The sequence below is a fragment of the Pristiophorus japonicus genome, chromosome 7 (assembly GCF_044704955.1).
Source record: "Pristiophorus japonicus isolate sPriJap1 chromosome 7, sPriJap1.hap1, whole genome shotgun sequence".
NCBI classification, from domain to species: domain Eukaryota; kingdom Metazoa; phylum Chordata; class Chondrichthyes; family Pristiophoridae; genus Pristiophorus; species Pristiophorus japonicus.
The window spans coordinates 137,407,370-137,695,727 of record NC_091983.1 but is presented as its reverse complement, the minus strand read 5'-3'; the positions used below and the strand labels follow the sequence as shown (position 1 = coordinate 137,695,727).

General features: G+C 45.0%; 3 protein-coding genes across 3 annotated transcripts in view; all 3 read right to left on the bottom strand.

Annotated features, from left to right (window-relative positions):
- Positions 1 to 49,165: 49,165 nt before the first annotated feature.
- Positions 49,166 to 54,656, bottom strand: LOC139266858 (calcium homeostasis modulator protein 6-like). Its single transcript, XM_070884465.1, has 2 exons — positions 54,022 to 54,656; positions 49,166 to 52,085 (listed from the first exon to the last, which is right to left on the bottom strand). Exons 1-2 carry the CDS (start codon positions 54,571 to 54,573, stop codon positions 51,660 to 51,662), a joined length of 978 nt encoding a protein of 325 aa, XP_070740566.1. The 5' UTR covers positions 54,574 to 54,656; the 3' UTR covers positions 49,166 to 51,659.
- Positions 54,657 to 70,592: 15,936 nt separating this feature from the next.
- dse (dermatan sulfate epimerase) lies at positions 70,593 to 183,410 on the bottom strand. The gene is made up of 6 exons (XM_070885336.1): positions 183,253 to 183,410; positions 142,003 to 142,470; positions 122,369 to 122,622; positions 77,256 to 77,495; positions 74,443 to 74,650; positions 70,593 to 72,675 (listed from the first exon to the last, which is right to left on the bottom strand). The coding sequence occupies exons 2-6, from the start codon at positions 142,416 to 142,418 to the stop codon at positions 70,923 to 70,925; spliced, it is 2,871 nt and encodes a 956-aa protein (XP_070741437.1). The 5' UTR covers positions 142,419 to 142,470; positions 183,253 to 183,410; the 3' UTR covers positions 70,593 to 70,922.
- A 73,924-nt stretch (positions 183,411 to 257,334) lies between these two features.
- The window catches only part of nt5dc1 (5'-nucleotidase domain containing 1), a 796,921-nt gene continuing 765,897 nt past the window's right edge, over positions 257,335 to 288,358 (bottom strand). The window contains exon 12 of the mRNA XM_070885335.1: positions 257,335 to 258,705. Coding sequence (XP_070741436.1) covers positions 258,584 to 258,705 — 122 coding nt within the window. The 3' untranslated portion in view covers positions 257,335 to 258,583. The remainder of the gene's footprint in view (positions 258,706 to 288,358) is intronic.

Genomic DNA, 288,358 nt, shown 5'->3' with positions numbered 1-288,358 from the left:
CCCCTGGACGGCAGTCCTGACGCCCCCCAGGCTCACAAACAGGAGCTGCGTGTCGCCCCGCTGCATCAGGACCTGAATCACCCACAGCATCTGTCCATGTCAGCTTCGGGGCCCGAGTCACCCCTGCAGCCATTGTCCCCGCCAGCATCCGATCCCAAATCACCCACAGCCACTGTCCGTGTGTCCGAAATCCGGAAATACCCGAAACTCGACCCAGGGGTATCCAGATTCGGGACGACGGCTTTTTGTTCCGAAATCCAGAAAAGCCCGAAAACTGGAATGGCCTCGGTCCCGAGGTTTCTGGATTTCAGAAGTTATATCTGTACCACTGATTGGCTTGCTAGACCATTTCAGAGAACAGTTAAGAGTCAAGTACATTGCTGTGGGTCTAGAGTCAAATAGAGTCCAGACTGGGTAAGGATGGCAGATTTCTTTCCCTGAAGGACATTCGTGAACCAAATGGGTCTTTACAACAATCCAATAGTTTCATAGTGATGCTTGTTCTGTATTCCAGATTTATTTAATTTCTTGAATTTAAATTCCCCAGCTGCTGTGATAGAATTTGAACTCATGTCTCTGGATCATTAGTCCAGGCCGACTGGGTTACTTGTCCACTAACATAACCACTATGCTACCATAATTCCAATTTTAACAGAGGCAGGATGAGGGGCGGTCAACTAACCTGCTCCTAGGAGGCGGGTTGCTCATTTAAATATTTTAACGAGGTTGCGTGCTTCAGATTTTATCTTTATTTTAGGTTTAATCCTGGCCGGCTGGGTTCCCCGTGCCTTGGGAAACCTGGCAGCTAAAGGGAGGTGAGGACTGTTGCATGGAAGAGATAAGTGCTTTTCCAGCACTGCTTGGGGGCCCCGGGAGGAGCAAGTGTGCTAACCCTCCCACCCCACCTCCCCCCCCCCCCACCACCCCACCGGACCACCAATCTAACCTTCTTCCTACCGAGTGATCAGCCATCCTCTGGGATCAGACCCCGCTACTGCAATCAAATCTCCCTCGCGAGCCACGATGTCTCACTGACCCAACCTTTCTGATCCCCTGCCCCCCACATCCCGGTCTTTCCGAGTCCTCCCACCCTCCTCTGCACTGTGGCATTCGATCTCCCCTGACCCTTCCAATCTCCCCTGATCCATCCGATCTGCCCCTCCCCCACTCCAGCCTCCAGTCTCCCCAACCCCGACCCTACCGATTTCCCCCAACAATCCACTCCAATCTCCCTATCTCCCCTCCCCGCCCCACACCCGCCTTTCCGATCCCTCTCTCCCGCCTCTCCGCTGCCCAGTTGCGGCCTGGTACCGAAGGCCTACCTGCCCGACAGCCAGCCAGCCTCTTAGTTTGGCTGGCTGCAGCCAGGATTCGGAGACAAAAAAAATTCCATTATTTCGAAGGAACTACATTGTGAGATATACAGCAGCTTATCCAAACATTGCAGTTGTTATGATATCAGATGTGATTCATCGATCAGTTCAAATATTAATGGCTGTTGAAAGCATTCAATTTCATCATGCAATGGCTCAAGAATTAATTCGGTCAATAAAATGCATTTGCATTAATAATAAAGCTGCAGTTCCTGTACATTGACTATTGCGCAATATGTCAAATGGAAATTCAGATTTGCAGAGATTATTCATTCATCTACTTACTGGCAAATCAGATCAATAATGCTTACTTAAGCTCTTATTGGTGATATCAGAGTTTGCACCTCTAGGCCCCAAATTTCCTTTGGGATTCCGATGGGAGTTGTACCAGGTCTCTGTTATTTCTGGAATTTTCCAGGAGGCCCTTGTTAGAAGTGGAACCCTTAAAAAACCAATGATATCAGGGATGGAACTGGTGGTATGGATTTGCCAAGTCAGGAATTCCTGCTCCCTTAGTTCGGTGAGAATCCAGTGTAGGATTGGAGATCCTGCGCTGAGAAAAATGGGGCGTGCCAGCCTCCACTGAGGCCAGGGAACCAGCCTGGATCACCAACACCTCCCTCCCCTCCCCCTCAAAAAAATAGAAATATACATTTAAAAAAACAGATTTGGATCAGCCCCTGTACAGCCAGAGGGTGGTGGGGATCTGGAACTCACTGCATGAAAGGGTGGTAGAGGCAGAAACCCTCACCACATTTAAAAAGTACTTAGATGTGCACTTGAAATGTCATAACCTACAGGGCTACGGACCAAGAGCTGGAAAATGGCATTCGGCTGGATAGCCTCTTGTTGGCCAGCGCGGACACGCTGGGCCGAAATGGCCTCCTTCCATGCTGTAAATTGCTATGATTCTATGATCTGTTGATCTACTTTCATGTTCATTTTTAGCCCTTCCAATCTCCCTCCAATGGGCTCAAAATTGTCCAGGAGTTGCTGTTTTTTTTGGAGCAACTTGATTTTTCTGGAGTATCTTAAAAAACCCATTTTGCATATTCAAGTTGTGCCAGTGTAAGTGAGTTAGTTAGGATTTGTTTAGTTTAGTTTAGCTTTTTTCAAAAGGGGGCACTACCAGCCACCTCCGCCCGTTTTGGCCATTTAGGCCACTTTGGACAGCTAATAGTCACTCCAAACTAACTTAGGCCAGCGTATGTGGCCACACACAAAACCCTTACGGAGAGTTAAGAAATCAGCGCAGGTAGGTACTAATGACTTGACTAAAGAATGTGAATAGAATCAAACAGCTATACACGACATCATATGACAAACTTCGCAAAGTTAATTTACTATACATTCATGGAAGCTTAAACTACAAAAATAAAAGAAGTAAAGAAACAAAACATATTTACATAATTTTTTCAAAATATCCCAATAAAAAATAGAAGTACCTCCTGCTCATAATTCTTATGTTCTTATGTTGGAAAGTATTTTCATCAACAGGGTTAAGGAAAGTTTTGAGTAAGCTCATTAAAATTACTGGCTACAGTTATCACACCCCCACCCCCCCGATCAAAACTCCCCACCGGATCAAAACTCCCCTCTCCCCACCTCTGATCTAAACTCCCCCCCCACCCCCCGGATCAAAACTCCCCCCCACCCCTCCCGGATCAAAACAATCTCCCCCACCACCACCCGCCCCCGGATCAAAACTTCCCTCCCCTGAGATCAAAACTCCCCTCCTTCCCCCCCCCCCCCCCCCCGGATCAAAGCTCTCCCCCCGCCCCCCCGATCAAAGTTTTGAGATGGATTTCAAAATAGACAATTCTACCTGAACCTTTGCATGGCAATGTCCTCAAGCCTTCAAGTTGTGTGTAGAATATAATGCAGGCAGCCAGCAAAAGAACCAAGTGCTTTAGAAGAAGGCAGGCTTCTCTCGTTACTGTGCGGCAGGCCACTCGGCCCGGGATAGTGGCGGGATGCATCGGGTCCCACGCTGCAGCACACATCATCATCATCATCGGCAGGAGTTACTGCGCATGCGCGAACGCTCTAATGCGCATGCAGGCAGCTGCCGGCACTCTTTCACGCGCAGGGTCCTAGCTCTCCCACCCAATCCACTGGCCATGCAGCTCTAAGCCCCGAAAGAGTCAACAGAGCGGCCAGAATCCGGCGAGATCTTCTTGGCAGCGTTTTCACCCCACGAAGTCGGCACATCTCCAGTGAACGCACCGAAAAAACAGGTGGGCCAAATTTGGGCCCTATATTTCTATATTCCTGATGATTATCTTCAGTATGGTTAGCCTTAAATTTACCATATGCCTTCATTTTAAGTTTTAGTTTAGTTGCAATCTTTCTACTTACCTGAGGAACTCCATACCTTGATGCATCCCATTTTTTTTCTGAAATAAATGTATTTTGTACTCTTGTGCATCTCATTCCTGAAGATTTCCCTCTGCTGATCTGTCGACCTGACGGTAACTTTTCTGCCCAGTTAATTGTCGCATTGAACTTTCCTTTTCCAGTCTAGTACTATTACCTTTGACTCTCCATTATTCTTTTCTAGTCTTACATTGAACCAACTATGTTGCGGTTATTGTTTCCCAATTGTTCTTGCACTCTCACATTTCTGTAACAACAAGACATCAGGAGGAGGTTCTAAGGGCGATCATTTATTCCGGACTGTCAGCCACAACTGTTTCTGTAGATTCTTTCAAGAATACCCGAGCTCAGGGCTTTCAGGACTTAATTGGGAATATCCAGACTGTTGTCATATGGACCATTAGCACAGCTGAGCCCATGCTCAGGACAACAAACCCCAGTGGGGTCAGTGGCAATGGTTAGCAGCGGGCATGATCCTAGTGTACTTGCTGGGATCGCATCCCTGAGGAATTTCATCCCCATTGTATTCGAGATAATTTACCCTGATGATTAACATATGGTGAACTTTAAGCAATTTTGAAAGAGGCTATTCTTAGTTATTGCAGTGTTCATTTTCTCTGAAAACTGCATTTAAATAATCACCAATTTAGATTGACATATTTGACAATGACAGGAAGGGAAGGCAAGGAGAAGAAAATGGCTTAAAAATAGACTAAAATAATAGAAAGTACCCATTGCACAAGATATTTGCTGAAAGGACATTTCTGATTGTAGTTCCCCAGACTGCCAGGTCAATGTGGTGAAAGGCAGAATCAAAGTTACTCTATTTTGTGGTTCTCAGGTTGCTTTCAAGATGTACCTTGGGGTGACCGCTCGTGTGACCTTCTGGACCCTAGCTGGAGATGATTGCTCACTATTCCTGGAGAAGAATCCACTGATGGGCTATGTGGAAATACCTGACAAGCACTCCTATTTGCTCTACTCCAACCTGATCTGTGGGATCCTGAGAGGGGCACTGAAAATGGTACAAATATTACGGCAACTCAGAAAATAGAATTGTTTTACGCAAAGGGTTGTTGGAACATGAATATTTTGCCACAGGGAGTGGTTGAGGCACAGACCATCTTTTAAGGGAAAGTTGGATAAATATTTGTAGGAGAAAAAGGTACAAGAGATCAGAACAGTGGGATTAGTTTTGGGTTGCTCTAGCAAAGAGTCACCTCAGATACAATAGGTCAAGTGGTATCCTTCTATGGTAAACTTCAATGGTTGAATTATTTTTCGATGTAAAATTCTAAGTTTGAACACTGTTCTGTGCTGAGTTAAAAAAAAAGAAAGACTTGCATTTATATAGCGCCTTTCACGACCACCGGACATCTCAAAGCGCTTTACAGCCAATGAAGTACTTTTTTTGGAATGTGGGAAACTGAAAATGAGTTAGCTGATGTTTGAGTTGAGTTAGTGTTCCTGGATTAGGGAAGAGAAAATCAGTAAAAGTTCCTAGTTGTGGCCATTAACCAGTAACATCAGCTGGAAAGTCCATGTGTGTGAATATGCGGTGAGAATCAGCTCTGGCACGGCTATAATGCACTTCATAGTCAGGTAGCCTGCTGACCTTCACTATCTAAACTCACAGGGGAGGAGTAGACAGTTGGAAAAGATACAAAGATATTGTGCCCTGAAATTAATGATTAGGGGAGATTTTTCTTGGGTTCTCTGCCCGGATGTACTGGAGACTTGAGCACAGCAAATATTGGAAAATTGAATGGATGAAAGTGCAGGCCAGTAATAAAACCCATGGATTTATCTCCATTTAAATGAATGGAGAAAAATCAAGCCGTTTGCTTTACAGGCATGCACTATGGCCTAGCCAATTTTCTGATATTCGCTACACCCAGGTGATCCAGTGCACCTGCATGCAGAGCCAGGAAAATCTGTCCTATTGTCTTCAGGGGAGAACATTTGGGGAGAGAAGTTAAAAAGAGAGGTAGGTTGACCCTCAATTTGAAGTGCTCAGTAAATGCAATGTGGGTTTGTACACAGTGCAGGGGACAGTAGGTCAACTGGAAACAATTTTACTCACTAGCTAGCAGCTTGTTACAGAGCAGTATTATCAAAGCACATACTGCCTGCCCTGTTGATGTACAATAAAACCTAACAACAGTGAGAAAGGACTTTGGGCATCCAAATTTTGCACGTCCTTATAAGGGGGTAAAAGTGTGCTGGGGAAGAGCAGGATTTCCAGCTGCTGCTTTACTCAAGTGTAGACCCAGTCCTAAATCCCGGAATGGAGTCATTCTAATACACACTTTATATAGCTGTAGAGGTGTAAAAGATGTGCCTAGTCTGAGGTTGCAACGGAAAATCAGAGCAGTACCCTGCCGCTCTGAGGGAAGAACCTGAGGTCCTATTTATCTAGCAGAATAGATAAGGGGGAACCAGTGGATGTGATGTATTTGGATTTTCAGAAGGCATTAGATAAGGTGCCACACAAGAGGCTATTGAACAAAATTAGGGCACATGGGATTGGGGGTAATATACTAGCATAGATTGAGGATTGATTAACGGACAGAAAACAAAGAGTAGGTTTGGTGTATGAAATGATACAATGAACTCCGTACTGTGAGCCAGTGGCTAGGTGTAACCTGGTCAGTCTTTAATGGCTTCCAGAAGTCAAGATACAAAGGTGAAGTTCAGGTTATATACCGGGTCCAGCACAAGTGTACCTATGACCCTAGGACCTCCGGCGGTAGTGCCCCCTGTTGGTGGGCAGACCGTATGTACATACATTATATCATTCCCCCCAGTTCTTGGCAAAAGTCCAGATTATAAGTTCAGACATTCCGGAGCCCTTCGCTCCCTGGCTGACCATCTCAGTACAATCCCAGTGCTTTCCGAGCCTCTCACGACTTGGGGCTGGGTGTTGACCATAGTGGGTTCTTCTGATGGCTGGACATGAGTTGGTTGGTCGTCTAAGCTTGTGGTGTCTTTTTCCAACTGTTCTGGTTCGTCAGTGTGTCTTAGCTTGATTTGATCAATGTGTTTCCTGCACATCTGCCCATTCGTGAGCTTAGCCATATACACCCGGTTACCCTCCTTATCCATAACATTGCCCAGGAGCCACTTGGGCCCTTGACCGTGGTTAGGTACATACACTGGGTCATTTACAGCTATGTCGTGTGACACTGCGGCGCGGTCGTGATACCACTGCTGGCATTGACGTCGGGTTTCGACATGATCGTTAAGGTCAGGATAGACTAGAGAGAGCCAGGTTTTGAGGCCTCTCTTCATCAATAGTTCCGCAGGCGGGACCCCGGTAAGCGTGTGTGGCCTTGTCCTGTAACTGAGCAGTATGCGTGACAGGCGTGTCTGCAAGGAACCGTGAGTTACGCGTTTCAGGCTCTGCTTGATGGTTTGAACTGCCCGCTCCGCTTGATCATTGGACGCGGGTTTGAACGGGGCTGACCTCACGTGTTTTATGCCGTTGCGTTTCATTAACTCTTGAAACTCCAGGCTCATAAAACACAGTCTGTTGTCGCTGACAACGATGTCTGGCAGGCCATGTGTGGCAAACATGGCTCTCAGGTTCTCAATGGTGGCAGTGGAAGTGCTGGGTGACATGATCACACATTCTATCCATTTGGAATATGCATCCACCACCTCAAAAAACATTTTACCGAGGAAGGGGCCCGCAAAGTCGATGTGGATTCTAGACCATGGTTTGGATGGCCATGACCACAGACTGAGCGGAGCTTCCTTTGGGGCATTGCTTAACTGCATGCAAGTGCTGCACTGATGCACGCATGACTCTAAGTCCGAGTCAATGCCAGGCCACCAAACATGGGACCTGGCGATTGCCTTCATCATGACAATACCGGGATGCATACTATGTAACTTCCGTACAAATCTCGCCCTGCCTTTCTTGGGCATTACAACACGATTACCCCACAGTAAACTGTCGGACTGGATGGAAAGCTCATCTTTGCGATGGCTGTACGGTTTGGTTTCATCATCCATTTCCTTGGGGATGGTCGACCAGTCCCTGTTAAGAACACAACGTTTTACAACCAATAGGGTCAGATCCTGGCTGGTCCCGGTATTAATTTGTTGAGCAGCGTCAGGCGACCCTTCACTCTCAAAGGCATCCATGACCATGAGTAGCTCTGTGGGTATTGGCGTTTCCACCACCGGTGTGGGCAACGGTAACCGGCTCAATGCATCAGCGCAGTTGTCGGTGCCTGGTCTATGGTGAATGAGATAATCATAGGCAGATAATGTCAGCGCCCACCTCTGGATGCGGGACGATGCGTTGGTATTGATACCTTTATGTTCCGAGAACAACAATATAAACGGCTTGTGATCGGTTTCCAGCTCGAAGCGAAGCCCAAACAGGTACTGGTTCATTTTTTTTACCCCATAAACACATGCTAAAGCCTCTTTCTCTACCATGCCGTAGGCTCTTTCTGCCTTGGACAGGCTTCAAGACGCATATGCAACTGGTTGTAGTTTGCCTGACTCATTGGTTTGCTGTAGTACGCAGCCGACCCCATAGGACGACGCATCACAGGTCAAAACTAGACGCTTGCATGGGTCATACTGTACCAGTAGCTTGTGGGAACACAACAGATTTCTAGCCTTCTCAAAGGCTCTGACTTGAAGTTCACCCCACACCCAGTCATCTCCTTTCCTGAGCAGCTTGTGCAAAGGCTCTAATACTGTGCTCAATTTGGGTAAGAAGTTACTGAAGTAGTTGAGAAGACACAGGAATGAACGCAGCTCAGTCACATTCTGGGGCCTGGGCGCATTTTTGATGCACTCTGCTTTCACGTCTGTAGGCCTGATTCTGTCTGGCGCTATATTTTGTCCAAGGAATTCGACCTCTGGTGCCATGAAAACGCACTTCGAACATTTCAGCCTGAGTCCCACTTTGTCCAGTCGACGCAGAACCTCTTCCAGATTGTGCAGGTGCTCGACGGTGTCACGACCTGTGACTAGGATGTTGTCTTGGAATACCATAGTCCTGGGGACGGATTTCAATAGGCTCTCCATGTTTCTCTGAAATATGGCTGCCGCTGAACGAATACCAAAAGGGCACCTGTTGTAAATAAACAGTCCTTTGTGCGTGTTGATGAACGTAAGTTTCTTTGATGATTCAACCAGTTCCTGTGTCACGTAGGCCAACGTTAGATCCAATTTGGTGAACAATTTTCCCCCGGCTAGCGTGCAAACAGGTCATCAGTTTTCGGTAACGGGTACTGATCTTGTTTCGAAACTCGGTTGATCGTGACCTTGTAGTCTCCACAAATCCTGACCGTGCCGTCGCTCTTTAACACAGGAACAATGGGGCTGGCGCATTCATTAAAATCGACCGGTGAAATGACCCCTCGCGTTGTAGCCTGTCCAATTCGTGCTCTACCTTTTCTCTCATCATGTGTGGGACCGCCCTGGCTTTGTGATGGATGGGCCTTGCATCTGGGCCTAGGTGAATATGCACCTTGGCTTCCTTGAAGCTGCCAATTCCCGGTTCAAACAGTGAGGGAAATTTGCTCAGCACTTGAGCACACAAATCATCATCCGCCGATGACAAAGCTTTGATATCGTACCATTTCCATTTTATTTTCTCGAGCCAACACCTGCCGAATAACGATGGGCCGTTGCCCGGGATAATCCATAACGGTAGATCATGAACCATTCCCTCGTACGACACTCTTACTGCTGCACTACCGATCACTGGTATGAGCTCTTTGGTGTAGGTACACAACTTCGTATTTATCGGACTCAACTTGGGTCTTTCTGCTTTGGTCTCCCACAGCTTTTCGAAAGTCCTCTGGCTCATTATCAATTGACTCGCACCCGTGTCTAATTCCATGGATACCAGCACGGCGTTTAATTTTACCTCCATCATTATCGGTTGGCTCTTTGTTAGGAATGCACGTACACTGTACACTTCCTCCTCGGAGCTCTCAAATGCCTCGGGCTGCATCGCCACATCCACGCTGAATTGATCTTCATCCACATGGTGTATCGCAGCTCGCTTGCTCTGCTGTGGGCACGTCCGCTGAAGATGCCCTGTCTTCGCACACCCTCTGCATTCATACTGCCTGAAGCGGCACTGATGGGGTCGGGGATTGCCCCCGCAACGCCAACACGTTGAGCTCGGATTTGCGCCCAATGGCGGGCTTTGAGCAGCTCTCGTTCTCACATACACAGTCGAGTAGGCCCTCGATGGCGAACTTTGAGTGGCTCCCATCTTGCAGACGCAGTCGAGTAGGCCCTGCCATGTGCAGCTCTGCCGGCTGTCGATACAATTTTGTGCACTCTACTTGCCGGGGAGTTCCTGTTTTGTCGCGATAACTGCTTCGTGCTTTTCTGCGTGGACATGCAGGCCCGGGCGATGGTGATGACCTTGCTGAAGTCCGGAGTCTCCACAGCCAGCAGCTTACTTAAGATCACCTCGTGGTTGACCCCAATCACAAAAAAATCACGCAGCATGTCTTCCAACGCAGGCCCAAATTTGCAAGGCTCTGCAAGACGTCTCAGGTCGGCAACAAATGCCGCTATGTCCTGGCCTTCTGGACGAATGTGCGTACAGAAGTGATATCTGGATATGAGGATTCCTTCTGTGGGTTTAAGGTATTCCCGAACTAGAGCACACTGTAATCCTTTTCTGTAGGAAGAGTTGGTGAGAGCAGATTCTTGATGAGTGCATAGAACGTGGGGTCACAGACGGTGAGAAGAACCGCCCTGCGCTTCTCTGCATCCTTGTCTTTGTTTAGGTCGTTTGCCACAAAATACTAGTCAAGCCGATCCGTGAAATCTCCCCAATACTCTCCCTCATTGAATCTCTCGAGAATTCCAACAGTACTCGATCGTGCTGTGCTCACCATACTTTTGCGTGGGTTTGTATTTGCCTCGTCGCCAGTTGTGATGTATGAAATGATACAATGAGCTCCGTACTGTGAGCCAGTGACCAGGTGTAACCTGGTCAGCCTTTAATGGCACCCAGAAGTCAAGATACAAAGGTGAAGTTCAGGTTATATACCGGGCCCAGCACGAGTGTACCTATGATCCTAGGACCTTCAATGGTAGTGCCCCCTGTTGACGGGCAGACCTTATGTACATACATTACAGTAAGAATAAACGGGTCATTTTCGGGTTGGCAGGCTGTAACAAGTGAGGTACCGCAAGGGTCAGTGCTGGGCCCCAGCTATTCACAATTTTTATCAATGATTTAGATGAGGGGACCAAATATATTATATCCAAGTTTGCCGATGATACAAAGCTAGGTGGGAATGTAAGTTGTGAGGAGGATGCAAAGAGACTTCAAGGGGATATAGGCAGGCTAAGTGAGTGGGCAAGAACATGACAAATGGAATACAGGGCTCAAGTTTCGGCCTGAGTTGCTCCTATTTTTTTGCAGCAACTAGTTTAGAATGGAGCATCTTAGAAATTGCAATTCTCGGCATTTAGTTTGCTCCAGTTCTAGAGAGTTAGAATATTTTCATTTTAGAACAGATTTTTTTTCAAAAGGGGGCGTGTCCTGCCACTTACTCCTGTTTTGCAAGTTTAGGCAGTGAAAACATACTCCAAACTAACTTAGAATGGAGTAAGTGTAAATTTTTGTATGCTCAGAAAAACCTTGCCGACACATATAAATCAGGCATGGGGGGGGGAGAGAGAATTTTACAAACATTAAACACTTCACTTTTACAAATAAAAAAGCCACCATCATTAATAAATAATAAATAAATTAATAAATCAACTAATAAATAAATCCAAAAAAATTAAAAAATTAAAAATTAAAAAATAATAAAAAATCAATCAATAAATAAAAAATTACGTTTCTACTCACCTACTGCAGCACCGGAAGCCCTCCAACAGCGTGCTGGGATACCCCCTGTGTCTCTCTCTCTGTCTCTATCAGTGTCTCTCTCTCTGTCACTGTCTGTGTCTCACTGTGTTTCTGAAAGTGAGGGGTGGGGGGAGGGGGGAGAGAGGGAAGAGACGGGGGGAGGGGGGAGGGGGGAGAGAGGGGGAGAGAGAGGGGGGCGGGATGGGGGAGAGAGGGGTGGAGAGGGGGGAGAGAGAGGAGGGGGAGAGGAGGGGGGAGGGAGAAAGGAGGGGGAGAGGAGGAGGAGAGGAGGGGGAGGGAGGGGGGAGAGGAGGAGGGAGGGAGGAGGGGGGAGAGAAGGGGAGAGGAGGGGGGAGGGAGGGGGGAGAGGAGGAGGGAGGGAGGGGGAGAGGAGGAGGGGGGAGAGAAGGGGAGAGGAGGGGGGAGGGAGGGGGAGAGGAGGAGGGGGCTGGGGGAAGAGGAGAGGGGAGAGAGGAGGAGGGGGGCAGAGAACAGGAGGGAGGGGAGGAGGCTGAACAGGGGGGGGGGGGAGGGTGGAGGCTGAATGAAGAAGAGGCCGCTGATGACGAAGAAGAGGCCGGGCCGACGTCGACGACACTTCGGGCGGGGCCCGCCCCCAGTGAGATGCTAGGCGGGCAGGCCCCGCTGATGACATGTGGGAGGGGGGGGGGGAGTGGAGGGGGAGAGGAGGGGGGAGAGGAGGGGGGAGGAGGAGGCTGAACGGGCAGGGGGGAGGCTGAACGGGCGGGGGGAGGCTGAACAGGAGGGAGGGGGGAGGCTGAACGGGAGGGAGGGGGGCTGAACGGGAGGGAGGGAGGGGGAGGCTGAACGGGAAGGAGGGGGAAGGCTTAACGGGAGGGGGGGCTGAACCGTAGGGAGGGAGGGAGGGAGCTGAACAGGAGTGAGGGAGGGAGGGTGAATGGGAGGGTGGGAGGGGGGGGAGCTGAACGGGAGGGAGGGAGGGGGAGCTGAACGGGAGGGAGGGAGGGGGAAGGGCTGAACGGGAGGGAGGGAGGGGGGGAGCTGAATGGGAGGGAGGGAGGGAGGGGGAGCTGAATGGGAGGGAGGGAGGGTGAATGGGAGGGGTGGGAGCTGAATGGGAGGGAGGGTGAACAGGAGGGAGGGAGGGTGAACGGGAGGGAGGGGACGAGCTGAACGGGAGGGAAGGAGTGGGGTGAGCTGAACGGGAGGGGAGCCCGAGTCCCGATCTTCACCCGGTGAGCCCATTCGGCCAGGGCTAGGGGCAGCGTGCTTCGGGCCCCTCCCATGCTGCCTGCACAGACACTCTAGTGCGCATGTGCAGAGGTCCCGGCTCTGTTTTCAGTGCCGGGACCTGGGTCCGCCCCTCACGCATTCTGCTGCGTTGCGCCAAGGGCCTGGATCGACCAGACGGAGGGGAGAATACCAAGGTAAATAATAGGCGCCGTTTCTGTTCTAAAAAGTCAGCACACCAAACGGAGGTGCACCGTTCTAACCCTGGGGGCAAACTTGGGCCCATAATATGGAGAAATATGAAGTTATCCACTTTGGTAGGAAAAATAGAAAAGCAGAGTATTTTTTAAATGATGAGAGATTGCGAAATGTTGGTGTTCAGAGAGACCTAGGTCTCCTTGTACACGAATCACTGAAAGTTAACATGCAGGAACAGCAAGCAATTAAGAAAGAAAATGGTATATTGGCCTTTATTACAAGAGGATTTGAGTATAAGAGTAAAGACGTCTTACTGCAATTATATAGGACCCTGGTGAGACCGCACCTGGAGTATTGTGTACAGTTCTGGTCTCCTTACCTAAGGAAGGATATACTTGCCATTGAGGGAGTGCAATGAAAGTTCACCAGACTGATTCCTGGGATGGGGGGATTGTCCTATGAGGAGAGATTGAGTAGACTAGGCCTATATTCTCTAGAGTTTAGAAGAATGAGAGGTATCTCATTGAAACTTACAAAATTCTTACAGGGCTTGACAGGGTAGTTGCAGGGAGGATGTTTCCTCTGGCTGAGGAGTCTAGAACCAGGGGTCACAGTCTCAGAATAAGGGGTCGGCCATTTAGGACTGAAATGAGGAGAAACTTTTTCACTCAGAGAGTGGTGAATCTTTGGAATTAGCCAACCCAGAGAGCGGTGGAGGTTCAGTCTTTGAGTATATTCAAGACAGAGAGCGATAGATTTTTGGATATAAAGGTAATCAAGGGATACGGGGATAGTGCAGGAAAGTGGAGTTGAGGTAGAAGATTGGCCATGATCTCATTGAATGGTGAAGCAGACTCAAGAGGCCGAATGGCCTACTCCTGCTCCTAATTCTTATGTTCTTATGTTCTTATTACTAGAGTCTATAATTAAGGATAGGGTGACTGAATGCTTTGAAAATTTTCAGCTGATCAGAGGGAGCCAGCATGGATTTTTGAAAGCTAGGTCATGCCTGACAAACCTGATTGAATTTTTTGATAACATGACTAAAGTTGTGGACAGGGAAATATCAATGGATGTTATTTATATGGCCTCCAGAAGGCATTTGATAATGTCCCTCATAAGAGACTGTTAGCTAAAGTTGGAGCTTAAGGAATTTAATTCAACTATTGACCTGATTAGGAAATTGGCTGAGCGGCAGAAAACAGAGAGTAGGGATAATGGGCAGCTACTCTAATAGGCAGGATGAGACTAGTGGTGTCCCGCATGGACCTGTGTTGGGGGTCTCAACCATTCATTAAACTTATAATGACTTAGATGATGAGATAGAAAGCCACATATGCAAGTTTGCCGATGACACAAAGATAGGTGGCATTGTAAACAGTGTAGATGGAAGCATAAAATTACAAAGAGCTAATAATAGATTAAGCTAATGGGCAAAACTGTGGCAAATGGATTTCAATGTAGGCAATAATAGAATAATGGAAAATAATCAAAAAGGCTAATGGAACCCTGGCCTTTATATCAAGAGGACTAGAATACAAGGGGACAGAAGTTATGCTGCAGCTATTAAAAAAAACCCTGGTTAGACCATATCTGGAGTACTGTGAGCAGTTCTGGGCACCACACCTTCAGAAGGATATATTGGCCTTGGAAGGAGTGCAGTGTAGATTTACCAGAATGAAACCCGGACTCTAAGGGTTAAGTTACGAAGAGAGATGACACACATTAGCGTTGTAGTGCTTAGAATTTAAAAGATTAAGGGGTGATCTGATCGAAGTTTTCAAGGTACTAAGGGGAACAGATAGGGTAGATAGAGATTATTTCCACTGGTTGGGGAGTCTCGGACTAGGGTACATAGTCTAAAAACTAGAGCCACGCCTTTCAGGAGTGAAATTAGGAAACACTTCTACACAGAAAGGACAGTAGAAGTTTGTAACTCTCTTCTGCAAATGGCTAGATCAATTGTTAATTTTAAATCGGATATTGATAGCTTTCTGTTAACCAAAGGTATTAAAGGATATGAGCCAAAGGCGGGTATATGGCGTTAGGTCACAGATCAGCCATGATCGAATTGAATGGCAAGCAGATTCGAGGGGCTGAATGGCCTACTCCTATTCCTATGTTCCTACACTTGATAGTTGTTTTTAGAATCTACTTTTGGAGCACATATATTTTCAACAACAAAGATAGGGATTATACCAGCACTCAGGTGGTCCTACGGGCTGCAAATAATGAATGAAGAACTCTCTTTTTAATTCTCTCCCTTTGCCATCACTGCAATTATTCCATTTCTGCTCCTTCTTCAGGTTAAATCCAATCCTTCAATACAGAACACATCTTAGAATCTCACTGCACATCAGAGCTCTTCGCCCCAATGAGACCTCACAAGACATTACAAGCTCCAGGAATAACTGAACATGAAATCAATGCACCTTTTCTTTTATTACAATGATCTTGTTTGTTAACATTTGCCATCATACTTCTTCTTCACACTGTGTTTTCTGCCACCTCAACTGTGACATTGGGATCGAATTTGCTGAAAATATAATGGCGTGTGAAAGACGCACAGCCTTATTACTGTGCAAATTGGCCATCAACTTGTGGCGAGGAAGAGATACCCCATGAATTGCAAATCACCATAAGTTGCTGGACAATTTGTGCCACTCCACCGTTAGCCTTGCAAAAACAGCATCTCGCCCTTAACCTTCCCGTGAGTTTCATGAAGTTGCTGCATTTGCACATTAAAGTCAACATAGAAAGTTAAGTCTCGTAATTAACAGCATAAGTACCCTTTTAACAATGTGATAATTGTTAATGACTGCCAATCTGGCCCCCAAAATTAAAACTATAGCATCTCAATCCTCGGGTTGTGAACTGTTGTCGGCAATTTTAAAATGTTTACGTTTATTTTCTTACTTTTCCTGTCTTTGGGCTCAATTTTCCCCAGTATTTGCACCATTTTTTTGGAGCAGGCTGCTTTTTTTGGCCTAACTTAAAAATCCCCAGTTTCCTCAATCAAATTGCACCAGCGTAACTCAGTTAGTTACGAATTTTTTAAGTCCGTTTTTTTTTCAGCCAAAGGGGGCGTAACCAGCCACCTACGCCACTTCTGGAAGTTTGGCCAGCTGAGAGTTACTCCAGTTCTGATTAGGCCAGCATATGTGGCCTGTCCTGAAAAACCTTCCCTCGAGATAAGGAAATCGGCGCAAGTAAGGAAAGCATCAGATGCCCTGACACACTAAAAGAATTGAAAAACACATCGCAGCAGTATACCTGCAACCCCGCCCGAAGGCTGTCGGGTCTCATTCTCGGTCCCCACATACAGGAAAGCTGCCCAGTTCCATTCTCAGTCCCCGGTTCACAGTCTGGTCCCATGAGAGAGAGAGAGAGAGACCCGAACCGGTGACTGAGAATGTGACTGGACTGGACAGCCTTCGAGCAGGGTTGGAGGTAAGGTGGTGCTATATGTTTTTCAATTCTTTTAATGTGTTTGGAGCTGTGTGCTTCACTTTGCAGCCTCAGCTCACATTGTATCCCTGGTTACCATGGCAGCCCGATCTTTTTGGCGCAGATCAAGGCTCCACTTCCCTTGGGTTAGGCCACGCCAAAATGAAGAGATCTAACGGGGAAACTTACAACACTTTTTTTTTGGTGTACTTGGGCCACAAAAAATTGGGTGTAACTCTTCAAGTACGCCAAAAAAATGATTTGGGGAAAATTGAGCCCTATATCTTTTTTTCTCTCTCTCTGGTAATCCGATTTTTCTTTCCCTCTCTTTATTTCTCTTTCTGTACCTGATATGACATTGAATTCACCCACTCTAATGTACCCTCTTCCACAGTCCTTCCTCTGTTTATTTCTCAATTCTTAAATCTCATTGGTTAAGGAGATACACTGTTGGTCCCGTCATTCACCAAGGTCCCAAATGCGTCATTGTCCTCGCTGCACCATTATCAGCTCGCAATTCCAGTAACTTACAGGGAAAAAAACAGTTTGACCTGAAGGGTGCTGGAAAATGTCTAACTAACTGGGCATGCAGCAAGAATGTGCCGCTCCAGCAAACTCCAACTCATTATTATTGCCCTTATAACTCTTTTATTGTGCATGAATATTCTAGGTCTTATGCACTATGGATGAATTTCCTCGGAGCTTCTCCTGCTCTACCACTGTAACTTTGGCACAAACCCCATTTGCACACATAGATGGAGTTTGTGCTGAAGTTTCAGCAGCAGAGCAGGAGAAGCCCTGAGGAAATTCACCCTCATGATGAATAACAAAGGCACAACCATATCCAAAGTCTCTGACTGGTCTACACATCTGTATCTCCAGGTTCGTCTACAAGTGGATGTCCAACTTCTTCAGGACTCAGTGAAAGATAACAAGGTAACTGAAATAAGAATGAAGCTGATAAGAAGACGTAAAGCGGTTCGTACAGTTGGGAAAGAACAAGAATAGTTTGACATTTTTGTTGACATTTAAAAGAAGCTTATGTGTCTATTGCTGTACTGACAGAGAGGATGGCCAGGATAAACCCTTCTCCAACTTTGGAGCACATTTTTTCATTTATTCTTCATAGCACCATTTTTGCAATTTCTGATAACTGATAAAAAGCATGAAGATCTACAATATCAGTGGAAGAGGAGTTCTGGCCTTTGAAATAGTCTTTGACCATTATCATCTGGTTTGACTTCTTATTTATGGCTTAATAATGCAAGTAATAATGAAGAAGCTCATGTGGGCAAATGTATGCACAGGAAATTAAAACCTTGAACTATCAATACTGCATGAATTAAAGCATAATAATGATTAATATTTCAGCACCATATAAAGCTCTCACAAATCATGTATACTTTTGCATAGCTTGAAACAAATTTCAGAATGCCCGGGCTTCAGACATCTTTAAGATGATTGTGTAAGGTAACTATGTTAATTGAGTACCATTAGTGAAAAGCACTCAATGAATGATAATACAAATGTTATTAAATGCACACAAAGTGAATCCTACAATGCACAGGTAATGGGTTGCAATATAAATGAAGAATAAACAACTTCTGTATGCTCCCTATAAACTATGGAGTGGTACTTTCGAATATAAAAACACAGATCTTTTTTCACCATTTGTACTTAACAACTTACAAAGGAATTGACTCTAAACCTGAAAACATTGCAATTGTGATTAAATGTACCCACGGCCTTCTTTGACTGGAAGGGGTGCGTGAACCCACATAGCCACTGCTTACTGCCAGTCTGTACCTCGGAGAGCAGGACTGGTCTTTTCCAATCTTACTCCCAATCAGGTGGAGCATTGCTTCCTCACATAGTCCACTGGATTGTCTGACCAAGAATCCTTTAATGACCAGAGGCAAATTTCAATATAAATTGCAGTTAGGATTTGAAGTCATCTGATTGGGAGGTCATTGCACTCCTGATGTGGTTGTAGCAGGCTAACATCAACTCTTAGTTGCAACTCTCAGTTGGTATATTCCTCCTAGAAGTGCAACTACTTTTGTGTCAAAGCAGACAACATTTGTCTCCCGAAAGTACAAATATGAAAACTTTTGTTTAATAGGATACAACACCAACAACTTGTATTCACACAGCACCTTTAATATACAAAAGCATCCCAAGGCACTTCAAAAAATTGATGCCAAGCCAAAGAAGAAGATGTTAGGAGAGGTGATCAAAAGTTTGGTGAAAGAGGTGTTTTAAGGTGGGTCTTAAAGGAGGAGCGGGAGGTGGAAAGGCAGAGGCATTTAGGGAGAGAATTCCAAAGTGTGGCACAACCACTAGAGGTGAGATGAATAGAGAAATGATTTGCAAGAGTCAGAAGAACGGAGATTTTGGGCATAGATTGTGGAGCTGGAGGAGGTTATAGAGACAGAGAGGGATGAAGCCATTCAGGGATTTTAACACCAGGATGAGAATTTTAAATTTCAGGCATTGGGAATCTGAAAGCCAATTTAGATCAGTGAGGACAGTAGTGATGGATGGACTTGGGGCAAGCCAGGATACGGGCTATAGAGTTTTAGATGAGTTGAAATTTACGAGGGTGAGGCCAACCCAGGAAAGCATTTGAATAGTCGAGTCTCAAGGTGACAAAGACATGGATGAGAATTTTAACAGCAGATGGGATGACGCAGGGGTGGAGATGGGCTATGATACGGAGGTGGAAGTGGAAACCCTTGTGATGGAGATGAAACGGGATCGGAAGCTCAGGTCGAGCTGAAATATAATGCTGAGGTTGCGAATAGTCTGGTTCAACCTGAGACAATGGCTGGGCAGGAGGACAGAATCAGTGACAAGGGTATAAAGTTTGTGGGAGAGGGCAAAAGATGATGGATTTGGTCTTGCCAGTGCTCAGCTGGAAGAAATTGTGGCTCATCCAAGACTGGATGTTGAACCAACAGTCTTATAACACAGAGACAGAGAAAGGGGCAACGGAGGTAGCAGAGATGTAAAGCTGAGTGTCATCAATGTACATGTGCAAGTTAACCCCATGTCTGCAGATGGAATTCAAGAAAAGAGAAACATCGGTAGAGAAACTTTGGCTACAATTGGAAGAGTGGAACCAAGCGAAGGCAGTTGCACTGAGCTGGACAACGGGCGAGAGTCATTAAAGAATGATGGTGTATCAACGGTGTCAATGGCTGCAAAGAAATAAAAAAGGATGAGGAAGGATAGTGAACCACAGTCAAAGATACAGAGGATATCATTTGTAACCTGTTGTGTGTAAAATTAGACTGTTATGTATTCTGTTTATTTTTAGTAACCATCTTATCTATTGCAAAGGTAAGGTTTGTAAGGCACACCTACAATTTTAGATTTGGTCTTTTAGAAAACGTAGACACTGCATCAGCCCATGTCAGTTTTCTAAATTTAGAAGATATTAGTTATATATTAGATTTTACAGACTTTTTAAAAACATTTTTTGATTCATTATGGGATGTGGGCATGCTGAGAGGGTGGTGGTGAGCCGCCTTCTTGAACTGCTGCAGTTTGTGAGGTGAAGGTCCTCCCACAGTGCTGTTAGGGAGGGAGTTCCAGGATTTTGAACCAGTGATGCTGAAGGAACAGCAATAAACTTCCAAGTCAGGATGGTGTGTAACTTGGAGGGTAATTTGCAGGTGACGGTGTTCCCATGCTGCCCTTGTCCTTCTAGGTGGTAGAGATCGTGAGTTTGGGAGGTGCTGTCGAAGAAGCCTTGGCGAGTTGCTGCAATGTATCTTGTAAGTGGCACACACTGCAGCCAAGTTACGCCAGTGGTGGAGGGAGTGAATGTTTAAGGTAGTAGGTGGAATGCCAATCAAGTGGGCTGCTTTGTCCTGGATGGTGTCGAGATTCTTGAGTGTTCTTGGAGCTGCACTCATCCAAGCAAGTGGAGAGTATTCCATCACACTCCTGATTTGTACCTTGTAGATGGTGGAAAGGCTTTAGGGAGTCAGGAGCAATGTTTCCTCTAGCTGTGTGGCAGCGTGACCGCGCATTATTGGGAAAGGTCCTGCTCACCGGCTTTTCCATTGTAAGTACCATGCATGCACAGAGATTTAATGAGACCGTGTAGTAGAAGAAACAGGCCACACAGATCAAGGCGCAGCTTACAGGGTACATTGGTCGGGAGGTGAGACATTCCCCGCAGAATACCCAGCCTCTGACCTGCTCTTGTAGCCACAGTATTTCTGTGGCTGGTCCGGTTAAGTTTCTGGTCAATGGTGACCCCCAGAATGTTGATGGTGGGGGATTCGACCATGGTAATGCCATTGAATATCAAGGGGAGGTGGCTAGACTGTCTCTTGTTGGAGATGGTCATTGCCTGGTACCTGTGTGACGCGAATATTAATTGCCACTTATCAGCCCAAGTGTGAATGTTGTCCAGGTCTTGCTGCATGCTGGCGTGGACTGCTTCATTATCTAAGGAGTTGCGAATGGAAATGAACACAGTGCAACTTATCAGCGAACATCCCCACTTCTGTTATTATGATGGAGGAAAAGTTATTGATGAAGTAGCTGAAGATGGTTGGGCCCAGGACATTGCCCTTTGGAATTCCTGCAGCAATGTCCTGGGGCTGAAATTATTGGCCTCCAACCACCACAACCTTCTTTCTTTGTGCTAGCTATGAATATAGCGAGTGGAGAGTTGTCCCCCTGATTCCCACTGACTTCAATTTGACAAGGTTACTTGATCCTCCACTCAGTCAAATGCTGCCTTGATGTCAAGGGCAGTCACTCTCATCTCACTTCTGGAATTCAGCTCTTCCATCCATGGTTGGACCAGGGCTGTAATGAGGTCTGGTGCCGAGTGGTCCTGGCAGAACCCAAACTGAGCATTGGTGGGTAGATTATTGGTGAGTAAGCGTCGCTTGATAGCACTGCCAAAGACACCTTCCATCACTTGCTGACGATTGAGAGTAGATTGATGGGGTGATAATTGGCTGGATTGGATTTGTCTAGCTTTTTGTGAACAGGACATACCTGGGCAATTTTCCACTTTGTCGGGTAGATGTCAATATTGTAGCTATACTAGAACAGCTTGGCTAGATGCTCAGCTAGTTCTGGAGCACAAGACTTCAGCATTACATCCGGGATATTGTCAGGGCCCATAGCCCTTGCAGTATCCAGTATGCTCAGCCATTTTTTGATATCACGTGGAGTGAATCAAATTGGCTGAAGATTGGCTTCTGTGATGTTGGGGACCTCAGGTGGAGACCAAGATAGATCATCCACTCAGCACTTCTCGCTGAAGATGGTTGCACACGCTTCAGCCTTGTCTTATGCACTCACACACTGAGCGCCACCACGTTTGAGGATGGGGATGTTTATGGAGCCTCCCCCTCCCATTAGTTGTTTAATTGTCCGCCACCATTCATGACTGGATGTGGCAGGATGGCAGAACTTTGATCAGATCTGTTGATTGTGGGAAAGCTTAGCTCAGTCTATAGCATGTTGCTACCGCTGTTTAGCATGCATGTAGTCCTGCATTGGCCCAGGGGCAGCACAGGCCAGCCTACACTGCGATATGTTCGTGCTAGATCCATGCAGCAGAGCAGGTCTCCGGTCGTCTTGGTTAATGTTATGTATCTTGACTTGTATATACTCTGTACAGCCACCAGAGGGCTCATTCCCCGGAGTCCCATAATCCTTTGGGAGCACAGGTATTTAAGAGTGCTTCACAGGTTGGAGAGGCATTCTGGAGACCTGCAATAAAAGACTAAGGTCACACTTTACTTTGAGCTCACAGTGTTCAGTCTGACTCTTTCTCCATACACTACAACGGGCAACGAGATACAGATAGCGAACCAAAAGATGCAGAGAACAGTGGGCATCCTGGAGAAATTCTCAGAGGGAGATGATTGGGAAACTTTTGTGGAGCGACTCAACCAATACTTCGTGGCCAACAAGCTAGATGGGGAAGAGAGCGCTGCCAAATGTAGAGCAATCCTCCTCACCGTCTGTGGGGCACCAATGTATGGCCTCATGAAGAATCTACTCACTCCAGCGAAACCCACGAAGAAATTGTACGACAATTTGTGCACAATGGTCCGAGAGCATTTGAACCCGAAGGAAAGCGTTCTGATGGCGAGTTATTGGTTCTACACCTACAAAAGGTCTGAAAGCCAGGAAGTGGTGAGTTATGTCGCCGAGCTGAGACGCCTTGCAGGGCATTGCGAATTTGAAGGACATTTGGAGCACATGATCAGAGACTTTTTCGTACTTGGCATTGACCACGAAATCATACTTCGAAAACTTTTGACTGTAGAGCCCCAAACCTTGAGTAAGGCCATAGCAATAGCCCAGGCATTCATTGCCACCAGTGACAATACTAAGCAAATCTCTCAGCACACAAGTGCTGCTACAAGTACTGTGAACAAAGTGATGTTGTTTTCAAATCGTAACGGACGGGGCAGGTCACACATATCTGCTGCTACACGTCCACAGATGACTCAGAGTCTACCATCAAGGGTGATGAATGCAAGGCCATTAACACCTTGTTGGTGCTGCGGGGGTGATCATTGTTTCCATTCATGCCGATTCAAAGGATACATTTGCAAGAGCTGTGGAACAATGGGACACCTCCAACGTGTGTGCAGGCAAGCTGGTAGGCTTGCTAAACCTGCAAACCACCACGTTCCAGAGGAGGACAGATCCACGGAGGATCACGACGAAACAGAACCTCTGATAGAGGAGGCAGAGGTAAATCGGGTGCACACATTCACCATGAATTGTCCCCTGATAATGCTGAATGTTGAACTAAGTGGACTCCCGGTGCCAATGGAGCTGGACACGGGCACAAGCCAGTCCATCACGGGCAAAAAGACTTTCGAAAGGTTGTGGTGCAACACGGCCTCAAGGCCAGTCTTAACTCCAATTCGCACGAAACTAAGAACTTACATGAAAGAACTGATTCCTGTAATTGGCAGTTCTACCGTAAGGTCTCCTACGATGGAGCGGTGCACAAGCTACCCTTCTGGGTGGTTCCGGGTGATGGTCCCACGCTGCTCGGCAGGAGCTGGCTGGGAAAGATACGTTGGAACTGGGACGACATCCGAGCACTATCGCCCGCTGACGACACTTTGTGTGCACAGGTCTTAAACAAATTTCCTTCGCTGTTCAAACCAGGCATCGTGAAATTCCAAGGAGCAAAAGTGCAGATCCACCTAATTCCGGGGGCGCGACCCATCCACCACAAGGCAGTACCGTACATGATGAGAGAAAGGGTCGAAATCGAGCTTGACCGGCTACAAAGAGAGGGCATCATCTCACCGATCGAGTTCAACGACTGGGCCAGTCCTATTGTCCCAGTCCTCAAGGGAGACGGCACCGTCAGAATCTGTGGCGATTACAAAGTAACTATCAATCGTTTCTCCCTGCAGCACCAACACCCCATTTCAAAAGCCAACGACCTCTTTGCAACACTGGTGGGAGGAAAGATGTTCACGAAGCTGGATCTGACTTCAGCCTACATGACGCAGGAACTGGAGGAATCATCGAAGGCCCTCACCTGCATCAACATGCACAAGGGTCTTTTTGTTTATAACAGATGCCCATTTGGAATCGGATCAGCAGCGGCGATATTCCAGAGAAACATGGAAAGTTTACTGAAGTCGGTCCCGCACACCGTGGTCTTCCAGGACAACATCTTGGTCACAGGTCGGAACACTGTCGAGCATCTGCAGAACCTGGAGGAGGTTCTTAGTCGACTCAACCGCTTGGGGCTCAGGTTAAAACACTCGAAGTGCATTTTCCTGGTGCCTGAAGTGGAGTTCTTGGGAAGGAGGATTGCGGCGGACGGCAGCAGGCCCACCAACACGAAGATGGAGGCAACCGAGAACGCATCAAGGCCACAGAACGTGATGGAGCTGCGGTCGTTTCTGGGACTCTTGAACTACTTTGGTAACTTCTTACCTGGTCTCAGCACCCTGCTAGAACCACTACATGTCTTACTACGAAAAGGGGGCAAATGGGTTTGGGGCAAAAGCCAAGAAAATGCCTTTGTAAAAGCGAGAAAATTGTTATGCTCAAATTGCTTGTGTTGTATGATCCATGTAAGCGTTTGGTACGAGCATGTGATGCGTCGTCATATGGCGTGGGGTGTATATTGCAACAAGCTAATGATTTCGGGAAACTGCAACCGGTTGCTTATACATCCAGGAGTCTGTTGAAGACCGAGAGAGCCTACAGCATGATGGAAAAAGAAGCCTTAGCGTGTGTCTATGGGGTAAAGAAAATGCATCAATACCTGTTTGGGCTAAAATTCGAATTGGAAACTGTCCATAAGCCACTTATATCCCTGTTTTCCGAGAGTAAAGGGAAAAATACCAATGCATCGGCCCGCATTCAGAGATGGGCGCTCACGTTGTCCGCATACAACTACACCATCCGCCACAGGCCAAGCAGAGAAAACTGCGCCGATGCTCTTAGTAGGCTGCCACTGCCTACCACGGGGGTGGAAATAGCGCAGCTCGCAGATCTAGTCATGGTTATGGAAGCATTTGAGAGTGAGCAATCACCTGTCACTGCCGGCAGATCAAAACCTGGACAAGCCAGGACCCCTTATTATCGCTAGTCAAAAGCTATGTGCTTCACAGGAGCTGGTCCAGTGTCCCAGTGGAAATGCAGGAAGAGATAAAGCCGTTCCAGTGGCGCAAAGATGAAATGTCTATACAGGTAGACTGCCTTCTGTGGGGCAATCGAGTAGTGGTCCCCAAGAAAGGCAGAGACAACTTCATCAATGACCTCCACAGTACCCACCCAGACATCGTAATGATGAAAGCGATAGCCAGCTCCAATGTGTGGTGGCCCGGCATCGATGCGGACTTAGAGTCCTGCGTTCACAGATGTAATACATGCTCGCAGTTAAGCAATGTACCCAGGGAGGCGCCGCTAAGTTTATGGTCTTGGCCCTCCAAACCGTGGTCTAGGGTACACGTCGACTATGCAGGCCTGTTCTTGGGTAAAATGTTCCTTGTGGTTGTAGACGTGTACTCCAAGTGGATTGAATGTGAGATAATGTCGGCTAGCACATCCGCTGCCACCACTGTAAGCCTGCAGGCCATGTTTGCCACACACGGCCTACCCGATGTCCTGGTGAGCGACAACGGGCCATGTTTCACTAGTGCTGAATTCAAAGAATTTATGACCCGTAACGGGATCAAACATGTCACATCTGCCCCATTTAAACCAGTGTCCAATGGTCAGGCAGAGAGAGCAATGCAAACCATCAAGCAAGGCTTGAAGAGGGTAACTGAAGGCTCACTGCAGACTCGCCTATCCCAAGTTCTGCTTAGCTACTACATGAGACCACACTCACTCACTGAGATCCCACCTGCTAAACTGCTCATGAAAAGAGCACTTAAGACAAGGCTCTCATTAGTTCATCCTGATCTACATGAACAGGTAGAGAGCAGGCGGCTTCAACAAAGTGCATACCATGATAGCGCAAATGTGTCACGCGAGATTTAAATCAATGATCCTGTATTTGTATTAAATTATGGGCAAGGTCCCAAGTGGCTTCCCGGCACTGTCATGGCCAAAGAGGGGAGCAGGGTGTTTCGGGTCAAACTTTCGAATGGACTCATTCACCGGAAACACTTGGACCAAATCAAACTCAGATTCACGGACTATCCTGAGCAACCCACCTTGGACCCTACCTTTTTTGATTCCCCCGACACACACGCCAGTGACAACCGACACCACGGTTGACCACGAAGCAGAACCCATCATCCACACCAGCCCTGCAGGGCCCAACACACCAGGCAGCCCAGCAAGGCCAGCTGCACAGCAGCCCAGCGAGGGCCCAACAAATGACTCAACAACACCAGCTTTCACACCGAGACGATCAACCAGGGCAAGAAGGGCCCCAGATCGACTCACATTGTAAATAGTTACACTATTGACTTTAGGGGGGAATGTTGTTATGTATCTTGACTTGTATTTACTCTGTACAGCCACCAGATGGCTCATTCCCCGGAGTCCCAAGGGATTTCATAATCCAGGTTGGAGAGGCACTCTGGAGACCTGCAATAAAAGACTAAGGTCATGCTTTACTTTGAGCTCACAGTGTTCAGTCTGACTCTTTCTCCATACACTACAGTTAATCCTTGCCATTGGACCAAGACCTCGCTCTGTCAAGTCCATGTGGTGGCTGGTGTGCAACGGTCACCGCACGTTAAAAAAATTCACGCACAGGCATCTTCCACCCCCTCAATTGGAGTTCGGGACTGGAACATCGGGTCCTTCATTGAAACACCAGTGAACTTGTGGAAGCAAGTCATCCTCGTTCGAGGGACCCCCTATGATGATGATGATGAGTCCTGCATTGTAATTTCACCAGTTTGGCACCTCATTTTTTTTTTAGGTACCCCTGGTGCTGCTCCTGGCATGCTCTTCTGCATTCCTCATTGACCCAGGGTTGGTTGTCTGGCTTGATGGTAATGTTAGAGTGAGGAATATGCCGGGCCATGAGGTGACAGATTGTGGTGGAATACAATTCTTCTGCTGCTGATGGCTCGCAGCTGCTCATGAATGCCTAGTTGTGAGCTGCTAGATCTGAATCTAACCCATTTAGCACAGTGGTATTACCACACAACACAATGAAGGGTGTCTTCAGTGTGACGATGGGATTTTTTCTCCACAATGACTGTGCAGTTGTCACTCCTACCAATAGTGTCATGGATAGATGCATTTGCGACAGGTAGATTATTTAGCAAAAAAAAATATGCCCAATTTTATCTTCTATGCATTGATTCATTTTTCTACATGTTGATATTTAAACAGTTACTGAAATATAAGGTTTTCATGTCAACTGCATTTTATTTCAAATAAAACTTGTTTAAGCTTATCAAATACAAATACAGTTTGAAGTTAATTCTGTTTTTTAAATTTGTTTAATCCAGTCCTTTATTTGTGGCTTAACATATTTTGTAAATCCATCTCCCCTCTTATCTGGTTTTGGATGATCTAAATTCAGCAAATCCTACTCGTGCCACCCATGCTGTTTCCCCAGTGTTAACTGCTCTGCATTTGCTGACCACAGCTTTTGTGAGTCCCCCTTTAGAACACTGGCAGCAGAAAAGGTGTGACAACAGAACCTGAAGCTATCGCGCAAGAAGTTCCACTCTACTTCCACATTTTTCTTGGATTGCCAGCAGCAACACTTAAGAGATCAATCGTCGTTCCAGGAGATTCAGGGTGGTTGGTAATCCTGCTGATACTTGTTGTTGAAGGTGAGGGTAGAGGGGAGCTGGTTGCAAGTGGACAAAAGAAGCTGGGATTATCTTTGCTTTCCTGGATGATCCTGGAATCATAGATGGTTTTGGCAGAGGAGAGCGAGGCTCGACAGTGTCTCAGCTAGATGGATGGCTGAACCAACTTTGCACCTGATATGACTGCTCCTTGGATGAGGGAACGAAGATGAGGGGAATACTGGTGAATGAGCAGGATGGGAAAGAGTTAAGGTTTTATTGGGGACAATGGCAGCAAAGGTGGAGGTGAGAGCATGGTTGAGCAAATTAACGGCTGCGGAAGTATCACAGTAAATGAAGAACCAGAAGTTAGCCAGTTGGCAGTTTCTTCAAAGGGACAAATATAAGTCGATTGTAGCAATTAATATATCCTCTGATGATAATTTGATCATTTTCTTTTCCTTTTCAATTTGGCGTTCATTGATTTATTTTAAGGTATTAATTTAGAGATGCCACAATATGTTGAGCATTGATGAATTTAATTGAATGGGCTAAAAATTAGTAGGCTGGTGAGAACTGGGTGCAGAGAATGATCCCTGTTCCCGAATGGTTAGGCCCACGGCACACTCAATATTGGGCCTCGGGCCTCATTTACATGGGTCCGGCAAGCTGCAGACACCTGCTGGGCATTTCCAGGAGGATTTCAATGTTGAGCCGCTGTGTCACCGACAGGTAGGTCTTGGGAGAAGGTGCGTGGAAGCGAGCGGTAGAGGGTGGGGGTAATCGGGAGAGAGCGATCAAAAGAGGAAGGGAACAATCATGAGGGGCCCAGGAGGGAGGCGAGCGGGAGCCAGCAACGGTCTTCAGCACTGCATTGGAGCCAGGAGAAGCACTCTAGCACCTCCCAACTCCATATTCAATTAACTTAGCTTTTGATGGCAACCTCCAGTAATCCCTTTAAGGATATGTAGACTATGTTTTGTTGAATGCAAACGGCATGGCGCCGACTGCAGCGGAGCCCAATTTGAAAAGGGAGCCTCAAACAAGCATTAACCCCCCTATTTGCCTTGCAAAGGACCAATACCTATTTCAGGCGCAGGCTCTGAATGCCTCATTTTCTGCCTTTATCAAGTTGTTGGGTGGCACAATTCCAGTACATAATGAGCCTGCACGCCCTGTCTGCCATATTGGATGTTTTAAGCCACTGTTTTGCACCTACTAAACTGCAGTGGCACCATTGAATTTCAAGGCCATGCTATCAAAGTGCAGGGAGAAAATTAGTTGAATTATTAATCATACTATGGTTTTAATTACTTAGAGCATGCTGCTTGTTGTGTTCTTAAGGCCAACAGAGCATAACTTTTACAAACTAATAGTATGTTGTCTCTTGCAATGACTCAATAAATGTTGGCAGAGCATTTCTTTTATTATAACATTAAACCATTCTGGCCAATTAACCATTAACTGTTTTTTATACACAAGCTCCAAAGAGGACAACATTTAATCAAAGAGCTCTTTGAGGTCTGTTGTGACTTGTGACAAATGAATTGCAGGAAAGTTCCAGCTAAAAGGAAACTGCAAATGCTGAAAATCTGAAATAAAAGCAGAAAATACTTATGTGATCGGGATTGGACAGGTTAGATGCAGGAAGAATGTTCCCGATGTTGGGGAAGTCCAGAACCAGGGGTCACAGTCTAAGGATAAGGGGTAAGCCATTTAGGACCGAGATGAGGAGAAACTTCTTCACTTAGAGAGTTTTTAACCTGTGGAATTCCATGCCGCAGAGAGTTGTTGACGCCAGTTCATTGGATATATTCAAGAGGGAGTTGTATATGGCCCTTACGGCTAAAGGGATCAAAGGGTATTGAGAGAAAGCAGGAAAGGGGTACTGAGGTGAATGATCAGCCGTGATCTTATTGAATGGTGGTGCAGGCTTGAAGGACCGAATGGCCTACTCTTGCACCTATTTTCTATGTTTCTATGTTTCTATGGTCAGTCAGTTAGCACTCCTTCATTGAAACACCTGTGAACTCGTGTGGAAGTAAGTCATCCTTGTTCGAGGGACCGCCTATGATGATGAAAAATGATTAAGAAAGGGAATATAGACTATGAAAGTAAACTAGCACAAAATATAAAAACAGATAGCAAAAGTTTCTATAGGTATATAAAAAGGAAAAGAGTGGCTAAAGTAAATGTTGGTCCCTTAGAGGACGAGACCGGGGAATTAGTAATGGGGAACATGGAGATCGCAGAAACTCTGAACAAATATTTTGTATCTGTCTTTACGGTAGAGGACACTAACAATATTCCGACAGTGGATAGCCAAGGGGCTATAGGGGGGAGGAACTTAACACAATCACAATTACTAAGGAGGTGGTACTCAGTAAGATAATGGGACTAAAGGCAGATAAATCCCCTGGACCTGATGACTTGCAGCCTAATGTCTTAAGAGAAGTAGCGGCAGAAATTGTGGATGCATTGGCTGCAATTTACCAAAATTCCATGGATTCTGGAGAAGTCCCAGCAGATTTAAAAACTGCACATATAACGCCCCTATTTAAAAAAGGAGGCAGACAAAAAGCAGGAAACTATAGACCAGTTAGCCTAACATCTGTGTTGTAGTCCATTATTAAACAAGCAGTAGCAGGATATTTTGAAAAGCAAAATTCGGTCAGGCAGAGTCAGCATGGATTTATGAAGGGGAAGTCATGTTTGACAAATTTGCTGGAGTTCTTTGAGGATGTAACGAACAGGGTGGATGAAGGGGAACCAGTAGATGTGGTGTATTTGGACTTCCAGAAGACATTTGACAAGGTGCCACATAAAAGGTTACTGCACAAGAAAAAAGTTCACGGGGTTGGGGGTAATATATTAGCATGGATAGAGGCTTGGCTAACTAACAGAGAACAGAGAGAAAGGATAAATGGTTCATTCTCTGGTTGGCAACCAGTAACAAGTGGGGTGCCGCAGGGAACAGTGCTGGGACCCCAACTATTTACAATCTATATTAACGACTTGGAAGAAGGGACTGAGTGTAACGTAGCCAAGTTTGCTGACGATACAAAGATGGGAGGAAAAACAATGTGTGAGGAGGACACAAAAAATCTGCAAAAGGACATAGACAGGCTAAGTGAGTAGGCAAAAATTTGGCAGATGGAGTATAATGTCGGAAGGTGTGAGGTCATGCACTTTGGCAGAAAAAAATCAAAGAGCAGTTATTATTTAAATGGAGAAAGTTTGCAAAGTGCCGCAGTACAGCAGCACCTGGGGGTACTTGTGCATGAAACACAAAAGGATAGTATACAGGTACAGCAAGTGATCAGGAAGAGCAATGGTATCTTGGCCTTTATTGCAAGGGAATGGAGTACAAAAGCAGGGAAGTCTTGCTACAGTTATACAAGGTTGTGGTGAGGTCACACCTGGAATACTGCGTGCAGTTTTGGTTTCCATTTTTACGAAAGGATATACTTGCTTTGGAGGCAGTTCAGAGAAAGTTCACTAGGTTGATTCCAGGGATGAGGGGGTTGACTTATGAGGAAAGTTTGAGTAGATTGGGCCTCTACTCATTGGAATGCAGAAGAATGAGAGATGATCTGATCGAAACGTATAAGACTATGAGGAGTGTTGACAAGGTGGATGCAGAGAGGATGTTTCCACTGATAGGGGAGACTAGAACTAGGGGGCATGATCTTAGAATAAGGGGCTGCCCATTTAAAACTAAGATGAGGAGAAATTTCTTCTCAGAGGGTTGTAAATCTGTGGAATTCGCTACCTCAGAGAGCTGTGGAAGCTGGGACATTGAATAAATTTAAGACAGAAATAGAAGTTTCTTAAACGATAAGGGGGTAAAGGGTTATGGGGAGCGGACGGGGAAGTGGAGCTGAGTCCATGATCAGGTCAGCCATGATCTTATTGAATGGCGGAGCAGGCGCAAGGGGCCGTATGGCCTACTCCTTTTCCTATTTCTTATGTTCTTATGATGACTGATGAAGAAAAGGATAGGTTTAGCATTCTAGATGGGATTCTTCATCAGAGCTCAACTGATACAAAATCGTGGGCCCAGAAATTGGGCTATTTACCTGTAATATCTTCTTTACGACATCACAAACACACAAACTTTATAAGATGGCTCCAATACATCATGTGATTTGTTGTATTTACAGCAGGGGCTGCATTACCACAGTAGTCCATTAGGTTGTACAACATTTTGGTTGTATTGGAAAATCTTGGGTTTGGAAGCCTTTTTAATAAAAGTACACATACTGCGTCAGAAGCTGAAGCTTAAAAAGATGTAATTTATGAGATACTGTATCACAAAATTGAAGTTACAGAGCAAAAGATTAAAGTTTTAAAGATTAAAGATGTTCAGCTTCTAAAACAAAAGTTAGGCACATATTAAAAAAAACAGTCTTGCCATATTTGACATTTTTGTAAGTCAACACTTAAATATAAATACTACAAAAGGGGAGCAGAAATTAAACAATCTGTAAAACAATTAGGACAAAAACCCAAGGGTGGAATAGGTGTATTGCCTGAAAAAGAAAAATAAGGTGTATGTCCTGAAGCGAGACACGGTAATAACACGGAGAAGCCGGTATTGATCATGTGCAGCGCAAACAAGAAGGAATACAACCTAAAAAGAGGGGTGGGACCCCAGGATGTTTAGGAAAACTGGCCAGTGGGATAAAAACATGAAGACCAAGAGGGGTTCTCTGGAATATGGACCAACAGTGTCCCGGGTAATAAGCATTAACAGGGAAAATACGAAAAAGATAAAGATGCAACCTGAAGTTGCTGAAAAAAACATAGGATAAGTTGTATTTGGTGTGAATGTTTGTTGAAGCTTGACTGTTGAATCCACAAAGGACGGCTTGTCTTTATCAAAAGATAAAGACGCGACCTTTAAAGAAAACAAATTGAACAAATTTGTAAAAAAGTGTTTTCGATTGTCTTATGATTTTAAATTAACAAATTTATGGAGACACAAGCCCTCTGTGTAAAATACAAAACCTAATTTGAAGAAAGGAGATTTAAATGGAAAAAGACGTAATGTACTATATACTAATTGATATTGGCTGTGAAAAAGATATTGGTTTAATTGGGAAAAGGAAGGAAAAAAAATTGGAAGAGGTAAAAGATACTCTACATTGATAATGATTTTAAATTACGAGAAAGTTTCATTGCAGTTTGAAAAGATTTCCAAAATGGACGTTGTTTATCAAGAAAAGTCCCGAACAGTCTAAATAAGCAGGAGGGTTTTGAAAATAACGAGGAGAAAAGATCTAAGCTATGCAAACTCAGCACAGAAAGAAACAAAAACTGGGAATTAGAAAATTTTACTGAATTTTAAAATTCTTATAGAAAATGGAACTGGCACAGAAGTTTAGATCTTGTACTGAGAGAGAAATAAAACACAAGATTTGCTCAGTGAACGGGACCGTAAAAAAACCCCGAAATGTTGGCATGTATATAGCTTGTGTGAAAATTGGATTTCAATAAACAAAATAGCGATTAAAAATGTGTGGTCTCGTTTTAAATCAATTAAAAAAATATTTGGCAAGTATTTGAATTGGAAGTTGAGAGAAATTGGAGTTTAATCTAAAATGCTGACTTTCCCGATGAGAAGGTTTTATTATGACCACTTTACTAATGATTTCTGCTGTTTTAACGGATTCCTAATTTCTAAGCAGGTTTTGAAGGCACAAAGACAGAAAAAAATTTGGATGATTACACAGAGTCACATAAAGACATTAGGCCTTCTTACAAACCTGTAAAGGAGTGAACTCTTTCCATTGACAGCTGTTTTACACTAGACCTTATTAATTTGGAACTCTTAATAAAATAAAGAAGACTCACCTGACAGACAGAGGAAATGGTGGGATAGTCAGAATAAAAATAAAACAGAACTAGCCTATGTAATAATACTCGTCTGATACAGATAAAAAAAATAGATACTCAAACAAAACAAATTCAAGCGTTAAAAGATAAATAAGCTGGAAGAGATTTTTAAAAACGGAACCAGATGGATAGTGCAGTGCGCAGCCGTAGCACCATCACCTATGACAATAGGGCCAACGTACCCCACGGTGGGTAAGTGTAGTCCACAAACCCAACCTAAGTAAACCAAACTGGGATGTTTGGAGTAATAGTGCTGGCATTGATGTTGATTGGAGTTTGGATAATATCTAGATGGGTCACCGTGCAGGCTCGAGCACAACATGCTCAAATGCAAAACCGACGGCCGCTCAGACAGGAACATGAAGTGATAGAGATGGTACGACTATAAAGAATATGGATAACCTAACCCTTGCCTCCGATTCCACAGAGTGACTGCGACACAAGTAGACCAGAACCTAACACCTGGTGACGACCAGGCTATTTGTTTAAAATTTGCAGATAAGACTCCCACCGAGATGGGACCGCAGCGGCTACTTCAGCTCTGGAGACTCAGGATACTGGGGACCTTGAGGTCCACGCAAGCACTGGATGATACAAATGGACTACAGCACACGCAGGAAGTACACAGCTACATGAACTATGGGGTTTTGTTTAATTTAACTGATGGAAAATGCATCCCAGCAGCCAAGGACTGGAGCAAGGACAGAACTAATTTTTACGCATGGCTGCAAGTACACTCAAACAAGGACAAAGTATGCGTGCAATGCTCCACGGGTACCAGGGCCAGCTGCATCAGGGGAAGGGCGGCCAGAGGGCCTGACAAATGTACTTTTGGAATAATTTGTGCGCCCCCTGCCAAGCCCCAACCAACGGTTACCTACCGAAAGGGGGTGGGGGTATGTGGGTATTATGAGGAGGTAGGAACAGCCACCGTATCTTTGTATGTATGCTTTTCGCCTTCCCCGACGCCGCGCCCCATAATAATCTCCACACAGCCTGAATAAATTGCCATGTCCCACAACTACTAAGGGACCAGAAAATGGAATCGTACTGTTCAACAAAGATAAACTATTATATGATAATGTTAAGCATGAAATTGTGCCTGTTCTGATCAATATTTCAGGCATACGAGTGCCGGAATATTGTACGGAATAAGCAAGAAATATGTACAGTGTATTAAGTAAGGTTGTAATGCCATGGGCGCCAGTAGATTCCGAGGATAGGAGCAAGTTCATAGGACGAAGAGGGGGATAGTTAATGATGCTGCTACCAGTTTTAACTCCGGAACCTCCATAGTAAACTCACTGGATATACAAGGGCTAAACAAAAAGGTGGAACAGCTTAAAGGGATGATGAAGGAACTATTAGAACAGACAGAGCAGAACCAGGAAGATCAAACTGAACTAGGAAGAGAGGGCGCAGAAATCCAACTGGAAGGAATTTCAGTCCGAGAAGCTCATGCCAAAACAATTAATCGCCTTATTGACAAAGAGAAGGAAGATGCTGGAAAGCTCAGACAGGGACAACTCTGTCACGGTTATGGCTTATGGATGGTGGGACAGATACAACACAACCTTGATCAGATCCAAAGAGGGGAGGTGCCAGACTGGATAGACAGCCCACATCTGGATCAATTGGCCAAACGGAAGGGGACACTGGATAACTGTACTCTGAAGGGACTAACCAGAGTAAACCCAGTGATCCCAGACTGCCAAATTGTACATCCCTGTCTGGAGTAAAAACAAAAAGGGGAAGGTGGTTCAACCGTGGCTAACAAGGGAAATTAGGGATACTGTTAAATCCAAGGAAGAGGAATATAAATTGGTCAGAAAAAGCAGCAAACCTGAGGACTGGGAGTTCGAGGGTCTAGCAAAAAGAAGGAACTGAAGGAAATTCTTATCAGTCAGGAAATTGTGTTAGGGAAATTGATGGGATTGAAGGCCGATAAATCCCCAGGGCCTGATGGTCTGCATCCCAGAGTACTTAAGGAGGTGACCTTGGAAATAGCGGATGCATTGACAGTCATTTTCCAACATTCCATAGATTCTGGATCAGTTCCTATGGAGTGGAGGGTAGCCAATGTAACCCCACTTTTTAAAAAAGGAGGGAGAGAGAAAACAGGGAATTATAGACCGGTCAGTCTGACATCGGTACTGGGTAAAATGATGGAATCAATTATTAAGGATGTCATAGCAGCGCATTTGGAAAGAGGTGACATGATAGGTCCAAGTCAGCATGGATTTGTAAAAGGGAAATCATGCTCGACAAATCTTCTGGAATTTTTTGAGGATGTTTCCAGTAGAGTGGACAAGGGAGAACCAGTTGATGTGGTGTATTTGGACTTTCAGAAGGCTTTCGACAAGGTCCCACACAAGAGATTAATGTGCAAAGTTAAAGCACATGGGATTGGGGGTAGTGTGCTGACGTGGATTGAGAACTGGTTGGCAGACAGGAAGCAAAGAGTAGGAGTCAATGGGTACTTTTCAGAATGGCAGGCACTGACTAGTGGGGTACCACAAGGTTCTGTGCTGGGGTCCCAGCTGTTTACATTGTACATTAATGATTTAGACGAGGGGATTAAATGTAATATCTCCAGATTTGCGAATGTCACTAAGTTGGGTGGCAGTGTGAACTGCGAGGAGGATGCTATGAGGCTGCAGAGTGACTTGGATAGGTTAGGTGAGTGGGCAAATGCATGGCAGATGAAGTATAATGTGGATAAATGTGAGTTTATCCACTTTGGTGGTAAAAACAGAGAGACAGACTATTATCTGAATGGTGACAGATTAGGAAAAGGGGAGGTGCAATGAGACCTGGGTGTCATGGTACATCAGTCATTAAAGGTTAGCATGCAGGTACAGCAGGCGGTTAAGAAAGCAAATGGCATGTTGGCCTTCATAGCGAGGGGATTTGAGTACAGGTGCAGGGAGGTGTTACTACAGTTGTACAGGGCCTTGGTGAGGCCACACCTGGAATATCGTGTACAGTTTTGGTCTCCTAACTTGAGGAAGGACGTTCTTGCTATTGAGGGAGTGCAGCGAAGGTTCACCAGACTGATTCCCGGGATGGCGGGACTGACATATCAAGAAAGACTGGATCAACTGGGCTTGTATTCACTGGAGTTCAGACGAATGAGAGGAGATCTCATAGAAACTTTTAAAATTCTGACGGGTTTAAACAGGGTAGATGCAGGAAGAATGTTCCAAATGTTGGGGAAGTCCAGAACCAGGGGTCACAGCCTAAGGATAAGGGGTAAGCCATTTACGACCGAGATGAGGAGAAACTTCTTCACCCAGAGAGTGGTGAACCTGTGGAATTCTCTACCACAGAAAGTTGTTGAGGCCAATTCACTAAATATATTCAAAAAGGAGTTAGATGTAGTCCTTACTCCTAGGGGGATCAAGGGGTATGGTGAGAAAGCAGGAAGAGGGTACTGAAGTTGCATGTTCAGCCATGAACTCATTGAATGGCGGTGCAGGCTCGAGGGGCCGAATGGCCTACTCCTGCACCTATTTTCTATGTTTCTATAAAGGTACAGCAGTTAGCATGAGCGATTTTAATCTACATATAGATTGGGCTAACCAAACTGGTAGCAATACGGTGGAGGAGGATTTCCTGGTGTGTATTAGGGATGGTTTTCTGGACCAATATGTCGAGGAACCAACTAGATGGCTAGCCATCCTAGACTGGGTGATGTGTAATGAGAAAGGACTAATTTGCAATCTTGTTGTGCGAGGCCCCTTGGCGAAGAGTGACCATAATATGGTAGAATTATTCATTAAGATGGAGAGTGACACAGTTAATTCAGAGACTAGGGTCCTGAACTTAAAGAAAGGAAACTTCGACGGTATGAGACGTGAATTGGCTAGGTTAGACTGGGGAATGACACTTAAAGGGTTGACGGTGGATAGGCAATGACAAACATTTAAAGATCACATGGATGAACTTCAACAATTGTACATCCCTGTCTGGAGTAAAAATAAAATGGGGAAGTTGGCTCAACCGTGGCTAACAAGGGAAATTAAGGATAGTGTTAAATCCAAGGAAGAGGCATATAAATTAGCCAGAAAAAGCAGCAAACCTGAGGACTGGGAGAAATTGAGAATTCAGCAGAGGAGGACAAAGGATTTAATTAGGAGGGGGAAAATAGAGTATGAGAGGAAGCTTGCAGGGAACATAAAAACTGACTGCAAAAGCTTCTATAGATATGTGAAGAGAAAAAGATTAGTGAAGACAAACGTAGGTCCCTTGCAGTCAGATTCAGGTGAATTTATAATGGGAAACAAAGAAATGGCGGACCAGTTGAACAAATACTTTGGTTCTGTCTTCACGAAGGAAGATACAAATAACCTTCCGGAAGTACTAGGGGACCGAGAGTCGAGTGAGAAGGAGGAACTGAAGGATATCCTTATTAGGCGGGAAATTGTGGTAGGGAAATTTATGGGATTGAAGGCAAATAACAGCCCAGGGCCTGATAGTCCGCATCCCAGAGTACTTAAGGAAGTAGCCCTAGAAATAGTGGATGCATTGGTGATCATGTTCCAACAGGCTATCGACTTTGGATCATTTCCTACGGGGTGGAGGGTAGCTAATGTAACACCACTTTTTAAAAAAGGAGGGAGAGAGAAAACGGGTAATTATAGACCAGTTAGCCTGACATTAGTAGTGGGGAAAATGTTGGAATCAATTATTAAAGATGGAATAACAGCGCATTTGGAAAGCAGTGACAGGATCGGTCCAAGTCAACATGGATTTATGAATGGGAAATCATGCTTGACAAACCTTCTGGAATTTTTTGAGGATGTAACGAGTAGAGTGGAGAAGGGAGAACCAGTGGATGTGGTGTATTTGGACTTTCAAAATGCTTTTGACAAGGTCGCACACAAGAAATTGGTGTGCAAAATTAAAGCACGTGGTATTGGGGGTAATGTACTGACGTGGGTAGAGAACTGGTTGGCAGACTGGATATAAATGGGTTCTTTTCAGAATGGCAGGCAGCGACTAGTCGGGTGCCGCAGGGCTCAGTGCTGGGGGCCCAGCTATTTACAATATATGTTAACGATTCGGATGAAGGAATTGAGTGTAATATCTCCAAGTTTGCAGGTGACACTAAGCTGGGTGGCGGTGCGAGCTGTGAGGAGGACGCTAAGAGGCTGCAGAGTGACTTGGACAGGATAGGTGAGTGGGCAAATGCATGGTAGATGCAGTATAATGTGGATAAATGTGAGGTTATCTACTTTGGGGGCAAAAACACGAAGGCAGAATACTATCTGAATGGTGGCAGATTAGGAAAAGGGGAGGTGCAACGAGACTTGGGTGTCATGATACATCAGTCATTGAAAGTTGGCATGCAGGTACAGCAGGTGGTGAAGAAGGCAAATAGAAACATAAAAACATAGAAAATAGGTACAGGAGTAGGCCATTCGGTCCTTCGAGCCTGCAACGCCATTCAATAAGATCATGGCTAATCATTCCCTCTGTACCCCTTTCCTGCTTTCTCTCCATACCCCATGATCCCCTTATCCATAAGGGCCATATCTAACTTCCTCTTGAATATATCCAATGAACTGGCATCAACAACTCTCTGCGGCAGGGAATTCTACAGGTTAACAACTCTCTGAGTGAAGAAGTTTATCCTCATCTCAGTCCTAAATGGCCGACCCCTTATCCTAAGACTATGTCCCCGGTTCTGGACTTCCCCAGCATCGGGAACATTCTTCCCGCATCTAACCTGTCCAGTCCCGTCAGAATCTTATATGTTTCTATGAGATCCCCTCTCATCCTTCTAAACTCCAGTGAAAAAAGGCCCAGTTGATCCAATCTCTCCTTATGACAGTCCAGCCATCCCTGGAATCAGTCTGATGAACCTTCGCTGCACTCCCTCAATATCAAGAACGTCCTTCCTCAGATTAGGAGACCAAAACTGAACACAATATTCCAGGTGAGGCCTCACCAAGGCCCTATGCAGTAAGACCTCCCTGCTCCTATACTCAAATCCCCTAGCTATGAAGGCCAACATACCATTTGCCTTCTTCACCGCCTGCTGTACCTGCATGCCAACTTTCAATGACTGATGTACCATGACATCCAGGTCTTGTTGCACCTCCCCTTTTCCTAATCTTCCTTCATATTTTTGCCCCCAAAATGGATAACCTCACATTTATCCACATTATACTGCATCTGCCATGCATTTGCCCACTCACCTAACCTGTCCTTGTCACCCTGCAGCCTCTTAGCGTTCTCCTCATAGCTCACACCGCCACCCAGTTTAGTGTCATCTGCAAACTTGGAGATATTACACTCAATTCCTTCATCCAAATCGTTAATGTATATTGTAAAGAGCTGGGGTCCCAGCACTGAGCCCTGCGGCACTCCACTAGTCACTGCCTGCCATTCTGAAAAGGACCCGTTTATTCCGACTCTCTGCTTCCTGTCTGCCAACCAGACCGGTTCTCTATCCACGTCAGTACATTACCCCCAATACCATGCGCTTTGATTTTGCACACCAATCTCTTGTGTGCGACATTGTCAAAAGCCTTTTGAAAGTCCAAATACATCACATCCACTGGTTCTCCCTTGTCCACTCTACCAGTACATCCTCAAAAAATTCCAGAAGATTCGTCAAGCATGATTTCCCTTTCATAAATCCATGCTGACTTGGTCTGATCCTGTCACTGCTTTCCAAATGAGCTGCTATTTCATCCTTAATGATTGATTCCAACATTTTCCCCACTACTGATGTCAGGCTAACTGGTCAATAATTACCCATTTTCTCTCTCCCTCCTTTTTTAAAAAGTGGTGTTACATTAGCTACCCTCCAGTCCATAGGAACTGACCCAGTGTTGATAGACTGTTGGAAAATGATCACCAATGCATCCACTATTTCTAGGGCCACTTCCTTAAGTACTCTGGGATGCAGACTATCAGGCCCCGGGGATTTATCAGCCTTCAATCCCATCAATTTCCCTAACACAATTTCCTGCCTAATAAGGATATCCTTCAGTTCCTCCTTCTCACTAGACCGACTGTCCTCTAGTGCATTCGGAAGGTTATTTGTGTCTTCCTTCGTGATGACAGAACTGAAGTATTTGTTCAATTGGTCTGCCATTTCTTTGTTCCCCATTATAAATTCACCTGAATCCAACTGCAAGGGACGTTTGTCTTCACTAATCTTTTTCTCGTCACATATTTATAGAAGCTTTTGCAGTCAGTTTTTATGTTCCCTGCAAGCTTCCTCTCGTACTCTATTTTCCCCTTCTTAATTAAATCCTTAGTTCTCCTCTGTTGAATTCTAAATTTCTCCCAGTCCTCAGGTTTGTTGCTTTTTCTAGCCAATTTATATGCCTCTTCCTTGGCTTTAACACCATCCTTAATTTCCTTTGTTAGCCACGGTTGAGCCACCTTTCCCGTTTTATTTTTACTCCAGACAGGGATGTACAATTGCTGAAGTTCATCCATGTGACCTTTAAATGTTTGCCATTGCTTATCTACGGTCAACCCTTTAAGTATCCTTTGCCACTCTATTCTAGCCAATTCACGCCTCATACCGTCGCCGTTACCTTTCCTTAAGTTCAGGACCCTAGTTTCCGAATTAACTGTGTCACTCTCCATCTTAATAAAGAATTCTACCATATTATGGTCACTCTTCGCCAAGGGGCCTCGCACAACAAGATTGCAAATTAGTCTCTTTCTCATTACACATTACCCAGTCTAGGATGGCTAGCCCTCTAGTTGGTTCCTTGACATGTTGGTCTAGAAAACCATCCCTAATATACTCCAGGAAATCCTCCTCCACCGCATTGCTACCAGTTTGGTTAGCCCAATCAATATGTAGATTAAAGTCGCCCATGACAACTGCTGTACCTTTATTGCACACATTCCTTATTTCTTGTTTGATGCTGTCCCCAACCTCACTACTACTGTTTGGTGCTCTGTACACAACTCCCACTAGCGTTTTCTGCCCCTTGGTATTCCGCAGCTCCACCCATACTGATTCCACGTCATCCAGGCTAATGCCCTTCCTTACTATTGCATTAATTTCCTCTTTAACCAGCAACGCCACCCCGCCTCCTTTTCCATTCTGTCTATCCTTCCTAAATGTTGAATACCCCTGGATGTTGAGTTCCCAGCCTTGGTCACCCTGGAGCCATGTCTCCGTGATGCCAATTACATCATATCCGTTAACTGCTATCTGCGCAGTTAATTCTTCCACCTTATTCTGAATACTCCTCGCATTGAGGCACAGAGCCATCAGGCTTGCCTTTCTAACACACTTTGCCCTTTAGAATTTTGCTGTAATGTGGCCCTTTTTGTTTTTTGCCTTGGGTTTCTCTGCCCTCCACTTTTACTATTCTCCTTTCTATCTTTTGCTTCTGCCTCCATTTTATTTCCCTCTCTCTCCCTGCATAGGTTCCCATCCCCCTGCCATATTAGTTTAACTCCTCCCCAACAGCACTCGCAAACACTCCCCCTCGGACATTGGTTCCGGTCCTGCCCAGGTGCAGACTGTCCGGTTTGTACGGGTCCCACCTCCCCCAGAACCGGTTCCAATGTCCCAGGAATTTGAATCCCTCCCTCTTGCACCACTCCTCAAGCCACGTATTCATCTGAGCTATCTTGTGATTCCTATTCTGAGTAGCACGTGGCACTTGTAGCAATCCTGAGATTACTACTTTTGAGGTCCTACTTTTTAATTTAGCTCCAAGCTCCCTAAATTCGTCTCGTAGGACATCATCCTGTTTTTTACCTATATCGTTGGTACCTATATGCACCAGGACAACTGGCTGTTCACCCTCCCTTTTCAGAATGTCCTGCACCCGCTCCGAGACATCCTTGACCCTTGCACCAGGGAGGCAACATACCATCCTGGAGTCTCGGTTGCAGCCGCAGAAACGCCTATCTATTCCCCTTACAATCTAATCCCCTATCACTATAGCTCCCCCACTCTTTTTCCTGCCCTCCAGTGCAGCAGAGCCACCCACGGTGCCATGAACTTGGCTGCTGCTGCTCCCCCCTGATGAGTCATCCCCCTCAACAGTACTCAAAGCGGTGTATCTGTTTTGCAGGGGGATGACCACAGGGGACCCCTGCCCTACCTTCTTTGCACTGCTCTTCTTGCTGGTCACCTATTTACTATCTGGCTGTGTACCCTTTTCCTGCGGTGAGACCAACTCACTAAACGTGCTATTCACGTCATTCTCAGCATCATGCATGCTCCAGAGTGAATCAACCCGCAGCTCCAGTGCCACAATGCGGTCCGTCATGAGCTGCAGGCGGATACACTTCCTGCACACGTAGTCGTCAGGAACACCGGAAGCGTCCCTGACTCCCCACATAGTACAGGAGGAGCATAATACGTGTCCAAGCTGTCCTGCCATGACTTAACCCTTAGATAAACTTAATTCGGCAACAAGAATGCTGAAGGTTACTTACTGATATAGAAAAGAAAAAAGAAAAGCTACTACCCAATCACCAGCCAATCACTTACCCCCTTGGCTGTGATATCACCTTTCAATTTCTTTCTACTTCTTTTTTGCCTTCTCTCCCTACTGCAACTGCACCGGCTGGCCTTCTCGACTGCCTCCTCGATGGACGCTGCCCCAGACTCTCACCTCCTGGACGACTCCTCGACGAAGACTGGGCCTTTTTATAGGCGTCGGACGCTGCCCCGGACTCTCGCCTCCTCGACGAATGCTGGGCCTTTTTATAGGCCTTGGACGCTGCCCCGGACTCTCACCTCCTCGACTGCCTCCTCGATGAATGCTGGGCCTTTTTATAGGCCTCGGACGCTGCCCCGGACTCCCGCCTCCTCGACTGCCTCCTCGACAAATGCTGGGCCTTTTTATAGGCCTCGGACTCCCGCCTCCTCGACTGCCTCCTCAATGAATGCCAGGCCTTTTTATAGGCCTCGGAAGCTGCCCCAGACTCTCGCCTCCTCGACTACCTCCTCAATGAACACCGGGCCTTTTTATAGGCCTCGGACGCTGCCCCGGACTCCCGCCTCCTCGACGAATGCTGGGCCTTTTTCTTGGCCTCGGACGCTGCCCCGGACTCCCGCCTCCTCGACAACGGTATGTTGGCCTTCATAGCTAGGGGTTTTGAGTATCGGAGCAGGGACGTCTTACTGCAGTTGTACAGGGCTTTAGTGAGGCCTCACCTGGAATATTGTGTTCAGTTTTGGTCTCCTAATCTGAGGAAGGACGGTCTTGCTATTGAGGGAGTGCAACGAAGGTTCACCAGACTGATTCCCGGGATGGCTGGACTGACATATGAGGAGAGACTGGATCATCTGGGCCTTTATTCACTGGCGTTTAGAAGGATGAGAGGGGATCTCATAGAAACATATAAAATTCTGACGGGACTGGACAGGTTAGATGCAGGAAGAATGTTCCCAATATTGGGGAAGCCACAAACAGGGGACACAGTCTAATGATAAGGGGTAAGCCATTTAGGACTGAGATGAGGAGAAACTTCTTCACTCAGAGAATTGTTAACCTGTGGAATTCCCTACTGCAGAGAGTTGTTGATGCCAGTTCATTGGATATATTCAAGAAGGAGTTAGATATGACCCTTACGGTTAAAGGGATCAAGGGGTATGGAGAGAAAGTGGGAAAGCGGTACTGAGGTGAATGAGCAGCCATGATCTTATTGAATGGTGTTGCAAGCTCGAAGGGCCGAATGGCCTACTCCTGCACCTATTTTCTATGTTTCTATGTTAAGATAAAAGTTCACAGGGTTGGGGGTAATATACGAGCATGGATCGATGATTGGCTAACTAACAGAAAAGAGAGAGTCGGGATAAATGGATCATTTTCCGGTTGGCAAACAGTGACTAGACGGGTGCCACAGGGATCGGTGCTGGGTCCGCAACTATTTACAATCTATATTAATGACTTGAATGGACTGAGTGTAATGTAGCCAAGTTTGCTGATGATACAAAGATGGGTGGGAAAGCAAATTGTGAGGAGAACACAAAGAAATCTGCAAAGGGATATAGACAGGCTAAGTGAGTGGCAAAAATTTGGCAGATGGAGTATAATGTCGGAAAATGTATGGTTATCCACTTTGGCAAAAAAATAGAAAAGCAAATTATAATTTAAATGGGGAAAAATTGCAAAGTGCTGCAGTACAGAGATATCTGGGGGTCCTTTTGCACGAAACACAAAAAGTTAGTATGCAGGTACAGCAAATAATCAGGAAGGCAAATAGAATGTTGGCCTTTATTGTAAGGGGGATGGAGTATAAAAGCAGAGAAGTCCTGCTACAATTGTACAGGGTATTGGTGAGGCCACACCTAGAGTACTGCGTACAGTTTTGGTCTCCGTATTTAAGAAAGGATATACTTGCATTGGAGGCTGTTCAGAGAAGTTTCACTAGGTTGATTCTGGAGATAAGATGGTTGACTTATGAAAATAGGTTGAGTAGGTTGGGCCTATACACATTCGAGTTCAGAAGAATGAGAAGTGATCTTATCGAAAACATATAAGATAATGAGGGGACTCGACAAGGTCGATGCAGAGAAGATATTTCCACTCATAGGGGAAACTTGAACTAGGGTACATAATTTCAGAGTAAGGGGCCACCCATTTAAAACTGAGATGAGAAGGAATTTCTTCTCTCAGAGGGTTGTAAATCTATGGAATTCCCTGCCCCAGAGAGCTGTGGAGACTGGGTCATTGAATATATTTAAGGCAGAGATAGACCGATTTTTGAGCGATAAGGGAATAAAGATTACGGGGAATGGGCAGGGAAGTGGAACTGAGACCATGATCAGGTTAACCATAATCTTATTGAATGGCGGAGCAGGCTCGAGGGGCCAGGTAGCCTACTCCTGCTCCTAGTTCTTATGTTCTTTTGTCCCTTCATCGAAGTCATTAATATAGATTGTAAATAGTTGAGGCCTCAGCACCGATCCTTGTAGCACCCCACTAGTTACTGTTTGCCAACTGGAAAATGACCAATTTATCCTGACACTCTGTTTTCTTGTTAGTTAGCCAATCCTCTTTCCATGCTAATATATTACCCCCAACCCCGTGAGGTCTTATCTTGTGCAGTAACCTTTTATATGGTCTATTATTGAATAGCCTTTTGGAAATCCAAATACACCACATCCACTGGTTCCCCCTCATCCACCCTACTCATTACATCCTCAAAGAACTCCAGCAAATTTGTCAAACATGATTTCCCTTTTGTAAAACCATGCTGACTCTGCTGGACTGTATTATTCTTTTCCAAATATCCTGCTACTGCTTCCTTAATAATAGACTCCAGCATTTTCCCAACGACAGATGTTAGGCTAACTGGTCATTAGTTTCGTGCTTTCTGTCTCTCTCCTTTTTTAAATAGGGGCGTTACATTTGCGGTTTTCCAATCCACTGGGACCTCTTCAGGATCCAAGGAATTTTGTAGATTGCAATCAATGCATCCACTATCTCTGCAGCCACTTCTTTTAAGACCCTAGGATATAGGCCATCAGGTCGAGGGGACTTGTCCACCTTTAGTCCCATTATTTTACCGAGTATTACTTCATTAGTGATAGTGATTGTTTTAAATTCCTCCCTCCCTATAGCACCTTGATTATCCACTATTGGGATGTTTTTAGTGTCTTCTACCATGAAGACCGATACAAAATATTTGTTCAAAGTCTCTGCCATTTCCCTATTCTCCATTATTAATTCCCCAGGCTCATCCTCGAAGGGACTAATGTTTACGTTAACTTTTCTCTTCCTTTTTATATACCTGTAGAAGCTCTTATTGTCTAGTTTTATATTTCTTGCTAGTTTACTCTCATAGTCCTTTTTCTCTGTCTTATTATTATTTTAGTCATCCTTTGTTAGTTTTTTAAAATGTCCCAATCTTCTGGCCTCCCACTAATCTTGGCAACATTAAATGCCTTTTTTTTTCCAATTTGATACCAGCCATTACTTAATTTGTTAGTCATGGATGGTTCTCCCTTCTCTTAAAGTCTTTCCTTCTCAATGAAATATATTTTTGTTGAGAGTTATGAAATATCTCCTTAAATGTCTGCCACTGTTTATCAACCGTCTTACCTTTTAATCTATTTTCCCATTCAACTTTAGCCAACTCTGCCTTCATACCTTTGTAATTGCCTTTATTTAAGATCAGGACACTGGTTTGAGACCCATCTTTCTCCCCCTCCAACTGAATTTGAAATTCAACCATGCTATGATTACTCTTTCCTAGAGGATTCTCTTTCTGGTTTAATTGTTTCCCTTCTACTGACTGTGCCAAGTTTGGCTTCAACAACGAGAACCTGTCATTTGAGAAACAACTCTGCTGGTGTTCTTCTCTCTATTATTTTTTTAGTTGTCCCTTTCTGGATTCTAAAAATGTCCCAATCCTCTGTCCTACCACTAATCGTCACAAAACTGTATGCCTTTGTTTTCAATTTGATACCATCCTTAACTTCCTTAGTTAGCCATGGATGGTTCATCCTTCTCTTAAAGTCTTTCTTTCTCACTGGAATATATCTTTGCTAGAGTTATGAAATATCTTCTTATCTACCATCTTACCCTTTAAATTATTTTCCCAGTCCACTTTAGCCAACTCTGCCTTCATACCTTTGTAATTGCCTTTATTCAGGACGCTAGTTTGAGACCCAAGTTTCTTACCCTCAAACTGAATTTGAAATTTTAACATGGTATGATCACTCTTCCCGAGAGGATCCTTTACTATGAGATCATTAATTAATCCTATCTCATTACACATTACCAGATCTAAAATAGCCTACTCCATGGTTGGTTCCACAATGTATTGTTCTAAGAAATCATCCCGAATACACTATGAACTCTATACACTCTATGAACCTTTGTCCCACACTTTACCTTCACTCTGTTACTGACCATCACAGCATCTTCCTGGTCACGGTGCTGAAATAAAAGCCACCACAAAGCAAAGTTTCCATTCCAATGGTGTACATCTATCCATCTAATATGACATCAAGAAATTAACTAATCACCCTTATGCATTCCCTTAATGACTGTCTTGTGTGTGCCTTTACCTATCCTAGTGATGTCACACAGTGCTTCTCCAGTGCTGCAGCATGGCTGACTTTCAATGGGGGACACTACAAATGGTCTTGCAGGTCGACCTTGAGGAGCTGGTGGCTGGAAGTGTGAAATTGAGTGATGGTGTTTCTTCTTCATTCTCCTCTCCCTCATCTTGGTCAACCACCTGCTGGGCAGGCTGCAATTTTTGGGTGTGTGAAATGAGGAAGGCACAATGGTGGTGTTGTAGTGACAGGAGGGTGGAAAAGTAAGCAATGCATGCGAGGAGGAGGATAACATATGAGGATACCAGCATCTTGTATCAGTTCTGCCCCGACACTGGCCAAGGGCTCAGCCATGCCCCTGCCAAGAATGGGCAGCACCATCTCCTGCGAAGGGTAAGGTGAATGGGAGGTGTGTTTGGTACAGATTGTTGGTAGGTGAGTGATTGGAAGGGGGTGGGGGGGGGGGGGAGTCTTGTCATGAGAATTGTGTGAGGCTGGTGGTGCAGTTGATGGGAGATGGCTTTTGATGATGCATTCACTGACCTTGACAACTGGTCTGAGCTCATGAAGTTTTTTTGGAGCCAGGTGGTGGGGGTGACACTGCTGGCAATGATGGCCTTGGTGATGTGGTCCCATATTGCTTTTTTCTGGAGGGCCTCCTGGCCCCTGTGGGTAGAGGACCTCTCTTGCAGTGTTGACCCCCTGCACAAAGCTGGAGTGTGCGTGTGAGCCATGGGTGCCCCTTCCCTGGCTTGCTGAGTCTTTTGTCTTAGTGCTGAAGCACTTTTACCATTTTTTTTTAGATGCGGATGGCAATTCAGCTTTGAGCTGAAGACACCATTTGGGAATTCTTTTTAATATTAATTCTTTTCATAAGGCAGTTGAGCTCTTGGGGCTAAAAACTGCCTATTTTTATTTTGATTTTTATTTTATTTTAGAAGGCAGATCCCCTTTAAGGGACCACACTGCTTTCTAAAATGACAGCCTTGCTTTAAGAGAAGGCTGTTCTTGCTGCAATTATGCTGTGGCCATGGGCCTCCTGCTAGGACTACTGCCAGGAGAACTGGCCTTGCACAGTAAGCTTATTGCTGCGCTAATGTTAAGTACCAAGCAGCACCAATTTACCGGTGTGTCAGATTATAAATTTCGGCAGACTTTAACTGCGACCGTGGTGCGGTTTCCAGCAATCTCGAATTTCTAGACCTCTTTTTGAGTGCTGACTCACTTGCTAATCGTTTCCAGCTTTTTCCATTTTTATAGAAGGAAAATCCCCTCATTTTTCTTGCATTCCTCAGTGCCTTAGCATCATGGCTTGATTAGATCCCTTCCTCAAAGACATGGTCAAAAAAGGAATAGAGACTGAAGTGTACCAATTCATGTCTTGCTATTTCACAGGACGATATACTGGAGGACAAATAGGCTGTCCACCAAATGTAACTTCACAGCATTTGCAATAAATAGCCATAGCTCAAACAATTCTTTAAATATTTTTTATTCAGCTTAAAATATTAAACAGAGCAGATATTATCAATAAATTTCAAAAAAAATAGCTTATGGCGTGTGTCAAATTAAGTGAAACATATGCCTCTATCTTTCAATATAATTCTTGTAACTTTATAAATGAACATGCAGCAGTTAAGCTGGCTGGCAATTAGATACAGATAACCTTTGGAACACATATTCTATAACATTCAGCCAGCCAGTATTAATTATTTCAATAAATGTATACTAGGTTTACCTTCTTTATTCATTGATGACATATTAACAAATCAAATAGATTTTTAGACAAACTATAATTTTATTTTTTGCATTTGCATTTTTATAATTTGTACCTTGTCATCTGATAGGATAATATATTACCACCTTGTGAAGTGTTGAGAAAAATAATTAATTCTTAATTAATATCACAACTTTAGGTTTAAATTAGCATTATGGCTGTGAATTTCCTCGGAGTTGGTCATGCTTTGCTGCTACGACGTCATCGGAAGTACACTTCCCTTGACGTTACAGGGGCAGAATGGAAACCGGTCTGAGGAAATTCCCAGTCAATGATATCAGCTTAAAGCCTTTATCTGACAAATTGAAATCTATTTTGCATTATAAATATATAGGCATATCTCTTTAAATATTCTCTCCCACATGGTTACTGATGTTCTCTCTGTAACACTGATTAATAAACTTTACTTCAACATAAAATGTAATTGAATTTAATTACAGGAGATAAAAGGTATTCAAAAAAGTTTGTGCAGTGAAAAGTGCTAACCAGATTTAGGTCGCATTTTATTTTCTGGATCTATCCTTTTCGAACATTTGGGCTTAGATATTTTTGGTCCTTATGTGGCTGCAAACTGAGTCTGTTACAATGGTCGTTTTGTATCCTGCCCCATTGGGGCAGTTAATTTCAAAACAAAATGTAAAGGAAGCCCAATTCAGGAACCTGCAATACCATTTTGAGTACTGTTCCTGAGCAATTTTCTCAAAGGGTAAATTCTATATAAGCAGTGCTCTGGCTGGTTTGGGTGTTGTCAGAAATCAAGAGTTGGAATTCAATATCTGGACAGAGGTGATAGTCTAATGACGGAAAGATCTTGCCAGTGTACCAGATGCAGCAAAATCATAAATGTATTGTTTAGAAACAAGTCTACAATTTTGCTACAACAAGCGCATTGAGGACATCTTTTTTTTTCTGTTTGGATGGAAATAGAGGCTTGCAATTATTTTACCTTTGTTATTGTGTCACTCTACATTTTGAGAACTACAGGCCTGTGATAACTTTGTCAGGGATTGGAACTGTGTGGAGTTTTTGTTTTTGTAAATGCCAATGGAAATTTTGCTTTCAAGCTTCATTGGACTAAGTGATTAACCTAACTAAGAATGTGGTGGCAAGACTGAACATGGCATTGTGCATGCCCACCTTGCCTATTTTGTTACAGGCAGTGGTGGCATCAAATACACTAGAGGTTAAATGAATCTCGAGTGGTAGCACAAAACAGGCAATGGCGAATTGGCAGCCCCTTTTACACTCTGTCCGATTTTCATTCCCATTGGTTTCAATCGGCTACTGCCCAAGAGAAATTTCCTCCCCACCCACTCTTTACCTGTGACCTCCCATGGGAGATTCAGAAAATATACACTGATGTGTCAGTTTTACACATCGGTTTAAGTGTGTTATTTTGGGGATATTATCTTAACAATCGCAATTTGGCAATGCATCAATTAGATTCAGGGCTTTCAACGTTTTTGTCTTTGCGGGCCACATACTGAGGAATTTTGGGGGATGTGTATATAAATTATAAATCTGTGTCCCTGTTCTGGTTTAGGATTTATCCACCGGTCTGGCAAAAGCTGTAAAGCCAGCCTGTTCCAAATCTCCAGGCCAATAAAATTCAAACACAATAAACCATCAAATAAGAAATATAAGTGCAAATAGGACTGAGTTGCGGGGTCTCGAGCAGCCCCATCTTCAACCCTCACTCCCATTGAGCTTAGCTGAAATGCTGTCGCTAGAGCACTGAAGATGAAGATCTGTTAGCAGAAGCGCAGCTTCTGTATATAGTGCTTTTTAAGCTTAGAAACAGTTCTGTAATTTCATTCAATTTTGGATTACAAAGAACCTGGTGACTAGCGGAAGGTAGGAAATTTACTCACGTAAAAAAAGTGCCAGTCAAACATTTTTTTCATAAGGATTTTTTTTCACAAGATTCTTTGAATCCATTACACTTCCGATTGTAACTATCCACCACAGACAGAAGAGACCTGCTCCTCTCAGGTAGGCCTCAGTGCAGACCCAGCCCCCAGCAGATGGCAAAACTGTTCCTTAACACAATGCGCTACTCACACTCTTAATAAAAGAGTTTATGTACAAATGTATAAAATATATAAAATGTAATAAAATAAAAAGACAATGAGAACCTTTAGTAAAAGTGGCATTACATGTCTAATACGAGGAAATCTTATACAAATACTGTCACACAATTTTGGTAAGAAAGCTTAACACTGCTCATTTCAGGCCCTGGGGCAAACCCTAGATTTGCTGCAGTTCCCCTTGCTTGAGCACATTCTCAAACATGGGTGTCAACTGAAATTTTGTTACCATCAACAAAGTCCAGTACAGCAGGCACCTCTATGTTGACAGTGGAAGACGATGCGTGAGTGTTGTTGGCCTTCCTTTCTGCATATTTGTGTATCGTGCTATAGTACTCTTCAGTCTTGCTGAAAGAGTACAGCATTGAAACCTCCTCCCATGCCACTCTGCTCGGGGTTTTGATCTCCTTCGGTCCTACAGATTCGAAGAAGCACTTCAGATTTCTTGCCGCCAGTTCTTTAGCATGCTCGGCCGATTTCTGCTCAAACAGTTCATTCTCCTTTTCCTTGTATGTTTTCCAGAACTGCAATTGGAGGAAGCTGACAGGCGAGCAGCAGCGTACAATGCAGGTACAGGCCAGGGCGAAAACCACGATGGCTGCTATCAGGCTCCATCCAATCACCTGCATGTAAGAAAATATAAGTATACTTCATATTCTCATTCTACATAATGCATTCAATCAACTACAGTTCCAGCATACAAGGTTACAGGTGGAATATGTACAGAGACTCTCCTCTATCAAACTCAACAATTGAATCTGCTGTTTGCAGTTAAAACAATTGACAAAATATAAACCATGGGGGCATTACGAGCACAAAGAGGAAAATTGAGTAGAGAGGATCACAAAGCCCTTACTGAACCTTTCAGTGTGGATGTGGAGCCATTGCTTTCTGCCTGTGGACAGATACTAAGAGACCAAGGTAAGATGTCTGATTGTAGACAGCCTGAAATTGTTTTCTATATTGCTGCTTAAAAAGTGGGTATTTTAAATCCCAACCTTGTTTATACTGTGCAATCAGTACACTTGTACAAACCGTGCAGTACAATGCATAAGGAATCTAGGTTTAAACTGCAATTCCGTACATGTTACAGCCCTTATTTGAAAAGAAAAGAGAAACATTCTTTAGCTTGGATTGGTACTTGTGGAGCCATTGTAATCCAGTACAGGTGTACATCAAATTAGCTCACATCTGGTAGTTCTTGCACATCCTGCTTAATATAAATCACCCAATACTTCACAAGTACAATCTTGTGCCAGTTCTTACAATTCCTAATTAAAAGCAAAGGAACAGGCAGGAAGAGCACGGCAGCACATCAGAAGCAGCCAACAGAGCTTGCCTTCCTATTTTGAAGAATTAAAGACACAACAGAGACTTGGAGATGAGGACAAATGATGACATGGTGCCAGTGAAAAGTCACAAGGTTTTAAAATTGGCGGCAATAGAAGGGTACAATTAGCAGCAGTGCACAAGCACAGCAAATAAAGGGACTTTTATTCTGGCCTGTTAAGGCCTTTTGTGCCAAGACTCCCATGACCTACTGGCACAAAATATAAATTCCAGATGGCTTATTGTCATAATTCGGTCTGTTTGTCTACTTTCACAATAAACCAGCGGTCTTGATCATTTAATGCAAGATATATTCTTCACTATTAATAAAATTAAAGTTGAATTACAGATGCAAATTGACCTATGCTAGACTTCTTTATTATGTTCAAAAAGTCTCAGCAACTGCAGATTTCCCACATTTTTTGAGTTCATTAATAATTTATGTGTGTTCTTACCTTAAGGAGTGCTTGGGAAGGGGAACTGATATCCCTTTTCCCTGGTGGCATAATGGGAACAGGGATAATGTATCCCATTTACCATGTGGTTTAAGTCGGCTATTGAGCGCACTCCATGAAAATGTATTGAAGTCTTTGTCAACCCCTGCCTGAATATCGATACTCAACCATGCACTGGTTCAGGATCATTTTTTAACCTCACACCAAACCTTTTTGGTTTGAAGTGAGCTAAAAACAACATGAACCCAAAGGCATTTCCCTAGTGCTAGCTATCACGATAATTTACATTGGAAGGTGGCAAGAATGGGCAAAACAGTGTATACATGAATTAAGGGTGTCCTACACTAAACATATTCAATCAGAAATAAGGAGCCTTCAATCAAGATTCATCCCAGGCCCAAAGTGGAGAATATGATAGAATGTGTCTTACATTACAATGTGATATTGGCACAGCCAGGAAGAACTGTTCTGTTAAGGCTACAAAACCCCTCTACTCCAGGGCAGGTTGAGGCATGTTGCCTTCTCGTACACGCCCCTTACATTGAATACTAGCCTTGAGAGCCTGATCACTTGGGCTTCTCATGCATTCCATGTGCGGTCAGATATATATAGTAAAAGTTAAAGGTGCTATATAAATACAAGTTGTTGTAGTAAATATAATAAATGCATAATTCTACTTTGCTTATTGTAAAAGTAACGTTTTTGCACGATGTGACATCAGTCTGCAGAAGAAAGTATAGTAAGAGTAACATATGTCACCAAAAGTATTGCTTACCTGGGAGTGTGCACGAAGGGTGAAGAGAATATCCTCTTGGGTGGACAGAGGCAATGATGTACGTCCACAAGGCAGTTTAAAAAGATTTGGAAAGCAGTCCTTGGATTTGTTAGTGCAAGTTGTCTTTAAGAAGTACTCATAATAGCCACTCATACCACATTCATAGAAAGTGCCATTCAGCAAAGCAACAGAAATCCATGTTATGGGTGCTACTAAAGCTCCCACTGTGATCTGCACAAAAATCTTTATGCCACGACAGAGGATTCTTTTAGAGTACAGCTTTGCTTGATTGATGCAACAGCCAGTACATAGCTTCCAGGTTCTGTTGCTTATGAAGTAGCCCAGTAAAAATAACACCAGGGCTGGGACGAGAAGAAAAACCATGCTGTAGGCAAAATTCCCTGAATTACAGGGGCAACTGAACACAACAACAGAGAACAACTGTTCTCCCCCGGCTGTTGCTAAGGCCAGAAAGCCGTATCCCAGGGTGGCATGCTGCTTCAAAAATAAATTCAGCACCGTCTTAAATTTCTCCATCTTTGCCGTATGCATGCTTGGACCTAATGACTGTTGATGCAACTTCCTTTCAGACGTCCTGAGAGCGCTCCATAAATAATTTATATCAAGTGTTCACTGGCGATGACCATTTATAGAAAAAGGGTTGAGAAATGAAACTAAATCTAATTAAAAAGGAAAGTACTCCAGAGCGCATTGTGCCTGCCAAAAGTGCCCTTTGATAATTGGCTCCAGACCGAACGCTGTATAAGTACCAGAATATATTGTAGCTCTGAGCTCAGCAGCTGTTGGTATTCCCGACACAGAGTGGTAATCTCCACATACCTTTATTCATCTTTCTGAGCTGTTTATAGCATTACCAGGCTTTTCACAGAATCATTCGTGAATGAAGCTATCTTTCAGATCAATTTTCTTAAAAATTAAATAGCTTTTGCTTGTGATCTTTCACATTATAAGGCATGTTGACCGTCACATGACCACCAAGATTATTTTTAATCAATATTTGTATCCATTACATAATTAAAGAGAAGCATCTGCTGCTGACAGATGAGAGAAATCAAAATTCTAGACATCCGTTCCCCCCACTTCCTGCCCTCAGATCACAGATACAACAATTCTACCATCTCTGTAAACGTACGTGTTGGTAATGTTGGAGGCCTCTAGGGGTATGTTCCCTGGAAAAGAACAAAATTGATTTTATATTAAAAATGATGCAATCTGGTTCATTGTAAGCACTTTTATATTTCACAATTAATAAATTTTTAATTTTAATAAAAGGAATGTGACATTTGGACCGACCAGACCATCACTTACCCAAAAATTACTTCAAAAGGCTCTCACCCACTAACCAACTCCCCAGTTCCAAAGGTACTCTACCCTTCCAGATCCAATTCACAGAGACACTACATTCGATTAAACACCTCATCTTTTCACAGAGACATTCTCTTCTCCAAACCTCCCAGTTCATACTGGTTCTCTTCCATCCACTCCAACCTAGTTCAGCTGGTACTCTTTCTCCACTCTGTCACCTTCAAGCGGGTACTCTTGCCCATCCTGAGAGATCATGCTCTCCCATTCTCCCAACTTGCCCTCCCCTCACATTCTCTACCCCATGCTTTTTGTCTCCTCTACTTGTCATGTTATTATAGTGCCTCCCATGGATTCCGCCCCCTTTCTTTGCCCATGCATTTTTCCCAATTCCATTTCCATGTATTCTGTTGCCCCCTCATTCTTGCTTAGAATTCTGCTGACTCCCTTCCCCTTATACATTTTCACCTTCCCTTCTCCTTGCCATGCAATATGCCCCATTCTCTTCCCTTGCATTCTCTCCCTCTCCACTCTCTTTCCATTCTGCCCCTGCCTCTCCATTTGCATTCTCTTGTCTTCCCCTCTCCTTGCAGCCTACCTGAGCCTGGTGCCTAATGAACTGGACAGGCCCTGTTGCTGCTTTTCACACCCGCTCAGACTGGAGAGCTCCTCCTGAGCAGTCAATGCAGCAGAACCGTTGCTTGAGCACCCCAATGGTCTGCTTGATGAGATTCCTTATGGCAACATGGCTCTCATTATTTGATTGCTGGCCACGAGAGGTGGGGTTGCGGAGGGAGTCATCAGCCAAGTGCAGAGTGGATAGCCTTTGTCTCCCAAGCAGCCACCTCAGGTTTGACGTGGTGGCTCAAAGATTACTGGCACATCGGACTGGGGTAGGATGAAAGCATCATGACTGCTGCCAGGATAGCAGTCATTCATCATCATGATGTGCTGGGTGTGGTTGCACACCAATTGCACGTTAAGTGAGTGGTAGCCTTTGCAGTTATGGAACATCTCAGGATTGGTATACGGCACCCACAAAGCCACACGTGTGCAGTTGATGGCGCCTTACACCATGGGGAAACCCGATATCCTGGCAAAGCCATATGCACGCTCCTCCTGCTTATCTCTGTTCAGAGAGAAGACAATGAAGTCCCTTCTCCTGGAGTACAGAGCCTCTGTGACTTCCCAGATGCAGCGATGGATGGTGAACTGGAGATGTTAGCTATGTCTCCTGCTCCAGACTGGAAGGATCCGGTGGTGAAAAAATTGAGGGCCACCGTGGCCGTGAGGGCCACTGGCAGCACCAGTTGCCCTGCTCTGAGACTGCAAGTTTGGTTGCAGGAAATGGCAGAGTTCTGTGACCACCTCCTTGTTGAAGCAGAGCCTCCAAATACACTGCTCCTGGCTTAAGTACAGGTGGAAAAGTGCTCTCGGAAGTCCTTAGGTGGGTAAGGCCTCCTGCTGAGAGCCCTCCTGCCCCTCCTTCTCCTCCTTCTCCCTCTCCGAACATCTTGTCCTCTTCTTTGCTGCCTCCGCTCCATCTCCCTGTCATACTCGAGTGCGAGGGGGCCTGCAAATAGAGCCCCCATGACTGGGAGCAAGTGGTGTAAGCAGAACCCCTTAAATAAGCTGTTTTCCACTTGCAGCAAAACTCATTGTCACCTCACCAACTTTAAATAACTGCAAAAAGCCCCAAATAGTTGCACAAACTTAAACAGAGCCAGTAGAAATAAAAAAGCAAGTCAGCTGCAAATTGTTGATGATCCCTTTAAATAGTGCTGGTGGGGAAGGGCCCCTCCTGCTGCTGAATACATGTTCAGCTGGTCAATATTTGGAGAGTGTTAAAAGGAGTGGTGACGTCCAAAATGGCAGGTCGTATGTCAAATCAGCGTTGCATACTCAATGACGTCACAATCTGCCTCATTTCCATATCTGCAATGAGCGCAAGCTGTGGCAGCATTGCCGACCTACCCAACATGGTGGTCGCCACGGGACCCGCCGGAAGTGGGTGGAAGTGAGACGGCTGCCATTTTCTCATCCAAACCGGCCTTACAGGCTGGCGCAAACAGGCCCAATTTCATGGCTGAAGTTTTTTCACGTGCAGAATTCTTTTCCATTTCACTTAATTTAGATGAAATCCCACCTGTTCATATACAAAGCTGTCACATTGGGTAAATATTAAGAGTGAGATTTATTAGCAACAATAGGGATGCTGATTGGAAATCTATTTAAACATCTAGGGGTAGAATTTCCAGAGAATTTATTAGAAATGCACCAAGGAACTGCTGTAGCTAAGTGAGCTAGGAATACTGAAGGTGCTTTCCTGCCTGAAACTGTTACTATCGCTCCGATTTTAACTACTCTGATTTGTTTCCGGCAGGCGGGGAGGCTGTTAAAATGGAGTGAGAGACTTTTACACCCCAATCTGGCCAACTGCAATTTTAAATTGAGGGTAGCTTGGATATCCGCCCCAAGCTGGGGGGTGGGGTCCTCTTTAGATATACAAATTGAACTCTGATGATATCATCAGGGCCTGAGCTGCTATTTTAACTGGAGACCTGAGCAGGGCAGAAGTGGTGGCTTCCCGGCCAGGCCATACCTGCAGCAGTTGAATCACCTGACTGTTGGAGCCACTTTGAGACCCGGGCCTCATTAACATGCCGCTGGTAATTGTGGGAACCAAGCAGGCCAGTTGTGGGGCGACGGGATATCGGCCACCTCTCACGCTGAGCCGGCTGGCAAGTCAGGTCTGGGAGGGGGAGGCAATCTCTCAGGCTCAAACCGGCCAGCAGCTGGCCAGTTTGGGGCCCACCAAACAAAATTAAAAGGTTCCTGGGCCACTTCTTGAGTGGGCTCTAACAGTCCCTTTAAGGACCACTGCTTAGACCGCTCAATGCCTGGTCCAAAAGGGCAGAGAGTACATGGGGAATTATAACTGGCATAGGATCACATTTGCATACTTAAGTGATCTCCCACCTGTTTCAGGTGAGTGAGGTGATTGCCCATTTACTAACCCGCCTGACAAATGCATCAGACGGGCCTTATGCATCAAAGGGATGGCCAAGGTACTCTTCTCCCCGGCTGCCTGGTATCAAACAAGAAGCGAGACGCTGGCAGTTGAAAATCACCCTCAGTAAAGTCAACATTAAGAGCTCTTCACAAACACACTCTATGCAAAAATATTCATAAGATTCTGACATAAGGCATACTGCTCCTTTACCACTTTGCATTTTTCAAACACAACATCATTGTAACTTTAAAAAGTTGAGAGATAGCAGGGTAGAAATTCACCTCCGCCCAAAACGGGGTACACCTATTGCTTTTTGCTGGTCATTACCGCCGCATTGGTTGCAGCAGCCATTGGGGCGAAATTCAGCATTTGTGCTGAAAAAATGGAGTAAGTGGTATTGGTTGGCGGGAATCGGAAGTTTGCAGCGTTGTGGGTGGGGAGTGGCGCTTGGACCCCAAAATTCACCTACTGCTGATTTTCTGCTAATGAGCTAGCTGCTCCCTGGTCGCCTTAAAGGGCAAAGTTTTCAGCTAGGCCCTGAGCAGGGAAGCCATTTGAGTGGAGGCCATGGCTAATGCAGCAGTAGCAAGGAGGGCCAGTAGATTTTCCGACGCTGAACTGGATACTCTTGTGGAGGCTGTGGAGGGAAGGAGGCGCGTCCTGTACCCCGATACCCTGAGGTTCAGCGCACACCGTTATTATGGAGTAAATCGGATAGTATGTTCCGGAGTCCGCACATGACCGGTTAAATGTGGAAATCCGAATGTTTCTCTCTGATTTGCCCTGCTCCACCACAGGCTTCGCAACGCCAGTACCTCACCGAGAGACTCGGCATGAAAACACTTGAAGGGTATGATGTTGGTGCACTTGCCCACTAGGTACCCACTAAGCAGGCCAGAAAAAGTTACAGCTTGCTCATTCAGGTATAAGTGGATTTTTAACACCGTGATAAGTCTTAATTACTGCCAAACAACCTCCCTGACCCTGAAAAAGTCATTTTACAATTGTGGAGATTCATTCCTTCAAAATGTAATTATTGATGGAGATTTTAAAAAGTTAAATATTTTTGTTTTTAACTTTTTCTTTGTCTCTTTTATCTCTCTCTTGATCTCATCTTTCTTTTCCTCTTTATTTCACTTTCTTTATACGATATTACGTTGAATTAAATATTCAAATTTATACTTCCTGGTTTGGACTTTGCGGGTGGGGGGGGGGGGTTTAACCCACAAAAACGGGTGAGTTTGGTTTGGGTGGGATGTGAAAATTTAAAAAATCTCAAACCAGATCGGAACCCTCCCACTTCCAGTTTTAATGGAGATGGGTCGGGGGCGGGGATTGGGCCAGAAGGCAGGTTGGTCATTTAAATATTATTCGAAGAGCCGAATGGCCTACTCCTGCACCTATTTTCTATGTTTCTATGTTTCGAGAAGGTTGTGTGCCTCTGATTTTATCTGTCTGCCAGGTTTAATCCTGGCTGGCTGGGTTTCGAGGCCGCTCCCCCACCAGCTCCCCCCACACCCCCCCTCACCAAGATTGTTGACCTCCCATCCAGGATCTCCGACCTCCCCATCAGCATCAAATCCCAACCCAAGATCATTACCCCCCAGCGCCACTATCCCCCATTATCACTAGTCCAGCTGTAGGCTTCCTACCTGCTCCTGGGCTGCCACCTCCTCCGGAATGTTCCTTACCCAACAGGGAGCCAAGCCTGTCAATGAGATCCTGCTGGGAAAAAAACTCCACAGTGGTGGGGAAACTTGAAATTCCAGCTTTCCTGACTGCATCTCCTCCCCACTGTCTCGCAAAATAAGTCCCAGTCAAGATTGGGGGCTACATGTCTCAGTGAAGAATCTTCAATCTGATTGGTTGAAGAAACATGTTGTAACTTCCCCTCCACACACCCCACAGATCCACTGTAGAGGGCGCCTCACAAAACAATTTCGAGTAACCGTAAGTTGCCGCTCAAAAGCCCACGAAAAGTCTGTGGGCAGCTGTAAGCCTGATGAATGGCGAGATAAATTGTTAAAGATGGGAAACCAGCTGCGGGCCAAGTTTCTCAGGGCTCAGTAGAAGGGAGGTGAGAGCGGCCAGATCCAGCAGGGAAGTGCTTTTCCAGCGCTGCTTGTGGGCCAGGAGGAGCAGGAGTGCTTCCCCCCAGCCCCACATGAAAGCCTCCCCACACTGGGCCGACCAACACCCCCCCCCACCCCCCTCCCCACCTCGATCAACTGATTCCCCCGAAGATCTCTGTCTCTCCCCACCCCCTCCTGTGACCTCCCACCCTCCAGCCCCCAACAGTCCTGCTCACCACTCTGCTGTGCTCTGAGCACCCCCACCTCCTTGACCCCCGAACTTCCCGGTTGCCTGGGATCATCCAGTCATTGACCAAGTAAAATGTTTTTTGCGTTTGGAAGAAATTAAATTTGTCCTATTTTTGTATTAAACATGGAAACAGTCTGCAACAAGAATTTTTCATTCTGTTGTGAGGTAATTTTTTGAACAATAGGGGGAGAATTTGGGGCGTTAACATTTGAAATCAGAAAAAATTAGCGCCTTCTCTAAATTCGGTGTTAGCGCTCCAGGATGGCAGTTGAGCATTAAATCAAGTGCTACCACTTCTGTTGGAGTGCTAAATCACGCAGGCAGGGCAGTAGTGGTGCAGCACTGCACAATGTCCCATGCAGTGCTGCCGAGATCCGAGGCTCCTTCCCTCCCGTAAAGGGAAGGGTCATCGCTGCAGGCTCTGCATTGGGACGAGTTAGCTCATCCCTGACAGCAGCTGCGATCCAACCTGATCAGCCCCAAGCACTCCAGCAGAGTGCCGGGCTGATCGATCGCAGCCGAAGAAAAATCTAAAAAATTGACATTATGCATTCGGAAAAACATTTTCTTCCCTGCACCAACATCCCCTTTAAGTTGTGCCACCCAAACTCCCGAATAGCGTCTCCTGCAGTTATCGGTGTTGTGGCCTGGCGATGCTGCAGGGGGCTCAACCAAAGCTTGGATCCGGGGTGATGCGCAGGACAATGTCATGATCTCGGGGCGCAGGAGATCGTGGCGCAAACTGTTACCGCCGCCGCAAACCTCTCGGCTAATTTAGTGGAAGTCGTTTCTTTCACCGCGCCTGGTCAGTAAGTCATTAGCGACCCCCGCCGGAGCCGATAACGGGATGTGCAAAGGAGGGGATTTTCTAAGGCTTCGGGCCCATTTCACAAATGCATGCTCCTGTTGGAGAGCCCTAGCTGCCAGGAGCGCATATCAGGAAATACTGTATGTGCTGGTTAAGGGGCTGATTGCTACTTAAAATCCCTGCTAGGGCTCTTTAAAGAGGCTACACAGCATTTTGGTGGCTAGCACTTGTCCTAAAGCCCACTTCGATCAATAACCAGCTGTATGGGAGTAAAAACGGTGTTGATGTTGATTTCTAATGCTACTTAAAGGGATACTCACTACTTAGAGATACTCACCATTTCATATTCACTTGCTGCTGGAGCTGTGAAGAGGACATCTGAAACACATCGGGAGACTTTCTGGGATATTTTATCAAGACTTCACCAACACTCGAGCAACATTTATTCTGTAAATTTTCTGAGGACTTCACCTAGAAAGAATAAGTGCTGTGCTACCTCACCTTATAGGAGCCACCAGGAGAAATGAAGTGTTTGGTCATCGGCATCTTGCGAGAGGTCTCTCTTGGTCTGGACGAGGAATGGGAGGAGGATGTGAGGCCATGCAGAGCAGCACCAGCTGCTACAGGAGAGGGGGAAAGGAGGGCGAGGTGGCGTCCTTTCCCTCTGTGGGTACACGATATTCCTCCTCCCTTTCGCAGCCAGCCAGATTGAGAGGCTGACTGGCCTGTGGATAGGCCTGTGACACCAGGCTGCACGGAGGAAGGGATGCCTGGAAGAGGATCGGAGTCCTGATGGGGCTGGGTGGGGGGAAGGAGGGGGACAGGCCTGAGGGGGAAGCGGGGAGGCTTGTGAAGAATTCGGAGACCTGGGGCTGTGATTGGAGCCTCTTGAGGGGGTTCCCCAATTGCAGGGGATGGGTTAGGCAGGAACCCTGGATTCAGCGGACAAGTATAAAGACAGTAGTCATAGAATCATAGAAATTTACAGCACAGAAGGAGGCCATTTCAGCCCATCGTGTCCGCACCGGCCAACCAAGAGCTATCCAGCCTAATCTCACTTTCCAGCTCTTGGTCCGTAGCCCTGCAGGTTATTGCACTTTAAGTGCATATCCAAGTATCTTTTAAATGTGGTCACAGTTTCTGCCTCTACCATCCTTTCAGGCAATGAGTTCCAGACCCCCACCACCTACTGGGTGAAGACATTTCCCCTCATATCTCCTCTAAACCTCCCCCCCAATACTTTAAATCTATGCCCCTTGGTTGTTGACCCCTCTGCCAAGAGAAACAGGTCCCTCCTATCCACACTATCCAGGCTCCTCATAATTTTATACACCTCAGTCAGGCCTCCACTTAGTCTCCTCTGTTCCAAAGAAAACAGACCCAGCATCTCCAATCTTTCCTCATAGCCAAAATTCTCTAATCCAGGCAACATTCTTGTAAATCTCCTCTGCACCTTTTCAGTGCGATCGCACCTTTCCTGTAATGTGGTGACCAGAACTGCACACAGTACTCCACCAATGGCCTAATCAGTGTTTTATACAGTTCAAGCATAACCTCCTTCCAAATTCCATATGCCTTCTTAATCACCTTATCTACCTGGCCTGCTACCTTCATGGATCTATGGACCTGCATTCCAAGGTATCTTTATTCCTCTACACTTTTCAGTGTCGTACCATTTAATGTGTTAGACCTCCCCAAATGCATTACCTCACACTTATCCGGATTGAATTCCATTCGCCACTGTTCTGTCCACCTGGCCAATATATTGATATCTTGCTGCAGTCTGCAGCTTTCTTCTTCATTATCAACCACACAGCCTATTTTAGTGTCATCTGCAAACTTCTTAATCATACCTCCAACATTTAAATACAAGTAATTGATATATACCACAAAAAGCAAGGGACCCAGCACTGGGCCCTGCAGAACCCCACTTGATATAGCCTTCTAGTCACAAAAACACTCATCAACCATTACCCTTTGCATCCTGCCTCCGAGCCAATTGTGGATCCAACTTGCCACTTTGCCCTCGATGCCATGTGGGACCTTATCAAAAGCGTTGCTAAAATCCATATACACTACATCATAGGTACTGCCCTCATCGACCCTCCTAGTTACCTCCTCAAAAAATGCAATCAGGTTAGTCAGACACAACCTTCCCTTGACAAATCCGTGCTGACTGTCCTTGATTAATCCATGTCTTTCCAATGAAGATTTATCCTGTCCCTCAGGATTTTTTCCAATAATTTTCCCACCACCGAAATTAGGTTGACTGGCCTGTAACTACTTGGTCTATCCCTTTCTCCTTTTTTAAACAAAGTTACAACATTCGCAGTCCTCCAGTCTTCTGGCACCGCACCTGTAGCCAGAGAGGATTGGAAAATGATGGTCAGAGCCTCTGCTACTTCCTCTTTTGCTTCTCTTAACAGCCTGGGATACATTTCATCCGGGTCTGGGGATTTATCCACTTTTAAAGCTGCTAAGCCTCAAATTCTTCCTCACTTTCCTTTAGCTGGCGGGTTTCACAAGGTGTGCAAAACCCGACCAGCTAAAGCTAAATACAAAATGAAGGTTAAAGAGGCTTCCAGCTTCATTATAATATTTAAATAGACGACCTGCCTCCTGGCTGTGGATTGGCTGCCCGACCCCTGTCCCACCTACGTTAAAACCGGAAGTGGGCGAGTTGAAGGCAAGTTCAGGTCGGGATTCCAATTTTTAACACTTTCATTATTCGCACGTCCCCAACCCACCCATTTTTTAAGTTAAAATTCCACCCTTCGATGGAAGAGGTTGTGAGGAGCCCACATATACTGCTCCATGAAAATTGCATCTAATCAGCACGAGTGCTAAACCTGCAGGTTTCTGGTTTAGCACCTCCAGGCAAATCCAGGTTATGGTAATCAGCAATTAAGACCAAAATTGTGTGCTAAATCCAGACTTTCAAACAGGTGTGTCTTATTAGCACAGCACCCATTTAACGCCTATTTTCAACCTTTGACCAAAATAACTCCCGATATATTTCAACAATTTCTGTAACTGCCCATACATCCAGAGTTCTCCCTAGCTCCAGAATTTTCTCCCCGAGCCCAGCCACTCCCAAATTCTACCAAGTCAAGGCTTTAATTCTATCACATGCTCCTACATGTGTCAGTGGCAGTATTCTTGCCTCTGTGTCAGATGGTCATGAGTTCAAGGCCCACTCCAGAGTTTTGAACACATAATCTGGGCTGACCTTCAGTGCTGGGGGACAGGCTGCACAGTTAAGAGTTGCCATCTTTTGGTAGAGACCGAGACCCGATCTGCCCTCTTAGGTGGATATAAAAGATCCCATTTAAAGAATAGGGGAGTTCTCCCAGTGCCCTGGTCAATATTTACCCCTCAATCAACATTTATCTCATTTAATATTTATCTTGTAGTTTTTTTACAAATTTGCTGCTGCATTTTCTTTATTACAACAATGACTACACTTCAAAAGACGCCCTGAGGGTGTGAAAGGTGCTGTATTGATGCAAGTTCTTTGCTTTTCAGACTCCATCTCCTTGTTTACAGTAGGTCCGGCACTTACCCATCAGGCTGTGACCTGCTCTATCTGACCCTTCACCTGCTTCATTCCCAGTGCTCTCCTTCCTGCTACATCTCATGGCTTGATCCCCAATTCCACCTTCTCCCTCTATCGCCCATGACCTTAATCCTACATTCAGTCTGGTATATATTGCTTCCCTTTTTCTGTGTAACTTAGAAAAAAGATAGGGAAGCAAAAAAATAAAAAAAAGCATTATTAATTAAAAACATGAATACAACCATTGAATTTTTTTTTTATTGAGAGTGGTGTTCAGTCAGAGTCTGTCTGGACTGAATTAAGAAATAAAAAGAGATCTGTTACCATACACTGAGAGTTTAAATTATAAGCTACCGAACAGTGGGAATAAAATTGAGGATGAGGCTTATAGGCATTAGAGAGGCTTGAAAAATAACAAGAGTTTTAATAATGGGGGACTCTTAACTATCCTAAGGCAGACTGGAATATGAAAGAAATCTGTGGTCAAAATGTGGAGCAGTTTCTAAAATGTCAGTTCCTTAATTAGAAAGTTACATGTTTAACAAGAAATGACGTAGTACTAGATTTGGCTCTAGATAAAGTGAGGCATTGCAAGATAGAAAGTATGGGAAATAAACCAGGGCAGATTAAGGCACAGGCCTATGGGCTCCAAACAATCACTGGATCAAAATATTATAGCATTTAAAAATACTGTCAGGAGGTGGGGTTGGGGATGGGGGGGCCTGGTTGCAAGGGGTAGGGGTTGCGCAATTGATGTGGAAGAGCCAGAATGTTCTTGCTGCCTCGGGACCCAAGAATTCTAAACACTGCTCTGATACTGGCCATACTGATGTAGGCAGGTGAGAACCAGTTTTGGCCCCAGTATCTCAAAGAATACATTACCTCTTCAGTACTGCACTGACCTGCCAGGCTGGATTATGTGCTCAAACTCTGGAGTCAAGCTTGAATCCATAACCTTCCAACTCAGAAATAAGAGGGCTGCCACTGAACCAAGACTGTTCAACTGGAAATGAGTTAATTTCCGTGGCATAGACGAGGCCCAAGCTCAGATTCATTGGTTGGAAAAGTGGCAGCGACAACAGCAGGCCAACAGTGGGAGAATTTCAAATACTAGATGAATAAAGTACAGGTTAAATATATACTCAGAAGAAATGAAAGTCTGAGGTTCTATGGATAAGGAAGGACAAATTGACAAAGGGAGAAAAACTAGGTTTAGACAGAGGCATATAATGAATATGAGTGTATAATATAGAAGAATCTACACAAAATATAAAAAATATAGAAGGGAAGCAAAAAGGGAGATTAGGAAAGATAAAAGTATGAGTAAACCTAGTAGTCAACATAATGGAAAACAACAATAAGCACAAAAGAAATAAAAGGGCAGCTAAAGGGGTCGAACCATTTGGAGGCAGAGCGTGAGAGTGAGTGAATGTTGGAGATACTTATAATTACTTCACATCAGATTTTCCAGAGGAAGGTGGAAGTGTGGTTGCAGGAGCACTTAAGGAGGATGTGGAAAAGCTACTACTGAATATAAATATTCAGAAAGAACTACTTTATCACAAAAGTTAATGGGGATACAATTGAAAAGTGACCAGGCCTAGGTGGAATACATCCTAGAATATAAAAAGGGTCTGGCAGAGGAGATAGCTGAGGAACTAACCATACTTTTCAAAAATCTTTGGAAATTGGAATGTTACACTTCAAGAAGGGTAAAAGAGACACATCAGAAAACTATCGCCCGCATTGTCTTATCTCAATTGTAAGTAAAGCTCCAAGGTGTAGTTTTACAAGTTCACATTGCCGGTGGAGAGCCTTATCTATCAGCAGCACATGTCAGAAATTCAGACGAACTGCCCATGTTTTTCCAACTATTAACTCGAAGGGTTGGAAATGATGGGCAGTATGTGCTTGAATCTCCAACATGTACTTTAGGTGGGCGAGTCTCCTCACTGGGAATGTGGACTCCAAATTACTCATCTAAAGAAAGAAAGACTTGCATTTATATTCTCTTCTTCGTAGGCAGTTCCTTGGAGTCGAGGATGACTTATGTCCACACTAAAAATGAGTTTTCAGGTGACTGAAGAGTCCAATGCGGGACCTACAGTCTCTGTCACAGGTGGGGCAGACGGTGGTTGGAGGAACGGGAGGGTGAGGTGCCTGGGTTGCCGTGTGCTCCTTCCGCTGTCGCCACTTGACTTCAGCTTGCTCTCGGTGAACAGACGCGAGGTGTTCAGCGTCTTCCCGGATGCTTTTCCTCCACTTTGGTTGGTCTTGGGCCAGGGATTCCCAGGTGTCGATGGGGATGTTGCACTTCTTCAAGGAGGCTTTCAGGGTGTCCTTGAAGCGTTTCCTCTGCTCATTTGCGGCTCGATTGCAGTGTAGGAGCTCTGAGTAGAGCGTTTGTTTTGGGAGTCTCGTGTCAGGGATGCGGATGATATGGCCTGTCCAGTGGAGCTGATCCGAGTATGGTCAATGCTTCGATGCTGAGGATGTTGGCCTGAGCGAGAACACAGACGTTGGTGCGCCTATCCTGCCACTGGATGTGCAGGATCTTGCAGAGGCAATGTTGGTGGTACTTCTCCAGGATTTTGAGGTGCCTGCTGTACATAGTCCATTTCTCTGAGCCATATAGGAGGGCGGGTATCACTACTACCCTGTAGACCATGAGCTTGGTGCCATGTTTGAGGTCCTGGTCTTCAAACACTCTCTTCCGAAGGCTACCGAAGGCTGCACTGGCACACTGAAGGCAGTGTTGGACCTCGTCGTCGATGTCTGCCCTTGTTGACAGTAGGCTCCCAAGGTATGGAAAATGGTCCACGTTGTCCAAGGCCTCGTCATGGATTTTGATAACTGGGGTCAGTGCTGTGTGGCGGGGGCAGGTCGGTAGAGGACCTTCGTCTTTCAGATGTTTAGTGTAAGGCCCATGCTCTCGTATGCCTCAGTGAAGGTGTTGACAATGGCTTGGAGTTTGGCCTCCGAGTGTGCGAAGACGCAAGCGTCGTCTGTGTACTGTAATTCGATGATGGAGAATGGGATGACCTTTGTTCTGGCCTGGAGGCGGCGGAGGTTGAAACAGATTCCCGTTTGTCCTGTATTTTAGCTCCACTCCAGCAGGTAGCTTGCTGAGGGTGAGATGGAGCATTGCAACAAGGAAGATTGAGAAGAGCATTGGTGCGATGCCACAGCCTTGTTTGACCCCGGTTCGAATGTGGAATGGATCTGTGGTGGATTTGTTGGTCAGGATCACAGCTTGCATGTCATCGTGGAGCAGGCAGAGGATGGTGGCAAACTTTTAAGGGCAGCTGAATCTGAGGAGGATGCTCCATAATCTCTCATGGTTGACAGTGTTGAAGGCTTTTGTGAGGTCAAAGAAGGCCATATACAGAGGTTGCTGCAGTTCCCTGCATTTCTCGTGTATCTGCTGGATCATGTCCATTGTGTCCCTTAGTGGGCGGAATCCACATTGCGACTTTGGGAGGAGCTCTTCAGCCACAGGGAGAAGGCAATTGAGGAGAATTCTTACAATGATTTTCACGGTGGTCGACAGCAGGGAGATTACCGCAGTTGGACTTGACACCTTTCTTGAAGATGGTCATGATTACAGCATCTCTGAGATCTCCCGGCATGATCTCCTTCCAGATAAGAGATAAGAGAGATGAGATCATGGATCGCGCCAGTCGTGTTTCTCCGCCATGTTTTAGTGCTTCGGCGGGAATTCCATCTGCTCCTGATGACTTGTTGTTCTTTAGTTGTCAGATGGCCTTTTCAACCTCGTGCTGGACTGGGATTGTGCTGAGATGGTAGTGGGTGGCATGCTGTGGATGGAGTTGAGGACAATCTCATCGAAGATAGAGTCTCAGTTAAGGAGATCCTCAAAGTGCTCCTTCCAGCGGGCACTGACTGCCTCTCTATCCTTGATGAGCATCTCTCCGTTCTTGGCCAGCAGTGGGGTAAGGCCTTGGATGCTTGGGCTGTAGGTCGTCATGACTGCGCTGAAGAATCCTCGCACGTCGTGATTGTCGGCTAGCTGGTGGATTTCTTAAGCTTTTTCCACCTACCACCTGACCCAGAGATGCAGAATGTCCACAGTGCCTGGTCTGGCCTCAAGGCTTCCATAATTAGCACCTGCGAAGAGACGCTCGGTCACTCGACCAGGAAACACCGACTGGTTCGACGAGAACGACCAGGAGATCCAGGAGCTAATATGCCGCAAGCGCAAGACATTCTTGGACTGGAAACAGCAACACAACTCGAGGGCAAGAAAGCAACTCTACAGACGTCTAAAGGCCGAGGTCCAGCAGAAAACCCGTGACCTAAAGAACAGATGCATTTATATAGTTCCTTTCACGACCACCAAAAGTCACAAAACGCTTTACGGCCAATTAAATTTTTTTTTAAGTGTAGTCACTGTTGTGACGTAAGAAAGTTCAAAGTAGGGGATGAAATTAGTGGACACTTTGGAAAGCATGAATTTGTAAAGGGCAGGTTGTGCCTGACAAATTTCTGTGAATTGTTTGAGCAATTCACATGGTCTGTAGACTAAAGAAGTGCAGTGATGTTGTATATATGGATTTTCTGAAGATGTTTAATAAGGGGCTTACTATGAAAATGAAGACACTTGGTAATAAAGAAAATGTAGCTGTGAACTACTAGAAGTGGCCAGAAATCCATGAAAATGTTTTGGATTGAGGGGATGTTTGTCTTTGAGCGCTCCACGGATCTCTGCCAGCACCTCTTTTACATCCATTTATCTAAATGACTTGCACATTGACATATGAGGAATAATATAAATGTTTCCTGACAATATCAATTTAAGGGGTGTGGCAAACTATGCAGAAGATTGCACGAAGACACAGAATGGGAGACAGATGGCAATGCAGAGAAATGTGAAGCAGTGTATTTTGGGAAAAAGAAGTGAAAGCAAGTATAGGAGTAATATTCTCACTGTGCCCTCCCAGTGAGATCACATATTGGAAATTTCAACACACCTGGGCACAATCTTTGTCGCTGATCTATAGTCTACCCATTAAGTGTAAAGAACAATAAACCATAACTCAAATTCTTTAAAGAAAAAATTTCAGTCAGCTAATTTTTTTTAAGTTTACGGAATGCTTAATAACATTTGTGCTTTAATGAGTGATCACGGAAAGAATAACAAACTGAACAATCCAGCTGCAGTCAGTAGACATATTGTGAACACAGTCATTGTTATTCACTGAGATCGTCCCAGTGACCAGAGGAATCATGATAAAAGACACAGAATTTTCAAAAATAAAGAGAAGGTACAGGTCCACCTGAACACCATTTACACACACATTATATATATATCAGGAATATATAGTGTAAAAAGTCAAATTAAAAATAACAAAAAAATTGGGCTTGTTCAATAAATTGTACATTTTAGTTGAGTGAAATGTCTTGATCCACCCTAATGAAGGGAACCCTCCTGGTGGATCATGAAGTTGGCAAATTATCAAGACTTCCCCATATTCTGGTCTTACACGGAGATACCCTAGGAACTGGAATGAAGGCAAGTACAATACAAATAACAAAAGAAACATTATGTCATTTTATTCACCAAGAAAAGATGAAATACAAATAACAAAAGAAGCTGTGCAATGAGGCGATGTCACACAAGGCCTTGTCCTGGGAAAATTCTGGCAGATAATCAAGATGGCAGATAATAGGAGTGGATAATGGAAGTTCTATTTATCTGCATTTTTAATGATTCATCATCAAATCTTTGGCTTTCCTATTAAATATCTTTGATAAAAATCTGTTAAAGGGTATGTGCAAACCTCGTACTTGCATTAAGTACTCAGTTTAGTAATATTACTGCATAATTATTTAGTCTTTCACAAGATGGCTTCCTTAGTCTAGCACTGCGCTTGAGAACAAGAAGAATACAAGCAAAGCAGTACAAAGCTGTCCAGTAGAAGCACTGCATAGAGAAATCTTTGGGCGTGCAAGCTTGGAGCTTTCTGAAACCGAATTAGCTGTAATGCTAACAGGAAGAAGAAGGTTGCAATATTTAAAATTAAGAAAACTCTTGTGTAGGAAGCCGAAAGGGATTGTGCAGTGCTTCGAACAGTGGCTCCTAGTTTGGCAGAACCATTTTTAACATCTTTATTTGTGCCTTGTTCTGGTTTCGCATAAGGAAAGTCCACAAAGTCAAAAATCTCCCTCATATCCTCATTTCTCTCATCAGAGGTTTCGTCTTGCATTCGCTGCAGTGACTTCTTCCGCTCCTTTTTCTCATTCATTTCGATTTGTGCAAAAATATCTGGAAGGCTGTTGGCAAATTTATCACCATCACCTTTTCCTTTCCTCATTTTTTTGGCTTTGTTTTGTCCAAATGAGATAGAAAATAATTTTTCAATGGCTTCCTCGGTCTTCTTTTTGTCTGATAGTTTTAGAAGTCGCTCGGCAGTCTTTCGGAAGTTGTCAGTGTTCAGGACTCGAGCCAAGATCTGTTTTTCTAGCTGCTGAAACACTGGTTTTGCATGCTGAAGATTTTCCTCAACAACATTCACGTAATCTTCCACCTCCTGCACTGAAACATCCCTGATTGCAGAAGCCCGATCAAACACAATTTTCTGGCGGTCAGCTAGTACCATAGCAAAGAATGGTTTCACAGCAGTTTCCCCAGTTAAGAGATAAACTGTATAGGTTTTTTCATTTGTTGCTAGATATACATCTACTCGATCCAAATCTCCTCGAATGCTAAAGCTTTGAATCTCCACAGAAGGTCCAAAGAAGATATAGGCTGTTCTGGTGATTGGGTACCTCAGCGTGGTTGTGACATTCACATAATGCGTTCCATTGTATGGGTATCCACGGGGGTAAGTCTTGAATGCCAGTGCAGCCTTTTCACTATTACCTTTATCATCCATCCAGAACATTGTATACTTGCCATCCTTTTGTCTAACAAATGCTCCATTCACTCCATCTTTCGAGATTTCCTCAAAGGCCACATCTGTATTATGGAAAAATGCACTCATTTTCTCAAGTGGGCTGTCTTCTTCCAAGTGGATTTGATCCACTAGGAGTAAAAGCTGGGGTTGCAGAAGGAAGAGGTTCCTTTGGGAACTCTTCAGTTTCAGGCTCGGACTGTAGGCCCCCACTGCCTCTCCTCTGATAAAGACCACACCATTCTGTTCCAAAGCTGCAATGACCTGGCCACGACAATTCCCAGCAATCCCATGTTTATATTTCAACCACTTTGAGTTGCACGCTTCTGTCACCTGCCCTTCCCAAGGGTTGAAACAAGTATCTGATGTGGCTGGAGAGAACATTAAAGCATTGTTGAGGAAGGTGTATTTTGGGCCATACAAAGCCTCTGTGATGAAAGGCACACCATTAGGTGCGAATGTGAAAGAATTCTGATCAGGATGTTCATGCCCAGCATTGAAATTCTTCCAACCATTAATCCACTGTGAATATTTCTTCTGATGAACCATGTCGTAAATTGCACGTCCTCCTAGTTTACCCGATTTGAAGGATAGGAAGGGCTGGTTAACCTCTGCCGGTAAAGCACCTCCATAAGTCACGACACCCCAGTCTTCAAAATAATGTAATTTGGGTAACCCATAATCCATTGGTGGGACTGGAGTCAAGGAGCCATCATACCTGAGAACAAATAACAAAGGTTAAAACTATTTTGACAACAGAAAACATGGCAAATTATCTAACAAAATTATATTTCAAGACCATGGACGCAAAAAAAAACCCTGAATTTAAAAAAAATCATTGAATCATAGAAGGAGGCCCATCGTATCTGTGCCGGCCAAAAAGAGGCTATCCAGCCTAATCCCACTTTCTAGCTCTAGGTCCGTAACCCTACTGGTTACAGCACTTCAATTGCATATCCAAGTACTTTTTAAATGTGGTGAGGGTTTCTGCCTCTAAAACCCTTTCAGACCCCCGCAACCTGCTATGTGAAGAAATTTCCCCTCAAATCCTCTCTAAATCTTCTACCAATTACTTTAAATTTATGCCCCCTGGTTGTTGACCCCTCTGCTAAGGGAAATAGGCCCTTTCTATCCACTGTAGGCCCCTCATAATTTTATACACCTCAATGAGGTCTCCCCTCAGCCTCCTCTATTCCAAGGAAAACAAATCCAGCCTATCCAATCTGTCCTCATAGCTTAGATTCTCCACTCCTGGCAACATCCTCATAAATCTCCTCTGTACCCTCTCCAGTGCAATCACGTCCTTCCTGTAATGCGGTGACCAGAACTGCACACAGTACTCCAGCTGTGGCCTAACCAGTGTTTTATACAGCTCAAGCATAACCCCTCTGCTCTTGTATTCCATGCCGAGGCTAATAAAGCAAGCATTCCGTACACCTTCTTAACCACCTTATCTACCTGGCCTGCTACTTTCAGGGATCTGTGGACATGGAGTTCCAGGTCCCTTTGTTCCTCTACACTTCTCAGTGTCCTACCATTTAATGTGTATAATGTCTTTAATGTCTTTAAATATCAGTTAAGTACAACACAACATAACTTTTGAATTGCTCATTTTTAGCAATTGATCAGAATGAATCAATAATCATCAGGCTATAAATGGTCATTAATACCTTCTTTTTTTTGAAGCAATTCGACATTTTTTTAAACAAAAAGTCCCCCTTGCTTGATCCTCTCCACAACCATTCCTTGACAGAAATTTTTCTCAAACTTGATGTACTCAACTTCTTCTTTGTTTCAAACTCCAAGGAATGCAACAGACGACTTTCTCCAACCCATGTGTGAGATTCAGGACCAAGGTAGGAGATGTAATTGCAGCCAAAAGAAGTTTTCAGGGAGCGAGGGCTCCAGTCTACACCGACCTGTCACAGAATATCCTGGAGAGGGAGTCAGCCTCACGATGGGCACACCTCTTTACCAAAGCCCCTCATGTGAGGACCTAGATTAAATGATTGGACTTGAATGTTTTGAACATCAGGGTGGCTTCCACAATGCAAGTTACCTATGTTGCTCCTTCCATCATGCCGACGACAGATATCAATTGTATAGCTGATGAAGAAACACTCAAACTTTGGATGAGAGCTGACGTACATTCAGATATACGCGGCTTGATTCCCAATATAAGTGGGTTCTGAGGGCAGGAGGAGGCAGTCAGCTGCCACTGGAACTCCACACCTTCAACTGCTGGAGGCATCATTCCATAGGGCACAGTTTGTATCTGTGACGTGCTAAAGAGGAGGGTGGCGAGCAGCACTCAAACATTTGATAGTGCTGCTGCTCGCCATGCTCACCCAGGCGGAGCTCCTGGTACCTGTTGTCTACCTAACGTGAGCTCAAGCCTATGCTTGTCAGTTAACTAACGACTGACTATCCCCCTTTTGCACTATACTCTAGATTATTTCATTCTTGTAATTGATTGCCACCTTACCACAGAAATTCAGTATGGAGTGTGCACCATCTCTGTCCTTTGGCTGGTGTCCCTGGTCCCTCCCGAACTCGATTCTTTCTGACCTGTTCTGCCAACCAGTTGCCACTGCCATTGCGCATTACATAGGTATCCAGAAACACCAATTGACTCTCTGGCCCATAGAACCAGTTGTAGTTTGAATCAGCAATAGCCACAGTCCTTTGAAAACCTAGAAGACATTCCCAGAATCAAAATTCAGTGCCAGAAAGGAGTAACAGTAAAGCAAAAGTAAATTGAACATCATTTTCCCAGAAGTCATTCGGAAAGCGGGACCAATGAAACGAGAGGTAAAACTGATATGACACACCAATTTCACTCAAGCTATTTGCACCACTAGATGTCCACATTGTCATTTCAGGACTATCCATCTTTTTCTCCTGTTTATATATGCACAAGTATATGTCAAAATGTTTTGATATTTGTCTAGTTTCACATATATTCCATTATGGGCTATTTACATTACGATTATATTACTATGTTATTATTTAAACTTTGGTCTTTTTTTTTGAGCGGGGCGGATGTTGGTCATAATGGGGGCGGGGCTAACTCTCCGCCGCTGTCTGTCATCAGCGCCGGGCTGGTGACGTCATCGCACTGGCACGTCAACACGTCTCACCCCGCTTCGGTTAAAAGGGAAAGCCGCTGCGAGCTCTGCAGCTTTTTAAATTAGGTCCACCGGGCTGCCAGCGAGGGTTTCGGCCGGGTCAGCAGCCTGGCACCCAAGAGGAGGTGCCAGGCTGCCTGTTGGTGGCCTGGCCGAACCTGGGGGCATTATTGTTGGGCCGACCTGGCAGTCGGCTGACAAAAAAATATACGATGGCGACTGCGGCTGTGTATCCTCCCCTTTAATGGAGGCCACAGCGCCATTTCACACACACTGCAAGCACAATGCTCCAACAGAAAAAAACTGTCGGGGGCATCGAGTGGCAGGCGGAAGATTTTCATCGGTGAATTTTGCTTGCGGGGCAGGACATTGGCGGTGCGCGCTTTGATGACGCACTTAGGAGGGTTCGGCGGCAGCCGAAGTGGGGACCGCCGGAAAAACCACTGGGGAGAATTTCGCAACAGGTGGCTTGTCAAACAAATTGGCGGCCATTTGACACCGCTGCGTGACCACCGCTTTCCGGTGCTAACAGGCCTTATTGGAAGGCTGAATTTCAGCCCCAAAGAATTTACCCTTAAGTTGATTCCATGGAAACTTGCCACTCTAGCCAAATGCAGCGTGCCATGAAATATTAGGGTTCTCATTTGTTGCTCATAATTCCTCTGATTGTAAACTCCCAATTTCAGCTGTGCTGCTGGGAGGAGAGTCCACAGAGCGTGAGGCGAAACAAATCCTAGCAATTGGTTACACAGTTGCATTGGGAGAGGTAATGGTGGCATCAGCGATGTAGGCAGGTTTTTTTTCAGGTGACATTTGCCAGGCCAAACAAGACTACTTCAAAAGGCCTATTTTTCAAACAGGATTTTTGGAATAAAGTTTTGTAATAATAATTACTTTCACTAATCTAAGAACTCAACTAAAGCAAATGAAAGGAAAAACAATCTTGTCAGACAAAATCTCTAAAGCTCGCTATCTAAGTGTCAGTTATGTGTCCTTGTGAATATTTTGAAGCCCAAGCCCAACGAATTGCCAGTCGATTTGCGAAGGTTAGCTTTTAATCGTCCAAGTGTGGAAAAAAATCTTTTGGGCATGAGTGAAACTAGTGGTCTAATTAAGATTTGCAGAAGCTTGTGCACATTTGGATTAAGCATAAGAACACAAGAAATAGGAGCAGGAGTAGGCCATACGGCCCCTTGATATGATCGTGGCTGATCCGATCTTGGACTCTGGTCCACTTCCCTGCCCGTTCCCCATAACCCCTTATTCCCTTATCGGTTAAGAAACTGTCTATTTCTGTCTTAAATCTACTTAATGACCCAGCTTCCACAGCTCTCTGAGGCAGTGAATTCCACAGATCCACAACCCTCTGAGAGAAGAAATTTCTCCTCATCTCAGTTTAAAATAGGCGGCCCCTTATTCAAAATTATGCCCCCTAATTCTAGTCTCCCCTATCAGTGGAAACATCCTCTCTGCATCCACCTTGTCAAGCCCCCTCATAATCTTATACGTTTCGATAAGATCACCTCTCATTTTTCTGAATTCCAATGAGTAGAGGCTCAACTTACTCAACCTTTCCTCATAAATCAACCCTCTCATCCCCGGAATCAACCAAGTAAACCTTCTCTGAACTGCCTCCAAAGCAAGTATATCCTTTCGTAAATATGGAAATGGAATTTTTTTTTTCTGCAGTATCTTATCCACCTTTAACCCCACAACTTCACTTCAGCAAATACTATTGAATCTGAATGGTTTCTTCCTTTGGTTGAATCACACCTTCAAAAGAAGTAGTGATCTGATTTTTTTTTTTAAATCACAAAAATTTTGGAGGGTGTTTGAACACCCTGGACATCTCCCATTACACCACTGATGCCACCATTTCCTCTCCCAATGCAACTGTTGTAGCCAGCTTCTAGGATTTGTTTCGCCTCACGTTCTGTGGACTATCCTGCCAGTAGCACAGCTGAGATGGGGAGTTTACAGTCAGGGAAATAATGAACACCAAATGAATAGCCTAATACTACAAGGCACACTGCATTTGGATAGAGTTCCCCTTTTTATGTGTCACCTTGCCACCTGGATCCAACGTAAGGCTTTGTGGAGCCTAGAATGAAGCTCCTCATGCTTAAAGAACAGTTGAGGATAACTTTATTTTTTAATGCCAGATTCCTACCTGGGAGCACAGTCCTATAGTAGAAAGCAAAATGCTGCTTGATCCAGGGGTGGTCGAAGTGGCTGATGTTGAAGTGCCTTTGTACCAGAAACATGTACTGGAATAGGGATCTGGTGGTATAACTACCATAAGCCACGCCTTCATACAAGGAGCCATCCTTAACATCCCTCAGTAGGACCATCGACTTCTCCAGAATAGCAAGGACTTGTTTTGTCCATAAGTAAGCTTCTTGGAGATAACCTAAGGTTCACAGTGAGAAAGAAAGCATCTGAGTAAAATTGATAACATACTAAATTACAAATTCAACAACAGCAACTGCTCCAAAATGGTTCCTTTGAACAAATGCCAGATTTTTGTTCAATAAAACTCATTAAAGAAGGGAATAGTGCCAGATGACTGGCAGACAGCTAATACTTTTCCTATATTTAAAAAGGGAGATAGAACAAGTCCCTGGAACTATAGACCAATTAGCTTATCGTCAGTGGTAGAAAAGATAATGGAATCTTTGCAGAAAGATGTACTAGAAAAACATCGAGAAACTGAAAATATAATAAAAAGTAGTCAGCACGGATTTCAAAAAGGAAGGTTCAGCTTGAAAAACATTATAGAATTCTTGGAAGAGGTAACAGAAAGAGTAGTCAAGGGTAATGTAGTAGATGTAATATATTTGGATTTTCCAAAGGCTTTTGATAAGGTACCGCATAGAAAATTCATGATTGAGATTAGAGCATGTGGAGTCAGGGGACAGGTAACAGAATGGATAACAAGCTGGCTATAAAACAGAAATCAGAAAGTAGGGATTAAGGGCAGCTACTCATACTGGCAAAAGAGGCGGGGGGGGGGGGCACGGGGGAAAGTGCTGTTCCACAGCAATCGGTGCTGGAACCACTGAGCATAATCGCTGACATAGACCAATAGGGCCAAATAGTCTGTTCTGTGTTGTACACTCATGTAAAATTTTGCATTCTTTTATATAGTGTGTTGAAACATCTCAAAGTGCTTCACATAATAAATTAACTTTATATGGGCAGCTCCGGCAGCTATACATTAAACATTAAACAATGGTTACTCCAAGAATTACTTCTAATCTTGAAAACGGACATTTTTAAAGAATGCTTGATTGACAATTGTTGAACGAAATGCTTTGATTGCCAAACACTATAAGATACATGACATGAAAATATAATTGCGACAAAAATGATATGCAACTGTTGAAGTTATTTTCTCCCCCAACAATAAAGACAGTCAGTCCCCCTTAATTACAAATTCTTGGTTTCAGTGGTGTCAGTCACTCCTGTAATTGGACCCCCTGCTCCTTGTATGCTTCTAAGCAAATTCATATCTGCCCAATACCTAACTTCATAATAGTTCAATCCAAATGTAACAATAGCACCCTCTTGTGACCTAAACCAGATATTTGTATCTTTTCATGCGTCCCCATGTCTTCAATCTTTTGAAAAATGGACTGAGTAAACATCTGGTTAGATGAGGCCAGATACGAATCATTGAGCTGCAGTTTTGAGCAGACTCACTTAATTCAATTAGTTCAACTTGTCTCTGTGCAATTATAAAAGATAATAAGCATTAGTGGGTCATTTTGATTGACTTAACTACCTTCCCTTCATTCTGCTTATATTGTAAAACTGACTGGTTTTGCAGCCTTTACTGGACCTGAGTGACTGCCTGTGTCTCAATTTTTAATTTTACCTCCTTGGCCCCAATCTTCAGTACCCCCACCTGGTGAGAATGGGGTGGTAGTTGCCTGAAATTCATGATAAAAGAAATACCGTCCGGTTGCCGCTCCTGATCCGACCACTGGCATTTTTGTTGGGGCCTTTGCATGGGCCGCTCAGGCACCTACCTGCTTCAGGTAGGACCCTAGTAGGAATAAGCCAATCGACGTACATAGGACAGGAATGCAATTTTGAGGTACCAATTGGCGTAGCATGCGCTGGGCACGCTCAACCAGGCACTGAGTGGCCTCATCAACATATCAACGGTCTTTTGTCGAGGAGATTTTTTCGAAACTTGTGTGAATACACTTTGCATTAAAAACCCAACATTTAAAAGTTATTCCAAATCCTGTCACAAAAATATGAAATGTTAACACCCTTAAAAAGAAACACCCGTACTCGTTTGCTAAATGAGCTTTTCAATATTGCTGAGTAATCCTTTGCTTTAAGTACAGTAGATTTAATCTGAACAGTTTGCGCATTATTTTCAGTGAAACAGAAAGAATCAAACAATCAACGGGTGGATTCACTCTGGAGCATGCATGATGCTGAGAATGACGTGAATAGCACGTTTAGTGAGTTGGTCTAACCACAGGTAAAGGGTCCACAGCCAGATAGGGAATGGAAGACCAACAGGAAGAGTAGTGCAAGGAAGGTAGTGCAGGGATCCCCTGCGGTCATCCCCCTGCAAAACAGATACACCGCTTTGGGTACTGTTGAGGGGGATGACTCATCAGGGGGGAGCAGCAGCAGCCAAGTTCATGGCACCGTGGCTGGCTCTGCTGCACAGGAGGGCAGGAAAAAGAGTGGGAGAGCGATAGTGATAGGGGATTCAATTGTAAGGGGAATAGATAGGTGTTTCTGCGGCCGCAACCAAGACTCCAGGATGGTATGTTGCCTCCCTGGTGCAAGGGTCAAGGATGTCGCGGAGCGGGTGCAGGACATTCTGAAAAGGGAGGGTGAACAGCCAGTTGTCGTGGTGCATATAGGTACCAACGATATAGGTAAAAAACGGGATGAGATCCTACGAGACAAATTTAGGAAGCTAGGAGTTAAATTAAAAAGTAGGACCTCAAAAGTAGTAATCTCAGGATTGCTACCAGGGCCACATGCTAGTCAGAGTAGGAATCGCAGGATAGCTCAGATGAATACATGGCTTCAGCAGTGGTGCAGCAGGGAGAGATTCAAATTCCTGGGACATTGGAACCAGTTCTGGGGGAGGTGGGACCAGTACAAACCGGACAGTCTGCACCTGGGCAGGACCAGAACCAATGTCCTAGGGGGAAGGTTTGCTAGTGCTGTTGGGGAGGAGTTAAACTAATGTGGCAGGGGGATGGGAACCAATGCAGGGAGACAGAGGAAAATAAAACGGAGTCAGAAGCAAAAGATAGAAAGGAGAATAGTAAAAGTGGAGGGCAGAGAAACCTAAGGCAAAAAACAAAAAGGGCCACATTACAGCAAAATTCTAAAGGGTCAAAGTGTGTTAAAAAGACAAGCCTGAAGGCTCTGTGCCTCAATGCGAGGAGTATTCGGAATAAGGTGGACGAATTAACTGCGCAGATAGCAGTTAACGGATGTGATGTAATTGGCATCACGGAGACATGGCTCCAGGGTGACCAAGGCTGGGAACTCAACATCCAGGGGTATTCAACATTTACGAAGGATAGACAGAAAGGAAAAGGAGGCAGGGTGGCGTTGCTGGTTAAAGAGGAAATTAATGCAATAGTAAGGAGGGACATTAGCCTGGATGATGTGGAATCAGTATGGGTGGAGCTGCGGAATTCCAAAGGGCAGAAAACGCTAGTGGGAGTTGTGTACAGATCACCAAATAGTAGTAGTGAGGCTGGGGACAGCATCAAACAAAAAATAAGGGATGTGTGCAATAAAGGTACAGCAGTTATCATCAGCGACTTTGATCTACATATTGATTGGGCTAACCAAACTGGTAGCAATGCAGTGGAGGAGGATTTCCTGGAGTGTATCAGGGATGGTTTTCGAGACCAATATGTCGAGGAACTAACTATAGAGCTGGCCATCCTAGGCTGGCCGATGTGTAATGAGAAGAGACTAATTAGATTCTTGTTGTGCGAGGCCCCTTGGGGAAGAGTGACCATAATATTGTAGAATTCTTTATTAAGATGGAGAGTGACACAGTTAATTCAAAAACTAGGGTCCTGAACTTGAGGAAAGGTAACTTCGACAGTATGAGGAGTGAATTGGCTAGGATAGACTGGCGAAGGATACTTAAAGGGTTGACGGTGAATAAGCAATGGCAAACATTTAAAGATCACATGGATGAACTTCAGCAATTGTACATCCCTGTCTGAAGTAAAAATAAAATGGGGAAGGCGGCTCAACCATGGCCAACAAGGGAAATTAAGGATATTGTTAAAGCCAAGGAAGAGGCATATAATTTGGCTAGAAAAAGCAACAAACCTGATGACTGGGAAATATTTAGAATTCAACAGAGGAGGACTAAGGGTTTAATTAAGAGGGGGAAAATAGAGTACGAAAGGAAGATTGCAGAGAACATAAAAACTGACTGCAAAAGCTCCTATAAATATGTGAAGAGAAAAAGATGAGTGAAGACAAACGTAGGTCCCTTGCAGTCGGATTCAGGTGAATTTATAATGGGGAACAAAGAAATAGCAGACCAATTGAACAAATACTTTGGATCTGTCTTCACGAAGGAAGACACAAATAACCTTCCGAATGTACTAGGGGACAGTAGGTCTAGTGAGAAGGAGGAACTGAAGGATATCCTTATCAGGCGGGAAATTGTGTCAGAGAAATTGATGGGATTGAAGGCCGATAAATCTCCGGGGCCTGATAGTCTGCATCCCAGAGTACTTAAGGAAGTGGCCATAGAAATAGTGGATGCATTGGTGATCATTTTCCAACAGTCTATTGACTCTGCATCAGTTCCTATGGACTGGAGGGTAGCTAATGTAACACCACGTTTTAAAAAAGGAGGGAGAGAGAAAACGGGTAATTATAGACCGGTTAGCCTGACATCAGTAGTGGGGAAAATGTTGGAATCAATCATTAAGGATGAAATAGCAGCGCATTTGGAAAGCAGTGACAGGATTGGACCAAGTCAGCATGGATTTATGAAAGGGAAATCATGCTTGACGAATCTTCTGGAATTTTTTGAGGATGTAACTAGCAAAGTGGACAAGGGAGAACCAGTGGATGTGGTATATTTGGACTTTCAAAAAGCTTTTGACAAGGTCCCACACAAGAGATTGGTGTGCAAGTTCAAAGCGCATGGTATTGGAGGTAATGTACTGACGTGGATAGAGAACTGGTTGGCAGACAGGAAGCAGAAAGTCGGGATAAACGGGTCCTTTTCAGAATGGCAGGCAGAGACTAGTGGAGTGCCGCAGGGCTCAGTGCTGGGACCTCAGCTCTTTACAATATACATTAACGATTTAGATGACGGAATTGAGTGTAATATCTCCAAGTTTGCGGTTGACACTAAACTAGGTGGTGGTGTGAGCTGTGAGGAGGATGCTAAGAGGCTGCAGGGTGACTTGGACAGGTTAAGTGAGTGGGCAAATGCATGGCAGATGCAGTATAATGTGAGGTTCTCTATTTTGGGGGCAAAAACACAAAGGCAGAATATTATCTGGATGCCGGAAGATTCGGAAAAGGGGAGGTGCAACGAGACCTGGGTGTCATGGTTCATCAGTCACTGAAAGTGGGCATGCAGGCACAACAGGCAGTGAAGAAGGCAAATGGTATGTTGGCCTTCATAGCTAGGGGATTTGAGTATAGGAGCAGGGAGGTCTTACTGCAGTTGTACAGGGCCTTAGTGAGGCCTCACCTGGAATATTGTGTTCAGTTTTGGTCTCCTAATTTGAGGAAGGACGTTCTTGCTATTGAGGGAGTGCAGCGAAGGTTCACCTGACTGATTCCCGGGATGGCTGGGCTGTCATATGAGGAGAGACTGGATCAACTGGACCTTTATTCACTGGAGTTTAGAAGGATGAGAGGGGATCTCATAGAAACATATAAAATTCTGACAGGACTGGTCAGGTTAGATGCAGGAAGAATGTTCCCGATGCTGGGGAAGTCCAGAACCAGGTGACATAGTCTTAGGAGCCATTTAGGACTGAGATGAGGAGAAACTTCTTCATTCAGAGAGTTGTTAACCTATGGAATTCCCTGCCACAGAGAGTTGTTGATGCCAGTTCATTGGATAGTTCCAAGAGGGAGTTAGACATGGCCCTTACGGCTAAGTGGATCAAGGGATATGGAGAGAAAGCAGGAAAGGGGTACTGAGGGAATGATCAGCCATGATCTTATTGAACGGCGGTGCAGGCTCGAAGGGCTGAATGGCCTATTCCTGCACCTATTTTCTATGTTTCTAAACTATCCCTAAATCAGGAAACCCTTTTTCATGTAGAGGGTAGTGGCAATCTGGAACATCCTCCTCCAAAGGGCTATGGTTGCTCGGTCAATTGACATTTTCATGCCTGAGATCATCAGGTTTTTGGTAAGTATCAAGGGATATGGAACAAAGGAGGATAAATGGAGCTGAGATACAGATCAGCCATGATCTAATTGTATGGTGAAACAGGCTCGAGATACTGAATGGACTCTATTCCTGCCCTTATATTTCTACATTGCTACATAATGTGTGAATTCAAAGTTATTTAGTCCTGTTTCAAGCTTCTTCAACAATGGCTCGGATTTTGCAGTAGAAATAACTAGGAGGCTATCAGCGCTCACTGTTATTATAGCGTAAATCAGACAGCAACTTCTGGTGACCACATTGCGCAGTTAAATGTGGAAATCAGGAAGTTGCTATCTGAGTTGCTCTGCTCTTCCACAAGGTTCATTATAACTGTATCTCGCTGAGCAACTTTGCATTCACACACATGAAGGGCGAGAAGTTGCAGTACTTACCCACTAGATACCCACTAAACACGTCAGAAAAAGTTAGGGTTTGTCCGTGCAAGTGAATTCTTAACAGTGTGATCAGTCTTAATTACTGCCAATCATTACCTCTGGCAATGAAAATTAACTTTTAAAAATGTGGAGTCTCATTCGTTCAGATTTTAATTATTGTAGAAGATTTAAAAGAATTTTAAAAATTAAAATTAAATCATTGATTTTTATTTTTTCTTTCCGTCTCTTTTATCGCTCTCTCTTAATCCCCTTTCTTTACCTCTCTTTATTTTGTTTTCTGTGCATAATTTAACACTGAATTAACGATTCTAACTTACACTTCCTGGTTCAGATTTTGCAGCCGAGAAATTCAAGGACTCACTGCTCTCAGTTAAAGCCCATTTCATGAAAAAAATGGTGGTCACTTCAGTTCCGCCCACCTCTGGTGCCGGACTCGGCAGCCACCATTTTGGTGAAGACCATAGCACAGCGTTGGCCCTAGAGATGCAAATTTCTAACGCCGACTTGACGACACGCTCTGCAATATTCTACATTTGCGCTGACTTTAACGTTTGGTCCTAAGCTGGCTCAGAAAAGTCGCAGACTGACAGAGACGCTGTCAGCACTTTTTAAAGGGACACACACATCTTTCAGGTAAGTTTGCATTTAAGCTTTTGGACTGGGTATTTTATATTTTATTGAAGTAGTGGCTTGGTGCAATAGATTTTAAAAGTTTTTAAAGTGTGCAGGGAGCGCAGCTGGAAGCCTGCACGACTTCGGATGGTAAAGGAAGACCTCTAAGACAGAAAATGCTGGAAATACTCAACAGGTCAGGAAGCATCTGTGGAGAGAGAAAAACAGAGTTCACGTTGTCAGATTTCCAGCATCTGCTCGCAGATGGAGAGTAAGGCGCAGAAGAGGCTGAAGCAGAAAAGGCTGAAGCAGAATGAAGGATGCAACACAGATAGCCCCTTTCTGGCCGGGATATCCGGGATGAAATAATCTGCCTGCATTACATGTGAACACACCCCAATGCCCTTTTCAACATTTGTCCCACACCTTATCTTCCCTCTGTTACTGACCATTTGACATAAAAGCCACGACAAAGCAAACTTTCCAATCCAACTTTATATATTTATCCATCCAATATGACATCAAGAAATCAACTAATCACTTTTGTGCATTCCCTTAGTGACTGTCTTGTGTGTGCCTTTGCCTACCCTACTGATGTCACGCAGTGCTACGCCAGTGGCTGCAGCATGGTTGGTGGAAGGCTACTGACTTTCAGTCGGGGAAACGGCAAATGAGGAATGCAGAAGCGCATGCCAGGCGCAGCATCAGGTGTATCTAAAAATGAGGTGCCAATCTGGGGAAGCTGCAACACAGGACTACATGCATGCTAAACTAGAGAGAGCTAAGCGATCCCACAATCAGCGGATCAGATCAAAGCTCTGCAGTCCTGCCACATCCAGTCGTGAACGGCGGTGGACCATTAAACAAATAACAGGAGGAGGAGGCTCCATGTATAGCCCCATCCTCAGTGATGGCGGAGCCCAGCACGCGAGTGCAAAAGACAAGGCTGAAGCATTTGCAACCATCTTCAGCCAGAAATGCCGAGTGAATGATCCATATCAGCCTCCTCCTGAGGTCCCCACCATCACAGAAGTCAGTCTCCAGCCAATTCTATTCACTCCACGTGATATCAAGAAACAGCTGAATGCACTGGTTAGAGCAAAGGCTATGGGCCCTGATAACATCCCGGCTGTCATGCTGAAGACTTGTGCTCCAGAAATAGCCGTGCCTCCAGCCAAGCTGTTCCAGTACAGCTACACACTGACATCTACCTGTCAATGTGGAAAACTGCCCAGGTATGTCCTGTCCACAAAAAGCAGGACAAACCCAATCCGGCAATTACTGCCCCATCAGTCTTTTCAATCATCAACAAAGTGATGGAAGGTACTGTGAAGTGGCATTTACTCACCCATAACCTGCTCATTGATGCTCAGCTTGGGTTCTGCCAGGACCACTCGGCTCCAGATCTTAGTACAGCCTGGGTCCAAACATAGACAAAAGAGCTGATTTCCAGAGGTGGGGTGAGAGTGACTACCCTTGACATCAAGGCAGCATTTGACTGACTGTGACATCAAGGATCCCTAGTAAAATTGAAGGCATTAGAATCAGGGGAATACTCTCCACTAGTTGGAGTCATACCTAGCACAAAGGAAGATAGTTGTGGTTGCTGGAGGCCGATGATCTCTGCCCCAGGACATCGCTGCAGGAGTTCCTCAGGGCAGTGTCCTATGCCCAATCTCCTTCAGTTGCTTCATCAATGACCTTTCCTCCATCATAAGATCAGAAGTGGGGATGTTCGCTGGTGACTGCACAGTGTTCAATTCCATTCGCAACTCCGGAGCTGAAGACTGCCATTTGGGAATTATTTTTAATGTTTGTTTTTCAGAAGGCTGTTGAGTTCTGGGGGCTAAAAACTGTCTATTTTTAAATGATTTATTTCATTTTAGAAGGCTGTTCCCCTTTAAGGGACTGCACTGCTTTCTAAAATGACAGGCTAGCTTTAAGATAAAACTGTTCTTGCTCCAAGGACGGTATGGCCATGCTACATCGGGCCTCCTGCTCAGAGTAGCACCGGAAAACTAGCCTTGCACGGTAGATTTAGCACTGTGCTAACTTAAATTAGCAGGCAGCACAAAGTACCGGTGCTGCCTGCTCTATGAATTTGGGCGGCCGTTAACTGCAGTCCGCTGTGGCACCGGCAGGTTTTTGGCGCAATGGAATTTCTAGGCTTGCATGTCTCAGTAAGGATTCTTAAATCTGATTGGTTAAGGAGCCACAAAGGTCCCAGATCCCCTCTAGAGGGCCGTGCTGATTTGACCCTCTAATTACCGATAGGAAATTCTGTAGGCAAGTGTAATGAACAGGAAGTGCTGTTTGTTCACTGCTGACCGCAAAATCTGGGCCAATTAAAAATCTATTTTTTAGTTGACATTAGCCATGGCTTCTTTTAGATGCATTTTCCCCCATCTGTTAAGATTTCTCCCATTTAAAAAAAAAATCTGCCTAGCCTGATACCCAGCAGCTAATCGGGCAGGTACACAATCTGCTTCCAGCTTCCTGCTCCTAAAGCTCTGACCAGCAGCTAGAGTGTAGCTTTCCCCCGTGTGGAGAAGCCACAGCACCTCCCCACTCAAGTCTTTATAAACCTTTAAATGTTACCCTGAACCACACCATTTCAAATAATTTTTTTTTCTACAATTGCAGCTTTATTACTTTTCTAATAACATTTGGTGCTTGGCATTAAAAAAAACAATCACTATCTAATATATGAATGTGAATGGTTCTTCACAGTTCCCTTTTGAAAAGTCATGTTCCAAAATAGTATCAAAAGAACAGAGCTAATCAAAACAAAACACCCTCCCTGTTTGTTCTGCATTCTCCACCTGCTTACATTTTTAAAAATAATCGTGTTTTATTCTTTCCTTTTAGTTGATGTTGAGGTTTGGTCCCCCATTGTGGTGACACGGCCTCTTGCTCCCGGAGTTTACGCCATGTATGCTGGCAAGCTGTTAAACCACAGAAGTTCACCACAGCCAGTTCCAAAGCTTTTCTCACCCAGCATCTATACACACATATTACTCCCATTTGAATTGAATTATTGCCTGCGTTAACCTAACATAATGCAAACATGTAAGTACACTAAAAGTAACATTAAGAGGAAATTAAACTCCTTGGTTGAGATTATAGTAAACGAACACTAGATGGCACAATCTGACATTTATTTTGGGATGGCTCTTGTAACTTCAATAAAGAACTTTACTCAGTGTTTCTTTCTCCATGATATAACTACCAGTATCTGTGGGAACTAATAAGGCCCAAGTGAATTTTTAGAACACCCAGGAGTTCAATATCTATTTGGACAGCCCTCCAGTTAATCCGTGGCCAACCCAATCCAAGGCCCAGTGCGAGTGGCATGGAGGAGTTTGCACACATGCTGCTGCTGACCCACACAATAGCAGCACATGCGAGACCTTTGGCTGCCCCTTAGATGTCACAGGAAGGCAGTAGAGATAGGCCGCCCTGGCAGCTGCAAATCAGGCAGCCTGCAGTAGGCCAATCCCAGAGATCTGGGGCGTAACTTTAATCCCCAAGAACTGTTGGGTTGGGTGTGGGTGAAAAGTAAAAATGTTAAAAATCCCAAACCCAACCCCCACCCCCCTCCATTTTAACAGTCTTTTTATCTTTTACCCATTTTGACTGGGTTTCTCGGGAAACCCGGCAGGTAAAAGGAGGTAAGAAGGGCTGGATCCATAAGGTAAGTGCCTTTACAGCATTACACAGGGACCAGAAGGAGCAGGAATGTTTACTCCTGGCCCAACAAGCTTACCTGCTTCTCTCCCTGCGATCGGCCGACCCCCCCAACTGCACGATCTCTGATCCCCCCCCCCATCTCCGACTCCTTCGCGAGCTCCCCCCCACCTCCACACTCTCTCTCCCCTCTCCCACTATCTCTCACCCCTGACTAAGCGGCGCCCCCACACCGTGACAACAATTTCTCTCCCTTCGTCTCTTGCTGTGGCTCAGTTGGTAGCACCCTCGCCTCTGAGTCAGAAGGTTGTGGGCTCAAGTCTCACTCCAGAGATTTGAGCACAAAAATCTAGGCTGACACTCCAGTGCAGCGCTGACGGAGTGCTATGCTGTCTGAGATGCCGTCTTTCAGTGAGAAGTTGTAATGAGGCCCCATCTGCTCTCTCAGGTGGATGTAAAAGATCCCATGGCGCTATTTTGAAGAAGGGCAGGGGAATTATCCCTGTGTCCTAGCCAATATTTATCCCTCAGTCAACAGCATTAAAAAACAGATTATCTGGTCATTATCACATTGCTGTTTGTGGGAGCTTGCAGCGCGCAAATTGGCAGCCATGTTTCCTACATTATAACAGTGACTATGCTTCGAAAGGTACTTCATTGGCTGTAAAGCACTTTTGGAGGTCCGGTGGTCATGAAAGGGCTCTGGACAAGGTGGACCACTTTCCATACCTCAGGAGCCTATTATCAACAAGGGCAGACATCGACGACGAGATTCAACACCGCCTCCAGTGCACCAGCGCAGCCTTCGGCCGCCTGAGGAAGAGAGTGTTCAAAGATCAGGCCCTCAAATCTGCCACCAAGCTCATGGTCTACAGGACTGTAGTGATACCCACCTTCCTGTATGGCTCAGAGACGTGGACCATATACAATAGACACCTTAAATCACTGGAGAAATACCACCAACGATGTCTCCGCAAGATCCTGCAAATCCCCTGGGAGGACAAACGCACCAACATTAGCATCCTCAATCAGGCCAACATCTCCAGCATCGAAGCACTCGACCAGCTCCGCTGGAGGGCCACATTGTTCGCATGCCTGACACAAGACTCCCAAAACAAGCGCTCTACTCGGAACTCCTACATGGCAAGCGAGCCCCCGGTGGACAGAGAAAACGTTTCAAGGACACCCTCAAAGCCTCCCTGATAAAATGCAACATCCCCACTGGCACCTGGGAGTTCCTGGCCAAAGATCGCCCTAAGTGGAGGAAGAGCATCCGGGAGGGCGCTGAGCACCTTGAGTCTCATCGCTGAGAGCATACAGAAAACAAGCACAGACAGCGGAAGGAGCATGCAGCAAACCAGTCCCATCCACCCCTTCCCTCAATGACTGTCTGACCCACCTGTGACAGGGACTGTAATTCCTGTATTGGACTGTTCAGTCACCTAAGAACTCACTTTTAGAGTGGAAGCAAGTCTTCCTCGAATTCAAGGGACTGCCTATGATGATGTATATAAATGCAAGACTTTCTTTCTTTTCTTTCTTTCCTTCCGTCCTCTCTGCTCCCCGACTAGTGCCGCAGCCTGTTTTGCCTGACATGCAGGCAGCCAATCAATCGGTGAAAAACCAGGTGAAGAAATTTAAAATACGTCCTGCTGTTAGTTTCAGCAGAATGCCCGGAAAACCTGTACTTCCGGGTTTCCCATCCAGAGCTTCTCCCTCCCCATAAGTATTGGCGCCCACAGTCCCATTAGGCTCATCGTCATATTTTACCGATGGCCATAACTCATGCCCCTGTGATAGAGTATTCAAACAGGCTCATTTAGACAGACTGTGAAAATTCACAGACCCCCAAGTCAAGGCTGCTATGTGCTGCTCAGCATGTTGCATTAACTCATCAATCAACTTGACATTTTCAGACCTTGGTTAGCGAGCCAATGAACGCTAAAAGAATTTCAATTGAGCCAATAAGGTCAAAGAAGGCGAGTTCTTTTCTATAAATTGATCCAGGTATAAAGTACAGCCATTTTGACCATGTGTCTCAGTAAGACAAAGAAACTGGCAATCAGCCAGCAGTTTGTTACTCTCTGCCGAGATTAAAAAGTTAAAACTACCATTGGAGTTCGTATTTCATTGGAAATTAAGAGATCTAACAATTTTGCCGCTGCGAACAGGATCGCTGAGGAAAGAAACTGAATTTTGGACATCAGACCTACATTTTGAGGTAAGGACTCCTCTTTTTTAAAAAAAAGTCCTCGGTCAAAAGTCTAAATTCGCCTCTCCTTCTACGCGATTCCGAAAGCCTCCGGTTTGCGAACCCTCCGGTTGGTAGTCGGCTCGAGGTCCCATAGACGTCTAAACTTCGGCGGTGTGTTGGTTAATTAATCACCAACCTATTGATCAGCTAGAAAGCTTATGACTCGAGATCCCAGTAAAGAACTCAATATAATGGCAGCAGGAGATAACAACAAAGAATTGTCTACAACTGTTAAAGGTGGGCAGGCACCACCTCAAGTTTCTTTAGATTTAATTCTCGAACAGTTGAAAGAATACATAGAGCAACAATTCAACTTATCTAAAACCTGTATTAAGATCGAACAAAAGTACGGAATCTCCAAAGGACAATGGTCCTTGGACGAGATTAAAAGGGTCTGGGGAAAAAAGACCCGTATGAAAAATAAAGAGCGAACTAGATGGTCCCTAGCGGTTATGGGCCAGATTCGAAACCGGAATGAAATTATAATGCGTTTCCAACATGATCGAGAACTGACCAGTACAAAGGATCAATTGCAAGCAGTTTGTGCACAGCTGCGACAGAAAAAGCTTGAACTTGAAAAGCTGGAAGCGGAAGTTAAAGATCTTAAAGGTGAAATTAAAGAATGGAAAAAATCATGTATTGATCAATTCCCAGGGTATCCATGTTTGGATAAATTAAAAGCGCAAACCCGAAGACACGACCAAGGAATAGATACGGTTTCTGAATGCTCCGACAATACAGTGTCGGAGGATGATGAAGAATTAGGGGTGCGCTTTGCCCCGTTTAAAAAAAAGACGAGTTGTAGTCAAATCAGAAGAGACTGCAGATGAGGGCGGAACCAAAAAAACAAAGAGAAGGGTGTACGAGGAATACTTAGTGCATGATCCGGCAGACCCAGAGAAAATTGATAAATGGTCCAAAGAATTGTCCAATCCAAGGAAAGGGGGAGTAAAAACATGGGACCAATTGGACCGCTTAAGAAATATATATCAACTTCATCCCTGGGACGGAGTGCAAATTTTGACCATAATGGTGCCAAAAACACAGGGAAGAAAATTGCACGACAAGGTAGATGAAGCTTTGGGGCAGAATGAGCAAGAATTAGACGCAGGATGGGAGGCGATTAAACACTGGCTGCAAGCCTTCAGTCCAGCTAAGGCAGACTGGGGAAAAATTGCAGCCTGCCAACAGGAAGGAACAGAGGAGGTCCTGGAGTATGACGAGCGGTTTAGATGCATGTGGCTAGAACATTCGGGTATGAATAATACGGATGAGGAAATGGATGAACAAGTGTTTGGACCCCTGAAAGCAGCTTTCGTGTGGCAGGTCTAAAGCCAGAACTGTCCAAAATGCTTAAGGTAGTGTTACCGGACTGGGAAGGTAGAGGAACTACCTTTGCAGCATTGGTGGATCGATGTAACCAATTAGATCGGGATATGGGAGCTAAAGTCCGAGCTGAACAGGCTATGGGATGGAAATCCCAGGATTCCGATAAACAGGCATTCGGAAAATTACCCGGAAAATGTCATTATTGTGGGAAATAAGGTCACTGGGCCAAGACGTGCAGGGCAAAACAGCAAGGTCGTGGCTGGGGAAGAGGACGCAGCCAGGGATACAATTCAGCCAACAAGCCAGGCTTGTCACAAGATAACAACCTCACAGAAGCATTTAAGCAACTGACAATACAACAACAGAAGGAGTTACTTGGGATAGCAAAAAACGATTAGAGCCCACCCTGGCCCCCCTCCTCGCACTAATACAACAAAGGGGAGATGGGCTATATATAACTGTGAGGGTGGGCGATAAGGATGTGGACTGTCTTTTAGACACAGGGGCGGAATTAACATGCTTACCCCTACAATATGGAGACTTTTTGCCGTTGGATGGTAGGGCACATACAGCCTATGGAGTTGGGGGCCATTAAATGGAAATTAAAAGGACAACACCGGTACTTATCGGGCTGGGTCCACATGTACTAACCACGCCGGTCTGGATAGGCCCAGTAGATCAACCCCTTTTGGGAATGGACGTTCTAATTCAAATAGATTCATCGTTGCATTTCGAGGATGGCCGGGTGACATGGTCAATTAGAACTTTGAAGAAAGAAGAATTGAAGGAACACCCGATATGGGCTAAAGATAAGAACGATTGTGGCCTACTCCTGATGGAGCCTGCGTCATTTACATGGTCCAGAACTTAAAGAAGGGTAACTTTGAAGGTATGAGGCGTGAATTGGCTAAGATAGATTGGCGAATGATACTTAAGGGGTTGACTGTGGATGGGCAATGGCAGACATTTAGAGACCGCATGGATGAATTACAACAATTGTACATTCCTGTCTGGCGTAAAAATAAAAAAGGGAAGGTGGCTCAACCGTGGCTATCTAGGGAAATCAGGGATAGTATTAAAGCCAAGGAAGTGGCATACAAATTGGCCAGAAATAGCAGCGAACCTGGGGACTGGGAGAAATTTAGAACTCAGCAGAGGAGGAGAAGGGGTTTGATTAGGGCAGGGAAAATGGAGTACGAGAAGAAGTTTGCAGGGAACATTAAGGCGGATTGCAAAAGTTTCTATAGGTATGTAAAGAGAAAAAGGTTAGTAAAGACAAACGTAGGTCCCCTGCAGTCAGAATCAGGGGAAGTTATAACGGGGAACAAAGAAATGGCAGACCAATTGAACAAGTACTTTGGTTCAGTATTCACTAAGGAGGACACAAACAAACTTCCGGATATAAAAGGGGTCAGAGGGTCTAGTAAGGAGGAGGAACTGAGGGAAATCTTTATTAGTCGGGAAATTGTGTTGGGGAAATTGATGGGATTGAAGGCCGATAAATCCCCAGGGCCTGATGGACTGCATCCCAGAGTACTTAAGGAGGTGGCCTTGGAAATAGCGGATGCATTGACAGTCATTTTCCAACATTCCATTGACTCTGGATCAGTTCCTATCGAGTGGAGGGTAGCCAATGTAACCCCACTTTTTAAAAAAGGAGGGAGAGAGAAAGCAGGGAATTATAGAGCGGTCAGCCTGACCTCAGTAGTGGGTAAAATGATGGAATCAATTATTAAGGATGTCATAGCAGCGCATTTGGAAAATGGTGACATGATAGGTCCAAGTCAGCATGGATTTATGAAAGGGAGATCATGCTTGACAAATCTTCTGGAATTTTTTGAGGATGTTTCCAGTAAAGTGGACAAAGGAGAACCAGTTGATGTGGTATATTTGGACTTTCAGAAGGCTTTCGACAAGGTCCCACACAGAAGATTAATGTGCAAAGTTAAAGCACATGGGATTGGGGGTAGTGTGCTGACGTGGATTGAGAACTGGTTGTCAGACAGGAAGCAAAGAGTAGGAGTAAATGGATACTTTTCAGAATGGCAGGCAGTGACTAGTGGGGTACCGCAAGGTTCTTTGCGGGGGCCCCAGCTGTTTACATCGTACATTAATGATTTAGACGAGGGGATTAAATGTAGTATCTCCAAATTTGCGGATGACACTAAGTTGGGTGGCAATGTGAGCTGCGAGGAGGATGCTATGAGGCTGCAGAGTGACTTGGATAGGTTAGGTGAGTGGGCAAATGCGTGGCAGATGAAGTATAATGTGGATAAATGTGAGGTTATCCACTTTGGTGGTAAAAACAGAGAGACAGACTATTATCTGAATAGTGACAGATTAGGAAGGGGGAAGGTGCAGCGAGACCTGGGTGTCATGGTACATCAGTCATTGAAGGTTGGCATGCAGGTACAGCAGGCGGTTAAGAAAGCAAATGGCATGTTGGCCTTCATAGCGAGGGGATTTGAGTACAGGGGCAGGGAGGTGTTGCTACAGTTGTATAGGGCCTTGGTGAGGCCACACCTGGAATATTGTGTACAGTTTTGGTCTCCTAACTTGAGGAAGGACGTTCTTGCTATTGAGGGAGTGCAGCGAAGATTCACCAGACTGATTCCCGGGATGGTGGGACTGACCTATCAAGAAAGACTGGATCAACTGGGCTTGTATTCACTGGAGTTCAGAAGAGTGAGAGGGGACCTCATAGAAACGTTTAAAATTCTGATGGGTTTGGACAGGTTGGATGCAGGAAGAATGTTCCCAATGTTGGGGAAGTCCAAAACCAGGGGTCACAGTCTAAGGATAAAGGGTAAGCCATTTAGGACCGAGATGAGGAGAAACTTCTTCACCCAGAGAGTGGTGAACCTGTGGAATTCTCTACCACAGAAAGTAGTTGAGGCCAATTCACTAAATATATTCAAAAGGGAGTTGGATGAAGTCCTTACTACTCGGGGGAATCAAGGGGTATGGCGAGAAAGCAGGAAGGGGGTACTGAAGTTTCATGTTCAGCCATGAACTCATTGAATGGCGGTGCAGGCTAGAAGGGCTGAATGGCCTGCTCCTGCACCTATTTTCTATGTTTCTATGTTTCTATGACCAAGCCTCCATGCACTAAACAGTATCCCATCAGTCCAACTGCCATCGCGGGAATCTTACCGGTTATTCAGCAATTGGAGAAACAAGGGGTGCTTATTAAAACGCATAGCTCCTCCAATAGCCTCGTGTGGCCGGTACAGAAATCTAATGAGACTTGGCGTTTGACTGTCGATTATAGGAAAGCTAACCAGTGTATTGATCAAAAAGCTCCTTTGGTCGCAGATCCCTCCACCATTTTTAATGCCCTCAAACCGGAACATAAATATTTCTCGGTTATAGATATGGCCAACGGATTTTGGTCGGTGCCTCTGGCACCGGAGGTTCGACAGTGGTTTGCTTTCACGGTCCAAGGACAACAGTATACTTGGACCCGGTTACCGCAGGGTTTCCACAACAGCCCTACGGTATTCCACATGGCTTTACAAAGCCATTTGCGAGAATTACCTCCCCTGTCATCCACAGTCATCCAATATGTAGACGATATCCTGCTAGCTTCAAACACGGAAGAACAGCATGACCAAGATTTACGAGCTTTGCTGGATCACCTCCGGCTGAAAGGACATAAAGCCAGCATCGACAAAGCACAAATATCCCAAGAAGAGGTTGTATACCTGGGACAAAAGATTTCACAAGGAAAGAGAGAACTTACCCAGGATAGAACTGCAGCCACTCGGGCTGCTAAAAAAACCACCACGATTCAGGAACTAAGGTCTTTTTTGGGATTGTGTAACTTTAACAGAAATTGGATTGATTCCTTCACACAGCTTGCTCAGCCACTGAATGATATTTTAAAGGGGAAACGTGCCTCTAAAGAAGCCATCACCCTCACTAAAGAACAGCAAGAGGCCTTCCTGAGTTTGAAAAAGGCTTTGTGTTCGGCACCGGCTCTGGGAATCCCCGACGGTGGTAAGCCATTTACCCTGTTTGTCCATGAGAAAGAAGGATATATGACAGCTATACTGACACAAGAACATGGGGATCGGCAAAGACCTATTGGCTATTATTCGGCAAAACTGGATGCAGTAGCCCTCGGATGGGGAAGTTGCCTAAGGGCCATGGAAGCTACATGTCGAGCGGTAATGATCACTGCGGGTCTAGTCCTCGACCAAAAGCTGATTGTCAAGTGTCCCCACACCGTACACGCTTTGCTGTCTATGAATAGAATGTCTCAGGTGACAGCAGCAAGATGGACCCGCTGGACAGCAGTTTTGGAAGCTCCTAATCTCCATATCGTCCGGGCCAGCCCGGTTAATCCCGCAACTGTGCTCCCGATGTCAGAATCGAGGGAGCAAGAGGGGGGAGAATGTGAAGAGCATGACTGCGTGGAGATTTTAAAAGAAACAGAAGAAGCAGCATTAGCAGCAGAGGAGCCTCTGCACAACCCAGACCTCATCCTGTTTACAGATGGTTCCTCCTTTGTTGACAATGGTACCAGAAAAGCAGGATGGGCAGTTACAACCTTATATGAGGTAGTGGCAAAAGGATGTTTACCCTCAGGAACGTCAGCACAACAGGCCGAGTTACGGGCCCTGTCAGAAGCATGTCAAATAGCAGAAGGACAGACAGCTAATGTCTACACAGATTCGCGTTATGCTTTTGGAGTCGCTCACGACTTTGGTATGTTATGGCGGAAAAGAGGATTCCTCACTGCTGCTGGTACACCTATCTGAAATGGAAAAGAAGTCTGAGACTTACTGGAGGCCATACAATTACCTCAGGAAGTGTCCATCCTGAAGTGTAAGGCCCATACCAAGGAAAATACCACAGAAGCACAGGGAAATGCCCTAGCCGACCAGGCAGCTAAAGACGCCGCCTCACAGGGCGTTCCTCCAGAAGAACCAACACAGATGTGCAGATTGAAAGCACTCAAGACTCTGACACGAGACCTTCAAACAATGCAAGGCGAGTGCTCCCGAGAGGCAAAATGGACATGGATTGAGGCAGGAATTAAGCTATGCGAAGATGGTGTCTGGAGACAAAGAGTTACCGACAAGCCAGTTGCGCCACAAGCGCTTATGCCTTTTTTAGCCCAACAGATCCACTCGTGGGGACACTTGGCCTCACAACAGATGACGGCACGGTTCCAGAAAAGCTGGTGGGGTCGGGGATTTAAAAAACATGCCCAGCTGGTAACAGACCGCTGTGTGGTCTGCCAGAAAAATAATTCTGGACCCATCACGGTAATGCCCCAACTGAGGCCCCCTGCCCCTGTCGGACTATTCCAGCATCTGCAGGTTGATTGTATATCTCTTCCTTCATGCCAAGGATACACTAACATTCTTGTCATGGTCGACAGATTCTCTAGATGGGTAGAAGCTGTCCCAACTACAAGAGCCACAGCCAATCACACTGCAAAGGTCTTGTGTAAGGATTACATTCCCCGATGGGGAGTCCCAAGTAGCATTGACTCAGATCAGGGAACACACTTTACAGGTGCTGTCTGCCAAGAAGTCTGTAGGTTACTGAACATTACGTGGGATTTACACTGTCCTTATCATCCACAATCATCAGGACAAGTAGAGCGAATGAATCGAACTCTGAAACAACGGCTTGCCAAATATCACCAAGAAGGAACACCATGGCCCCAGGCACTACCAATAGTGCTATGTAGCATTAGGGCAACCCCGAACAGAACTACAGGTCTAAGCCCATTTGAAATTATAACAGGAAGACCCATGTCGCTGCCAGGAACTATCGATTTTCGGAAAGCTGATGTTCACTTAATGAGTGACACTTTGTTATCATACTGTCAGAACTTAACCAATGCTATTAGTTCTGTTTCCTGACAGATCTCGGCAGCTTGGGGTAATCCACCCGAAGGAGGACACGACATCATCCCGGGAGTCTGGGTCGATGTGAAAAAGTTGCATAAAGAACCTTTGGGTGCCAAGTGGGAGGGACCTTATCAAGTGTTATTGACCACCCAGGCAGCTGTTAAAGTCCAAGGAAAGAAAGCCTGGATCCACGCTTCACACGTTAAATGAGCACCTGTAACTGAAGCTGAAATCTAATAAGGACAATTACTTTTTGCCAAAATGTATAAATTTACTGCATTATTGATTGTAGGTATTTTAGGCATAGGCCTACTTCTTACTAGCCGACCCTCTGCACCAAAGGGAAATAGTAGGGTAGCAAGGGAATTACATGTAAATACCTTTTTATTTTTGTCATACATTTATGCCAAACAAGGTAACATTTCTAGTTGTTGGGTGTGTACGCATATTCCTATTCACTCAAAGGGAGGGATTCCCTTGAGGCCAGTTCCCTTGAATATCTCGGAAATGGCTGAGTGGATAATTAATCAAAATAAAACAGGCAATGCGTTTCAGGATACGGAAAACTGGGCACGTAAATGGAAGTCAGCAGGTTACAATCTGACTACCTTTGAAGGAGGATACCAACTGTGGTACAATAATTCCAAACGGCCCCCATTTTTTGTTATCACTAATACAACGGGAATAGGAAGATCGGGGGAATCGGTCTGTCTGATTAGAAACATCAAAGGAGGCCAAAATATGGGGTATAGTAACTGCTCCCAGAATTATAATAAAATCAAGCCACGGAACCATCCAAACTGGGCCGATGTGGGAATTTTTAACGTAACGGGGATTCTGAATAAAACAGATGGAAAAGCCTGGACAGGCCCCAGAGTGTTGCTGACAGAGAAACAGCTAACATTCATTGCATATAATGGCACCTATTGGGTGTGTGGCCACAAGGCCTACCCTTGGCTGCCCCAGAATTGGATGGGATCCTGCTATTTAGCCTACATTGTGCCTTATATGTATCATATAAAGTCACTGTTGGAACATTTACACCGTCCTAAGAGAGCTATCACAGAAACAGAGAGGTTCTTTGCCATTCTGATCCCTGGGTATGGGACCGCCTCCGGTTTGTGAACCCTCCGGTTGGTAGTCGGCTCGAGGTCCCATAGACGTCTAAACTTCGGCGGTGTGTTAGTTAATTAATCACCGACCTATTGATCGGCTAGCAGGCCTACGACTCGAGATCCCAGTAAAGAACTTAGTAAAGAAATGGCAGCAGGAGACAAGAACAAAGAATTGCCGACAACTGTTAAAGGTGGGCAGGCACCACCTCAAGTTTCTTTAGATTTAATTCTCGAACCGTTGAAAGAATACATAGAGCAACAATTCAACTTATCTAAAACCTGTTTTAAGATCGAACAAAAGTACGGAACCTCCAAAGGACAATGGTCCTTGGGACGAGATTAAAAGGGTCTGGGGAAAAACGACCCGTATGAAAAATAAAGAGCGAAGTAGATGGTCCCTAGCGGTTATGGGCCAGATTTGAAACCGGAACGAAATTATAATGCGTTCCCAACATGATCGAGAACTGACCAGTACAAAGGATCAATTGCAAGCAGTTTGTGCACAGCTGCGACAGAAAAAGCTTGAACTTGAAAAGCTGGAAACGGAAGTTAAAGATCTTAAAGGTGAAATTAAAGAATGGAAAAAATCATTAGGTCAAGAGACAGTAATAGGAAAAGGAAAATGTATTGATCAATTCCCAGGGTACCCATGTTTGGATAAATTAAAAGCGCAAACCCGAAGACACGACCGAGGAATAGATACGGTTTCTGAATCCTCCGACAATACAGTGTCGGAGGATGATGAAGAATTAGGGGTGCGCTTTGCCCCGTTAAAAAAAAGACGATTTGTAGTCAAATCAGAAGAGACTGCGGATGAGGGCGGAAGCAAAAAAACAAAGAGAAGGGTGTACGAGGAATACTTAGTTCATGATCCGGCAGACCCAGAGAAAATTGATAAATGGTCCAAGGAATTGCCCAATCCAAAGAAAGGGGGAGTAAAAACGTGGGACCAATTGGACCGCTTAAAAAATATATATCAACTTCATCCCTGGGACGGAGTGCAAATTTTGACCATAATGGTGCCAAAAACACAGGGAAGAAAATTGCACGACAAGGTAGATGAAGCTTTGGGGCAGAATGAGCAAGAATTAGATGCAGGATGGGAGGCGATTAAACACTGGCTGCAAGCCTTCAGTCCAGCTAAGACAGACTGGGGAAAAATTGCAGCCTGCCAACAGAAAGGAACAGAGGAGGTCCTGGAGTATGACGAGCGGTTTAGATGCACGTGGCTAGAACATTCGGGTATGAATAATCCGGATGAGGAAATGGATGAACAAGCGTTTGGACCCCTGAAAGCAGCTTTCGTGGCAGGTCTAAAGCCAGAACTGTCCAAAATGCTTAAGGTAGTGTTACCGGACTGGGAAGGTAGAGGAACTACCTTTGCAGCATTGGTGGATCGATGTAACCAATTAGATCGGGATATGGGAGCTAAAGTCCGAGCTGTACAGGCTATGGGATGGAAATCCCAGGATTCCGATAAACAGTCATTAGGAAAATTACCCGGAAAATGTCATTATTGTGGGAAAGAAAGTCACTGGGCCAAGACGTGCAGGGCAAAACAGAAAGGTCGTGGTTGGGGAAGAGGACGCAGCCAGGGATACAATTCAACCAACAAGCCAGGCTTGTCACAAGATAACGACCTCATAGAAGCATTTAAGCGACTGACAATACAACAACAGAAGGAGTTACTTGGGATAGCAAAAAACGATGAGAGCCCACCCTGGCCCCCCTCCTCGCACTAATACAACAAAGGGGAGATGGGCTATATATAACTGTGAGGGTGGGCGATAAGGATGTGGACTGTCTTTTAGACACAGGGGCGGAATTAACATGCTTACCCCTACAATATGGAGACTTTTTGCCGTTGGATGGTAGGGCACGTACAGCCTATGGAGTTGGAGGCCATAAAATGGAAATTAAAAGGACAACACCGGTACTTATAGGGCTGGGTCCACATGAACTAACCACGCCGGTCTGGATAGGCCCAGTAGATCAACCCCTTTTGGGAATGGACGTTCTAATCCAAGTAGATTTATCGTTGCATTTTGAGGATGGTCGGTGACATGGTCAATTAGAACTTTGAAGAAAGAAGAATTGAAAGAACACCATGGCCCCAGGCACTACCAATAGTGCTATGTAGCATTCGGGCAACCCCGAACAGAACTACAGGTCTAAGCCCATTTGAAATTATAACAGGAAGACCCATGTCGCTGCCAGGAACTATCGATTTACGGAAAGCTGATGTTCACTTAATGAGTGACACTTTGTTATCATACTGTCAGAACTTAACCAATGCTATTAGTTCTGTTTCCTGACAGGTCTCGGCAGCTTGGGGTAATCCACCCGAAGGAGGACACGACATCATCCCGGGAGTCTGGGTCGATGTGAAAAAGTTGCATAAAGAACCTTTGGGTGCCAAGTGGGAGGGACCTTATCAAGTGTTATTGACCACCCAGGCAGCTGTTAAAGTCCAAGGAAAGAAAGCCTGGATCCACGCTTCACACGTTAAATGAGCACTCGTAACTGAAGCTGAAATCTAATAAGGACAATTATTTTTTGCGAAAATGTATAAATGTACTGTATTATTGATTGTAGGTATTCTAGGCATAGGCCTACTTCTTACTAGCCGACCCTCTGCACCAAAGGGAAATAGTAGGGCAGCAAGGGAATTACATGTAAATATCTTTTACTTTTATATTGCTTGTTTATGTTATGCTTAAGGAAAGGTGGTTTAATGGTTGAATTAAGATATTGATTTGGATTAAATTAGAATAAGGTTAATTAACCTACTAAAACCAGACTGTCATTGTGGCCACGATGGAACTCGGGTTGGTGTAAATTTGTGTGGAAGCTACTAGTCCGGACATGTGGCGAAACACGTCAACAAATTTTGGAAGGAAACTCTATTAACATGTATGAAATTATTTTGTAGAATGTTTAACCAGTGATACCTGATGTTTTATGATTCAGTTTGTGAAAGAATCAAAGGGGGGATTGATAGAGTATTCAAACAGGCTCATTTAGACAGACTGTGAAAATTCACAGACCCCCAAGTCAAGGCTGCTACGTGCTGCTCAGCATGTTGCATTAACTCATCAATCAACTTGACATTTTCGGACCTTGGGTAGCGAGCCAATAAAACATTAAAAGACTTTCAATTGAGCCAATAAGGTCAAAGAAGGCGAGTTCTTTTCTGTAAATTGATCCAGGTATAAAGTACAGCCATTTTGACCATGTGTCTCAGTAAGACAAAGAAACTGGCAATCAGCCAGCAGTTTGTTACTCTCTGCCGAGATTAAAAAGTTAAAACTACCATCGGAGTTCGTATTTCATTGGAAATGAAGAGATCTAACACCCTGTCAGATAGCACCTAGAAGGAGCACCAAATTAGACAGGGATATCAAGAGAAAGCACTGTAAGGAGTAGTCACTGTGATGTAAGCTTGCCTGCAAATAAGTCTTTTCTGAAAGTAAAGGTGAATTGGTTAGCAATGTGCTATGCTGCTGGAATGTGATGAAATCTGTGTGACTGTTCAGACTATGGAGGAATGAGTCGAGCTGGAACATGGGCAAGAGTCTGGGAAGGTTCAGTCAATAGCGAGATTGAGGAGTTTGCCTGCCTTCAGTGTTGAAGTTTATCTTATGATTGATTGGTCCTTGAATCTCTATCGCAACTGCCAATCTTCTGACTTTTCCACCTGCTGATGTTGCTCCTCTGCAAAGTTAAAGAACTGGTTAGCCTTGCGATACAATGCAACGGTCACCTGATAAACACAGGTATGCATAAAAAATTGCCTTCCATCAGTCAAGTCCACAGTTACACCCTGAAAAGAACCCATGGTTATTTTACAGGGATTAAATGCAGTCCAAATGGCTGAGGAGGGTTCCAGGTCTGGCTGCAGCAGGAGACATAGGCCTTCCAGTGCTTTTGACACAGATCATGGAAGGAACACCAGGTACTGTATTTTCTTGGACTTATTCAGTCATTTCCCTACATCCACAAGAAGGTGTAGCGAGCTCTTCTTGTACCCATTCCCGCACACAGTGGATTTATTTTGTTGATATGAAATGGGGTGGAAACTCAGTGGAACAGGGTCCCATCCTAAATTCCTCTCCCACTTCTCCAAATAACACTGCAAATAAATGTTAACCTTACCTGCCTGGCAGAAACTGGATGGCTAGGCAGGTAAATCGCCCAGATTATTTACCCACCCTGGAGCCACCAGGAGCTGACAGGTTAGGATTTTAACATGCTCAACTGAGCAGGCAGCAAGGATACCCACCCAAAGCTGGCAGGGTCCTTTTTTACATTTGCATGTTGAGTCCTGATGATGTCATGGGAACCAGACTGCAATTTTAACGAGCGGGAAGCCGCGGAGTGTTTACTATCAAGCTAACCTCGCGAATAAGAGGATTGGGACCAGAAAAGGCCCAAGATGATAAGTTCTTTTAAATTCCTGCTTTTTCTGGCCGCAACAGCAACTTGCCTTTATATAGCGCCTTTAACGTAGTAAAAACATCCCAAAAGTGCTTCGCAGGAGCGTTATCAGAAAAAATTTGACACCGAGCCACATAAAGATATATTCGGTCTGGTGACCAAAAGCTTGGTCAAAGATGTAAGTTTTAAGGAGTAACTTAAAGGAGGAGAGAGAGGTAGAGAGGTGGAGAGGTTCAGGAAGGGAGTTCCAGAGCTTAGGGCCTAGACAGCAAAAGGCAAAGCGGCCAATGGTGCAGCGATGAAAATCAGGGAGGCGCAAGAGGCAAGAATTGGAGGAGCGCAAAGATCTTGGAGGGCTGCAGGAGGTTACAGAGACAGGGAATGGCAAGACCACGGAGGGATTTGAACCCCAGGATGAGAATTTTACAATGTGAGGCGCTGGTGGACCGGAGCCAATGTAGGTCAGCGAGCAGATGGATGATGGCTGAACAGGACTTGATATGAGTCAGGGTACGGGCAGCAGAGTTCTGGATGAGCTCAAGTTTATGACAGGTGTAAGGTGGGAGAACGGCCAGGACAGCATTGGAATAGTCGAGTCTGGGGTCATAAAGGCACGGATGAGTTTTCAGCAGCAGATGGGCTGTGTCGGGGGTGGAGACGGGTGATATTACAGCCCCACAAGGAAAGCTTAGCCCTCTCCTGCCATGTGCTTGTAAACCTCGTGGGACGACCCCGGCACCTCTAGGCTGTGTGATCTTGCACCACTTTCAGCCTGGAACAAGAGGGTAGTCAGCCGGTGGGATTTAAATGTGGCCCGGGCATTAAAATCATCTTTGTCTCACTCTGCCATGAGGGCAGGAAATTAACTCGCCAGCACAATTTCCTGCCAGAAACCTGCGGCCAGTTAAATCAAGTGTGAACATTTATTATGCAATAATAACCTCAGTACAAACCTATGTACAAACATAAATGGATTTATTATTGTAATAAGGCAATGCTGGAAAAAGTTACTGGAAGCTCATTCGAAATATTTCCATTTTGCACTCAAGTTCATTACATTTCTGTTTCACTTAAACTATTGTCGTTATTATGAATGTTTGCTAGAATTTTTAAAAGAATTTGAAAGTTTTACATTTGATAGAGTATTCAAACAGGCTCATTTAGACAGGCTTTGAAAATTCACAGACCCCCAAGTCAAAGCTACTACGTGCTGCTCAGCATGTTGCATTAACTCATCAATCAACTTGACATTTTCGGACCTTGGGTAGCAAGCCAATAAAACGTTAAAAGACTTTCAATTGAGCCAATAAGGTCAAAGAAGGCAAGTTCTTTTCTGTAAATTGATCCAGGTATAAAGTACAGCCATTTTGACCATGTGGCTCAGTAAGAACAAAGACGTGGCTTGAAGCCAAGAAGTTTGTTGCTCTCTGGAAAGATTAAAAAGTTAAAACAACCATCGGAGTTCGTATTTCATTGGAAATTAAGAGCTCTAACAATTTTGGCGCTGCGAACAGGATCGCTGAGGAAAGAAACTGAATTTTCTTGAGGTAAGGACTCCTCTTTTTAAAAAAAAGTCCTCGGTCAAAAGTCTAAATTCGCCTCTCCTTCTACGCGTTTCCGAAAGCCTCCGGTTTGCGAACCCTCCGGTTGGTAGTCGGCTCGAGGTCCCATAGGCGTCTAACCTTCGGCAGTGTGTTAGTTAATTAATCACCGACCTATTGATCGGCTAGCAGGCCTACGACTTGAGACCCCAGTAAAGAACTTAGTAAAGAAATGGCAGCAGGAGACAAGAACAAAGAATTGCCGACAACTGTTAAAGGTGGGCAGGCACCACCTCAAGTTTCTTTAGATTTAATTCTCGAACCGTTGAAAGAATACATAGAGCAACAATTCAACTTATCTAAAACCTGTTTTAAGATCGAACAAAAGTACGGAACCTCCAAAGGACAATGGTCCTTGGACGAGATTAAAAGGGTCTGGGGAAAAACGACCCGTATGAAAAATAAAGAGCGAACTAGATGGTCCCTAGCGGTTATGGGCCAGATTCGAAACCGGAATGAAATTATAATGCGTTCCCAACATGATCGAGAACTTGTGCACAGCTGCGACAGAAAAAGCTTGAACTTGAAAAGCTGGAAGCGGAAGTTAAAGATCTTAAAGGTGAAATTAAAGAATGGAAAAAATCATTAGGTCAAGAGACAGTAATAGGAAAAGGAAAATGTATTGATCAATTCCCAGGGTACCCATGTTTGGATAAATTAAAAGCGCAAACCCGAAGACACGACCGAGGAATAGATACGGTTTCTGAATCCTCCGACAATACAGTGTCGGAGGATGATGAAGAATTAGGGGTGCGCTTTGCCCCGTTTAAAAAAAGACGAGTTGTAGTCAAATCAGAAGAGACTGCAGATGAGGGCGGAACCAAAAAAACAAAGAGAAGGGTGTACGAAGAATACTTAGTTCATGATCCGGCAGACCCAGAGAAAATTGATAAATGGTCCAAGGAATTGCCCAATCCAAAGAAAGGGGGAGTAAAAACGTGGGACCAATTGGACCGCTTAAGAAATATATATCAACTTCATCCCTGGGACGGAGTGCAAATTTTGACCATAATGGTGCCAAAAACACAGGGAAGAAAATTGCACGACAAGGTAGATGAAGCTTTGGGGCAGAATGAGCAAGAATTAGACGCAGGATGGGAGGCGATTAAACACTGGCTGCAAGCCTTCAGTCCAGCTAAGACAGACTGGGGAAAAATTGCAGCCTGCCAACAGAAAGGAACAGAGGAGGTCCTGGAGTATGACGAGCGGTTTAGATGCACGTGGCTAGAACATTCGGGTATGAATAATCCGGATGAGGAAATGGATGAACAAGCGTTTGGACCCCTGAAAGCAGCTTTCGTGGCAGGTCTAAAGCCAGAACTGTCCAAAATGCTTAAGGTAGTGTTACCGGACTGGGAAGGTAGAGGAACTACCTTTGCAGCATTGGTGGATCGATGTAACCAATTAGATCGGGATATGGGAGCTAAAGTCCGAGCTGTACAGGCTATGGGATGGAAATCCCAGGATTCCGATAAACAGTCATTAAGAAAATTACCCGGAAAATGTCATTATTGTGGGAAAGAAGGTCACTGGGCCAAGACGTGCAGGGCAAAACAGAAAGGTCGTGGCTGGGGAAGAGGACGCAGCCAGGGATACAATTCAACCAACAAGCCAGGCTTGTCACAAGATAACGACCTCATAGAAGCATTTAAGCGACTGACAATACAACAACAGAAGGAGTTACTTGGGATAGCAAAAAACGATTAGAGCTCACCCTGGCCCCCCTCCTCACACTAATACAACAAAGGGGAGAGCGAAATATAACTGTGAGGGTGGGCGATAAGGATGTGGACTGTCTTTTAGACAGAGGGGCGGAATTAACATGCTTACCCCTACAATATGGAGACTTTTTGCCGTTGGATGGTAGGGCACGTACAGCCTATGGAGTTGGAGGCCATAAAATGGAAATTAAAAGGACAACACCGGTACTTATAGGGCTGGGTCCACATGAACTAACCACGCCGGTCTGGATAGGCCCAGTAGATCAACCCCTTTTGGGAATGAACGTTCTAATCCAAGTAGATTCATCGTTGCATTTTGAGGATGGTCGGTGACATGGTCAATTAGAACTTTGAAAAAAGAAGTATTGAACGAACACCATGGCCCCAGGCACTACCAATAGTGCTATGTAGCATTAGGGCAACCCCGAACAGAACTACAGGTCTAAGCCCATTTGAAATTATAACAGAAAGACCCATGTCGCTGCCAGGAACTATCGATTTACGGAAAGCTGATGTTCACTTAATGAGTGACACTTTGTTATCATACTGTCAGAACTTAACCAATGCTATTAGTTCTGTTTCCTGACAGATCTCGGCAGCTTGGGATAATCCACCCGAAGGAGGACACGACATCAGCCCGGGAGTCTGGGCCTATGTGAAAAAGTTGCATAAAGAACCTTTGGGTGCCAATTGGGAGGGACCTTAGCAAGTGTTATTGACCACCCAGGCAGCTGTTAAAGTCCAAGGAAAGAAAGCCTGGATCCACGCTTCACACGTTAAACGAGCACCCGTAACTGAAGCTGAAATCTAATAAGAACAATTTTTGCGAAAATGTATAAATGTACTGTATTATTGATTGTAGGTATTCTAGGCATAGGCCTACTTCTTACTAGCCGACCTTCTGCACCAAAGGGAAATAGTAGGGTAGCAAGGGAATTACATGTAAATACCTTTTTATATATGTCATACATTTATGCCAAACAAGGTAACATTTCTAGTTGTTGGGTGTGTACGCATATTCCTATTCACTCAAAGGGAGGGATTCCCTTGAGGCCAGTTCCCTTGAATATCTCGGAAATGGCTGAGTGGATAATTAATCAAAATAAAACAGGCAAGGCATTTCAGGATACGGAAAACTGGGCATGTAAATGGAAGTCAGCAGGTTACAATCTGACTACCTTTGAAGGAGGATACCAACCGTGGTACAATAATTCCAAATGGCCCCCATTTTTTGTTATCACTAATACAATGGGAATAGGAAGACCGGGGGAATCGGTCTGTCTGATTAGAAACATCAAAGGAGGCCAAAATATGGGGTATAGTAACTGCTCCCAGAATTATAATATAATCAAGCCACGGAACCGTCCAAACTGGGCCGATGTGGGAATTTTTAACGTAACGGGAATTCTGAATAAAACAGATGGAAAAGCCTGGACAGGCCCCGGAGTGTTGCTGATAAAGAAACAGCTAACATTCATTGCATATAATGGCACCTATTGGGTGTGTGGCCACAAGGCCTACCCTTGGCTGCCCCAGAATTGGATGGGATCCTGCTATTTAGCCTACATTGTGCCTTATATGTATCATATAAAGTCACTGTCGGAACATTTACACCGTCCTAAGAGAGCTATCACAGAAACAGAGAGGTTCTTTGCCATTCTGATCTCTGGGTATGGGACCGCCAAACTGGCAAGGGAATCCATTAACATGGCATCCGTTGTGGAACGAGTAGCCAATGATACCTCAGAAGCCCTAGTTAAAATCAATGCAGAAATGGTAGCAATCTGCACAGTAGCCCTACAGAATAGACTGGCCCTTGATTACATCCTGGCTGAAAAGGGAGGTACTTGCGCCCTACTCGGAACTGAGTGTTGCACATATATCCCAGATAGCTCCGAAGAAATTACCCACTTAGCGGAGCATATCCAAAAGGAGGTAGAAAAACTTAAGCAACCCCAATCATTCACTTTGTGGAGTGGAGCCACTGAATGGCTAGGTTCAATAGGAACTTCATTGGTGGAAGGTTTAATTCTATTTGTTGTAATTGTTTTACTTTTATATTGTTTGTTTATGTTGATTCAATGTTGTTACGACCAGGCGGCTGTAGCTGCTGTCCCGCAGGTGAGACACCTTGCAGGTCCCAGCAGACCGTCTGTACGTGGCACAGGGGTATGTTATGCTGAAGGAAAGGTTGTTTACTGGTTGAACTAAGATATTGATTTGGATTAAATTGGAATAAGGTTAATTAACCTATTAAAACCAGACTTCCATTGTGGCCACGATGGAACTCGGGTTGGTGTAAATTTGTGTGGAAGCTACTAGTCCGGACATGTGGTGAAACACATCAACAAATTTTGGAAGGAAACTCTATTAACATGTATGAAATTATTTTGTAGAATGTTTAACCAGTGATACCTGAAGTTTTATGATTCAGTTTGTGAAAGAATCAAAGGGGGAATTGATAGAGTATTCAAACAGACTCATTTAGACAGGCTTTGGAAATTCACAGACCCCCAAGTCAAAGCTACTACATGCTGCTCAGCATGTTGCATTAACTCATCAATCAAATTGACATTTTCGGACCTTGGGTAGCGAGCCAATAAAACGTTAAAAGACTTTCAATTGAGCCAATAAGGTCAAAGAAGGCGAGTTCTTTTCTGTAAATTGATCCAGGTATACAGCCATTTTGACCATGTGTCTCAGTAAGAACAAAGACCTGGCTTGAAGCCAAGAAGTTTGTTGCTCTCTGGAAAGATTAAAAAGTTAAAATTACCATCGGAGTTCGTATTTCGTTGGAAATTAAGAGATCTAACAACATTGTACATGCTCAGGGAAGTGTATTGACACCATTAGGGATGGAAAAATCACAGTTTGCAGAGCCGCAATTTCCCAAGATGCATTCCCTGTGACCATCAGATTGTGAAATCACCCGATCAATCACATGAGAACTTGTAGTTAAAGGAAGTCTCACTTTGAGGGCTAGAATTTGCAATGCATCTCCGCCCGGTTTCTCGGCGGTATTGGTCGGTTTGTGCGAAAACCGGGTCGGCGAAAAAAAGAGTTCCGCCGGTTGTTTCGAAATACCACTGGGGAGCGGACCACCGGAGTGCACCATCCAAAAACCACTACTGCCCGAGTTTTGACTTAGCAGTGACTTGTAGGTAAAGTAGAAAAAAAACGCCCACGAGAAGCAGCGGGAGCTTGGTGGTAGGTAAGTAGTCCAGCAAAAAAAGATAAGTTAATAGATTTTTTATTATTATTTTAAAATTCTTTTACAGTGATTGAGTTGAAAAGAGTCCTGAGAATGTTTTCTGATTTTTTTATTTTATGTTTTTAGGAAAAAATATTTGTTGCGTTTTTCCCCCTCCTTGGCCCAACCTGCATCCTCAGTCGAAATTTTAGTAATTACCGCCCATTTTGTTTAAGAACCGCCCAATCGGCCCAAGGTTGTGCTTTCTGCCAAGAATCGGGGTGTAAGGTCCATTTTTTTTCACCGGGCGGAATTTTTTCATTTTTTTGTGGAATTTTTCGCTCGTGGTCATTTTAAAATCTTAACGGTATTTTGGGCGGCAATCTGGCGCTGGTGGATTTTTTGGAAATTCTAGCCCTATGACTTTTACTGATATCTCCCCCAGTTTTTCATACTGGGTGTAGATATTGAGAAACAGCGCAGTTAAAAATGACAATATTTCCAAGTAGGACAGCTGTCACCAGCAAAGTCTCCTGAAGGCAAGTTTCTACAAACCCTGCTGTTTCATAACAACAACCTCCATAAACATGCTGTAAGCAAAATGTCTATGTCTGTGGCTGACACGAAATTGAGAGAAAGGAAAGTGTCTTGAAGTGACACATGAGGGCAGATTTCACAAACTCTCATGAGAAGCTTCGCCCACCAGATGCATGTATCATGAATTTCAGCACAGCAGTCTGGGGGGCCCTTTATAAACAGGAAATCCTGTGGGGTCCACTGATCATCATACATGAATCGTTGCTGTATGCTTTCACAGGCAACGTGCTGCTTCAAGAGCACAGGTTTGCTAAATCTATCCTGTACTGTTCAAAGAGACCTTCAGTCACACTGGAATTGGACAGCTGAATGGCAAATACTATTTAATATTGAGATAATATAAGATGATTCATAATATTGAAAATATGATTACACAAAGACAGCAAAAGAGGATTTGAGTGTGTTGCTTTGCTGAACATTGCAAGCCAGCAATTGCAAAAGCAGAAGTTAAAAGAAATATCGTGTTTTCCATAAAGAATAAACATTGAGTATTGTGTCACTTCTGCCACTGGAAACAGATAATAGAAATGGAAAGGACAGAAAGAAGGCTTTATGAAGAATAGTTAAGGGAAAGAATCATATAATAGTAAAGTACAGAAGGAGGCCATTCGGCCCATTGATTCTGCGCCGGCTCTTTTTGAAGAGCAATCCAGTTAGTCCTACTCCCCTGCTCTTTCCCCTGTTCTACAATCTTTTTCATCATCAAGTATTTATTTAATTTCCTTTTAAAGGCTACTATTGAATCTGCATCCATCATCCTACCAGGCAGTGCATTCCAAATTCTAACCATTCATTGTGTAAAAATGTTTTTCCTCTTGACGGCTCTGGTTCTTATGTCAATCATTTTAATTCTGTGCCCCCTCGTTATCAACCCTTCAGCCAATGGAAACAGTTTCACTTTATTTACTCTATCTAAATCTTTCATGATTTTAAACACCTCTATCAAATCTCCTCTTCCCCTTCTCTGGTCCAAGGGGACAACCCCAGCTTCTCTCGTCTATCCATGTAACTATAATCCCTCATCCCTGAACTATTCTAGTAAATGTCTTCTATGCCTCCTTCACCTCCTTCCTAAAGTGTGGTGCCCAGAATTGGACATATTACTCAAGCTGGGGCCGAACTAGTGTTTTATATAGGTTTTGCAAAACTTCCTGGCTTTTGTACTCGATGCCTCTATTTATAAAGCTTTATTAACTGCTTTGTTAACCTGTCCTGCTACTTTCAAAGATTTGTGCACAAGTACCCCAGGTAGCTCTGTTTTTGCACCCTCTTCAAAATGGCATCATTTAGTGTGTATGGTCTCTCCTCATTCTTCCTACCAAATTGTATCACCTCACACGTCTCTGCATTGAATTTCATCTGCCATGTATCCACCCATTCCAGCAGCCTGTCTTCCCGAAGTCTATTACTATCTTCCTCACTGTTTACTACACGTCCAAGTTTTGTGTCATCTGCAAATTTCAAAATTGTGCCCTTTATCCCCCCCAAGTCCAAATCATTAATGTTTATCAAAAACAGCAGTGCTCTGAGTACTGAACCTAGGAACGTCACTGTATTCCTCCTTCCAGTCCAAAAAACAGCCAATTATCACACCTCTCTATTTTCTATCCCTTAGACAAATATGTATCCACTCTTATTGTAAAAGCAGAAAACTAAGCTGGATGGGAATAGAATGATCCAAGTATATAAAATCACAGAAGGATAGTGTGGTAAATTTCAATGATTTCAAGAAGAGCTTCAAAATTAAATCAGCAGAAACCCACAGGAGGTGCATAGCTGAATTCCAAATATGTGATCCCAACACACACAGCTCAGTGCCAGGAGAACGGTAGATAAAATTCACCCCACTATTTGTAATGAACTATAATTATAAAAAAAACAAGCCATTGTTGCAACTGATGACATAGCTGCAAAACATTTTCACAGTCTTTAAAAGGGTTCAAAAGGTCTTTTAACCTGTTGGGAGCCTTTGCTAAGGCTGAAAGGGGGGAGATGGAAATAAGGGCCGGGTAAAAATAAAGTGAAAGGAAAGTTAGGGGCAGGTTTTCCTCTTATTGTGCTTGGGCGTAAAGGAACATCTGGGCACAGTACATAGAAGACAATCAGGCAGGTTGGCGGGCACATCCGTACCAGAGCCCACAAAATGTTCCATCATTTAAATGAAGGGACAGAAAATTGGACGTTGTAACAGTACTGTTTAGGATGAGACATTAAACTGAGGCCCCGTCTGCCCTCTCAGGTGGACGTAAAATATCCCATGGCACTATTTTGAAGAAGAGCAGGGGAGTTATCCCCAGTATCCTGACCAAAATTCATCCCTCAATCAACATAACAAACACAGATTATCAGGTCATTATCACATTGCTGTTTGTGGGAGTCTGCTGTGCGCAAATTGGCTGCCGCGTTTCCCACATTACCACATTCCAAAAGTCATCATCATCATAGGCAGTCCCTCGAAACAAGGATGACTTGTTTCCATGCCAAAAAGGGATGAGTTCGCAGGTGCTTCAATGAAGGACCTAATATTCCAGGTCCCGAACAACATCTTGAAGGGCGGAAGATGCCTGTGCGTGGATTTTTTTAATGTGGGGTGGCCGTTGCACACCAGCCACCACACGGGCTTGACAGAGCTAGGTCTTGGTCCAGTGGCAAGTGTTACCCAAGACAACTGGAGACCTGCCCAGCTGCACGGGCCTAGTGCGCACACATATCGCAGTGTGGGCTGGCCCGTGCTGCCCCTGGTCCCTCGCTTCTTCTGGCCCCGAATTCACGCCTCTCCCGGGTCCCGATCACTTCCCTCTACATTCTCTCTCTGCTCCTTCGCCCCGACTTCGCCGCTCCTGCTGCACCTGCCCACGCTCCAATCACCGACCTGGACCTTGAGGACGTCCCTCTTCTCTGCTGTCGCCCTCCTGCACCAGCTCGCACTGTACCTTGAAGTGGTACACCGCCACACTGTCCAGGGGCCGCCGCTCGCCGCTCCTTTTATGGCCCCAACCTGCCGCTGATGGTCTCTCACAGGTCAGGGCTGCCACGCTCCAAAAGTACTTCATTGGCTGTAAAGCGATTTGAGACATCTGGTGGTCGTGAAAGGCGCTATACAAATGCAAGTTTTTCTTTTTTCTTTTATTGCTCAAATCCTCCTTCCCCGGTTTTCCTCTATGGGTGGTCAGTAAAAAGAGGAAAATCTGCCACCTAATATGGAGATGCAAAAGCAAGGCTGTGGGCAGATGACAGAACAGCCTACTGTTTCATGGCTAGTGAGTGAATGCCTTGATGCATGAGACAGGTGCAAGAAGGATAGCCCTGTTTGCTATTTCAGCATTTCACCATGCATAAAGGACACGGGGACAGAGAACATGGGGGCACAGCTGGCCTTTACTGTGACTGGCAGCATGTCCTCAAAGTAGACGCTCCAGTTCTGCCGCCATCTCCCTGGTGAATCAGAGTATCTGCAGGACAAAATTTTTCTGATAAATCCAGCTGATGGACCTCTGCCTGTAAAGCTAGACTGGAGGGTAACATTGGTGGTGCAGTCTGCAGCTCGATCTGTCCAGGCATTCCCTCCATTGCTCCTCCTTTCTTTGCTCAAAACACCCAAGTAAAGGGGGGAATCATTGTACTAATATTGAGGATCACCAAAAGTGTGAGCCTAGGCAGTGGGTGTCAGCAAGCTATTCGGCTCTGGGAAGCATCGCAGCTGATTCTGACCCGATGCTCCCTCACCTTCCGTGAGCAAGGGTCCCTTCCCGAACCCAAGCAATCTGAGGCTGACTCTCACTGCCCTCCTGGCTCCGCACAAACCTGGAGACAGACCCTGGGACCGTGTGGCTCAACTCTGACCTGCCTGAGCACCGGGGCGGGGGGGGGGGGGGGGGGGGGGTACTGCTCCGGTGTTGGAAAAGAAAAAGCCCAGGTGAAGGGCCAAGGCCCACAGTGAGGAGAAAAGGCCAGAGTGATTTGGAGATGCCAAGTTGTGGGTTTCACAGCGTGACTGTAAGTGTGAGATAGGGGGTTGGGGTAGAGAATGGGAAGAGAGAGAGAGGGGAAAAGGCCTCAATCCTGCATGGGTGATTTGATAAAGGTGTTTTCAAATTGCGAAACCGTATTCTTTCATTGTGTTTGAGAGAGGGGTTTAGTAGCCGAGTGGTTATGGTACTAGCGGCGAGAGATCGTGGTGGATGTGCGGTGAATGAGGGTACGGGGCCCAGAAGAGCCAAGGGCCCAGGGGCAGCACAGGCCAGCCCACACTGCGATATGTGTGCGCACTAGGTCCATGCAGTAGAGCTGGTCTCCAGTCGTCCTGGTTAACCCTTGCCACTGGATAAAGGCCTAGCTCTGTCAAGCCCATGTGGTGGCTGATGTGCAACAGTCACCACACGTTAAAAAAATCCACACACAGATACCTTCCACCCCTTCAATTGGAGTTCAGGACTAGAACATCGGGTCCTTCATTGAAACATCTGTGAACTCTTGTGGAAGCAAGTCATCCTCGTTCGAGGGACCACCTATGATTGAGAATGTTCCAAAAAAGGTGTTAAAACCCCAGGACCCCCAGAATTTCCTCAGGGCTGCACTAGCACCACCGCCATCAGTTTCTCAGAAGTACGGCATAAACCACCACTAATGTGAGCAAACAGGTTTTCCGCCACACTATCGTCAAAGCAAAGCAGGAGCAACACCGAACAAATTCCCTGCCAAAGTGCAAAGTCTCCAAAATAACTAATGCTGACATTAAGAAAATGGGGAAAAACAGCAAAACTGGGAAAAATACTTTTTCAGTAGGTCTTCTTATAGCTCTCTAAATGCACTCGAACAACCCACTGCTCTGGATGATTAATATATATGTGGACAGGCTTATGACTCAGTGCTATTCTGGTACAAACTCCAGGAAATTGCTAACTGACATACTTAGGGCCTCATTTAAATGTTAGAACTGAGGAACTGACTGGCACTTAAAGCCACACTTGAAAATCAGAAAATTAAATAGGAAACTAAATTGGAAAGAATCCAGTGTAAACAATCTTTGCCAGTATTTCCAATAAATTACACCCTCATTACATCCAGTTATCGGATGTAATTGATCCAAAAATTATTATCCTATGCAATAAAATGTCACCTTATTCAAGAAATGTGCGGCCCAAGTTTCCACATGATTTGCGCCTGATTTTTAGGAGCAACTGGTAGAGAACGGACTATCTTAGAAATCGCAATTCTCCACATTTTTCTTTTCTGCAATTCTAGTCAGGTAGAACAGTTCCACTTTGGAACAGAATTTTTTCTTCAAAAGGGGGCGTGTCCGGCCACTGACGCCTGATTTGAAAGTTTCCAAAGTGAAAACGTACTCCAAACTAACAGAATGGAGCAAGTGAAGATTTTTGTAGAACTGAAAAAACCTGTTCTACACATTAAAAAATCAGGCGCAGGTTACAAATTAGGCGTCCAGAACGAGGTGGAGGGGGAGGGGGGGGAAGGGAAGTCATTAAATTCTACAATAAATCCTTATTTATACTTATACAAATATTATACGAATAAATCCGACCTGAATAAAAAATTATAAGCAAAGAAAAGATTAAATAAACCATCTTCCTACCTGTGTGAAAGTGCTTCAGCCAGGGAGAATGCTGCAGCAAGCCTCACAAAACGAGGCAGCCGTTCCCGAACGCGGGGGGGGGGGGGGGGGGGGAAAGGAAGCCGTTCCAGACGGCGGGAGGGAGGGAGGGAACCGACCGCCAACCGAACGCGGGGGGGAGGAATCCGTTCCAGATGGCGGGCGGGAGGGAACCAACCGACCGAACGCAGGGGAGGAAGCCGTTCCAGACGGCGGGGAGGGACCCAACCAACCGACCGAACGCAGCAGGGGTGGGGGGGGGGGGGTGGAGGAAGCCATTCCAGACGGCGGGAGGGAGGGAGGGAAGGAGACAGAAGGCTGCAGGAAGCCTCAGAAATTGAGGAGCCATTTCCCGACGGCAAAAGGGGGAGGTCGTCGGGAAACGACTGCCTCAACTTTCTGAGGCTTCCTGCAGCCTTCTCAGTGCTGATGTGCTGATGGCAATGTGCTTTTATTAAAAAAATGTTCAAAAACTAAACAGCTACAAAGAACTACAAAAATGGCCGAGTGCCAATGTTTCCTTCACACTGCGCGTGCGCGAATGCTCCAACGCGCACGCGCAGCGTTGCCGGCAGGAAAAAACTAATTTAAATAGTACCCGCCAGCCTCCCACTTACAAAATCGGCGCGAGTGTAGGCTCCGCCCCCCTGGGCGCTGCGCCAGGCAGACAAGGAGCTGCAGAACACTCCAGAATTGCGAGTTTTTTTTAGGCGCCGTTTTAGCGTGAAAAACGGGTGCCCAGCTCGGAGGGGCGCCCGTTTTTTATCGTGTGGAAACTTGGGCCCGTGGAATCGATTGAAATATTTAAAAGGAAAATGAACAAAAATCATTAATACCTCTTAATGCATGCTGAATAATAGGGGCCAAGTTTCAGCCTGAGTTGCTCCTGTTTTTTTGGAGCAACTGGTTTAGAATGGAGTATCTCAGAAATTGTAATTCTCGGCATTTAGTTTGCTCCAGCTCGAGTCAGTTAGAACAGTTTCAGTTTGAAACAGATTTTTTTTTTCACAAGGGTGCGTGTCCGGCCACTTGCGCCCATTTGAAAGTTTAGGCAGTGAAAACATACTCCAAACTAACTTAGAATGGAGTATGTGTAGATTTTTGTACGCTCAGAAAAACCTTGCCTGCACTTAGAAAATCATGCGTAGGTTACAAATCAGGCGTAGGGAATGGGGGGGGGGGGGGGCAGGGTGGGGGGTTTAAAGGGAAGTTTACAAACATTAAACACTTCAGTTTTACAAATAAAGAGCCATCATCAATAATAAATGCTAAATACATCAATAAATCAACCAATAAATTAATCAAAAAAAATTAATAAAAAATAAAAAAAATTAAAAAATCAATAAATAAAACATTTTCTACTTACCGACTGCAGTACCGGGAGTCCTCCAACAGCATGCTGGGATGCCCCCCCCCCCCCCCCCCCCCGGGGTGTCTCTATCTCTCTGTCTGTGCGTGTCTCTCTCATAAGAACAAAATAAGAACATAAGAATTAGGAACAGGAGTAGGCCATCTAGCCCCTCGAGCCTGCTCCGCCTTTCAACAAGATCATGGCTGATCTGGCCGTGGACTCAGCTCCACTTATCCGCCCGCTCCCCATAACCCTTAATTCCCTTATTGGTTAAAAATCTATCTATCTGTGATTTGAATACATTCAATGAGCTAGCCTCAACTGCTTCCTTGGCAGAGAATTCCACAGATTCACAACCTTCTGGGAGAAGAAATTCCTTCTCAACTCGGTTTTAAATTGGCTCCCCCGTATTTTGAGGCTGTGCCCCCTAGTTCTAGTCTCCCCGACCAGTGGAAACAACCTCACTGCCTCTATCTTGTCTAACCCTTTCATTATTTTAAATGTTTCTATAAGATCACCCCTCATCCTTCTGAACTCCAACGAGTAAAGACCCAGTCTCCTCAATCTATCATCATAAGGTAACCCCCTCTTCTCCGGAATCAGCCTAGTGAATCGTCTCGGTATCCCCTCCAAAGCTAGTATATCCTTCCTTAAGTAAGGTGACCAAAACTGCACGCAGTACTCCAAGTGCGGCCTCACCAATACCCTGTACAGTTGCAGCAGGACCTCCCTGCTTTTGTACTCCATCCCTCTCGCAATGAAGGCCAATATTCCATTCGCCTTCCTGATTACCTGCTGCACCTGCAAACTAACTTTTTTGGGATTCATGCACAAGGAGCCGGCGCCTCACAACTTGAGCCGCCTCGGGGAAATCCCCTCCGTGCCTTTCAGTTCCGCGCGGAGGGGTTTCCTGTACGGGCTGCTCCTGCACACTCTCAACTTTGCCATCCTCGCCGGCCGTCCGGACACGCCATGGCGTACCATCTTGCCGTCCGGAGGAGGCGGGGGACCCCGATGGAGGGCACTCTACGCAGGGATCCTCCCACTATTCATCGGGGACTTGGCCTGGAGGGTGGTGCACGGAGCAGTGCCGTGCAACAAATTTTTAAGCCGGTTCACGGACTCCCAGGCCGCCTGCAATTTCTGCGATCTGGAAGAGTCCGTGTTCCATGTTTTTATGGAATGCACAAGGTTGCAGCCCCTGTTCTATTATTTGAAGGGGCTGCTCCTGAAATTCTGGCTGCACTTCAGTCCCACTCTCCTGATCTTTGGGCACCCTGTGCGGAGGGGAGCGGGTAGGTCCGAAGGCCTCCTCGTAGGACTGCTCCTGGGCACGGCCAAGGGTGCCATCAGCCGGTCCAGGCAGCGGGCGGTCAAGGGGGTCGTTCAACCTGACTGCCTGCTTCTCTTCCGCTCTTACATCCGGTCCAGGGTGTCCTTGGAGATGGAGCACGCGGTGTCCACCGGTACGCTCGCGGCCTTCCGCGAGAGGTGGGCACCGGAGGGACTGGAGTGCATCATCACGCCCGGCAACCAAATTTTAATTTGATTTTACGTTTTAAAGTTTAATTTGTTTTAATTGCCGGTGCTTTTAGTGTCCCCCTTCCCTTTTATAGGGGGCACTGGGGAAAAATTGTGATTTTAGTGCCCAAAAATAAACCAAAAAAAAGAAGAAAAAAAAAAACCAAAAAAAAGGAAAAAAAAGGGCCTTGTAAATGTCTGGTGTGTCACCCAGGTCGGGTGGCACGGTTTAATGTTTATGTTTTTTTTCAGGTAAACTCAAAAGAGTTTCATGCACAAGGACCCCCAGGTCCCTCTGCACTGCAGCATGTTGTAATTTCTCCCCATTCAAATAATATTCCCTTTTACTGTTTTTTTTTTCCAAGGTGGATGACCTCACATTTTCCGACATTGTATTCCATCTGCCAAACCTTAGCCCATTCGCTTAACCTATCTAAATCTCTTTGCAGCCTCTCTGTGTCCTCTACACAACCCACTTTCCCACTAATCTTTGTGTCATCTGCAAAATTTGTTACACTACACTCTGTCCCCTCTTCCAGGTCATCTATGTATATTGTAAACAGTTGTGGTCCCAGCACCGATCCCTGTGGCACACCACTAACCACCGATTTCCAACCCGAAAAGGACCCATTTATCCCGACTCTCTGCTTTCTGTTAGCCAGCCAATTCTCGATCCATGCTAATACATTTCCTCTGGCTCCGCGTACCTTTATCTTCTGCAGTAACCTTTTGTGTGGCACCTTATCGAATGCCTTGGCACCTTATCAAATGCCTCTCACTCTCTGTCTGTCAGTGTCTGTGTTTCTGACAGCGAGGAGAGAGTGTGGAGGGGGGGAGGAGGGGAGGAGGGGTGGTGGAGGGGGGTGTAGAGAGGAGGGAGGGAGGGAGGGGGAGAAGGGAGGGAGGGAGAGAAGGGAGGGAGGGAGGGAGGGGGAGAAGGGAGGGGGAGAAGGGAGGGAGGGAGAAGGGAGGGGGAGAATTGAGCGAGGAAGAGAAGGGAGGGTGAGAAGGGAGTGGGAGAAGGGAGGGGGAGAAGGGAGGGAGGGAGGGAGGGGGAGAAGGCGGGGAGGGAGGAAGGGAGGGGGGGAGGCTGGCTGGGCCCGGCCGGGCCCCAAGACTTCGGACGGGGCTAGCCCCCAGCACCGGATTTAAATGTAGGTGGCCGGGGATCGGGTCGGGTCCAGTGTCCGGTCCGGGGGGAGGCGGGGGGTCGGGTCCGGGGTCGGGTCGGGTCGTGGGAGTTGGGTCGGGTCCGAGCTATGGGGGGGGGGCGGGGGTGGGAATGGGAGTCGAGTCGGGTCCGGTCTGGGGCAGGGGCGGGGGGGGTCGGGTTCGGGGTCGGTTCAGGTCCGGGGGCGGTGGGGGGAGCAGGAGTTGAGTCGGGTCGGGTCCGATCCAGGGGCGTTGGGGTGTGGGAGTGGGAGTCGAGTCGAGTCTTGTCTGGGGTCGGGTCGGGTCCGCGGGCGGGAGGGGGCGGGGGCAGGGAATGGGAGTCGAGTCGGGTCTTGTCCGGGGGGGAGGAGAAGCGGGGGTTGGGTCCAGGGCCGGGGGGGGGGCGGGGGGGCTCGGGTCGGGAGGAAGCAGGAGGTGCAGCCTGATCCACGCAGCCCCAGTGAGGCCATTCGGACAGGGATAGGGGCTGCGTGCTTCGGACCCCTCCCACACAGTTTTGGGCGCCTGGAGCTACTGCACATGTGCGCATGTGCAGAGGTCCCGGCACTGATTTCAGCGCAGGGACCTGGCTCTGCCCCCCTACAGCTGCGCCGCGCCCAGCTCCACAGAACCTGCAGGGAGCCGGAGAATCGTTAAGTATTTTTTAGGTGCACTTTCTGGCGCATAAAACGGGCGTCCAGGTCGGGGCTGCGCTGTTCTAGGCGCGGCCTGAAACTTGGGCCCATAATCTCTACTCCCAATTCAACAAGGACTGGAGGAACAGAGATTTGATGCCCCGACAGAAGGAAAATAAAGCATGATCTGAATGGGCCCTATACATGAACCTATACTATACCATGAGCTGTAGGGGCTGATTTATATTTAATAATAGGAATTACAGAATATCACAGAACATAAGGAAACCATTCAGCCCATTGTATCTGGGTTAGATTTCTGTTACAGAAATCAAAATCTATTACCACTGCCCTACTATTTCCCCGTTGCTCTGTAACTTCCTCTGCTTCAAATATTTATCCAATTTTCCCTTAAAAATTGCAATGGTTTAGAAATAATGGCCTGAAATTTGAGACCATCCGCCTGGTGGAACAGGGTGGTAATACCCCAAAATTCATGGTGAAAGGCTTGCCGTCCCGTTCCCACCATCGCTGCGGCTGCGGCAATCCTATGACGCACATAGGACCCAGATCCGCATTTTAGGAGAATTCTGGGTGGCAGTGCCGTTGAACAGGATACCACAGGTAAGTGTGATGTTTTTTGTGTGATGTCAGGAGGAGCAGAAGTGCTCCTCGGAGCCCCACTAACATGGCTGCTGCTGAGCCAGCTCGACCCCTCGGTCTCACCTCTCCCCCTCCCACGAGCTGTCTGCAGCTGCCAGAGGCGACCCAGCTGGCTGACATCCCAGTAACCCAGGACCGAGAGCTGCCTCAGGACACCCATTTAGCTGGTTGGATTCAAATGAGCCCCAGGCCTCAAAATCGCAGTGGCTTCTTCACTGCTGGGATGTGCTGTTGGCCAGAGCACTCCGCTGGTTAGCCACCTAACAGTCAAAACCACTCTTTGGCAAAACATTCAACGCTCCAACACACTCTGAATAAATAAATATATCCTCATCTCTCTTCTCACTCTCGTAGTAACAGTTTTAAATTGATTACTCCTCATCACTGACAGGCAAATTGTTTTTCCCTATTCACTTTAACAAAACCTCTCAATTTTAAATCCTCAATTAAATCTCCTCTTAACCTTTAATGCTCCAGTGGAAATAGTTCTAATATTTCAAATTTCTCCTCGTAACTATAGTTTTCCACCCCTGACATCATCCTGGTGAATCTACACCGTATGCCATCTATGGCTTTAATTTATTTTCTATAATGGTATGGTCAAAACTGCACACAGTACTTGCACCGTGGCCAAAACATCATCAGCTTTCCATTTCCTACTGTAGGGAGGTGGAGAGCTGATAATGGATAGGCCACAGTTATATTAGATGCATACCACAGAGCCTCAGGGGGTTACATACAGATTTTCAATCGATGTTCCCATTATTTTGCACATATCTCAAGCTATGAATACGAACAGATCCTGTTCTGATTGAAGATGTATCCACCAGTGAAGCAACAGAATTAAGCACAGCTCTTTCCCAAATGTCTAGGTTCATGAAATTCAAACAAAATAAATCTGTTGATGAGAACTAAAAGTGCAAATAGGAGTTACTTGATAGACAAGGACCACATTTCCAGGGCTTGGAGATTACAGGGTAGATTTTGACTTTGTTCGATAGTGGTGATAGCGAATCGGCAGCCCATTTTACATCTCTCCTGATTTTTATTTCCATTGACTTGATAAGACCCTTTATAATTTTCCTGGAAACATTCCATGCTTCTAATCAGCAGCATTACATACCTTGATTCATGAGAATGAGGCTTCCTGTCAACAAGGCCACACAGTTGGTAGGTTGATGGTTGTGCAGATACTGAAATCCCCATCCACGGCTGTAAGACTTTTCATACATATAGCGAGAGACATCAGTGATGACCTCCAGATACTTCTCCTGTTGAGTTTTGTTCAGTCGGTCATACAGGAAGTCATATGCAGTGGCAAAACTCACCAGTGAGTGAGCCAGAGGAACCTCATCCCATGGAGCATCCTTCACCAGCCTTTGGAGAGGAAAAATGTCATGAGTGCATTGAAATATAACACTCAAAATCTGCTTGACCCCTTGTGTTACATAAATTGGCATTGTTAGCCACAGTTTTTAACAGCTCAGTCAAAAATAGGCTTTGGGATGCTTTGTCTGCAATGTGCCAATTCAGGGTAATTGCAAACACACAAGAAGACACAAGAGTTACCCCCAAGCTCAGGTGCTCCAAATCTTTTAAGTTTGTCCTGTCCACTGCCTAAAAGAGCCTTATTGCAACCTGACTCATTGTTTTAGGGGATGAATCAGGAGGGAAAATTGGAAGAGAAGAAAACAAAATTTGTAATTCTTTTCTAAACTAAGTTATTTTCGGGAAGAACTATAGAAATGAAAAACAGCAGCAAAATCAGGCCATTTTGACTGTGCTTTTAACATCACTTGGAATTACGGGAGAGAATATTCTCTTACCCAAAATCAATAATATCAATCATGCCAAACTGTGGTGGAAGAGGACATGTTAAAAAGGTTACTTAAAAAGTAGTGAAGCTTCATAAATCTGCTCGTAGAACTGTCTTTCCAAAAGTTTTGACTCCCCATTCATAACCCACGCATTTAACAGGATTCTAAAACCAAGATTGCAATCTCCTGCCTTCCCATCTATTGCAATCACACACTAACCGATGGTCTATTTCTCTGTGTGGCACTGCACAATGCAAAAGCTCATTGTGTACATGTGCCTGTCCATATTAAATGTGCTAGTGCTTCCCAGTTACATCAAGTCTGACATATTTCATCTTTCTAGCTCTCCAGCAAGAGACTGCTATGAGATGGAGTTACCACAGCATCTACTGTGCATGTGAAAGCTCCTTACTAAAATTATAACTCCTGTAGAATTAATAACAGCTTTCACTGGTCCAATGGATGCTGAATTAGATATACCTGTAATACATTATTTTGCCTCCTATCATTTTATGAAGATAGGCAAGGCAGAGCTACACATATACTCAAATGGAAAATTCATGGAAGACTGTGTAGAGCTTCCCACTGCCAGTGCACTTCTTCCCATGGTCATCAGAATTGTAGCTCAGTTGTCCCATTAATAACTGAAGAAAATCAATGTCTCAGCAGCTATGTTAGTGATAAAAGAACAGCTGGCCTGGATTAAAGAACAAACGTGTATTTATATAGCATCTTTCATGGCATCTAGATGTTCTAAAGTACTTCACAGCCAATGAAGTATTTTTGAAGTCTCGTCACTTTTTTAATGTAAGAAACATTATACGGCCAATTTGTACACATCAATTCCCACAATCAGCAATGAGATAATGACCAGAACACTAGTACAGCTCCCATATTCTTCTTTGAATAGTACCATGGGATCTTTTGCATCCATCTGAGAGGGCAGACCAGTCCTCAGTTTAACGCCTCATCGAGAAAACAGCACCTCCAACAGTGCAGCATTCCCTCAGTACTGTACTGATGTGCCAACCTAGATTATGTACACAAGTCTCTGGAGTGAGGATTGAACCCACAATCTTTGGATTCAGAGACAAAAATCTTCTTTTTAGTCTCTCTTTCAGACTGAGTGAAAGCTGACACCTAAAGCCAAGAAAGTTCATCATTGAGTGGCTGGTGTTACTTGAATTATTCCAGTGCAGAATCCACCAACAGATCCTCTTTGGGAATTCATGTGCATCTTTTAGTTTTCCTCAGATTACGGTTTTAATAAATTCTCTAACATGACCTACTGGGGATACAAGCTCCCGAGATCCAGCAACTCATCACTCATATCAGCTATGGCTGCCTACCTTATTCTGCGAGCTACATTGAATGTGTGCAAACCTTCAGACATCCAGGTTTCTCATGGCTCCTGACAACAGCTTTGATTGACCTTTTAACTACTGTAACTTTTGGCTGATGAGGCAGGGCTAGGCCTCCTTATGATGTGTTTGCTCACCTTAATCATATTTTGAACACTGCACAGCTTGTAGGCCTGCACAGAATTAAGTGGCCCTCATTTGTGCAGAATTCCTTAATCCACTAGAGGTCTACAGCCATCCAACTTTAATTTGTAATTTTTCATGTAGAGGATATTTCTATTTAAAACTGAGCATCAGCTGCAACTTACTTGTCTCAGCCATCGCTGCCAGTGCTGTGGTGCAGTTGGTCTGGCTCGGGCCAGTTGTTGTCACTGACAGAGTGCTTCCCTCCCTAGTCCATAGTTCTGCTTTCTACTGAGTCAAAGTTCATGTTGTTAGTATTCTGGTAACTGGCATCTTCCTATTCGAAAGTAATTCATTGGTTGTGAAGCAACTTGGGATGTTCTGAGGTTGTGAAAAGCATTCTTTCTTTTGTCTCTTTTTCTGGTCAACTTCCTCTTGTGACGAGGTGTTGATACTTAGTCCACTTATAACCCAGCTAATTGATGGTGGTCCCACATGCCAACCAGCTTCTTCAGTGGACAAGTGGGCAGACACACATGGACAAGGTCAGCACTGGTGTACCAGAAGTCTCTTTTTTTCCCTTTTGGTTTGTGCTGAATATTTGCTAAAATTGCAAATACTGAAAGAGATCAAAAGGACAACTTTGAACTCATGATCAGTTTGCAAAAACAACACTATTGTGGAGCAGACACACTCAGTTGGAACCCCCCTAGCTCATGTCACCCAGCACATTGGCTCCACTACACTCCTTACTGAATGGAATGAACAGCATCGTCACATTGAGATTTTTCACCATTTCTCCACAGAAAGGATTTGGAAAAGAGTTGTACGGTATTTAAAAGTGTGGACCTCACTCAACTTTAAAAAGGCACTATGAAGGATGGGTAAATGCTAATAAGCTATTTATTGAAGTTGTTTCCTCTAAGACTGAAAATACTAAGCAATTTGTCAGCCTGTCTCTATAATCAGTAAATACCTCATACCCATTGCATTGGGAAGTGCCTGATCTTGGTGCCCGGCTGTGGTTATCTGTTACAGGCTCTCCCCTTCAAATGTGAACAAGGAGATTAAATAGGGACAGATACACACACCGACAGTCAGGGTGGTTGGAAGTTATTTTGTTTAAATCAATCAAAACAACTCATTAATGTGGGAAGTGTAGTGCATTCATCATTTTGTATTATATGAAGACAAGTTACATTGATTGAGTCATAAATGAATCATAACTGTTGCTCTGTATGTTCACTCACTATCTGAGAAATAGATCTTCTGAAAGACTCTTTCTGGCCTCATCTCACTGACCTATAAACAGTCCACCGACTAAAAGATTGCACAAGGGAACATGTGAAAACATAGAAACATAGAAAATAGTTGCAGGAGCAGGCCATTCGGCCCTTCGAGCCTGCATCGCCATTCAATGAGTTCATGGCTGAACATGCAACTTCAGTACCCCATTCCTGCTTTCTCGCCATACCCCTTGATCCCCCAAGTAGTAAGGACTATATCTAACTCCTTTTTGAATATATTTAGTGAATTGGCCTCAACTTTCTGTGGTAGTGAATTCCACAGGTTCACCACTCTCTGGGTGAAGAAGTTTCTCCTCATCTCGGTCCTAAATGGCTTACCCCTTATCCTTAGACTGTGACCCCTGGTTCTGGACTTCCCCAACATTGGGAACATTCTTCCTGCATCTAACCTGTCGAAACCAGTCAGAATTGTAAACATTTCTATGAGATCCCCTCTCATTCTTCTGAACTCCAGTGAATATAAGCCCAGTTGATGCAGTCTTTCTTGATATGTCAGTCCCGCCATCCCGGGAATCAGTCTGGTGAACCTTCACTGCACTCCCTCAATAGCAAGAATGTCCTTCCTCAAATTAGGAGACCAAAACTGGATACAATACTCCAGGTGTGGCCTCACCAAGGCCCTGTACAACTGTAGTAACACCTCCCTGACCCTGTACTCAAATCCCCTCGCTATAAAGGCCAACATGCCATTTGCCTTCTTAATTGCCTGATGTACCTGCATGCCAACCTTCAATGACTGATGTACCATGACACCCAGGTCTCGTTGCACCTCTCCTTTTCCTAATCTGTCACCATTCAGATAATAGTCTGTCTCTCTGTTTTTACAACCAAAATGGATAACCTCACATTATCCACATTATACTTCATCTGCCATGCATTTGCCCACTCACCTAACCTATCCAAGTCACTCTGCAGCCTCATAGCATCCTCCTCGCAGCTCACACTTCCACCCAACTTAGTGTCATCCGCAAATTTGGAGATACTACATTTAATCCCCTCGTCTAAATCATTAATGTACAGTGTAAACAGCTGGGGCCCCAGCACAGAACCTTGTGGTACCCCACTAGTCACTGCCTGCCATTCTGAAAAGTACCCATTTACTCCTACTCTTTGCTTCCTGTCTGACAACCAGTTCTCAATCCACGTCAGCACACTACCCCCAATCCCATGTGCTTTAACTTTGCACATTAATCTCTTGTGTGGGATCTTGTCGAAAGCCTTCTGAAAGTCCAAATACACCACATCAACTGGTTCTCCCTTGTCCACTTTACTGGAAACATCCTCAAAAGATTCCAGAAGATTTGTCAAGCGTGATTTCCCTTTCACAAATCCATGCTGACTTGGACCTATCATGTCACCTCTTTCCAAATGCGCTGCTATGACATCCTTATTAATTGATTCCATCATTTTACCCACTACCGATGTCAGGCTGAGCGGTCTATAATTTCCTGTTTTCTCTCTCCCTCCTTTTTTAAAAAGTAGGGTTACATTGGCTACCCTCCACTCCATAGGAACTGATCCAGAGTCTATGGAATGTTGGAAAATGACTGTCAATGCATCCGCTATTTCCAAGGCCACCTCCTTAAGTACTCTGGGATGCAGACCATCAGGCTCTGGGGATTTATCGGCCTTCAATCCCATCAATTTCCCCAACACAATTTCCCGACTAATAAGGATTTCCCTCAGTTCCTCCTTCCTACTAGACCCTCTGGTCCCTTCTATATCCGGAAGGTTGTTTGTATCCTCCTTAGTGAATACCGAACCAAAGTACTTGTTCAATTGGTCTGCCATTTCTTTGTTCCCCATTATGTCATCCCCTGATTCTGACTGCAGGGGACCTACGTATGTCTTTACTAATCTTTTTCTCTTTCGATATCTATAGAAGCTTTTGCAGTCCATTTTAATGTTCCCTGCAAGCTTCCTCTCGTACTCTATTTTCCCTGCCCTAATCAAACCCTTTGTCCTTCTCTGCTGAGTTCTAAATTTCTCCCAGTCCCTTGGTTCGCTGCTATTTCTGGCCAATTTGTATGCCACTTCCTTGGCTTTAATATTATCCCTGATTTCCCTTGATAGCCACGGTTGAGCCACCTTCCCTTTTTTATTTTTACGCCAGACAGGGATGTACAATTGTTACAGTTCATCCATGCGGTCTCTAAATGTCTGCCATTGCCCATCCACTGTCAACCCCTTAAGTATCATTCGCCAATCTATCCTAGCCAATTCACGCCTCATACCTTCAAAGTTACCCTTCTTTAAGTTCTGGACCATGGTCTCTGAATTAACTGTTTCCTTCTCCATCCTAATGTAGAATTCCACCATATTATGGTCACTCTTCCCCAAGGGGCCTCGCACAACGAGATTGCTAATTAATCTTCTCTCATTACACAACACCCAGTTTAAGATGGCCTCCCCCCTAGTTGGTTCCTCGACATATTGGTCTAGAAAACCATCCCTTATGCACTCCAGGAAATCCTCCTCCACCGTATTGTTTCCAGTTTGGTTAGCCCAATCTATGTGCACATTAAAGTCATCCATGATAACTGCTGCACCTTTATTGCATGCACCCCTAATTTCCTGTTTGATGCCCTCCCCAACATCACTACTACTGTTTGGAGGTCTGCACACAACTCCCACTTGCGTTTTCTGCCCTTTGGTATTCCGTATTTCCACCCATACCGATTCCACATCATCCAAGCTAATGTCCTTCCTTACTATTGCTTTTATTTCCTCTTTAACCAGCAACGCCACCCCGCCTCCTTTTCCTTTCTGTCTATCGTTCCTAAATGTTGAATACCCTTGGATGTTGAGTTCCCAGCCTTGGTCACCCTGGAGCCATGTCTCCGTGATGCCAACCACATCGTATCCATTAACTGCTATCTGCGCAGTTAATTCGTCCACCTTATTCCGAATACTCCTCGCATTGAGGCACAGAGCCTTCAGGCTTGCCTTTTTAATACACTTTGACCCTTTAGAATTTTGCTGTAAAGTGGCTCTTTTTGTTTTTTGCCTTGGGTTTCTCTGCCCTCCACTTTTACTCATCTCCTTTCTGTCTTTTGCTTCTGTTTCCATTTTGTTTCCCTCTGTCGCCCTGCATTGGTTCCCATCCCCCTGCCATATCCCCCTGCCACATAATACCAGTTAATATGTCAAGGGGGATGCATTGTTGTATCTCTTGGTTTATGCTATTGTTTCAGTAGATACAGTGAATGTCAACTCTGGAAGATAAATAACATGGGATACGCTTACGGAGTGACTGATGTCAATAAACCCAAGAAGGCATCTGTAGCAGACCTGAAATTGCAAGAAGCAACCAAGCTGAATATTTTTAAAGCTAACACCTAAACCAATAGAGGTAATCTGTAAATACCATCATAGAATGATAACAGCACAGAAGGATTCGACCTATCATGCCTGTGCCGGTTCATTGGTAGAGCTATCCCACTCCACTTCTCTTTCCACATTGTAAGAGAATCAATGGGTCTGAATTCGCAGCCCCTACAGGTGCGTCCGAGATGCGCATTCACCCATGGGTTTAGGCATGTATTGCGCATGCGCCTTAACCCGGAACTTGCGATATTGACAGATCGCAGCATCCCCGGGAAAAGGGCTTCCACGGGCAGAGAGTTGGGCTAGTTGCCCAACTTCTGCCCAGCGAATGCCCTTGAAATTCTTAGCACTAAATTTTATCAGTGTAAGACTTTTAAAGGACAGAAAAATACATGTTTTTCAATAATTTAAGTATTTAAATAAGGCAAGTTTATTTTTAGACTCTTTAAAAGATATACATTTTTGTTTTAAATAATTAATTAAATTCCATTTTGACTAATTTTAAATGTGATTTATATATTATATATTAGGTGTTTGTGTGTTTTGGGGGGTATTCCCATTCATACTTATGGTGATTCCATTCACCATAAGTAATAAGTATGAATGGGAATACCCAGACTTGGATTGGTTAGACCGGCCCACGTGATCTCAGGGACACATACGAAATGCCTAAGTCCCTGGACCTCTATGCAGGCCTTTGCATTGAGGCTCAGGACCAGAAGTTTCCGAACCTCCCGGACCACCAGGTAGATTCATAGAAATCTTTCAGGTCGGAGGCATCCGCCCGCAGGAAGCCTCTGACCACAATTTCCGGCCCAATATGTTTTACATTGGTTTTGTTTTAATAGAGACAAAACTATAATATGCAAATAATTTGTTTAAATCACATTTTCATAAGCCCTTCTCAAAACTCCTCGTTAGAGAAGCTTTTGAAACACAGACTTTTATCACAACAGGGTGTGCCGCGAGTCCCTACATCAGAGGATTGTTTACATCAGAGGATGGTTTGGGGGGGGCGGGGGGGGCAATAAATAAGAAGTAATACTCTGGTGTGAAAAACATATGAATGAGGCCTCTCATCTGTGTTTGGTAAACGAATTGAAACAAATGAGTAGTTGTTAAGTATGAGGTACGGTTTGCATTTACAGAAAGCAAACACCAAAACAGTGCAAGACAGATGCTATGTTTTGTTGGAGAAGGAAGAACAGGACAGAAGGAAAGAAACAGTGAGACTTGGAGAAGCCATCTTCATGATTTATTATTAAATCTATAGAGTAAGTTTTGGACGCAGGGCTAACATGCGCTATTCTGTATGGTTGATTAGGGTGTTTAAAATTAATGATACGTCGGCAATAAATGAAGCGAGTTATCAAACATATTGCTGTCTCTAGTAATATGTCTCTAGACGACGGCTGGACCTCTCTAGTTGTACGAGTCTGTTAAAAGGGTAAGGAAGAACTTATTCAACAATTGGCAAGTCAGACCAGGAGCTAAGATTAGAAATTGATTACACTGTTATTTATCCCAGTCTATGTTAGGATAATTGAAGTCCCCCATTATCACTATTCTGTAGTTCTTGCATCTTTCTGTTACTTGCTTGCAAATTTGCTCCTCTACCTCCTTCCCACTATTTGGTGGCCTATAGCAGTGGTTCTCAAACTGGGATCTGCAGCCTCTCGGGGGTCCGTAGAGACTTTCCAGGGTATCTGCGAAATAATGTGAGTAACAGTCAGCTCAGTTTACAGTCCCACCTTATTCCGTGGATTGAGCACACTAACTCTGCAAAGCACGGCTCCCCAGTTGTGTGTGATACTGCAATTCTTTGATTTTGTTAGCGGGTGATTAATTATGGAGATATAAGAACATAAGAACATAAGAATTAGGAACAGGAGTAGGCCATCTAGCCCCTCAAGCCTGTTCCGCCATTCAATAAGATCATGGCTGATCTGGCCGTGGTCTCAGCTCCACTTACCCGCCCGCTCCCCATAACCCTTAATTCCCTTATTGGTTAAAAATCTATCTATCTGTGATTTGAATACATTCAATGAGCTAGCCTCAACTGCTTCCTTGGGCAGAGAATTCCACAGATTCACAACCCTCTGGGAGAAGAAATTCCTTCTCAACTCGGTTTTAAATTGGCTCCCCCGTATTTTGAGGCTGTGCCCCCTAGTTCTAGTCTCCCCGACCAGTGGAAACAACCTTTCTGTCTCTATCTTGTCTATCCCTTTCATTATTTTAAATGTTTCTATAAGATCACCCCTCATCCTTCTGAACTCCAACGAGTAAAGACCCAGTCTACTCAATCTATCATCATAAGGTAACCCCTCATCTCCGGAATCAACCTAGTGAATCGTCTCTGTACCCCCTCCAAAGCTAGTATAGCCTTCCTTAAGTAAGGTGACCAAAACTGCACGCAGTACTCCAGGTGCAGCCTCACCAATACCCTGTACAGTTGCAGCAGGACCTCCCTGCTTTTGTACTCCATCCCTCTTGCAATGAAGGCCAACATTCCATTCGCCTTCCTGATTACCTGCTGCACCTGCAAACTAACTTTTTGGGATTCATGCACAAGGACCCCCAGGTCCCTCTGCACCGCAGCATGTTGTAATTTCTCCCCAGTCAAATAATATTCCCTTTTACTGTTTTTTTTCCCAAGGTGGATGACCTCACATTTTCCGACATTGTATTCCAACTGCCAAACCTTAGCCCATTCGCTTAACCTATCTGAATCTCTTTGCAGCATCTCTGTGTCCTCTACACAACCCGCTTTCCCACTAATCTTTGTGTCATCTGCAAATTTTGTTACACTACACTCTGTCCCCTCTTCCAGGTCATCTATGTATATTGTAAACAGTTGTGGTTCCAGCACTGATCCCAGTGGCACACCACTACCCACCGATTGCCAACCTGAAAAGGACCCATTTATCCCGACTCTCTGCTTTCTGTTAGTTAGCCAATTCCCTATCCATGTTAATACATTTCCTCTGACCCCGCGTATCTTTATCTTCTGCAGTAACCTTTTGTGTGGCACCTTATTGAATGCCTTTTAGAAATCCAAATACACCACATCCATCGGTACACCTCTATCCACCATGCTCGTTATATCCTCAAAGAATTCCAGTAAATTAGTTAAACATGATTTCCCCTTCATGAATCCATGTTGCGTCTGCTTGATTGCATTATTCCTATCTCGATATCTAGATATACAGGCACTCCCCTGCTCATCATTAAAAGATAAATCCACTTGCAAATCTCCTTTAATAAAATTGAGGTTGTCAATTCTTCACCTTCTCTGACCTTTCGAATCGGCGCCTACGGACCCTAGCCAACTGTTCACCCCTGCTGGGAAAAGAGGCGGCGAGTAGGCAGTTAATCACCCTCCCCCTCCATCCCACACTTTCGCCCTCACTCCCCATCCAGGCTTTCTGCGAACTACATCTACATTCAGGTGCCGACTTGCTATTGAGGAGAAGTAATTAAGAGTCTAGCACAAGCGGGCGGAATATATAAGGCAAAATGGGAGGATTTTACAGTAATAAATGGATAGAGACAGAGGAGCATGCTGCCAAATCAAAATTTCAGGGCAAATCTCTGCTCACTGACTATTCTTAATAGCTAAAGAAGGATGTGAAAACATAGGCTATGCATTTGAAAGGAACTATTTGTGCAGACAGAAATTAGTCACAATTTCACAGCCCCTTCTATTAATATAGATATTAATAAATTAATTCTATATTAATTAAAATTAGAATTCATATTATGTTCTAAAATTAGAATATACATAGCTCCTTGCACTAGATCCATTTATGAAATATCATTTTCTGCTGTGGCAGCCAAGACAACAAAGTACAGGACCCATCTGGAAGTGGAGAATGATTTAAGAGTGTCATTGTCAAACCTCACACCTGGGATAGACAGATTCTGCAGTGAGAAGCAGGCACACCCACCTCACTGATATCTGTAAGTAAATCGCTGTTTTCTCAAAAGCATTATTAAAATACTCTTTACATCCAGCACTTTCATATTATGAGTACTGTATTATATAGTATTATAATTTAGATGTGGGGTCCTTCATTACTAATCCATTTGAAAAGGGGTCCTTCAAACAAAAAGGTTTTAGAACCGTTGGCTTATGATATAAACCCAATTGCGTATTAGCTCCAATACTGTTGCTTAATTCTAACCAAATATACTCTGTCTTTGGCCCCTCAACTACATCATCCCTCTCCAATGCTATAATAGTTTATTTGATCAATAGTGCTGCCTCCTCCTATCTTTCCTGAATACCTTGTAGCCAGAAATATTAAGTTCCCAATGATTCCCTTCTTTGAGCCAGGTCTCTGTTATTGTCACTATATCGTAGTCCCATGTGGCGAGTTGAGCCTGCCGTTCACCAACCTTATTTACCATATGTATATGTACTGAAAACCCATCGAAGGCTGCTTCGCATTTGCCCCTGTCTGATCCCTCCAATTCATTACTATAGTGCTATATGCCTCTCTCAGTCCTCAGTGAACCTTGTTTCTCTCTCTAATGTTTCATCCTGGTGCCTACCGCCCTGCCAAATTAGTTGAAACCCTCACCCACAATACTAGTTAACCTTCCAGTGAGGACATTGGTCCCAACTCTGTTGAGGTGCAACCCATGAAATCTTGAACAGGTCCCTCTATGAGTCCCGCAGAACTGGTCCCAATGCCCCAGAAATCTGAAGCCTTCCATCTTACACCATTTCTGCAGGCACGTGTTAATCTATTTTATCCTACTATTCCTATACTCACTAGTGCATGGTACTGGGATTAATCCAGAGATTACTACCTTTGAGATCTAGCTTTTTAACTCCCTCCCTAGATCCTGAAACACTGACTGCAGCGAGTCAATCCTTTTCCTTCCTGTCACATGGACCAGGTTGTCTGGCTGTTGCCCTTCTCCCCCTCAAAATGTTCTGCACTCACTCAGTGATGTCCTTTACCCTGGCACCAGGGAGGCAACACTCATGCGGCACTCAAGTTGGTGGTTTGCAGAATCATGGCCACAGTTTCCGTCTCCTTTAGCAATATCTGCTGAATTGCACCAGTGTAATGTTAGAGTTAACTTAGACGGAGTGTTTCATTGATTTTACTAAAGATAAACACCAATAAAACCTTCAGACATTCTAGAAGGAATTCAATCTGCTTTTACATTGGTGAACAAAGTATTGGCTCTGAATTACATGAAAAATGCCATTAATATCTGCTTTGTCTTACAGATGGATCAAATTTATTCTGCTATCACAGTGTCTGGAAAACACAAGGCTTGTCTTAACATACAATTCAATTTTCTATATTCTAATTAGCTCTTTTCTTGCATTGTTTAAAAAAAGGTTCAAATAAATTTTGAAAGGCACTGTCTTCCCGGAAAAAGTGCATTTTTTCTGGTTGGGGGCTGGAGACGAGCTGTACATTGTTTTTGTCAAAAGACATCATGAACAAAACATGCGATGATCCAATTTATGTTCTTGAACTTGGAAATAATGAAGAACAATGTTGTCAACCATTTTTTTCATGAAGAAGCTGCACATTTTAAATAATATAAGCAGGTCATTTACTGAACATTGCTTTACTTCCAATCCTCCGCGCCCTCCCCCCCCTCGCCCTCTCACCCTTGACGGTGTTGACACTTCACTGCGTCACTGTTGCGCAAGGCTTGGCCCCCTCTTCATAGATGAGTCTGCACAATGAAAGCTATCAACTATTTGACTACATGGGACATTACAGTCATGCTCAAGCTGGCTCAATATCCATACATGTACACTCTGCTATATAGCAATCCTGTTAGAAATCAGGACCCAGAATCTTGGCCATTCCACCCCCACCCAGGAGTGCTGAGGCCAGCTGTAGCACCCATACTGAAAGATATTGATCAAACCTGGCACTTTTCTAGTCTATATGGTTCAGTCACTAACTCACTGCCTTCATTAGTTGAGTTATTAGGGGCATCCAAAGGTGCACCTACAGCGCAGATTAGGAAGTAAAACAAGAAATATGGGAGTCATATGGATGCATTTTTGTGATAAGCTCAGTTTCTAAGTTCATTGAAGTAAAATATTGATTACATTTAGTTCCTTTATATGAACATTTAGGCCACAGCTTCACTCTGCTGTTCATTATTAAGACTAAACTTGGCAATTTCTCACCAGTTAATAGCGTGGGGAAGAGAAATATTTCCTGAAAGGAGGGAAGAACTCATATAGCTGTCTCAAAATGTAACGATTTTATGTTGCCCTCTTCTCCCTTCATGTGAGGAAAAAGCTCATGTGCCAGATCAGGACAGGTCTGTATGGGTAGAGCTGCGGAACACCAAAGGGCAGAAAACGCTAGTGGGAGTTGTGTACAGACCACCAAACCATAGTGAGGTTGGGGACAGCATCAAACAGGAAATTTGGGATGCGTGCAATAAAGGTACAGCAGTTATCACAGGTGACTTTAATCTACATACAGATTGGGCTAACCAAACTGGTAGCGATACGGTGAAGGAGGATTTCCTGGAGTGTCTAAGGGATGGTTTTCTAGACCAATATGTCGAGGAACCAACTAGAGAGCTGGCCATCCTAGACTGGGTGTTGTGTAATGAGAGAGGATTAATTAGCAATCTTGTTGTGCGAGGCCCCTTGGGGAAGAATGACCATAATATGGTAGAATTCTTCATTAAATGGAGAGTGATACAGTTAATTCAGAGACTAGTATCCTGAAGTTAAAGAAAGGTAACTTCGATGGTATGAGACGTGAATTGGCTAGGATAGACTGGCGAATGATACTTAAAAAGGTTGACGGTGGATAGGCAATGTCAGACATTTAAAGATCACATGGATGAACTTCAACTCTTGTACATCCCTGTCTGGCGTAAAAATAAAACGGGGAAGGTGGCTCAACTGTGGCTAACAAGGGAAATTGGGGATAGTGTTAAAACCAAGGAAGAGGCATATAAATTGGCCAGAAAAAGCATCAAACCTGAGGACTGGGAGAAATTTAGAATTCAGCGGAGGAGGACAAGGGTTTAATTAGAAGGGGGAAAATAGAGTATGAGAGTTAGCTTGCAGGGAACATAAAAACTGAATGCAAAAGCTTCTATAGATATGTGAAGATAAAAAGATTAGTGAAGACAAATGTAGGTCCCTTGCAGTCAGGAGCAGGTGAATTTATAATGGGGAACAAAGAAATGGCAGATCAAATGAACAAATACTTTGATTCTGTCTTCACGAAGGAAGACACAAATAACCTTCTGAAAATACTAGGGGACTGAGGGTCTAGTGAGAAGGAGGAACTGAAGGAAATCCTTATTATTCAGGAAATTGCGTTAGGGAAATTGATGGGATTGAAGGCCGATAATTCCCCAGAGCCTGATAGTCTGCATCCCAGAGTACTTAAGGAAGTGGCTCTAGAAATAGTGGATGCATTGGTGGACATTTTCCAACATTCTATAGACTCTGGATCAGTTCCTAAGGATTGGAGGGTAGCTAATGTAACCCCACTTTTTTAAAAAGGAGGGAGAGAAAACAGGGAATTATAGACCAGTTAGCCTGACATCAGTAGTGGGGAAAATGTTGGAATCAATTATTAAAGATATAATAGCAGAGCATTTGGAAAGCAGTGAGCATGGATTTATGAAAGGGAAATCATGCTTGACAAATCTAGAATTTTTTAGAATGTAACTAGTAGAGTGGACAAGGGAGAACCAGTGGATGTGGTGTATTTGGACTTTCAAAAGGCTTCTGACAAGGTCCCACACAAGAGATTAGTGTGCAAAATTAAAGCACATGGTATTGGGGGTAATGTACTGACGTGGATAGAGAACTGGTTGGCAGACAGGGAGCAAAGAGTAAGAATAAACAGGTCCTTTTCAGAATGGCAGGCAGTGACTAGTGGGGTACCACAAGGTTCAGTGCTAGGACCCCAGCTATTTACAATATACATTAATGATTTAGATGAAGGAATTAAATGTAATATCTCCAAGTTTGCAGATGACACTAAGCTGGGTGGCAGTGTGAGCTATGAGGAGGATGCTAAGAGGCTGCAGGATGACTTGGACAGGTTAGTTGAGTGGGCAAATGCATGGCAGATGCACTATACTGTAGATAAATGCGAGGTTATCCACTTTGGTGGCAGAAACACAAAGGCAGAATATTATCTGAATGGTGACAGATTAGGAAAAGGGGAGGTGCAACGAGACCTGGGTGTCATGGTACATCAGTCATTGAAAGTTGGCATGCAGGTACAGCAGGCGGTGAAGGCGGCAAATGGTGAGAGGATGTGAGTATAGGAGCAGGGAGGTCTTACTGCAGTTGTACAGGGCCTTGGTGAGGCCACACCTTGAATATTGTGTCCAGTTTTGGTCTCCTAACTTGAGGAAGGACATTCTTGCTATTGAGGGAGTGCAGCGAAGGTTCACCACACTGATTCCCAGGATGGCAGGACTGACATATGAAGAAAGACTGGATCGACTAGGCTTATTCACTGGAATTTAGAAGAATGAGAGGGGATCTCATCGAAACATATAAAATTCTGACGGAGTTGGACAGGTTAGATGCAGGAAGAATGTTCCCGATGGTGGGGAAATCCAGAACCAGGGGTCACAGTCTAAGGATAAGGGGTAAGCCATTTAGGACCGAGATGAGGAGAAACTTCTTCACTCAGAGAATTGTGAACCTGTGGAATTCTCTATCACAGAAAGTTGTTGAGGCTAGTTTGTTAGATATATTCAAAAGGGAGTTAGATGTGGTTCTTACGGCTAAAGGGATCAAGGGGTATGGCGAGAAAGCAGGAATGGGGTACTGAAGTTGCATGATCAGCCATGATCATATTGAATGGTGGTGCAGGCTTGAAGGGCCGAATGGCCTACTTCTGCACCTATTTTGTATGTTTCTACATCTTTTACTTTTTTCTCTTCACTAAAACTGAAATTCAGCTCATGGTACCTGCCAAACTGAGGGGAAAACAGCATGGCAACACTCATGGCAAACCAGCACCTCCCACTTTGGCAGTCAAATGCCAGTCGCCTACATTATTCTTAAATGTAAAGACGCAGTGCTGAACTGGATATACAGGTTACACAGAAAATATTGATGTCCCAATACAAGATCCCTGGCTATTCGACAAGAGTGTTTGCATTATACTTGCTTTTGTAATGAAGAAACTGTTCAGAAATACTTCAGATACTTTCAAAGAAGTACACTGATTGTCATTTACATCCTTTGTATTTATAGACTTTATGTGCACTAATACATTTTCTTTTTTTTTGTTCTTTACAACTCAGATACACTAAACTAAGCAATGAAACAAATGGAGAGGACTGACTGTTGCAGTGAGTTGGAATATCTTCTTTCATTTATATAAATTAGATTCATCTTAGACTTGATTAGATGGAAGTATCTAACCTCTGCCAGCTACACAGATCCTGAATGAAAAGTTGGAGAGTGTAATGTATTTGCTTCATGGGTTCTTTGCTTAAGAATTCATAGCAACACATTGCTATCAAGAATTACTTGGTTTATTAACAAAGGTTTAACAATCACACTACGCATCACCAGTTCATCCACTAAGTTCATAACTGCACACCTCATCATGGATGACCTAGACCCAACTGACTGGGGTTGTATTGAGTCTTGTGAACATCACGTGACTGGCTAAGCCACTCACAATGCAACAGCTCTACAAACCTGTGAGCATACTCACAGGTGCATACATTACGGGGGTGGGGGTGGGGGGGTGATCCTAATTCCTAATTTTACATTTAGTTTACAGCATGAAACTAACAATAATTTGACACTGATTAGTAATTGCAATACAAGGTACAGGCCAACTGAACTAAACTGACAATACAACACTGAGGCAGTAGATACTCTCAAAATAGATTAAGGATCAGGAAACCCATTTGGCCCATCTTATCTTTAGAACAAGTCAAAAACTCCTCCATCATAGCATTCAACTGCTTCTTGAATGACTGTAGGGTTTTTGCCTCTATTACCCTAACCAGATGACCATTCCACAAGAACTTCTTAAATTTACCTTTCAATAACCTTATCACGTCCCCTGTTATTCTAGTGCCATGATTTAACTTGAGGTAGTTTTTCAGATGTAGCATTTACTATCTTATTTTCCAGTCCATTAATAGCTCATTTATAGCAACCAAAATAATCTGAATAAAAACATGATTCTGCTCCCATAAAAAAAAAATATTTAAAGCTCGATCTTGACAAAACCTTACTTATCAACATTTGTTGGAGGCAGAAACTGTGCCTTTTAGCTTTGCTTTCAATCCATAGTATACCTTGGAGAAATGGCAAAAGTCAGCAATGGCTAAAAAAACACAGCAGCCAGCAACTGGGGTATTCCAAACTCTCCTTTCTCTCTTCAAGTGGGTCTTGACACATCCAGAGAAATAATTTACTTTGCTGCATTGATGCTGAAGTCATGACTGCCATGAATAATAAAACTATCAGCCTGGCCCAGTGATAGCACTCTTTCTTCTGAACCAGAAGGCCATGGGGCCAAAATTGCCCACTGCTGGAAACGGGGCGCATCTACCGTGTTTCTGTTGGTTTTACCGACGCAGTGGATGCGGTGTCCTCTTGAGCAAAATTCCGCTCTTTGGGTTTTTTTCAGCGGACCGGAAATCGGTCATAATGGGGGCGGATGTGCGGCGGTGAGCGGAAGTTGGGGCGGAGGGGGGTGGCAGAGTGTCCGCCGCTGTTACTGATCAGCGTAGCACTGATGATGTCATCATGGCGCCGCATCACCATGACTCTCCACTTCAATTAAAGGGGAGGGCCTGCGCGATTTAGGTTCGGTCCACTGGGTTATCTGGGAGGGTTTCAGCCGGGCCAGCAGCCTGGCACCCAAGAGGGTGTGCCAGGCTGCCTGCTGGTGGCTCGGCCAAACCCGGGGGCATAGTTGTTGGCCCAACATGGTAATCGACCGACAAAAAAAAAACATGATGGCAGCGGCAGTAGGTCCTCCCCTTTAATGGGAGCGACATTGCCATTTTAGAAGCACCCAAACACACTGCACCGGCAGAAAAAGCTGCTTTTGGCACCAGGCGGCGGGAGCAAGATATCTTTCAATGGAATTTCGCCATCGGGGGGGTAACATTGGCAGTGCGCTCTCTGATGACGCACTAAAGGATGGATCGGCAGCAGCGGACTGGTCATCATCAGTGGGGAGGGGGAGCGGGACACCGCCGGAATACCGCAGGAGCGGAATTTTCAAAATGGCGGCCATTACACGAAAAATCGGCAGCCATTGGGGGCATAGTTTTAAGGTGGTTGGTGGAAGGTTCAGAGGGGATTTAAGGGGGGGCTTCTTCAGGCAAAGGGTTGTGGGTGTCTGGAACTCACTGCCTGGAAGGGTGGTGGATGCAGAAACCCTCAACACATTTAAAAGATGCTTGGATGGGCACTTAAAGTGCCGTAACCTGTAGGCTTACAGACCTAGAGCTGGTAAGTGGGATTAAACTGGATAACCTGTTGTTGGCTAGCGCAGATACAATGGTAAGTACTGCAGGGAATCGAATACGGCCAGGGTGATCTCCTGGACTAGTTTCGATCACCTGGGTGGGTCGGAGAGGAATTTTCCCAGATTTCTTTTCTCCCCAATTGGCCTGGGTTTTTTTCTGGTTTTTTTCTCTCCCAGGAGATCACATGGCTCCGGTTGGGGTGGAGTGTAGAATGTTTTAGTATAGGGGCTGTCGCAGTTGTGTGGGGCAGACTGGTTGGGCCGGATGCTCTTTACCTTTCTGCCATTGTTCATTGGTTTATATGTAACCTTCAGGGCTGCTGACCGAGGGCCCTGTGGCTCTTTGTCGGCCGGCGGGGACATGATCGGCCGAAATGGCCTCCTTCCGCGCTGTAAATTTCTGTATTTCTATTGCACTCCGCAACGTGGCCACCGATTTTTGGCGGTAACAGGCTTTAAGGGAAGGGGCAACTTTGGCCCCCATGAGAACCTTAAAACATAACCTAGCATAATATTTCAGTGCAATACTGGGGGAGAACATGTTAGAGGTGCTGTCTTTCCGATGCAATATTCAAATATGGCCCTGTCTGCCTGCTCAAGTGGATATAAAAGATGTTACTATTTAAAGAGTAAGTGAGTTATCTTGGTATCCAACTCCGGTTGAACATATTACTAGAGGTTTCATCACATGACCTCCCATCTCCAACCATCCCACCATTTGTCATCCAACATGTCCCTCCTCCTGACACAGTCTTCCCACACCAGCTGGAAAGAGAACCACACTTCCTTACCCGTTTGGTTTATTCATGACTTGTCAGTCAAACAACATTTTTTCTCATCTCAAATATTTTTATAACTAATACTGAAAAGTGTTCAAAGTAAATGAAATAAAAATGCATGTTTTAATGCCTCTACGATGTTTCTCCCAATTTGCTTGCAGCATTGATCTGGAGATTGATGTTTAATTGCTGGAGACTCCAGAACAACCCTGGAGGTTTGGCAACCCTACCCAAGTCAAAAATGATATAATGCGGCCTAATCCATTTGGCTACCTGCCCAGCTGACGAATTACCTATGGGTAAATCTGATTTATCAAAGAAAACTTTAAATATGTAAATAAAACATAAACTGATGTCTACTCAAAACGATTCCCCATTTTGACAATGCTGATTTTTTTCCACTCTGCAGGAATAAAATTCCGAGAGTGCACTGTAATAGCAGATCAAACGCTACTAAAACCGAGTTTTACATTTGCGCTTGTGCATTTACTGATAACAATTAAGCAGCTCCCAAAAGGCAAAAATACATGCTTTAGAAAAACAAGACAAAAATCTACCAACTAGGCTGAGATGCCATCCTCTCCATGTAGTCCATGGCAAACGCCACAGCATCAGTTCTTTCAGGAAACAGTACACAGAACATAGCCAGTACTCCCAGATTGTTGCCATAGATTTCATTCCAGCGGGCACTAAAATGTTTAGGATCCCAGGGAGGCAGGTACTCCCTTGGGCTTGATAGCATGATCTGTACTGCGTCCCGAATCCTGTTTGTAATGTGCTGGTGAGTACTTTTCGCCTTGAGCCGCAGATCTTCGACATCTCCTTTACTGAAGTATAGCATGGGGTGACCATCATAATTCCCATTCATATAGTGGATGCCACCACCAGATTTTTCATTTACTGTGTGTGCCAATAGGGAGCAGAACAAATTTATGAAAAATACGGCTGGTACTCCATGTGTGTATGTCTTCATTGTGGCATCAGCTCCCCAAAACCGACTTCCGACCAAATCATCTTCAATAACTCTAGAAAAGAAAAGCACTCGTCACAAAACAGAATTACTGCTACAAGTCTGCGTGTACAGATGTCGGGGGGGGGGGGGGGGGGGAGGGAAGGGCAGGATCGGGCACAGTTGTGATGCAACCCTTGTTAAAATAGCCTGCCAACATTCACAGCCATGGCCCAGACATGAGCAGAATACTGAAGAGTAGCTGGCACCTATGGCAGATTATCCAGCATAGGTAAGTGATTTTGGGAGAGTATGGGAGAAAATTGGGGAGGTGGGAGGTGGGGCGGGGGGGGGGGGGGGGCGGCGGGGGGGCAGGGTGAGAAATAAACCATAACCCTGCAAATGCACAGAAATTCCACATCATTAACCGAAACATTAAAAGCAGTGTTTTTAAGGGTTGATACAAAATACAATTAACTGCTATTTTACACTGAAAGTTACTGCTGATTGTAAATACAGTGTATATGGTTAGTGTGACTTCAATCAGCCTCATTCGAGTCAAATTAAACTGTCCCAAGTGCGCAGTAGTACCAGACATGTGAGCATCAGTGAGAGCCTTGTGCAGGTTGGATACTCACAGCTAAGCACAGCTCATGGATTCTGAGCTCCAGCCTGTTTCGCATTATAATCTGGCAAAGTCCATCTGTCCCAGCCCGTACTGTTCAACATTATTCTTTAGTTTACTCTGGCACAATAATTCATTTTTGTAAATCTCACAGAAATGAGGTTTTGGAAGCTCTCTAAAATGAAAGCATTGCATCAGAGAGCACAACCAAACTGAAATACGTCAATCACATTTTTTGATCCAGTGCCATCAGCTGAACTAATATTACGGTTTATGGTTGGGAATGTATACTTCATTCAAAAGGTAATTAATGCAGATATACATAACAATCAACAACTTTATTACATATGTTGATTAATATTTGATGCTCTTAGGAAAATGTTAAGTTCTTACTTCTAATTTTTAATAAAAGAATGCACAATGTGAAAAAACAGATCTATTTTTTTAAAGAATGCTATTGAGGTTGAATACATTATGATGTATAAAATATTTACCCACTTCTGCCTTCCATAGACTAACACTCTTGGCTATGAGGAGCAATTTTATATTGAAGGTCAGCATTGATAGCTCCACCGGATCTGGTCAGAGTGTATCCGTACGGACCAACAGAACGGAGCATAGTTTCATTTCTACATGATGCTTTAGAGCTGTGACTCTCTAAACCTGTACCAGTGAAGGACAGTGCAAAACTCAGCTCATACTGGTTCATGGAGCAAATCAAAGCTGTCAAATGATATAATTACAATAAACTGCATTGTTCTCCCATGGATACATTGATGAGTTCTGGTGGTGACATCCATGAACTACAGAGTAGCTTCAGTTTGCGACGATTCATCTTAACAGGCATTGGTTAATAGCGCATGGCTGCCAGTGAATTACAAAATACTGAATAGACGGTGATTCAATCAAGAAACTTATGTAATGTAACAAATTGTGACAAGTGCTGTGCACATATGTGCTGTAATGCTTTGGGGGCTTTATGCTAAATACTTCCTTGGATTCTGTGTTGCAGGCCACTCCGTAAACGAATTTTACATACTTTATGAACCAGATTGGTCTTTATCTGCCCAAAGTCTAGGTAAATGTAGCGAGACCCTGGGGTACAATGACAATGGTTCTCAAATTGAGAAATCTTATCACTGTAGTCCATATGTATATATATATCATGTGTTGCCAAGTGATCTCCTTGGGGCCGAAATTGGTAAAGGGCAAGGGCCGCCCAAGTGCCACCCAAAGGACCGCTGATGGCCGCCGAGATACCTGACCGTACTCTGGGCGGGATTTTCATCAAAAAGGTCCTTGAAAGGGCGGCCGGCGGCAAAAGAGGAACTTACGCCGTCAATCTGGGTGGCAGCGGGCGGGAGCTCTCATTTTCGGCGGCTAAGGCGCTTGCCCCCCAAGTGCCGCCAAGGATGGAGTAGGGCCCGCGGAGGGTCGAAGAGCTGCAAATAAAAAGCATTTTAAAAAAAACATCGGAAGGCCTTCAGGGGACCCTATCAAGGTAAGTCACTGTGAAGAAATTTTTTTTTAATTGTTTACGAACCTTTTTTTTTTAGCTCTTCATACTCATACTCATCGACCAGCCTCCTCACAGCGGTCCACCCCTGTTCTGGCGCCGACTCCCGCCCGCACCAATCTGGTATCTCGGTAGGCGGGAGGTCAGTTGCGCCACTTGGCCATCCGCTGTTGTCAGCGGGCGGTTCCCAGCGGTTCTCCCCTCCTGCCCGCTCCAGACCAAATCGAAACTGGCACTGAGTGCAACTCGAGGAATGTCAGCAGTAAAGCCATCAATTTCGGCCTCCTTATTTCAGAACACAAGAATATACACTCTACCAGATTCTTCGGCATAGAAATTCGGGAGAGCCCAGTTTGGGGGCAGAAACATTCGCAAGGCGCGAAACCTTGCGCCAGGTGCAGAAGTTTCGCCTCTCATTATATATTGGGGTTACCGCCACAAAAGGAAGTGGAACGCTAATGGGAGGTGCAAATTACCCCAATTTCTCCCGCCTTATCTTCAGAACATGAAAAAATATACACTACCAGATTCCTCATCTTCAGAACACGGGTGAAGATACACTCTACCAGATCATGGATCAGGTTACAAACCAACTGACACATTTATTGAATATTAAGCAGCTAATTGAACACTAATCATTACAAACCATGTAGTTACAGTCCTGTGAAATAGCTGTACTATTTTCCTCCCATTACAACAGTGATCGCACTCCAAAAGTACTTCATTGGCTGTAAAGCGCTTTGAGACATCCAGTGGTAGTGAAAGGCACTATATAAATGCAAGTCTTTCTTTCTATGTCAAAACAACAAAGGTGTTGCTCTTCTTTTAACCCTCAAAAGAAAGATGACCCATAAAACACATTCACTATATATGTGCTATCTCAGAGCTGTCTGATGGCCTTAGCCTGACTGACTTCTTTTCGCAATACAGCTAAAATATGACTCCAAATTTCTTTGAAAGAATCTCAGAGCAAATGGAATTAAAAGCGGCGGGCAGAGATTCCTGCTGCTCCCGCAACCGGCCTCCCCAAACCTAGTTCTATACTAGCATCAGTGCACACCAAGTGCAATATTCCTATCGAACTCCAGGACTGCCACAATTTATTGTCTCAAGCCATTTATATGGCCAGGGTATATCCCTAGCACAGGCCTATTTCCCAGCAAGGACTAGCACCAGCAGGAGGGCAATACAGTGAGGCAGAGATGAAAGCCTCTCAGATGCCTTCAGGCTCAAGCATTGGGACCTTCTGGCTGCTGCTGGAGACTGGTAGGTGGAAGGTTCTGATTGAACATCAAATTCCTGGAAGATTTAAGAATGTTATGAGGAGGGCGACCTTTAAATCTCTGGCCTGCCCCATGATCCATGATATTTCTCTTGACTACATTCATGTCAGACATTCTGGTTGGCAACTGTGCAGTGGTAGGCCACAGTGGCATCTTTTCTGGGTACCCTTGGATAGAGCATCCAGCAATTGTCTGAGAAAGGAAATGAGCCTCTCTACCTCTAGTTCATCCTTTAAGACACTCTTTAAAACCTACCTCTTTGACCAAGCTTTTGGTCATCTGCCGTAATTTCTTCTTATCTGGCTCGGTGTCAAAGTCATTTTTTTGCTCTTGTGATACTCCTGTGAAGCACCTTGGGCCATTTTACTATGTTAAAGGTGCTATATAAATACAAGTTGTTGTTGTTGTCAGGAACACACCTCTCCTGCCACTTTATCATAGCTCCGTTAGTACAGGCCAAGCTGTACTCACCCCCACCCCCCCACCCACCCACCTACCTGGAAAGCTCCAGAATTTCTGGGGCAGAGTAAAATGAGTTGGTTCTGGTAGTCTGGGTCTGCATTCTTTTTTCCTGACCTTTGCATCTGGGGAACAAAATGATCTGTGGGGTCAAAGGTCAGGACAATTGGCCCTCAGATATTTCTCTTGACTACATTCATGTCAGACAGTTACAGAATTCAAACCTCATACCATTTAACCTCACAGATACAGTGCCAAAAAATATGTACTGTGTACAGCCTCAGATTATTAGAGCTGAATGGAATGGTTTCATTTCTTCCTGACAATCTATTAACTTTTCCGTTTGATTAATCTGCAATTGCAGAAAATCAATACTTGTGCAGACCAGTATAATAAAAATTCTGGAAACACTCAGCAGGACAGACAGCATCTGTAGAGAGATGAAGGTAGGGTTAATGTTTCAGGTCCATGATATTACATCACAACAGTTCTGTTGAAAGGTCATCGACCGGACATGTTAACCCTACCTTCCTCTCGCCACAGATGCTGACATCATTTATTTCTGTCAGAGTCTGGGGGTGAGATTTTGCACTGTGCCAGCTTGTATTATAAATTAACAAGTCAGAATTCCCTACCCCTACTTCATCATGTGGAGCATAAACACCAGCATAGGTCTGTTGAGCTGATTGGCATATTTCTATGCTGTAAATTTGCATTTATACAGCTTGTTAATATGTCCCTCAGAAATGTTTCAAACTGCTTCACATATAATGAATTACTTTGAAACATTTCATTACATTATTTGACTGTTATATAGGCAAATGTAGCAGCAATTTGTACTTTGTAAGATTCCACAAATGATAATGATATGAATAATCAGTTAATTTGTTCTCTTGGGAATGTGAACTGAGGGAGGAATGTTGGGTTGGGCAGAACACCAGAAGAACTTCCTAATCTTCTTCAAATTATGCCAGGGATCTTAACTCTGAACCATTGCAGATGGGAGCTCAAATTAATGGGCCAGAATTTACTGTTACAATAGTGATGAGGGGAACAGTGCGCACCATTATATGCCGCAGATGATGAAAGAACCAACACGAAAAATTGCAAAGTGCTGCAGTACAGCGGGACCTGGCGGTACTTGTGTATGAAACACAAAAGGTTAGTATGCAGGTACAGCAAGTGATCAGGAAGGCCAATGGAATCTTGGTCTTTATTGCAAAGGGGATGGAGTATAAAAGCAGGGAAGTCTTGCTACAGTTGTACAAGGTATTGGTGAGGCCACACCTGGAATACTGCGCACAGTTTTGGTTTCCATATTTACGAAAGGATATACTTGTTTTGGAGGCAGTTCAGTGAAGGTTCACAAGGTTGATTCCAGAGATGAGGGGATTGACTTATGAGGAAAGATTGAGTAGGTTGGGCCTCTACTCATTGGAATTCAGAAGAATGAGAGGTGATCTTATCGAAACGTATAAGATTATAAGGGGGCTTGACAAGTTGGATGCAGAGAGGCTGTTTCCACTGATGGGGGAGACTAGAACTAGAGGCCATAATCTTAGAATAAGGGGCCACCCATTTAAAACTGAGATGAGGAGAAATGTCTTCTTTCAGAGGGCTGTGGATCTGTGGAATTTGTTCCCTCAGAGAGCTATGGAAGCTGGAACATTGAGTAAATCTAAGACAGAAATAGACAGTTTCTTAAACGGTAAGGGAATAAGGAGTTATGGAGAGCAGGCAGGGAAATGGACCTGAGTCCATGATTGGATCAGCCATGATCGTATTAAATGGCGGAGCAGGCTCGAGGAGCCATATGGCCTACTCCTGCTCCTATTTCTTATGTTCTTATGAGAGAAAAATCAACTTGACCTTGTCTTCACCAATCTACCTATCGCAGATGGCTCTGTACATGACAGCATTGGTAGCAGTAACCTTCTGGAGATGAAGTTCTAACTTCACATTGAAGACACCCTCCATCGTGTTGTGTGGAATTACCACCATGCTAAATGAGATAGATTCAGACCAGATCTAGCTCAAAACCGGTCATCCATGAGGTGCTGTGGGCCATCAACAGCAGCCGAATTATATTCCACCACAATCAGTAACCTCATGGCCCGGCATATCCCTCACTCTGCCATAACCATCAAGCTTCATCAATGATCTTCCCTCCATCACAAGGTCAAATGATTGACAGTGTTCAGTTCCATTCGCAACTCCTCAGATAATGAAGCAGTCCGTGCCCACATGCAGCAAGACATGGATGACATTCAGGCATGGGCTGATAAGTGACAAGTAACATTCGTGTCACACAAGTGCCAAGCAATGATTATCGCCAACAAGATCTAACCACCTCCCCATGACAGTCAATGGCATTGCCATCGCTGAGTCCCCCACCATCAACATCCTGGGAGGTCATCATTGACCATAAATTTACCTGAACCAGCTACATAAATACTGTGGCTACAAGAGCAGGTCAGAGACTGGCTTTTCTGCAGCGAGTGTCTTACCTCCCAACTCCCCAAAGCCTTTCCACCATCTACAAGGCACAAGTTAGTGGTGTGATGGAATACTCTCCACTTGCCTGGATGAGTGTAGCTCCAACAACACTCAAGAAGCTCGACACCATCCAGGACAAAGCAGCCCACTTGATTGGCACCCCATCCACCACCGGTAAACCGTGGCTGCAGTGTGTACCATCTATAAAATGCACTACAGCAACTCGGCAAGGCTTCTTCGACAGCACCTCCCAAACCCGCGACCTCTACCACCAAGAAGTACAAGGGCAGGAGACGCTGATGGGAACACCATAACCTGCAAGTTCCTCTCCAAGTCACACATCATCATTACTTGGAAATATACCGCCGTTCCTTCATCGTTGCTGAGTCACAATCCTGGAACACCCTCCTTAACAGCACTATGGGAGTATCTTTACCACAGGGACTGCAGCGGTTCAAGAAGGCGGCTCACCACCATCTTCTCAAAGGCAATTAGGGATGGACAATAAATGCTGGCCTTGCCAGCGACGCCCACATCTCAGGAACGAATAATAAAGACATTCCTCACTAATATCACACAGCACAATGCCATCCATTTGAATAAAAAAAGGAAGGATCTTTGCTGCCAAAATAATCTGTTATATGACTATATTATAATAATTTCTACTGATACATAATTCAAATATATGACCTGAATTACTGAGATCATATCTCATGCCCCACCACAATCAATGATTACACAATTTGGTCCTGTTTATTTGCCTTTAATCTAAGTTTCCATCATTCAGATGTCATATTGCAGTCATTATGGACAGCCATTTTTCAAAAGAAATGGAAATGTTCCAATGAAGTTTCATTGTGGGACCTGGATCTCCTTGTATACAAATCACTGAAAGTTAACATGCAGGTACAGCAAGCAATTAAGAAAGCAAATGGCATGTTAGCCTTTATTACAAGAGAATTTAAGTATAAGAGTAAAGATGTCTTACTGCAATTATATAGGGCCCTGATGAGACCGCATGTAGAGTATTGTGTACAGTTTTGGTCTCCTTACCTAAAGAAGGATATACTTGCCTTAGAAGGAGTGCAAGAAAGGTTCATCAGACTGATTCCTGGGATGGGGGATTATCCTATGAGGAGAGAGTGAGTAGACTAGGCCTATATTCTCTCGAGTTGGGAAGAATGAGAGGTGATCTCATTGAAACATACAAAATTCTTACAGGGCTTGAAAGGGTAGATGCAGGGAGGTTGTTTCCTCTGGCTGGGGAGTCTAGAACCAGTGGTTATCATCTCAGAATAAGGGGTCAGCCATTTAGGACTGAGATGAGGAGAAATTTCTTCAGTCAGAGGGTGGTGAATCTGTGGAATTCTTAGCCCAGAGAGCTGTGGATGCTCAGTCTTTAATTATAGTCAAGACAGAGATCGATAGATTTTGGGATATTAAGGAAATCAAGGTATATGGGGATAGTGCAGCAAAGTGGAGTTGAGGTTGAAGATCAGCCATGATCTTATTGAATCGCAGAGCAGGCTCGAGGGGCCAAGTAACCTACTCCTACTCCTATTTCTTATGTTCTTAGATCATAGCCATCAGTACAGAGATATCTTAACAGAGATATCCTAACATTGAGTTACCACAAAAAGCAGTGGAACAGGAGATAGATATTCAATGTCAGAAAGTGAGATCTGTAAAGTTCATAGAATCATATAGCATAGAAGTTGGCCATTTGGCCCATCGATCCAGTGTCAGCTCTTTGAAAGATCTATTCAATTAATTCTACTCTTTCCCTATAGCCCTGCAAGTTCTAAGTTTTAAAAATAAATGTGACAATATCAAAAATGTTAACATGAATAGTTGACTAAATTTAGCAGTGAGATATTCTGATAGATTTCTCTTTTCTATGCCACTGAAGGGCATTCCTCCCAATAAGGCAATTGGAGGAAACTCTAGCCTAGATTTTCTAATTGGCATTATTTTAATACATACAGTAACCTATTTAACATGAAAGACACTTCAACACGCACACTAAAATGGACCATGGAAGACCAAAGCTGAGATGAAGGGACTGTTGTAGGAACATTTGAATGGAACTGTGCATAGCCAAACATCATTATCATCATAGGCAGTCCCTCGGAATTGAGGAAGACTTGCTTCCACTCTTAACATGAGTCTTAGGTGGCTGTACAGTCTAATACATGAACCACAGTCTCTGTCACAGGTGGGACAGATAGTCGTTGAGGGAAGAGGTGGGTGGGACTGGTTTGCTGCACGCTCCTTCCACTGCCTGTGCTTGATTTCTGCATGCTCTCAGCGACGAGACTCGAGGAGCCAGCACCCTCCCGGATGCACTTCCTCCACTTAGGGCGGTCTTTGGCCAGGGACTCCCAGGTGTCAGTGGGGATGCATTTTATCAGGGAGACTTTGAGGGTGTCCTTGTAACGTTTTCGCTGCCCACCTTTGGCTTGTTTGCCATGAAGAAGTTCCGAGTAGAGAGCCAAACACATGCAGGAGCCAATAGAAGGGAGTGTGTGATAACTATGGCCTTGTGGCATCTGAGGCCAGCCTGATTATGATGTTTAACTGAACACATCATTAGAGAAAACCAACATGAGTTCTATCCAACTGGTAAGGCTCTAACCAGATCTAACTTAGTAAGCATTTGATTTTATGCCTGAGACACCATGTGGAATAGCTCTATACAGTATCTCAATATATAAAATATATCTGATTAGATGTATACGGCACAATATCATTAAAACCAACTATTCAACTGATTTGACACAGTAGCCTAGAAATTGGATTGCGCAGTGCCCATTTTCCAGGAGAAAAATGGGCACTTAAAGTTCTAATATGGTGTGCGGTGAAGCTCATTCCGCACTGGGTATACGCCATACTAGTTAGAGCACTTTGTAGTCATCCCGGGCCTAACACTTATTTCAGGCCCTTCTCGAAATTGGTTCACGCCGGACTGCAACAAGCATGGTGCATACTAAGGTTAGTTTTATCAGAAGCACAGCAACCAAAGCAATGATCTTTAAAAGGACCACTGGAGGCTGCCAAAAAGTTATATGGCAAATTTTTCCCTCGCTTGAGACGTGGAACCAGAAGGAACAGGAGTGCTCCACATTAAAACTGCGGGCCGATCCTGGCCACCGCTCACCCCTCTCCCGATCACCTTCTCCAAAATTCACCACATCTCTGGTGCTGGCGTTCCCGCCGGCTGATCGTCACCTTCTTCATGACTCCCTATGCCGGCCGCATCCTGCTGATGCAAGGGGACCAATTTAGCGTGGCCCTCTTGCTTATTGTCCTTGATGCAGCAGTTTACAGTTTCTAGGCCAACAACTAATCACAAAGGCTTTCAATATATCTCCAGGTTTGTTCAGGGCCGACAGAATACTGAAAGATATTTCAATAAATTGGGCAGATGAAAAAAACCCTAATTGATTTATGAGATTATGCTTTTGCAGTAAAAGAACTTGACCATTTAATGATGGCAATAAACACAGCAAAGAATATTCGCCTAAGTATGAATTCTGTAATATTCCTTTGCTTTTACATAACTGGTCACATTTTTGAGTGTTGAACTTTCTCAGGCTCTTGCAATGGTTTCTGTAGACAATACAATTTATTTTTAATATCCTTGCAAATAGGCATGGAATACACTCAGAATTAATTGTGGTGACATTCCACTGAGTAATATTAGGACTGAAACATGTTAACACGTTTATGACAAATTCCAATGTCTGCTGTTGTAATGAAAGCATTAACCTATTTATTTTTAGGGCTGATTTTAACTACCGGCGGAGAATGAGTGGAAGGTGAAAAAAGCACACCTGCTGCCCACCCGTCTTGCCAGCGGGAGACTCAGGCCTCCTTTACATTCTGCCAGTGAGCCGTGGGCACCCCACTGCAACTTTCCAGTTCTGGGAGGGCAGAAAATCATCTGCTTTCCACACTGAACTGGCCAACAGCCAGACTCTGGAGACGGGAGCAAATCCTGGGGGCGGGGGGCACCTTGGATGAGCTGACAACAGCACAGCTGCTCATCCTGGTGTCACTGAAAAAATAAAGATTAAATGTATCCAGGGCTGTTTTGTGAGCAGGCTCCAACAGTCCCTTTATGACCTCCGGTTAGCTCGTTCACCACCCCATAAAAATGGATGGACTCTGTACTGTGCACACTCCAACCATTTATACCTCAAAATTACAATCAGGGCCCTATGTAGTCGTAGGACCCAAATTTGCATACTTTAATAAAGCTCTCGTCTGCTTCAGGAGCACACCTGAGCCACTTTTGTGAAGGCACTGGACAAAATGGCAGCAGAGGGAATCGGAACGGGCACAGGGTAATATGTGCAGCACTCCAACTTTAGGATTGCTGCCACCCTGTTCTTACTGGGCAAACCAAGTCTCAATCAGTCCTAATGTCTTTGTTAAAACTGTGAACAGAGGACTTTAATATGAACAAAATAACACTTTCTTTAAGTTAATATCAGTCCGTGCAATGTCACCCCAAGTGAGTTTACATCTACAGGATATTTCATCTGAAACAGTTGTATCTTCACCACAATGAATATTCACATAGCCCTGCTTTAATGCTTGAATTTTTTCAGTGTTTCACCTGTGTATATCAGAGATAGCACTTAGAAAAATATGGAAACAATTAAATTGTTAAGATATTTTGAAAAAAATAAGAAAGAAATCAATTGTCATTAAGTCTCACTCGCTCTCCTTATTTTCTTGTTCATATATTTATACAGGTCAATTTTTCCAAGGATATGCAACTGCATTTCGGCATCTGTTGCATATTAAAGTGTTTATCTGTAGCATGGATGTCGTTCAATGACTCCCCCTTCACTAGACATAATAAAACCTCACTGCGAAAAGGTACCCTAAATGTTTTTCCAAATGTTGATTCTCAGTTCAAATACACTAGTATGAGAATGGAATGTACTCTGTGCATGTAAACATACTGAAGTGCAGAAAAATCAAATGAGGCAAAAGCATTTATTTAAAAAAAAACAAGAACTCCCCCAGTGGCTCTGTGAATTTATCCAGCAAGTGGCTGAGCCATAAAGACTCGAGCTTTGATGTCCGGTCTATGCTGTAATCTGATCTCAACCGAAGCAGCAGCGGGGCTTTTACAATTGCACTAAGCACCTCCTGGTTGGGAAGGACAAAATTGGTCAGATTCGTTCATGGTCCCAATTGCTACCTGCTGGAAATGCACATGTATTCATCGTGGTATAGATTTTATGCAAACTATGGAATGTGGTTAAATAGTACATTGCGGCCAACCATGGTGAATCTTTTGACGACAACCCCAATTAGACATTGAGCACGAGCTCCCGTTGTGCAATCTGAAAGTTGCTGGGAGCTCGTAGGTTTGGGAGTGGGTTATGAGGAGCTGCTGCAGCTATTGAAAAGACAGCAGTGTTTTCAAAAGAAATTCCTTGAAATTGTAGAGCAGCCCTACCCATGTTTCTGGATGCAACAGCTCAGGTGTTGTTTATCATTCCACATAAAAGAGCCAGGCAAGAGGCGTCACAACATGCCAATGCAATCTGTAATAGATTATTAGAGATTGCATTTACATGTGGTGCTAAATCAGGAAGAGGTTTTTAGCTAAGGTAAGGCTAAAGATGGCAAAGTATGAATACCATAAACTACTCCCTTGCACTCTGTTACATATCAAGTGCTGCCACGTTCAAATCACTCAGACTACAAGGTAAACATTTTGAATGCTTACCCTGCATTACCAGACGACAGCAGGTCACAAATATTGGCTGTAACTTATCACTGAAACTCTAGGCACATTAAGATCTTAAGAACACTTCATGCAACAAATCCTTCTAACAGCTTTACAACATGATGCATTTCCATTAACTTACACATGGGCTGAAGGACAGGCACTTCCAACATCCCAACACTACTCTGTGCCTGCAGGACATGTTGACATAAAACAGAATGTGCAGAACTGGGAGACTGTAAATCCTTGGCTGCCTTCTTGAAAATGCTTAGGATTTAGAAACATATTTGGGGCAGAGATTTCAGAGGCTAAGGGCTGGGACTTTTTCTGATCTACCTACATACACTCGAGCACAATATCATGAAACAAAATATATTGTCATCTAAATAATATCTAAAGGGGTATTTGATATATGCTTTCTCCATCCATGCAAGAAATAACATGATTATAAAAGAAGGTTGCTCTCTGAATATGGTCACTCTCTGTATCATCTTTGCATCATATAGAAGATAAGTGTCTTAATAGATAACGCTCAGTCCATATGATTTCTTGGACTGGTTTCGATCACCTCAGGAGGTCGGAAAGGAATTTGCCAGAATATTTTTTCCCTTATTGTCCTGTTTTTTTTTCTCTGTTTAGTCATGATGTTGCAGCCATCATGGTGTGGAGCAAGCTTGATGGACCAGCTGGTCTTTTCCTGCCTGTTAATTGCATATGTTTGTATGTAATCATCAAGACTATTCAAAACACCCTGCAAGATGTGACATCATCAGACTTGGTGAAACTAGATGCAAAACCATTCAATGACCCAGTACAAGTTGGCCAGCTCAATAACAGCTTCCTACTGGTGAAGTACTGAAAAGCATTAGGATCAATTCTAGAAAAAACACATTGTAAACTGCCACCAAGGGAAGCACCATAAACACGTTTATAGTAAATTAAGGTGATGGTATTTATCAGTATGAAATGTCTGTCTTCGCAAATTCTCTGATATGAGCTGCTGGCTGGTAAGACGACTCAAAAAATTATCCCTTTCTATCAGCTTTGTCCAGAGAGTTTCTTTCTGTTGCTACTGAATACAGTATCAGCAAATTAACATAAGAAATAGGAGCTGGAGTAGGACATTTCGCCCTATGAGCCTGTCCCACCATTCATCAAGATCATGGCTGATCTTCTACCTCAACTTCACCTTCCCAAACTATCCCCATATCCCTCAATTCCCTTTGTTCTCAAAAATGTATCGACCTCTGTCTTGAATATACTCCATGACTGAGCATCCACTGCTCTCTGGGGTAGAGAATTACAAAGATTCACTTTGAGTGAAGAAATTTTTCCTCATCTCAGTCCTAAATGGCCAACCCCTTATTCTGTGACTGCGACCTCGTGTTCGAGATTCCCCAGCCAAGGGAAACATTTTCTCAGCATTACCCCTGTCAGGCCCCTTAAGAATTTTGCATGTTTCAATTAAATCACCTCTCATTCTTCTAAACTCTAAGAAATATAGGCCTAGTCTACTCAATCTCTCCTCATAGGGCAATTCCCTCATCCCAGGAACCAGTCTACTAAACCTTCGCTGCATTCCCTCTAAGGCAAGTATGTCTTTCCTTAGGTAAGGAGAGCAGAACTGTACACAATACTCCAGGTGTGGCCTCACCAATGCCCTGTATAACTGTAGACTTCTTTACTCTTACACTCTAATCCCTTTATAACAAAAGCTAGCATACCATTTGCTTTCATAATTGCTTGCTGTACCTGTATGTTAACTTTCTCTGATTCATGTACAAGGACACCCAGGTCCTTCTGAGTGCTGACATTTCCCAGTCTCTCACCATCCAAAAAAATTCAGCTTTTTTGTTTTTCCTACCAAAGTGGATAACTTCACATTTCCCCACATTGTATTCCATTTGCCATGATCCTGCCCACTCAGTCAACCTGTCTACATCTCTCTGCAGCCTCTTTGTGTCCTCCTCACAGCTTACTTTCCCACCTAACCTGGAATCATCATCAAACTTGAATATGTTACACTCAGTACCTTCATCTAAGTCATTAATATAGATTGTAAATAGCTGAGGCCACTGATCCTTGCGGTACCCCGCTAGTTACAGCCTGCCAACCTGAAAAAGTCTTGTTTATTCATACTTTCTGTTTTCTGTCCATTAACCAATCCTCAATCCATACTAATATATTACCCCCAATACCATGAGTCCTAATTTTGCGTAATAACCTCTTGTGTGGCACCTTATCGAATGTTTTTTGAAAATCCAAATACACTACATCCACTGGTTCTCCCTTATCCATCCTACTAGTTACATCTTCAAAAAACTTCAAAGGGGGCTGGACAGCACAGATGCAGAGAGGATGTTTCCCCTTGTGAGGGAATCTAAAACTAGGGGGCAAAGTTTCAGAATAAGGGGTCGCCCTTTTAAAATGGAAATGAGGAAGAATTTATTCTCTCAGATGGTCATGAATCTTTGGAATTCCCTACCCCTGTGGAGGCTGGGTCATTGAATATATTTAAGGTAGAGAGAGACAGATTTTTGATCAATAAGAGAGTCAAGGGTTATGGGGAGAGGGTGGGGAAGTGAAGTTGATGCCAAGATCAGATCAGCCATAATCTTATTGAATGGCGGAGGGGCCAGATGGCCTATTCCTGTTCCTATTTTTCATGTTCATATGTAAAACTCTAACAGATTTGTCAAACACGATTTCCCTTTCATAAAACCATGCTGACTCTGCCTAATCATACTATGATTTTTAAATGCCCTGTTACCATTTCCCTCGAAATAGAATCTAGCATTTTGCCTATCACTGATGTTCGACTAACTGGCCTATTGTTCCTTGTTTTTGTTCTTCCTCCTTTCTTAAATAGCAGGGTTATGTTTGTTACCTTCCATTCCTTCGGGACTGTTCTAGAATCTAGGGAATTTTGGAAGATTAATACCATCATCATAGGCAGTCTCTTGAAATCGAGGAAGATTTGCTTCCACTCTAATTCCAGTCCAATTCTGGAATTACAGTCTCTGTCGCATATGGGACAGACAGTCGATGGAGGAAAGGGTGGGTGGGAAGTCTGGTTTGCCACATGCTCCTTCCGCTACCCGCGCTTGTTTTCTGCATGCTCTCGATGACGAGACTCGAGGTGCTCTAACCCTCCCTGATGCTCTTCCTCCACTTAGGGCGGTCTTTGGCCAGGGACTCCCAGGTATCAGTGGGGATGTTGCACTTTATCAAGGAGGCTTTGAAGGTGTTCTTGAAACATTTCCTCTGCCCACCTGGGGCTCGCTTGGCATGCAGGAGTTCCGGGTAGAGTGCTTGTTTTGGGGGTCTTGTGTCCGGCATGCGGACAATGTGGCCCGCCCAACAGAGCTGGTCGAGTGCAGTCAGTGCTTTGATGCTGGGGATGTTGGCCTGATCGATAACACTAACGTTGGTGCATCTATCCTCCTAGGGGATTTGCAGGATCTTATGAAGGCGTCGTTGGTGGTATTTCTCCAGCGATTTGAGGTGTCTACTGTATATGGTCGACGTCTCTGAGCCATACAGGAGGGCGGGTATCACTACAGCCCTGTAGACCATAAGCTTGGTGCTAGATTTGACGACCTGATCTTCGAACACTCTCTTCCTCAGGCGGCGGAAGGCTGCGCTGGCGTACTGCAGGCTGTGTTGAACCTCGTCGACGATGTCTGCAGCTACCACTTTTAAAATCCTAGGATGCAGGTTGTCAGGTCCATGGGATTTGTCGCCACTTAGTGCCATTAATTTATCCAGTACTATATCTTTGCTTATAGTGATTTCTTTCAGTTCCTCATTCTCTTCAGATCCTTGGTTCCCCATTATTTCCGGAATGTTTTTTGTGTCCTCTACTGTGAAGACAGATACAAAGGGGGCGAAATTTAGAAAAGTTAGTGTCCGGCGAAATGGTTTGCAAAATTGTAGGAAATTGGGCATTTTTGCCCCAGGAGTGCAGAGGGTGTTAAATGAGGTGCTCGTGTCCTCAGTAAGGCGCTGCAGGGACACTATTGCCAGAGAGTTACCCAATTTCAGCTGACGTGCATTCAGCAATCAGCCTTCAATCTTTGCTTTGAGCTCATTCCAGCAAGAGCAGGAAGGTAGTGCGGGAGTCCCCTGCAGTCATCTCCCTCCAAAACAGATATACCGTTTTGGATACTGTTGGGGGAGATGACTTACCACGGGAAGTCACCAGCAGCCAGGTTCATGGCATCGTGGGTGGCTCTGCTGCACAGAAAGGTGGGAAAAAGAGTGGGAGAGCTATAGCGATAGGGGACTTTATTGTAAGGGGAATAGATAGGAGTTTCTGCGGCCGCAACCGAGACTCCAGGATGGTATGTTGCCTCCCTGGTGCAAGGGTCAAGGATGTCTCGGAGCGGCTGCAGATCATTCTGGAGAGGGAGGGTGAACAGCCAGTTGTCGTGGTACATGTAGGTACCAACGATATAGGTAAGAAGCGGGAAGAGGTCCTACAAGCTGAATTTAGGGAGCTAGGAGTTAAATTAAAAAGTAGGACTTCAAAGGTAGTAATCTCTGGATTGCTACCAGTGCCACGTGCTAATCAGAATAGAGGGAGCAGGATAGTTAGAATAAATACGTAGCTTGAGCAGTGGTGCAAGAGGGAGGGATTCAAATTCCTGGGACATTGGAACCAGTTCTGGGTGAAGTGGGACCTGTACAAAAGGGATGGTCTGCACATGGGCAGGACTGGAACTGATGTCCTAGGGGAAACATTTGCTAATGCAGTTCGGGAGTGTTTAAACTAATATGGCAGGGGGATGGGAACGTATGCAGCGAGATAGGGCGAAGTAATATGGAGTCAGAAACAGATGGTAGAAAGGTAAAAAGCAACAGTGGAAGGCCGAGTAAGCAAAGGCAAGAAACAAAAAGGGCCACACTATATCATAATTCTAAAAGGACAAAGGGTGTTAAAAAAACAAGCCTGAAGGCTTTGTGTCTTAATGCAAGGAATATCCATAATAAGATGGATGAATTAACTGTGCAAATAGATGTTATGATATGATGTGATTGGGATTACAGAGACGTGGCTCCAGGATGATCAGGGCTGGGAACTCAACATCCATATCCATGGGTATTCAACATTCAGGAAGGATAGAATAAAAGGAAAAGGAGGTGGGGTAGCATTGCTGGTTAAAGAGGAGATTAATGCAATAGTTAGGAAGGACATTAGCTGAGATGATGTGGAATCTATATGGGTAGGGCTGCAGAACACCAAAGGGCAAAAAACGTTAGTGGGAGTTGTGTACAGACCTCCAAACAGTAGTAGTGATGTTGGGGAGAGCATCAAACAGGAAATTAGGGGTGCATGCAATAAAGGTGCAGCAGTTATCATGGGTGACTTTAATATGCATATAGATTGGGCTAACCAAACTGGAAGCAATACGGTGGAGGAGGATTTCCTGGAGTGCATAAGGGATGGTTTTCTAGACCAATATGTTGAGGAACCAACTAGGGGGGAGGCCATCTTAGACTGGGTGTTGTGTAATGAGAGAGGATTAATTAGCAATCTCGTTGTGCGAGGCCCCTTCGGAAAGAGTGACCATAAAATGGTGGAATTCTACATTAGGATGGAGAATGAAACAGTTAATTCAGAAACCATGGTCCAGAACTTAAAGAAGGGCAGCTTTGAAGGTATGAGGTGTGAATTGGCTAGGATAGATTGGCGAATGTTACTTAAGGGGTTGACGGTGGATGGGCAATGGCAGACATTTAGAGACCGCATGGATGAACTATAACAATTGCACATCTCTGTCTGGCATAAAGATAAAAAAGGGAAGGTGGCTCAACCGTGGCTATCAAGGGAAATCAGGGATAGTATTAAAGCCAAGGAAGTGGCATACAAATTAGCCAGAAATAGCAGTGAACCCGGGAACTGGGAGAAATTTAGAACTCAGCAGAGGAGGACAAAGGGTTTGATTAGGGCAGAGTACGAGAGGAAGCTTGCAGGGAACATTAAGACGAACTGCAAAAGCTTCTATAGATATGTAAAGAGAAAAAGGTTAGTGAAGACAAACGTAGGTCCTCTGCATTCAGAATCAGGGGAAGTCATAATGGGGAACAAAGAAATGGCAGACCAATTGAACAAGTACTTTGGTTCGGTATTCACTAAGGAGGACACAAACAACCTTCCGGATATAAAAAGGGTCAGAGGGTCTAGTAAGAAGGAGGAACTGAGGGAAATCCTTATTAGTCGGGAAATTGTGTTGGGAAAATTGATAGGATTGAAGGCCGATAAATCCCCAGGGCCTGATGGACTGCATCCCAGAGTACTTAAGGAGGTGGCCTTGGAAATAACGGATGCATTGACAGTCATTTTCCAACATTCCATAGACTCTGGATCAGTTCCTATGGAGTGGAGGATAGCCAATGTAACCCTACTTTTTAAAAAAGGAGGGAGAGGGAAAACAGGGAATTATAGACCGCTCAGCCTGACATCGGTAGTGGGTAAAATGATGGAATCAATTATTAAGGATGTCATAACAGCGCATTTGATAGGTCCAAGTCAGCATGGATTTGTGAAAGGGAAATCATGCTTGACAAATCTTCTGGAATTTTTTGAGGATGTTTCCAGTAGAGTGGTCAAGTGAGAACCAGTTGATGTCGTGTATTTAGACTTTCAGAAGACTTTCGACAAGGTTCCACACAAGAGATTAATGTGCAAAGTTAAAGCACATGGGATTGGGGGTAGTGTGCTGACGTGGATTGAGAACTGGTTGGCAGACAGGAAGCAAAGAGTAGCAGTAAATGGGTACTTTTCAGAATGGCAGGCAGTGACTAGTGGGGTACCGCAAGGTTCTGTGCTGGGGCCCCAGCTGTTTACATTGTACATTAATGATTTAGACAAGGGGATTAAATGTAGTATCTCCAAATTTGCGGATGACACTAAGTTGGGTGGAAGTGTGAGCTGCGAGGAGGATGCTATGAGGCTGCAGAGTGACTTGGATAGTTTAGGTGAGTGGGCAAATGCATGGCAGATGAAGTATAATGTGGATAAATGTGAGGTTATCCACTTTGGTGGTAAAAACAGAGAAGACAGACTATTATCTGAATGGTGACAGATTAGGAAAAGGGGAGATGCAATGAGACCTGCGTGTCATGGTACATCAGTCATTGAAGTTTGGCATGCAGGTACAGCAGGCGGTTAAGAAAGAAAATGGCATGTTGGCCTTCATAGCGAGGGGATTTGAGTACAGGGGCAGGGAGGTGTTGCTACAGTTGTACAGGGCCTTGGTGAGGCCACACCTGGGGTATTGTGTACAGTCTTGGTCTCCTAACTTGAGGAAGGACATTCTTGCTATTGAGGGAGTGCAGCAAAGGTTCACCAGACTGATTCCCGGGATGGCGGGACTGACATATCAAGAAAGACTAGATCAACTGGGCTTGTATTCACTGGAGTTCAGAAGAATGAGAGGGGATCTCATAAAAACGTTTAAAATTCTGATGGGTTTAGACAGGTTAGATGCAGGAAGAATGTTCCCAATGTTGGGGAAGTCCAGAACCAGGGGTCACAGTCTAAGGATAAGGGGTAAGCCATTTAGGACCGAGATGAGTAGAAACTTCTTCACCCAGAGAGTGGTGAACCTGTGGAATTCTCTATCACAGAAAGTTGTTGAGGCCAAGTCACTAAATATATTCAAAAAGGAGTTAGATGTAGTCCTTATTACTAGGGGGATGAAGGGGTATGGCAAGAAAGCAGGAATGGGGTACTGAAGTTGCATGTTCAGCCATGAACTCATTGAATAGCGGTGCAGGCTCGAAGGGCCGATTGGCCTACTCCTGCACCTATTTTCTATGTTTCTCTGTTTCTTAAATGGGAGATAATTTCAACCTGCTGTTGTTCATTTTCAGCATTGCTGCACTTGAGTCAGACATCTCAGCAACTGAGGCACCTTTGTGCGATGGCTGGTGCAAATCCTGCTTCAAGGGAGAGGCCCATGTGCTTCAATAATGTGCCGTTTAAGATATTTGTGGGAGCAGTGAGAGAAGGAGGGACTCAGTGGATCCTCCATCATCAAGGAAGCCAAGCCACAGGTATTTAGGGCCATGTGGCAAGAAGTGGCCGAGGAAGTGTCGGCCAGCACTGTGGTAGACAGAACCCTGACATGGTGCCATAAGAAATTCAACGCCCTTAGGTCGGGTGATGAAGGTGAGTACATGGTTCCATACCTCCTACATACCAGCCTTTGAACCTCTGTCTGTGCTCACTGTACAAAGCAGCACTTCCGCACCACTCAACTATCAAGCATCTGCAGCTACTCACACTCATCTCATCCCCTGCCTACATTCACAGCTATTCAACCACAGCAGTCATATCTTCCACATACATAATTGGACTCTTACTCACAAGTTCCTTTCTTTTACAGGCTAAGATGGCACGTAACAGGCGGGAGCAGTATCAGAATGGTGGGGGGGGCAGGGACACCTTAACTGGGCGAGCTCACTGACTTTGAGGAGCAAGTGCTGCAGCTCATTGGCCTGGAGGTGATGGGCACTGTGGCCTGTGGAGACGTTGACCCCACTGAGGGCAACAACGGTATCGTTATCCCCTCTCCTTTTCACATCCCACTTCCCTATCAAACCAGAAGGCTTTATCACTTTCCAGCTCCTGATACTGTCTGCCTTCCTTTCTCCATTCCTGCCCCCCTGCCCTCATCTGAAAGTGTGTCTTGTGCCATTTATGCTTTCAGATAACCAGCCAGCCGATGTGCAGCCTGTACCTGAGCCCCCCACGCCCCAGCACAGTCAGGAGAGGAAGAGAAGGAGGAGCTAAGCACTGCATCATTGCATTGCTCACCAGCAGGCACCAACTCAGAGACTGGCACTATGCGATCGTTAGAGATTAGGTTAGTAGAGGGATCTGCACTGGGTGATGCACCAGGACCTAACGGCTGCAGCAGGGTCAAGGGGAAAGAGAAGCTCGGGACCCATCTCCCCAGAGGACGAATTCTGCTGCACAGGACTCAGATGAGGACCTCGATGGAGAGGCACAAAGGGTGATGGCCATGCACTCTGACATGATAGGTGCAACGGCAAGTGTGCCTGAGAGCCTCTCGGCAGTGGTACGGAGAGTGGAGGACTCCACCTCCAACATTGCACAGAACTCTGCGCACACCATGGAGCTCATCATTGCCAATCTACAGACGATGATGGACTCCCAGAGAGACCGTGTGGTTCCAGGCCTCATGACGCGTGTAATGGGCTATGTGACAGCTTCCATTGCAGCACAGGCCGAAGCAACGGAATTTTTCATCTTTGCAGTTGTCTTTCATTTCAGTCTTTGGGCTTAGGTATGGAAGGGCAAATTGATGTCGTGATGGGGACATTCAGAGGAACCAGGAAGTGTGATGGAATTCAGTGGAACCGAAGTCTGATGTAACAGTTGCAGACCGCCCTTGCAGAATTGCGATTGAGTGGCTGCCTCCTCCGTCGCTGGTGTTGCTGCTCCTGCTCCTCCTCCTGAGGTGGTGTCGCTATGCCTGGTGACAATGGCTGTGCCCTCATGATGGCCAGGTTGTGCTGCATGCAGCAGACGACAATGACTAGGGACACCTACTCAGGCGATTACTGGAGGATTCCTCCCGAGTGCTCAAGGCAGCGGAACCGTTGCTTGAGCACTCCGATTGTCTGCTCAATGATGTTCCTGGTGGCAGCATGGCTCTCATTGTACGAGAGCTGAGCAGGAGTGTTGAGGTTGCGGAAGGGAGTCATGAGCTAGGTGGAGAGCGGATAGCCGTCGTCTCCCAGCAGCCAGCCGCTAGCTTGATGTGGTGGCTGGAAGAGAGCTGGCATACTGGTCTGGCGCAGGATGAAGGCATCGTGGCTGCAGCGAGGATAGCGGACATTGACAGTGAGGATTCTGCATGTGTGGTCACACACCAACTGCACATTCAGTGAGTGGTAGCTTTTGCATTGCTCCCTGCCTTGCTCTCCGCCTAAGTAGCCTATAATGGTGACATTGAAGCAGGAGGTCAATGGCCAACACAGCACCCATGAAACGATATAAATGTTGTTTCAAATCTGCCCTCAATGAAACAAAGGAATGGTTAAGATGCAGTACAGTCCTTGAAGTGAAAATCACTCAAATCTTTCCAACTGCCACTCTGCCTATGTATTAGCAAACTGCAAAGGGTAATGGCCAACAAAAATTGTATGTAAAGATGGCACCTTTAAATAGCGCTCCTCCAGCCAATTCCCGACTGTAACTCGACAGCTGAAGCTGTCGTCAATACCGGGCGGTAAGTGAGGGGGTACAACCGAATTTCTCTTCCGGTGTGGTAATGGGGCACTTCCAATGGTGATGATGTAATCATCACCCGGCGCAGCCAAGTAGGCCATTACTGACAGTAGCGGGGCTCTACCTCTTAGCGTCTCAGCAAAACCCCTGCCCAATTTCACGGGGGTGCTGTTCTCGCTGCGCCTGGACGAAAACCCATTTGCGCTCAGTTAGCCTATAGAAACATTTACAATCTGTTTTTATGTATCTTGCTAATTTACTCTCATTCTTTTTTCTCTTTCCTTATCAATTTCTTAGTCCTCCTTTTCTGCATTCTAAAATCCTCACAATCCTCAGGCTTACTGCTCTTTTTGGCAATATTATAAGCCTCTTCCTTTGATCTAATACTATCTATAACTTCTCTTGTTACCCACAGTTGGACCACTTTTCCTGTCGGGTCTTTGTGCTTGAAAGGAATCACGATTTATTGTATATTATGTATCAATTCTTTAAATGCTAGCCATTGCTTGTCTACCATCATCCCTTTTAATGTAGTTTCCCAATCTTCATTAGCCAGCTCTCTCCTCATACCTATGTAGTTTGCTTTCTTTAGATTTAAGACCCTAGTTTTGGATTTAACTAAATCACTTTCAAACTCAATATAAAATTCTATCATATTATGGTCACTCTTCCCTAAAGGCCCCTTTATTACAAGGTTATTAATTAACCCTTTTGCATTGCACAATACTAGATCTAAAATAGCCTGTTCTCTAGTTGTCTCCTCAACATACTGATCTAGAAAACTATTTTGTATACATTCCATGAATTTGTTCTCCACACTATTACTGCAAATTTGGTTTGCCCAGTCTATATGTAGATTAAAGTCCCTCATGATTACTGTATTACCCTTGTTACATGCACCTCTAATTTCCTGATTAATACTCTACCTTACATTACAGCTACTGTTTGGGGGCATATAAACAACTCCCAACAACATTTTCTGCCCCTTGCTGTTTCTTAGCTTCACCTAAACTGATTCTACTTGTTGAATTTTGGAGCTAAGATCCTTTCTCTGTACTGTCTTTATCCCATCCTTTATTATCAGGGCTAACCCTTACCCTTTCCTAGTTTTCCTAGTTAACTATCCTGGAATATTTAGTTCCCAACCCTGGTCACTTTGCAACTACATCTCCATAATGGCTATTAGATCAAACATTTTAATTTCTATCAGACCTATTAATTCATCTACTTTTGTTGCAAATGCTTCATGCATTCAGATATAGTGCTTTTAGATTTTACTATTTTCTATTTTGCCTGATGTCACCTTATTCACTGATGCCCTATTACCTTTGTTGCTCTCTGTCCCTTCCTGACCCACTCTGCTTATTTTTACCCCAAACTCTACTCTGCTCTAGAGCCTTGACATTTCTCTTGCTGCTTTTAAATTTGCTCGTTCCTGAATCCTCCCACCGCCCCACCATCCCTTCATTAGTTTAAAGCCCTGTCTACTGCCCTAGCTATTCAATTCGCCAGGACACTGGTCCCAGCCCGGTTTAAGTGGAGCCCATCCCAACGGAACAGCTCCCTCTTTCCCCAGTACTGGTGCGAGTGCCCCATGAACTGAAACCCCTTCCTCTTGCAGCATTCTTTGAGCCACGCATTTAAACATTTAATCTGTTTGTCCCTATGCCAATTTGCGAGTGGCTCAGGTAACAATCTAGAGATTATTCCTTTGAGATTCTGCATTTTAATTTGGATCCTAGCTCCTGAAACTCCCTCAGCAGAACCTCATTCCTAGTTCTACTTATGTCGTTGGTTCCTACGTGGACCATGACAACTGGATCCTCCCCCTCAAACCAAGTTCTTCTCCAGCCGAGAGGAGATATTCTTAACCCTGGCACCGGGCAGCGATCAGTATTCCCTGTCGTGGCTGCAGAGAACAGTATTTATCCCCCTGAATATACCATTGCCTACCACTACCACATTCCTTTTTACTTTCCTCCTGTACCATGGTTAGATTTCCATGTAAGATAATGTAGAGGAAAAGAAGATGAAGTACCGGGCCACTACCTAGTGCACAATTGGACTGGTGATTTGGTGAAAGAGATCGCAGGCATTTTGATGATTGCCCCATTATAATTTTTTGGGTTTCTTCTTATATGTTTTGTGCCCAGCACCAAAGACCATTCCCGCAAGTGAACCCTCATTCCCTAATAACTGGAGTCTGAATATATTACATGCACATCTGGTGACATAGAACTGTTGGGGGCAATTTCAAACCCTTGTTACTGTAATTAGCTCATTGGAATCAGCATGACCTCTCTGGTATTTTCCCAATCATCAAATTGTAGAAGAATAAATAAGCTACCAGATCTTGCAATTCAGATTCTAAACTAAAAAGATAAAATGTAATGGAAAAACATTTTTCACTTGATAACAAAACATTCAATTTGCACCTCCTAGGTTATACAGAACTACCAACAGACACTTCACTAAAAGGATTATTCTCTGATGCCACACTCCCAACAAGGAGCTGTACCCGCAGGAAGCTTAGGTTGGAAAATCATGGCTACGATGTTTTGGCTTCATCTCCAACCTGCTTTCCCTGTGAATGCAGCTCTTCCCTGGGAGCATATAATCAAAGAAGTACCCTTTAATTCTCTTAGTAATACTAGACTTGACCAGCGTCTGTAACATAACTTATATGTAAGATTTCAGCAAAACACCACATATCCTCCAACCTCTAACTCCATGGTTTCAGAAGAACTAAAGAGCTGAGTGACAAAGGAAATCAAATATGTATTTGCCATAATTAAATAAAACTGTCAATAATCCGTAGAATCCAACATATGGAGATGGTTTGATGCATGAAGTTGCCCCGCCCCCCGATCTTTCAGCCAATTCAAAACAGATGTTTGACAGAAACTCGTGTTATCTGATTGTGACACTGTTTTTGACTCCAAAGGGCCTTCACAAAGGAAAAGCAGTCAATTTTGTCAAGCATTAGCTGAGTTATCTCTATTTTTAACAAGTTTCCAACAAAAAAAGTGTTTTCCTACAATTTTGTTTTGAGGTCACTGTGACTGAGCAGACCAAGTCTCCTATAAAACCTACATATTTATATGTACTGCATATGGAATAATATGCCCAGAATTAACATTGATCACCTGGTTACACCTAATTATGCTGAGTAAGATTCTGAAGTTTTAGAACACAATGATGTTCTCATATTTTTACAAGCCTGCCTTCGCTCATGGATCTCATATTCAACACATCACCCTTGACAATAAGAATAAACAAAATTACCTCATTGATTATTTCTAGAAAATTTGAGGTACCCTCCCCTTATTAATGTGTCATGCAATTCTTTTACCCATCTCCTGCTTCTTTTAATTAGTTGTCACTTTTAAGCATGTTGTCACACAACACTTGAGCATTGGACTCTGTCAGTAGGGTTAGCTCCCATTCTACTTAAAAGTTGATGGTGTGACAATTGTGCCAAATTCCCTGGATCGCACTTACGCAGAAATTGTGCTGAAATTTACACCATTTTCTGTACCCACCTACTGATGGGAATTTTTGCCCAAACTTCCTGCCGAGCTCATTAGTCTACACCTGAATGTAAAAACTGGCGACAAACAGCACAAATGCAGCGCCATCAAATGTTGTCCATTTGCATTAAAATAGTAGATGCTACTTTTAAAATGGTGTATTCCCTCAGAAAATAAACAGTGTGTGTGTGTCTGTATTGCTGTTTAGTGGACTGGTTTTGTAAAATCAGATTTAAGTTGCAATATTGTTTTACAAACTGTCATCTTTCAGTTTGATACACTCTGACTCACCTCATACAGGCAGAATGGACACTGAGCAGTAGGGGAGGTGACCAAATACATTATTGAGAATATAGGTCTTATGGCGTGTGGGGGGTGGGGGGTTGAAGATGGGGAGAGATAGCAAACTGAAGGGGCTTACGGAGGGAGTACCAGAGAGTAGGACCAAGACAGCTAATGTCACAGCTATCAAGTTGGAGTGGAGGGAGGATGTAGAGGAGACAGGAAACCAAAGACAAAGACACAGGTTACACAGAATTACGTAGAATACAGCGCAGAAACAGGCCATTCAGCCCAACCAATGCATGCCGGCATTTATGCTCCACTCAAGTCTCCTCCCATCCTTCCTCATCCAACTCTCAATTCCCTTCTTCCTCAAATACTTAGCTAGCTTCCCCCTAAATGCATCTATACTATTCACCTCAACTACTCCATGTGGTAGTGAGTTCCACATTCTCACCACTCTCTAGGTAAAGGAGTTTCTTCTGAATTCCCTTTGATTTCTTGATGACTATCTAATATTGATGGCCTTTAGCTTTGCTCTTCACCACAAGTGGAAGCGCTCGTTCTGTGTCTAATCTATCACAACCTTATATAATTTTAGAGACCTCTATCAGACCTCACAACCATCTCTTTCCTGATAGGTATAACCTCGCATTTCTGGTATTATCCTTGTCAAGCTTTTTTGCAACCTTTCCAATGCCAACCAGAACTGAACGCAATACTCCAAATGTGGTCTAACCAAAGTTCGATACAAGTTTGGCATAACTTCTCTACTTTTCAATTCTATCCCTCTAGAAATAAACCCTAGTGCTTGGTTTGCTTTTTTATGGCCTTATTTACCTGCATTGCTACTCTTTAAAGATTTGAGTATTTGTACTCCCAGATCACTTTGCTTCTATTTAGATTCTTATTTTCCAAGTAATATATGACCTCCTTATTTTTCTTAACAAAATACAATACCGCTTATCTGTGTTGAAATTTATTTGGCAATTATATGCCCATTCTGCGGCCCTAAGTTTCGTGCCACAGCGAAAACGGCGCACCTCCGAGCTGGGTGTCTGTTTTTCGCACCGAAAACTGCGCCTAAAAAAAAATCGGATATTCTCGGAGCTCGATGTCTGCTTGGCGCGGCGCGCTCTTCGCAGCAGGGGGCGGAGCCTAACACTCGCGCCGATTTTCTAAGCAGCAGGGGGCGGGTACAATTTAAATTAGCCTTCGTGGTGCCGGCAACCCTGCGCGTGCGCATTGGAGCTTGCGCGCACGCGCAGACTCACACAAACATTGGCACTCGGCCATTTTTAAAAATACTGCAGAAAAAGTGAAGATTTGTCTCTTGGACCCCTGTAAAGGCTTGTAATTTAATTTTTTTTGATATTTCTGTGTGTGAGGGAGGGAGTGCTTTTAGCAGCACTGCTGAATAAATCACCTGCTGAAATCAGTGAGTTCAGCTTTTCACTGCTAAACTTGCAGAACCGGTGCTGCATTGGTACATGCAAATTAAGAACTGTGTGTTTGGAGAAATAAGAGTGCCAATTCAACTTTGCAATGGATCAACGTCCACCAAGAACAAATAATTTCTTGCATGAGGAAGTGGAGATATTAGTCAACGTAATTGAGCAGAGATGGCAGGAGCTAGATGCCAGCAACAGAGGTCGCATAAAAGTGCGACCAAAAGAAATGAAGAAACGCTGGAACCAAGTTGCAGAAGATTACTGCGCAGTGGTGCATACCAGGAGATCTGGAAGTCAGTGTAAAAAGAAATGGCACGACCTTGGTCAAGTAGTTAGTGTAAGTAATATTTCCCATTTTTAATTTAATCGTAATTGTAACCTGGCTATCTGTATGTCCCACCTTGCAGACTGACACACTCTGTAAAAGGTTATATTTTACTCTTTGCAGAAGAAATTGGTCCACAACAAAAGGGAGGCAACTCGGACAGGAGGAGGCGTACCCAATCTGCATCCACTGACACCCTTGGAACAAAGGGTAGCTGCTATGATGAGTTTTAAATGGAGAAAAGCAATCGGTACAGCACAAGCTGGGTCCGCACGCGAGGAAGAGGGTAAGTCCTGAAAATGCATCACGGCCGTTTAAATCAACCTGCTGCCTGGCCTGCTATGTGTGAGAGTACTCATGCCACCCATCCGGCCCCCTCCCTTGCTGTTAAGCATTTGACTGTTCTGATGTATTTTGCAGAACATGATGATGATGATGATGATGATGATGCTGCTGCTGCCAACCCTGAGGATCCTGAGGGTACAGAACAAGAACCAGTACAACCAGCTGCGGACGATCCAGACTGGATGATGGCAGCGATGACTGAAATGTCTGCAGGGGAGAGCTTCCAATTTAATGTTTATGAGCCCCCATCAAGGGGCATCAGAGTTTCAACCCCTAGCATAGGTCTTGGTTGCACCTTCCATGGTTTCGCTTCCGATGTTGCAGGTCCCAGTGGTGCTGCTGGTATAATGCAGCATTCTACAGTCAGTGCACTACCGTCCCAGCCTGCGCCTCCCTCTTGCATAGGTTCTGGTTCTGCCTACTATGGTTTTGATTCCAACGCTTCGGGTCCCAGTGTTGCTGCTGATATCATGGAGCAGTTTACACCCATTCGTCCAACATCCCAGCCCACGGCTCGCACTCGAGTGCTGTCGTCTGGAACACCGAGCGTCCTACCGTTCCAGCCCGAGCCTCTCCCTCTAGTTCTGCCGTCTGCAACAGAGCGTCCCACCATTCCAGCCCAAGCCTCTCCCTCTAGTTCTGTCGTCTGCAACAGAGCGTCCCACCATTCCAGCCCGAGCCTCTCCCTCTAGTTCTGCCGTCTGCAACACAGAGCATCCCACCATTCCAGCCCGAGCCTCTCCCTCCAGTTCAGCCATCTGGAACACAGAGCGTCCCACAGTCCCAGCCCGCGCCTCCCTGTGTAGTGGTGCCGCTTGCAACACCAAGCATCCCACCGTCCGTGCCCGCGCCTCCCAGTGTAGTGGTGCCACAAGGCAGACCCAGGCAGAGGAGAAGGAGATTGGAGACACGCTCTCCTGAGATGCAGCGTGCAACAGATGCGGCTCAGGTTGTGGCATTGGGTATGGAGACCAATGAGCTTACCCGATCACTCATCGGTGGCGTCAATGCAGTAGGTGAAGAGTTGACGGTCCTGACGGGAGAAATAGCAGTAATGACCCGGGAACTTAGGGAGGGAATGTCCGAGGGAGTGCAATCGACGGCACAGGCCATCAGGGAGGGCATGCAAATTACAGCACAGGCCGTCAGGGAGGGCCTGGTTGAGATAGCTGCTGCAATAAGGGCACACAGCCCAGCCAATCAAATGACACCCCCATGAGGAAGTGAACATTCACTGAGATATGGATGAGACATGGTTGCAGCCTTTCTTTGCTGCTTTTGTTCTTGTTCTTGATGTAGCTGTAGTAGCGTTTTTCAAATTGAAATTGTTTTGTAAGTTTTGTAACTTTACAACTTATAAGGGATCTTATGGTTTTTAAGTGATCTTATAGTGTAAATGCTCTCATATTTTTTTGTATCTTATTTAATTTTGCACCTAAAAAGTGATCCTGAAGTTTAAGTGTTCTTCAGAGTGTAAGATTTTTCACAATGAAACTGTTTTGTAAGTTTTGTAACTTTACAACTTATAAGGGATCTTATGGTTTTTAAGTGATCTTATAGTGTAAATGCTCTCACATTCTGTAAATTATTTAATTTTGCATCTAAAAAGTGATCTTGAAGTGTAAGTGATCTTAGAGTGTAAAATTTTTCACATAGAAAGTCTTTTGTAACTTTTGTAACTTTACAAGTTTATAAGTGATCTTAAAGTTTTTAAGTGATCTTCAAGAGTCATATTAAAAAGTATAGTTTGATACAACAAATATTTTATTAGAGTGACGTTAACTTTTCAATAAAATATTTTTTCATTAAAACTGTTTCATGTTCCATTAACACAACACAACGTAGGAACAACTGCAAAGAATAAACATGTCCATATGCAAAAATGATCGCCGAGCCCTCAGGCATCAGTAGTTGAAGCGTTCACGGATGAGCTGCTGGTGCAAGTCTCGAGCAATCGTTAAAGGGGCACGATGGACGGCCTTCCTCCGACCTCGTGCTCCGGCATCAGGCACTTGCATGCTTTCCTGATTGTCGTTATCATCCACATCCTGGTCTTCCGTAATACTATCATCATGCACTGGACCCTCATGTCGGTCTTCGGGTTCCACTACCAGCTCCTGCTGCCTCATGATGACTAAGTTATGAAGCATGCAGCACACAACAGTGAAGTGACCGACAATCTGAGGAGAGTATTGCAACTGTCCTCCGGAATGGTCCAGGCATCGGAATCGCTGTTTCAATATGCCAACGGTCCTCTCAATGATGCTGCGCGTCGCAATGTGCGCCATGTTGTATTGACGGTCAGCTTCCGTCCATGTCACGCGTATGGGCATCATGAGCCAGGTGGTCAGGCCGTACCCTTTGTCTCCCAGTAACCAGCTCTGCCCTTCTAGCTGCTGCTCAAACATGTCAGATAGAACGCTGTCGCGTAGGATGAACGCATCGTGGGTGCTGCCAGGGTATCTCACATCGACTGACATGATGCGCTGCTTGTCACACATGAGCTGCACATTGATAGAGTGGAAACCTTTCCTATTTCGGTACTGCTCAGATTCCTCCACGGGTGCTCGCAAGGCTATGTGGGTACAATCAATGCAGCCCCGTACCTTTGGGAAGCCGGCAATCCTGAAGAAGCCCACAGTCCTCTCATGGATCGCTTGTGCGGTCATTGGGAAATTGATGAAGTCATTCCTTCGCGCATAAAGTGCAGTCGTGACCTGGTAAACGCAGGCATGTATTGCACGTTGAGAGATGGCACACACATCTCCAGTTGTAGCCTGAAACGATCCCGAGGCATAGAAAGAAAGTGCAGCTGTTACCTTCACTTCAACAGACAAGGCAGTTGTCCTTCTGCTTCTGGGCTGCAAATCTGCTCTCACCATATCACGGATCTCAGTGACAACTTCTCTGCGAAAACGCAGCCTTTTCACACAATCAGCCTCGCTCATGTCCAGGTACGAGCGCCTGGTTCGATATTGTCGACGTGGGTAAGGTCTCCTGCCCATCAACCTACGGGCTACGACATTCCTGGTGCAGTGAGCTCTAATCAATTCTCTCCTATGCAGTGAATTGATGGCAAACCATTGCATAATTCGTGGTGTTGACAATGCAGCACCCATTCTGCAAATTTAAATATAAAACTGTCTATGTGGCTGCCTCTCCCTGTCCAAATGGCCTCAGTCCCTCTCACAGCTCGAAGGCTGCTGCTGTATCTTTGGCTGCCGGCCAGCCACTGACGCCGCCCCTAAAGCATGGCCGAATGGCCTCAAGAACATTAATGAGCTGCATGTGTCCTGTGTTGATTCTTCGGCTGCCGGCCAACCACTGACGCCGCTGCTTTCTCATGGCCGAATGGCCTCACATCAGTCCGCTGATTCTTCGGCTGCCGGCCAGCCACTGACGCCGCTGATATCTCATGGCCGAATAGCCTCGGGTCCGCCCGGTGCTGCTTCTTCGCAGCCAGCCACGAAGAGAATGAAGGCCTGCCTCAAGCACTGCAGCTCAGCTCGAAGGCTGCTTGCTGCCGCTGCCGTCGAGACACTGACGCCACACCCCTGCCTGAAAGGCCTGCCTGAAGCACTTTCACACAGGTAGGAACATGGTTTATTTAATCTTTTCTTTGCTTATAAATTTTTATTCAGGTTGGATTTATTTGTATAATATTTGTATAAGTATAACTAAGGATTGATTGTAGAATTTAATGACTTCCCTTCCCCCCTCTCCCCCCCCCCACCTCGTTCCCTACGCCTAATTTGTAACCTGCGCCTGATTTTCTAAAGTGCAGACAAGGTTTTTTCGAGCGTACAAAAATCTTCACTTACTCCATTCTAAGTTAGTTTGGAGTAAGTTTTCACTCACGAAACTTTGAAATCAGGCGTAAGTGGCCGGACACGCCCCCTTTTGAAAAAAAAATTCTGTTCCAAAGTGAAACTGTTCCACCTGACTAGAACTGGAGGAAACTAAATGTGGAGAATTCCGATTTCTAAGATACTCCGTTCTACACCAGTTGCTCCTAAAAATCAGGAGCAAATCATGTGGAAACTTGGGGCCTACAAGTTTATTAATGTCTTCTTGTAATTTGTTGAAGTCCTCAGTATTGACTACCCACCCATCCATCACTATGATGTCATCTGCAAATGTAGAAATTGTGATTTTGATTCAAAAAAATCGTTAATATAAATTTGTGAACAAAGGTGGTTGAGGACTCATCCTTGTGGAACCCACTTTCTATCTTCTGCCACTCTGAATAGCTACCCTTTAACCCTCCTCTCTGCTTTCTGTCTTGTATCCAGCTAGCTATCCATTCTGTCCCTGACTCCACATGCTCTGACTTTATTGATTAGTCTTTTATGTGGCACTTTATTGAAGGCCTTTTGGAAATCTAGATAAATTGTATAGACTGCATTACCCTCATCTAATCTCCATGTTATTTCTTCAAATAATTCAATGAGATTAATCAAGCAAGACTTTTCTTTTTAAATCCATGCTGACCATTCATTATTATATTTGTGTTTCTAGATGTTTTACTATTTTCTCCTTTAGTAGGGATTCCATTATTCTTCCTACCATCGATGTTAAGCTGACTAGTCGATAGTTCCCTGGTCGTGTTCCATCTCTCTTCTTAAATATAGTTATAACGTCAGCCATCCGCCACTCCTCTGGCACGACACCTTTTTCTAACGAATTATTAAACATGTGCAATAGTGCCTCTGCTATCTCTTCCCTAGACTCTTTTTAAATGCTTTTTATGGTTGTAGGAGTAGGGGAGGTGGGGGAAGGCAGCCAGGGGTAAGGGCTTGGAACAATTTGTAAATGAGGAGGTGGATTTTAAATGTAATTCTTTCTTTCTTTCTCCATCAGAAAATGGGTTCATACATTGAGTTAGAGAATTTTTACATAGGATATACAGCACAGAAACAGGCCATTCGGTCCAACCAGTCCATGCCAGCATTTATGCTCCACTCGAGCCTCCTCCCGTCTTTCCTCATCCAACTCTATCAGCGTAACACTCTATTCCCTTCTCCCTCATATGCTTATCCAGCCTTCCCTTAAATGAATCTACACTATTCGCTTCAACCTGTGGTAGTGAGTTCCATATTCTCAGGTTTGTAATAAAACCTGGGAGGAAAGAATTGTGGCATTGCACATTTTTTAGCACACCCTCCTGAAATGTAATTCCTATTCATGTCTCTACATGTTGAATTAACAAAAATCCTCAGAGCAAAGTGATCAACCGTCATCTGCAGCAAAAACATTTATATCTTTATCATATGCCTACATGATGGACAGTTGGAGGCGATGATGGCCCTGTGGCACAGAGCAGCAATGTAAGCATATTCCCAAAGCAAAACTATTACAAAGTATTTCAGTTTGATACAACTTTAAACCTTAGTCCATGAAAAGATCTATGTTGCAGTTTATAACACACACTGACATTGCCATCGGCGCTCTTCAGTTTACTTTCTAGGTTACATAACCTAAAAGTTACAATTACTATAATGATGCTGCCATTGGTGCAGTGTTCTGTTCTTACAAATTATTGTTCACATGTAATCATTGTCAATTGTAGCTTATGCTGAGAAAGTGGACAAAGCACTATATGTTTGTAGAGGTGAAAGTCTGAGCACAAAAAGAGGGCGTGTCCTGCTCAAAACAAGATAGCTAACTGCCTTGGAGGTCTCACTCTATTAACTCAAAATCTACAATAATGCTTTTCCAACACACCGGAAAATATAATATAACTTTTTTTAACATTACATCAAATCTCATGTGTTAAATCTCGCTTAATGTATTTCAAAAAGAGAAGTTCTAAAAAGAGAAGTCTCTATTCTGATTTTCTCATCCTACACAAACTTCAATCCACTACTATAGCAATACCCAATCTTCCCAATGTTGAGTTGGAGAAAATTAGCACTTATCCAAGAGATGTCATCAGATAAGCATTTCGATAGCAAGAGGCAGTGGACGGATTATGAAAGCTGGTGGGTCAGCATGTATGTGGAAACTGAGCCCATGTCTGCAGATGGTGTCATCACTAGGCAGTTTGTAGATAAGAGGAGGGGCCAAGAATGGATCCTTGGTGGATTCCGTATGTGACAGTGTGGAGCTGGGAAGAGATGCTGTTGCTTGAGAATACTCTGGCTATGATCAGATAGGTAAGAGTAGAACCAAGTGAGGACAGGTCCACTGAGCTGGGTAATAGACGAGAGGTGGTGAAGGACGATGGTGTGATTGACCATTTAAAAGAAGGCAGAAAGGTCAAGTAGGATGAGGAGGGATAATGTACCATGGTACAGTCACAGAGAATTCTGTTTATGACTTTGGTTAGCATCATTTCAGTGTTGTGGGAGGGAAGGAAACCTGATTAAGAGGATTCAAGCAGGGAGTTTCGGGAGAGATAGGCATGGATTTGCAATGCAACGACGTGTTCAAGGACCTTGGAGAAAAAAAGGGAAGTTGGGGATGGGACGATAGTTGGTGAGGACAGCGAGAGAAACCATTTCATAACAGTCGATCTCTGCTGGGAACAGAAGTGATAGTTGCTGTCAGGCCTTAGTGAACTAGTTTTTTTAAAGCAGTGTATCCTCTGATTCGCCAAAAGGAATAGCACACGAAAACTATCTCTCTTTCTAAAATTGTTCACAGAAGGTGAAAATTAAAAATCAGCATGTACAGTACAACAGAGACAGCGAGAGAGATTGACTAATTAATGTTGTAACACATATAATTAATGAAAAATCTCATACATCTAGGATAATGTGAATAAGGATGGTGATACTGCCAGAAACTGAACATAAATCATAAGTGCAATGATTACTTCATAAGTCGAGAATTTATTATTCTCAGATGTACATGACCATACACTTTTAAAAGTTGTTTTTCTTGCTTCTCCTTTTGTGAGTTTTCTCCCCTTCATCTCTCCTGAAAATGCTATTCTCCTTCCTGGGATATGTTTCCAAGGGGAATCCCGCTCAAATTTAAAACGCATCCTCGAAAGATTACACGAGTTAAATTTAAATAGTCGTGTGTTTTTTTTTAAATTAGCTATATTTCCATGGGTCTTTTTCTGAAAATGAACTATAGCGCCACTGATATCAAGCACTGTACTCAAACTGACTCCAGTACAAATTGCTTTGGGTACCACCGTGTTAAGAAACAGATTCTGCAAGATCTAATCTACAATGCTGAAACCCTCAACATTCCCTGGCATGCATATATGTAGGGCACACAACATTGGAGCAGCAGCTGATGATGTCACCACAGCAACAGCCTCTCTTAAAGTGGTAGCCTCAGCATCTTTTTCAAAATGGAACATTTACAAAGAACTATGGGGGGAATTTTAACCTAAAAAAAACGGGTCGGTTGGAGGCATGGGGCAGTTAAAATGTTAAAAATCGGAATCCCGACTGGAACCCGCCTTCGACCTGACCACTTCCAGTTTTAACGGAAGTGGGACGGGAGGCGGGACAGGGGCAGACAGCCAAGCTGTCGCCAGGAGGTGGCCTACCTATTTAAATATTATAATAATGCTGGAAGCCTCTTCGTTTACCTCCATTTGTCATTTAATTGTAACTGGTCGGGTTTTGTACACCTCGTAAAACTCGCCAACTATAGTATATAGTATTAGGTAGGCCATCATATCGAGGATGACTCACTTCCACACCAAAAAGGGATGAGTTCACAGATCTTTCAATGAGGGACCTGACATTCCAAGTCCCGAACTACATAATGAAGGGTGGAAGATCCTGTGCGTGGATTCTTTTAACATGGTGTGGCCGTTGCACACCAGCCACCACACGGGCTTGACAGAGCAAGGTCTTGGTCCAGTGGCAAGGGTTAACCAAGACGACTGGAGACCAAGCTCTGCTGCATGGACCTAGTGCACACACATACTCCTACTGTCCATAGATCGCAGTGTGGGCTGGCCCGTGCTGCCCCTGGACCCCAAGGGAGGACTGTTGGACTCAGGAGGTTAGTGCCTTTTATACCCACCTTCTGGATCCAGCGTCCCTGACTAACTCACCACTCGAAACCAACCCTCAGGCCTCCGATTCCCCCCCCACCCTTGGCCTCTGATGCCTCCACAAGGCCTGCCCGCTCCGCCCACCCTAGGTCTCCGATTCTAACCCTTCCAGTCCTCCAAATGCTGCTCCTTCAGCCCCTGATCCTCTTCCGAACCCACCCACCACCATCTTCCTCTGGCCTCTGACTCTCTTCAACCCCCCGCCCCCCGATCTTCTCCCAACCCCTGATCCACTTCAGACCCCCCCCACCATCCCCCTCTCTTCTCCTGGCCACAATCCACTTCGGACCCACCCCGATCTTCTCCTGTGCTCCAACTCTCGATCTTCTCCTGACACACCCACCCGTCACCCACGTGATCCCTCCCTCCCTCCTCTCTGTGGCCTAGTACAGCAGGCCTGCCCACCCAGAGTCACCCAGCCTCTCAATCTGGCTGGCTGCAGGTCCAAAACAGAGGATTCCCAATCAAACCCAGCTCTGCCGTTCAACTTGGCAGGATCTGCGGGAAACCCATTCTCCCGGGTTTCCTGACCGCTTTGGAGACCCCCGCACCCCAACCCACCTTCTCCATTAAAATTCAGCCCTATGATTTATTTTAACATTCTTTTGGCTTTCTTGCAACTTATCTCTACAAAATGTTTGATTATTTTTGCCTTAACTGAGTGTTGAAAACTTGCTTAAAATTGATGATAGGAGGGAGATAAATTAATCCTCAGACTGCAGCAGATCTTTGGAAATGGCTGTATACCTGGACCAGCTATTTTTTAATAAAATATTATTAGCTCACACCCCCATAATGCTAAATCAAACACTAATATCATAGTAATAAAAATACTCAACTCTCAGGAATCAGGATTTTTTCTGTCCTATCTAATCTAACTCCGTATTTCTATTTTAACTGTTCCTTTCACTATAAAACACTTTCTTCCCTGTTCCCTTTTTTCTTTTGGCTCCCATCAATCCTTTTGGAGGCGAGATAAACTTCCAAAAATTGGACGAATCTAATTACTGTTTTACATAGCCTGTCAAACAACAAGCAATGCATGATTTTTAAATTAATGTTTGTTACCAGAACCCTTAAAAATATCAAGAAAAGACTTTATCCAGTAGATAATTCAAAGAATGTAAACACTATTTTGCCATTATATGTGCTAACTACTATGTGCAATTTCCAACAGATCTCTATTAAGTAGATTAACCACAGTTCTGTTTTCCTAGAATTTCTACATTTCTTGGAATACACTGGTTTGTTTTTATTTATTTTCGGAGTGGTATTTTTGTAATTATTCATTCTTTGCACTTGCGCTGGAACACACCTAACTCAGCCAGTCCAGATTTTCTCCATCCTGTCTCCGAATCAGTTAGAATGCTACCTGGGAAACATGCTCAAGCTTTAGAAGTGCTATTTCATGTTAGTTTTTCGTAAGTTTCATATATTGTTAATATTATAGCTATAGCATTAGTGATTCTTTCTCCAAAATGAACTGAAGCTTACCATAATTTTAAACTGTACAGGTCTTCAACTGGGGATGGGAGGGATGCATCCAAGGTCATCATATTCCTACCCATCATAATTTCATGATTGTTCTGTAATGTTCCTCAATCCATGCCCATCTTTCCCGCAACTGCATGCTTGAATTCCTCGAATCAGGTTTCCACCCCTACCACAGCATTAAAATGGCCCTTAACGTCTTTCAGATGAGACGTTAAACCTCTCAGATAGATGTAAAAGATCCCAAGGCACTATTCTGGAGAAGAACAGGGGAGTTATCCCCGATGTCCTGCCCAATATTTATCCCTCAATCAACATACAAAAACAGATTATCTGGTCATTATCATATTGCTGCTGGTGGGACCTTGCTGTGCGCAAGATGGCTGCTGTGTTTTCCACATTACAACAGTGACTACACTTCAAAATTACTTCATTGGCTGTAAAGCGCTTTGAGACATCTGGTAGTTGTGAAAGACACTATATAAATGCAAGTCTTTCTTTCTTATCAAAGTCACAAATGACATCCTATGTGACTGTGATTGTGGTAAATTATCCCTCCGCGTCCTTCTTGACATGATTGGTCACTCCATCCTCCGCCAACATCTCTCCTCCGTCATCCAGCTAGGTGGGACTGCCCTCACCTGTTTCCATTCTTATCTATCCAGTCGCAGCCACAGAATCACCTGCAATGGCTTCTTTTCCCACTCCTGTATCATTACATCTGGAGTCCCCTACTGATCTATCCTTGGCCCCCTCCTATTTCTCATGTATATGTTGCCCCTTGGCGGACATCATCCGAAAACACAAGTTCCAGATATACACTGCTGACACCATCTCTACCTCATCATCACCTCTCTTGACCTATCCATTGCCTCTGATTTGTCACGCTGCTTGTCCAACCTGAGCGGAAATTTCCTCCAACTAAATATTGCAAAGACCAAAGCCATTGTTTTCGGTCCCCTCCACAAATCCCATTCCCTAGCCAACGATTCCAACACCCTCCCTGGCTCCTGTTCACAACCTCTACATTCTATATGATCCTGAGATGAGCTTCAGACCCCATATCCACTCCATCAACTAGACCACCTACTTCCATCTCCGTAACATCACCCATCTCCACCACTGCCTCAGCCCTTCTGCTGCTGAAACCCTCATCCATGCCTTGGTTACTTCTGGGGATGGGAAGGACTCAACTATTCCAATGCTCTCCTGGCCAGCCTTCCAGCATGCACGCTCTGTAAACTTAGGCTCATCCAAACTTCTGCTGTCTGTATCCTAATTTTCAGTTCCGTTCACCCATGATCCTTGTACTTGCTGACCTACATTGACTCCTGTCGAGCAGCACCTTGATTTTAAAATTCTCATCCTTATTTTTAAATCCCTCTATGGCCACGCCCCTCTGTAACCACCTCCAGCCCGAAACCTTCTGAGATCTCTGCATTCCTGCAGTTATCTTTTGCGCATATCCGATTTTCGTCTCTCCACCGTTGCTGGCCGTGCCTTCAGCTGCCTCAGCCCCAAGCTCTGGAATTCCCTCCCTAAACCTCTCCGCCTCCCTCTCTTTCTTTAAGACACTCCTTTAAAAACGACCTCCTTGGCCAAGCTTTGATCACCTAGCCTAATATCTCTATGTGGCTCAGTGTCAAATTTTATTTGATAATGCTCTTGTGAAATGCTTTGGGATGTTTTACTATGTTAAAGGTGCTTCATAAATGCTTGATATAGCACATTAATTCCATTGTTGTATACAGATAAAAACAGTTTCTGCAATAATACCTCTATTTCTCTTTGGATATCTGACAGTCTTCTGGTAGTTAGGACAAAGGAGACCCTGGGAGTGGATTAATAATTGCAAATCAAGATTGCCACTTTAAGCATTAAAGCATAGTAGTGTATGTGCATCGTTTTGGTCTTATTCAGTATGGCTTGCCAGAAAATTGTGACATGCTTTAGTCCTACACAACCCTCATGATTACATAGGAGCAAGTACAAATAAACACAATGGGCCAAGTGGCTTCCTTGTGTAATGTAAGCTTCTATAGCTCTATGTGTATGTTGTACAGTTGGAGAACGATGTCCTAAATAAGAAGTTGATACTACCATACATTTTCACTTCCATTATTTCTACAGTAGAATTTTCAACTCCAGAATAATACCACTTCTTGGAGGGAGAGAGTAATTAAAGGGTACATAAAAAAAGTTTCACCAAAGTCTAAAAACTGAGCACTTTTGGCAGTTTATAGTAACTCCATCCAAAAAGAAAACAAATGAGATCTGATTTGTTTGCGGCTCCAAGTTTGCACGAAAGCGCACCAGATCCCCACGACTCAGCGCCTGTTTGGCGCGGGGTGTCCCGTAAAGCACTGGCACCGAGTAGAAAACACGGGGCACAAACCTGCCACCTTCGGGCTGCTGCTCTCCGAGCGACCATGACGGCGGTCCCGGGGGTCCCACCACATGATCCATACCGCGCAGTGTTAGTTCCTTGTACCGTCGAGTTAAAAATCAGACCCCGGCGCACAGGACTAGACCGTCCTATGGCCGTGTCTCCCTGCACAACCACCGGCCGGGCTGGGCTTAAATGGCTCAAGTAGTCGGGGCGAAGACTCCGCAAACGAGCAACGGGATCGGTGACAGCAGCAAGCCGTCCGTCCGTATCTCCTCGCAATGCCGCTCCGCGCCCCGGTTACTTAATCCCCGGGGGCTTGTACACACAGGCTGGGTTGAGCCGATTCCCTTTAAACCCCATTTAACCCGTAGTGTGCCACGAGTGCGGATTGGAAGAGTTGCAGCCAGGTTGGCGCAGCCCCGGGCACTGGGCTGGGCTCGAGCCGCCGCGACCCGCGAGCTTTTCCCGGGACACGGTTCTATCGCTGGCTCGCGCCCTCCCTCCCTGCCGCTCGGTCCCTTCCCATTTCACACACACTTGCATTGGAAACCAACTTTTCAAAAAATACAGGAGAACGTGCACGCAATTCCCAGTCCGCTGGGTTTCATTCGCTCTCGAAATTCTTGTTACCTTTAATTTTCCGCCCTGGATCCCGATGGAGATGCGAGCTGATGCTGTACGTTTTCGCTCCCGGGATTGGGATCCGGGGGTGAGGCAAAAGGCACCGGTCGCTGCTATTCCCAAAGTCGGTGCATTTTCAGCTGATGGTGAAAGCGGCAACTCGCCGAGAGCTCTCAGTGAAAAAGTGAGGGGAGAGGAGGAGGGGAAGGACAACGTCACTAGCAAGAGATTAGTGTCTGAGAGGAGGTGGGAGGGAAGGAGTGAGGGAGATAAGGGAGGGGGAATGAGGAGGGAAGGAGGGAGGGGGAATGAGGAGGGAGGGGGAGAGGGAATGAGGAGGGAAAGGGAATGAGGAGGGGGAGGGAATGAGGAGGGAGGGGGAGGGAGGGAATGAGGAGGGAAAGGGAATGAGGAGGGAGAGGAAATGAGGGAGGGGAGAGGAAATGAGGGAGGGGGAGAGGGAATGAGGAGGGAGGGGAGAGGGAATGAGTAGGGAGGGGGAGAGGGAATGAGGGAGGGAGGGAGAGGGAATGAGGAGGGAGGGAGAGGGAATGAGGAGGGAGGGAGGGGGGAATGAGGAGGGAGGGAGGTGGGGGTAATGAGGAGGGAGGGAGGTGGGGGGAATGAGGAGGGAGGGAGGGAGGGAGGGGGGAATGAGGAGGGAGGGAGGGGGGAATGAGGAGGGAGGGGGAGAGGGAATGAGGAGGGAGAGGGAATGAGGAGGGAGAGGGAATGAGGGAGGGGGAGAGGGAATGAGGAGGGAGGGAGGGAGAGGGAATGAGGAGGGAGGGAGGGGGGAATGAGGAGGGAGGGGGAGAGGGAATGAGGAGGGAGAGGGAATGAGGAGGGAGAGGGAATGAGGGAGGGGGAGAGGGAATGAGGAGGGAGGGAGGGAGAGGGAATGAGGAGGGAGGGAGGGGGGAATGAGGAGGGAGGGAGGGAGGAGAGAGGGAGGGAGGGGGGAATGAGGAGGGAGGGAGGGGGGAAATGAGGAGGGGAGGGGGAATGAGGAGGGAGGGAGGGAGGGGAATGAGGAGGGAGGGAGGGAGGGGAATGAGGAGGGAGGGAGGGGGGAATGAGGGGGGAGGGGGGAATGAGGGGGAATGAGGAGGGAGGAGGAGGAGAGAGGAATGAGGAGGGGAGATGAGGAGGGAGGGGCAATGAGGAGGGGGTAATGAGTAGGAAGGGGAGGGAGGAGGAGGGGGGAAGGGGAGGGCAGTATGGGGAAGGAAGAGGGAGGGGAGGTGGAAGGAGGAGGGATGGACGGAGGAGGGAAGAGAAGAGATGGAGGGCAGGGAGGGAGGAGGGAAGGGGGGTGAGTAGTGAGAGGAGGGTTGAGGATAGGAGTGAGAGGAATGGGGTGAGGATAGGAGGGGGTGAGGATGGGGAGGGGCGAGGATGGGAGGAGGGGGTGTGGATAGGAGGGAGGGGTAGTGAGAGGAGGGGGTGAAGATGGGAGGGGAGGGGAGGGGAGTGAGAGAAGGGGGTGAGGAGGGGGCGAGGAAATCCAGGGAGGTTGCGACCAGCGTAATGATCGTCAAACTTCTCTGCAATGTAACCACAACCAGCCAGGGAAATGTGGTACAACCCAAGGCGAAGTATCGAGTTGAACAACACAAAACTTTCAAGTAGGGAGTTAACGTGCTGCAACTTCTACATTTCAACAATGAAAATCCACTCCTATGTTTTCTTCACCTTTCCCTAAAGTCGAACTACTTACTCGAGTTGTTAACATTAACATTTAGATGCTCAATTTTGGAGAGAGAAGACAAATGCGGATCGGTAAAATACTTCTAGGGGTCAAGGTGCGAACAAGTTGCGGTCAGTGATGAGCAACAATGCGGCACTTGAGGGGATAAAGGAGACAGCGGAGCTGACAATGGACAAGGAGCAGGCGGGAAAGTGACGATCAGTATTAATGAGACTGACTTCGAGTAAGGGGAAAAAAGTTGGCACGGCAAGGAGAAGGCAGGAAAAAGACTAAAGTGAATACATATGGACGGGAAGAGGATCTTATCAAATTACCAAATTTTAAAATTGCAAAACCAGGACATTAAAATGTGAAAAACAGGAGGAGGGGACCTCGTTTTTTTTTAAATAAGGAGTTTTGGCCGCAGTTACTGTACTGTCACGGAAATATTTGAGGGGTAGAATATGTCTGTTACAAAAGGAATTAACTGTGGATGCTGGAAATATGAAATAAAAATATTAAGCAGGCCAGGCAGCATCCTTGGAGAGAGCAACAGAGTTAAGAACGTTTCAGGTCGATGACCTTTCATCAGAGCTATATATATTTATATGTAATGGGACAAGTAAAGAAACAGGAACTCCCAAGATGACAGATGGGATAGCAACACCCTAGGGAGCTCTCCCCAACAAGCCTTCATCTGACCATCTGATGCCATCTTCCACCTCTCTCTCCCTCAAATCTACCCCCCACACCCCCGTCCTCCTCATTGCCTAAGCCCCCTCTGGTCCTAACTCCGACCCTCAAAGTACTCTACCTACCCCTTAAACCGTGCTGCAAGGGCCCACTGCCCATCCCTTACCTGCGACCTAACTTCCAGGCTGAACTCCTCATTGCCAAGTCACTCCAGCTGGACCCTCGCTTCTCACTCCCCACAGATGACTCAGCTGCTCCAAGCAACCTCTGGCGATCTCAACGTTGGTGAGCTTTTGACCAGCTTCAAAAACAGGTTTGGGCCTACCTCACGCGCAAGCCTTCCCTTCGGGCCTCTACCCATCGGCGACGACCAGGCCTCCTTTCCTCCAGCGACGACCGGGCCTCTCTTCACGCAGCGACGACCTGGTCTCTCTTCCTCCAGCACGCAGTGAGCACAATGGCCACCCCACGTTAAAAGAACTCACGCACAGGCATCTTCCACCCTTCAGTATAAAGTTTGGGATCAGGAACATCAGGATCCTCATGGATAACTCCAACTGCGACAGGCTGGAACGTTGCACCGCCATAGTTGCCCGGAAACTTTGACGATTCGATGTCGACATCGCCGCCCTAAGCGAGACCCGGCAGGCAGGCGAAGGCCAACTCAAGAAACAAGGTGGAGATTACACATTCTTCTGGAAAGGCAAACCAGAGGAAGAATGCCGCCTCCACGGAGTCAGTTTCACTATCAAGAATGAGCTGGTTGACCGCCTCAGAGACTCCCCCTGCGGGATTAGCGAACGTCTCATGACTCTCCAACTCACCCTATCCCGGAACCAGTATGCCACAGTCATCAGTGCGTACACCCCAACATTCGATGCAACAGATGAGACCAAAGAGGGTTTTTACTCCAACCTCGAAAAATCCCTGTCCAGCATACCTACAGATGACAAACTGATCCACCTCGGCGACTTCAACGCCAGGGTCGTCAAGGACACAGTCCTCTGGGGAGGCTTGATCGGCAGAGAGAGGGTAGGGAAAACCAACTCCAGCGGTACCCTGCTCCTGACAAAATGCCTAGAGCATGACCCCTTGTCATCACCAACACATTGTTCTGCCAGAGGGACAAATACAAGGCATCGTGGCAACACCCTCGCTCCAAACATGGGCACTGGCTCGACTATGTCACCGTTCGAGCCAGGGATCGCAAGGATGTGCGCATCACCCGCGCCATGACAGGAGCTGACAACTGCTGGATGGACTACTGCCTAATCCATTCTGTTATGCTCATAATAAAGTAATGTAACTGAGCACTGCAGACATGAGTAACTGTGACCTTAGCTCCTTTATTCAAACTCCAGAGTGTTGGTACAGCATGGGAGGCCTGCTTATATACAGTGCTCCCAAGGGATGCTGGGATCCCTTGGGACTCCAACAGGTATGCCTTCTGGTGGCGGTATGATACAGGTTACCTAGGGTTGCATAACATCACTCCCTCCCAAAGTCTATAGTACACTTATTTACATGGTGAGACGATCTGGGGCTTTTCGCTCCCTTGTCGATCGTCTCAGTACAAATGCAGGTGTGGGTGAGTTGGTTGGTTCTTCCCTAGGCTGCTGGGCAGCTGGCCTTGCCGGGCTGCTGGGGATGGTGAGTTCAGCTTCGTGGTCAACTGTGATGTCGGTTGCCACTTGTGTGTGTGTTGGAGGGTCGAAGTTGGTGGTGTCCTCTTCGGGTTGCTCGTGGCTGTTTGTGAATCGCAGTTTGGTTTGGTCCAAATGCTTTCTGCACATTAGTCCATTAGCAAGTGTGACCTGAAACACCCTACTCCCTTCTTTGGCTATGACGGTGCCAGCAAGCCATTTGGGACCATGTCCATAGTTAAGTACAAATACAGGGTCATTGACTTCAATATCGCATGACAAGTTTGCGCGATCATGGTACATGCTTTATTGATGCTGTCTGCCCTCGACGTGATCATGGTGGTCAGGGTGGACAAGAGAGAGCCTTGTTTTGAGCGCCCTTTTCATGGGAGCTCAGCTGGGGGAACCCTGGTGAGCGAGTGGGGTCTGGTGCAGTAGCTGAGCAGGACTCGGGACAGGCGGGTCCGCAGGAGCCTTCCGAAACACATTTCAAGCTTTGCTTGATGGTTTGGACTATCTGTTCTGCCTGGCCGTTGGATGTGGGCTTGAATGGAGCAGATGTGACGTGCTTGATCCCATTGCGGGTCACGGATTCCTTGAATTCAGCGCTGGTGAAGCACGGCCCATTGTCGCTAACAAGGACATCAGGCAGGCCGTGCATGGCGAAGATGGCTCGTAGGCTTTCGATGGTGGCGGTGGACGTGCTTACAGACATTATTATACACTCAATGCATTTCAAATAAGCATCCACATCAAACAAAAACATTCTGCCTAGAAACGGGCCTGCAACGTCAATGTGGATCCTGGACCACGGTTTGGAGGGCCATGACCATAAACTTAGCGGTGCCTCTCTGGGTGCATTGCTCAGTTGAAAGCAAGTGTTGCATTGGTGCACGCTTGACTCCAAATCTAAGTCGATGCCGGGCCACCACACATGGGATCTGGCTATAGCTTTCATCATTACTATGTCTGGGTGGGTACTGTGTAGGTCGCGTATGAATGTTTCCCTGCTTTTCTTAGGCAAAACCATGCGATTAGCCCACAAAAGGCAGTCCACCTGTATGGACATTTAGTCTTTGCGCCGCTGGAACGGCTTGATCTCTTCATGCATCTCTGCTGGGACACTAGACCAGCTCCCATGGAGGACACAGTTTTTTTACAAGGGACAGTAAAGGATCCTGGTTGGTCCAGGTCCTGATCTGGCAGGCCATAACGGGTGACTTTTCGTTTTCAAATGCATCCATCACCAAGAGCAAGTCTGCAGGCTGTGCCATTTCCACCCCGGTGGTGGGCAATGGTAGCCGACTGAGAGCATCAGCACAGCTCTCTGTGCCTGGTCTGTTGAGGATTACATAGTTATATGCAGACAGCGTGAGCACCCATCTTTGGATGCGGGAAGAGGCATTGGTATTAATCCCTTTGCTCTCTGAGAATAGCAATATGAGCGGCTTATAGTCAGTTTCTAGCTCAAACTTGAGACCAAACAGATACTGGTGCATTTTTTTCACCTCATAAATACATGCCAGAACTTCTTTTTCAATCATGCTGTAGGCGCTTTCGGCCTTGCTCAAACTCCTGGACACATAGGCGACCGGTTGCAATGTTCCCAATTCATTTGCTTGTTGTAACACACACCCGACCCCGTACGAAGACTCATCGCAAGCTAGAACAACGTTTACGTGGTTTATACAGAACAAGCAGTTTGTTGGAACATAACAGATTTCTGGCTTTCTCAAAAGCAGCCTCTTGTGATTTCCCCCATACCCAGTCATCTCCCTTGCGTAGCAGCTTATGTAGGGGTTCTAGCAAGGTGCTTAACCCGGGTAGGGAATTACCAAAATAGTTGAGGAGTCCCAGTTCCGTCATGTTCTGTGGTCTCGGCGCGTTCTTGATGGCCTCCGTCTTGACGTCGGTGGGTCTGATGCCGTCGGCCGCGATTCTTCTCCCTAAGAACTCGATCTCGGACGTCAGGAAAACACACTTCGAGCATTTCAACCTGAGTCCCACATGGTCTAGCCGACTTAGAACCTCTTCCAGGTTCTTCAAGTGTTCGATGGTGTCCCAACTTGTGACCAGTATGTCGTCCTGGAAAACTACAGTGTGCGGAACCGACTTTAGCAGGCTCTCCATGTTCCTTTGAAAAATAGCCGTGGCCGATCGAATCCCAAACGGGCATCTATTGTAGATGAACAGATCTTTGTGTGTATTGATGCAGGTGAGGCTTTTCGAAGATTCCGCCAGCTCCTGCATCATGCAGACCGAGGTCAGGTCCAACTTGGTGAACGTCTTTCCTCCAGCCAGGGTCGCAAATAGGTCGTCTGTCTTGGCTAGCGAAAAATGTTTAATCGTTACTTTATAGTTCCCACAAATTCTGACCGTGCCATCGCCCTTGAGAACCGAAACAATCGGACTAGCCCACTCGTTGAACTCCACCGGCGCGATGATGCCTTCTCGCTGCAGCCTATCGCGCTCAATTTCCACTTTCTCTCGCATCATTTATGGCACCGCCCGTGCCTTATGGTGGATGGGTCATGTACTGGGAACCAAGTGGATCTGCACCTTCGCCCCGAGAAACTTCCGATGCCTGGCTCAAACAATGACGGGAACTTGCTCAGAACCTGGGCACATGAGGCGTCGTCGACGGACGAAAGCGCTCGGATGTCATCCCAGTTCCAGTGCATTTTTCCCAGCCAGCTTCTGCAGAATATTGTGGGGCCATCTCCTGGTACAATCCATAGTGGGAGTTCGTGCACTGTTCCATCATAGGAGACTTTTACTGCTGCGCTGACAATAACAGGGATCAGCTCTTTAGTGAAAGTGCTTAGCTTGGTATGAATTGGGCTAAGCTTAGGCCTGTGTACCTTGTTGCGCCACAGCCTGTCGAAGGTCTTTTTGCTCATGATAGACTGACTCGCACCCGTGTCCAGTTCCATGGATACTGGGATTCCATCCAGTTCGACTTTTAGCATGATCAGTGGACATTTTGTGATGAAGGTGTGTATCCCGTACACTTCTGCGTCCTAGGATCGAGTCTCTAGTTCAGCCTGATCCGCCATAGATCGATCCTCCTCTGCAACGTCTTGGTTTGCAGGGTTTGCATCTTGTCTGCACATTTGCTGGAGGTGTCCCATTGTTCCACAGCTTTTGCACACATAGGGCCCAAGTTTTGAGCCGCGCCTAGAACGGCGCAGTCCCGACCTGGACGCCCGTTTTTCACGCCACAAAGTGCGCCTAAAATTTTTTTTCAAATTCTCCAGCTTCCTGCAGGTCGTTTGCAGCTCGGCGCAGCGCAGCAGGAGCTGCAGGGGGCGGAGCCAGGGTCCTGCGCTGAAAACAGTGCCTGGACCTCTGCACATGCGCGCTATAGTGGGCGCGCATGTGCAGTAGCTCCAGGCGCCCAAAACTGTGTGGGAGGGGCCCGAAGCACGCAGCCCCTAGCCCTGGCCGAATGGCCTCACTGGGGCTGCGTGAATAAGGCTTCTCCCACGACCAGCTCCTGCTTCCTCCCGACCCGACCCGACTCCCGCTTCCCCCGCCCCCCCCCCGCCCGCCCCTGGACCGGACCCAACCCCGACCCCGACCCGACTCCCGTTTTCCCCCCCCTGCCCCTGGACTCGACCCGACCCGACTCCCGCTTCCCCCCCCTCCCCTGGACCGGTCCCGACCCTGACCCGACTCCCGCTTCCCCCCCCCGCCCCTGGACCGGACCCGATCCCGACCCGACTCCCGCTTCCCCCCCCCCCCGTCCCTGGACCGGACCCGACCCCGACCCCAACCCGACTCCCGCTCCCCCCCCACCCCCCGGACTAAATCTGACCTGACCTCCCTCCCCCGACCTGACCTCCCTCTCTCTCCCTCCCTCCCTCCCCCCGACCCGAACCGAACCGACCTCCATCCCACCACCCCCCCGACCCGCGCTCCCCCCGACCCAACCCAACGCCACCTACTTGTAAATCTGGTGCTGGGGACGGGCCCTGCCCGAAGTCTCGGGCTCGGCCCGTTCAGCCTCCCTCCCCCATCTCCTTTCTCCCCCCCGATCTCCTTTCTCCCCCCCATCCCCTTTCTCTCCCCCCTATCCCCTTTCTCTCCCCCCCATCTCCTTTCTCCCCCCCCATCTCCTTTCCACCCCCATCTCCTTTCCCCCCCATCTCCTTTCCCCCCATCTCCTTTCCCCCCCCTTCTCCTCCTCCCCCTTCGCCCCCCCTCCCCCTTCTCCCCCCCTCCCCCTCCCTGTCAGAAACACAGACACTGACAGACAGAGAATGAGAGACACACACAGACAGACAGACAGAGAGATAGAGACACTGACAGAGACACACTGGGGGAGGGGGGGGGGGGGGGTGCGGGGGCATCCCAGCACGCTGTTGGAGGGCTCCCGTTGCTGCAGTCGGTAAGTAGAAAATGTTTTATTTATTGGTTTTTTTAAATTATTACTTATTAATCTTTTTTGATTGATTTATTGGTTGATTTATTGATGTATTTATCATTTATTATTGATGATGGCTCTTTATTTGTAAAACTGAAGTGTTTAATGTTTGTAAACTTCCCTTTAAACCCCCCCCCCCCCACCATTCCCTACGCCTGATTTGTAACCTAAGCCTGATTTTCTAAAGTGTAGACAAGGTTTTTTCGAGCGTACAAAAATCTTCACTTACTCCATTCTAAGTTAGTTTGGAGTAAGTTTTCACTGACGAAACTTTGAAAACAGGCGTAAGTGGTCGGACACACCCACTTTTGAAAAAAAATTCTGTTCCAAAGTGAAACTGTTCTCACTGACTAGAACTGGAGCAAACTAAATGGCGAGAATTCCGATTTCTAAGATACTCCGTTCTACACCAGTTGCTCTTAAAAATCAGGAGCAAATCATGTCGAAACTTGGGGCTACAGTGTTTGAAGCAGCATTGATGGGCTCAATGATTACCTCCGCAGCGTCAACAAGGTGTTAACTGCTTCGCATTAATGTTTGATGGCAGATTCTGGGTCATCTGAGGTCGTGCAATTGCAGGCGTGTATGTTCTGCCATATGCTTTCCTGCCTGAAAACGACGTGTACTTTGTGTACAGTACTTGCCGAAACCTCTTTATGCTGCTACATTTGTTTGGTGTTATCGAAACATAGAAACATAGAAAATAGGTGCAGGAGTAGGCCATTCGGCGCTTCAAGCCTGCACCACCATTCAATAAGATCATGGCTGATCATTCCCTCAGTACCCCTTTCCTGCTTTCTCTCCATACCCCTTGATCCCCTTAACCGTAAGAGTCATATCTAACTCCTTCTTGAATATATCCAGTGAACTGGCATCAACAACTCTCTGCGGCAGGGAATTCCACAGGTTAACAACTCTCTGAGTGAAGAAGTTTCTCCTCATCTCAGTTCTAAATGGCCTACCCCTTATCCTAAGACTGTGTCCCCTGGTTCTGGACTTCCCCAACATCGGGAACATTCTACCCGCATCTAACCTGTCCCATCCCGTCAGAATTTTATATGTTTCTATGAGATTCCCTCTGATCCTTTTAAACTCCAATGTATAAAGGCCCAATTGATCCAATCTCTCCTCATATGTCAGACCAGCCATCCCGGGAATCAGTCTGGTGAACCTTCACTGCACTCCCTCAATAGCAAGAACGTCCTTCCTCAGATTTGGAGACCAAAACTGAAGACAATGTTCCAGGTGAGGCCTCACCAAGGCCCTGTACAACTGCAGTAAGATCTCCCTGTTCCGATACTCAAATCCCCGAGCTATGAAGGCCAACATACCATTTGCCTTCTTCACTGCCTGCTGTACCTGTATGCCAACTTTCAATGACTGATGAACCATGACACCCAGGTTTCATTGCACCTCCCTTTTTCCTAATCTGCCGCCATTCAGATAATATTCTGTCTTTGCGTTTTTGCCCCCAAAGTAGAACCTCACAGTTATCCACATTATACTGCATCTGCCATGCATTTGCCCACTAGCCTAACCTGTCCAAGTCACCCTGCAGCCTCTTAGCGTCCCCCTCACAGCTCACACCGCCACCCAGTTTAGTGTCATCTGCAAATTTGGAGATATTACACTCAATTCCTTCATCTAAATCATTGATGTATATTGTAAAGAGCTGGGGTCCCAGCACTGAGCCCTGCGGCACTCCACTAGTCACTGTCTGCCATTCTGAAAAGGACCCGTTTATCCCCACTCTCTGCTTCCTGACTGCCAACCAGTTCCCTATCCATGTCAGTATATTACCCCCAATATCATGTGCTTTGATTTTGCACATCAATCTCTTGTGTGGGACCTTGTCAAAAGCCTTTTGAAAGTCCAAATACACCACATACACTGGTTCTCCTTTGTCCACTCTACCAGTTACATCCTCAAAAATGTCCATAAGATTTGTCAAGCATGATTTCCCCTTCATAAATCCATGCCGACTTGGACCGATCCTATCACTGCTTTCCAAATGCATTGCTATTTCATCCTTAATAATTGATTTCAACATTTTCCCCACAACTGATGTTAGGCTCTACGGTCTATAATTACCCGCTTTCTCTCTCCCTCCCTTTTTAAAAAGTGGTGTTATATTAGCTACCCTCCAGTCCATAGGAACTGACCCAGAGTTGATAGACTGTTGGAAAATGATCACCAATGCATCCACTATTTGTAGGGCCACTTCCTTAAGTACTCTGGGATGCAGACTATCAGGCCCCGGGGATTTATCGGCCTTCAATCCCATCAATTTCCCGAACACAATTTCCCGCCTAATAAGGATATCCTTCAGTTCCTCCTTCTAACTAGACCCTCGGTCCCCAATACTTCCGGAAGGTTATTTGTGTCTTCCTTCATGAAGACAGAACCAAAGTATTTGTTCAGTTGATCTGCCATTTCTTTGTTCCCCATTATAAATTCACCTGAATCTGACTGCAAGGGACCTATGTTTGTCTTCACTAATCTTTTTCTCTTCACATATCTATAGAAGCTTTTGCAGTCAGTTTTTATGTTCCCGGCAAGCTTCTTCTCGTCCTCTATTTTCCCCTTTTTAATTAAACCCTTTGTCATCCTCTGCTGAATTCTAAATTTTTCCCAGTCCTCAGGTTTGCTGCTGTTTCTGGCCAATTTATATGCCTCTTCCTTGGTTTTAACACTAGACTTAATTTCCCTTGTTAGCCATGGTTGAGCCACCTTCCCCGTTTTATTTTTACTCCAGTCAGGGATGTACAATTGCTGAAGTTCATCCATGTGATCTTTAAATGTTTACCATTGCCTATCCACCGTCAACCCTTTAAGTATCATTTGCCAGTCTATTCTAGCCAATTCACGCCTCAAACCATCGAAGTTACCTTTCCTTAAGCTCAGGACCTTAGTTTCTGAATTAACTGTGTTACTCTCCATCTTAATAAAGAATTCTACCATGTTATGGTCACTCTTCCCCAAGGGGCCTCGCAGAACAAGATTGCTAATTAGTCCTTTCTCATTACACATCACCCAGTCTCGGATGGCCAGCTCCCTAGTTGGTTCCTCGACATATTGGTGTAGAAAACCATCCCTAATACACTCCAGGAAATCCTCCTCCACCGCATTGCTACCAGTTTGGTTAGCCCAATCAATATGCAGATTAAAGTCACCCATGATAACTGCAGTACCTTTATTGCACGCATCCCTAATTTCCTGTTTGATGCCATCCCCAACCTCACTACTACTGTTTGGTGGTCTGTATACAACTCCCACTAGCATTTTTTTCCCTTTGGTATTCCGTAGCTCCACCTATACCGATTCCACATCATCCAAGCTAATGTCCTTTCTTACTATTGCATTAATTAACCAGCAATGCCACCCCGCCTCCTTTTCCTTTCTGTCTATCCTTCTTAAATGTTGAATACCCCTGGATGTTGAGTTCCCAGCCTTGGTCACCCTGGAGCCATCTCTCCGTGATGCCAATTACATCATAACCGTTAACTGCTATCTGCGCAGTTAATTCGTCCACCTTATTCCGAATACTCCTCGCATTGAGGCACAGAGCCTTCAGGATTGTCTTTCTAACACACTTTGCTCCCTTAGAATTTTGTTGTAATGTGGCCCTTTTTGCTTTTTGCCTTAGGTTTCTCTGCCCTCCACTTTTACTTTTCTTCTTTCTATCTTTTGCTTCTGCCCCCATTCTACTTCCCTCTGTCTCCCTGCATAGGTTCCCATCCCCCTGCGATATTAGTTTAACTCCTCCCCAACGGCACAAGCAAACACTCCCCCTAGGACATTGATTCCAGTCCTGCCCAGGTGCAGACCGTCCGGTTTGTACTGGTCCCAACTCCCCCAGAACCGGTTCCAATGTCCCAGGAATTTGAATCCCTCCCTTTTGCACCACTCCTCAAGCCACGTATTCATCTGAGCTATCCTGCGATTCCTTCTCTGTGTAGCATGTGGCACTGGTAGCAATCCTACTTTTGAGGCCCTACTTTTTAATTTAGCTCCTAGCTCCCTAAATTCATCTCGTAGGACCTCATCCCGTTTTTTACCTATATCGTTGGTACCTATATGCACCACAACAACTGGCTGTTTACCCTCCCCCTTCAAAATGTCCTGCACCCGCTCTGTGACATCCTTGACCGTTGCACCAGGGAGGCAACATACCATCCTGGAGTCTCGGTTGCGGCCGCAGAAACGTCTATCTATTCCCCTTACAATTGAATCCCCTCTCACTATAGCTCTCCCACTCTTTTTCCTGCCCTCCTGTGCAGCAGAGCCACCCACGTTGCCATGAACTTGGCTGCTGGTGCCCTCCCCTGATGAGTCATCCCCCCCCAACAGTACCCAAAGCGGTGTATATGTTTTGCAGGAGGATGACCGTAGGGAACCCCTGCACTACCTTCCTTGCACTGCTCTTCTTGTTGATCACCCATCCCCTATCTGGCTGTGTACCCTTTACCTGCGGTAAGATCAACTCACTAAACGTGCTATTCATGTCATTCTGAGCAACGTGCATGCTCCAGAGTTCATCCACCTGCAGCTCCAGTGCCGCAATGCGGTCCGTCAGGAGCTGCAGGCGGATGCACTTCCCGCACACGTAATCGTCAGAGACACTGGAAGCGTCCCTGACTTCCCACATAGTACAGGAGGAGCATAACATGCTCTCCTGCCATGACTTAACCCTTAGATAAACTTAATTCGGCAACAACAATGCTAAATGTTACTTACTGATAAAGAAAAGAAAAATAAAACCTACTCACCAATCACCAGCCAATCACTTACCCCCTTGGCTGTGACGTCACCTTTCGATTTCTTTCTACTTCTTTTTTGCCTACTCTCTCAGCTGCAGCTGCACCAGCTGGTCTTTATAGGCCGCTCCTCCACGCACCTCAAATTCCCCGCTCGAAGTCCCGCTGCCACCGACGCTCGCAGGCCTTTATAAGCCGCTCCTCCACGCACCTAGAACTCCCCGCTCGAAGTCCCGCTGTTATTGTTAGATTTCTTAATTCTCAATGAGATGCAAATTCCGGTTGTAGTTTAAAGTAACTTTATTTTAGCAATAGCAGCAGAGTTCTTGTCAGAGCTCCATCTCTTTGTTACACTGGAGCACATGGCAAAAAATGGCTGTACTTATACCTGGATCAATTTACAATAGTGAACTCACCCCCTTTGACCTTATTGGCTCAATCGGTTCAATAGTATGTGTTGTTAACCCATGGTTGGCTCTCAGCCCAAAGTCCTGAGATGTCAAGTTGATTGATGGTCTAATGCAATGTGCTATCTCACACGTAGCACAATCTAACTGCTATCTGTGTGTTCTCCCAACTTTGCAGTTTGCATGTATTCTCTATCAAACCCCTTGCAATAAAGGCCAACATTCCATTTGCCTTCCTGATTACTTGCTGTACCTGCATACCAATGTTTTGTGTTTCATGCACAAGGAACCCCAGGTCCCTCTGTACTGCAGCATTTTGTAGTTTCTTTCCATTTAAATAATAATTTGTTTTTTTATTTTTCCTGCCAAAATGGATAACCTCACATCTTTCCCACATTATACTCCATCTGCTAAATGTTTGCCCACTCACTTAGCCTGTCTATATCTCTTTGCAGATTTTTTGTGTCCTCCTCACAACTTGCTTTCCCACCCATCTTTGTATCATCAGCAAACTTGGCTACATTGCCATCAGTTCTTTCATCCAAGTCATTAATATAGATTGTAAATAGTTGAGGCTCCAGCACCGATTCCTAGTGGCATCCCACAAGTTACCATTTGCCAACTGAAAAATGACCCATTTATCCCGACTCTCTCTATTCTGATAGTTAGCCAATCCTCTATCCATGCTAATATATTATCCCCAACCCCATGAACTTTTATCTTATGTAGTAACCTTTTATGTGGCACTTTATAGAATGCCTTCTGGAAATCCAAATACACCACATCCACTGGTCCCTCTTTATCCACCCTGCTCGTTACATCCTCAAAGAACTCCAGCATATTTGTCAAACATGATTTCACTTTCATAAAACCATGCTGACTCTGCTTGACTATATTATGCTTTTCCAGATGTCTTGCTACTACTTCCTTAATAATGGACTCCAGCATTTTTCCAATGATAGATGTTAGGCTAACTGGTCTATAGTTTCCTGCTTTCTGTCTGCCTCTTTTTTTAAATAGGGGCGTTACATTTGCAGTTTTCCAATCCGCTGGGACCTCCAGAATCCAGGGAATTTTGGTAGATTACAACCAAGGCATCGACTATCTCTGCAGCCACTTCTTTTAAGACCCTAAGATGCAGGTCATCAGGTTTAGGGGACTTGTCCACCCACCTTTAGTTCCATTATTTTCCCAAGTACATTTTCTTTTGTGATAGTGATTGTTTTAAGTTCCTCCCTCCCTATAGACCCTTCATTATGTATTATTGGGATGTTTTTAGTGTCTTTGTGAAGACCGAAACAAAATATTTGTTCAAAGTCTCCGCCATTTCCCTGTTCCCCATTATTAATTCCCCAGTCTCATCCTCTAAGGGACCAACGTTTACATTAGCTACTCTCTTCCTTTTTATATACCTGTAGAAGCTCTTACTATCCATTTTTATATTTCTTGTTAGTTTACTTTCATACTCTATCTTCTCTCTCTTTATAATTTTTTTAATCATCCTTTGCTAATTTTTAAATATTTCCCAATCCTCTGGCCTCCCACTAATCTTGGCAACTTTTTTACCATTTTTTTCAATTTGATCCCATCCTTTACTTCCTTAGTTAGCCACGGATGGTTCTCCCTTCTCTTAAAGTCTTTCCTTCTCGCTGGAATATATTTTTGTTGAGAGTTATGAAATATCGCCTTAAATGTCTGCCACTGTTTATCAACCGTGTTACACTTTAATCTATTTTCCCAGTCTACTTTAGCCAACTCTGTCTTCATATCTTTGTAATTGCCTTTATTTAAGATCAAGACACTGGTTTGAGATCCAACTTTCTCACCCTCCAACTGAATTTGAGATTCAACCATGCTATGGTCACTCTTTCCTAAAGGATCCTTTACTATGCGATCATTTATTAATCCTGTCTCATTGCACAGTACTAGATCCAAGATAGCCTGCTCCCTGGTTGGTTCTGCAACATATGGTTCAAGAAACCATCTGGGATACACTCTATGAACTCTTCCTCAAGGCTGCCTTGGCCAATTTGATTTGTCCATACAATATGAAGATTAAAATCGCCTGTGACATTGGTGTTAGCCTATTTTTTTCTCTTCTGGGGACTGATATACCTACACGTTGCCATCATTTTCACTCATCATTTCAGCACTCCTGCGTCTTCAGGCTTTGTAGTTTTTTCCCAGTTTCCCCCCATTTTCTCGCCTTTTTCGTTGTACGGGTCCCTCACCAGTTTAGTTATTTGCACATTATTTTCTTCTTTTAAGGGAATATGTTCCCGCCTGAGTGCAGAAGATCAGGTAGCTCCGAGTTCATGCCTGTAAAGGAATCTGCCTGAAGAAAAATTGAGAAGGTTCCTTTACTGGCACATGCTCCCAACCTGCCCCATTTACAAAATCCACATTTACACACAGGTGATCCAGGGCACCTCGGCACAGACCCAGAAAACTACCCTTTTATCTCTTTCTATTGCCTCACTCTGATGATCTTTTAGTTCATCTGGCAATTTCCTTTAAATAACTGATTCCATGCTCCCAGTAGGGAGTGCATTATGGGCACACGGGCTGTGATTTTCCATCTATTCATTTTAATGGGGAGAAGATCACAGATTCTGAGCCTGCAATGCACTCCTGTGAGCATCGGTTGCCCACTGGGAGTGTAGAATCAACCTTTAAAGTAGACTGGAGGTCATTCGACCCATTAACTTACTCATTGTGATTGGAGTGCCTGTTCTTGCTCTCCTATTTTTCCCAACTCTACTAAGATGTTTGCTTTTCCTCCAGTTTTCAATTCTGAAAGAGTTTACCAAAAACATTAGAGGGGAAATTGTGATGGGAGGCTTCCTTTGGACGAACGCCTCTGACCCAAAAATTTTTAACGAAAATACCTGCAATCACATGGGCCTGGACCACCAATCACTAAATGGTGTTCTCATTGATAATAATGGGAGCTCTTTTGGTACGAGCCCCCATTACTATCAATGGGAATATCCCCCAAAAACAAAAAACACAACACAATTAATAAAAAAATCACTCACATATTTATAATCAATTGAAATTGAATAAAATTAAATGTTTTAGAATTTAAAAAAAATGTGTTTTAATAGGGTTATAAATAAACTTACCTTAATGGACAGGGTTTTTAAATATAAAAATGAGTGATTAAATTTAATTTTTCTATATTTTAAAACTCTTACACTGATAAAAGTAAGCTATATGCCTCCTTTTACCAGGCATAAGAGTTTGAAGGGTATTCGCTGGGTAAGAGTTAGGCAAATAGCCCAATCTCTGCCCCGCGGATGTCCTTCCTGTGGGGATGCGTTGGCTCTGTCAAAAGAAATTTGACAGATTTTGACAGATCAGAAAAGCCAGATTTCAGTGCATGCGCATCTCGCCCTGATAACCGACATTTGTGAGGCCTCATCGGGTGCATGTGCACTTTGTACGCACTCGACGAGGCAGCAATTTTCGGCCCATTAACTTCTCATTTATCTTTACAGGTGTATTTTCAGCATTTTCAATTTTTGCTTCAGATTTAAAGTATTTGCAGTTTTCTTTTATTTATTATCTCTTTTTAGTGTCAGATAAGTGTGTTCCATAGAACCTTTTAGTTTGTTAAAAAAAAAATCAGGTTTGCAGATAATAAATCTTATAACAACTTATGTTCATACAATGCTTTTCAGCTAACCACATGTCCCAAAATGTTTTGAAGGAGTAGAAGTGGAAATCAAGCAGAAAGTAGGAGAGAAATCAGTTTTTAAAGAAGCTTTTGAAGGCAAGGAGAGCGAAAATGGATTAAAAGATTTTGGCTGAGAGTTACAAAGTGCAGGGAAAGGTTGGGAAAGTGGTGACTCTGAGCAAGGACTTAGGGCTGGAGAAGTTTGCAAATGTCGAGGATATGAGGCAATGGAGGGAATTGTAAACAAGGAATTCCAAAATCCATGTACTGGAGACTAGGGGGCCAAGGTGGTAACAGGGCCTCAATGACAATCGGGACAATTCCCTCCTAATTTCGGCAGGCGGAAAAGGTTACTATCCCGCCGACATCCACCCCGCTTGTCCACACATGGCGATAAAGATAGCCCAGAAATCCCGGCCTCTTCGGGTCCGTATGGAGTGTCTATGGACCCAGGAAAGCATCGGAAAAACCAGTTTTCAGCGCACAATGCGCATGCACTGAAAAACGGCTTTTCTGATCTGTCACGTTTCTGGCTTGACAGATCATCCGCAGATCGGAAGCGAGGACATTTGCAAGGATAAGATTGCGGGATTTACGCATATCTTGCCCAGCAAATGTCCTCAAAACTCTTGCGCCTGATGAAAACAGGCGCATAGCCTACTTTTACAGGCGTAAGAGTTTTAAAAACACACAAAAACATTGTAAAATAAAGTTAGAAAAACACATTTTATTGTTTAAAAACCCTCCCCACTATGGTAAGTTTATGTTAAAGCATAATTAAAAAAACTTTTTAAAAATCGGAAAAATATATATTTTTTTAAATACATTAATAACTTTAATTTAAATTAATAAAAACATGTGTTTTTTGTTCCAAAGGTCCAGGCTACAAGGTCTAGTAGCCAGCTGGACCTGGGGGTCTCCCACAGGGGGATTTCTCTAACATTTGCATGGTCCCTGAAGAACCTTAAGCAGTGTCCTACCTGTATACATGACACCTTGGCTCTGATCACACATAGTCAAGCCTACATTATTGACTGCCTTTACATTATAAATTACAGCATTTGCATCACTTTTTGGTGTCATGGTCTCACCAGACATGGTTACATTAGGCATTTCAAACTCTGTCATAATCATCAAACATAACAAGCTTGTTCTTAACCTTACTTACACAAGCATTCATTTCATTTGTCACATTAGTTACACCAACATCACAATTCATGGTTACATTATCATACTTGCACCCTTTTACTGCATCTTTAGCTTTAAAGTCCTTGCCATCATAAAGTTGAAACTGTCCCTTTAAATTTTTTTGGTTACCGGTCTCCTTTAAGGGCACCTTCCAATCCGATTGGCCGCTCGGTGCCACGTGTCGCTCCTCCAACGCTGCCCCTCGTGGTCTGGCCGCGGCCAATTTGATTGCATGTTCTTCTCCTTGTTGTGCAGTTGCCATCTTCTGACTCTCTTCCAGGTAGACTGTGGTGTTCTTTTCTTCCTCAGGTTTGGCTCAGGAATCCACTTCTTTCGATGATGTTCACCTCTTGGAGTCCTGCCCCGGTCCGGAAGGTGGTGTTTGGGTTTTCGGTCCTGGAGATTTCGGCGCGATGTTGTGGAGTCGTCACCGCGCAGTCAAGCTTTACGGTGGGATCTCTGGATGCAGCGATGGATCCATGTTTGATATCGATTGCTGGAGCCCAGAGGCCATCGCCACTTCGACCGACTTGGAACGGGTTCATCCAATTCCCTCCCAGCAGCGTGGGACCATCGCCGGCTACGATCCACAGGGGAAGTTTGTTCAACACGCCGCCCTGGGAGATCTGGATGTCCACACTGCCAACGACCGGAATTTTACCTTTGGTGGAGGTGAGTAGCTTTGCTTGGACACGATGCAGTTTTGTTCGATTGGCGGGATGTATGCAAATATTTTCAAAGATCGTTTGGCTCATCAGAGACTGGCTCGCCCCTGTGTCGATGTCTGCTTCCATCGTCTACGGAGAACTTTCGGTGGAGCAGGTATTAATTCCACACTCTTCTTCCAGGGGTTGAGCAGCTTCACCTTCATCTGTGACAGAGCCCCAGTGATCAGCCAACTCATCAGAGACACGGTGAGTACACATTCTTTGAAGGTGCCATTTCTCTTTACAGCCGTTGCATGTATAGGCTTTGTAGTAGCACTGGTGGGTCCTGTGTTTTCCTCCACAGCGCTAGCATGGGGCCATCCGGTTTGCCCCATGTGACGGACTCAGGGTTGCGGGACTCGGGGCAGCATTTCTGCCTTTAGAAGTATCCATGCGGTGCACTGCATTTGAACATAAGATCATAAGAATTAGGAACAGGAGTAGTCCCTCTCGCAATGAAGGCCAACATTCCATTCACCTTCCTGATTACCTGCTGCACCTGCAAACTAACTTTTGGGGATTCATGCACAAGGACCCCCAGGTCCCTCTGCACCTCTGCACCGCAGCATGTTGTAATTTCTCCCCATTCAAATAATATTCCCTTTTACTGTTTTTTTTCCCAAGGCGGATAACCTCACATTTTCCGAAATTGTATTCCATCTGCCAAACCTTAGCCCATTCGCTTAACCTATCTAAATCTCTTTGCAGCCTCTCTGTGTCCTCTACACAACCCGCTTTCCCACTAATATTTGTGTCATCTGTAACATTTTGTTACACGACACTCTGTCCCCTCTTCCAGGTCATCTATGTATATTGTAAACAGTTGTGGTCCCAGCACCGATCTCTGTGGCACACCACTAACCACCGATTTCCAACCCAAAAAGGACCCATTTATCCCGACTCTCTGCTTTCTGTTAGTCAGCCAATTCTCTATCCATGCTAATACATTTCCTCTGAATCCGCGTACCTTTATCTTCTGCAGTAACCTTTTGTGTGGCACCTTATCGAATGCCTTTTGGAAATCTAAATACACCACATCCATCGGTACACCTCTATCCACCATGCTCGTTATATCCTCAAAGAATTCCAGTAAATTAGTTAAACATGATTTCCCCTTCATGAATCCATGTTGCGTCTGCTTGATTGCACTATTCCGATCTAGATGTCCCGCTATTTCTTCCTTAAAGATAGCTTGCTCCCTTGTAGGTTCTGTAACATACTGTTCTAAGAAACAATCCCGTATGCATTCTATGAATTCCTCCTCAAGGCTACCCTGTGCGATTTGTTTTGACCAATCGATATGTATGTTAAAATCCCCCGTGATTACTGCCATTCCTTTTTCACATGCCTCCATTATTCCCTTGATTATTGCCCGCCCCACCGTGAAGTTATTATTTGGGGGCCTATAAACTACGCGCACCAGTGACTTTTTCCCCTTACTATCTCTAATCTCCACCCACAATGATTCATCATTTTGTTTATTAGAGCCAATATCATCTCTCACAACTGCCCTGATATCATCCTTTATTAACAGAGTTACCCCACCTACTTTCCCTTCTTGATTATCTTTCCGAATTTTCAGATACCCCTGTATGTTTAATTCCCCCCTTGGCCCCCCTGCAACCACGTTTTTGTATTGGCCACCAAATCATACCCATTTGTAATGATTTGTGCCGTCAACTCATTTACTTTATTTTGAATGCTGCGTGCGTTTAGGTAGAGTGTTTTAATACTAGTTTTTAAACCATGATTTTTAGTTTTGACCCCTCCTGCAGCCCCTTTATATTCATACATATTGTCCCTTACTATCACGGGGTCGGCGAGAGGCCTATAAAGGCCAGCGGGAGTCGAGTAGTTCGAGCAGTCAGTCGAGGAGGCGGGAGCTCGGAGCAGCACGAGTCCGGGGTCGACGAGAGGCCTATAAAGGCCAGCGGGAGTCGAGCAGTTCGAGCAGTCAGTCGAGGAGGCGGGAGCTCGGAGCAGTGCGAGTCCGGGGTCGGCGAGAGGCCTATAAAGGCCAGTGGGAGTCGAGCAGTTGGGCAGTCAGTTGAGGAGGCGGGAGCTCGGAGCAGCGCGAGTCCGGGGTCGGCGAGAGGCCTATCGGTGCAGCTACAGGAAGAAGGCAAAGAAACAAAGGTGACGTCACAGCCTAGGGGGTAAGTGATTGGCTGGTGATTGGTGAGTAGTTTTTCTTTTTCTTCTTATATTAGTCAGTAACTTTTAACATTGTTGTTGCCAATTTAAGTGTATCTAAGGGTTAAGTCATGGCAGGAGAGCTCGGTCGGGTGTTATGCTCCTCCTGTACCATGTGGGAACTCAGGGACACTTCCGGTGTCCCTGACGACTACGTGTGCGGGAAGTGTGTCCACCTCAAGCTCCTGACTGTCCACGTTGCGGAGTTGGAGCTGAGGGTGGATTCACTCTGGAGCATCCACGATGCTGAGAATGACGTGAGTATCACGTGTAGTGAGTTGGTCTTACCGCAGGGAAAGGGTCCACAGCCAGCTAGGGAATGGAAGACCAGCAGGAAGAGTAGTGCAAGGAAGGTAGTGCAGGGGTCCCCTGTGGTCATCCCCCTGCAAAACAGATACACTGTTTTGAGTACTGTTGAGGGGGATGACTCATCAGGAGGGGGCAGCAGCAGCCAAGTTCATGGCACTGTGGCTGGCTCTGCTGCACAGGAGGGCAAGAAAAAGAGTGGGACAGCAATAGTGATAGGGGATTCAATGGTGAGGGGAATAGATAGGCGTTTCTGCGGCTGCAACCGAGACTCCAGGATGGTATGTTGCCTCCCTGGTGCAAGGGTCAAGGATGTCTCGGAGCGGGTGCAGGACATTCTGAAATGGGAGGGAGAACAGCCAGTTGTCGTGGTGCACATTGGTACCAACGACATAGGTAAAAAAAGGGATGAGGTCCTACGAAACGAATTTAAGGAGCTAAGAGCTAAATTAAAAAGTAGGACCTCAAAAGTAGTAATCTCGGAATTGCTACCAGTGCCACGTGATAGTCAGAGTAGGAATCGCAGGATAGCGCAGATGAATACGTGGCTTGAGCAGTGGTGCAGCAGGGAGGGATTCAAATTCCTGGGGCATTGGGACCGGTTCTGGGGGAGGTGGGACCAGTACAAACCGGACGGTCTGCACCTAGGGGGAGTGTTTGCTAGTGCTGTTGGGGAGGATTTAAACTAATATGGCAGGGGGATGGGAACCAATGCAGGAAGACAGAGGGAAACAAAAAGGAGGCAAAAGCAAAAGACAGAAAGGAGATGAGGAAAAGTGGAGGGCAGAGAAACCCAAGGCAAAGAACAAAAAGGGCCACTGTACAGCAAAATTCTAAAAGGACAAAGGGTGTTAAAAAAACAATCCTGAAGGCTTTATGTCTTAATGCAAGGAGTATCCGCAATAAGGTGGATGAATTAATTGTGCAAATAGATGTTAATAAATATGATGTGATTGGGATTACGGAGACGTGGCTCCAGGATGATCAGGGCTGGGAACTCAACATTCAGGGGTATTCAACATTCAGGAAGGATAGAATAAAAGGAAAAGGAGGTGGGGTAGCATTGTTGGTTAAAGAGGAGATTAATGCAATAGTTAGGAAAGACATTAGCTTGGATGATGTGGAATCTATATGGGTAGAGCTGCAGAACACCAAAGGGCAAAAAACGTTAGTAGGAGTTATGTACAGACCTCCAAACAGTAATAGGGATGTTGGGGAGGGCATCAAACAGGAAATTAGGGGTGCATGTAATAAAGGTGTAGCAGTTATAATGGGTGACTTTAATATGCACATAGATTGGGCTAGCCAAACTGGAAGCAATACGGTGGAGGAGGATTTCCTGGAGTGCATAAGGGATGGTTTTCTAGACCAATATGTTGAGGAACCAACTAGGGGGGGGGGGCCATCTTAGACTGGGTGTTGTGTAATGAGAGAGGATTAATTAGCAATCTCATTGTGCGAGGCCCCTTGGGGAAGAGTGACCATAATATGGTGGAATTCTGCATTAGGATGGAGAATGAAACAGTAAATTCAGAGACCATGGTCCAGAACTTAAAGAAGGGTAACTTTGAAGGTATGAGGCGTGAATTGGCTAGGATAGATTGGCGAATGATACTTAGGGGGTTGACTGTGGATGGGCAATGGCAGACATTTAGAGACCGCATGGATGAATTACAACAATTGTACATTCCTGTCTGGCGTAAAAATAAAAAAGGGAAGGTGGCTCAACCGTGGCTATCTAGGGAAATCAGGGATATTATTAAAGCCAAGGAAGTGGCATACAAATTGGCCAGAAATAGCAGCGAACCTGGTGACTGGGAGAAATTTAGAACTCAGCAGAGGAGGAGAAGGGGTTTGATTAGGGCAGGGAAAATGGAGTACGAGAAGAAGCTTGCAGGGAACATTAAGGCGGATTGCAAAAGTTTCTATAGGTATGTAAAGAGAAAAAGGTTAGTAAAGACAAACGTAGGTCCCCTGCAGTCAGAATCAGGGGAAGTCATAACGGGGAACAAAGAAATGGCAGACCAATTGAACAAGTACTTTGGTTCGGTATTCACTAAGGAGGATACAAACAACCTTCCGGATATAAAAGGGGTCAGAGGATCTAGTAAGGAGGGGGAACTGAGGGAAATCTTTATTAGTCGGGAAATTGTGTTGGGGAAATTGATGGGATTGAAGGCCGATAAATCCCCAGGGCCTGATGGACTGCATCCCAGAGTACTTAAGGAGGTGGCCTTGGAAATAGCGGATGCATTGACAGTCATTTTCCAACATTCCATTGACTCTGGATCAGTTCCTATGGAGTGGAGGGTAGCCAATGTAACCCCACTTTTTAAAAAAGGAGGGAGAGAGAAAACAGGGAATTATAGACCGGTCAGCCTGACCTCAGTCGTGGGTAAAATGATGGAATCAATTATTAAGGATGTCATCGCAGTGCATCTGGAAAATGGTGACATGATAGGTCCAAGTCAGCATGGATTTGTGAAAGGGAAATCATGCTTGACAAATCTTCTGGAATTTTTTGAGGATGTTTCCAGTAAAGTGGACAAAGGAGAACCAGTTGATGTGGTATATTTGGACTTTCAGAAGGCTTTCGACAAGGTCCCACACAAGAGATTAATGTGCAAAGTTAAAGCACATGGGGATTGGGGGTAGTGTGCTGACGTGGATTGAGAACTGGTTGTCAGACAGGAAGCAAAGAGTAGGAGTAAACGGGTACTTTTCAGAATGGCAGGCAGTGACTAGTGGGGTGCCGCAAGGTTCTGTGCTGGGGCCCCAGCTGTTTACATTGTACATTAATGATTTAGACGAGGGGATTAAATGCATTATCTCCAAATTTGCGGATGACACTAAGTTGGGTGGCAGTGTGAGCTGCGAGGAGGATGCTATTAGGCTGCAGAGTGACTTGGATAGGTTAGGTGAGTGGGCAAATGCATGGCAGATGAAGTATAATGTGGATAAATGTGAGGTTATCCACTTTGGTGGTAAAAACAGAGAGACAGACTATTATCTGAATGGTGACAGATTAGGAAAAAGGGAGGTGCAACGAGACCTGGGTGTCATGGTACATCAGTCATTGAAGGTTGGCATGCAGGTACAGCAGGCGGTTAAGAAAGCAAATGGCATGTTGTCCTTCATAGCGAGGGGATTTGAATACAGGGGCAGGGAGGTGTTGCTACAGTTGTACAGGGCCTTGGTGAGGCCACACCTGGAGTATTGTGTACAGTTTTGGTCTCCTAACTTGAGGAAGGACATTCTTGCTATTGAGGGAGTGCAGCGAAGATTCACCAGACTGATTCCCGGGATGGCGGGACTGACCTATCAAGAAAGACTGGATCAACTAGGCTTGTATTCACTGGAGTTCAGAAGAATGAGAGGGGACCTCATAGAAACGTTTAAAATTCTGATGGGTTTAGACAGGTTAGATGCAGGAAGAATGTTCCCAATGTTGGGGAAGTCCAGAACCAGGGGTCACAGTCTGAGGATAAGGGGTAAGCCATTTAGGACCGAGATGAGGAGAAACTTCTTCACCCAGAGAGTGGTGAACCTGTGGAATTCTCTACCACAGAAAGTAGTTGAGGCCAATTCACTAAATATATTCAAAAGGGAGTTAGATGAAGTCCTTACTACTCGGGGGATCAAGGGTTATGGCGAGAAAGCAGGAAGGGGGTACTGAAGTTTCATGTTCAGCCATGAACTCATTGAATGGCGGTGCAGGCTAGAAGGGCTGAATGGCCTGCTCCTGCACCTATTTTCTATGTTTCTATGTTTCTATACATATTGTCCCTTCCTATCACCTTGTGGTTTATACTTACCCCAGTGCTACTCTGCTCTGTTGCCTCCTGCCTTTTGCATTCTTTCTTGGGGTCCTGTTCATCTGAGCTCTCACCCATTCTAACTAGCTTCGAGCCCTCTCCTGGGTTCCGAATACTCCTTGCATTGAGGCACCGAGCTTTCATGCTTGCCTTTTCATTACACTTTGACCCTTTAGAATTTTGCTGTACAGTGGCCCTTTTTGTTTTTTGCCTTGGGTTTCTCTGCCCTCCACTTTTACGCATCTACTTTCTGTCTCCATTTTATTTCCCTCTGTCTCCCTGCATTGGTTCCCATCCCCCTGCCATATTAGTTTAACTCCTCCCCAACAGCACTAGCAAACACTCCCCCTAGGACATTGATTCCGGTCCTGCCCAGGTGCAGATCTTCCGGTTTGTACTGGTCCCACCTCCCCCAGAACCGGTTCCAATGCCCCAGGAATTTGAATCCCTCCCTGCTGCACCACTGCTCAAGACACGTATTCATCTGAGCTATCCTGCGATTCCTACTCTGACTAGCACGTGGCACTGGTAGAAATCCTGAGATTACTACTTTTGAGGTCCTACGTTTTAATTTAGCTCTTAGCTCCTTAAATTTGTCTCGTAGGACCTCATCCCTTTTTTTACCTATATCGTTGGTTTAGAGTCCTGGGTCAATATTCGCCTGGAGTCGCCGGCCAAAACCATGTAGGCCTGGCTCACTTGAATTTCTTTCTGCAGGGTGACTGTGATGTCTGCAGAAAGCAGTTTGTGTAGAAGGCCTTCGTGGCCGATTCCAATGACAAATATGTCCCTCAGTGCTTCATTTAGGTGGTTGCCAAAGTCACACGGTGCAGCCAGTCTCCTTAAGTGTGCAGCATACTTAACAATTTCTTCGCCTTCGGGTCATCGGTAAGTGTAGAACCGGTGCCTGGCTGTGAGGATGCTTTCTTTTGGTTTTAGTTGCTCCTGTATAGGTGTTACAAGTTCCTCATAGTTCTTGGTGCTTGTCTTCTCCGGGGCTAGCAAGTTCCTGACGAGCCGATCAATAGTGGGCCCACAACTACTAAGCAGGATGGCCCTGTGCCTGTTCGGTCATGTAGCTGGTGTGTTCCCATCCAGGTCATTGGCTCTGAAGAAATGTTCCAATCTTTCTACAAAAGCGTCCAAATCTTCCCCATCGGTAAATTGCTGCAAGTTGCTGAGATTCAACATGCTGAATGTGTAGTTCGTGACCTCGTCGCCAGTTGTTGTGTATGTAGGCACCTTTAGTAATGACTCCACGAGGCAGGGTATGGTACTTAAACTGTATAGACTGTAGTCCTTTATTTTCAACTCCACGAGTGAGGACCCCAAGCTGTGAGTTTCCTTTTATACTGGGTTACCTGCAGTGTGCAGATAACCCTTAGGTCTCCAGCAGCAACACCCTCTGGTATACAGGTAAGGTGTGTACAGTGTAAAGGTACATTAGTGTTACAGACATCATACAACAATACAAGCATGCATATATAACAGGTCAGAAGCAGCATGGCCAGGAGGCAGAAGAGGATGAGAAAGGTGGCAGAGCAAGGCACAGACGTGGTAGCAGAAGGCCCTATGCCGCAAGGGTCTTCCGACAACAGTTTTCCTCCATTGACCCCAATGATGACCAGTGTCTCCGGAGACTGCGATTCAGTAAAGACGTGGTGACAGAGCTCTGACATCTCCTGCAGCCATACCTGGAGCCTCAAACAAAGGTGAAGACGGATCTCGGTCAGCATCGCCCCGACTTTCTACGCCACTAGATCTTTCCAAGGAGCCACAGCAGACATCTCCAACATATTCCAGTTTGCTTTGCATTGCTCCATCCATCAGGTCATGGATGTTCTGTACAAAAGGAGAAGGGACTACATCTCATTTCCAATGACCAGAGCGGTCACCTGGCTTCTTCAGGATAATGGGCTTCCCCAAGGTTCAGGGCACCATAGACTGCAACCACATCGCATTGAGAGCGCTGCTGAACATTCCGAAACCGGAAGAGATGCCACTCACTCAATGTGCAGTTGGTGTGCGACCACAAATACCAAATCATGGCCAGTGATACCCGCTATCCTGGCAGCAGCAACGATGGCTTAAACCCCACCACTCCTGCGCAGCAATCTTACAATGAGTATCATGCGGCCACCAGGAGCATCATTGAGCAGACCATCGGAATGTTGAAACAGCGGTTCCACTGCCTTGATCGCTCAGGATCGCCTGACTGGGTGTCCCTATTCGTCGTCGTCTACTTCACAACTTGGCAATCATGAGGGCATAATCATTGACCGGCAAAGTAGCCGTAGCATCCGAGGAGGAGGAGGAGCAAGAGCAGCAGGAAGAAAAGAAAGACAGACTTACATTTCACGACCACCAGACTTCTCAAAGCGCTTTACAGCCAATGAAGTACTTTTGGAGTGTAGTCACTGCTGTAATGTGCGAAACGCGGCAGCCAATTTGCGCACAAGCATGCTCCTACAAACAGCAATGTGATAATGACCAGATAATTTGTCTTTCTTTGCTATTTTGATTGAGAAATAAATATTGGCCAGGACTCCGGGGATAACTCCCCTGCTCTTCTTCAAAATAGTAGGAGGAGGAGGTCGTGCAGCAGGAGATGGAGGAGGTGCAGGAGGAGGTTCAGGCACCAGTCAGGAGGTGGCCTCACCATCCTGATCCTGCAAGGGATGTCCGGGACCGTCTCATTGCATCTCATTTCTGGTCGCCACTTCCCCATGCCCACACCAATGAGCCCTTCCACACATCATTCCCCACAATGAAATGAGACACAGCAACAGATATTAAAGTTTCAAATCAATATTTATAGAACAAAAACGTGCATCAACAACATAAATGCTTTCATTCACCCTTGTGCATTTCCTTATAGCCCCTTTTACATTGACCTACTCTGGAATTATGCCGCAGTGTCTCCAGGGACGGATTAAAGGTGCCTTGGGCCCCGGGCAGTATCCCAGCCATGGGCCCCCTACTCCCATTCACATCCTGCAGTAAATGGCATTAGTGAGCTAAGTCACAGGGCACTGTACTGAGTATGCATCAGGTCAAGGTCAGGTCAGGTCTACATCTCAGGTTATGTTCTCATTGATACTATGACGACACTCATTTAATATTTTATTATGGGCTAGACTTTACACTTCACATTGCCCATCTAAGGCCCATCTGTGGCCTAAAACGGACCACTATCGCCCATTTTGAGCAAAAAGTGGAAACTAGGCCCAAAATATCGCCTGAAAAACAGGCCCCTAAGTTTCCACTTTGATCGGCGAGATGATCGCCCACACAAGGTCCATCCCAAGTTTCGGCACCGAGCATGCACTTTGCTGGGCCGATGCAAGGCCCAAATGAATGCTCAAAAGTAGTTGCTTTTTCAGGGCCTTACAGAGCGAAATGGGCACTACGGACCCCATTTTTAACATCGGAGGAAGGGTGGAGAATTAGTTCTGAGTTATTTGGAGAGTAAAATTGAAGAAAATTGTACTCAGAAATTTTGGACAAGGGATATAAATAGGTATTATCAACTTATTTATGCTAAATAGATCTCATATATTGGAATAATTTAGTAAATAGCTTTTACATAGTGAAGTTATTTAATGATATTGTTGGGGCCTCTAAACTGATTGGTACAGAGAGGGCAGACTACAGTGATTAGAGAGTATAGAGTAGAGAGATTATTAAAATTAGTTAAAGTAATTATTGATAGTGATGGTGCCTTTAATTGCAACTGCTCACACACTGGTTACTGAAAGGATCAATGGAAGAGGTGGCACAGTTATGCATAGACGGAGACGAAGACAGAGGAGGAGACCGTATAGCCAATGAAGGTACTTGGAGAAGCAATCCTCCCTGAACTTGTCTGAAATGCTTGTCTAAGGAGGCTGCGATTCCGGAAGGAGGTCATTGATGAGATATGTCAACTTGTCAAGGATGATCTGCAGCCTTCCAGCACCATCAGAACCACACTGTCCATTGAGGTGAAGGTTACTGCTGCCCTAGCCTTTTACGCATCAGGATCTTTTCAAGCTTCAGCTATCTCTCAGCACGCTACACACCGCTGCATTCGACAGGTGACTGAAGCCCTTTACGCTCACAGGATGGACTTCATAAGCTTTCCAATGACCAGGGAGGCACAGACCGAGAGGGCTTTGGGTTTCTCGAGAATAGCAGACTTCCCCAAGGTGCAGGGAGCAATAGACTGCACTTACATTGCCCTGAAAGCACCCTTAAAGAACGCAGAGGTGTTTCGTAACAGAAAGGGGTTCCACTCCCTAAATGTGCAGCTTGTTGTCGACCACAATCAAACAATCATGACAGTAAATGCTACATTTCGTGGCAGCATTCATGATGCACACATCTTACGTGAAAGTACTATCCCTGACCTGTTTGCCAATCAGCCAGAAGGTCACAGTTGGATGCTGGGGGATAAAGGATATGGCCTTGCCAGTTGGCTCATGACCCCTCTGCGTAATCCTGTCACTGAAGCACAGAGACATAAGAACATAAGAATTAGGAACAGGAGTAGGCCATCTAGCCCCTCGAGCCTGCTCCGCCATTCAACAAGATCATGGCTGATCTGGCCGTGGACTCAACTCCACTTACCTGCCCGCTCCCCGTAACCCTTAATTCCCTTATTGGTTAAAAATCTATCTATCTGTGACTTGAATACATTCAATGAGCTAGCCTCAACTGCTTCCTTGGGCAGAGAATTCCACAGATTCACAACCCTCTGGGAGAAGAAATTCCTTCTCAACTCGGTTTTAAATTGGCTCCCCCGTATTTTGAGGCTGTGCCCCCTAGTTCTAGTTTCCCCAACCAGTAGAAACAACCTCTCTGCCTCTATCTTGTCTATCCCTTTCATTATTTTAAATGTTTCTATAAGATCACCCCTCATCCTTCTGAACTCCAATGAGTAAAGACCCAGTCTACTCAATCTATCATCATAAGGTAACCCCCTCATCTCCGCAATCAGCCTAGTGAATCGTCTCTGTACCCCCTCCAAAGCTAGTATACCTTTCCTTAAGTAATGTGACCAAAACTGCACGCAGTACTCCAAGTGCGGCCTCACCAATACCCTATACAGTTGCAGCAGGACCTCCCTGCTTTTGTACTCCATCCCTCTTGCAATGAAGGCCAACATTCCATTCGCCTTTCTGATTACCTGCTGCACCTGCAAACTAACTTTTTGGGATTCATGCACAAGGACCCCCAGGTCCCTCTGCACCGCAGCATGTTGTAATTTCTCCCCATTCAAATAATATTCCCTTTTACTGTTTTTTTTCCGAAGATGGATGACCTGACACTTTCCGACATTGTATTCCATCTGCCAAACCTTAGCCCATTCACTTAACCTATCTGAATCTCTTTGCAGCCTCTCTGTGTCCTCTACACAACCCGCTTTCCCACTAATCTTTGTGTCATCTGCAAATTTTGTTACACTACACTCTGTCCCCTCTTCCAGGTCATCTATGTATATTGTAAACAATTGTGGTCCCAGCACCGATCCCTGTGGCACACCACTAACCACCGATTTCCAACCCAAAAAGGACCCATTTATCCCGACTCTCTGCTTTCTGTTAGTTAGCCAATTCTCTATCCATGCTAATACATTTCCTCTGACTCCGCGTACCTTTATCTCCTGCAGTAACCTTTTGTGTGGCACCTTATCGAATGCCTTTTGGAAATCTAAATACACCACATCCATCGGTACACCTCTATCCACCATGCTCGTTATATCCTCAAAGAATTCCAGTAAATTAGTTAAACATGATTTCCCCTTCATGAATCCATGTTGCGTCTGCTTGATTGCACTATTCCGATCTAGATGTCCCGCTATTTCTTCCTTAATGATAGTTTCAAGCATTTTCCCCACTGCAGATGTTAAACTAACTGGCCTATAGTTACCTGCCTTTTGTCTGCCCCCTTTTTTAAACAGAAGCGTTACATTAGCTGCTTTCCAATCCGCTGGTACCTCCCCAGAGTCCAGAGAATTTTGGTATAATGAAAGTCACATAGCGACTCGCAACATCGTTGAAAAGACAATTGGAGTCCTAAAGTAGCGCTTCAGAAGCCTGGATCGTTCCGGAGGCAGCCTCCAGTACCACCCTGATCAGCTAGCAGAGTTTATTGTGGTGTGTTGCATGCTGCATAAAGAGAGGACAAGTAATGCCAGATCATGCTGCAGGTCCACCTCCAGAAGGAGATGAGACAGGTGAGGCAGCTGGCGAAAATGAAGAGGAGGAACAGGCGGGAGAGGACGCGGGCGAGGACAGAGGGGAGCTTAATCAGCATGGCAATCTAGCACCGGTACCACCTCACCTTTCCCGAAGACCAGGAGCCAGTGGTAGTTACACGGCCGCTAAGCTTTTGCGTCAGCATCTCATTAATGAACGCTTCGATTGAACTATTATTGTTGATATTCAAACGTTTAATTTCAGTTACGATTAATCAAAAGTTTCATTTGCGTGGGTAAACTGAATAAACAAACAAATATGCATGAAAAACTGTACATTGTAAAATTTATGTAACTAAGAGAGAAGGTACAAAATTTGTAGAAATTTTTTTTTTATTAAGAAACAAATTTTTTTTTAAAGAACTAATGAACAACACCCTCCCTCCAACCCCCCACCCCCCGCACCAACCCACCCTTTCCTCAAAATCCCCAAAACATTAAAAGAAGAAGAAATGCATGTTAAGGAACAAGTGGCCATTTCAGTGATGACAACAAGTGAACATTTCAGTCATGACAACAAGTGACCATTTCAGAATGAATGGAAAGTGAACAGTTAAGTAATGATAACAAGTGAACAAGTGAACATTTAACTATTGAATACAATTGGCCAATTTAGTAACAATAACAATAAAAATAACATTAACAATAACAAGAGTATAATAAACTGATAACAGCAAATGAACATTTTAAAACAAGTGAACTATAGAGAAGGACTCCCCCCTCCCTACCTGTGGCCACGTTTCCCTCCAGATCCTGTCCCACCCCGTGTTCGCACCCCACCCGCCCGTTTTGGTCTACGCAGACCGACACCAAGACGTCGTGCAGAATGGGATCTCAAGACTTCCTGCCGTGGTGGAGGTGAAGGATAGGAAGCGGAAGCCTGAGGCTCCACTTCCGAGTCCAGAGGAACTGTGCCCTCCGTACTCACTTGCGTGCTCGGGGTGTTGCTGCGAGCAGACACGACACCTTGGGCTGCAGCGTCGTGTCAAGCCAGCAACGCATGCCATAGGGCATTGGTTGCTGCTGTCTGCTGCTGAATAGCCTCCAAGGTCTCCCTTGCAATCAGTGACTGCTCAGTAGACCAGTTGGAGAAGTTCTGGCAGAACTCGCTCCAGGATGCTGGAAACTGGCTCCAGTTCTCAGAGAATCCCACGAACCCCTGGATAAGGTCGTGACCAATCGCGACCATCTCCCTGCACAGGGAAATCAAGCTCTCTGTCTGGCCCTCCATGGTAGGCGATTGCTCGCCACGCTGACTGGACCTCCGTGGGGTCGGTGTTTGCAATATGACGCGCCTTGGCGTCGCCACCTGCACACCGCTTGGTCCCGGTGCTTCTTCCATCACAACCGAGATGGCCGCAGGTTGTTCTCCCCCCGCCAAAAAAATCTCTTCTTCTTCTTCCTCCATCTCCATCTCCTCCTCCTCCTGCTGAACAGGAGTCTCCCTGCAATGGCTCCTCTTCTTCCTCTGCCTCCTGTGATGCAGGAGACGGTTCAGTGGTAGTGGACTCCACTGACTCGATGACCACTTGACCTTTAATTTGATAAACAACGATTAACTATTCAAATCATTGCATTACAATTTTTCTCAAAGTCAAAACATTGCAATGCTTTCATTTACCCCATATGCACACGTGATCACAAGCTTTAACATGACCTAACATGACCTCATTCGAACATCTATAGTACATCACCATTATATGTCAGATTATATTGTAATTGCATAACATTGCATAACATCAAATTACATTTTAATTGCATAACATTACATGCGTAACGACGATATTTTCAGTATTTACAAATGATTCACACATTGAACAATGCACATTTCTCATTACTCACATGTCTCAAGGATGGGTTCGGCCACACCACGGGATGTGACCGAACAGCTTTCTGGCCTCACCAAGGCCGTAGGGATTCAGGGGCTGCAACATGCCAGAGCCCCCGCCCGTCCTGCGCTGCTCCCGATTATTGATCGAGATCTTCCTCTGTAAATGATACGATAACATTGCACGGCATAAACAAATGGAGCAGGCAATTTAAGACATTGAAGACATTTAAGACTGACAGATTTAAATGTTCTATTGCTGGGTTGCATAAATTTATTCATAATTTAGTTATGTTTAAATGTAACCAAATAACATTGCAGATGCTAGTGACTATTTAGATCATTAAACAATACATAAATATAAATTTGAACTTACTCTCGCAGCTGCAAGTAGGCTGTTCCAATGCTTACGGCACTGGTCCGGTGTCCGGGCTTCATCGTCGGCACTCTCTGCCCAAATCTTGCGATATGCATGGGGTGGAGGTTTCCCATGCCCACCCCGTGTCAGATCCTCCCACCTGGTGCTCACTACATTCACCAGGGCTTCATTGGCCTCCTCGCTGAAAGGCTTTGCACTATGTCTTTCACCTGATGCCTCCATTATCGATTAATACTACCAGATTAGTTCGAACAATAAATGCTTTTTCCTCTCTCTCTCTCTCTCTTCCCCGACCCTCACAGAGCTTCTGAGCATGTGTGATGACCCCTGACCTCCCAAAAGGCGGGAAAGAACGTCAACCTAAAAAAAACAATCAACCTGCACATGCGCAGTAATGCGTTCCTGGGGAAGCTTTTTTTTGTCATTCACTTTTGTTTTCTTTGGGCGATCGTGAGATTGCCGAGAAACCACATCGCTCATTTGACATCGCTGGGGTAAGGCCGAGTGGAAAATCGCAAAAAAATAAATGGGCCTTGAGCCGGCGACCAGCACGGGGGATAGGTCCTGCATCGATGGAACAAGGCCCATTTTTTTCGGCGTTAGCCTGAAAGTGGAAAGTCTAGCCCTAAGTTTCCAAACAATCAAACCGATACCTTGCTGAAACCCTACATAAACAGTAAACAACAACGTTTTAATTTTTAAAAAATCTTTACAGTGACAACAATTTAGAACAAGACAACGCAATTTTTTTTGGAAGACCATCATTTGTCATTTGTCATTTGCATTCCATTTTCTCCACAGAGATAACTACAAGTATAACATTACAGTGGTCTTTTCCTAGGTTTTTGTCAGCTCAACTCGTCAATGATTTTCGAGAAGTCACGTCCTCTCAGTACTTCGCTCTCGATGCTCATGATTGAAAGACTATTAAGTCGATCTTTTCCCATTCGGTGACCTTATCCTTGATGTGTTTTAATTTCGAGAAGGACCGCTCACCACTGCAATTTGATACCATCATTGACAGATATATCCGAAAAGCTATTTCAATGTTAGAAAAGGTTTGGGTGAGGGTATGTGTATGGAGGAATTGGTACATTCTTAGCTCTGCTGACTTAGTTTGTTTGACACAAATTGAGGTTTGAAGCTCTGTTGAGGATGCCACCAAGCTAGAAAACTGGATGAATTCACTTTCAATCATAGGTTCCAGATCTTTGGGATAGGAGCGGGCAAGATTCGTTGCGGCTTGCTTGATCTCATTAGTTGAGAGAGCGGCTAGCTTGGACAGGAATACAACTTACAGCTGATTTCCTTGAATGCTTCAAGGTGGTGTTTCAAGGTACTGATTAGTTGATCAATGATGACAGGGAACACTTCAGTTTTGAATTTCTCCTTGGGTGACAGCATAGTGTTTTCAGCATCTCCATCATCATAAAGCAGTTGCCAGTGATGCAGAGAGAAAATGCCAAAAAATCTGATGATCACGGGGCTGCATTCGACACTGTTTTCCCCACAAGGTTGAGTGAGTGCTCTGCGCATGGTATAAATGTCAGATATGGGCTGTTAGATCTCTTAATTTCCAATGAAATACTAACTCCGATGGTAGTTTTAACTTTTTAATACTGGCAGAGAGCAACAAACTGCTGGCTGATTGCCAGTTTCTTTGTCTTACTGAGACACATGGTCAAAATGGCTGTACTTTATACCTGGATCAATTTACAGAAAAGAACTCGCCTTCTTTGACCTTATTGGCTCAATTGAAAGTCTTTTAACGTTTTATTGGCTCGCTACCCAAGGTCCGAAAATGTTAAGTTGATTGATGAGTTAATGCAACATGCTGAGCAGCACGTAGTAGCTTTGACTTGGGAGTCTGTGAATTTTCAAAGCCTGTCTAAATGAGCCTGTTTGAATACTCTATCATGGGCATTGCTCTTTGATGATAGTTTGGACACCAATGTATTTCTCACTCATATTTGAACCATTATCATAAGATTATCCGCAACAATTTTGTATGTCGATCCCATTCTCATCCAGAAAGGCCAGTATTATTTCTGCTATTTCTTGTTCAGTATGACCAATTATCGGCAAGAACTTTAGGAACCTATCCTCAGGACCAGTCGGTCGAACATAGCAAACAACAAATGTCAGCTGATCTGAGTGTGTGACATCTGCCGTTGAATCAACAGATATTGAATAGAACTTCGCTGATTTCAATTCATAGATAAACATCGCAATTACTTTGCCACCCATCAGACTTATCAGTTCTTCACAAGTGGCAGAAGACAAGTATGATGTGTACCCGTTGCTTTTGTTGGCGAACCACTTTATGTGTTCAGCAAGAAATGCATCATAGTTTGCAAGAACCTCCAACACACCCAGATAATTACCATTACTTGGAGACCCAACGATTTTGTCTCTGCCTGACAATGAAAGAGCTCGCTCACAGAGAAACATTATCACACAGACAGCCCGCTCTAGCAACCTGCGCCAGTACTGCCATTCATTTTCAAACTGGAAGGCAATATGACCATCCACACACCAAGTGCCATTACTACCAAGGCTTATCTATGCTGGTGGCTGTTTTCGTGAAATGAAATCCTCTCATTGCCATGCTTCCAATCATTAAACCCATGAGTAAACTGGCTACTTGTTCATGCTGTGACCTTGCAAGCAAAGTAGTATACTCTACCGTTTGAAGGTGAATAACAGAGCCACGTTCGCGCCACACATTTCCTTGTCAGTGGGTGCACACGTGTGAAGAAGAACTTTGAGCAGTATCGCGACATCCTTCCTTGGCATGAAACACGGCGGAGTTTTGGAAGTCTTTATTATAGTTTCGGCAGTCCTCACTGCCTTTTGCAATCAAATGGATTTACATGTCTTCTGAGATATTGTCTCCCCACAGCCCAATGCCACTTGTACTTTGCGCCTCTTTCAGCTCAGTATGCGCCAGTTGGTTTTCATCTTCAACTTTTTGGTCTTGGAGCTCCAACTCGGCCAACTCCGGTGCCATTGGTGGTTTTGTTGTTGAAGTTGACTGCACAGCGTTGTCTTGGCCTTCATCTTCATGATCTTGAGTTTTTAGTTGGAAAAAGTTATCTAATTTAAGCAGTTTAGCTACTTCTCGTCTCTTTTGCTCCTCGTGTAGCTGGTAGCTAGAATGCATCTCTAGAAAAAGAGCATCCAGAGTCTGTTTACATCAAGTTGAGAATAACAGCACCTGAGCCCTCGCGACTTTGCTCTGCTCTTGCTACGTCACTTATATCAATACTGTTTACCCTTACCCTTAATCTGACCCTGTATGGGCCCCACTCTAGGCTTGGGCACCACCCCCCTCTTAATCCAGCCCTGATTACGAGAGTGGGCAAAAGTGTGGCAGATGGATTTCAATGCAGGTAACTGTGAGGTCATCATTTTGGACCAAAAATGGATAGATCTGAGTATTTTTTAAATGTTGAAAAGCTAGCAACAGTGGTGGTCCAAGAGATGTAGGAGTCCATGTGCACAGATCACTAAAATATATGAGCCAGCAACAACAAAAATTCTCAAAACGGCGAATGGAATGTTAGCCTTTATAACTAGAGGGCTAGAATATAAAGGAGAGGAAGTTTTGGTACAGCTATACAAAGCCCTGGTTAGACCACATCTGGAGTTCTGTGTGCAGTTCTGGGCACTGCACCTTAGAAAGGATATATTGGCCCTGGATGGAGTGTAGTGCAGATTCACTGGAATGTTACCAGGGCTCCAAGGATTATATTATGAGGAAAGATGACTTAGACTAGGCTTTTATTCCTCAAATATAGAAGGGTGATTTGATTGAGGTTTTTAGGATTTTGAAAGGAATTGATGGGGCAGATAGAGAGAAACTTATTTTGCTGGTGGGGGAATCTAGGATAAGGGGACATAACCTTAAAATCAGAGCCAGGACTTTCAGGAGAGAAATTATTAAACTCTTCTTCACGGAAAGGGTGATAGAAATGTGAACCTCCCTCCCACAAAAAGATGCTAGCTCAATTAATAATTTAAAATCGGATATCGATAGATTTTTGCTAGCCTAGGGTATAAAATGATATGGAACCAAGGCAGGTAGATGACATTAAGTTACAGATCAGTCATGATCTCATTGAATGCTTGGATGGGCTGATGGCCTACTCGTGTTCCTATGATCCTATAATAATTCCTATCACACAACAATTGCCAGTTTGGACTGCCAGTATTCATGGGATCTTGTAAGGTACAGAATTTATGTAAGCCTCTTACAAGGACACCTGCATCAGAAGGGCAAGGCTCCTACATAGGGAGTTCCTGTGTCCTTACCCTCAGAAGGAACTAGTATAACTTTGGCAGCTGGAACAGATTGAGAAGAGGCGTACTGGGGATCACAATGGGAGTTCAGAACAGGGAAATACCTTGACACCCCCCACCGCCAAAGCATTATAGTAAGTTAATTGTTTTGTGGTTGGTACGACTTCCTTACAAAGTCAGACATTTGAGGCTGATCTTGAGGATTTCCAGTAAGGGGTCCTGACAACTCCTATATTTGACAGCATAGGCTGGATTTCGCAAGAGCTTTGTAGGTGGTTTCTGACAGGCCCAAACTAATATAGATGCTCTCCCCTGACCTCACATACTTCAGCAGGGTTAGCGCTCGAGGGTGCTGGCAGACATGATGCCGGCATAACTGTCAGAATCCTGGACTGCAGAATTTGAAATCCATTGTAATTTGTGATTGTTAGTGGCAGACATTCTTTCCCTACCTACCTTCATGTTAAAGATTCTTTCTTTGATAACAGGCAGTTTTGTGAACAGGTAGGAGCATGTACTTGGATTAACCTACCACTCATTGTAAAACTGAACAATATATTAGTTACTCTGTTGATATGATGCCAGACACATTTACATCAAGAACAATGTTATTAGAAATTGGCAGTAAAATTCTGGCCTTGCCAGCGATGCCCACATCCCGTGAATGAATTTACAAAAATGTGAAATTCATATGCTTTCTTTGGGCTTTTTTTCAAAATATGTGAATCTCTGTAGAATGGGGAGAAGGTATTTGATCTGGACATTGAATACAAAAAAAAATCTTCGAAAAAATAAAAATGGTGGCACATTAGGTTAGCATGCTGACATTTCAATTAGGCCGCTCACATCCTTAAAGATCAGATGCAGGGCACAATATCCAATACATGATGACATGTGTATCATACTTTTTGTGACATGTAGCACCAACGTTCAGAGTGAAACCTTTTTTTTTGGTTGGCTGGGTGTCTGAAATGCTAATAAATCTATTACCATGGTTAAGAGTGTCTAAACCGAGCTACTAAATAATCAATACTGGTGGAGTTCTGTTTGCCCATTATAAAGTGCACGCTCACTTCCCATTGGGTAACATCCCACTTAAATAAATCCAGAGAGCTTAGGTACAGGTTAATGAAAACTAAGGCTTAGAGATCTCCAAAACTGTATAAGAGTACTGCTGGAGTTTAACAAGCTAAAATTGCAAGGGTTACCAGCATGGATCACTAGTAAGCTTCCAATAACTTGTCAAGCCAAGATCACCTTACCCATTGGGACACTGATTTACAGAGTTGTTTGGGCCCAGATGTAATCAGTGAACTAGGCTGTCTGGTCAATCATCCATATCCTGGAGCAGAAGCACAACTATGTATGAACGGATATCAAGGGTAAATCTGGGATTTGGAGCAACAACAACAACGTGCATTTATGTAATACCTTTAACGTAGTAAAATATCCCAAGGCACTTCACAGGAGCGTTACCAAACAAAATTTGACACCGAGCCACATAAGGAGGTATTAGGTCAGATGACCAAAAGCTTGGTCAAAGACATAGGTTTTAAGGAAAGTCTTAAAAGATAAGAGAGAGGCAGAAAGGTTTAGGGAGGAAATTCCAGAGTTTAGGGCCTAGGCAGCTGAAAGCACAGCTGTCAATGGTGGAGCTATCAAAATAGGGGATGCACAAGAGACCAGAATTGGAAGAGTGCTGAGATCTTGGAGGACTGTAGGACTGGAGGAGGTTACAGTGAGGCCGTAGAGGGATTTGAAAACATTTGATTTGAGCAGTGGAAAGATAAAGACATACAAAGCCCCACATATTCATCCATGATTTCTTTAGTTCGAGGCTTGCCTGGTTCAGGTACGCAATTACTGAGTCACAGGGTTGACTCAATTTCAATTTTCCATTACCAAGTGTGTTACCTTGACTGCAAAGAGCCCACACTTAACTCCTTCCCCCAAGAGGGCAATGTTGTGAAGGCAATCTTTGAGGAAAAGAACATACATTTTTAGCTGTTTTGTAAATATAGCTTGATATTTTGGAACACTATTTGTAAAAAAACACAATCACAATCTAAAATAAGGAGAAAAGACATAGGTTCTGTTTGTAAATTCCAGGAGCAGATGCAGACCTGTACTGATTCTGTAACAATAACCTGGCAGCACTCTGGGGTGGAAATTCATTTTCTGGGATGAAATAGGCGCCACACCGTCAAAAGCTAAAGGCCCTTCCAAAATTGGACCACAACAGCATATTGCCGACAACCTGTGGATGGTGATTGGGCATCCAAAGACAGCTCGCTTTAACTATGAGGATGAAATTAGCAGCAATCCTCAGTTAGGTTCTGGGAATAGGATGAGGCAACTGCGAAGGAGGGAGGGGGGATCGGGAAGGGAGCACGATTGGGAGAGGGGCGCTCAGGAGGTGCTGAGCGGGGATCAGCAATGGTCTTCATTACCGCAGTGGAGCCAAGAAGAGCAATCTTGGTTTTTCTGGCCACAAATTCAGGTAAATAATTTTTTTTAAACATACCTTTTTGGTGGCGGCCTTCAGTGTTCTCTTTATGGACCTCTGATTAGGCTGCATAGAGTCATGTATAGATCTGGCACTGGTTGCGTTCTGGGCAGCCCAATATCAGATGGGATTCTCAGACAGGTGTACGGCCTCCCCTATTTGAATATGGAAAGTGGCTAATGCCTGTTTCAGGTGCTGGCCCTGGTCACCTATACTGGAGTGTTTATCCATATAGTGGACAGCATATTTCTGGCACGGAATCTGCACGCGCGCACTGCCCCTCATATTGGACGCTTAGGCCCCTGTAAACAGCTTTAGCGTCAATGCATCCCCTGCCCTTCTGCTTTCCTTTCTACTTTGCTCCACTTAATGAGGCACTTTCAGTTCTGATGTAGGTAGAGACTGTCCTTCTAAAATTAGATCCAATCCCCAATGTTGACATCCCTGTTGATGAGCAGCAAATAAATTACATATATATGCTGAAAAAAGAACAGCGGTAACATTTGATGACAGTAGTGGTCTTGGGAGAATAAGTTTCTTTTTTGCCCATATAAACAAGAAACGTGTATCCTGCACATAAATCATCAAACAGGCTTTAATGTCATATAACATTCTGTAACATTCAACAAAGCAAAAGTCAGAGCATGTAACTAACAGAATGGACAAAGGAGAACCAGTGGATGTGGTGTATTTGGATTTCAGAAGGCTTTTGACAAGGTCCCGCACAAGTGATTGTTGTGCAAAATCAAAGCGCATGGTATTGGGGGTAATGTACTGACGTGGATAGGGAACTGGTTGGCAGACAGGAAGCAGAGAGTCGGGATAAACAGGTCCTTTTCAGAATGGCAGGCAGTGACTAGTGGAGTGCCGCAGGGCTCAGTGCTGGGACCCCAGCTCTTTACAATATACATTAACGATTTGGACGAAGGAATACAGTGTAATAGCTCCAAGTTTGCGGATGACACTAAATTGGGTGGCGGAGTGAGCTGTGAGGAGGACGCTAAGAGGCTGCAGGGTGACTTGGATAGGTTAGGTGAATGGGCAAATGCAAAGCAGATGCAGTATAATGTGGATAAATGTGAGGTTATCCATTTTGGGGGCAAAAACACAAAGGCAGAATATTATCTGAATGGCGGCACACTAAGAAAAGGGGAGGTGCAACAAGACCTGGGTGTCATGGTTCATCAGTCACTGAAAGTGGGCACGCAGGTACAGTAGGCGGTAAAGAAGGCAAATGGTATGTTCACCTTCATAGCTAGGGGATTTGAAAATAGAAGCAGGGAGGTCTTACTGCAGTTGTACAGGGCCTTAGTGAGGCTTCACCTGGAATATTGTGTTCAGTTTTGTTCACCTAATCTGAGGAAGGATGTTCTTGCTATTGAGGGAGTGTAGCGAAGGTTCACCAGACTGATTCCAGGGATGGCTGGGCTGTCATCTGAGGAGAGACTGGATCAACGGGGCCTTTATTTACTGAACTTTAGAAAGATGAGAGGGGATCTCATAGAAACACAGAAGATTCTGACGGGACTGGACAGGTTAGATGCGGGAAGAATGTTCCCGATGTTGGGGGTGTCCAGAACCAGGGGACATAGTCTTAGGATAAGGGGTAGGCCATTTAGGACTGAGATGAGGAGAAACTTTTTCACTCAAAGAGTTGTTAATCTGTGGAATTCCCTGCAGCAGAGAGTTGTTGATGCCAGTTCACTGGATATATTCAAGAAGGAGTTAGATATGGCTCTTACGGTTAAGGGGATCAAGGGGTATGGAGAGAAAGCAGGAAAGGGGTACTGAAGGAATGATCAGCCATGATCTTATTGAATGGCGGTGCAGGCTCGAAGGGCTGAATGGCCTACTCCTGCACCTATTTTTCTATGTTTCTACACAGGTTGGTAAAAATGATCTGCTCAATCAAACCCATACTTTTCTACAAAACCTAAAATTTGCAGCATATAAACACACCATCACAAATACACAAATCCTTTCTCTTCCTTGAGGGAAGGGCCTGCATACTCCATCGCACAAGTCCATATTCTTTACAAAAATAGTAAACACTGGGACAACAAAAGCAAGTTTACTGAATTCTGGGAAAGAGTGCGCAGCCAAAACATGAACTTGCCTATTCCCTCCACAGATGCTGACTGACCGGCTCTGCATTTTCTGCATTTTCTGTTTTTGTTTCCGATTTCTGGCATCTGCAGTATTTTGTTTTTTATCCATATTCTTTGCATTTGATCTGTTGGCAGCAGCAATTATATTCTGGAAAACATCTGTTCACTCCCACATTAGGCCAAACAAAACTAAATTTCCATAAGATCAGCCTTTGTAGAACAATATTTTCCAGAAGCACATTTCGGCAGTAGGGGAGTCAGGACGTTACAGTCATGACCTTTTTCTCTTCACCCATTATGTTTGGCCATAATGGGAGAAAATCTACTCAGGTTGCTGTTTCTAGTGAATGCCTTTACTAGAAATAGCAAACATAGGAAATCTTCTTGCTATATTTATTTTATTAACATCTAGAGGTAAATTGTCATCTTCACTACCTGGTGCAGCTATAAAAACACTTTACATAGGTTTACATAGGATATACGACACAGGAACAGGCCATTCGACCCAACCAGTCCATAGAAACATAGAAAATAGGTGCAGGAGTAGGCCATTCGGCCCTTCTAGCCTGCACCGCCATTCAATGAGTTCATGGCTGAACATTCAACTTCAGTACCCCATTCCTGCTTGATCCCCCGAGTAGTAAGGACCTCATCTAACTCCTTTTTGAATATATTTAGTGAATTGGCCTCAACAACTTTCTGTGGTAGAGAATTCCACAGGTTCACCACTCTCTGGCTGAAGAAGTTCCTCCGCATCTCGGTCCTAAATGGCTTACCCCTTATCCTTAGACTGTGACCTCTAGTTCTGGACTTCCCCAACATTGGGAACATTCTTCCTGCATCTAACCTGTCTAACCCCGTCAGAATTTTAAATGTTTCTATGAGGTCCCCTCTCATTCTTCTGAACTCCAGTGAATACAAGCCCAGTTGATCCAGTCTTTCTTGATATGTCAGTCCCGCCATCCCGGGAATCAGTCTGGTGAACCTTCGCTGCACTCCCTCAATAGCAAGAATGTCCTTCCTCAGGTTAGGAGACCAAAACTGTACACAATACTTCAGGTGTGGCCTCACCAATGCCCTGTACAACTGTAGCAACACCTCCCTGCCCCTGTACTCAAATCCCCTTGCTATGAAGGCCAACATGCCATTTGCTTTCTTAACCGCCTGCTGCACCTGCATGCCAACCTTCAATGACTGATGTACTACGACACCCAGGTCTCTTTGCACCTCCCCTTTTCCTAATCTGTCACCATTCAGATAATAGTCTGTCTCTCTGTTTTTACAACCAAAGTGGATAACCTCACATTTATCCACATTATACTTCATCTGCCATGCATTTGCCCACTCACCTAACCTATCCAAGTCGCTCTGCAGCCTCACAGCATCCTCCTCGCAGCTCACACTGCCACCCAACTTAGTGTCATCCGCAAATTTGGAGATACTACATTTAATCCCCTCGTCTAAATCATTAATGTACAGTGTAAACAGCTGGGGCCCCAGCACAGAACCTTGCGGTACCCCACTAGTCACTGCCTGCCATTCTGAAAAGTACCCATTTACTCCTACTCTTTGCTTCCTGTCTGACAACCAGTTCTCAATCCATGTCAGCACACTACCCCCAATCCCATGTGCTCTAACTTTGCACATCAATCTCTTGTGTGGAACCTTGTCGAACGCCTTCTGAAAGTCCAAATATACCACATCAACTGGTTCTCCCTTGTCCACTCTACTGGAAACATCCTCAAAAAATTCCAGAAGATTTGTCAAGCATGATTTCCCTTTCACAAATCCATGCTGACTTGGACCTATCATGTCACCTCTTTCCAAATGCACTGTTATGACATCCTTAATAATTGATTCCATCATTTTACCCACTACCGATGTCAGGCTGACCGGTCTATAATTCCCTGTTTTCTCTCTCCCTCCTATTTTAAAAAGTGGGGTTACATTGGCTACCCTCCACTCTATAGGAACTGATCCAGAGTCAATGGAATATTGGAAAATGACTGTCAATGCATCCACTATTTCCAAGGCCACCTCCTTAAGTAGTCTGGGATGCAGTTCATCAGGCCCTGGGGATTTATCGGCCTTCAATTCCATCAATTTCCCCAACACAATTTCCCGGCTAATAAGGATTTCCCTCAGTTCCTCCTCCTTACTAGACCCCCCGACCCCTTTTATAACCGGAAGGTTGTTTGTGTCCTCCTTCATGAATACCGAACCAAAGTACTTGTTCAATTGGTCCGCCATTTCTTTGTTCCCCGTTATGACTTCCCCTGATTCTGACTGCAGGGGACCTACGTTTGTCTTTACTAACCTTTTTCTCTTTACATATCTATAGAAAGTTTTGCAATCCGTCTTAATGTTCCCTGCAAGCTTCTTCTCATACTCCATTTTCCCTGCCCTAATCAAACCCTTTGTCCTCCTCTGCTGCACTCGAGCCTCCTCCCGTCATTCCTCATCTAAATCTATTGTTAATGAAAATAAATTCACATAGACTCTAGTAAAGTAAGAGAGACAACTTTATTGCTACAATTTGCTTCAATTTTATTCTCTAAATAACTCAGAACAATTCTCCACCCTTCCTCAGAGGCTAAAAATGGCATCCATAGTGCCCATTTCCCTCTCTAAGGCCCTGAAAAAGCAACTATTTTTGAGCACTCTTTTGGGCCTTGCACCGGCCCAGCGAAGAGCATGCTAAGTGCTGAAACTTGGGATGGGCCTTGTGTGGGCGATCATTTGGGTGATCATCTCAGCGATCAAAATGGAAACTTGGGGGCCTATTTTTCCGACGATATTTTGGGCCTAGTTTCCACTTTTTGCTCCAAATGGGTGATAGAGGTCCGTTTTGGGCCATAGATGGGCCTCAGATGGGCGATGTGAAGTGGAAAGTCTAGCCCCTTGTTTCTACATTAGAAATGAGTTCTCAGGTGACTGAAAAGTCCAATGTGGGACCTACAGTCTCTGTCACAGGTGGGGCATAATGGAACAGGTGGGTGGGGTGCCTGGGTTGCCAAACGCTCCTTCCGCTGTCGATGCTTGGCTTCAGCTTGCTCTTGGCGAAGAGACTCGATGTGTTCAGCGCCTTCCCGTATGCTTTTCTTCCACTTTGGGCGGTCTTGGGCCAAGGATTCCCAGGTGTCGGTGGGGATGTTACAATTTTTCAAGGAGGCTTTGAGGGTGTCCTTGAAGCATTTCCTCTGCCCAACTGGAGTTTGCTTGCCGTGTCGGAGCTCCGAATAGAGCGCTTGTTTTGGGAGTCTCGTGTCAGGCATGCGGGCGATGTGGCCCGTCCAGCAGAGCTGATCGAGCGTGGTCAGTGCTTTGATGCTGGGGATAGAAATATAGAAACATAGAAAATAGGTGCAGGAGTAGGCCATTTGGCCCTTCGAGCCTGCACCGCCATTCCATAAGATCATGGCTGATCATTCCCTCAGTACCCCTTTCTCTCCATATCCCTTGATCCCTTTAGCCGTAAGGGTCATATCTAACTCCCTCTTGAATATATCCAATGAACTGGCATCAACAACTCTCTGCGGCAGGGAATTCCACAGATTAACAACTCTCTGAGTGAAGAAGTTTCTCCTCATCTCAGTCTTAAATGGCCTACCCCTTATCCTTAGACTATGTCCCCTGGTTCTGGACTTCCCCAACATCGGGAACATTCTTCCCGCATCTAACCTGAGGAAGGATGTTCTTGCTATTAAGTGAGTGCAACCTTCACCAGACTGATTCCAGGGATGGTTGGGCTGTCACATGAGGAGAGACTGGATCAACTGGGCCTTTATTCACTGGAGTTTAGAAGGATGAGAGGGGATCTCATAGAAACGTATAAGATTCTGACGGGACTGGACAGGTTAGATCTTCACCGCCTGCTGTACCTGCATGCCAACCTTCAATGACTGGTGAACCATGACACCCAGGTCTCGTTGCACCTCCCCTTTTCCTAATCTGCCGCCATTCAAATAATATTCTGCCTTCGTGTTTTTGCCCCCAAAATGGATAACCTCACACTTATCCACATTATACTGCATCTGCCATGCATTTGCTCACTCACTTAACCTGTCCAAGTCATCCTGCAGCCTCTTAGCGTCCCCCTCACAGCTCACACCGCCACCCAGTTTAGTGTCATCTGCAAACTTGGAGATATTACACTCAATTCCTTCATCCAAATCGTTAATGTATATTGTAAAGAGCTGGGGTCCCAGCACTGAGCCCTGTGGCACTCCACTCGTCACTGCCTACCATTCTGAAAAGGACCCGTTTATCCCGACTCTCTGCTTCATGTCTGCCAACCAGTTCTCTATCCATGTCAGTACATTACCCCCAATAACATGCGCTTTGATTTTGCACACTAATCTCTTGTGCGGGACTTTGTCAAAAGCCTTTTGAAAGTCCAAATACACCACATCCACTGGTTCTCCCTTGTCCACTCTGTTAGTTTCATCCTCAAAAAATTCCAGAAGATTCGTTAAGCATGATTTCCCGTTCATAAATCCATGCTGACTTGGTCCGATCCTGACACTGCTTTCCAAATGCGCTGCTATTTCATTCTTAATGATTGATTCCACCATTTTCCCCACTACTGCTTCAGGCTAACTGTTCTACAATTACCCGTTTTCTCTCTCCCTCCTTTTTTAAAAAGTGGTGTTACATTAGCTACCCTCCAGTCCATAGGAACTGATCCAGAGTCGATAAACTGCTGGAAAATGATCACCAATGCATCCACTATTTGTAGGGCCACTTCCTTAAGTACTCTGGGATGCAGACTATCAGGCCCCGGGGATTTATCGGCCTTCAATCCCATCAATTTCCCTAACACAATTTCCCGCCTAATAAGGATATCCTTCAGTTCCTCCTTCTCACGAGACCCACTCCCCCCTAGTACATTCGGAAGGTTATTTGTGTCTTTCTTTGTGAAGACAGAACCAAAGTATTTGTTCAATTGGTCTGCCATTTCTTTGCTCCCCATTATAAATTCACCCGAATCCGACTGCAAGGGACCTACATTTGCCTTCACTAATCTTTTTCTCTTCACATATTTATAGAAGCTTTTGCAGTCAGTTTTTATGTTCCCTGCAAGCTTCCTCACGTACTCTATTTTCCCCCTCTTAATTAAACCCTTTCTGCTGCTCTGTTGAATTCTAAATTTCTCCCAGTCCTCAGGTTTGTTACTTTTTATAGCCAATTTATATGCCTCTTCCTTGGTTTTAACACTATCCTTAATTTCCCTTCTTAGCCATGGTTGAGCCACCTTCCCCGTTTTATTTTTACTCCAGACAGGGATGTACAATTGCTGAAGTTCATCCATGTGATCTTTAAATGCTTGCCATTGCTTATCCACCGTCAACCGCTTAAGTATCCTTTGCCACTCTATTCTAGCCAATTCATGCTTCATACCTTCAAAGTTACCTTTCCTTAAGTTGAGGGCCCAAGTTTCCGACTGTGTCACTCTCCATCTTAATAAAGAATTCTACCATATTATGGTCACTCTTCCCCAAGGGGCCTCGCACAACAATATTGCTAATTAGTCCTTTCTCATTACACATCACCCAGTCTAGGATGGCCAGCTCTTTAGTTGGTTCCTCGACATATTGGTCTCGAAAACCATCCCTAATACACTCCAGGAAATCCTCCTCCACCGCATTGCTATCAGTTTGGTTAGCCCAATCAATATGTAGATTAAAGTTGCCCATGATAACTGCTGCACCTTTATTGCACACATCCCTTATTTCTTGTTTGATGCTGTCCCCAACATCACTACTACTATTTGGTGGTCTGTACACAACTCCCACTAGCGTTTTCTGCCCTTTGGTATTCCGCAGCTCCACCCATACCAATTCCACATCATCCAAGCTAATGTCCTTCCTTACTATTGCATTAATTTCCTCTTTAACCAGCAACGCCACCCCGCCTCCTTTTCCTCTCTGCCTATCCTTCCTAAATGTTGAATACCCCTGGATGTTGAGTTCCCAGCCTTGGTCACCCTGGAGCCATGTCTCCGTAATGCCAATTACATCATATCCGTAAACTGCTGTCTGCGCAGTTAATTCATCCACCTTATTCCAAATATTCCACGCATTGAGGCACAGAACCTTCAGGCTTGTCTTTTTAACATACTTTGCCCCTTTAGAATTTTGCTGTTATGTGGCCCTTTTTGTTTTTTGCCTTGGGTTTCTCTGCCCTCCACTTTTACTATTCTCCTTTCTATCTTTTGCTTCTGCCTCCATTTTATTTCCCTCTGTCTCCCTGCATAGGTTCCCATCCCCCTGTCATGTCAGTTTAACTCCTCCCCAACAGCACCAACAAACACTTCCCCGAGGACATTGTTTCCGGTCCTGCCCAGGTGCAGACCGTCCGGTTTGTACTGGTCCCACCTACCCCAGAACCAGTTCCAATGTCCCAGGAATTTGGATCTCTCCCTTTTGCACCACTCCTCAAGCCACGTATTCATCTAAGCTCTCCTGCGATTCCTACTCTGACAAGCACATGGCACTGGTAGCAATCCTGAGATTATTACTTTTGAGGTCCTACTTTTTCATATAGCTCCTAGCTTCCTAAATTCGTCTCGTAGGACCTCATCCTGTTTTTATCGTTGGTACCTATATGCACCACGACAACTGGCTGTTCACCCTCCCTTTTCATAATGTCCTGCACCCGCTCTGAGACATCCTTGACCCTTGCACCAGGGAGGCAATATACCATCCTGGAGTCTCGGTTGCGGCCGCAGAAACGTCTATCTATTCCCCTTACAATCAAATCCCCTTTCACTATTGCTCTCCCACTCTTTTTTCTGCCCTCCTGTGCAGCAGAGCCACCCACGGTGCCATGAACTTGGCTGCTGCTCTCCTCCCCTGATGAATCATCCCCCTCAACAGTACCCAAAGCGGTGTATCTGTTTTGCAGCGGGATGACCGTAGGGAACCCCTGCACTACCTTCCGTGCACTACTCATCCTGTTGATCACCCATTTACTATCTGGCTGTGTATCCTTTACCTGCGGTGAGACCAACTCGCTAAATGTGCTATTCACGTCATTCTCAGCATCATGCATGCTCCAGAACGAATCCACCCACAGCTCCAGTGCCGCAATGCAGTCCGTCAGGAGCTGGAGGCAGATGCACTTCCCGCACATGTAGTCGTCAGGGACACCGGAAGCATCCCTGACTTCCCACATAGCACAGGAGGAGCATAACACGTGTCTGAGCTGTCCTACCATGACTTAACCCTCAGATACACTTAAATTGGCAACAGCAATGCTGTATGTTACTTACTGATATAGAAAAGAAAAAGAAAAACTAGTTACCAATCACCAGCCAATCACTTACCCCCTTGGCTGTGACATCACTTTTCGATTTCTTTCCACTTCTTTTTTGCCTTCTCTCCCTGCTGCAGCTGCACGAGCTGGTCTTTATAGGCCTCTCGACGCTCCCCGGACTGCCCAAACTCCTCCGATATTGGCCTGAGTGAGAAAACTGACGTTGGTGCACCTATCCTGCCAATGGATTTGCAGGATCTTGCGGAGCCAATGTTGATGGTACTTCTCCGGTGTTTTGAGGTACCTGTTGTACATAGTCCATGTCTCTGAGCAATTTAGAAGGGCGGGTATCGCTACTGCTCTGTAGACCATGAGCTTGGTGCCGGGTTTGAGGTCCTGGTCTTCCAACACTCTCTTCGTCAGACGACCAAAGGCTGTTCTGGCACACTGAAGGGTATGGAAAATGGTCCACGTTATCCAAGGCCTCGTTGTGGATTTTGATAACTGGGAGGCAGTGCTGTGTGGCAGGGGCAGGTTGGTAGAGGATCTTTGTCTTACAGATGTTTAGTGTAAGGCCCATGCTCTCGTACACCTTGGTGAAGGTGTTGACGATGGCTTGTAGTTCAGCCTCCGAGTGTGCGCAGACGCAAGCATCGTCTGCATACTGTCGTTCGATGATGGAGGATGGGACAACCTCGGATCTGGCCTGGAGGCGGAGGAGGTTGAACAGATTCCCGTTTGTCCTGTATTTTAGCTCCACTCCAGCGGGGACCTTGCTGAGGGTGAGATGGAGCATTGCAGAAAGGAAGATCGAGAAGTGCGTTGGTTCGATGACACAGTCTTGCTTGACCCCGTTCCGAATGTGGAATGGGTCTGTGGTGGATCCATTGGTCAGGATCACGGCTTGCATGTCGTTGTGGAGCAGACAGGGGATGGTGACAAACTTTTGAGGGCAGCCGAATCCACAGAGGACACTCCATAATCCCTCATTTTTGACAGTGTCGAAGGCTTTTGTGAGGTCGAAGGCGGCCATGTACAGGGGTTGGTGCTGTTCCCTGCATTTCTCTTGTATCTGCCGCGCAGTGAAGATCATGTCCATTGTGCTCCTTAATGGGTGGAATCCTCATTGTGACTCTGGGAGGAGCTCTTCAGCCACAGGGAGAAAGCGATTCAGGAGGATTTTTGCGATGACTTTCCCGGTGGTCGACAGCAGGGAGATTCCTCTGTCGTTACCGCAGTCGGACTTGACACCTTTCTTGAAGATGGTCACGATTACAGCATCTGAGATCTCCTGACATGATCTTCTCCTTCCAGATAAGAGCGATGAGGTGATGGATCCTCGCCATGTTTTAGTGCTTCGACGGGGATTCCATCTGCTCCTGATAACTTGTTGTTCTTTAGTTGTCGGATGGCCTTTTCAACCTCATGCCGGGCTGGGGTTGTGCTGAGATGGGGGCGGGTGGCATGCTGTGGGATGGAGTCAAGGACATTCACGTCGAAGACAGAGTCTCGGTTGCGGAGATCCTTGAATTGCTCCTTCCAACGGGCACTGACTGCCTCTCTGTTCTTGATAAGTACCTCTCCATTCTTGGCTAGCAGTGGGGTAGGGCCTTGGGTGCTTGGACCGTAGGTCATCTTGACTGCGCTGAAGAATCCTCGCACTTTGTGGTTGTCTTCTAGCTGCTGGATTTCTTGAGCTTTCTCCACCCACTATCTGTTCTTTAGGTCACGGGTTTTCATTTGGACCTCGGCCTTCAGACGTCTGTAGAGCTGCTTTCTTGCCCTCGAGTGGTGTTGCTGCTTCCAGTCCAAGAATGTCTTGCGCTTGCGCCATATTAGCTCTTGGATCTCCTGGTCGTTCTCGTTGAACCAGTCTTGGTGTTTCCTGGTCAAGTGATCGAGCATCTCTTCACAAGTGCTGATTAAGGAAGCCTTGAGGGCAGACCAGGCACTGTGGACACTCTGCGTCTCTGGGTCACTGGGAGTTGTCAGGTTGGTAGCAAGGCGTTGGCTGAATAGGGCTTTCTTAGCAGGATCTTTAAGTGCACCGGCGTTGATTTTCCTGCTGCATTGTTTCTGTTGTCATCGCTGTTTTGGGGCAATGTTGATGGTGATGACAGAATGAATTAGGCTGTGGTCCACCCAGCAGTCGTCAGCTCCTGTCATGGCGTGGGTGATGCGCATGTCTTTGCGATCCCTTGCTCGGATGATGACATAGTCTGGCAGATGGCAGTGCTTGGAGCGTGGGTGTTGCCATGAAGCTTTATATTTGTCCTCTGAGGGAACAGGGTATTAGTTATGACGAGGCCGTGTTCTAAGAATTTCGTTAGGAGGAGGGTGCCATTGGAGTTGGCTTTCCCTACCCCCTCTCTGCCAATCACATCACCCAGAGGAAGGTGTCCTTTCCGACTCTGGCATTGAAGTCGCCAAGGAGGATCAGCTTGTAACTCGTTGTGACTCGGGACAGAGATTGTTCAAGGCTGGAGTAGAATTCCTCTTTGGTCTCTTCTGTAGCTTCCAGTGTTGTGGCATACGCGCTGAAGACAACAGCACATTGGTTCCGGGTTAGGGTGAGCCGAAGAGTCATGAAGTGTTTGTTTATCCTGCAGGGGGAACCTCTGAGATGGCCCACAACTTCATTTTTTACGGTGAAGCCAACCCCATTGAGGCAGCGTGCTGCTTCTGGTTTGCCTTTCCAGAAGAAGGTGTAGCCACCGCCTTGCTCTTGAGCTGGCCTTCCCCTGCCCACTGGGTCTCACTTAGGGCGGCGATGTCAATGTTGAAGCACGCGAGTTCCCGGGCAACGATAGCGGTACGGCGTTCTGGTCTGTTGCTGTTATGGTTGTCCATAGGGTCCTGACATTCCAGGTCCCAAACTTCATCTTAAAGTGTGGAAGATGCCAGTGTGTGACACAACAGCTACCACATGGGCTTGACAGAGCAAGGCCTTGATTCAGTGGCAAGGGGATCCAAGATGACTGGAGACCAGGCTCTCTGTATGGGTCTAGTTCACACACACATGCATACTCCTACTGTCCTCCTTTTCACAGGGCCTCTATCCCTGGGTTTCGTAGGACGCAATGGTGGTCTCACGAACTCACTGTCGACCTGTGCTGTGCCGCTCCTGGGCCACGACCCTGCTGCTGTCCTCCGACCTCTCACTGTCCTCTGAACTCTCGCTGTCTTCCGACCTCTGGGTTCTCACTGTCCCTTGACCTTTGGGCACCCGCTGTCCTCCAACCTCTTGCTGTCCTCTGACCTCCGCTCTGGGCTCCCGTTGTCCTCTGACCTATCGCTGTCCTCCGATCTCTCGCTGTCCTCCGATCTCCCACTGTCCTCTAATCTTCCGCTATCCTAGAAATAAACTCCAGTGCTTGGTTTACATTTTTATGGCCTTGTTAAACTGTGTCGCCACTTTCAGTGATTTGTATATTTGTACTCACAGATCCCTTTGCTCTTCTACCCTACTTAGATTCATATTTTGCAAGTAATATGTGCCCTCTCTATTTTTTTTAACAAAATGTAATATCTCACATTTATCTGTGTTGAACTTCATTTGCCAATTATATGCCCATTCTGCATGTTTATTAATGTCATCTTGTAATTTGTTGCAATCCTCCTCAGTATCCGCCCCCTAATTTGGTGTCATCTGCAAATTTAGAAATTGTGTTTTTGATTCCAAAGTCTAAATCATTAATATAAATTGTGACCAACAGTGGTCCCAGCACTGAGCCTTGTGGAACAATACTTCCCACCATCTGCCACTGTGAATAGCTACCCTTTACCCCTGCTCTCTGCTTTCTGTCTTGAAGCCAGCTAGCTATCCATTCTGCTACTTGTCCCCTGACTCTGCATTCTCTGACCTTCTTCATCAGTCTACTATCGGGCACCTCATTGAAGGCCTTTTGAAAATCTAGATCAATTACATGGACTGCATTAACCTTGTCTAATCTCTCTGTTACCTCTTCAAAAAATTCAATGAGGTTGGTCAAGCAAGATTTTCCTTTTTGAAATCTATGCTGACTATTCATTATTATATTTTTGATTTCTAGATTCTCTTTTCTCTATAGTAGGAATTCCATTATTGTTCCTATCATCGATGCTAAGCTGACTGGTCTATAGTTCCCTGGACATGATATTCATTGGCATTACCATCGCCGAATCCGTCACCATCAACGTCCTGGGGGTCACCATTGACCAGAAACTTAACTGGACCAACCACATAAATAACGTAGCAACAAGAGCAGGTCAGAAGCTGAGTATTCTGCGGCGAGTGTCTCACCCTCTGATTCCCCAAAGCCTTTTCACCATCTACAAGGCACAAGTCAGGAATGTGATGGAATACTCTCCACTTGCCTGGATGAGTGCAGATCCAACATCACAAGAAGCTCGATACCATCCAGGACAAAGCAGCCTGCTTGATTGGTACCCCATCCACCACCTTCATGATGGGATGGGCAATAAATGCTGACCTTACCAACGATGCCCACATCCCAGAACTAATATAAAAAAATGTTCTGTCTCCCTTCTTAAATATAGGTATTACATTAGCTATTCGCCAGTCTGCCTCTACACCCTGTTCTAACGAATTATTAAATATGTGTAGTAATACTATCTCTTCCCTAGAGTCTTTGAAAATGCGCGGATGTAATCTGTCCAGACCAGGGGCTAGAACCTCCACTTTTTTTGCCTGCGTAATGCCCACTTAACGCCCATTTTACTGCTGAAATGACGTATAATGCCCATATATCGCCCATCTTGGCACAAAATGGAAACTGACAGGCATTTTTTGGAAACTTATCGCCAAGTGTTACTTTCCCCATGTTCTTAATGCCGAGAAAAAATATTACTGCTCGTCCCCCTTTTTTGGGCAGAATCAGCAGGATGAGCGAATCCAACGCCCATAATATCGCCCAGCATTACTTTCAGCGCGGAGTTTACGCCGAGATTCAATATTACCGCCCGGTGACTGTTTTCTGCCGTAACGAGCATATTTACCCAAACTAGCGGCATGGAGATCGGCCATCGTCAATTTCACCACCTCGCACACATTTCACTCACAATATCGCTCGCTCAAAAAACCGGCCACAAAAAGTGGAACTAACCGGAATGAATCACAGCGTTATGGATGTAGATCACATGTGGTGTCCTTTAAAAGGCTGCTGTGCTTCAACCTCGGCGGAGTTCGAATATGCTCTGCAGGTCGTTGGAGTTGATGTGACCATCTGTAAAAACACCTTGACCACACTGTGACCGATTGAAATTGAAGAGGTGTCTTCGTCGGGACATTCATTGTTTGTGACCAATCGGTAGAAAACAGAGAGCTACTGCAATGGGGCCCGTCCTTTCTCACCCTCTCTTGGTGACCAAATACATGCAGCAGACTCGACACCGCTGAAGGAACGCTGCACTGCATTATGTGCCCAATGTACGAAGTGACAGACAGATGAGGAGGACCAGATGTTACACCCCCCGCAAGTACAAGGAGAAACATTCTTACCTTGACTTGCCCGACACCACCTGCCTTCAGAGACTGTGCTTCCACAAAGAGGTTATCGTTGAGGTATGCCAGCTGATAAGGGCAGATCTGCAGCCTGCCAGCACCATCAGAACTGCACTATCTGTCGAGGTCAAAGTCACCGCGGCACTGTCGTTCTATGCCTCGGGTTCTTTTCAGGCCACAGCTGGCGACAATTGCGGACTTTCTCAGCATGACACACATCACTGCTTTAGACAGGTCACTGAAGCCCTGTACGCATGCAGAAGGGACTTGATCAGCTTCCCTATGACCGGGGAGGCACAGAGTGAGAGGTTTCTCCAGAATTGCAAACTTCCCCAAGTTGCAGGGAGCAATAGACTGTACGCACATCGCGATGCGGGCACCTTTTCAGAATGCTGAGGTTTTCAGGAACCGCAAGGGATTCCACTCCCTGAATGTCCAGCTGGTTGTCAACCACCAGCAAATTATACTGGCTGTGAATGCTCAATTTCCAGGCAGCATCCATGATGTGCACATCTGCGTGAGAGCACTGTATCTGACTTGTTTAACAATGAGCCACAAGGTCAATGCTGGATGCTTGGGGACAAAGGATATGGCCTTGTCACCCCCCTGCATGACACCCACACCAAGACTGAGAGGCGATACAACGAGAGCCACAAAGCAACTCACAATATCATGGCGAAAACCATTGGAGTGCTGAAACAGCACTTTAGATGCCTGGACCACTCAGGAGACGAGCTCCAATACCACCCTGAGCAGGTAGCTCAATTCATGGTGGTCTGCTCCATGCTACACAACTTGGCTATCAGGAGAGGACAAGAATTGCCTGATGAGTCTGACAGTCCACCTCATCAGAGAGAGGAAGAGGAGGACGAGGAGGCGGATGCTGACATCGGCCCAGACAATCAGGCTGACGTTGAAGCCATGCCTCCCCGCCCTGTAGACCGCATGAAAGGGCCCATGGTGGCATGATAGCTGCAAGAGCCTTACGTCAGGAGCTCATCAATGATTGCTTTGCCTGAAAGAACATTGGTGTTATTTAAAAGGCTCACACACTGCTGGGTGTGCAGGTCATACATCAATGGTATCACCTTGATGACAGTTAAAGTTTAAGTTGATTGAAGTTAAGTTTGATTTTACCCTTTAATGTTAAGGAATCACCAGCGTGTATTGGTGCAGCTATCTGAGCCAATGTGCTGCAAGGTTTTGTTAAATAAAAAACATTTAAACCGAACATTAGTCTGAAATCATCAGTATTTCTGTACAAACCAACCCTTCCCCCCCACCCCCACCCCCCGCTTCGCCTCCCCAACTCTACCTCTTCCCCTTCCCCTCCTGATTCCAAGCCGCCTGGCCGAGGAGGTCCTCAAGCAATGCTTCATTGGGGTGGGGGGGGGTGGAGGGGTGACGGCCGAAGCGATGCTTGGATGGATACGGGAGAGGATGGTCCCGAGGTGGGAACATGCTCCAAGCCATAAGCAAGATGTTGCTGCTGGCTCTCATGTGTGGTTGGCAATGGGGGTGCATCACCTTGCGGTGCAGTGCAGCGCTCTGGGACCACTCTGCCACCAGTGTTGCTGGCTACCAGCTGCAGGGCCTCCTCCATCCCTTCCGTTTTATATGTTACTTGTTGTACAAAAACTCGGTGCCATCTGTGTTCTTGGTGTTTAGCAGGCTTTTTGCTGCTGGGGAATCTCTATCATTCCTCCCACAACAGCCAAACAAGCACACACCACAGCCGCACACACTATCAGTCCCTCTGAGCTCTCTCTCTGTCTCCTCTTCTGCGCATGTCATGATGACCCTTGACCTCCTGAATCGCGGGAATAGAGCATTGCCATACCGTTGGTAAGGATGCCCACACTTTACGGCAGAAGGTCAGAAAAATTTAACGCTACCGCCCATTTGATATCACTTACAGTAACGCCCATTTAAAAAATGTAAACTAGGTGTTTTGAGAATGGGCGAGAAGCCGGTGATCTGAAAACCCTTTTTTAACGCCCACGTCGGAAATAATGCCCATTTTTGGGCAATAAGCTCAAAAGTGGAGGTTCTAGCCCCAGGGGTTTTATCCTCTTTGAGTTTGATTAGTTTATCTCTTTTTATTTTAAATGCAGTTATCTCATTTCTAATTTCAACATCCAATCTCATGTCCATCTGTTCTGTCTCCCTGGTAAATACTGAAGCAAAGTAACTATTTAATATTTCTGCCATCTCTCTATCACTATCTGTGATATTATCCTGCCCATCCCTTAGTGGCACTCTTCTCATCCTATTTTTAGTGATGTGCCTGTAAAATATTTGATTATTTTGTTTTATGTTTGATGAGAGCAGGAATTTGGTGGAGAGGAGGAAGGCGGTTGAGACGTCTAACTGAAAAGGAGGGGTGCAGCCACAGTCCCCAAGGACTCTAAGACAATAGGCACGAGAGCAGACGAGCGCAAGAGGAGTGGCCGCAGATAATGGTAGGCCCAAGAGCCGAGAGCCTGGAAGGAGCGCGAGTGTCATGGAGTGTGAAGTCAGCACAAGTTCGGAGCTGATTGGTGAGTAGATGGTGATTATTTTTTTAAGTCTTGAGTTTATTTCTGTTAAATTAGTTAAAATCTATTAAGTCGAGGCAAGGCAGGGCACCTCAGTCCCATAGAATGTACATCTTGTGCCATGTGGGAACTCAAGGACACTTCCCGTGTCCTAGACAACCACATTTGCAGGAAGTGTTGTCAGCTGGAGGAGTTCAAGCTCCAGGTTTTGGAGCTTGAAAAGCAACTGGCATCACAGCGGTGCATCCGTGAGGCAAAGAACTACGTGTCTAGTATGTTTCAGGAGGTGGTCACTCCGCAGCATAAGAGTGTGCAGGTAGAGAGGCAATGGGTGACCGTTAGACAGACAAGGAGGCAGGTCCCTTGAGTGCATCTCAATCTCTAACCAGTATTCAGTACGTAATACTGGTGAGCGAGGTTGTTCCTCTGGGGAATACAAAGCCAAGTCCATGGCACCACAGGTGGCTCAGCTGTACAGGGGGGGTGGGGGATGAGGAAGATCGGGAAAGCAATAGTGACAGGAGATTCGATAGTTAGGCGAACAGACAGGCGTTTCTGTGGCCAAAGACGTGAATCCAGGATGGTATATTGCCTCCCTGGTCAAGGATGTTACTGAGCGGCTGCAGAACATTCTGAGGGGGGAGGGTGAACAGCCAAAGGCCGTGATCCATATCGGTATCAACGACATAGGTAGAAAAAGGGATGAGGTCTTTGTTATGTCTCAAATAAAGCAATGTGACTGAGTATTGTAGACTTGAGTAAGTGTGACCTTAGTCTCTTTATTCTGACTCCAGAGTGCCTGGGATCCCTTGGGACTCCAACAGATGCGCCGTCTGGTGCTGGTAGAATGCTGGTTACAAGGTGTTGCATACATAACATCACTCCCCCCAAAGTCAATAGTACACTTATTTACAGGGTGAGATCTGGAGCTTTCACCTCGCTAGTCAATCGTCTCAGTACAAACACAGGTGCAGGTGAGTTGGTTGGGCCTTCGCTGGGCTGCTGCGCAGCTGGTCTTACTGGGCTGCTGGGGATGATGAGTTCAGCTTTGTGGTCAACCGTGATATCAGTTGCAACTTGTGTGTGTGTCGGAGGGTCGAAGTTGGTGGTGTCCTCTTCAAGTTGCTCGTGGCTGTCTGTGAATCGCAGTTTGGTTTGGTCCAAATGCTTTCTGCAAGTTAATCCATTTGCAAGTTTGATCTCAAACACCCTACTCCCTTCTTTGGCTACGATAGTGCCAGCAAACTATTTGGGATCATATCCATAGTTGAGCACAAATACAGGGTCATTGACTTCAATATCGCGTGACAAATTTGCGCGATCATGGTACATGCTTTGTTGATGCCGCCTGCTCTCGACATGATCATGGGGATCAGGGTGGACTAGAGAGAGCCTTGTTTTGAGTGCCTTGTTCATGAGCAGTTCGGCAGGGGGAAGCGAGTGGGGTCTTGTGCGGTAGCTGAGCAGGACTCGGGATAGGCGGGTATGCAGGGAGCCTTCTGACATGTGTTTCAAGCTTTGCTTGATGGTTTGGACTGCCCGTTCTGTCTGGCCGTTAGATGCGGGCTTGAACAGGGCAGATGTGACGTGCTTGATCCCATTGCGGGACATGAATTCCTTGAATTCAGCGCTGGTGAAGCACGGTCCATTGCCGCTGACAATGACATCAGGCAGGCCGTGCGTGGCAAACATGGCTAGTAGGCTTCCGATGGTGGCAGTGGACGTGCTTACAGACATTATTACACACTCAATCCACAACAACCAAAAATATTTTGCCTAGAAATGGACTAGCGAAGTCAACGTGGATCCTAGACCACGGTTTGGAGGGCCATGACCACAAACTTAGCGGTGCCTCCCTGGATGCATTGCTCAGTTGAGAGCAAGTGTTGCATTGACGCACGCAAGACTTCAAATCTGAGTCGATGCCGGGCCACCACACATGGGATCTGGCTAGAACTTTCATCATTATTATGCCTGGGTGGGTACTGTGTAGGTCGCGTATGAACATTTCCCTGCCTTTCTTAGGCAAAACTACGCGATTACCCCACAAAAGACAGTCTGCCTGTATGGACATTTTGTCTTTATGCTGCTGGAATGGCTTGATCTCTTCATGCATCTCTGCTGGGACGCTGGACCAGCCATCATGGAGGACACAGTTTTTTACAAGGGGTACTAAAGGATCCTGGCTGGTCCAGGTCCTGATCTGGTGGGCCGTAACGGGTGACTTTTCATTTTCAAATGCTTCCAACACCAAGAGCAAGTCTGCAGGCTGTGCCATTTCCACCCCAGTGGTGGGCAATGGTATCTGACTGAGAGCATCAGTGCAGTTCTCTGTGCCTGGCCTGTGGCGAATGACATAGTTATATGCAGACAGCATGAGCGCCCATCTTTGGATGCGAGCGGAGGCATTGGTATTAATGCCTTTGCTCTCTGAGATTTGCGATATGAGCGGCTTATGGTCAGTTTCAATCTAGAACTTAAGCCCAAACAGATACTGGTGCATTTTTTTTCACCCCATAAACGCATGCCAGAGCTTCTTTTTCAATCATGCTGCAGGCCCTTTCGGCCTTGGACAAACTCCTGGACGCGTAAGCGACCGATTGCAATGTTCCCGATTCGTTTGCTTATTGTAATACACACCCGACCCCGCACGAAGACGCATCGCAAACTAGCACTAAATGTTTACCTGGTTCATACAGAACAAGCAGTTTGTTGGAACATAGCAGATTTCTGCCTTTCTCAAAAGCAGTTTCTTGTGATTTCCCCCATACCCAGACATCTCCCTGCATAGCAACACATGTAGAGGCTCTAGCAGGATGCTTAACCCGGGTAGGAAATTCCCAAAATAATTGAGGAGTACCAGGAACGACCGCAGCTCCATCACGGTCTGTGGTCTCAACACATTCTTGATGGCTTCCGTCTTGGCATCGGTGGGTCTGATGCCATCTGCCGCGATTCTTCTCCCTAACAACTCGACCTCTGGCGCCAGGAAAACACACTTCGAGCGTTTCAACCTGAGTCCCACACGATTTAGCCGACTTAGAACCTCTTCCAGGTTCTGCAAATGTTCGATGATGTCCCGACCTGTGATCAATATGTTGTCCTGGAAAACCACGGTGCGTGGAACCGACTTTAGCAGACTTTCCATGTTCCTTTGAAAAATAACCGCAGCCGATCAAATCCCAAAGGGTATCTATTGTAGGTGAACAGACCTTTGTGCGTTTTGATGCAGGTGAGGCCTTTCGAAGATTCCGCTAGCTCCTGTGTCATGTAGGCCGAGGTCAGTTCCAGTTGGTGAACGTCTTCCCTCCTGCCAGCGTTGCAAATAGGTCGTCTGCCTTGGGTAGCGGGATCTGGTCCTGCAGCGAAAAACAGTTCATCATTACTTTATAGTCCCCACAAATTCTGACCATACCATCGCCCTTGAGAACTGGAACAATCGGTCTGGTCCACTCGTTGAACTTAAACCGGTGCGATGATGCCCTCTCGTTGCAGCCTGTCCAACTCAATCTCCACTTTCTCTCGCATCATATATGGCACCGCACATGCCTTGTGGTGGATGGATCGTGTACCGGGAACCAAGTGGATCTGCACCTTCGCCCCAGAAAAATTTCCGATGCCTGGCTCAAACAACGACAGGAACTTGCTCAAAACCTGGGCACATGAGGCTTCGTCAACGGACGAAAGCACTCGGATGTCGTCCCAGTTCCAGCAGATTTCTCCCAGCCAGCTTCTGCCGAACAGTGTGGGGCCATCTCCTGGTACAATCCATAGTGGTAGTTCATGAACCGCTCCATTGTAGGAGACTTTTACTGCTGCACTGCTAATTACAGGGATCAGCACTTTAGTGTATGTTCTCAGCTTAGTGTGAATAGGACTCAGCTTGGGCCTTTGTGCCTTGTTGCACCACAGCCTCTCGAAGGCCTTTGTGCTCATGATATACTGACTCGCACCCGTGTCCAATTCCATGGATACTGGAATTCAGTTCAGTTCAACTTTTAACATGATTTGTGGACATTTTGTGGTGAAGGTGTACACCCCGTACACTTCTGCCTCCTCGGTTCGAGTCTCTAGTTCAGTTTGATCCACCATGGATCGGTCTTCCTCCGCAACATGGTGGTTTGCAGCTTGTCTGCACATTCGCTGGAGCCGTCCCATTGTTCCACAGCCTTTAGACTGTTGACATGTATAAAATCGATACCTTGCCATCAGAACACTCTCCTTCGGATTTAGGTGCTCCCGGACCAGCATACACAGTTCTTCATATGATTTGGTTGTTGGTTTCACCGGAGCAAGAAGATTCTTCATGAGGCCATAGGTTGTTGCCCCGCAGACGGTGAGGAGGATCGCCCTTGGTTTGGCAGCGTTCTCATTCCCTTCCAGCTCATTGGCCACGAAGGCTTCTCAATCGTCACCTTCTGAGAATTTCTCTAGGATACCAACAGTTCGCGTGATGGTTCATTATTTATTACTCGTCGGCAGTTTTTATGTCTCAAATAAAGCAATGTGACTGAGTACTGTAAACTTGAGTAAGTGTAACCTTAGTCTCTTTATTCTGACTCCAGAATGCCTGCAGAGCGTGAGAGGCCTGCTTATATGCAGTGCTCCCAAGGGATGCTGGGATCCCTTGGGACTCCAACAGATGCACCCTCTGGTGGCGGTAGAATGCTGGTTACAAGGTGTTGCATACATAATAGTCTTGCAAGCAGATTTTAGGCAACTAGCAAAGAGAATAAAAAGCAGGACCTCAAAGGTAGTAATACCCAATTACTCCCGGTGCAATAAGCTGCTGATTATAGAAATAGGAGGATAGAGCAGATGAATGCATGGCTGGAAAGGTGGTGCATGAGAGAGGGCTTTAGATTCCTGGGACATTGGGATGTGTTCTGGGGGGAGCTGGGACCTCTAAGCTGGATAGGTTGCACCTCAAAAGAGCCGCTATCAATATCTTCTCACGGGGCAGTGGGGGGAGGGGCGGGGGGGGGGGGGGGGGTTGCTAGTGCTGTTGGGGAGGGTTTAAAGAAAAAATTGTTCATGGGATGTGGACGTCGCTGGCAAGGACAGCATTTATTGGCCATCCCTAATTGCCTTTGAGAAGGTGGCGGTGAGCCGCCTTCTTGAACCGTTACAGTCCGTGTGGTGAATGTACTCCCACAGTGCTGTTATGGAGGGAGTTCCACAATTTTGACCCAGTGACAATGAAGGAATGATGATATACTTCCAAGTCATGATGGTGTGTGACTTGAAGGGGCACATGGAGGTGGTAGTGTTCATTCCATATGTGAACCAGGTGGAACACAAACTGGGCATCAGTGAGCCGGTTATTGGTAAGTGCTGCTTGATAGCACTGTTGACGACACTTTCCATCACTTTGCTGATGGACTAATTAAGCTGGGGGATGGGCACCAAGATGTAGCATTAGAAAGGAGAAACAAGGTGCAAAGAGGATTGGGAGAGACAAGATAGCACGAGAGTAAAAAAAAGCATGGTATTAGGTGGGGTCAGACGAAGAGAGAACACAAGAAGGTCAAAGATAGGTTTACAATGCATGTGTGTAAATGCAAGAAGCGTGGTAAATAAGGTCAGTGTGAGCTGTAGTCGCAAACAGCCACATGGGAATATGATGTCGTGGCAATAACGGCGACCTGACTCAAAAAAGGACAGGATTAGGATAATAATTGATAAGGAGGAGGTACTAGAAAGGTTGTCTGTAATTAAAGTAGATAAGTCACCGGGACCGAATGGGATGCATCCTAGGATGCTTAGGGAATTAAAGGTGGTAATTACAGAGGTACTGGCCATAACATTTCAATCCTCCTTAAATATGGGGGTAGTGCCAGAGGACTGGAGAATTGTTCAAAAAAGGGTGTAAGGATAAACCCAGCAACTACAGACCAGTCAGTTTAACCTCGGTAGTGGGGGAGCTTTTAGAAATGATAATCCAGGACAAAATTAACAGTCACCTGGACAAGTGTGGATTAATTAAGGAAAGCCAGCACAGATTTGTTAAAGGCAAATCATGTTTAATTAACTTGACCAAGTTTTTGATAAGGTAACAGAGAGCTTTGATGAGGGCAATGCGGTTGACATGGTGTACATGGATAAAGTGCCATATAATAGACTTGCCAGCAAAGTTGAAGCCCATAGAATAAAAGGGACAGTGGCAGCATGAATATGAAATTGGCTAAGTGACAGGAAACAGAGAGTAGTGGTGAACGGTTGTTTATTGGACTGGAGGAAGGTACACTGTGGTGTTCCCCAGGGATTGGTACTAGGACCACTGCTTTTCTTGATATATATTGACATAGACTTGGGTGTACAGGGCACAATTTCAAAATTTACAGATGACACAAAACTTGGAACAGTGAGGAGGATAGCGATAGACTTCAAGATCTGGTTGGTAGAATGGGAGCGGGCGGGGGTGGGGGGTGGGGGGTGACAATGACACATGAAATTTATGCAGAAAAGTGCAAAGTGATACATTTTGAGAGGAAGAACGAGGAGAAGCAATATTAACTAAACGGCACAATTCTAAAGGACGTGCATGAACAGAGAGACCTGGGGGTATATGTGCACAAATCATTGAAGGTGGCAGGGCAGGTTGAAAAAGTGGTTAAAAAATCTTACGGGATCCTGGGCTTCATAAGCAGATGCCTATAGTACAAAAGTAAAGAAGTTTATCATGAACTTTTATAAAACACTGGTTTGGCCTCAACTGGAGTATTGTGTCCAATTCTTGGTATCACATTTTAGAAAGTATGTGAAGGCCTTAGAGAGGGTGCAGAACAATTTACAAGACTGGTTCCAGGAATGAGGGACTTCAGTTACGTGGCTGGACTGGAGAAGCTGAGGTTGTTCTCCTTAGAGCAGAGGAGATTGAGAGGAGATTTGATAGAGGTGTTCAAAATCATGAGGGATTTGGGCAGAGTAGATAGAGAGAGACTGTTCCCATTGGCGGAAGAGTCGAGAACCAGAGGACACAGATTTAAGATGATTGACAAAAGGACCAAAGGTGACATGAGGAAAATCTTTTTGATGCAGCGAGTGGTTAGGATCTGAAATGCACTGCCTGAAAGGGTGGTGGAGGTAGATTCAAATGTGGCTTTCAAAAAGGAATTGGATAAGTAGCAGAAGGAAAACAATTTTCAGGGCTACGAGGAAAAGGCGGGGGAGTGGGACTAGCTAAAGTGCTCTTGCAGAGAGCTGGCATTATCGACAGGCCGAATACCTTCCTTCTGTGCTGTAACCATGATTCTATGTTCCTTGACAATTTAAGTTCATAGTTCCTTTTTGAGTTTTCTTCTAATCGCTTTGTATTCTCTCTTGTTATGCTCTCCCCTCCTATCCATGCACATAGCGTATGCCTCTTTCCTTACCCTCAATTTTTCCCTTATGTCTTTATTTATCCATGGTGTCTCATTAGTGTTTAGCTTGTTCTTGTTTTTTAGTGGAACATATTTTTCCCAGACTGTGTTAAACACCATTTTAAATATTTCCCACTGCTGTTCTACATCATTGTTTGCTAATATTGTTTTCAATTTTTTTCCCCCTAAGTTCTATTCTCTGCAAAATTGGCCTTTCTCCAATCTATTACCCTGGTCTTCATCATACTTATGTCCTTCTCAATTATTATCTTAAAGCATATTATATGATGGTCACAATTGCCTAGATGGTCCCCTAATTTTACTTCTTTTATCTGCTCTGATTCATTTCCCAATACTAGATCCAATACCGAATTCTCCCTTCTTACATATTGGGTTAGAAAGGAGTCCTGTACATATTGTAGGAACTCCATTCCCTTATCCCCTTAAGAAGCATGATACCATTCAGGACAGAGCAGTTTGCGTGATTGGCATTCTTGTCTCTGGGATCAATACCCAACCCCTCCATCATCAGTCCATTGTGGCTGCAGTATGTACAATCCACAGGATGCACTGCAGTAACTCATCAAGATTACTTCAACAGCACCTTCCTACCCTGTGATCTCTACCACCGGCAAAGTCTTACAAGTGAGAAAGGAGGCGGGCGGGAAGGGGTGAAGGGGAGTGGGGGAGTTGCAGGGGAAGTCCGGGGTAGTAAAGGCAGAATTTTCTTGTTGAGGAGAACTCCTACTCTTCCTGACCCCAATAAATAAGTTTAAAACTTAGCTTAAGGCCCTTCACTTCTTCCATGACAAGTTTTACTGAGTAAGGCGCCTGTTGTGGCCGTCCCGTTCGATATACTCCCAAAATACCAATAGGCTCCAATGTATATCATAAAACCCTGATTTGCATATATTAATGAGGCTCCTGTCTGAGCCAGGTGGGTGCCTCAGCTGCTGGCAAAACAGCAGGGTTCAACCTGTTGCGGGTGGGAATGGAGTGCCAAATGGAACCACTCAATCTTAACTCCCATTCCACTTGGTTCTTGATGGGAGTTTGGATGCATCCCGAAAAAATGACTAGCCTAAATAAAAGTCAAATTTTTTTTCAAATGATCCAAGCTAGCGATCTTGTGCAATGATATTTATGATGCCTAAACCTCAGATTAATGGAACATTTATTCATTTAGAAATGACTAACCATACTGATTTCCCAGACTAAAGCTGTAATCAGCATAATTAGAATAAAGAGGGTACAGAGGAGAATTATGAGGATGTTGTTTATGAGGAAGGACAAAAGTTGGGCTGGAAATTCATCAAAAACTGCTACCACCGGTTTGCCGCCAAAAAAAACGCTATGACTCCGCTACGATTTCAAGGCGGAAGATTCATGAAAAAATGAGAAAAAATCCGCTTAGCGGGAAAAATCTGCGTTGCATGAGGATTCGCAGCAGAAACCACGATCCTCGTCAACTTTAGTTCGCTGATTACCGCTGCGAGTTGGGCCTGGGGAGGGGGGAAAACACAAAAAATATTTTTCCAAAAAACAAAAAAAAATCGCAAAACATTCACAAGACCCTTTTCCAGTGAATCGCTGCAAAATCATTTAAAAATAAAAGCTTTAACATAACTTTTTGCAGGGTTTCATACCTATCGCCGTTCCAAGGGCTGCTCCGACAGGTTTTTCCTTGGTGTTTTTCCCCCCCCCCCATCTATGGGTCACCGCTGTGACCAAACTTGGGCTGAAGCGCTTTTTCCAGTCTTGCACGCCGGCGGTCCACAATTTTCTATGATTCTATGAGAGCCTATTTCTCAAGCATCCTTCAAAACCAATGGTGTTTCCTCAGTCTAGACTGCTCACTATTAAATTGCATCAGATTCAAATGACAGTTGGAGTAGACACAAACATGCGTACTCATCACTTACAAAACCAATCTAAAGTAATGCTATAGCATAAACTCATTAAAAATCTCTTACTCAGAATGTCAGAAATTGTTCGGATGTATCACGTTTTAATTTCTTCCAGTCAATACACACTTATCCATTCCAGATGAGTTCAGATCAAACTAATTGCAGTTCTGATTATTCAAGGACAGAGGGTAATTTCTGTCATGTTGCCTTTATCATACATGGTTACATTTATTTGAAATAAATTACATCTTAGATGAGTTTGAATTGAATGGTTTTAATTGCTGTTAAATACAGATGAAATAACTCACAAAAAAGGATCTAATCTCTCAATTAATGGCCTTTGAGAGATTCAAATGATATACAAAGGAAAACTTGAGTTTTATCCATCTGGTGAAAAGCACACACTACATTTCTTCGTTGCTTGATCAGATTGTGTAAAAGTACGTTTAATTACCTGTATCTGACTTTACTTCAATCTAGAAGCAAGTAATTTGTCACTTAATGACCAGATGTACTGTACAAAATCCAGGAGTTAAATTGTATGGTCATTATCTGTTTTGAGTTTTTATTCCGGGGTTTATTAAGGAAATGTTATGGAATTGAGCGATACTATATAAGTACATGCATATGAATTCCCATAAACCAATGGAACTACAAAATAAAAGTTAATGCGTCAGTTGGCTCAGTTGATAACACTCTTGTCTCTAGAGGGTTTTGCATCTAAGGTCTTGGTTGGAGGAGGAATTTGAGCCCAATATGAAAACCACAGCATCAATTTGGCTCAGTTGGTAGCTACTTGTCCTCTGAGTCAGAAGCTTGTGGGTTCAAGCTCCACTCCAGCACATAATCCAGATTGGTACTATAGTGCAGTACTGAGGAAGTGCTATGCTGTTAGAGGTGCCATCCCTTGGACAAGATGGTCCAGTTCCTGTTTGGGTTGATAATGCCCCAAACTCATTCCAAGGCTGCTGCTCCTGCTACCGTTTCTCTTTAACTGGTGAGTCTTTGTAAAGTCTGCACCACAGCTGTGTGTTTCTGACACCCAACAGTGGTAAGCCAATGAAGAGTCAGTTTTCTGGCCTCCAAAGAACCCTGCATGAATAATGAGGACCACCACAAACCTGCCAAAAGGAGGAAAATGAAGGCCATGAATTGACTCCAAACTTTTGCACAGCACACTTAACTTTTGTCGTGTTTCCTTGCATTATTTAGAATAAATGATTGTTGAATCCACACACCCTACTTGGTTTTGCCAGAGACACAACACTGATTCATCTTTAAAACTGTAGATTTTTTAAATGTTATTAGGAAGTCTATTTGAAATCTAAGAAAAATGAAATCATTCTAATTGCACATTTTCAGTATCGACTCCATCAAATGAAGGAAAACTGCTCCTTTCAAGAAATATTTGGCAGATGCAGATTTTTCCATACTGTATGATTCATATGTGAATGTAACAGAAATCTAAAGAAACTCTCTACATAAAAAGAAACTGTAATGAGCCCAATTACTTTAATAGTTATTTAAAAATATATGATTTTAAGTGGATATCGTACTGCCAAGTGAAGACTGTGGGTTTGAAATGTTGGCCCAGATTTTGCTGTCAAAATAACGGTGAGACTAATGGCGTTCGTCGTTATTTATGCGCAAATGGTACAGCAACTAACTGGCTAAATATGGATATCTAAAAGTTGCTGTCCGAGTTCTGCCGCTCTGCCGTTAGCTTTGCGAAAACAGAATCTCATTGTTTGCCTTGCCATTGAAATGCATTTAATGTCGTGCAGTTGCAGTATTTGCGTGGTAAATACGAACTAAACTCACAAGATAGTTAAGTCAAGGTATTTCAAATCTAAGTACCTTGTTAATGACGTGATGTGTTAATTACTGCCAATCAACCTCTTGCCGCTGAAAATTAACTATTTCAAGTGTGGAGTCTCATTCCTTCAGGTTTTAATTGCTGGAGATTTAGAAAAGTTTACATTTTTCTTACTTTTTCTTTTCTTCTCTTAATCCAATCTTTATTTCTCTTTCTGTATCTAATTTGACATTGAATTTGCCCACTCTAATTTAAACTTCCTTCTCAGTCCTTGCGTTGTTATTTTAACAATCCTTCAATCTGATTAGTAAAGGAGATGCACAGTTGCTTCCCCTGTTTCCTCAGGTCCCAGGTGCCTGGTTTCTCTCGCTGCGACATTATCAGCTCACTCTTTCAGAAACTTGCCATACAAAATACTTAACAATCTAAACGTGTAAGGGCATGTCTAACTAATGGCAGACACCATGAACTGCCCTGCTACAGCAAAATCTGGGCCATTATTTTTAACAATGTTATACAGAAGCTGCAGAGGACTGATTATATTTGTTAACCATAAAAAGATGAAAATTAAAAATTAATTATCTTCATGCTCTTGTGTTGAATGAAAACCTCTGAAAATCTTCACTGGTAGTTCTAAGATTGGCTATGCTTGCAACACAATAGAAGTAAATTGAAGTAAAGTTTACAAAGCTTATTTTATTCACAGTTGTGATACAATGCATACAATCATAGAGAACTGGAAATTACAAATCATTCAATTGAAACTTTCTAACCATGTAAAGGGGTTGTGAATGCCCTCTGAAACTCAAGACAGACTCTAGTTTTTAGTTAAGATCCGATAAATTATTATTTTGCACTTTTTAAACTAGATTTTTCCCATCACAAGCAGGTAAGACCAGTGCTTGCAAAGTTAATGATTTGTCACGAGGACCAAGTTTATTACTTTTGATTGCGACATTCCCTAATCTGAAAGATAACAGCATCAAGCAACAGGTACTTTATTAGGGGACAGTGTTTTGGCAGACAATTACCTGCTTATACAAAGATAGACATTATTAAATAGTAACAGATTCCAGATGAAACTCAGACAGTGGACCTCTTATCTGGCATGAGACAATCTGTGCAGCCACAGGCTAAACTTAAAAGACAACCGTCTTTGATGAGGTAGAGGCAATCAACCCCATCATTCATTTATGGTCACTTTTCAAATTGTGACTGTAGGGCATTGTAGAATGGTTGGTTGGCAGTAAAACAATTTAGTGATGTAGCGCAATGAGTAATGGGTCTTCTGAGACCTTTTGTTTTATAATGACTTGCTTTTGTTTTATACTTTGAGAGGAGACCGATTGCAGGGATCACAGAATAATCTTCCTGATTGGAACTGTGGGATAACAAAACTTACAAAGATTCTGAAGGGAGTAATTGCAGGGAATAAAATGCTTTCTGAAATGTTGGAAAGTTTGCTATTATGTAACACCTATTAATAATCAGTAGAAGAAAACCCTCTGGTTTCCATTGAAGCTTTCCACAGACCTCCTATTTTGCAGTTTCATATTTTCTATGCAGTGTATAAGGTTATGCTGACAGTTCAAAGTGATGTTTTTGATAAGGGAAAAGATTTTATGATTTTGCGCACCTAGTGCTGAGCTACATGCGTTGCCATTATATGGTCATGTTTTTGAGTTTTATGCTAAACTTTTTCTCATGTTCAGCGCCACCAGCCACTCCAATAAGCAGCAATACAAATGCAAAATACTGATGCTGGAAATATGAAATAAAAACTGAAAATGCTGGGAATACTCAGCAGGTCAGGCAGCACAGGTGGAGAGAAACAGTTAGCGTTTCAGGTCAATGGCCTTTCGTCAGAATAAGCAGACCTTGCATTTGCTATGGTGCCCAGCACGTCCTAACCTGATCAATATCTGGGTAAATGGTAGCAAGACCCAGGGATTACAACACAGAATCCAAGCTCCAAGCAAGTTACTGGAGTTTTTCACATGGTGGCACGTGATTCTCCTCTCTCTGACAGGTGGACTGAATATACACTGAGACTTCCTACCCACCTGGAGTCATGTACTCTCCTGGATGAGGTAAAACAAGATAAAAACCCAGGCCAATTAGGGGAAAAAATATAAAAATTCTGCTCCAACCAACTGGGGAAATCAAAACTAGTGCAGGAGATTATATTGGCTCTGATTAACGTTACAGGATACCTACCTCTTGCACGAGATGATCTCTGTCCCAGCCAGAAACAGGTCCAGTTTTCGCTTCAAGGAATACAGCAATTCAGCGTTCACCACACGTTCCACAGGTCCATTATTCACTGGGAAAAGAACCTCCTAACATCCAACCTAGCTCTGCCTTACATAATTTTAAGTGTGACCTCTGGTTCTCTGTAATCTATTCAGTTGAAATGATTGATCTACATCAACAGAATCTAGTCTTTCATTATTTTATACACTTGATCAAATCACCCCTAAGTCTAAGCTTCGCTAAAGTATAGCAACCCAGCTTATTGAGCCTATCTGGGTGTTTCGTACTGTGAATGAATCTTGTGATCCTCTTCGGCCCACTTTCCAAAACCTCAATATCTCCCATCACATGAGCAGACCAAAACTGGGCACAGTATTCTGACTGAGGCCTAACCAAGGTTTTGTACAAGGACTAGACTTAAGCTGGGTGGTAAACCCCAGATAGTTCCTTACTGCGAAGTTAAAGTGAAGGGTAAGGATTCATATGGTTCCTTGACGTAAATTTGTCTTAGGGATACCTAAACCTAGTGTTTTTACAAATATAATGGTTGGAAAACTTCATGCATAACATGCCAGAATCTCTCTTATGCAGGTGATGCTCCTCTGGAAACAGGGAGGTGAAATTTGTCTTGGGTGGTAGTACAAATTGGGTGATAGAAGATGGGGCGGAGTGTAAAATGGACTGGCGATGCACTACCATCTGTTTAGCCCTCCAACCCAAGATTAATTTTATCCCTAGGAAGTTGGAAAGTTACTCTAACAGGGTAAACATAACAATTAGAACAGCACCAATTTTCCTATTCATTTCAGCAGCATTCTTGCCCTTTATTTGAATTGATTTTCTCCTCTTTACTTCATCACATAATGTTCCCACCCTTAGAAGGCAGGAGGTAATTTGATTACGTCATCCTCCAGCAAGAGCATGAGTGCAGGTGGATTCACTTGGTGATTTTCCTCTTCCTATTCTTCTTGGAGATATACCTTGCCGTTTAGTCCTCCCTCACCAACTGGGAAAACATGAACTAGTATCTGTATCCTACAATCCTTTGGCACTGCATATTAGACTCTTAATAAAGTAATGCTTTGTGATACTGAATTTTCACCACTTTGATCTAATTTAATATGGATAGTTTCCTTAGGGCAGTGTCCTAGGCCCAACTATCTTCAGATGTTTCATCAATGACCTTCCTTCCATCATGAGGTCAGGTTGGCTGTTCACTGATGATTACAGTGTTCAGCTCCATTCGTAATTCCACAGACAATGAAGCAGTCCGTGCCTGCATGCAGAAAGACCTGGACAATGTCCAGGCTTGGGCTGTTAAGTGGCAAGTAACACTTGCACCACACAAGTGCCAGGATGAACATCTCCAACAAGAGAAAATCCATCCACCTCCCCATGACTCAATGGCATCACCTTCACCAAATCCTCCATCATCAACATCCTGGGCCTTGCCAATGACCAGAAACTCAACTGGAGCAGCTAAGTAAATGCCATGGCTACTAGAGGAGGTCATAGGCTGGATATTCAGCAGTGAGTGGCTTATTTTCTAACTCCCTCAAGCCTCTCCATCACCTACATGGCACAAGTCATCAGTATGATGGTATACTCTTCACTTGCCTAGATGGGTGCAGCTGCAACAACATGGAAGAAGCTCAACACAATCCAGGACAAAGCAGTCCGCTTGATACGCAGCCCATTCAGCACCTCAAACATCCACTCCCTCCACCACTGGCGCTGCAGCATGCCACACATACAAGATGCACTGCAGCAACTCGCCAAAGCTTCTTCGACAGCATGTCCAAAACCTGTGACCTCCACCACCTAGAAGGACTAGGGCAGCAGGTGCCTGGGAACACCATCACCTCCAGCTTCCCCTCCAAGTCATGCACCATCCAGACTTGGACATATATTGTTGTTCCTTTATCGTCGCTGAGTCAAAATCCAGGAGTTCCCTATCCAACAGCATTGTAGGAGTATCTTCACCGCATTGATTGCAGCGGTTCAAAAAGGCAGCTCACCACCATCTTCTCAAGGTCAACTAGGGATGGGCAATAAATTCTGGCTTTGCCAGCGACGCCCACATTTTGAGAATGAATTTTTTAAAATGTTTTTATATTGAAGTGTGTAACATTTGTATTATAAATGAGGCAGGAGCCAGTATTCCTGGCAACCAACCATATTTCCTGATGACTGCAACCATTTGGTCCTTCAGTAGAAGGACACTTGAAGGTAACTATCAACATATTCCTACTTCTAGACATCCACAGGTTCCAGGGGCATGCCGAAGGGGAAACAAGCAAGTACAAAAATGTTTAGTGTACCCTGCCTCCTGCCCCGATGACCAAAGACTCCAATGGCAGTGGCCAGAAATGCAGCTGCAGGCCTCTCCAGCTTGCACTTGAGTTCCTGTTTTCTGCTGGATTTTTCTGATGGACTGTACATTGTTTTCTGAAGGTCTGTATTGAAACAAAATAAACCTGGGCTTTGGAACTACACATTAAAGTAGAGTTGATAAGATTTCTCCGAAAATATCGAGTTATGGAACACAGATTTTTTTTTAGATTTTTATTTTAATGTACAAAACCAAAGATGAAGCTGATGTTTACATATTATTGATTGACTCACAGCCCACATCACTTTAACAAAGTACATTGGAATCAGAGTAGGATCTACAATACGTTGTTGAACATGTCCAGACTTATGCAGTTACTGAGAACTGAAACAGAGTACAATAGGTGCATCCAACAACCGCACAGGTCAACATTTTGCTACAAATACTAAAATTTCATTTTAATCAATTATTTGTCAGATCTATTCACTGAATATTGAAAAATACTTCTATTAATGTCAAAAATCAACACCCGCAAACACTTTTATGTTGCACAAGACAATTGTTCATTTGACTTTTTCTCCTTTTAATACTACTGTCCCTTTCCTATGCTTGTAAGCACCATAACATAACTGATAACATATTTTCCCAGCAGTTGTGCTGGGGCAATGCAACAATCAACATTCAATTGATTTGCTGCTTTGAGAGAGTTTTGCCAGCTACAGGATAGAATTAGCAAAATAATTTTCCCATCCCCAACATTATCGCTGTGTCTAAAGTGAGATGTTTATTTTATATCTGTACTAGTGTTGTACATTTCTTTAACATATACAACAGTGTAGTAAGTTTCTAAATAGACAACTCAGTTACCAATCATATGGCAATACAATTAATGCCACTTAATTGGGACATGGGTAATATGGTTCATAGGGAATAACTTCTCAGGCATCAGTTTGGTTCCAATGTATTTAAATAGAAGTAGACTGTAGAGCTTTGCCTGTTCACTTCGTGAAAAAGTACATAGTAAACATTTTAATTAATTTTAATAAACATACAACATGATCAAATAAATCACATCAAAACACATCATTGCATTACTTGGGTGACTTTATTGTGACCAAAATGATGCACAGTTCTTCTGACTTTTCTCCCTTTTGAAACAAAAAATAATGGTTTGCCAAACATTCTTCCTTAATACAGTGTCCCTGTAATAAATGGAATGACGTTACTTCCACCAGTGTCACAATCAACAGGCTTGAACTATATTTAGAACTGATTAATGCTACCCTTACAACCAATAACACTGAAAGAGAAATTTAAAAAAAATAAAGATATAACAGCTTTTTCAAAAATAAAACCATCAGTATAGCTGATTCTAAATGCACTTAAACAGTACAGAAACTTTTCTTATGGAGGTAACGCACAGTAGCCACACTAGAGACAAAACATGTGTTGCTTTGCAGAGGGTCTTGCTTTTCTTCACAGGCTGAGGTACCAGCTCTTGCATGCTTATTCTTGTGTTATTGGTTCACTAGGACTTGGAACAAGGGGCACGGGAGGCCTTGGATAATAACCTGTGAACCTTGGTTTGTCTGGACAAAACCTGGGAAATTTGTGGTCAAGTGACAAGTCTGCAAAGAAAAAAAATGATACAGTACTTAGGCTAATTTGACAAGTTATCTCGAGCAGAATTAATTTTTGTAGATATAGATGGTATGTGAGAAGAACAGCAACAGAGTAAGTATCTATATTACACACAGAAATATGAATTAAAACTCCAACCAATACATCCCTACTCCTGATAACTTGCTGAAAGCAAACGCAGCCATACCAGCACCTGTACCACAATGCTACTGCTATTTTACCAGGATAAGGTATCAACTGCATATGTTAGATTCAATGTCCCAAATGAACTTAGAGACCACATGAAAGGAACACATCTTAAAAGTACTTTATTGTATCCCTTTAAGCAGATTCGACAAAATACCTGCAGAAACCTTAAATGGCCAAGGGCATCTTTCTAATTTTATTAGAAACTGCAAATACCACAGCAGACCTTTTAATCATTGGCACCAGTAAATAAAGCCTACTTCTAAGTGTAACCACCAAACCACAGTTTAGCTCAATGATATACTGATTTTCCATGTATCACCAGCTGCAGGGACATCCACCAACTCATTTACTAACAAATTGTTGAATAACTAAACAAAGTCAGAACTGTGGTGAATTAAGTTACAAGAAACAAGCATTAGTGCCCTTACATGATAAAGAAAACAGAGTACTTGTTTGCTAGTTGTGAGTGCTACGATTGTTAAAATATTATACTCTGATTTTTAAAGTTTAGTTCGTACAGGTCAACAAAAACTAAACAGTAGATAAAAGTTTTGGTTTAAATGAGAAATGATTGGATTGGATAGTTTAATAAAGCAACTGAAATGGGAAAAATAACATATTTAGTTTTAAGTGCAGCTGGTCTAGAAAGTTTTAACCACACAAAAAGGAATTGGCAGGGGGAAACACTTGTGACCAATATCCAAATATATTCAGCATTAGTCATCTTCCTACCAATGGAGAACTGCAAGTGCATCTGGCTTATAGTGCTTACGCTAGGAGAATACATTATAGTTGGAGAGAAAAAAAAATACGTTTCACAAGTGCACACAGTAATAAGCAAGTTATCCATCTAAGAACCGCTGATATTTTTGCAGCAAATTAACATATTTTTGTTATAGTTTATACAAAAAAAAATTGAATGAAGAAATATTGGGGGAGAAAATGAAGGCAATATCGGTGGTTGTAAGTGCAAGCTGCAGTCCCAACAGCAGGTAGGGCTTGGTGTGAGGGGAATGGATGCCAGGAGGAAGAGAGAATGGATTGGCAGTGGGCCAAATGACGTATGTGGGGCTAGGAGGACTATCAAGGCTCCGCATAATACCACAAAAATCTTTAAAGAAAGCAAATACTTGCTTTTGCTGAGAGACCTCCAGTGGTTCCTGAAAAAATTGGGACCAGCTCTCTCCACCCATTTCTCCATGACAATTGGAATCGGGGTCCGACAATTGTTGTCGGACTCTGATTTGCATATTTAAACAGCCTCCCGCCTGTTTTGGGTGGGAATGCTGGCCGCCCATGTAAAAGCCTGCCTAAAAATTCAATCCGGCGGGCAAATGTGTCCAAAGTCTCCACCAGAATTTCCTCCGCTGGTCACCGTTTTTTCAGGCAAAAAAGAGGCTGGCAGTTGGAAATCTCACCCCACCCCACCATGTTACCTTGTTGTAATGTCAGATCACCAGCAGGGAGTAACATTAGGAGTAACTCTGCTACTTAAAAGGCTAACTGACATTTGCACTGAGAAATCCCATAGTCTTGTTCCAAACAAACAATTGGTTAGATTGCTGATTATATTTCATTCTATCCACATAAAGCTCTGTGCAAATCAACAAAGTTAAATTTTCAATGGAAAAAAAACACACAAGGTAACAGATACAATTTCAGCACAATGGCTTCCTGAGATTAACGATAATTCGGATGCAATCTTTGGTAAGAATCAGAGATGACATCTTCTAAGAGCCATTTCTCCTTAACTTTTCAGTCCATACACCAGCACTCACATGCTCTGAAACATAGAAAATAGGTGCAGGAGTAGGCCCTTCGAGCCTGCACCAGCATTCAATAAAATCATGGCTGATCATTCCCTCAGTACCCCTTTCCCGCTTTCTCTCCATACCCCTTGATCTTTTTAGCCGTAAGGGCCAAATCTAACTCCCTCTTGTATATATCCAATGAACTGGCATCAACAACTCTCTGCGGCAGGGAATTCCACAGGTCAATAACTCTCTGAGTGAAGAAGTTTCTCCTCATCTCAGTCCGAAATGGCCTACCCCTTATCCTAAGACTGTGTCCCCTGGTTCTGGACTTCCCCAACATCGGAAACATTCTTCCCGCATCTAACCTGTCCAGTCCTGTCAGAATCTTATATGTTTCTATGAGATCCCCTCTCAGCCTTCTAAACTCCAGTGTATAAAGGCCCAATTGATCCAGTCTCTCCTCATATGTCAGTCCAGCCAACCCTGGAATCAGTCTGGTGAACCTTCGCTGCACTCCCTCAATAGCAAGAACATCCTTCCTCAGATTAGGAGACCAAAACTGAACACAATATTCCAGGTGAGGCCTCACTAAGGCCCTGTACAACTGCAGTGAGACCTCCCTGCTCCTATACTCAAATCCTCTAACTATGAAGGCCAACATACCATTTGCCTTCTTCACCGCCTGCTGTACCTGCATGCCAACTTTCAATGCGTGATGTACCATGACACCTAGGTTTCATTGCACCTCCCCTTTTCCTAATCTGCCGCCATTCAGATAATATTCTGCCTTTGTGTTTTTGCCCCCAAAGTGGATAACCTCACATTTATCCACATTATACTGCATCTGCCATGCATTTTGCCCACTCACCTAATCCTGCAGCCTCTTAGCGTCCTCCTCATGGCTCACACCGCCACCCAGTTTAGTGTCATCTGCAAACTTGGAGATATTACACTCAATTCCTTCATCTAAATCGTTAATGTATATTGTAAAGAGTTGGGGTCCCAGCACTGAGCCCTGCGGTACTCCACTAGTCACTGCCTGCCATTCTGAAAAGGACCCGTTTATCCCGACTCTCTGCTTCCTGTCTGCCAACCAGTTCTCTATCCACGTCAGTACATTACCCCCAATACCATGTGCTTTGATTTTGCACACCAATCTCTTGTGTGGGACCTTGTCAAAAGCCCTCCTCACGTGATATTTTCTAATATAGGTTGAACCGCCCTTATCCAGCACCCTCGGGACCGGGCCTGTGCCGACGAAGGGATTTTGACGGATGAGGGGAGGTCAGCGGCCTGAGGTTGGGGAGGGGGTGGTGGGTGTGGGGGGAGGGAGGCTGGCATCCCGGGCAGACTCGAAGTGTCGGCAGGCAGCAAAGGAAGTGCCGGTTTGGCCCCCGGCGGACCGAGTGTCGACCCAGCCCCAACGGACCGAGTGTCCGCGCAGCCCCAACGCGCCGAGTATTGGAGCCGCCCCAGCGGGTGTCGGCGCAGACCCAGTGGGCCAAGTGTCGGCACGGCTCCAAAGTCGGGGTGGAGGTTGGCCGTGTTCTGTGCATGTGCCCCTGGCCGCCGGAATCATGCTGGACTATGGGTGGTGCCGGATAAGAGAGTCCCGGATAAAGGAGGTCCAACCTGTACCTTAGCCCTTATTTATGGATGGTTCTGGTGTTTCCATTAATGAAGAATTTTATAACGTCATTTTATACATTTGCAAATAGGGAAAATTATTTAACACAAAATATAACTGTGACTCTATAAACCACTCCATAATCAGAATCCATCATGACCGAATTGGCAATGTAAATCATCTAAATTGAAAAAAAGGGGGATGAGACCAAACCACATGCCAAAAAGGGACATATAGCTTTCTTAGCTGTACACAAGAGATTTGCACACAAAAGATTAGTGTGTAAAATTAAGGCACATGGGATTGGGGGTAATGTATTGACGTGGATAGAGAACTGGTTGGCAGACAGGAAGCAAAGAATGGGAATAAACGGGTCCTTTTCAGAATGGCAGGCAGTGACTAGTAGGGTACTGCAAGGTTCAGTGCTGGGACCCCAGATATTTACAATATATATTAATGATTTAGATGAAGGAATTGAATGTAATATCTCCAAGTTTGCAGATGACACTAAGCTGGGTGGCAGTGTGAGCTGTGAGGAGGATGCTAAGAGGCTGCAGGATGACATGGACAGGTTAGGTGAGTGGGCAAATGCATGGAAGATGCAGTATAATGTGGATAAATGTGGATAAGTGTGAGGTTATCCACTTTGGTGGCAAAAACAGGAAGGCAGATTACCTGAATGGTGACAGATTAGTAAAAAGGGAAGGTGCAATGAGACCTGGGTGTCATGGTACATCACTCATTGAAAGTCGGCATGCAGATTCAGCAGTCAGTTAAGAAGGCAAATGGTATGTTGGCCTTCATAGCGAGAGGATTTGAGTATAGGAGCAGGGAGGTCTTACTGCAGTTGTACAGGGCCTTGGTGAGACCATATCTTGTGCAGTTTTGGTCTCCTAATCCGAGGAGGGACATTCTTGCTATTGAGGGAGTGCAGCGAAGGTTCACTACACTGATTCCCGGGATGGCAGAACTGACATATGAAGAAAGACTGGATCATCTAGGCTTATATTCACTGGAATTTAGAAGAATGAGAGGGGATCTCATAGCAGCATATAAAATTCTGACGGGATTGGACAGGTTAGATGCAGGAAGAATGTTCCTGATGTGGGGGGGTCACAGTCTAAGGATAAGGGGTAAGCCATATAGGACCGAGGTGAGGAGAATTATGAACCTGTGGAATTCTCTATCACAGAAAGTTGTTGAGTCCAGTTCGTTGGATATATTCAAAAGGGAGTTAGATGTGGCCCTTACGGCTAAAGGGATCAGGGGGTATGGAGAGAAGGCAGGAGTGGGGTACTGAAGTTGCATGATCAGCTATGATCATATTGAATGGTGGTGCAGGCTCGAAGGGCTGAATGGCTTGCTCCTGCACCTATTTTCTATGTTTCTATGATTGTAATCCTGTGCCTCTGCTTTGCCGGTAAATTCCAGCTTCACAATTTTTTGTTGCTTTCTTTTATCAGAGAGTAATAAAATGCAAAACAAAGTTGAGATAGGGATTTCACAGTATTCATCGGGACAATTGAACTTAGTATTAGAACTATAGTTTTATTGCATCTTTTATTCTCTCTCACTGTCCAACCAAAGAAATTAACTGAAAACCCCGAGACATCTGCAATCAGCTGGGCTGTGAAGTCAGAAATAGAAAACAAAAGAGATAAAGGAGTGAGAGAAAGAGAGTGTAAAGAAGAGCTGAAAGAGAGAAAAAGGAGAAAAAAAGGTCTGGCAGCAAGGCGGCAGATGCAACAGACACCCATTTGGCCTTCAAAGTTCCAGGTCTGCATCAATCCCTGGCCACCAAACGTGTGACCTGACAATTGCCTTCATCATGACAATGCCTGGGTGCTCATTGTGGAGTTCTCGGATGAACGCTTCTCTGCCCATCTGGGGCATGACTACTCAGTTTCCCCATAGTAGGCAATCGGCCTGAATCGAAAGTTCATCCTTGCGCCTGTGAAATGGTTTGAGTTCCTCAGGGCATGCCCCGTACATGGCTGCTCAGTCCCCATTCAGGACACCTTTCTTGACTAAAGACAGTAGCGGGTCTCTATTAGTCCAGACTTTGATCTGACGGGCTGTCACGGGTGAGCCTTCGCTTTCGAAAGTTTCAACAGCCATGACCATCTCAGCAGCATGCTCGGTTGCCTCCTCGGTGGTGGCTAGTGGGAGCCTGCTGAGTGCATCGGCGCAGTGTTCAGTGCCGAATGGTAAAGTCATAGGCGGCTAACGTGAGTGCCCACCTCTGAATGCGGGCCGACGCATTTGCATTTATGGCCTTGTTGTCGGCCAAAATGGACGTTAGGGGTTTGTGATCTGTCTCCAGCTCAAATTTCCTGCCAAACAGGTACTGGAGCATTTTTTTTACTGCATATACACATCTAAGCGCTTCCTTTTCTACCATCCCGTAACCCCTTTCTGCCTGGGACAGATTTCTGGAGGCAGAAGCTACCGGCTGTAACTGACCCTTGGCATTAACATGCTGCAACACACACCTGACCCCATAGGACAACGCATCACATGCTAAAACAAGTTTCTTACATGGGTCATATAGCGTTAACAGATTGTTGGAGAATAACAAATTGCGTGCTCTATCAAAAGCCCTTTCCTGGCTGTCCCCCCAGACCCATTCGCAACCTTTGCGTATGAACACATGTAGCGGCTCTAACAGTGTGCTCAATTTGGGAAGAAAATTACCAAATTAGTTCAGGAGCCCCAGGAAAGAATGCAGCTCCATCGTGTTACGGGGTCTGGGTGCTCTCTGGATCACTTCCGTTTTGGACGCGGTAGGTCTGATCCCATCTGCTGCTACCCTCATCCCCAGGAATTCTGCCTCTGGAGCTAGGAAGACGCACTTCGCCTTTTTCAGTCGCAGACCTACCCGGTCCAATCTGCGTAATACCTCCTCCAGGTTGTGGCGGTGTTCTTCAGTATCGCAACCCGTGATGAGGATGTCATCTTGAAAAACTACCGTCCTTGCAATCGACTTGAGGAGACTTTCCATGTTTCGTTGAAAGATCGGCTGAGCGAATCCCGAACGGACGTCTGTTGTACTCAAACAACCCCTTGTGTGTCGTGATGGTGGTCAGCTTCTTCGACTCACTCGCCAGCTCCTGGGTCATGTAAGCTGTGGTTAGGTCCAATTTTGAAAAAAGTTTGCCACCGGATAACGTCGCAAAGAGGTCCTCCGCTCTCGGTAGCGGGTGCTGGTCTTGGAGTAACACCCGATTGATGGTGGCCTTGTAATCACCACATATTCTGACCGACCCATCCGCCTTGAGCACCGGCACAATCGGGCTCGCCCAGTCACTGAATTCGACTGGCGAGATGATGCCTTCCCTCAGCAGGCGGTCCAATTCGCCTTCTATCTTTTCCCGCATCACGTACGGCACCGCTCTGGCCTTGTCGTGTACTGGCCTGGCGTCCAGGTTTATGTCAAACGCTACCTTGGTCCCCATGAAAGTGCCAATGCTGGGTTGAAATAGTGAGTCAAATTAGTCCAGGACCTGTGAGCATGATATTCGCTCCACAGAAGAAATTGCATTGACATCGCCCCATTTCCAGTTCATGGCAGCAAGCCAACTCCTCCCCAGTAGTGCGGGACCGTCCCCCGGGACAATCCAGAGTGGCAACCTGTTCTCCGAATCTTTGTGGGTCACAACTACCGTAGCGCTGCCTAGCAACGGAATGATCTTTGTTTCTGTCCGTAGCTGTGCGTCAATTGGCAATAATTTTGGCCTCCTGGCCTTGGACGCCCACAACTTGTCGAACTGTTTGATACTCATCAAGGCTGGCCCCCGTGTCTAGCTCCATTGATACTGGGATGCCATTGAGGAGCACTTTCATCATTATCGGTGGCATCCTGGTGTATGAACTGTATATGTGCTCCACATGAACTCGCTGAACTTCAGCTTCCAGCGAGTTCCCCCAGTGTCCATTTGGCCTCGTAGGGTTTACATCGGGCCTGTCCTCTTCGTACATCAACCTGGCTGCAGGCTTCCTGCAGATACATGCCAAGTGACATCTGACATTGCAGTTTCTGCAGGTATACTGCTGATACCTGCAAGCTCTGGCTGTGTGTTTGCCTCCACCATGAGCCGTTGTTGGAAACAAAAGGTCCATTACCAGTCGATCGTCTCTGACTGTCTCTGTAACTGTCCTTAAACGCACCATTGACAGGTGTTGATGGCCCCATTACTGGCTGCATTGCCCCTTGCGATGGCATGAATCGCCGTTCAGCTAGCCATTGTCTCTGTTGAATTCCCCCTTTGGGTTCAACTACATGCTCGGGCATGTCCGATTGTCCCTGTCTGCCTGGAGAACAGTGTGCCATGTTAACAATGTTGACTCCCTGTCCATTTGCTGCATTTAAACCAAGATTTTTGTCAAACATCATTCTGGTCTCTTCTTCCCCTGAGATAAATGTCTGGACCATCAAAGCCGTCATTTCCAGGGTCAAGTCTTTGGTCTCAATCAGTTTCCTGAAAACCCCAGCGTGCCCGATGGCCTCAATAAAAAAGTCTCACAGCCTCTCCGTTCTGCATGCATCTGAAAACTTACATCGGCTCGCCAGTCGCCGGAGGTCTGCCACGAAGTCTGGAACGCTTTGCCCTTCTCGCCACCGGTGCGTGTAAAACCGGTGTCTCGCCATGTGCATGCTGCTCGCCGGTTTCAAGTGTTCCCCGATCAACTTACTGAGGTCTTCAAAAGTCTTGTCCACCGGCTTCTCTGGCACTAGAAGGTCCTTCATCACGGAGTATGTCCTGAATCCACAAACTGTCAGGAGATGAGCCCTGCGTTTGTCGGCCGAATCCTGTCCCAGCCATTCCTTAGTGACGAAACTTTGCTGTAGTCTCTCAATAAAATTGTCCCAATCATCACCAACACAGTGCCCCTCGTCTGTGCTGCTAGTGGCCATGCTCATGTGGTTTAAATCCCAGTTTCTCGTTGCCAATAATACGTCCTTACTATACAGTACAAATGCACACGAGGCCCATACTAGAGAGAAGGTCACTCTGTGACCAGTAACCTTTATTAGCCAGCACTGAAGTGGAGAAGGTGGGTGGAGCTTCCCCTTTTATACCTGAAAGTCCAGGTTAGGAGTGTCTCCCACAAGTTCACCACCTAGTGGTCAGTGTTCTCATGGTGTATAACTTAGGTCAGTTTATACATGGATTACAATGACAGTCGAATACATGACAATGTTCAGTGACCTCTGACACAGGTAAATAGGTTGGGGTTACAGGGGAATCAGATGGGTCTGCAGAAGTTCTACCCTGCCATTATTTCTCTCCAAAGAGAGAAATTCAGCCCTTTATGTAAAGGCACCAAAACCACGTTACAGCCTTTAGGATTCAACATTGAGTTAAATTTTGATCATAACCATTACCCCCATTTTTTTTGGAGAACGGGCTGTGGTAGTGATTCTGCTGTTGTCATTTACAGCTCCTCTAGATCCATCTTTTGTTTCTTTACTTGTCCCATTACCATCACCTTTTGTCTTGCACCATCATCCATTTTGCCATTTAATCTTTCCTGTCTGCAACCCTATCACAGACCTACCCTTTTGTTCTTTCCTCCCTCCCGTCTTTCCTGGCTCTGCATTTGCTTAAAAACAGTTACATCTCTAACATTTCGCAGTTCTAATGCAAGGTCATCGACCTGAAATGTTAACTCTGTTTCTCTCTCCACAGATGCTCCCTGACCTGTTGAGTAGTTCCAGCATTTTCTGTTTTTATTTCCGATTTCCAGCATCCACAGTATTTTGCTTTTGCACCAAAATTGTACATAGACTTTAGATGTGATTTGAGCACAGCACAGTTCCTGGGAATTTGAACTCATATGATCTGGCAATATATCTGTTGCTTTGTTTCTACCCATCAATGAACTGTATGTGCCTCCTATTTTTATTTCCAATATACGCAGTACATTGCATTTGTCCACATTGAACTTCATTTGTCAGTATTCAGCCCAGGTGCAAAGCCTGTCATGCTCGCTTTGCAAAATCTTGGCTACCTCCCCCAAATCCACAATCTTGCCTAGATTAAGAACATAAGAATGTAAGAATTAGAAGCAGGAGTAAGCCACTCGGCCCTTGAAGCTTGCTCCGCCATTCAATAAGATCATGGCTGAAGTTCTACCTCAACTTCACCTTTCCCGCACTTCTCCCATATCCCTGACTCCCTTAGTATCCAAAAATCTATCGATCTGTCTTGAATATACTCAATGACTGAGCATCCACAGCTCTCTGGGGTAGAGAATTCCAAAGATTCCAACCCTCTGAATGAAAAAATTTCTCATCTCAGTCCTAAATGGCCGGCCCCTTATTATTTATACAAACTGGTGCAAGAGGTTCCCTGGCACACCCACACAACATTTAACTTGAACTTCTCTTATGAATACCCTCTGCTTCCTTTTCTTTAGCCAACAATTATTCCATGTACATGCTTATACCTTGATACGCACAGACTTTAGTTCGTAAAGTGAGTCTCTCATACTATACTTTATTAAAACCTAGTACAATGTGTCATATGGGAGGTCCTCCTTAAACAAGTGTGTGAGGTGGGTCTGACTAAATATCCCTTCTGAAACTGTGTTGGAACCATTTATTGGTTATTTTCATACAAGTACTCTGTTGGCAGGGAGGAAGTGTAATAAACGCCTGAAGGAATCAGGCGCAGGTGTCCTTTAGGGGTCGTAATTGGGCCTCGAAGCGGAAATCAAATGGCAATCGATCCCTGCTGATTCTGGGCTCACAGTCAGAGATTACCAACAAACGCCTGCAATGAAGCTGCATGTCTTCTGTCACACTAGCCTTTTGCACCCCACCGCCTCTTTGGAGCAGCAAGGACTGGGAAAATAGATTAACGTATGGGACGGTTGATGAGCAATGGCAGACATTTAAGGAGATATTTCATAACTCGCAACAAAAATATATCTCAATGAGAAGGAAAGACTGTAAGAGAAGGGATAACCATCCGTGGCTAACTAAGGAAATAAGGGATGGTATCAAATTGAAAACAAGGGCATATAATGTGGTCAAGACTAGTGGGAGGCCAGAGGATTGGGAAACTTCTAAAAGCCAGCAAAGAACGACTAAAAAAATAATAGAGGGAAGATAGATTATGAAAAGTAAACTAGCACAAAATATAAAAACAGATAGTAACAGTTTCTACAGGTACATAAAAAGGAAAAGAGTGGCAAAAGTAAATGTTGGATGGGACTGGGGAATTAATAATGGAGAACAGGGAAATGGCAGAGACGTTGAACAAATATTTAGTATCGGTCTTCACGGTAGAAGACATTAAAAACATCCCAATAGTGGATAATCAAGGGCATATATGGAGGGAGGAACTTAATACAATCACTATCACTAATGAAGTAGTACTCAGTAAAATAATGGGACTAAAGGCAAACAAGTCCCCTGGACCTGATGGATTAAAATCCTAGGGTCTTGAGAGAGGTGGCTGCAGAGGTAGTGGATGCATTGGTTGTAATCGACCAAAATTCCCTGGATTCTGGGGTGGTCCCAGTGGATTGGAAAATCGCAAATGTAACGCCCATATTTAAAAAAGAAAGCAGACAAAAAGCAGGAAACTATAGACCAGTTGGCTTAACATCTGTCGTTGAGAAAATGCTGGAGTCCATTATTAAGGAAGCAGTAGCGGGAGTTTTGGAAAAGCATGATTCAATCAAGCAGAGTCCGCATTGTTTTATGAAAGGGAAATCATGTTTGACAAATTTGCTGGAGTTCTTTGAGGATGAAACGAGCAGGGAGAACCAGTAGATGTGATGTATTTGGATTTCCAGAAAGCATTCAATAAGGTGCCACAACAAAAGGTTACTGCATAAGATAAAAGTTTACAGGGTTGGGGGTAATATATGAGCATGGATAGAGGGTTGGCTAACTAACAGAAAACAGAGAGTCAGGATAAATGGGTCATTTTCTGGTTGGTAAACAGTGACTAGAGGAGTGCCGCAGGGATCGGTGCTGGGTCCTCAACTATTTACAATCTATATTAATGAGTTGGATGAAGAGACCGAGTGTAATGTAGCCAAGTTTGCTGATGATACAAAGATGGGTGGGAAAGCAACTTGTGAGGAGGACACAAAAAATCTGCAAAGGGATATAGACAGGCTAAGTGAGTGGGCAAAAATTTGGCAGATGCAGTATAATGTGGTGTGGCAAAATGTGAGGTTGGCAGAAAAAATAGAAAAGCAAATTATAATTTAAATGGATAAAAATTGCAAATTGCAAAGTGCTGCAGTACAGAGGGACCTGGGGGTCCTTGTGCATGAAACACAAAAAGTTAGTATGCAGGTACAGCATGTAATCAGGAAGGCAAATGGAATGTTGGCCTTTATTGCAAGGGGGATAGAGTATAAAAGCAGGGAAGTCCTGCTACAACTGTACAAGGTATTGGTGAGGCCACACCTGGAGAACTGCGTACAGTTTTGGTCTCCTTAATTAAGAAAGGATATACTTGCATTGAAGGCTGTTCAGAAAAGGTTTACTAGGTTGATTTTGGAATTGAGGGTGTTGACTTATGAAGATAGGCCCAGCCTACTCAACCTACTCTCATTGGAGTTCAGAAGAATGAGAGGTGATCTTATCGAAACATATAAGATAATGAGGGGGCTCGACAAGGTGGATGTAGAGGACATTTCCACTCATAGGGACACAGGACTATATTTTCCCCAGTGATTTGTGGCGTTTTTTTGGCACGCGCCACTTTTTTTGGCCTGTTTAAAAAATACAAGTTTCTTCAATCAATGTGCGCCAATGTAACTCAGTTAGTTACGATTTTTTAAGGTTTATTTTGTGTCATGGGGGCGTAACCTGCCACCCGCGCCAATTCTGGCTAGTTAAGCAAGTTTGGCGAGCTCCAATTTATCCAATTCTTCTTGTGACCTCTGTGGGAAAACCTTCTGGTGAGTTAAGAAAATCGGCGCAGATAAGTAAATCAGCACAGCAGATGCCCAGACAGCAGCAGTAGGGAGGTGAGAGAGAGTGGGAGAGGGGTGGGGGGAGGGGGGGGTGGAGAAGCCTTTTGGGCATAGTTAGGTGTGGGGAGTGGGAGGAAGGAGACTGTTCGGCCTGGGATAGGTGCTGGGACCAGGAGGGGGAGGCCATTTGGCCAGAGATAGGTGCGCGGATTGGGACCGGCATCAGGAGGGGAGGTGGGGGGAGATAGACTTTTGTCATTACACTTAAATAATTTAATGGAGGCATGTTGCAATGTTTAATGTGCTTAGTAAATTACTGCCATGTTTAATCTGCTTGATTAAGTTGTTGCAATGTTTAATCTGCATGTTAAGTTGCTGTAATGTGCTTGAGCAGGTTGCTGTGAGCTGGTTGTACAGGGCCTTGGTGAGGCCATACCTTGAATATTGTGTACAGTTTTGGTCTCCTAATCTGAGGAAGGATATTCTTGCTATTGAGTGAGTGCAGCGAAGGTTCACCAGACTGATTCCCGGGATGGCAGGACTGACATATGAAGAAAGACTGGATCGACTAGGCTTATATTCACTGGAATTTAGAAGAATGAGAAGGGATCTCATAGAAACATATAAACGGGATATTCTAATGGGATTGGACAGGTTAGATGCAGGAAGAATGTTCCCGATGTTGGGGAAGTCCAGAACCAGGGGTCACAAACTAACGATAAGGGGTAAGCCATTTAGGACCGAGATGAGGAGAAACTTTTTCACTCAGAGAACTGTGAACCTGTGGAATTTACTACCACAGAAAGTTGTTGAGGCCAGTTCGTTAGGTATATTCAAAAGGGAGTTAGATGTGACACTGCTAAAGGGATCAAGGGATATGGAGAGAAAGCAGGAATGGGGTACTGAAATTGCATGATCAGCCATGATCATATGGAATGATGATGCAGGCTCAAAGGGCCGAATGGCCTACTCCTGCAACTATTTTCTATGTTTCACTTCCCAGCCTCAACCCACATTGTGTCCCTGGTTACTGTGGCAACCCGGTCTTTTTGGCACAGATCTTGGGCTCCACCCCTGAAACTAAAGGACAGGCTAGGTGGTGCCAAAATGAAGAATTCAAACAGGGGAACTTGAATGTTTTTTTGGGGGCGTAGTTGGCCCCCCCAAAACGGACGTAACTCTTCAAGTACGCCAAAAAACAGCTTTGGGGAAAATTGAGCCCATTGCCTAATAAGGAGCCACCCATTTAAAACTGAGATGAGGAGGAATTTCTTTGCTCAGAGGGTTGTAAATCTCTGGAATTCTCTGCCTCAAAGAGCTGTGGAGACTGGATCATTGAATATATTTAAGGCGAAGATAGACAGATTTTTGAGCGATAAGGGAATAAAGGGATATGGGGAGCGGGCAGGGAAGTGGAGCTGAGTCCATGATCATATCAGCCATGATCTTATTAAATGGTAGAGCAGGCTCGATGGGCCAAATGTCCTACTCCTGCTCCTATTTCTTATGTTCTTATCTGCCGCACTGAGATTCTGGCACCCACCCCTAATGTTTAAATGACTCACCTCTGGGATTTGGGACAGGGAAGTGAAAGTTCTGCCCCACTTGCACCAGTGCCATTATGCCTCTCTAATTCCTAACCTATTATATTAAATTGAACCCAGCTGAGCTTGTCCTGCTGCAAAGCTGAAATGAGTTATGCCATTTTACTGTACACAGCTGTGTAATCATTGTGATTATCACGTTAATCATTAGGTTATCTCTGATGTGCAGAGTACTGAAGAAATAGTGATACAATTCTCCATCAGCATTCACATTTTCATGCAAACCTACCAGACTCAGAAAAGCTGACAGAGCCCCCCTAAAAAAGCTGATAACCAATAAAAATGTACAACTGAAAAATAGCCTTTAATAAAGATCTAGGACTGAGGCCACTCCTTCAAGGCAACTGAATAAGTTAAAATCCTTCATATTACATTGTGTGAGAGTGCTGTACTGTCTTTCGGATGAGACATTAAACCAAGGACTGTCTGTCCTCTCAGATGGATGTAAAAGAGCCTGTGGCACTATTTCGAAGAGCAGGGGAGTTATCCCCAGTGTCTTAGCCAATATTTATCCCTCAATCAACATCATTAAAAACAGATTATCTGGTCATTATCATATTGTTGATTGTGGGAGCTTGCATTGCCCAAGTTGGCTACTGTGTTTCCTGCATTACAACAATAACTACACTTCATAAAATACTTCACTGGCTGTAAAGAGCTTTGGGATGCCCGGTGGTTGTGAAAAGCGCGATGTAAATACAAGTCTTTTTTAATTAGATTCTAGGAATTGTTTTAAATATTCGATCGGTTATATTATAGGGGGAAACACTAAATTACACAGAAGTGCATAGTTGCAACCTTCCGAATTTTGAGTGGATGGTCAGCTTCTTCTCTCTCTCACCTCCTACCCCAACTTGTGCTGTTTGGGGACGGGGAATAGCAAGAACCTACAAAAGCACTGAGAGGAGAGGGAGCAAAACGGCTGGCAGTGAGGTGGGATGGGAGAATGAATGGAACGGGGAATTGAAGGGCGAGCACTATATGGGAGTGGGGAAGGGCAGAATGAATGGCAGAGTGAGGGGATTGCATGCAGTGAAATAAGGGAAGTGCACTATTGCGACCTGGACCAGGTAGTCGTGTCTTTTGCATGTACACTTCTTCAATTCTTGCAAAGGCAGATCGTGCGAACACTTGGTGAAACAAAGCCAAACATGAATCTGTAAGCTGCTTAATTTCACAGCACCCTACTCCACATAGAAGGCCTCATTTTGTTAGAATTATCTTACTCTCTGTACAATTACTCGCTAGAATTAACTGAAACCCTGCATTTTTGGCCTTCAGCCCAGGACAGAACCTTTCCTAGCCTACTTATTTGCCCTTCCTATTCAATTCTGCTGAAATGATTCAGTCTGACTTTCAGCCCAGCTGTGCATCCGACAGGTCAAGTCACAACGCTTTCACCTCTCGGGTCTATTCAAGTCAGGTTTATGGGGCTGCTGCAACTGGTTTGAAGCAGTTTGTCAGTTTTTTATGCTGGCACATGTGCAATATACAGAATTTCACACCAAGGCTTTATACAAGGCAACTCCTCCAACGTCATGTCATGCCATGCATTCTGTAAGTTGTGTACCCTTATATCTCATTTACTGCCCAAATTCATAGAATCATGTAGCACGGAAGGAGGCCATCCAGCAGACTGTGCCTGTGCCGGAATAGCAGACTGACACCTACTGCATCACTTCTTTTATTCAACAATCTATTAAAAAGCAACAAATTAAAATAACATAAAATATCTTACAGTATGAACAAATTATGATCAATTAATATTCATGAAATTGCTAAAGTTTCATTGCAAGTTCTTGATTAGTGTGTAACATATGGGAAACAGGTTCTTTGTTTAGTATGAATTGACTACATTGCCACATGTACACTGAAAGCCTCCTCTAACAACATACGTTAGTTTTATCACTGTTTACTATGAGTAATAGTTGATTCATGGCTGTAGGCACTGAAAGCAGCAAGGTAGTCAAATATTTATTATATTAAAAATTACAAAAATTACTGGGTTTATCTTTTCTATTAATCTCATAATCTGCCAAAATTGATTTCACCTTGTAAATGCCATGCTGCATCATCGACAGTACTGAATGCTTAAAATACCACGGAAGTCTGGATTTAGTTACCCACTATCCCACTCAAGCTCTTGAGATTGTAAGATCATTGTTGGAAACCTCATACTTTCAGACTACTTCTAGTCTGTCTCACTTAATACAGGACATTTGTACTGTAAATGTAAAAAAGGAAAGATTAGATGGCTAAAAGAATGATACAAAAACATTTTCCAACATTAAAATAAAACACGGAACATGTCATATTATTAGTCTTAAATTTACTACTTAAACCAAATTGTACAAAGTATAGTTAATCTGAATGCTGGGCGGTCACACAAGCTAGAACACAGACTGCTTTCAGATCTGTGGCTATCTAAGACTAAAAGCCCAGCCCAAAAGCTTTGGAACATTTCTATTAAACAGGATTATTAAGCAGCACAATATTAGTTATATTTACGATAAAAGAATGGTAAGCAGTATTGTTTCACAAAATGTAGCAGGCTGGTCTGCATACAATTCTTGATTTCAACTTTATCAAAGATTTATATCAAATTTTCAGATCAGTTTAAACAGCTTCAAGAACGGTTTCAACTATGAGAATGATTTAGTACAAAAGCCACAAGCATTTAATCAGATTGTTGCTTCAGCAGGCCTAAAATGTTGGCTTTGCTCAGACTGAATTCAAAACCATAATGCCCGGGAGAGCTGCATGCATGTTTATACATGCCAAACATCGAAAACAAGCAAAAGCTCAGAGTGGAATGTGGACAGATCATAACTTAAGCTGCAGGTATAGTCAGTACATAAAAGTGCAGTTTGCTGCACTGAAGTAGAATGTGAGTACTGAAGGTATTTTTTAAGGAGGATCTGGGGGCATGTTGTCCAACCCCCCACCCCCGCCCACCTCCACCCCCACAAGGTTTTGATGTTTGACACTTAGTACATTTTCAGCCGACTATAAATCTTTTCTTTCAAGCAAAACTAGTTCCTCCTGGAAGAGTTACAAATGTGAAAATAAAACTGTGTGGACTTCAATGCAACTTTGCATGTAAAGCTAACAAAGAGATTGATGCACTCCCATTAGAATAAGAGTTAGAGGAATGTCCAACAAACATGTGAAGTGCCTGTCCACTATTATCAGTAACAGTCATTTTCAGCCTGTTGTCTCTGTCAAAAATCATTATCCACTGCACTCATTGAGAAAAGGCAAAGTGTACAAAATGTGAGTCTTGAAAATGTGTGGACCTCCTCCACCAGTGTAAATGCAGCCCAGTCATGTGGAGACCAACTGCTGAGATTGGCTAACTTAGGGCAGGACGAGGGCTCAAAGCTTCCTGGTGTATTGCCTCAGTATCACATCATAGGTGTATTTAACCGCTGAGTTAATAGGAGCGCTTTGGATCACAGAATTTGGATGCAATTTCCTCCCTCCCCTCCAGGACAGCAAAGATAAAATGCATACTGTGACAAGATATGGAGATCTGGACACAATACTCTAATTATAGCCGCAAAGGTTGATCCATGCATTATGTCAGTTTGGTCAATTCAAGCATAATTTTCTCTTCTCCCATGACCCCCACACTGGAAAGTTCAAATAGATATTCATCACTGTTGCATCACTAGACTGACAGTGATTCATATTATATCACTCATAAATGTGAAAAGACATTGTGTTAACCCACTGCACCACCCAGTCTTTCAACAAGGACCTTATAAATAAAAACATCACCAGGATGAGTATTCACATACAATTGTACATCAGGTTTGAATCCGGTTCTGGATGCTGAAATTCAGGGTCTTTAAAGCTAAGCTTCACAGATTGAAATGGTTGTAGAGTCTCTTCACAGGACTACATGGGTCTCAAAATTCTTGCGAGGTTTTCTTGCAGTGAGGGAGGTGGAAAAGAACCTCCTGGCCTTGGAGGGAATGAAGTGTAGATTTATCAGAATGATACTTGGATTCCAAGGATTAAATTATGAGGAGCGATTACATAACCTCGGGTTGTATTCTCTGGAATTTGATCAAAGTTTTCAAGATGTTAAGGGGAACTAATAGAGTAGATAGAGAGAAACTATTTCTGCTGACTGGGTGGTCTAGGACTAAGGAACTATGGGCTAGATTTTTCATTATTTTTGCATGCATAACGCCCTCTTAACGTCCATTTTACCGCTGAAATGATGTGTAGCCCAGATATTGCCCATTTAGCCACAAACTGACGTTCATTTCTCGGTCACTTATCGCCGAGCTTTACTTTCCGCATGTGCATAATGGCGAGAAAAAATAATACCGCCCGCCCACTTTTTTGGGCCGGAATCATCAGAATGGGCGATCCCAACGCCCATAATATCGGCCAGCGTTACTTTCAGCATGTAATTAACGCCTGAGATTTAATAATACCGCCCGGCCACTGTTTTTTGTCGTAAAGATCAAATTTGCCGAAACTAACGCCCAGATCGCCCATCCTTACTTTCGGCACCACGCACACATCTCGCCCACAATATCGCTTGCCGAAAAAAACGCCGGGAAAAAGTGGAGTCAACTGGAACTATTCACAGCGGTATGGACGCCATGTTCTAAATCACATGTCGCATCATTTAAAAAGCTGCTCTGCTTCAACCTCGGGAGAGTTCAGATGTACTCTGCAGGTCTTTGGAGGTGATGTGAACATCTGAATAAACATCATTACCATACTGTGGATGATTGGAATTTAATAGAAACATAGAAATTAGGTGCAGGAGTAGGCCATTCAACCCTTCGAGCCAGCACTACCATTCAATAAGATCATGGCTGATCATTCAACCTCAGTACCCCTTTCCCGCTTTCTCTTCATACCCCTTGATCCCTTTGGCCGTAAGGGCCACATCTAACTCCCTTTTGAATACATCTAACGAACTGGCCTCAACAGCTTTCTGCGGTAGAGAATTCCACAGGTTCACAATTCTCTGAGTGCAGAAGTTTCTCTTCATCTCGGTCCTAAATGGCTTACCCATTATCGTTAGTTTGTGATCCCTGGTTCTGGACTTCCCCAACATCGGGAACATTCTTCCCGCACATAACCTGTCCAATCCCGTCAGAATTTTATATGTTTCTATGAGATCCCCTCTCATTCTTCTAAATTCCAGTGAATATAAGCCTAGTCGGTCCGGTCTTTCTTCATATGTCAGTCCTACCATCCTTGGAATCAGTCTGGTGAACCTTCGCTGCACTCCCTCAATAGCAAGAGTATCCTTCCTCAGATTAGGAGACCAAAACTGCACACAATATTCAAAGTGTGGCCTCATCAAGGCCCTGTACAACCAGCTCACAGCAACCTGCTTAAGCACATTACAGCAACTTAACATGCAGATTAAACATTGCAACAACTTAATCAAGCAGATTAAACATGGCAGTAATTTACCAAGCACATTAAACATTGCAACATACCTCCATTAAATTATTTAAGTGTAATGACAAAAGTCTATCTCCCCCCACCCACCTTCCTGATGCTGGTCCCAATCCGCGCACCTATCTCTGGCCGAATGGCCTCCCCCTCCCCGCACCTATCCCAGGCCGAGCAGTCTCCTTCCTCCCACTCCCCACACCTAACTATGCCCAAAAGGCTTCTCCACCCCCCCTCCCCCCACCCCTCTCCCACTCTCTCTCACCTCCCTGCTGCTGCTGTCTGGGCATCTGCTGTGCTGATTTACTTATCTGCGCCGATTTTCTTAACTCACCAGAAGGTTTTCCCACAGAGGTCACAAGAAGAATTGGATAAATTGGAGCTCGCCAAATTTGCTTAACTGGCCAGAATTGGCGCGGGTGGCAAGTTACGCCCCCATGACACAAAATAAACCTTAAAAAATCGTAACTAACTGAGTTACATTGGCGCACATTGATTGAGGAAACTTGTATTTTTTAAACAGGCCAAAAAAAGTGGCGCGTGCCAAAAAAATTGCTGGAGAAAATCACTGGGGAAAATATAACCCTGTGAAAATTAACGCAAACGGCAATTGATGCGAGATCAATTGTTAAATCTGAGATTGAGAGATTTTTGTTAACCAAAGGTATTAAGGGATATGGGGCAAAGGCAGGTATATGGAGTTAGATCACAGATCGGCCATGCTGTGTATCTGTAAAGCATACACTCCTATGTTCCGCCACCAGGGAGCTCATCTCTTGGGAGCACTGTATATAAGCCGGCCTCTGAGGTCTGTTCCTCACTCTGGAGTGTCTTATTAAAGACTGAGGTCACTGTTACTTTAACCTCCCTGTGTGCAGCCTCATCTGTGTTAGGAACACAATAACTGGCGACGAGAATACGAATCCAACGCAAAGATGCAGCAAACTGTGGGTATCCTGGAGAAGTTCTCGGAGGGTGAGGACTGGGAAGCCTATGTCGAATGGCTAGACCAGTACTTTGTAGCCAACGAGCTGGACGGAGAAGAAGCGCTGCAAAAAGGAGAGCAGTCCTCCTCACAGTCTGCGGGGCACCGACCTACAGCCTCATGAAGAATCTTCTGACTCCAGTACACTGGTTCGGGAGCATCTTAACCCGAGGGAGAGCGTGCTGATGGCGAGGTATCAGTTCTACATGTGCCAGCGATCTGAAGGTCAGGAAGTGGCGAGAACTAGGGGGCACAGCCTCAAAATATGGGGGAGCCAATTTAAAACCGAGTTGAGAAGGAATTTCTTCTCCCAGAGGGTTGTGAATCTGTGGAATTCTCTGCCCAAGGAAGCAGTTGAGGCGAGCTCATTGAATGTATTCAAATCACAGATAGATAGATTTTTAACCAATAAGGGAATTAAGGGTTATGGGGAACGGGCGGGTAAGTGGAGCTGAGTCCACGGCCAGATCAGCCATGATCTTGTTGAATGGTGGAGCAGGCTCGAGGGGCTAGATGGCCTACTCTTGTTCCTAATTCTTAAGTTCTTATGTACGTCGCCGAGCTAAGGCGACTTGCAGGACAATGTGAGTTTGATGGCTACCTGGAGCAAATGCTCAGACTTTTTTGTACTGGGCACTGGCCACGAGACCATCCTACAAAAATTTTTGACTGTAGAGACACCGACCCTCAGTAAGGCCATTGCGATGGCACAGGCATTTATGTCCACCAGTGATAACACCAAACAAATATCTCAGCACACAAGTGCTAGCAATGTTCATAAATTAACTGGAACTGTGTTTGCGAGCAGAAATGTACAGGGCAGAACCCACGAGTCTGCAACTGCCAGCAGGCCTCAGGTGACCCAGATGACTGAGTCCCCAACAAAGGATGAATGCAAGGCAATTCACACCTTATTGGCGTTGTGAAGGCTTCCATTCAGCCTATTCATGCCGCTTCAAAGGGTATGTTTGCAAGAGCTGTGGAACAATGGGGCACCTCCAACGAGCTTGCAAACGAGCTGCAAGCTCTGCAAAACCTGCTAACCACCACGTGGCAGAGGAAGATCGGTCCATGGTGCATCAAAGCAATTTCGAGCCTCAGAGAGAGGAGGCAGATGCTGAAGTACACGGGGTGCACACATTTTCGACGAAATGTCCACCTCTCATGCTAAACGTAAAATTGAATGGCTTACCCGTAGCCATGGAACTGGACACTGGCATCCATCATGAGTAAAAAGATGTTTGAGAGATTGTGGTGCAACAAGGCATTCAAACCAGCCCTGAGCCCCATCCACATGAAACTGAGAACGTACACCAAACAGCGTATCACTGTCCTGGGCAGCGCCATGGTCAAGGTCACCTACGAGGGCACGATGCACGAACTGCCACTCTGGATTGTCCTGGGCGATGGCCCCACACTGCTTGGAAGGAGCTGGCTGGGCAAAATCCGCAGGAACTGGGATGACATCCGAGTGCTATCATATGTCGATGAGGCCTCATGTACCCCGGATCTGAACAAATTTCCTTCCCTTTTTGAGCCAGGCATTGGAAACTTTTCCGGGGAAAAGGTGTGGATCCACTTGGTCCCAGAGGCACGACCCGGTACCTCACATGATGAGGGAGAGAGTGGAAATCGAGCTGGACAGGTTGCAATGCGAGGGCATCATCTCCCCAGTGGAATTCAGCGAGTGGGCCAGCCCGATTGTACCAGTACTCAAAAGCGATGGCACGGTCAGGATTTGCAGCGATTATAAAGTAACTATTAATCGTTTCTCGCCACAGGACCAATACACGCTACCTAAGGCAGATGACCTATTTGCGACGCTGGCAGAAGGCAAGACGTTCACCAAGCTCGACCTGACTTCGGCCTACATGACGCAGGAGCTGGAGGAGTCTTCAAAGGGCCTCACCTGCATCAACACGCACAAGGGACTGTTCATCTACAACAGGTGCCCGTTTGGAATTCAGTCGGCTGCAGCGATCTTCCAGAGAAACATGGAGAGCCTACTCAAGTCGGTACCACACACGGTGGTCTTTCAGGATGACATATTGGTCACGGGTCGGGACACCGTCGAGCACCTACAAAACCTGGAGGAGGGCCTCCAGCGACTGGATTGCGTAGGGCTGCGGCTGAAGAGGTTGAAATGCGTCTTCATGGCAACAGAAGTGGAGTTTTTGGGGAGAATGATCGCGGCGGACGGCATTCGGCCCACAGACGGCAAGACAGAGGCTATCAGGAACGCGCCCAGACCATAGAACGTCACTGAGCTGTGGTCGTTCCTGGGACTCCTCAACTATTTTGGTGAAGTCCTACTGGGATTAAGCACCCTTTTATAGCCCCTACATGAGTTATTGTCCAAAGGTGAGAACTGGGTATAGGGAAAAAAACAAGTAATTGCTTTTGAGAAAGCCAGAAATATTTTATGCTCCAACAAGCTGCTTGTATTGTATAACACGTGTAAAAGGCTTGTGCTAGCATTTGACGCGTCGTCGTACGGAGTCGGGTGTGTATTACAACAAGCTAACGTTGCGGGGAAGTTGCAACCTGTCGCCTATGCTTCCAGGAGTTTGTCTAAGGCCAAGAGGGCCTAAAGCATGATTGAGAAGGAGGCATTAGCGTGTGTGTTCGGGGTAAAGAAAATGCATCAGTATCTGTTTGGCCTCAAATTTGAGCTGGAAATCAATCACAAGCCCCTCACATCCCTGTTCGCTGAAAACAAGGGGATAAATACTAATGCCTCAGCCCGCATACAAATGTGGGCACTCGCGCGGTCAGTGTATAACTATACCATCCGCCACAGGCCAGGCACCGAGAACTGTGCGGATGCTCTCAGTCGGCTACCATTGCCCACCACTGAGCTGGAAATGGCGCAGCCTGCAAACTTGATGATGGTGGCACGGCCCGCAGACTTGTTGATGGTCATGGAAGCGTTTGAAAATGATAAATCACCTGTCACGGCCCGCGAGATTAGGACTTGGATCAGCCAAGATCCTCTGCTGTCCCTAGTAAAAAACTGTGTACTGCATGGGAGCTGGGCCAGCATCCCCGTTGAAATGCAAGAGTTAATCAAGCCGTTCCAGCGGCGAAAGGACGAGCTGTCCATTCAGGCAGACTGCCTGTTGTGGGGTGACCGCCTAGTGCTACCAAAAAAGGGCAGGGAGACGTTCATCTCGGATCGCCACAGCACACACCCGGGTATAGTGATGATGAAAGCGATAGCCAGATCCCACGTGTGGTGGCCTGGTATCAACTCTGACTTACAAGTCCTGTGTACGGCAATGCAGCGTGTGTGCTCAGTTGAGCAACGCGCCCAGAGAGGCACCACTAAGTTTGTGGTCCTGGCCCTCCATACCATGGTCGAGGATCCATGTCAACTATGTGGGCCCGTTTCTCGGTAAAATGTTCGTGGTGGTGGTGGATACTTTTTCAAAATGGATTGAATGTGAAATAATTTCGGGAAGCACCATCACCGCCACCATTGAAAGCCTGAGGGCCATGTTTGCCACCCATGGCCTGCCTGACATACTGGTCACTGACAATGGGCCATGTTTCACCAGTGCTGAATTTAAAGAATTCATGACCCGCAATGGGATCAAACATGTCACCTCGGCCCCGTTTAAACCAGCCTCCAATGGGCAGGCAGAGCGGGCAGTACAAACCATCAAACAGAGCCTTAAACGAGTCACAGAAGGCTCACTCCAAACCCGCCTGTCCCGAGTACTGCTCAGCTACTGCACGAGACCCCACTCGCTCACAGGGGTGCCCCCGGCTGAGCTACTCATGAAAAGGACACTTAAAACCAGACTCTCGCTGGTTCACCCAACCTGCATGATCAGGTAGAGAGCAGGCGGCAGCAACAAAATGTTCGCGCCACTGTGTCACAGGAAATTGATCTGAATGACCCTGTGAATGTGCTAAACTATGGACATGGTCCCAAGTGGATCGCGGGCACGGTGATAGCTAAAGAAGGGAGTAGGGTGTTTGTAGTCAAACTCGACAAAGGACAAATTTCAGAAAGCACCTGGACCAAACGAGGCTGCGGTTCACAGACTACCCTGAACAACCCACAGCAGACACCACCTTTTTCGAGCCCACAACACACACCCAAAGGATCAACGACACCACGTCGGACCAGGAAATCGAACCCGTCATGCCCAACAGACCAGCAAGGCCAGGCTCACCTAGCAGCCCTGCAGTGCCAACAACACGCCAACCCAGTGAGGGCACAGCCAACACACCAGAACAGACATTTGTACCAAGGCGGTCCACTAGGGAAAGAAAGGCTCCCGACCGCCTCACCTTGTAAATAGTTTTCATTTTGACTTTGGGGCGGGGGGTGTAGTGATGTTGTGTATTTGTAAAGCATGCACTCCCATGTTTCACCACCAGGGAGCTCATCCCCTGAAGTCCCAAGGGATCCCAGCATCCCTTGGGAGCACTGTTTTTAAGTCGGCCCCTAAGGCCTGTTCCTCACTCTGGAGTGTCTTATTAAAGACTGAGGTCACTGTTACTTTAACCTCCCGGTGTGCAGCCTCATCTGTGTTAGGAACACAATATCCCATCCTTTCACTGAATGGCAAAACAGACTCGAGCAGTTAAATGGCCTAGTCCTGTTCCTATGTTCCTAACCCGGGTACGCCACAGTTCCGCCCCATCAGAGATCTTAGGATATCAGACAGGGTCAGGGACATCGGCAGCGAGCAGCTGACAATTCTGATCTTCACCGCAACCATCCCCTGAAATATCAAGGCCATATAGTTTTTATTAAACAACAAAGGAAAACCTATACCACTGTGCCTCCAGTTATTTACTGTTCCAGCAGTAGGACAATCTTTGGAGCTGCAATGTCAAGCACTGAATCTCCAAATTGGGATGAAATTTGCCAATGTAGTGAATTAACCTGATCTTACCCCCTACGTCAGGTTTGGAATTTGGCTTCAAAACAGAAAATGTTGCACATGTCCAGCAGGTTGATCAGCATCTGATGGAGAAAGCATTTCAGAAATGGCCTTTGCAGAAGACTCTTCATCTGACACAGAGTCATGCACAAAATGTTAGCCTTTCTTTCTCAGATGCTGATTAACCTCCTGTACATTTCTAGCATGATCTGCTTTTATTTCAAATTTTCATTTTTATCTCATGGAACGAAGTTTAAGGCTTAACACCATAACCCCAAAATGGCAACACTCTGCTTCGAATGAGTATTGTTCAATGGGAGCATTGGTCAAAGAATTAGGAAGGAAAATTAGGTGCACATGGTTCATGGCACACCATATCTTCTGTTCCAAATGTTACTCCAAAGTATGGGGAGCAGCAGAGTGCAGAGCTGCTTCATAGGATAGGAAGCAAATATATTGAAAAAGGCTGGTTCGAAGTTTCTTGTGAATCTGACATCTGAATCTGATTTTCTGGTTTAAGGATAAATATTATTAAAAGATTCATACGAATAATGAAAATTCCTGTACTTGTGGGTCAGCAGTTCACAGTGAACACTGAATGTAAGTGCCAGAAAAACACTTACTGAAGCTTGAAACCTTTTATAAACCCAAATCTTTCCCAGTGTGTTTGCAAAAGTGTCTGCAATGTCTTTGGTACAGCTCACTCCAGGTACAACTAAGATAATAATCAAGATGTGATGTGTTTATACAGCTCATGCCTCTAAATCCTGTTACACATGGTAAATGGCAACATCTCAATGTCTTCATCATCATAGGCAGTCCCTCGAATCGAGGATGACTTGCTTCCACATCATAAAGTTCACAGGTGTTTCAATGAAGGACCTAAAATTCCAGGTCCCGAACTAAAGCTTGAAGGGTGGAAGATGCCTGTGCGTGGATTTTTTTTTAAACTGTGGTGACCATTGCACACCAGCCACCACATGTGCTTGACAAAGCTAGGTCTTGGTCCCGTGGCAAGGAATACTCAAGACGACTGGAGACCAGCTCTGCTGTACGGGCCTAGTGCGCACACACGGGTCTAGTGCGCACACATATCGCAGTGTGGGCTGGCCCGTGCTGCCCCTGGCCCCATACTCGCGCCTCCCCTGGGCCCCAATCACGTCCCTCTGCAATCTCTCGCCACTCCTTCGCCCGACCTCGCAGCGACTGCTGCAGTTGCCCACGCTCCAATCACCGACCTGGATCTTGGCGACGCCCTCTTCACTGCCGTTGCTCTCCTGCTCCAGCATGTGCTGCTCCCTGGAATGGTACGCCGCCACTTCACACTTGTCTTAACTTCATACTGACATCCTTCGTTACCCAGACATACTTGTTCAGGACAGCCCAATTATCATACCCTTGCCCTTAGTTCCATGTTCACCTGACAGTGTCCTGGTCACAGAAAAATGTCTTTCCAATTCACTGAATTTACAAGACTTCAGTGGCAAGCTAATTTTCTATTCTCCTGTTGCAATATAGTAACACCTGCTGTCTCACTGGCCTCCATTGTGACCTTGCTTAGCTCCTCGTCTCCCTCCTGTGATGCAGCCTTATCCAAGCTCCAAAATCCTCATCAAGTTTTTAGGTTATCAAATGTTGACAAGTATCCGTTTCAGATCTCTGCAGACAAGTGACCCACACCAATGGTAAGCTTAAGTGCCTGTAACTAAACTTTAATTGATGAAATTGTGAGAAGGACGCTAAAAGGCTGCAGGGTGACTTGGACAGGTTAGGTGTGTGGGCAAACGCGTGGCAGATGCAGTATAATGTGGATAAATGTGAGGTTATCCACTTTGGTGGCAAAAACACGAAGGCAGAATATTATCTGAATGGCGGCAGATTCGGAAAAAGGGAGGTGCAACGAGACCTGGGTGTCATGGTACATCAGTCATTGAAAGTTGGCATGCAGGTACAGCAGGTGGTAAAGAAGGCAAATGGTATGTTGGTCTTCATAGCTAGGGGATTTGACTTTAGGAGCAGGGAGGTCTTACTGCAGTTGTACAGGGCCTTAGTGAGGCCTCACCTGGAATATTGTGTTCAGTTTTGTTCACCTAATCTGAGGAAGGACGTTCTTGCTATTGAGAGAGTGCAGCGAAGGTTCACCAGACTGATTCCCGGGATGGCAGGACTGGCATATGAGGAGAGACTGGATCGACTGGGCCTGTATTCACTGGAGTTTAGAAGGATGAGAGGAGATTCATAGAAACATATAAAATTCTGACGGGACTGGACAGGTTAGATGCAGGAAGAATGTTCCCGATGTTGGGGGAAGTCCAGAACCAGGGGACATAATCTAATGATAAGGAGTAAGCCATTTAGGACTGAGATGATGAGAAACTTTCTTCACTCAGAGAGTTGTTAACCTGTGGAATTCCCTACCGCAGAGAGTTGTTGATGCCAGTTCATTGGATATATTCAAGAGGGAGTTAGATATGGCCCTTATGGCTAAAGGGATCAAGGGGTATGGAGAGAAAGTGGGAAAGGGGTACTGAGGTGAATGATCAGCCATGATCTTATTGAATGGTGGTGCATGCTCGAAGGGCCGAATGACCTACTCCTGCACCTATTTTCCATGTTTTGTATGTTTCTATGAAAGTTACTTTCAGTGAATAAACTGTAACTTTGTTTTCCCCAACAGAACCATTTTAACTTAGACAGGAACTGAGCCATTGTTTATTGAAATATAAAGTACCTGCAATCATCACCTGAAATCCTTAAGGGGTTTCAGTAAAAGGCGAAAATTACTAATATTTATTCTGGTCACTAACAGTTTGTGCCCTTCAATCTTGTGCATCAATAGCTGAAATATATTGGTGAGAAAAAGAACACCCAGAGACACTGGTCTCTTTTAGCCACAAATGTCTATTGGGTGCGGTGCTATTCAGTATTTCCATGGATGATCAGCCAGGAACGTTAAAGGCCGGATACTATGTGCAATATAGGAGTATAGGCTGTTAATGTGAAATTGTACACCCTGACACAAACGAATGTGGATATACTGGGGAGAGGGCAAGGAGATGTTCAATCTTTTATTAAAATAGTACATTCTGGTTAATTATCCTTTTTTAAACTTACTGTGAGAGTAAAACACATTTCTGTCAATTCATGGGAAGTTGGTCAGCTTAAATATGACTTCAGAGTTATAAGGATAGAGGACTTTTTTTTAACTACAATACTTTATCACTTTTACTGAGTTTTCACCATCCATCAATGTTCCACTGAAAACTCCTCAGTGTTACTGTACTAGAATCATAGAATTCATACAGCACAGAATGAGGCCATTCGGCCCATCTTTGAACAGTTATACAATTAGTGTCACTCCCTATTCTTTCCTCATAGCAAATGTACTACTTGTACATTTGTGACTAAGAGCAGCTAATCGTACACATTCACTCCATATAATTTGATGCACATGTAATGTTATCAAATTACCTTCCCACCTTTTCCAGAGACTGATCTCCACTCAACTAACACGTCCTTCCTGTGCAGTTTTCTTCATGTGGACAAGTACTCAAAAAACAATGTGGTCTGCATGTGTGACTCCACATTGTAATATAATCTCTCATAACAGATTTGATCCCAGCATATGTATCCCATCCCCAAAATAAACTTCAAGCAAGTTACCTTAACCCTAACTTGACTTTGATCCTAAATTTAAATCTAAGCTTAATCCTGAATCATGTTTCTATTGGTGCAATCAGTGGGTTGATACTGAGACTGAAGGGAAAAGAGCATTCAAAACATGCCTGTGTGAGAGTGACATCCCTGTGTCTCCAAACCCTGACTGGCGCACCAGGATGTCATGATGTACAGTTGCACTCGCAAACGTGCATTTTTTTCAATTCTCTCGGTTTCAGAATCTGAGAACCACTGGTCGTGTTTGCGCCCGCTGCAAAAACAAACCTGCAATTATATACATTGCGTATGACCCTCCCCTCCCACCTCCCCTTCACAACCCCATGATACAATCTCCTATTTCTTTACCACATCCTAACCTACAGCACTAATGTTTCTGCTTTCTTGCCCCTGGATTCAAATGACCTGCTGATTCTAGTTTCTGCCTTTTCTTGTCACTCACTTGTTGATTGAAAGGATTAGACCACCTTCCAGGCCTCTGACAATGATTTTCTGTAAACATTCACTGTAAGTATGGCTAAGGCTGCTTTTCTTC

Coding starts and splice junctions, on each gene's coding strand:
- dse (XM_070885336.1), bottom strand. CDS start 142,418: ATGAAGACATACACACATGGAGTACCAGCCGTATTTTTCATAAATTTG. Junction 122,623..142,002: donor ATGGCATCTCAGCCTAGTTG/GTAGATTTTTGT, acceptor TCCTCTCCAAAG/GCTGGTGAAGGATGCTCCAT. Junction 72,676..74,442: donor CTCCATACTGAATTTCTGTG/GTAAGGTGGCAA, acceptor ATTTGTTCTCAG/GTATGATGGCTCCTTGACTC.
- LOC139266858 (XM_070884465.1), bottom strand. CDS start 54,573: ATGCATACGGCAAAGATGGAGAAATTTAAGACGGTGCTGAATTTATTT. Junction 52,086..54,021: donor CCCTTCGTGCACACTCCCAG/GTAAGCAATACT, acceptor TCTTACATGCAG/GTGATTGGATGGAGCCTGAT.